This window comes from Podarcis tiliguerta (assembly GCF_965153285.1).
Source record: "Podarcis tiliguerta genome assembly, chromosome: Z".
In the NCBI taxonomy this organism is placed as follows: domain Eukaryota; kingdom Metazoa; phylum Chordata; class Lepidosauria; order Squamata; family Lacertidae; genus Podarcis; species Podarcis tiliguerta.
This window is the reverse complement of record NC_139553.1, coordinates 11,053,555-11,311,754: the sequence shown is the minus strand read 5'-3', so window position 1 is coordinate 11,311,754 and position 258,200 is coordinate 11,053,555. Positions and strand designations below refer to the sequence as shown.

At 44.8% G+C, this 258,200-nt stretch overlaps 2 protein-coding genes across 12 annotated transcripts; one reads left to right on the top strand and one right to left on the bottom strand.

Moving 5' to 3' along the window:
* Positions 1-52,420: 52,420 nt before the first annotated feature.
* LOC310669683 (uncharacterized protein) lies at positions 52,421-90,820 on the bottom strand. 10 transcript variants are annotated; one of them, XR_014507260.1, is made up of 4 exons: positions 90,669-90,820; positions 58,274-58,423; positions 56,375-56,718; positions 52,421-53,207 (listed from the first exon to the last, which is right to left on the bottom strand). XR_014507260.1 is itself a non-coding variant. In XM_083424153.1 (3 exons), the coding sequence occupies exons 1-3, from the start codon at positions 90,356-90,358 to the stop codon at positions 56,487-56,489; spliced, it is 408 nt and encodes a 135-aa protein (XP_083280279.1). In that variant the 5' UTR covers positions 90,359-90,662; the 3' UTR covers positions 55,450-56,486. The 10 variants fall into 10 exon arrangements, 1 of the variants encoding a protein (XP_083280279.1); XR_014507261.1 differs by having other exon boundaries at positions 58,274-58,429; positions 90,676-90,818; XR_014507262.1 differs by lacking the exon at positions 90,669-90,820 and adding an exon at positions 90,271-90,662 and having other exon boundaries at positions 58,274-58,429.
* A 264-nt stretch (positions 90,821-91,084) lies between these two features.
* On the top strand, positions 91,085-243,691 carry LMX1B (LIM homeobox transcription factor 1 beta). 2 transcript variants are annotated; one of them, XM_083423901.1, is made up of 8 exons: positions 91,085-91,562; positions 94,159-94,345; positions 230,141-230,373; positions 232,046-232,224; positions 233,149-233,226; positions 235,435-235,501; positions 239,129-239,269; positions 242,726-243,691. In XM_083423901.1, exons 1-8 carry the CDS (start codon positions 91,424-91,426, stop codon positions 242,881-242,883), a joined length of 1,182 nt encoding a protein of 393 aa, XP_083280027.1. In that variant the 5' UTR covers positions 91,085-91,423; the 3' UTR covers positions 242,884-243,691. The 2 variants fall into 2 exon arrangements, with proteins under 2 accessions (XP_083280027.1, XP_083280026.1); XM_083423900.1 differs by having other exon boundaries at positions 91,088-91,562; positions 239,129-239,290.
* The last annotated feature ends 14,509 nt before the right edge of the window (positions 243,692-258,200 follow it).

Sequence of the window (258,200 nt, the reverse complement as noted above, 5' to 3'; positions counted from 1 at the left end):
ACTTTATAAAAGGCTCAGGCCAAGAGGTGTGGGGCAGGGGGAATGATAATAGGACCTAACTTCTCCAGATCTTGGGGAGATAAGGGTGGCCACAGTTGGATCCTGTCTCTGCTGAGCTGTTCTCTTTTGAAGAGCCCTTTCAGATGTTTCCACTTTGCGACTTGCTTTCTTGAAAGATGTAAAAACTTTGCACAACCGCAAAAAAATAAATAAAATAAAATAAAAAATCAACAGACTGCAACTTTCGGTTTGGGGAACATAAGGGCGGTTTTCCAAATGCCTCTGATAACCCTCTTCAGAAACAGGGAGAGTTCTTTCCAAATGGGATCTTACAAATTAGCCCGTGAAAATATTCATTTAGCTGAAGCTCTCCCCGCACCCACTTCAGCCCCTCAAGGAAACCTCCATTTATTATTTGGCTGAAACGCTGGATAATTAGCTGTCTTGTCAACACAAAGAAGCTTTTTCTCGATGATGGTAAAATGCATCTGCTTCTAATATTTATAAAGAGTTTGCAAAGGCCATTAATTCTTCTAGTTGGGAACAAAACCAGCTGGCCATTTCTTTCCATTTGATGTGTGTGTTTTTTTTAGGGGGGGGGAGTTTTAATGTACATTTTTTCACGACTAAGGGTATGCATTTTTTGGAGAAACAGTCACACTTGGAGGCTTATAAAGGGGGGGTGAAAAAAAATGGGCCCAAGCGGGAAATGGTGTGTATTGTTAGCTAAGTAATTTCTCACCTTGCACCAGGGAAGCGGATCGGTGCCAACTTTAGCGCATTAAGTGACAGAATTCCACATGCTGCTGTAATGCAATCCATGACATGTTAGAAGGGGAAATGTCGTATGTTTTGAAGTTTCCGCCCCTCTGGGAAATGACACACTGATGTCAGCTCTCTAAGAAATTGCAGTCAACATAATCCATCCTGACACTTGAATTACAACATGAAGAGGGTTTTCTCTCTCTCTCCCCACATGATGATGGGCTTCTTCTGAGAAAGCAAAGAAGTGAAACAGCTCCTTTTGAAAGCAGAGCAGTGGTTAAAATAAAATACCTGACATGACAAGGGAGAGGAAAAATAATCAAATCATGGTGTAATTCTGCATAGAGAATAAGCTTTCTCACTCTCCCATATATAAAAACATAGCAAGAGCCTGCTGGACCAGGCTAATGGCCCATTTTGCCCATTGTCTTGTTCTCAGTGGCCAACCAGATGCCCCAATGGGAAGGCCACAAGAAGGACAGGAGTGCTGCCTAACTCCTGCTACTTGTGATTCTCAGCAGCTGGGATTCAGAGACATGCTGCCTCTGACAGTGGAGGCCTAACTTCTTCTTCTTCTTTGGTGATCCCTAGTAGCCGAGTAAGATTGTCTTCCACAAACACGGTTTTAACAATGAGTCCGTCAGTGACTGTGGAGGCCAATTCTGGATCCACACGTCCTTCCACAGTGGGGACATTGGTTTCTGGGCAGGAATTGATCACGGTGTGGATTTGCCAAGGGTGCCTTTCTCCTAGCACGTTTCTCCCTTGCGTTCTGAGTTCAAGTGTCTTCAAAGTGCATGACACCTTTGGTAAAGGCTGTTCTCCAGCTGGAGCACTCGCAGGCCAGTGTTTCCCAGTTGTCAGTGTTTATACTACATTTTTTTAGATTTGCCTTGAGACAGTCTTTCAACCTCTTTTGTTGACCACCAGCATTCCTCTTTCCATTTTTTAGTTCAGAATAGAGTAGTTGCTTTGGAAGACGATCATCAGGCATCAGAACAACATGACCAGTCCAACCAAGTTGATGTTGAAGAATCATTGCTTCAACACTGGTGATCTTTGCATCTTCCAGTACACTGATATTAGTTCGCCTGTCTTCCCAAGTGATGTGTAAGATTTTCTGGAGACACCATTGATGGAATCTTTCAAGAAGTTGGAGATGGCATTTGTAAGTGGTCCATGTTTCACAAGCATGCAGTAAGGTTGGTAGTACAATAGCTTTGTAAACGCCATCATGACTAGTAGTCACTGTTCAGAGGCAATGCCTTTCTGAGCACTGGATGCTGTTGATCATCATGGTCCATTTGTGAGCCCCAATAGGAAGGCTCAAAGGATGATTAAGTACAGTCGTACCTTGGTTGTCAAACGCCTTGGTACTTGCACGTTTTGGCTCCCGAATGCCGCAAACCCGGAAGCAGCCAATCGGAAGCCGCGCCTTGGTTTTCGAACCATTTCGGGAGTCGAACGGACTCCCAGAGCAGATTACGTTCAAGAACCAAGGTACCACTGTAATAATAAGCATGGTCAGGACCTGTGTGCAACAGCATTCTCTCCACTTGTGATTCCAAGCGACTGGTATTCAGAGGCAGACTCCCTGTTAACAGTGGAGGTAGAATATGGCAATCATGTCTAGCAGTCATTAATAGCCTTAACCTCCCCAAAGTTGTTTAATCCTCTTCTGAAGCCACCCAAGTTCATGGACTCTGCCGCCTCTACCAGCAGTGAGTTCCACAGTTTAACTCTGTGTTGTGTTAAGAAGTCTTTCCTTTTGCCTGTCCTGGGCCTCCAATGTTCAGCTTCCTTCCTTCCATTGTTGTTGTTATTGTTGTTATCATTGCACATCCACAAGTTCTAGTGTCAAGAGAGAGGGGGGGAAACTTCTCTGTCCACTTTCTCCACCCCCTGCACACATACAAAATCCCCAGAAATATAGGGGAAGATTGATGATCCATCCTTTTTAAGGTCACAGCTGAAATTGGAACAGTCAAAGTTTGGCTTGATCGAACCAAAATTGTGTGTTAAATGACGACTGGATATTCCAGATGGGATTTCTCTGCTGTTCTCCAAGATCATTACAGTTGCATTTTCATCCAGCTTTGGGTTGAGTTGTTGTGCTTTTCTCATTTTATGTTTTTAAAGTCTTCCAGTATGGAAAATCCATGTATTAAGGCATTCTCTTTTCTCTCTCTTCATTTTCCTTTTGTATCAAGCCAGTACACACACACGAATCTGACAGCAAGCAAACATACACCAGAAGAACTAGTTTTGGGAAGGAGGGGGAAGCATATCCTGTGAAACAATTCAGGCTTTTGCTGCTATAAGAGGCAAAATGATAGGGGCGTATAAAATTATTTACATTGCAGAGAAAGTGGGCAGAAGAAAGCTTTTCTCCCACTCTCATAACACTAGACCTTATGGACCTCCAGCGAAGCTGAACGTTGGCAGATGAAAGAAGTACTACAGGCAGCACATAAGAGGCAGGGATGGCCACCAAATTGAGCATCTTTGACAAATACATAGAGGAGCTAGCTATTCATGGCTGCTAGCCATGATGGCTTCACTCTGGCTCCATGGATGGAGATAGGAATACTTCTGAATAGCAGTTGCTGGAAACTGCAGGTGACAGCAATGTTCTTGAGCTCAGATACTGCTTAAGTGCTTCCAACAGGCTTTCTGCTTTGCATGCAGAAGGTCCCACATTCAGTCTTCAGCATCTCTTGGTAGGACTGGGTAAGACCCCTGCCTGAAACCCCCAAAGAGCTGCCAGCCAGTGTAGACAATATTGAACTAGATGGATCAATGGATCTGTCTCAAGGACTGGAATCTTTCTCTGTTCCTTTAGAGAGACATAATAATAATAATAATAATAATAACAATAATAATTTTTTATTTATATCCCGCCCTCCCCAGCCAAAGCCAGGCTCAGAGTGGCTAACATTAAAATGATACAATATTCTAAAATCATTTCATTATAAAATCAATTCAAATCAGATTAATGGCAACCATTGGGCTAGAGTTCTGCGAGGGTTGCCAAAGGAGGAGGTCAGGCTGCGCCTTGGCCAAAGGCCTGGTGGCACAGCTCTGTCTTGCAGCCCTGCAGAAAAATGTCAAGTCCCGCAGGGCCCTAGTCTCTTGTGACAGAGCGTTCCACCAGATCGGGGCCACAGCCGAAAAAGCCCTGGCTCTGGTTGAGGCCAGCCTAACCATGACTGTAAGGCAGAGCATCTTCTGTGCATGTGGAAGGCACCAGGCTCAATCCCAGTCAGCTGGTTCAGTCCACTGAGCTGAATGGACCAAGGATTTTAATCTGTATAAGGCAGCTCCCTCTGAGTCTGAGTAGCATTCTTGCTTGTGGACTACCGCTTGCATAGCGGGCATATTGCATTTCTTGCTTTAACTCGGTGTCCTGTTCCTCCTTCTGCAGTGCCCTAAGATGGCACACACAACCCAGGGTTTGTTGTTACTGTGTTGATCACCTTCCTGTAGCTAAAACATCTGAGCCACAATAGTTCTGGGGGGAAATTGTGGAGTTTATGTCTGCGATCTGCAAAGCTGTTCAGGCCTAATTAACTCTCTGTTTTCTGTCAGGGACAAAGAGTAAAATAAAGGTTTGGGTAGAAATGTGAGTTATTAATTGGAGGTGAATTAAGGTCAGCAGGCTTTTTTAAGCAGAAGTGGGGGCGGGGACTGTAAAGGTCTGGGCAAAGGGTAGAACTGTTACCAAATCATTCTTTGGCCATCTCTGTGTCAAGGCAGGAAGGGGTGTCCCAGGGGTCCTGTTTGTAAGGAACTGATTGTTCTTAAAAATGCACACTTCATGGCTGTGCAGTTTTCCCCAGTAGTGAACTCTGTCTGGAGTGGGGTACCTGTTTGGATGTGAGCAGTTCTTGAGCTGGAAACGAACATGGCAGGGAGATTCCCAGGCCAGTCCTCCCAGGTGGAAGCTGCCTGTTGCTCCCTGGAATGTAAGGTCCTATGAACTGCCTTGCTCAGTCATGCCCAAGGTCCAAGGGGCCACAAATGGGCAGCCTGTGGCCCTTGGATTGGTTTCATGCAGGTGACAGGGAAAGGGGGAATGTGTGGGGGGGAGAGAAGGAAGAAGTGAGAACGAGAGAGAATAGCAAAAATGGCAGAGGGATAGAAAGGAGGGTGGCAGGAAGGGGGAAGGAGTGGCACCGAAAACGTGGGGATATGTGTGGCAGAAAGAGGAAAAATGCAGAAGAGAGAAATGGGACAGAAATAGATAAAACAGAGACAAAGAAAAGAGGGTGGCAGAGAGAGAGAGCGATGTATTTTTTATGCATTTTAGTTTTTGAAACTGTTCCATCTTTTCTGCAATTGGATGATTTTATTTTGTCTTCTGTTTTTGATGTCTGTTTTGGGTTTTAATGACTATTAAATGCATTAAATTAATACATTTTTATGTAAAACACTAAAGAGATTATGAAGGTTATTATTTTATTATTATTATTAAGCAGTACACTAAATAAATAAAGATCAACAAACAGTGATACTGTACCCTCTTGCTTGTCTGGATAGAGGCTGTAATGTGGTGTGTGCCTGGTCTCACCCACCTTTGGTCACGCCCACTACTTGTATGTGGCCCCTGGAAGGTTGTATGTGAGGGAATGTGTCCCTAGAGCTGGGGGGGGGGAACCCCCTCTGTTTTGCGGGAAGAACCTAAGAGGGAACCACACACACACCAGCCCAATGAGGACATTTCTTCACAGTGGACCTACTACTTCACTGCCAATCAGTGCACATCATAGAAGGGGCCACTTGGATTATGTAGTCCAGGGGTAGTCAATCTTTTTATACCCACCGCCCACTAATGCATCTTTCTTGATGGTAAAATTTCCTTACCGCCCACCAGTGCTCGATGGAAGGATGATTCAGTTTGTGCCATAGAACACCCTACCGCCCACATAGAATCCTGACACGCCCACTAGTGGGCAGTAGGGACCAGGTTGACAACCCCTGATCTAGTCCAACGCCCTGCAATGCAGAAATCTTTTGCACAATGTGAGGCTTCCTGCTGAAATCCTGTAACTCTTCATTCTGGGTTGTTGCAAGGGGTGGGGGCGCTGTCCCAATTTTGTCCTGCTACAGCAGATGGCACTAATTCAGTCTCATTTGGGAAGCATTCCAGAATGGCAAACAACATGTGGGCAGCCCAGTATAAACCCACCACTTATGCACTATACTTGGGCCAGTGACATGTTGCAGAATGCACCTGGAAAGCCCCACCACCAGTCTGGAGGGACCCTGTGTGTGCTGAGTCACCACTGAGTGTGCTGACTCACTTTCGGGAGGGAAAGGAAAACACAGAGGGGGGGGGCACTAGAATGGATAATTTTGCTCTGAAGCACTCCACATGCCAGTATTTTTTATTATTATTTTTGCAGACCACAACATTTTTTTCCTGCAGTTCCAACTAATTCCTAGCTTGCTGCAGTTTTGGAGGTTGCCTGTGCTTGCTTCTAAGCTCTCTTTCAGAGGAGGAGGAGATTTCTAAACATTTTTTAAAGCCATGAGCCTCTCTGAACCGTAGGGATAACTTGCTCTCTGTGTGCATGTGTGTGTTTTAAACTAAATCCATGGCCAAGGATTGAGGTTTCACTTGGCAGTCCACCAGCATCTCACCAACACTTCCAGCCTAGCCGTGGGATTACTTCTCTGTATAATCCCAAGGCTGATTTATTTGAGCACGGACATATTTACAACAACCCGATAAGTAGCGGTTGCTATAAATATGTCTTGGGTACTGCACTCTTTTGCTTCTGCGCCAGCGAGGAAGGGAGCACTCCAGGAGAAATTGACCCTGAAACAAATGGAATGTATCTTAACATTCAAGATTTAAATGATGGGGTCTCCAGGTACTTGTAATAAGCTTGTTTTCTTGTGTCACTATAAAACCGTGGTCTCGGATGAGGGTAGGAGCAGGGAGGGGAGAGAGAGAAGGGAAAATGTTCCAAATGAACTGGAGTCCAGGAATCAGCCGCTTGCCTTAGCTTGCATCTGCATCATTATTAATAACTCCATTTCCAGCATTTTGTCACTTCATTTCGTGGCTACTGCTTTCTGACATTGTACTGGCACGCCATAGGCCAAAACATGACCTCCAAGTTTCTTGAAAGTTGACTTCTTCCCCCTGCAAAAGGGCTCATATTTTTCTGCCTTTCTCAGGGCAATTAAGAACTTGTAAGATTTTGGTGACAAACCTAGACAGCATCTTAAAAAGTAGAGACATCACCTTGCCGACAAAGGTCCGTATGGTTAAAGCTATGGTTTTCCCAGCAGTGATGTATGGAAGTGAGAGCTGGACCATAAAGAAGGCTGATCGCCAAAGAATTGGTGCTTTTGAATTCTGGTGCTGGAGGAGACTCTTGAGAGTCCCATGAACTGCAAGAAGATCAAACCTCTCCATTCTTAAGGAAGTCAGCCCTAAGTGCTCACTGGAAGGACAGATCACGAAGCTGAGGCTCCAATACTTTGGCCACCTCATGAGAAGAGAAGACTCCCTGGAAAAGACCCTGATGTTGGGAAAGATGGAGGGCACAAGGAGAAGGGAACGGCAGAGGACGAGATGGTTGGACAGTGTTCTCGAAGCTACCAGCATGAGTTTGACCAAACTGCAGGAGGCAGTGGGAGATAGGAGGGCCTGGCGTGCTCTGGTCCAGGGGGTCATGAAGAGTCAGACATGACTAAATGACTAAACAACAACAAGAAGATTTTGGTGTGTAGGGTTTGAGTTTAAGAATTGAGGAAGAGTCTGCTGGGTCAGTCCAGTGACCCATCTAATCCAGTATCCTGTTCTCACAGTGGCCAGCCAGATGTCCCAATGGGAATCCCACAGGCAAGACCCAAAGACAAGAACATTCGCCACTCCTGAGGTTTCCAACAACTAGTTTTCAGAAGAGCTACTGCTTGTGGAGGCAGAGCACAGCCATCATGGCTCGTAGCCATAGATAGCCTTGCCCTCCATGAATTAGGCTATTCCTCTTTTAAAGCCATCTAAGTTCCATAGTTCTGAACTATGTGCTGGATGAAGAAGTTACTTTCTTTAGCCTGTCCTGAATATTCCAACATTCAGCTTCATGGGATGTCAATGAGTTCCAGCATTATGAGGAAGGGAGGGTTTTTCACTTTCTCCATGCTCATCTCCTGCATGAAACATTTCTCCAGTTCTCTGCAGCCTCCCTGGCTGCTTGTGCTTCCTGATCTGGACATGGGGGAAAGGCTCATGGGAGAAGTTAACCTCATGGCATCTTCCACTGGGCTTTATTTGAAGACCAGGACGTCGGGGGCTGGCTACCAAGCACCTGGGATCAGTGCACACTGACCTCCATAAAAGTTGAAAGACGTCACTGAAATCAAACGTTGTGGCTGCACAATAAGCAGCCCCCTTACCTGCCTGATATTGTCCTGACAACAAGTCGGGTTGATTCTGCCAATCATTAGATTTGGTGCTACCTAATGTTGGTCTCCCTGACTTCTGTCACGCCAGGGTCAAATGTCATCAGATGCTACCACCTTCCCATGTTTTCCAGAAAGGCCAGCTGAGGACATCATAGAGTTTTCAGGAGATGCAAACACCCAGGGAGGCTGCAGCAGAGTGCAGACCACAAGAAAGATGATCTGTAGAATGAAATGAAGGTTATTAACAAACACCATTTGCCACCATGAAAGTAAAATCAAACAAATATTATCTGGCAGTAGATATTTCCCATCAGGCTACCTCAGTGGGGGAGATGGGAAGCAGGTCTCATGCTATGAATCTGGCTGAAAGACAAGATCCATCAGGCATCTCCTGCTCCTGAACTGGTCATTATAACAACTACTATTTAAGAACTGGTGCCTGGGTTTGCTTTTCCCTCCCTGGCCCCTATTCCCTGTGTGTCATGTTTTCTGCAATGCAAGCCTGTGGGCAGGAACTGCCTGGTTTTAATGGAGTGTTACGATAGTCACTCTAAGAGCCTCTTTGATTGAAGAGCAGGGTACAAATGCTCTAAATAGATACCAATAGCTCATTTGAACAAAAGTCGTCGTCCCTGCCAGGTTACACTTCCGTTTGACCAATCATGTATTTAACAAATCTTTATTATACCTCCACCCAATTGTTGGCAGTTGGGGCATTATGAATTTAAGTACCTATTATGAAGCAAGCTAACTTAGCCATATGGCGGGATTGATGTCATTCAGTAAGAACCCAATGGTTAACACTGGAGGATATAGAAGTTGATGGTGTTCCTATTGGCGTATTAATATTAATGAAAAATAAGCTTCAGTTTTTGAGTTGGCTTACTAACCCCTCTACATTCACGTCATTTAGAAAATGGAAAAATGGGCAAGAGCTTTAGCCCTAGGACTGCCACCTATAATTCCAGTACAACACCATCCTCTATTTCAAAATAGAGATTGTGTAATGTGAATGTATGGGGCGGCATTTATATTATTTGAAACTTTATGATAGGAAAGGGCAACTTTTTACAGTAGCAGCAATTTAAGTGCATTTAGAAAATATTCAGGTTTTGTGGCTGTTAGGAGATCATTTCTTTCAATTAAAAATTGTAAGAATTGTAAATTGTAAAAATTAAAAATGAAGCGACCAGGAAACTAATAAAATATGAAAAGATAGTAATAAAAAATAGCATAATGACTGAGGGATTAATTTCTCTTTTATACAAAATCCTTGTTGAAAACCAATTTTGCCCCAATAAAATCTAAAGACATGGTGAGAATGAAATTGGGATATAAACATTGAAGAGGGAAAACGGAACCATTTTGGGCAAAAGCACCACAGAAATCTTGGCTAGCAACTACTGGAACATTCACAAAAAAAAAAAAATGTGTGTCATATATAAAGCCCAATAGCTCTCTTTTATGCTGGAAATGATGTTAAATCATAGGTACATACTAACATATGTAGTAGGAACGCCCACAAAAAGAAAAAAATTGGAAAGAATTTCCAGCACCTTCACCTGCTCCTTGGCAGTGACATACACGCCTTGCACCAGGCACAGAACCCCATTCAGGCTCTCCACCAGCGCCTCCTTCAGCCCATGAGCCACAGGGACTGCCCCACCACTCACCCTACCCTCTACAAACAGGAAACACCACGCTGAAAGCAGCAGGAAAGGCTTGAGGCACCAGGCAAGCTAAGGGCCACGGCTGCCGCCATCACATACCAAACGCACATGCAACGACATGTTCCAATGCAAATACTGGCACCTGAGAGGATCTGGCCATAAGCACTTCTTGGAGAGTGCTCCCTGCAGCACAGATTGTTGTTTAGTCGTTTAGTCGTCTCTTCGTGACCCCCTGGACCAGAGCACGCCAGGTCTGGCAGTCTTCCACTGCCTCCCGCAGTTTGGTCAGACTCATGCTGGTAGCTTCGAGAACACTGTCCAACCATCTCGTCCTCTGTCGTCCCCCTCTCCTTGTGCCCTCCATCTTTCCCAGTATCAGCGTCTTTTCCAGGTAGTCTTCTCTTCTCATGAGGTGGCCAAAATATTGGAACCTCAGCTTCACGATCTGTCCTTCCAGTGAGCACTCAGGGCTGATTTCCTTCAGAATGGAGAGGTTTGATCTTCTTGCAGTCCATAATTCAAAAGCATCAATTCTTCGGCGATTAGCCTTCTTTATGGTCCAGCTCTCACTTCCATACATCACTACTGGGAAAACAATGGCTTTAACTATACGGACCTTTGTCGGAATGGTGATGTCTCTGCTTTTTAATATGCTGTCTAGGTTTGTCATTGCTGCAGCACAGATAGGATCATTAAAATAAGTTGCTTTCGAAAATTCTGGACAGAAGAGGGTTGGTGGTGGCCTCTAGTTCATCTGCCTCCTTTTCCTTCCCTATGGTCCCCATGTGGGATCCAGAGACATCATGGGGAAAGATCAAGGTGTCATTAGGTGCCCTCTTGCCACTTTCGTGTCACTTCAGCACCATCCTCGGTTAAAAAAGCAACCCTAAAAAAATCATTTAAAATGGGAGGGGCCTGGGCATGCACCAAGGACCTGTATGAGGTAGCCATGGTGCCAAATTGGGAACCCCAGATATAAGCTGATTTGCGTGGCCATTTTTCCTAGAATATACACACACCCCAAATGTCGTTGGCTGTGTCCTTAATAATTAATACTAATACTAATACTAATACTAATACTAATACTACTAATAATAATACTTTATTATTTATACCCCGCCCATCTGGCTGAGTTTCCCAGCCACTCTGGGCGGCTTCCAATCAAGTGTTAAAAAGAAGTTAATAAACTTCTCTTGGGTTCACAGTCAGAATGCAGAAAGCAAGGGGAGAAATATGCATGTACATTGGTACCTCGAGTTACATACGCTTCAGGTTACATACGCTTCAGGTTACAGACTCCGCTAACCCAGAAATAGTACCTTGGGTTAAGAACTTTGCTTCAGGATGAGAACAGAAATTATGTTCCGGTGGCGCGGCAGCAGCAGGAGGCACCATTAGCTAAAGTGGTACCTCAGGTTAAGAACGGTTTCAGGTTAAGAACAGACCTCCAGAACGAATTAAGTTCTTAACCTGAGGTACCACTGTATAAGAATGCTGTTTGGAGGTGCACAACACAGTGTGACTTTAAATGAAACTATGGCTGAAACATCAGGGCTTAGATTGAAACGTTTTAAAAGTAGGCAATGCTGGAAATAGACATCCATTGTTCTGAGCAAATGCCAATATTCTAGCAGGGTGCAGAGCAGAAAGAGAAAAAGAGGAAGCAGGGTTATTCTGTCACTACTGCTCAGAACTGCCTATGGCTCCCCCACAACTGTCACCTAGCAGCAGTCACTCCACCAAACTCACTGCACTGTTTCCACCCCAACTGGCCATAATAACTTTAAGAACTAGTGCCTGAGATTGTGCCCCCCACTAGGGGCAGGTTTCACTAACCCTGTTTAACCCTGGGGCAGAAACCAGTACTCTATGTTCTTATGTCCATCAAACTCAGTATCATCTACACCGGCAGGACTTAGCTAAATTAGTTAAAAAAAAAAAAAAAGTGATTTGAATGTGTTATAAACATGCAACACCAGATGGTGCCAGAGAGCACAAAACCTTTCTATAGTGTTTTTACATAGGGGTTTTTTTTCTCTTTTGCTTTAAGCAATTTAATTTCTGACTTATTTATAGCATTGGGTTTTTCCCCCCTGAGTGTAGATTCACTCCAGCTGCCTAGGGTTTCAGACAGAACATTCCCAGCCCTTCCTGGGAATGGAACCAGGAACCTCCTCCATGTAAAGCAAACGTTCTGTCGCTGGTCCATGGCCTGTCCCTGCAATCTTTCAGATAACCTGATTGCAAGTAATTAAGGAAACATAAGAAGCTGCCATCTACTGAGTCGCACAATTGGTCCATTTAGCTCTGTATTGTCTGCCCTGACTGGCAGTGGCTCTCCAGGCTTTCAGAGAGGAGACATTTCAAGTCCTTCCTGGAGATTCTGAGGGTTGAATCTGGGACCTTCTGCCTGCTTTGAAGATGAATATGGACCTAGTCCTGGCTCAAATGAATCCAGATCTCTTTCATACCAGCTGAAATAAGTCATAGGTGTCTGAGGGTGTAACTCTGGTTCACATACAGCAGACTAGGCCTACATTAAGCCTGCTTTTTGTCACTGAACTCTTACAATGTATGAAAACTTCTAAAGAATCTGAAAGTCATTCTCAAAATGGCCCTGTTTTAATAGGGAACTGCCCCAGAAAGTGTGGTTTATTTATTTTAAAAGCCCAGAGACACTGAAATTCTGCCTAAGCTACAGATTCTATCAATTAGGATTTGGGAGGGATAAATATTTGGGGGAGGTCAAAAACACCAAAGAGGAAGTTTGGACAATTTTGGCCAAATTAGAAGCAGGTTACGAAATCGGCCTTTAAGCCGACGGTACTTGGTTATTAATCCATTAAAGTCATCCAAAAAAAGCATAGCTGAGGATCCGATGGCCGCAATATACATGTCATGGAACAAGCCGTAAAACTTCCTAGAAAGGTGATTTCAAAGCCGCATTGGCCAAAGTTGGCAAATTGCAGATTTAATTATTGTGTCAGCCGTTCTTTCCACCCCACCCTGCTCCCCGCTCTAATCTCGGGGCCAAAATACATTGAGACATATGCAGGCGGTTAAGGTAATGAAGCGGCTATGGGATTAGGTGTGACTTGATTTTTCAAGGAAGGTATCGTCTTTGCATCTGATTTCTTTTCATGGCATGTGCTGCACCCCGCAAAACCTTAACGGGTTGGGTGAGGCTTTCTTGTTCATAAAGATCAAAGGTCTCCGGCCTCTTTCAAGATGCTTGCAGAATTTGTTTCCTAATTATCTCTCCTGGTCTGATCTAGGCTGTCTGACAAATACAGTTAACTCTTTGATTATCGGGTTGGAGATTGCTTTCGCCCAAAATGGCTGTGGGGCCATCGGTGACTGTCTTCCTCTCAAACCCTCGTAGCTTTTTCAGCAGACCAATTCTTTGTGATTTAATGTGGGAGGGGGGAATTAGGAAATGTGCAGCCCATCTCCATGTGTCATAATTCATGTGATGCTCATGATGTGTGGAATCCCTTGTTTGTTTGAATGGTGGGAAAGATGCACAATGAAGAATAGGGTCAGTTTCTCCAGACCAAGTGGGGGAATCTATATCAGCTTGAGGGCCACATTCCCACCTGAGCAGCTCTCCAAGGGCCACATGGCAGCAGTGGGCAGGGACAGAGGCAAAGGTGGGCAGAAGGGAAAGTGTGGCATTTATCTTGGACACTAGGCTGCTTATTACACATTAACACACACCTTTGGCTGTTCCATTCAGTTAAGACACCAGCCAGCCAGGCAAAAACTCCTCCAGTGAGCAGTGTGGTCTAGGGAGAGTTTTGGGGCCAGACAGAGAGGCCTGGACAGCTGAATTCAGCCTTGAAAGTGAGGTTCCCTACCCTTACTCAAAACAATAGGGTCCAAAGTATGACATGGGTACCTGAATTCACTTCCTTCCTGGTTCCTCTTGCTTTTTTGCTTTTTTATTAATCATGTCGATTTGAGGATTTCAAGCTTAACTTTTAACATGGTAAACCACCTTGCAGGTAGGCTAGAATTGTTGTAAATCAATCAATAAAAAGAAGAGCATCTTAGGGAAGGAGTGTGGCTTAGTGGTACAGCATCTGTCTTGAACACAGAAGGTGCCAAGTTCAATCCCTGGCATCTCCAGGAAGGATACTGTCAGAAACCCCGGATAGCTGCAGCTGGTCAGTGTAGACAATACTGAGCTCAATGGGCCAATGAATAAAAGTATAAAATGGGCCTCAGTATAAAAGCACTTCCTGTGCCTCTGTGTTTTGCAACAGCAACTGATCTCATTGTATTTGTTTGAACTCTATTATGAACAGGGTACCATCGAGGTAAGATATGAGGTTGTCATCCATGCTAGTCCTACTCAGAGTTGACCTGTTGGAAACAAAGGACATGACTGACTTGGGTCTATAATTTTGGTGGGTGGCACATACTCTGAGTGCCACATAGTTGATGGTGTGGAATTCAACATCATATTCAGAAGATCGTTCTGTCAGTACAAGCATTACTGATTGCTAGACAGAACTATCTCCTCACTCCTTCCCCTGCAACCTGTTCTGGGATTCGCCTGACCCTCCTGAGCAGGTTTGGGAGGGGACATGGGGGTGCACAGGGGAAGGAGGGGTAGGAAAGTCCTGTTCCACTAGTAGGACTTGTTCCACTGGCTTCTACTAGTGCAACAACTTAGTCAAATCCAGCCCACAGTGACCGTGCTCATCATGGGCATTTTGTGCCAAACCCACAAAGAGATGCAAATGTTCAATATTTCCACCTCTTAACAACTTCTACCATTTTGTTTTCCTTCTGGTTGAAATCTGGACCAATTTATCAACTATGTCTCAATTAGAATTTGATAGGACCAACAGGGACCCAGTAATATTCTTCTGTGGCTCAGAACTGGCCTACGGACAGCCTAGTTGGCCTTATTGTTCATTTGAAATGAATGGGGAAGGGCCCATAAGAGTGTTCAGGGGCCTGTAAGATCTGACTGGATCCAGGGAATGGCGTTTAGCTGGCTGTCTGGCGGCGATAAATTCTTCCACATCACTTCATTTGCTTTTCCCCTCTTGGTTCTTTGGCAACCGTCTACACGTTCATTAATACCGTTTACAAGGTTAAACGGTCTCTGCGAACCATTATTTCAACTGGAACTGCCTGGGATTTGCTACGAGGTGATTCTTGATTTTGACTTCAGTCGAGCAGTTCCATTAAAAAAAAAAAGGAGGGAGTCTGGCGTGGTGACCTTGTCTCAGCGCTGTAGGATTTTTTTTTAAAAAAAAAAACAGAAATACCCTGGGATTTTCCTTCCCACCTAGGAAGTTATAAGAGCAACTGAATTGCTCAAGAAAGGAGACTGTAAACTTTACAGCCGCTCAAAGACGTGTGATTCTGCATTGCTCAAAATCTATTTTAAAAATATAAAATAAAACTGAGGGGCCGGTGGTTGGATGGAGACCCAAGTGTGGAACAATGTGTTGAATTAACTTTTTAAAATATTTCCTCTCTCAGAATGCTTTGAAGTGGTTTGAATCCTCCCAGATGGTACCTAATTACATTACATTTGCGTCTCAAGGAAGCCAAGGTTTTGCGCTCTCTCTGTGTGTATTTGGGTGTGTTTTCCTTTACTGCCACTTTTCTGCTTTATTTATGTGTGTGCATGTATGAAAAATCTAAGGGATTACCATCAACCTCCTTCCCCCTCCTCCCAATGACTTTCTAGAAAAGAAGCCAATATCCTCTTTCCAAAAACACAAGCTGTGGTAAAACAATTGAAAGCTTAGCAGACTAAGCTCAACTAATGTTTCAATGAATTTACTTAACGTTTCTTTATGAGGACTAGGAGCTCTCGGTTGGGATCTATCTGCCCCTGCATGATAACAGAGCTGCAATCCCAGAGGCCCATTGAAAACCATGGGTATATATGAGAATCAAGAATTTCTTTTGTAGGGGCAGTGGGGTTAGCTGCTGTAGGAGACGGAAGTTTAAGAAATCTAACTGCATGATAATTCACGAGTTGAATTCTGTGTCAGCTCCCCCCCCAAGCCCTGCATTGTGACCTGAGCTTTTTGACGATGCTTAATCATTGCCGCTCCATTTCTTCAGATGTGTATACCCATTTTCCATTTTAAATGGCATCATCAGCATCGTTGATGATTTAAGAAGGCAACAATGCCATGCCTGAAACTGTTCACTCCCAAAAGTAAATTTCACTGATTTATACCCAAATAAGTGCACATGGATTTGAGGCTAGGCAACCTGTTTGCACAGAATTATACGAGGCTAGAATGCTAACAAAAGTTTGCTTTAGGATTTCTCTTTGAGATTTCAGTGGAGCTCAGTTCCACGTATTTCCCTGCTAACAGCAGTGGCCAGCAGGGAAGGTTGGTTTTCTTGCATTCTCAAAAACTAAGCCTTGAAGCAGCAACTATTGCTATGTGAAGAATTTAGTTGAAATGTTGGGATCTAAGAAAATGCAGTGAATATATTGTTTTCAGAGTTGTCTGATGAGGGTTGGGGGAAGAAATTGGAATCTGTTTTGCATTTAAAGGGGAAACTACCTAATTCACACTTTCTGTAACAATATGGAAACCAAAACACAGATATTCTTCTGAATGTGGCAATGATTTTTAAAAAGTGCACTAAGGTAAAGTGTGCATATTCTTCTTCTTCTTTAGTAATCACTTGTAGCCAAGTAAGATTGTCTTCCATGAAAACGGTCTTAACAGTGAGTCTGTAAGTGATTGTGGAGGCCATTTCTGGATCCACATGTCCTTCCACAGCAGGGAATGCATGTGATAGTGAACGTAACATAAAAAATTGCATTACATAGGGGGAAAACTGCTTTGCAAACATGTGTATATATTAGGCAAAAGTGCATACAAAAATGTGTATATTAGGAGAAATGTACACTAAAATACTGATGAGTTTTCATAAGAACTGACTGGGTTTTTTTTTTTATGCAAACAGGTATGGAAAAGTAGAGAGCCAAACTGAAGATGGGGAAAATGAGGACCAAGATTAATACATTCATTCATCCCTATATGTGACCAACCAAAACTAGCAACTTGAATTAAGTCATGGAAGAATTCAGCCAGATAAACAAACTACATTTGTACAGATAGTAAATTATTTCTCTCTTTTTTCACCAGAGGTTCCAAGGGGAAATGATCAGACGAGTCTGACACACTAGAGACCATTGGAATCCTCCAAAAAAAATTGGAGGGACCTTTTTACCAGTGCTAATTCAGGGTGAAGTCCAGCAACATCCATCCCAGATAAATTCTGCAGGATTTGATTATTTGTAGGAGTATTTCTAATCCAGCAACTCATTAAAATAATAGTAATAGTGGTGGTGTACAATAAGATCATAAAAACGTCATGTGAAATGCTAAAATAATAAACTGCAGAACAAATAAAAGGTACCCCTGCCCGTACAGGCCAGTCTTGCCAGACTCTAGGGTTGTGCGCCCATCTCACTCAAGAGGCCGGGGGCCAGCGCTGTCCGAAGACACTTCCGGGTCACGTGGCCAGCATGACATCGCTGCTCTGGCGAGCCAGAGCCGCACACAGAAACGCCGTTTACCTTCCCACTATAAAGCAGTACCTATTTATCTACTTGCCCCCGGGGTTGCTTTCGAACTGCTAGGTTGGCAGGCGCTGGGACCGAGCAACGGGAGCGCACCCCGCCGCGGGGATTCGAACCACCAACCTTTCGATCGGCAAGCCCTAGGCGCTGAGGCTTTTACCCACAGCGCCACCCGCGTCCCTGCAGAACAAATGGCCAATGCTAAATCAAATTAATTATCTAAAAATGCTTGGCAGAACAGAAGCGTTTTCAGCAGGTGATGAATATAAAAACTGTAGGGGCCTGTTTGATTTCAGTGGGAACAGCATTCCAAAGTACTGGTGCCACTACGCTAAAAGCCTTCATTTGCACGTGAGTTAAATGGGTTTGGGATGGCCAGGAGTGCTTCTCCAGATCACTGCAGTGATCCATGTGGTTTTAGAAGGGGAAAGGTGCTCCTTCAGGTAATCTGCTTGTAGGCCATTTAAGGCTTTATGCACTAAAAATATTTATTAATAATAATAATAATAATTATTATTATTATTATTATTATTATTATTCCATCTGAAACATAAATAAATAAAGTGCATGTGCATTGAGTTTGTTGTTGCTACATTGTCAAAAATTAAAGAAAAAGAGAACAGACGATTATGAATCATGGCTTTCATGATTTTTGCTTTGTTGCCATTCGTGTTTATTCAATAATTGAAAACAACCAGAATATGGTGACCAGTGCTCAACTCTGCTTTTAAGGCAGGGCTGAAATGAATGGACTTTCTTATGAGATCTTGAGAAGTTCCCCCCACCCCCAGACTGGGTGGAGGGGTTGCCTTCTCCCTATCAGGGCAGTGCTTGAAGGGTTGGGTTAAGAGTGGCACAGACTGGGTTCAGATCCCCACACAGACATGAAACTCATGGGATGACTTCATCACAGTCTCTGTCTCACTCTTGTTCTTCTCCACAGGGTTGTGGATAAGAACTATGTGTGCCACTATGAACTTCCTGGAGGAAAATCTAAGTTAGGGGGAAGCTTAAGCTCAGTTGTAGAGCATCTGCCTTGCATGCAGAAGGTCTGAGGTTCGGTTCTCAGCATCTCTAGGTAGGGCTGAGAGAGACCCCTCTGCCTTAAGCCCTGGAGAGCTGCTGCCAGTCAGTGTAGACAACACTGAGTCAGATGCCCCAGTGGCTTGAATCAGTATAAGGCCTATATTTTTACACACACAAGCAAACAAACAAATCATACTATGTGGGTGATCAGTTTTTAGTCTAACCTTTAAACCCTGGGCTCTTTTGGAAGGAAGGGCAGGGTATAAATTGTTGTTGTTGTTGTTGTTGTTGTTGGTGGTGGTGGTGGTGGTGGTGGTAGAAGAGATAATTTGGAGTGGGTTGGATGGAAGGACCTCAAAATTACTGGTGTATTTGATTAAAAAAATAGATTTGCCATCAGCTAGCCAGCAATGGGCCTTGTGGCATAACTAATTGACAAAATATCAAAGCACTGAAATAATACATTTATTTTATTTAATTATTATTTACCTAATGCAAAAATAGGCTTCAAAACAATTTAGAAAATATAAAAGCCCAATATGCAGGAATTAAAATACAAACATCCATACTTAAAATACACAAACAATCCCATTAAAAGATTAAAATATCCAATCTATGTTTTAAAAATTTTCAGTGGTAAATGGATCATCAGCAAGCTACTGCATGAATGGGATCTTTTTTTATTATTTCACATGAGCTTTTGCTTGGAAATCATAAAAAGGGATCCCTTTGGACCACAGAACAAGATACTTTCACAAGAACCTTTTAGGTCACACAAGCTATTTATGTACAAAACAGTATGGCCAAATTTCAATGGAAATTGAACTCTTTGGGGAGAGAATCAAACTGTAGTCTTGCATACACCCAGGTGTAAGGCCCCTTGATTTCAGTGGGGCTTACTTTTGAGTAAACATGTACAAGATTGCACTCTCCACCAAACTTTTAACTGTCCTGTTGAAATCAGTGAGACGGAAATGTGCTTAATGTAACTTGAGTATCACATATGGAGATTTTTGCATCCGATTCTAAGCTGAAATGTGACATGTTCCCGGCTGATATTGTTTTGAAGACTTAGAAACCCCCCAACATCTTTTTTTAAAAAAAAAAAAAATAGAAACCACAGGAAGAGAAGCAAGATATATTTATCATGGCGGAGAAACAGTTACAACCTGGTTAAGATCTGTTGGGTTTTATGAGCAAACTCTCTCATGGTTCTTAGGAATGAAACAACGCTCCAGTCCTTTCGAAACATTTCTCTCCAGCACATACTGATTCCCCGTATTCAGTTTCTAATGGTGAGTTGCGATTCCTTTTCCCGTTATGAATGGATGCCACCAATAAATCTGGGACTTCAAGGGTTGGATGACTCAAATGAATGGCAAAAGGGTTTTAATATATTGCTCTATAATTGACAACCCATTTTTTAAAATGCAAAGCCTTCCTCTGAGAAGGCAGAATCTATGGAGGATAGTAGAAAATTGCATTTGCCACCAGAAGTTCCTGTTCTTTGCCGAAGTGGGGGATGTTCTAATAACTTCAGCATATTTCAGAGTGCTGTTTCAACTTAATATTATTCTCAAATGAGAAAATAAAATATATAGGCTTTTTGCATTAACCTATAACTAATTGCTACTGAGGTCCATGATGAGATACCTAAACAGTCGTATTACCCACTATGAAAGTGAAGGGGGGAAATGACTCATATTTCAGTAAACAACAAGGTAAAAAGATAAAAAAGTATCTATGCTGGGTCATAATGCTTTTAAATTGTATTTATATTGCTTTATATGCTGCTTTGAAAAATACTGTATTTTTCTTTAAAAGTGGGCTATACAATTATGCAACTAACCTTAAGGGGGAAATTCCAAAATCCATAGCCAGGCAATGATATTAGGATCAACCATAATGGCTGAGGTTTTTTTTAAAAAAAAACGTGCAGGCTTCTGAGCTATACAGAACTCTTCACCAGCAAGAATCTGCCCCACCACCTCCATGCTTTCTGCACCACTTCACCAGATGAAGAGTCCAGTAAAACCTGGAGGTTTACACATGATTTTGTGGCATTTTGGCATTGTCCCCAGGACATATGAAGATGAGCATTCAAGAACATATGGTCACTGAGCAGCCACCCTGATTTGTTGCAGGGAGATTGAGAACATAAGAAGAGCCCTGCTGGATCAGAAGGTTGGCCCATCTAGTCGAACATCCTGTTCTCACAATGGCCAACCAGATGCCCCAAGAGGAACCCCCCCCCCCCCAAAAAAATAGGACCTGAGCACAACAGCAACTCCCCCCTCCAGGGGTTTCCAGCAATTGGTGTTCAGAAGCATTACTGCCTCAGGCTGTGGAAAGACAACACAGGCCTCAAAGCCACTGATTGCCTTATCCTCCATTAATATAGATTTTGTTATAATCATGTGTCACTAAGCCTGTCAGCTTACTGTCACTTGTTTTTTTAAAATATCATAATAAATATTGACTTCGTGGGCATAATCTGGACATTTGGGGAGTTAAGGTCATGTAGATGTATGTACCTATCAGTTACATTGTTTGCCTGTCTTTATCTGGTGTGTTTTTCATCTCTAACCATCTTACATAACAAAACAGTACTACTTAATTTCATTTCATTCCCTTTTATGAATCACTTCCTATGAAACACCTCAAAGCAGTTTAAGAATAATGTGAACAAAAATAAAAACATTTTCATGCATAAAAACAATGTCCATCGTTTACATACATACATACAGCAATACACACATGTGTATTTTCAAACATTTTTTCAGATAATTTTATTGTTTTATTCCTTTTGAAAACTGTGTTTTGTTGTTTTACAGTCAGTATATACAAGTGGTATATAAATTCTGGGAAATAAATAAATACACCTACATCCACCACTGATCAGCAAAGTTCAAGAAAGAAGCAAATCAAGGACCTCAACCCAATAAATGACTAACTACACAATCCAATGCCCCCATCTGCACTGTACATTTAAAGCAGCATCATACCACTTTAAAGAGTCATAACGTACCCTAAAGCATCCTGAGAACTGTAGTTGTAGGTGATGAGACCCTTATTCTTCCAGAGCTATAATTCTCAGAGCCCTAGGAAGAATTGTACATTTTGGAGAGGAATAGGGGTCTCCCAACACCACTCACCACTCTTGACAAATCACACGTGGACCTGAAGAACTTACTTTTCCATCTAAGGGCCCTTAGGGCCCTCGTATTTATGGGACCGCCTCTCCTGGTATGCCCCGCAGAGGACCTTAAGGTCCATGAATAACTATAGTTTAGAGGTCCCGGGCCCTAAGGAAGTCAGACTATCCTCCACCAGGGCCAGGGCCTTTTCAGTGATGGCTCCGACCTGGTGGAATGCTCTGTCCCATGAGACTAGGGCCCTTCAGGATTTAACCTCCTTCCATCGGGCCTGTAAGACAGAGCTATTCCACCTGGCCTTTAATTTGAATTCAGCCTGATCTTTTATTTCCCTTCTCTTTCCTCCTCCTCCCCTTTATGAAGATTACGCGCTCTGAGACCCCACAGCTCATTCTCCCCTGGCCTCCTCGCTGGCCCAAGTAGGACCTATTCAGCCAGCTAGCCCTGGTGACTATCGAATGCTTATTATATGGATTTCCCGCAAAGTGATTTCTGAACTTTGAATTTTACTGTTATTCATGTTTTTATACTGTATTTTATGCTGCTTCTACAATTACTGGTAAGTGATTTAAATTTGTTGTTAGCTGCCCTGAGCCCGGTTTTCTGAACTGGGAAGGGTGGGGTATGAATAAAAATTTATTATTATTATTATTACTAATTTTGATGGGAGTGGGGGAGTACAATGAAGGGGATAATGTGGGATGGATATTCTGAATTTAAGAGAGGTATTCAACAACGTGCAAGGACTTTTGGCTGAGCAATAGAACTTCCCTTCCCTCTCCTCTTCTCGCACCCTTCCCTCTTCTCTACAAGAAAAACGGTTCATTAGGATGAATAGGGCACTCCCCCCCCCCACATCACCTGAGTCCATGCTTAGCCAGCACCCACCTGCCTGCTTTCTAACTTACAACCAGTCCATAGGTGGCAGTGCTACCTGTCATCTTCCTTACACTCAGGGTTGTCCTTGTACAACTCTGCAGGAAGGAAGATGGGGACAAAACTAGACTGAATTGGCTCTTCCTGTCATTGGCTCTTGCGCCACCTGCCTTCTGCCCTACCAGCCCCAATGGGCACCAGCCACCTCTGGGCAGAGGTCTATTGAAAGCCTATGGGCCACTTTGCCGAAGAATTGATGCTTTTTGCATTATGGTGCTGGAGGAGACTCTTGAAAGTCCCATGGACTGCAAGAAGATCAAACCTATCCATTCTTAGGGAAATCAGCCCTGAGTGCTCACTGGAAGGACAGATCGTGAAGCTGAGGCTCCAATACTTTGGCCACCTCATGAGAAGAGAAGACTCCCTGGAAAAGACCCTGATGTTGGGAAAGATGGAGGGCACAAGGAGAAGGGGACGACAGAGGACGAGATGGTTGGACAGTGTTCTCGAAGCTACCAGCATGAATTTGACCAAACTGCGGGAGGCAGTGGAAGACAGGAGCGCCTGGCGTGCTCCTGGTCCATGGGGTCACGAAGAGTCGGACACGATTAAATGACTAAACAACAAAAACAACATGGGCCATTTGTTCCCCATTCCCCATACTCGGCTTTGTCCCCAGACAGCAAACAGCTGGGGTTGCGGCGCTCATCTTGCTTTACAGGCCAAGGGAGCCAGAGTTTGTCTGCAGACAGTTTTTCTAGGTCATGTGGCCAGCATGACTAAGCCACATCTGGCAAACCAGAGCAGCACACGGAAACGCCGTTTACCTTCCCGCCAGAGCAGTACCTATTTGTCTACTTGCACTTTGATGTGCTTTTGAACTGCTAGGTTGGCAGGAGCAGAGACTGAGCAATGGGAGCTCACCCCGTCGTGGGGATTCGAACCGCCAACCTTCTGATCGGCAAGCCCTAGGCTCAGTGGTTTACACCACAGTATTTACACCAAACACTCTTAACATCATATAATTTAGAGTTGTGGGGGCATTACTGGTTTCTTTTGTTTCTGTTTCTGTTTTATTGAGCGTTTTGTATTTTTGTTTTGTGAAGGGCAGTATACAAATAAACAAAATGAATAAGCATAAGAAGCTGCCTTCTACTGAGTCAGACCATTGGTCCATTTAGCTCAATAACATGTACACTGCCTTGCAGCATCTCTCCAGGTTTCAGACAGGCACCTGGAGATGCTCTGAATCACATCTTGGGCCATCTGCACATGATCTACCACTCTGAGCTATGTTCCTTCTCCTTAAAATGACATACACTTCCTTATATTGCCTCAGGCCATAGGTCCAACTCTCCCAGTATTGTCTACACTGACTGGCAGCAGCTCTCTGAGGTCTTGGACAGGAAGTCTCTCCCAGCCCTAGCTTGAGATGCTAGGGCCTCCTGCTTGCAAAGTGGGCACTGCCTTTGAGCTACAAGTACCATAAAAAGGTAAAGCTAAAGGGACCCCTGACCATTAGGTCCAGTCATGACCGACTCTGGGGTTGCGGCGCTCATCTTTCTTTATTGGCTGAGGGAGCTGGCATACAGCTTCCGGGTCCTGTGGCCAGCATAACTAAGTCATTTCCTGGCAAACCAGAGCAGCGCACGGAAACGCCGTTTACCTTCCCACCAGAGTGGTACCTATTTATCTACTTGCACTTTGACGTGCTTTCAAACTGCTAGGTTGGCAGGAGCAGGGACCGAGCAACGGGAGCTCACCCCGTCACGGGGATTCGAACCACCAACCTTCTGATCCGCAAGCCCTAGGCTCTGTGGTTTAACCCACAGCGCCACCCGCATTCCACAAGTACCATAGAGGTCATCTATTCCAAGCACCTGCTCAATGCAGGGATTTTACAATTGCAGTGTCTGCCAACAGAGACGCCCACCCAGCCTCTTCTCAAAGACTGCTAGTGAAGCACAATCCACCACCTTCCAAGACAAAATCTTCCATTGTCAAAACGGATTTCATGCTCTGTTAACTTATTTGGATACTTGGTCAAAATCTGCTCCGTCACTCCCCCCTCCCCACCCTTTTGTTTTAGTCCTTCCTTCTCAGGAGCAGTTAATAATGATGGGTAGGGGGGGTTGAGATGTTATTTTGTCCACAACTGAATGAGAAGCTACCTAAATTTTCACTTTTTCAGACCAATGAATGAACTAAAATCATGCTGGAAAAGCTCAGCCGATAGAGCATGAGACACTTAATCTCCAGGTTATGAGTTTGAGCCTCACATTGGGCAAAAGATTCCTGTATTGGACTAGATGATCCTTGCAGTCCGTTCCAACTCTACCAGTCTTATGATTCTACCAAATGCAATCATCCTTCAGAATTTGCACTCCTCTGAATTTCACAATGCCATTCTCCGACTGGCCAATGTGTGTACTGTAAAATGTGGGTATTAAGGGAAGCTATGCTTTAAAATGCATATGTTAGTAAAAATAGGATACAAAAGCTATTATTATAATTATCATCATTGTTATTAATATCATTCATTATTATTTCTTGGTGCACTGGTTTTCTAAGTTCAGAGAGTTTCTCTTTATTTTTAATTGTAATCATCATTATCTTTATTATGTTTATTACAGGCCCTTCAACAGCAGCTCCTAGCATTGTTTACAACAATTTAAAATTCAGAATTAAAACCAGTTAAAGCAGATTCCGGTCACAGGAATAAGCTGGACCCTGAAAACACACATCTCAGTTTTAAAAGGTCAGGGTAAGAGGTACATTAGGAGAAATTGCTTACAAAATTATGTATATTAGTCGAAACTGCATGCAAAAATCTGCAGATTAGGAGAAATTCATGCAAATATGGAGAGTTTGCAAATGTGGAGAGCTGGACAAGACTGCAACAAAATGAGAAACCTAAGTTGAAAGACTCATCCATTTTTAGAAGCAAAAGTCTTCAACAAAGGCCATTTTCATTTTTAACTGACCAATGCATATGCAGGAAAACCTTTCTGTTTTCAGCCCTCAGTAAAAAAACACGAACATTTCTCTCCCCTGCTCCACCCCACAAGGTTGGTGTCCTTAGAGAGTTAATGGGAGGGGGCAACTGAGGGACTTACCTTGTGCTGCTCAGGTGAAGGATGAATCTGGAGGTAAGAGAAAACCTCCTTCTGAGGAAGATCAGTTCAATTAAGCTCCTCCACAGACAGGTGCACCAACATTTTCCAAGGTGGTACCTGCTCTTTATGGGGAACTTTTATGACCAGCCTCAATGCAATTTTGCAAAAGCACCTGCATGCTATTAAAACAAAAACAAAAAAACCCCCCACCTTATTACATGCCTGAGGCCCCGGGGAAATCAGTGGTTCCTCCCGAGGGAGGCATATTTTCTTAAGATGTTTACTACAGATGAAGAGGTCCTGGGGCAAGGCATTAACAAGTTGTAAAGTGATAAAAGAGGCTGTATCTTTCAGGGCCCAGTGACATTGAGAGGAAGAAGCCCCTCTCACATCTGGGGTTGTCCCTGCCGACCTAATGAATTTGCTTTAACCGTTTATTAAGTGGCTCGGAGGTCTTGAAGCTGACATCGCTGGGCTTTATCCCCCCCTCCCCTCCTCTTCAAATGTGCACGTGGGGGGGGGGGAGAGAGGGAGACCACTTAATGAACATGTGGCATTCGATCTGCCATAAGAAATTACTACTGCTAATAATTGAGACGAAATAAATGTGCTTGTATTACTCCCCGCCCACCAAAAAAATCCTTATTAAAAAGCAGATTTGCCCACTGTCACTCCAAACCTGGCTGGGGGGCAGGCTAAATTTCAACCTTCTGTGTAACAATTTCTGGTTTTATCCAGAGTTAGAGTAGATGCATTGAAATTAATTTTCAAAAGTTTGTCATGGCCATCCCTTCCAACTGGGGTCTGCTCTGAGCATTTACCCCATGCATTTAAAGCACTATGGCGTTGTTTTGAACCATCACAAATCATCCCAAATAATTCTGGGATCTGTAGTTTGTTAAAGGTGCTGAGAGCTACAATTCTCAGAGTTCCCAGGAAGAAGCGCTGATTGTTATAAACCACTCTGAGAATTGTAGCTCTATGAGGGGAAGAGGAGCCTCTTAACAACAAGGGTGTGGAGAGGTGTTAGGATAAACCATTTCCCCTCATAGAGCTACAATTCCCAGCATGGTCTAATAGTCAAGCCCTCTTCCCATGGAGCTCTGTGAATCATAGCTCTTTGAGGAGAACAAGGGTCTACTAAAACCTCTCATCACTCATATCTACAGCTCCCAGAATGCTTTGGGGAAAGCCATGATGGTTTAAAGTGGTAAAAATAGCATTTTAAATGCGTGGAGTGAAAGTGGCCTAGGACAAACAGTGTACACAGCCCTTCAAAAAAAGAGCCAACCTTGCATGACGTTTCTGTATCAAGGTACCCGTCATTGCATCCATGTATATTTATTTGCGGGGGGGGGGGGGGGACCATAAAGGCTTTCAAGCGCTTCATTTTGATCTCACACTGCATTAACAACAGTTGTCTGTGCTCCATTATTGGAGATGAAAGCATCAGATCGTCCCAAGAATGTTGCCTTCTAATTGAATTATATGAACCCATTTAAAGGCCTACTTCAGAAAGCTCATATTCACTTTCAAGATGACTTACTTCAAGGCTTAATGGGCTAGTTAAACAGCCCTAGTTAGAGAGCCCAGCACAGGTGGGCTGTGTTAATAACTTTATTTAAGCTGCTTCCCTCACCCCACCCCACCCCTTTGAGGAGCACAAGTCATCCATTAATTCATTCATTACGGTTAATGGCAAAGTTCTGCTGTTCTCCTAATGACACTGTCCAGACTCCAAACATGCCCACCTAATTGAGTCCAGCTGCCATCACCGTAACAGGTTTCTTGGTTGTTGTTTTCAAGGGCAAATGTGTCACAGTGATTAGGGTTGGGGTTTTTTTTGCGGGGGTGGTCAGGATGGCTTTGGCCCCCTCCATCTCCCTGCTCCCCATTTGTGGTCCAGCGTGCTGGCACATGGGACATCTGCTCCTACTTTTCTCTTGTGCATGGAGAAACATCCATCTTTGGACAACAAAAGGGTGTCGTGGACGTCCAGAGTATGAGCATTTTTCATGGCCAGCCATGTGCTCCCATTATTGGTTTTTTTATAATGGTATAACTCTTCCACTTCTTTTCCACTGTGATGTTCTCTTGCTGTAATGCACACAGAGACCTTCTGGCAAAAGGCGGGTAAGAAATCTTATAAATTAATGTAACTTTGATATAAAGCTTTGGCACTGAGAATTGGAAAGTGTTCAGAAAGAGGTAATCAGAATTATCAGAGAAGTGGAGGAGTGGCTCCCTTTTGGGGGAAGTTTGCAGCAATTGGGAGTTTGAGCTTAGAAAAAAGGCAAGTAAGAAATGGCATGACAGACATTTGTAGAATTATGCATTGAATGGAGAAAGTGTATAGAGAAACCTTTTTCTCCCTCTCTTACTACACCAGAACCCAAGGACATCCAATGCAGCTGAATAATGGAAGATCTGGGATAAAGTACGTCTTCAACACAGTGCATAGTTAAACTATGGAACTCACTCCTGTAACAGGCAATGGTAGCTGCCAACTTGGATGGCTTTAAAAGAGGATAAGACAGATTCGTGGAAGACAAGGCTATCAACTGCTCCTAGCCACAATGCTCATGTTCCACCTCCACTGTTGGAGGAAATATGTCGCTGAATACCAGTTGCCAGGAATCACAAGCAGGGAACGTGTGTTTGTGTTTAGGTCCTGCTTTGAGGCTTTCTACTGGAGTATCTGGTTGGCTACCGTGAGAAGAGGATGGGCTGAACTAGATGGGCCACTGGCCTGATCCAGCAGGGTTCTCTTTATAACTGGAGTGCAGGAAAGCAGAGACTGTCAGTGCAATCGTATCCATGCTGAGTCAGAAGAATGCCCCATTGAAATTGGCAGGAGTTTCTTCCAGGGGAGCATATGTGTGCATAAGATGGCAGCCTTGGTTACCCATGACCCTCCTTTTTCCAGGTTCCCCCATGGCAGCTGCAAACAAGCTAATGTGTGTCTGTTGAGCCACCCATTCCTCAAGATGCTTGTGCCCATTGCAAAGGATAAAAGGACTAAAGAACCTTTTCTGACAGGTGCTCTGTGCTCTCAGCTCCTGGAAGTTTTCTGGTTTAAGTGATATTATCGGCTTAGATTTAGTGGCAGGTGCAATGCCCTGGGGATTTGCAGGAGTATTTTCTTGAGGATTTGCAGCTGACCCACTTTGGCCTAAACTTTACACAATGCCTGCATTTTCAATATGTTTTCTAAAACATAAAAACTTGAGAACATAAGAAGAGCCTTGCTAGATAAAACACGGGACTCATCTAGCCCAGTGTTATGTACTGAAGTTCTCACCCTGGGCCAGGAGGGGGATACTGTAGATAGCTTTCACTCGGGTCCACATATGCAAATAAGGAATTGAAAGTGACGTTCAGTGATTGGATAGTTACAGAAAGTTGTTACTGTTGCATTGTAGTTGAGCTCTATATAAGCAGGTTGGCTGAACCCTTCAGCCCAGTTCTGTTCTGGGTCTGTGAATAAACAAGAGCTGTTTGAAGAATCACTGTCTCGTCTGATATGTTCACCCACAACTTAACACCCAGCATCTTGTTCTCATGGTGATCAGCCAGATGCTCCAAAGGGAAGCTCTCAAGCAGGACCTGTGTTCAAGACGGCTCTCCTCTGGACACCAGTGTTGGATTCCACAAGAGAGCAGAATGCTCTTATGCTCAGGCCCTGCTTGCAGGTTTCCCATAGGCATCTGGTTGGCCGCTGGGAGACCAGGAGGCTGGACGGTCTATGACCTTTGACAGGGCTGCTCTATGGAAGATACGGCAGCTATGCTCTGCCTCTACAGTTGGCAGCATTAACTTTAGAACTTCTACTAGTTGCTGGGAACTTCAGTGCTCTTGTACTTGGGTCCTGCTTGTGGGCTCCCCAATGGAGCATCTGGTTAGCCACTGTGAAAACAGGATGCTGGACTATTTGAGTTTCTTGCATTACCAGGGGGGAGGGATTAGATGACGATCAGTGTCCCTTCTGGCTCTGCAATTCTATAATTCTATGACCCAACTGGCACTTGTTATGTTCTTATGAGGGTAGGGGTGGAGAGGAAAGGCAGTCTATGGAACATAAGAGCCATCTCCCAGGGGTTGAGGAGTCTTTGCCCCCCCAATAAAATATTTGAGGAGGCTGCCCCCCAAAGTTGATGGCCACTGCCATTAAAATGGTGTCTGGGCACAACATCAAGTTAATGATTATGCAGGATAGGGCTTACTTGCCCCCCCCCCCCATATTTTATTCAAGTTGGCACCCCTGCTATGGAACACGGGGAACATCTCCAGAAGAAGTGCTAGGTTGCTATTTGACTTGTGTAGAAGACTTGAGGGTATATATGTGTAAAAACAGGGCTGGCCCAAGACATTTTGGCATATGAGACGAAGCACAAAATCGCACACATCCTGCCATAGAAGTGAGACTGTGGAGTGAAGCTCTACACTGGGAACAAGAGGAAGATCTACTTCAGGGACAAGGGGCGGGGAATCAAATTAACCTTACCCAATGCTTTTTTCAGCCAAAGCAAACCGGAGCTCAGTTCCGGCACCTCTAAGGTGGGCACCATTGCAGGCCAATGCACTCCTGCCTGCTTCTTGCCTTTACATACTTCTGAAAAGCCCCAAACAAACATTTCAAGTCAAAATGGAAGCTGGCCCAGCATGTGCGAGTCTACTCTATTTTTTAGATCTATGACTCCACCTAGCTCCAAGCCACGATTGGCCAAGCTATGGGGCAGGGCCAATTCATACTTCCTTTTCTTCAATCCATCTCCCATGTAGCGGCAACAGGCTTTAAGTTTTCCAGGCCTCTACCGCTGCACATAAATGTGTTTCCTCAAGGGCCTTTCTGAGCTGCCATAGCCATCTGCCTGAATCTAAGAGAACGAGGGAGGTGGGGCACATTCATTAACCAGCACCAGGACCAAGGACAACCCCCAAACCAGCTAGGAAGGCAGCTTGCTGTAGTTTTTAGTACCTCTGCGGGTTGTCAAAAGGGCATCTGTTCAGGGCTTACTGTAACAACTTCATGGCAAGTTCCAGCACCTAGGTACTTTTCTTGCGGGAAAATCACTGACTTTACCCAATGGTTTAAGTGTAAATGAAAAGCCATTTTTGTGGGGAGGGTACTCTGAGTCACTCTGGGTCATTGCAGAGCTCAGGAGACCCCGGAGGGCAGCCCCCACCATTTCCTCCCTAGGGGTGTGAGGATACCAGCAGCTCCTCCTATTCGCTGAGAGGCCACTGCGGATGCAGCAATAGGGGGCTGCCAAGGGGTGGTATATCTGGCCTTGAAGGAGCAGCAAGCAATTAGTTCCTAGAGGCCAGATCTGCACCCCACCCATGGATGCTGCCGCCCAGGTTGGTTGGTTGCCTTACCTTGCTTCAGACAGAAGAACCTCAGCCACTTCCTCAACTGTCTTTCTGACCTAGCCTGTGCTGATCTTTCCTCAAATACTAGGCTGATACTCTTTGGGCTGCTGACCTCCCTTCCTCTTTCCTTTCTTCTTCTTCCCACCTTGGAAAGGAGACATCTTCCTTTTGCCTTCCTCCTGCAGAGATAAAAGAGCAAGCATGGCTGTTTGCATCTCCACCCAGAACTAGGACCTTCCTTCTCCAACACATATTTCCTATGATAAACTTAGCTCTGTTATTTTTCCTTACTCAAAAGAAGTCTCCATGTGGAATTGCATCAAGCGTAACAGCATGCTCCTCCAAGCAGGGACGGCGCTGTGGAGCTCATGGGTTTAAACTCCAAATGCCATTGAGGAGGAGGAGGGACAGGGCCCAAGGCAAGAAAGGCAAAGGTGAACTTTGCTGGCAGAGGTGCACAGATGTTAGTCAGATGGGCGGATTTGGTAAGGAAGAGGTACATTGCATCTTGTCAAGAGGGTTCCGTTTCTGATCTGTGATGAACACTGAGCAGGGGTCTCCCTGCTCAGCTGAATTAATGCAGTGTCTGTCAGACCCACCCTTGACTGCGATTAACCCTGGGTCATTTATGAGCATCCTTTGGCTGTTGGGCCTCTTCCGATATTCCTGCCTGTGTAACATTAAAGCACATGACACAAAAAGTACACAGAGCACAGTCACTCTGTGTGAGGCTTCCCTTGCATTTAATCCAGAAGCTGCAGTTAGCACAGAATCCTGCAACATGATCGCTGACAGGAGCAAGGCCTTGTCAGCATATAGCACCTGCGTTCAAAAATCTGTGCTTGTTGCTGGTTTGCTACTGGGCCAAGATCAAGGTGCTACTATTAATATGTAAAGCCCTTAACACCTTGGGACCTGATTACGTTCAAGATTGCCTTACCCCATGTATGCCACTCCATCACATCACTTCAATACAATATGTGGAACTGGCACTAATACATAACACCTGTTCTGCATCTGCAAGAAATCAATACTTTCGTGTGGCATCAGCTGTACTCTGGAACTCCCTGCCTATTGACATCCAGCAGACACCTTCACTGTACTTTTTCCAACACCTGCTAAAAACATTTTTATTTAGACAATCTTACCCAGGCTAGATTCCCTAGTCTTAAGGATGGTTCTCCACCTTTCTTCATCACTTTACAATTTTTATTTTTAAAAAATCCTGACGAAAATCCATCAGCATTTAAGTGCAACATTCTCATTTTTGTATGCAGGTTTTGCCTAATATTGAAGTTCATGGCACGCAACTTTCCATAACGCAGTGCATTTTGACAAGTGACTTTCACTGATTGATGCATTCTGATGCACACTTTCCTCTAATACATTGGTACCTCTGGATGCGAACGGGATGTGTTCTGGAGCCCCATTTGCATCCTGAAGCGAACACAACCTGCGCGGGTCACGATTCGCCACTTTGCGCATGCACGTGACGTCATTTTGAGCATCTGCGCATGCACGAGCGGCAAAACCCAGAAGTAACGCGCTCCGTTATTTCCGGGTCGCCGTGGAGCGTAACCTGAAAACACTCAACCTGAAGCATATTCAACCCAAGGTACATGCAATTCTGAACACATTGTTTCATGGGAGAGCTGCATCATAGAATTTGGAAAATAGTGAATTTTGAAGGGTAGCTGTGTTCTCGTTTGCATATTGCTTAGGAAAGTGAGAATTAGGGAGAGTCATCTTGAAACCTAAACTGATGGGGACCATAAGTCCTGTTCTCCCTTCTGATGACTCCTTTAACCAGGCACCTTGGAATTTGGCTGGGGAACTCTGGATTCACATCTCTGATAGATTCCTGAGAGTAATTATAGATTCCTGAGAGTAATTACCATTGAACTTGGTCATATTTGCTCCTGACTGCATATGTTTGGTGTAAAAACCACAAGGAGCTTTCTTTTAAAAAACTAAAGTTGGTCAGCTGAAATGTACCCTCTAGTTTTTCATTAGAAATTCAAAACACTTTCCCAAGAAGCATCGCCATTTTAAACTGCTAGCATGAAATGCAAACCCCATCAGAGGAAAGGAAAGGCATACACAGCTTCCACCTGGTGAGATTCATTCATTCATTCATTCATTCATAGATATTTGTATACTGCTGCTTCACCCAAAAAAATATTCAAACGATTTACAGCAATAAAAACATAAAACCATACAATAAAAACCAGAAAGATGTCAAAAACAGACATCATTTAACCACTGTGAAAAGATGAATTCTTAATTGCCTGCTTAGGCCTGGTAGGATAGAACATTTTCAGCAGGTGTTTAGAAGGTAGCACAAAAGGCAGTCTTCTTCGACTGCTGCTAATCATTGCAAGCAATAGTCAAATGATAGTATCATTATCACAATAATGTTTTGCCATTTATCCTGGTACTCTGGTAGATGACATCACAGCTCTTGCTCCAGAGGAGAGATAGAACAGACTGAGCATTACATGCCACCCTATCCTTGATCCACTATGCCGTTCGCTATGTCCTCTTTGCAAATTTCTCTGGAGTCCTAATTCACTTACAAAAGTCCTGCTTGAACATTTTCCTGCTTAAAAAAAAAAAAAAGCAGCAGCAGAAGCCTTCAAATGCAGTCTCTGAGCCTGGAGGCTGTCCTTCTATACCATCATCTGGACAGGTGAAGGGAAACAGATGGGGATGTGTACAAGCATCTCCCATCCCTGGAGGGGCTGAAAATCTTTCGGCAAAGATTGCTCATTTTCATTCAGATGAAAGGAGAATATCTTGTTTCTTTAAGTGTGTGTGTGTGTGTGTGTGTGTGTGTAACTTCACTAGAGCAAATTCTTGTCTGCCTGTCAACCACAGGATCCTTGTATCTGTTTTTGTAGGTTGAACAAGAATGAAATCAACATCTGGATCCCAAGTGCATGCACACAACCCACCCCCTCTTCTGACTTCCAAAAATGTTTTCATTGGACATTGTGGGTACCCAGTGAAGTTAAATGTTGTGCAAGATTCAGGACAGATAGAAGCAAGAGGAATAGAAGAAGAAGATAGAAGAAGACCGGAGGCAGAAGCCAATCTAGTTGGCTTTGAAAGAAGATCAGACAAATTCATGGAGGAGAAGACCATGGTGGTTGTGCTCTGCCTCCATGGTCTAAATACCAGTTGCTGGAAACCACAGGAAGGGAGGGAGTGCTTTTGTGCTCGGGTCATCCTTGAGGTGATTCCCACTGGGGCATCTGGTTGGCCACTGTGAGAACAGGATGTTTCACTAGATGGGCTACTGGCCTCATCCTGAAGGCTCTTTGTACGTTCTCATTAGAATTCCTGGTGCCAGTGTGTTAAAACATGCTAAAAGCACAGGGGTGTGCACTACTGTGCAGGTATTACTATAATTACTAATAAACAAGGAATGAGAAAAATCAAGACTCAAAGTCCTGACACACTCTAAGATGGCCTGGAAAAAATGAACCCAGGATTGGGCTATACAGAACAGTCATGCCTCATGTTATGTTTGCTTCAGGTTGAGCGTTTTCAGGTTGCGTCCTGCGCAACCTGGAAGTATCGGAAAGGGTTACTTCTGGGTTTTGCCGCTCGTGCATGCACAGATGCAAAAAATGACGTCACGTGCATGTGCAAAAGTGGCAAACCGCAACCCGTGCACGCACAGATGCGGGTTGCGTTCTTTTCAGGTTGCGAACGGGCCTCCGGAATGGATACTGTTCGCAACCAGAGGTACCACTGTACAGGCAGAGGGGTGAGCTATGTAAATTGGGTCAGTTTAAGTTCTCAATCAGGGAAGGGGCACCTGTGGCCCTCTCAGCATTCCTGGATTCCAACTCCCGTCAACCCTAGTCAGAAGGCAAATGGTCAAAGATGTTGGTTGCTGTAGTCCAACAACACCTGGAGGACCACACGTTCCGCCTTCCATTCTAAATGTCTCCACGGGACACAGAAAATGGGTGATGGGGGGAGCTGTGATGATCCCACATTAAAACAGGGAAAGTATTTAAACAGGTCCAATTGCCATGACGAACCATGCCGGAGATCCCCATGAACACTGTTTGTGATGTGTGAAAAGTTTCTTTCCCCCTAAATGTGAAGCACATGGAAGAGACTGATCAAGGAAGACTGGAGAGCAGATGAGGTCTCTCTCTCCCCTTTTCTTTTCTTTAAAAAAGATTTTTTTTTTAAGAGGAAGCAGGCAAACAACCTGTGAAGATAACATTTCAAAGCCAGCCCTAAATGAGTAACAGATCCTGCTACCAGGAAGATCTATAGGATTTTTTTTGTCCAGTGGTGCTAAGAGAAGATCTGATTAGCATTAACATCATCATGATGAATTTATTTACAGGAAAAGCAAACCTGACATTTCCCCTCCCTTCCTACTTTCTATTGACTAGTCCGCTTAGAAAGTCAGCCAAGATCTCCCCCAACATCATCCTTCATATATGTAGTTAAAGATTTTATTTATTTATCAGATGGATATACTGCTTGGTCGTTAGCAAAACCTATAAGCAGTTTACACTGAAGAATAAAACATTAATATTATTGACAAATGACAGTTCAAAAGAGGCATTTAAAACACTAGAAAGATAAAGTAAGCTAAAATGAGAGTTTAAACATTTCAATTTAAACACATCTGGATGGGTTTGCTTAAACTGCTTGCTTTTACCACTGAACGCACCCACCACTGGATTTTTAATAAGTTTGGCAACTTGATATGTCTGGCAACATTTGATAAATTTTGCAACTTGTTTTGATATACCCTTGATCTTGGCTCCTGACTCTGGTTTCATCTATGATCTGGCTTCCTAGTTTGGACCTGACTTGGTCTTTGGATCTGACTCCTGGGTTGCTGTGTCCTAGTCTAGTGCTGGGTCCCACAGAGAGGGAGGTCAGGCCTTGCAGGACCACGGAGAGCTCCAAGTAAGCAACTCACTCCCACAAAGGTTATGCCCCTGCACTTAAACTGCCTATGTGACTAGCACCCCCAATTCTAAGTGCTGATTTTGGCCTATAAGGCCTTATGTGGCTCAGAACCCCAATACCTCCCCATATGAGCCGAACCACACCCTGCAATCATCATCTGGGGCCATTATTTGTGTATCCCCTCCATGGGAAGTCTGGAGGGTGGTAACACAAGAAAAGTGGTGGCTTCCAGCTTGTGGAACACTCTCCATGGGAAGGCTCACATATCACCACCATTACATATCTTCAGGGTCCAAGCAGAAACCTTTCTTTTTAATCATGCCTTTGGCCTTTAATTATCTATGGCCTTTTAGAGTGGGTGGGATGTTTTAATGTAGGGTTTTTTTAATAAAAAAATAATGTTGTTTTTAGTGTCCTTCCAATGAGCACTCAGGGCTGATTTCCTTAAGAATGGATAGGTTTGATCTTCTTGCAGTCCATGGGACTCTCAAGACTAATAACTATAATAAATAATAATTACTCTAGAGTCTTAAAGCAGCAACCCTCTGGCCTGAAGTTGGCCACTTCTTCATTCCCTGCCCTCCTGCCTGGTGCACATCTTTGAATTGCTGAGGTCCTGAAGAAGGCATCTGGTTCCTCAGAGGAAAGTGCCTATGCAGGTCCAGGCTTTGGCCCTAGAGATCCAGGGGGTGGTTCTGGTGGCTCATCTTCCTCATCTTCAGCTCTCGTTGTTTCCTGAACTATGCCAGCAAGCTCAAAGCCCTGCACTTGGTCTCCCTCCTTAGCAGGGAGGTATGTAGCATCTGAGTTCCCATCTTGGCTGCTGCTGGACTCAGGGGTCATGTCATTGGGGTGGGGGTGGGGAGACATGGCTCCTGATTTCCAGCGCCTGGCTCTCACCAATTGCTTGCCTACAGCTGCTCCCTGACCACCTCTATGTCAGCTGTGATTCTTAGGAACATATGAAGCTGCCTTATACAGTGGTACCTCGAGTTACAAACTCCTCAGGTTACAAACGCTTCAGGTTACAAACTCTGCTAACCTGGAAGAGTTACCTCAAGTTGAGAACTTTGCCCCAGGATGAGAACGGAAATCGTGTGCCAGCAGCAGCAAGAGGCCCCATTAGCAAAAGCACGCCTCTAGTTAAGAAGAAGAGGAGGAGGAGGGGGGGGTGGAGGAGAAGGAGCAGTTTGGATTTGATATCCTGCTTTATCTCTACCTGAAGGAGTCTCAAAGCAGCTAACATTCTCCTTTCCCTTCCTCCCCCACAATAAACACTCTGTGAGACTGAGAGACTCCAAAGAAGTCACCCAGCAGCTGCATGTGGAGGAGCAGGGAATCGAACCCGGTTCACCAGATTACGAGTCTACAGCTCTTAACCACTACACCACAGTTTCAGGTTAAGAACAGACCTCCAGAACAAATTGAGTTCATAACTAGAGGTACCACGTTACTTAGTCAATTGCTCCATCTAGCTCAGCACTGTCCACGCTGACTGATAGTGGCTCTTCTTTCCCAACCCTACCTGTAGATGCTGGAGACTGAACCTGGGGCCTTCTGCATGGAAGGCAGATGCCATACCACAGAGCTATGGTGCTGCCCCACAAAAAAGATGCCTTATACTGAGTCAGATTATTGGTTTGTCTAACTCAGTAATATCTACAGGGATCGACGGCAGCTCTCAAGGTGATGTCTCCCAGCCTTACCTGGAGATGCCAGAGATTGAACCTGGGATCTTCTGCATGCCAATTTCTACCCCTGAGCTATAATCCTTCAACCACCCATTCTGCTACTCTTAATAAGCAGAGCATAAGTTCACTTCTCAAATACCCCCGTACTATTTTGGAGGTTGGGATTCACAATCCCATTCTGGCAAATTCAGATTGTTTAATTATTGTTTTGGGTTCTTACACATCAAACCCACTTCCCCCAAAGATTGTACCTTTTGTGGTAAGTGAAATGCAGGAGAAAGTGTGGGACTACACTTACCTTGATGTAACATCACCTGATCTCCTCACAACAAATCAGAGCGGACATTCGTTATTTAATGTCATCTAATGGGGGATAAAGAGACGCGGGTGGCACTGTGGGTTAAACCACAGATCCTAGGGCTTATCGATCAGAAGGTCAGCAGTTCAAATCCCTGCAGTGGGGTGAGCTCCCGTTGCTCAGTCCCTGCTCCTGCCCACCTAGCAGTTCGAAAGCACCTCAAAGTGCAAGTAGATAAATAGGTACCCCTCTGGCAGGAAGGTAAACGGGGTTTCCGTATGCTGCTCTGGTTCTCCAGAAGCGGCTTAGTCATGCTGGCCACATTACCCGGAAGCTGTCTGCGGACAAACGCCGGCTCCCTTGGCCCATAGAGCGAGATGAGTGCCGCAACCCCAGAGTTGGTCATGACTGGACCTAGTGGTCAGGGGTCCCCCCCCCCCATGGGGGATAAGGCTATCAATGACTACTAATCCTGATGGCTGTGTTATATCTCCAGTGTTGGATGCAGCAATATTTCTGAACACCAGTTGCTGGAAACCATAGGATGGGAGAGAGCACTTGTGCTCAGTTCCTGCTTGAAGTTTTCCCATTAGGGCACCTGGTTGACGACTGTAAGAACAGGATGCTGGACTAGGTGGTCTCCCTGCAAACAAATCAGAGTGAATGCTCACTAAACAGGTCATCTGGAAGAGTCCTCAGAAGAGGTTGCCCATTACATCTCTGCACGAGTCAGATTGGGAGGCATCCCCAGAACAGAGGCATGCCAAGATGCAGGAGAGGGAAGCTCGTTCTTACTCTTTTGTCTGCTAAATTTGAAATTATTTCTGGATGCATCCCCCCCCCCAGTTTTTAATGTTAGTGGGGGGCATGCTTCAGTCACTGGGTTTGGGAACGTCTGAGCTAAAGTGTACAGAAGGGGGAAGCAGCACCAGGGAAGGGGAGATTAGCAGAGGAGGGTCAAGTGCTTTCCTTGAACTTTGTCCTTTTCCCAAGCAAAAGAAAATATTGTTTCACCCTTTGAATAATAAGAGGGGAGAAGTCAAGACCAATGTTAATCCAAGCCCCCAAGGAAAACAAACAGCTGTGTGAAGGAGAGGGAGCAAAAACTGGCCTCTTAATAGCTGCATTTTCTGTAAGCTGGGTCAAATGATTGGAGAAAAGGGAGATTTCACTGGGCTTAGTGGGGGAAGGGGATGCAAAGGGTTCAGTTCCAGTAGCAGTGGATGGACCAGTCAATTCTGGCACTCTCGACTTCTAATTTTTCCAACAAGTTCTCTGCATTTCTATAGCAAATTACGATGATGCTCATCGCCATTCATTTAAAATCCTCGTGAAAATTTGTCAGTATTTTAGCACAAATTGCTTTGAGTAAACATTTTGCTTAAAATGCCCATCCCCCCCCCCAAAGCCATTTCCCTGAATATGATGCATTTATGTATGTTATTTTTACTCACATGTGTATTTTTTAATCCACACTTTACCCAAGTATATGCATTTTTGTACCTGTTACTTGGCTGGAGAATTGAATTCCAAAATTCTGAGACCTTAGAATCACAGAATCATAAAGCTGGAATGGATCCTGAGGATCATTTAGTCCAACCCCCTGCAATGCAGGAATATGCAATCTTAATCAGTCCCTTACAAGGATTGAACCTGTGGCCAACGTATGATTTGGAGGGACGACTTGCATTTCAGTTTACATATTGTTTCGGAAAATGTGGATCTGGTAGCGTTACCTTCCAGTGTGAACTTTGGTGACATTAACACCATGCATTTAATGCTCGTTGATACCATTTTGGGATGGGAACTTGTTAGGAGACCACTTACTGTGCTCACAGAGCTACAATTCCCAAAGTGGTTTAACAGTTAATCCTTCTTCATAGGGAGCTCTGGGAATTGTAGCTCTATGATCAGAATAGGGACCCACAGACAACCCTTAAATAAATCTGGGCCCCCAAATTCTTTGGGTGAAGCCGTGAGTGTGCCCTATTGCTATAAATGCATAGCATGAATATGGCCTAAGTTTGAACTGGACAAGCAAAGACCTCTTTGGCTGCTCCTCTTCCCCTAGATCCAGGATGTGGCTGTGGAACCCATGGTTGTCCATATGTTCCTGAATGCCAATTCCCACCAGCCCCAGACAGCATGACCAATGATCAGGGCGGATGGGGACCATCATCTATTAACATTTGTGGAGTCGTGGGTTGCTCAGCCTCTTCCCTCCTTTAGATGGTGGTTACTTCAACTAGCTTCACAATGCAAAGGGTCCCCCCTCCCCAAATGTCTTTGTGGCTTTTAGTGGTCCTCCTGTCCATTCACCTGAATGGGGCCCTGGACATCTGCCTTGAAAGTCCTGCCTTTCGATACTTGTTCTATGCAGAATAGGGCCCCGTGAAAATTATTTGACCACCCAAAGGAGTTAAGAGGAAAGCATGAAATTCAGGGGGAGAGCCTGGATAAATAATTGTGAATGGGAAGGCATCCTACAGCTGCCCCTGGTGCATAGGCAACATTGTCTGGAAATGATGGAAAATGTCAGTTCATCTTTAGCACAAACATACCCCTCGCCTCCCAACAATTAAGCAAATGATTAAGAATTGCTGCTTCCACTCTGTCTCCAATAATTCCCATCCTGGGTAAACGTAAGTCCCTGCCTTAATGGGGTGCTGAGATGTACAAATATGAATAATTTAAGAAACAGAACAAGAAAATGGGGCGAAGGAGAGTAAATCACCAGCAATTCACAAGTCCTATTCCCAGGTTGACTTCTCGCAGTCGGGATGTTGAGGAAGGTGTGTGTGCATGTGTGTATGTGTGTGTCCCTCTGGGGAGCGATAAACGACACAAGGTCTGCCTTTAAAATAAATAAATAAATGTGATCTTAAGTGGCAGGGATTCATTTGGTCCCCAAGGAAGGAGTCTTTGTGGCTGTTTACAGTATTTCTTTAAGCAATAGCAATGAACATGGCTTTTAATAGCAGGAGTTCACTCCTGGAAGGCAGGATGGGCTTATTCTGGTTGAGGAGGGGTGGAATATGGGGGGGGGGGCAGGGTTCTGGTTGGCTGCAGTACAGTGGTACCTCAGCTTACATATGCTTCAGGTTACAGACGCTTCAGGTTACAGACTACGCTAACCCAGAAATAGTACCTCGGGTTAAGAACTTTGCTTCACGATGAAAACAGAAATCATGCTCCGGTGGTGCGGCAGCAGCAGGAGGCCCCATTAGCTAAAGTGGTGCTTCAGGTTAAGAACAGTTACAGGTTAAGAACGGACCTCTGAAATGAATTAAGTACTTAACCCGAGGTACCACTGTAATTTCATGCTCATTACCAGCTTGCAGAGTTGCTTGACAAATTGTGGGTGGGGTTGGAGTAATGTGACTCGGTATGTTTAAAGCAAATCCAATGCACATTTAAAGCATGTTACTTCCAGCAAGGAATTCTGGGAACTGTGATTTGTTAAGAGTTCTGGGAATGGTACCTCGTTTAGGGAAAACAAGAATCAGTCCCAACACCAGGAGGAAGGTCAGCACATGTTAAAGCACAGTCTAGGAGATTCTTCTCTCTGTCTACTCTTTCCCATGTAGACCCACCAGCCCCCCAGGGCAAGCAGATTTGCATCCCAGCACTTCCAGCAGAGGATGGCGACGGAATGAAAGTTAGTTGGTTCTGCCTGTCATTGGATTGGGGCTCCCTGCATTCCACTCCCCCAATCTCAGTGGGCACCAGCCAAGGCTGCTACAGTATAGCAGTTGATCTCAGTTTAGATCAGTGGTTCCCAACCTTTTTTTGACCATGCCCCACCTAAGCATCTCTAAACCCCGCACCCCACCCCCCGTGACATAAAATTCTTATTCTTACCTACAGGACCACCTCTCCTGGTATGTCCCATGGAGGACCTTACAGTCTTCAAACAAAAATATATTGGAGGTCCCGGGCCACAGGGAGGTTAGGCTGACCTCAACCAGAGCCAGGGCTTTTTCAGCTGTGGCCCCGATCTGGTGGAACGCTCTGTCACAAGAGACTAGGGCCCTGCGGGACTTGACATCTTTCTGCAGGGCCTGCAAGACAGAGCTGTTCCACCAGGCCTTTGGCCAAGGCACAGAACTCTAGCCCAATGGTTGCCATTAATTTGATTTTGAATTGATTTTAAAATGAATTGATTTTAGAATGCTGTGTTACTTTTATTGTTGTTAGCCGCTCTGAGCCCGGCTTCAGCTGGGGAGGGCGGGATATAAATAAAATGTTGTTGTTGTTGTTGTTGTTCAAAAAGTGAACTCCTATTCACATGGAGGAAGCCTAAAAGGCCATTCACTCTTAATAACCCATTCTCGAATTGCCCCACTTAAAAATCAAATTGCCCCACACAGTCCTCTTTATCTTCCAGGCATTCCTGGAGTTCAAGGACACAACCCAGCCAGGCAAAAACACTCAAGGAGGATGCAAAGCAGGGCCACGAGGAGTGTGGCTGAGAAGACTCTCAAGGGCCAGCATTCAGCCCCTGCACCCGAGATTCCTCTCCCCTGCTCTATGTTTTTAAAGAGCAGCTCCAGATTGTCTCTGCTTTCAGGTGGGATTTAATAACATGCCAGAGAAATCCAAGTTGCACAGTTAGAGTTAATTGGGAGGTCCTGTACAACAGACCTGTGTCCCCCCAAAATCCCCCCCCCCTTTTGCAATAAGTGACAGGCAAATAAACCAGAAAGGTGAATGATAAGACTTGATTTGACTCAATGTTATCTAACCTCCCTGCAAAGAAATCAGAATGAATGCCCGACAAATCGCTTGCCTAGAAGTGACAAAAGATTCCAAAACATTCCTTTCTTCTTCATTTTTAATATACGGTGCTCAGATCTGAGAACACAATCAGCCCAAGAACTTGGGGGGACAATGCTTGATTGCAAAGAAAAAGAGTGGTGCTTCTCAGGATTGTGGGAGAGGCAGGGAGAGAAGATGAGACTGAGGGGAAACAAGACAGGGCTCTTCAAAAAACTGATGGGCTGTCACATCAAAGAGGGAAAATGCATGTTTTCTGCTGGCCCAGAAGGCAGGACTAGAAAGAATGAGCTTAAGTTACGGATGTGGGTATCTGTTGCGTTCTCTCGGTTTCTCATTTTTCCACTCTTCAGGCTTCCACATTTCCACAACAGTTTGCAATTTTTAAAAGAAAAAGTCCTTTTGAAAACTCATCACCATTTTAATGCTAATCAGGGGTGCCAACTTGAATAAAATATGTGGGGCTGGTAAGCCCTGCCCATGGGCGTAGCCAAGGGGGGCAACTGCACCCCCAGATCAAGTAAAACAATAGAAATATTCAGCTAACTGATCAATCACATTGGTTCTGCCCCCCATAACAAATGTCTTGCCCCCTCTAACAAAATCCTGCCCCTAAAAAAAAAAAAATCCTGGCTGCAACGATGGCCCTGCCCCACCTAATTGATCACAAGACACAGCACACACACACCATTTGAATGGCAATGCCCACCAACTTTTTTGGAGGGACTGGCCCCCTCAAATATTTGGGGGGGGGCAAAGGGACCTCAGCCCCGAGTTGGCTCCTATGATGCTAATTTATCCAAATTTGCACACAATCTTCCTTTTAAAAATACACATTTGTGCAGAGCAATATTCTGCTAAAAGAATGCTATTGGGTCTGTTATTTTCACTGATATATGCCTTTCTGTGTACATTTTACCCTAGTCAGTGCATTCTGTTACAAATTACTTGGCTATAGTACTATGTTCAGAGAAGTGTGAACTCTGGAGGACAGCAGTGTTTCTTTTTCTTGCATTTTTTTGGGAATGTGTGGATTAGGTAGGTGAGTTTCTGCTGTTTGGAAAGTGATGGGAAAATGCATTGGAAAGTGTGAGTTGACAAATGGTAAGACATGTCAATCTACTGCAAGCAAATCCAGATGAGTGCAGGATGAATGTGTGTTATCATTTGCCCTCCCTATTGTCCTCCTCCGTGGCTAGGAGTGCCTTTGATCAAGTTTGGGCAGTTTGCCTGCTACGTCCATTCCCAGACAGGAATAACCTGACCACTGCAGTCCATGAGTTGGTAACCTTGAGGCTGGATTACTGCAAGGGGCACTATGTGGTGCTGCCCTTGGGCCTGGTTTGGAAGCTCCAGCTGGTGCAGAAGGCGGCAGCCAGACTGCTGGAGGGGGCATCTGGCCGAGAACATGGGACACCATCATGAAAACAGCTGCACTGGCTGCCCATCGACTCCTGAGCCAGGTTCAAGGGCCTTCTGTTAATTTACAAAGCCCTGAATCCTAGGGACCACCCAAACCCTTATGTCTCAGCTCAATCGCTGAAGGACTGCTGTTATCCATTGAGTTGGTGGGGCTTATTTGACATCAGCACAAAACAGAGTCTTTAATGTCATCAGCTTAGTCCTGTGGAGGGCTCTGCCAACAGAAATTCAGCAGGTGCCTTCTGTGTCAACTTTTTAACACCTGCTGGAAACCTTTCTAGTCTGTCAGGCTAATGCAGGCAATGGAGAATACGTATTTCCTCAATAATTACCTGGTTTCCAATTTTAACTTATTTAATGGTTTTTATTGCATGGTGTTCATGTACAACGGTTGTAAACCACACACACACACAGAAAGAGAGAGAGAGAGAGAGAGAGAGAGAGAGGGGTGAATTTGTGTATAGAAATATTAGCATAAATAAATAATCTAAAAACCCAGCAAATGAATCAAAATAAATGCTCAAAAAGGACAGGATATACTCTAACATCCCCATAAGCTTTGTGGAGGGAACCCTAGATGAAGGCTCCAGAAATAGGTCGTCTGAATGGGCCCAGAATCTCCCAGTGGATTGTATTCCAGTTGCCTTGTAGTTTCAAATCACAATTAAACAAATGCATTTAGTTATAATAAAAGTTTTTTTAAAAAATCTTTTCATAAATGGCATTTGAAAAACCGCCCGTTTCGGCTGATGACTTACTTACACCATCACAGTTCCTGTCTTTCTCTGCTGAATTTTGATAGATTTGGTTCTAAGTCAAAAGGAAATTGAACCACTGACCGAAGTGTGAAGCAAGCCACATTTTACAAAATGGGTGGATTTATTTCACATTTGCAGCTTTGTTTGTCATGGTCCTTCTGCAGTAAAAATAAAAATAAATCCCCTGGAAATTCAACCTCAACTAGCAAAGTTGATCCTTAGGTTGGCAGTTATTTGAGGGGGAAATATATAGTATTCTTCCTGGTCTACCTGTTGGAAGCAGAGACTTGCTGGGGTGGGGAGGGGAAAGGGAGACCCAGAAATGCAAAATTCTGCATAAACCAGTGCCACTTTGGAGTGCTTGGAGAATGCAGGGTAGAATTCACCCCCAGGGCCACATTTCCTTCTGGGCAACCTTACAGGGGCCACATGCCAGGGGAAATAGCGGGAGGAGCAATGAATATGCATTTAATCTTTGTATGTTAGGATAGTTTCTACACATACTCACATATACCCTTCTCTGTCCTCCAGCCAGGTAAAAATGCTAAAGGAGGGGGCAAGGCCAGGCCAGTGAGGGCTGTGGCTTGCAGAAAGGAGGAGCTGCTAGGGCAGGCTTCCTCAACCTTGGCCCTCCAGTTGTTTTGAGACTACAGTTCCCATCATCCCTGACCACTGGTCCTGCTAGCTAGGGATCATGGGAGTTGTAGGCCAAAAACTTCTGGAGGGCTGAGGTTGAGGAAGCCTGTGCTAGGGAGTTGCCATTACATACCAGCTGAGCATAGGAGTGGGGAGTTTTTCAGTCCAAGGGCCACATTCTCTTCTAGGAAACTCACTCCCCCCCTCATATTTTCAGAATAAAAGTAAAGGTAAAGGGACCAATGACCATTAGGTCCAGTCGTGACCAACTCTGGGGTTGCGGTGCTCATCTCACTTTACTGGCCATGGAGCCGGCGTACAGCTTCCGGGTCATGTGGCCAGCATGACTAAGCCGCTTCTGGCGAACCAGAGCAGCGCACGGAAACGCCGTTTACCTTCCCGCCGGAGTGGTACCTATTGATCTACTTGCACTTTGATGTGCTTTCGAACTGCCAGGTTGGCAGGAGCAGGGACCAAGCAACAGGAGCTCACCCTGTCGTGGGGATTCAAACTGCCAACCTTCTGATTGGCAAGTCCTAGGCTCTGTGGTTTAACCCACAGCGCCACCTGCGTCCCAAATTTTCAGCATACATTACAATAAAAACCAAAGCAACCTAAAGAAAAAAGAACAGATCAAAAAAAGAGAGATGCTTTTCAACATCTACATGCAGCCGCTGGGAGAGATCATCAGGGGGTTTGGGCTGGGTGTTCATCAGTATGCAGATGATACCCAGCTCTACCTCTCTTTCAAATCAGAACCAGTGAAGGCGGTGAAGGTCCTGTGTGAGTGTCTGGAGGCGGTTGGAGAATGGATGGCGGCAAACAGATTGAGATTGAATCCTGACAAGACAGAAGTACTGTTTCTGGGGAACAGGAGGCGGGCAGGTGTGGAGGATTCCCTGGTCCTGAATGGGGTAACTGTGCCCCTGAAGGACCAGGTGTGCAGCCTGGGAGTCATTTTGGACTCACAGCTGTCCATGGAGGCACAGGTTAAATCCGTGTCCAGGGCAGCTGTGTACCAGCTCCATCTGGTACGTAGGCTGAGACCCTATCTGCCTGCGGACTGCCTCGACAGAGTGGTGCATGCTCTGGTTATCTCCCGCTTGGACTACTGCAATGCGCTCTACGTGGGGCTACCTTTGAAGGTGACCCGGAAACTACAACTAATCCAGAATGCAGCAGCCAGACTGGTGACTGGGAGCAGCCGCCGAGACCATATAACACCGGTCTTGAAAGACCTACATTGGCTCCCAGTACGTTTCCGAGCACAATTCAAAGTGTTGGTGCTGACCTTTAAAGCCCTAAACGGCCTTGGCCCAGTATACCTGAAGGAGCATCTCCACCCCCATCGCTCTACCCGGACACTGAGGTCCAGCACCGAGAGCCTTCTGGCAGTTCCCTCACTGCGAGAAGCCAAGTTACAGGGAACCAGGCAGAGGGCCTTCTCGGTAGTGGCGCCCTCCCTGTGGAACGCCCTCCCACCAGATGTCAAAGAGAACAACAACTACCAGACTTTTAGAAGACATCTGAAGGCAGCCCTGTTTAGGGAAGCTTTTAATGTTTGATGTATCACAGTATTTTAATATTCTTTTGGAAGCCACCCAGAGTGGCTGGGGAAACCCAGCCAGATGGGCGGGGTATAAATAATAAATTATTATTATTATTATTATTATTATTATTATTATTATTATTAAAAGAGAAAAAAGAAGGGAAGAGAGAAGAGGGGGATAAAATAAAATACAAAGCCCTGTACAGTGGTGCCTCACAAGACGAAAAGAATCCGTTCCGCGAGTCTCTTCGTCTAGCGGTTTTTTCGTCTTGGGAAGCAACCCTATTAGCGGATTAGCGCTATTAGCGGTTTAGCGGCTATTAGCGGCTATTAAAGGCTTAAGGGATTAGCGGATTAGCTGCTAAAAGGCTATTAGCATCTTAGTGCCTTAGAAAAAGGGGGTGGGGAGCGGGGGGAAAAATCGCAAGAATCGCAAGACATTTTTGTCTTGCGAAGCAAGCCCATAGAGAAATTCGTCCTGCGAAGCACCTCCAAAATGGAAAACCCTTTCGTCTAGCGGGTTTTCCGTCTTGCGAGGCATTCGTCTTGCGGGGCACCACTGTATCAGGGTTAGATCTTGACCATCTCTCACAAGATGGGGTGGGCCCCACCCCCATCTCTCACCTGGGAGCTTCTTTTTCTTTCCCCAGCTTCCCACCCTGGGGTTTTTGCCCTTCTTTGCACAGGGTTCTTCTAGAAGACTTTCCAGGGGCCACATATAAGTAGTGGGTGGAGCCAGAGACAAAAGTGGGTGGGTCAACAAGTGGGTCAACCAGGACTCACACGCTAACACCCCTCTTTGTCCTCCATCCAGGCAAGGAAGAGGCAGCCAGGCAAAAACACTCAAGGAAGGTGTGAAGCAGGGCCAGTGAAGAATGTGGCCTGAGAAAGGGGTGTGGCTTCAGGAGAGTTCTGAAGGCCACCTGAGGGCTACGTTTGACCCCCTCCCCGGGTTTAAGGTTCTCCACTGTTGGCTAGAATGTAGGATTTTTTATGTATTACATTCATTTCTCACATTTTTTCCAAGGAGCAACAAGGAACATCCCTTCCGCATTTAATCCTCACAACAGTCTAATTGTGGTTGTTTAGTATTATTGGTTTAATTCACACTGTACTGGGAATGGCTATGTGTATTGATAAAAAGGTTTAACATTGGAAAGTTCCATGGCAGTATTCTAAGGGATTCTGAGTTTTAACTGAGTTGATAATGAACTATAGTTGTTTTCTGCTCACTAACTCAAGAGTGTTTAACCTTAGATCACATGGGAGATATTGAATTACAAATTCACCATCTTGGAAGGATTATGGTTAGTTCCTTTTTTCCAGACTCTGTGAGAGTGAGGATGTAAATGAAGCTCTCCAGGAAAACAGCCCCAGGCAAAATGGATGCTGTAAGGAAAGAACTTTGCTTATAGGTCTGTTGGAATTATTTCATATTTTGTAAGTTGCTGAGCCTATGCCTTGGACTGGCATATGTATTATGCAATTATTTTGATATACCTTTGGTGGGAGTTTTTTGTTTTGTTTTCAAGAAAGTTTTTAAAGTAACGTTTTAAATAAACCTATGGCCCTTGACATTTCTAAAAAAAAGAGTCAGTTTTCATGCATCCACTGGCTTCAAACTGTGCAATCTGTGGTTCAACATTTGTACTATCCTGACTCCCTCTCTTGCATAACCTTTGTTAGTTAATCCCAATGCTGTTGGGTCTGCAAAAAGAGAGAGACCCTCATATATTTATGGTGGGAGTGTGACAAGCTTTCAAGGTTTTGGCAAAATGCTATTGACATTGCTTCTAACATTAAAAGATAAAGGGACCCCTGACCATTAGGTCCAGTTGTGGCCGACTCTGGGGTTGCGGAGCTCATCTCGCTTTACTAGCCGAGGGAGCCGGCGTACAGCTTCCAGGTCATGTGGCCAGCATGACAAAGCCGCTTCTGGCGAATCAGAGCAGTGCACGAAAACGCCGTTTGCTGTGGTTTATTTAGAGATCACTGATTGGAAAGCCCCAAAGGTCCATCTCTGACAGGATGGCAAGGGAGAGTTTGGGATCTGTCCCTTTCCAAACATCTAATGCAATAGAGGCCAAACTAAGCAAGATCGTTTTGACAAGCTATGATCCCCATATATCAGTTATGTAAATAGAAATGTCATTGATGTTAGACCTCCAGCCATTTACTTCTGGAGAGGCTATATTCAGATAGCTGAAGGTGATGCATTCAACAATTAAGTTATTTGACAGTGTCCCTGCTCACTTTACTTTATTATATGTAACTGGTGTATGCATGTAACACTCTACAGTTTTGTTGAGTTTTATCTATGTCATTTTACTCTAAAACCAATAAAATGTTCTAAAAGAGAGAGATCTTTCTTCACCTATTCCAGCTCCTGATGGTAACCATTCAGCACCACCTTCAGACCTCCATAAAGCTACTGCAGGAGAGGACTATAAATGGCTCCTAGCCAGAATAGTTATGCTCTGCAGTGCTATTTTTCTAGAAGGAGAGTGCTGGAACTCAACATGAACACCTCCCTGTTCTTTTATAATGGCAATGGTGCCTACCAGAAATGTGCTGGAACTGAGTTCTGGCAAGTTCTGGCTGAAAAACAGCTCTGTTGCTGAAATATACTCCCGAGTCGAGTGTGAATTTCATGCTGTTTATTCTGCTCGTAGTAGCAATGAATGAAACCTTCCCCAAACCATCTGCTATATATACATTATTTACACAATGGGCCCCACGTGATTGGCTAATTCCAGACTGCTCCTATAGGCCAGTCAGGTTGTGGATTCACTTCCTCCAGAAGCCTGATTGGCTGCTCCTGCAGGCCAATCAGGTCGCTGATTCACTCCCACCTGGAGCTGGATTGGGTGGCTCCTGCGGACCAATCAGACTGCTGCATTCTGGATCCTATTGTTCTAGGATTCAGCTCAGTACATAACAGGTGCTCTGCCTGCACAGTTGCTGGTATCCACAGGAGGGGTTTCCTTCTTGCAGGCATCCCATAATAACCTCCAGCTGACCACTGTGATAACATTACAGTGTACCTCGGGTTAAGAACTTAATTCGTTCCAGAGGTCCGTTATTAACCTGAAATTGTTCTTAAGTTGAGGTACCACTTTAGCTAATGGGGCCTCCCGCTCCACCACCGCACGATTTCTGTTCTCATCCTGAAGCAAAGTTCTTAACCCGAGATACTATTTCTGGGTTAGTGGAGTCTGTAACCTGAAGCGTCTGTAACCCAAGGTACCAATGTATGTAGAAATAGGTGGGCCATTGGCATGATTCAGCAAGCTCTCTTTATGTTCTTACTATACTTCAAGGTCTCCAGGAAGATTTTGAAGGCCCACATAATTTTTTTACCGGCCTATCCAAAGAGTGACTCACTCTCTGTCTACGCTGTTCCTTTGGGCTGGATGTCTCATGAACTGATGCCATTGATTTCCATGGGTCTACGTTGAGTATGCCTTAGTTGACTTATCACCCACTCTCAGCTGGCTTTTATTAATGTTTTGAGCTCTACGGGAGCTTTTGTATTTGATTTGACTATTATTGTTGGATTGCATTTTTATTTGATATCATTCAAAAGGCCTGGAGTGAGTTTCACTCAGAAGGGGGACCTATAAATATTTTAAATAAATAAAAGAATAGCTCTCCCTCTCTCATAACTAAGCATTATCTCACATTTGATGATAATTCAATAACTTTCATAACCTTTGCTATCTCCTGCCAATACTGGTATTGTAGGCCGCCTGGGGCTTAGACCTAGATTTTCCGTATGTTGATTAAAGTGCCATTAAAGAAGTTTATATGTGTGTTAAAAATATATGTGAATGTGTGTGTGTCTGCGTGTCTGTGTGTTCTTTTACTTGTCATGTTTTTAAAAAGTATATTACATCCAATCTGTCCCTTAAAATTTAGAGTTCTTAAGGAATGCATGTTGGGGGGGGGAGGGTGGTTACCCTGACTGTGTTTATTGACAGATGATCTTATTTAAGATGATATTTCTTTACCATGGGATTAAAATTGGAAAAGAGTTTGGCCTTTGATTGAAAAGCAGTGGGATAAAACAGCCTCTCCCTCCCTCCACAGCCCCCCAGTTGAATGGACTCCTATACCATTCTAAAATACACAAACAAATTCTATCTGCTTAGCTGCTTTGGGTCTTGACTGGCTTAAGACGACAGTTCGAGAGGTGAAAGCCTTGTAATTAATCCCTCATGCCAAACAATCCCCATCAGCGAAGCTCCCTTCGTTAATAGGTGTTTTTTTTAATGTTAAGCCACATTATAAACATTTTTAACAGTTCACATCTGTCTTTCATATAAGAATTGTAATTCATATTTAAGATTTTTTTCTCTCTCTCCTGAGGTGGTTGTATTTCAGAAAGACACATTCCACCTGGGAGATGGGCCAGATTTTTTTCTTCCAAACAGATGATGCTCAGTAAAAAAATAATAATAATAATTTGTGTGCTGGGTACAAAAATAAGATCACCCCCCACACCAAGAAAGAGAGAAGTGGTAGAATCCAGGGTGGCAGAGTTCAGCAGTGACAGCATGGATTGTACCACTTTAAATTGCAATGGGGGTGTCACAGTTTTGAAAGCACATATTAACACACAAACAACTCCCTGCAATTAAATTTAAAAATTCTATAGTATCTGAGAGAAAGGTTTTGCACTAGCTTGCTATGGTAGTGTTTCTGCTTGGGAAACTGAGGGAAACTATCCTGGAGTACTGTGTCCAATTCTAAACACCACAGTTTAAGAAGCACATTGACAAGTTACAATGTGTGCACAGGAAGGCAACCAAGATGATCCAGGGTCTGGAAACCAGGCCTTATGAGGAACAGTTGAAGGAGCTGAATATTTAGCCTGGAGAAAAGGAGACTGAGAGGAGACATGATAGCTATCTTCAGCTATCTTAAAGAGGGCTGTGCCACGGAAGACGGAGCGTGCTTATTTTCTCCTGCTCTGTAGCACCCAAATCAATAGCTTCAAGTTACAAGAGAGGAGATTCTGACTAAATATCAGGAAGAACATTCTGACTGTAAGAGCTGTTGGGCAGGGGAACAGACTCCCTCCGAATGTGGTGGACTCTCCTTCCTTAGAGGTTTTTAAGCAGAGGCTGGATGGCCATCTGGTCACAGGTGCTTTAGCTGAGAATTCCTGCTTTCCATGGGGTTGGACTAGATAACCCTTGGGACCCCTTCTAACTCTAAAACTCTATGTTCTGTGACTCTATACTTGCTGAAAAACTGATTTTTCAATTAATTGATTGATTGATTGATTGATTATTAATTTGTTCACTCAGTTTATAAACCACATATTGTGAAACAGCTCAAAGGGATTTAACAGTAACAAAGATCAACAATGAAAACAATTTTTAATAAAAACAATGAAGACATGGGGAGCATTCCAAAGATAAAAATAAAAATGTGAACTGCACCTGTAATCTTAAACTCTACAATCCTTTGTTTTTCTTTTTACTATCTCAGGAATTCACATAATTCAGCTCCATGCTTATGTGAGGCCTGGATGGAAAGTAATTCCCAGAATTCCCTGAGAATAGCGGGGTCTCCTAGCAACTCTCAGCATCCTTAGCAAACTACAGCTCCCAGAATTCTTTGGGAGAAGCGATGTCTGTTTACAGTGGTATATTGGTGCTTTAAATGCATGGTTCCAATGTGTCCAATGTCATGGGGACGGTTTATAATGAACATAGCATTATCCCAAAGCCTTGGTATTATGAGGACTATCCATCAATCAGAGAGCAAAAGAAAATCACATGTCAACTGATGCTACAGGTGATGGGGCAAGTCTGAATTTGCAGGTTAGGGCATGCCAACATAACTTCATCCAGAGCAAAGGGAAGGTGTTAAAACAATTTAGAGTGGAGTGTAGCTAATTAGAGCAAAGAGGCTTCCATCAAGCTGATCTCATCCATCAAATGTCAAAAAAAGGCCGAAGGTGAAACCATTTATCGTTCCTGATAACCTTTCAGTCCCAAGGAGGTGAGATGTCTCTTAAGGGGGGAACTTTCTGAAATGCTGGCTTCTTAAAGACACAAGCTCATCCCCACCGGCCCAGTTCATAAATTAGGGTCCGACTGAGGGTGACAAGATTGGTCACGCTTCAGATGTGCCAGTGATGAACCTTGATGGGAGAGAGAGAAAGAGAGAGAAAATCAATGGTGGGGGAAAAGGGTAGTGGTAGATTTAAAGTCGTCCACAAGCGAAGAAAATTATAAGGGAAGCTCAAATGTCAAAACAACGTTTATGAGGACATAACTAAATGCTAACTGAATACTGTGTGAAAACTAGGGTGGTGATAGTGGAATGAAGCAGCTGGAATCATGCTGTAACATTTTGTTGCAGGTAAGGCTCACATATTATATATACACTGATATGATCTTGACTCTCTATGTGCTAGTCCTTACATAACCAAAAAGCTCCACTCATGCAGAAGAGGGGAATAACACGGTGGTGTAGCATTGGGGGGCCGGGGGGCCATTGCCCCGGGCACACAATTGGAGGGGGTGTCAACCAGGCACGCGCGCACACCGCAGAGATCCCCATCATGCGCCCTGCTTGCCCCACCCAGTGCTCAAGCACCCACCGGTGGTGACACCTGGGGCAAGGGCTGGACGAGCACACTCTGCCCCCACTTGAGGCGCATGCACATGCCCCTCCCCTGGCAAATGGTGCCATGCCCCTGGAATAATAGGAGGTTTGGAGGAAGCCCAATTTTTACAGAACAAAGATTTTGCAGGCTCCTAAAGAGGGAGGTATTTAAATAACCCCATGGGAACTGCATGTGCTCAACTGACACAAAATGCCAAGCAGCTGTTAGAGGGGAGAGAAAACTTGCTATGTACCTGTGCAATACATTTCGAGGACTCTTGCACCACTCTGTGAGTCGTGGCTTCCCAGCACCCCAGAGTGCTGACCTCACAAAGCTATAATTTCCTTCACCATGAACGAACTACAATTCCCAGGGTACTTTGTGACAGTTAAAGTGGTGAATGAGTCCTTTCAATCTATGCATGGGTGTAGCCAGGATTTTTCTTAGGGGGGCAAGGCCTTTTTGGGGGGAAACCTCTTAGCTATGTATTTTTATTAATTTTTATTGATTTAGGGGGAGCAGCTGCCCCTCCCTGCCGCCCCCCCCCCCCCCGCTACACAAATGAATGTATGGTGTGGATGTGAACCAAGCAGAGAAACATTCCTACTGCAAGACTGCACTTCACATTTAAAGCAGTATCATGTCAGTTTCAACAGTCATGGCTTCCCCCAATGAATCCTGGGAGCTGCAAAATGTTCAGGGTGCTGAGAGTTGTTAGGAGGGCCCTATTCGCTGTGGGTTAAACCACAGAGCCTAGGGCTTGCCAATCAGAAGGTCGGCGGTTCAAATCCCTGCGACGGGGTGAGCTCCCATTGCTCGGTCCCTGCTCCTGCCCACCTAGCAGTTCAAAAGCACATCCAAGTGCAAGTAGATAAATAGGTACTGCTCCGGTGGGAAGGTAAACCGCATTTCGTGCGCTGCTCTGGTTCGCCAGAAGCGGCTTAGTCATGCAGGCCACATGCCACAAGCCAGCTGTACGCCAACTCCCTCGGCCAGTAAAGCGAGATGAGCTCCGCAACCCCAGACTGGACCTAATGGTCAGGGGTCCTTTTACCTTTACCCCTATGACCTATGATTCTTCTCAGAGTGGTTTAACTGTCAGTCCTTCTTCACAGGGAACTATAGGAATTGTTGCTTTGTGATGAAAAGAAAGGTTGGCAACCCACCGCAACAGGGAGCTTGCTGTAGCTGGAGTAATATAACTTCCACCAGCCTTTGCCAGCACAGCTAAAGATCCTGGCTTTTGACAAAAGAGTTGCATATTTTAAGGACCCGCCTCATTTCTGTGGTTGCAAGTTGTTTAAAACTGTTTTGAACATGGTGCTCTAATTGTTGTAACCTGCCCTGGGAACTTAGGGTGAAGGGCCAGATAATAATAGTGATAACAATATCATGGAGGGCAGTGCTTTTTTCGGGGGGGGGACACAGGGGTACGCATACCCCTAAACGTTTTGTGAACCTAAGTTTGGCCTCATTGAGGAGCAGTATTTCAATATGAGTAGGGAAATGAGAGTACGCCTAAGCATTTTTTAGGAAAAAAAGCACTGAGGCAGGGGCATAGCCGGGGGGGGGGCAAGGGGCAGCTGGCCCCCTTGTAAAACAATAGAAATACTTAACTGACCAATTACGTCATATCTGTCCCCCCAACAAAAGTCCTACCCCACCCTAACCAAGTCGTCCCTACCTATTAAGAAGTATACCAAAAGGCAGGGTGCCGAGGGGCAGGGCTAACCACCTGGCAGCACCCGTGTGGTGCCCATACAGACTGTGCATGTCAAGTTAAGTCAAGTAACCTTTATTGGCATCACATAAGAACATTCAGAATAGATAGGTCAGTGCGGTCTCCAACTGCGCATGTGTGGCGACTGTACAGAATGCACATGTGCGGCGCCCGTACAGACCGTGGATACACAGCAGCCCATACACATGCTGTGTGCATGCTCTTGGCCGCTCTACAGCTGGGGTGAGGCAGAATACCATCTTGTCACCCCCATCAGGGTGGCACCCGGGGCGGACTGCCCCCTGCCCCCCCTCTTCGTACGCCCCTACCAAAAGGTGGGAATAAACAGATGTCAACATTTTCATGTCTTGTGGGCTCTGAGAGATAAAGTCTGGGGGCTGCGGGGTGGGAGGAAATCTACAGTTTCAGCTCTGGTCTTCAGTAGACGGCAAAATAGGGGTTAGGATTGTAGGGCAGCAGATATCAATGAGGCAGAGAGTTTCACAGATGCTGCCTGACATCAACGGGGCGGGGGGGGGGGCAGGACATACCGAATGGGAAATGTACGGAACAGACTGGGGTCACACGCTCATCATATGTTTGGCCCACTTTAAACAATGATGGCTTCCCCCAAAGAATCCTGAGGACCATAGCCTGTTAAGAGTGTTGCTCTCACAGAACTTCAATTAAAGTGTTATAAGACTTCTTTACATGTGGATGTGAGATGGGGTTGGAGGAAAGAGGGGTAAAATGATGTCTCAGTAATCCCGTCTCAAAACAACAGCCAATAAATGAGTAGTATTTCTGGACCCAAACGTGCGGGACTGTGTATGGCTTTGTGGGGAGAGGGGGTTCGACGGTGAAAGATCAGTCGCGCTTTTTCTTCCTCAAACCAGGATGTTCCCGTAGCCCTGACACCAAGACTTCCCTCGCCTAGATAGCGCGGGAGAAGGGAAAAAACAAACAACTCAGTTTTTACTTCAATGCGGTTGCGCTCCCGGTCCCACCCGTTCCAGGGGGCGCCTGAGCAATCCATAGACACACGCGTCGTCGGAGATTCCCACTTTCTTGGAGGTGAAGGTGACAGCCCGTCAGGGAGAGGCAGCGTCGCCTGGCCAGGCCTTTTCGGGGATCCGGAGGGCTTGGCGCGCGATGCAAAGTAATGGAAGGGAGCGGAGAGAGAGTCCTCTGGGCGACCCTTGGGGACCGATTCTCGGCCTTGCTTCTTCTCCTCCTCCTCGCCATCGGGGCGCCTGGTCCCTCGGGCCCGGCCACAAAGACGCCTCGCCAAAGCCTGGGATCGGGCAGGGTGGGGCGCCAGCTCTGTCGAGGGGAGAAGAAAAAGCAGAGAAGGGAGAGGCTGAAATCCGATTTCACACCAATTTGGAAGAGCGACGTCAGCGCTTCTTTGAGTGATCCAAAGCCTCCGAGCGGACAATTTCTTATTTTTATTTTTTGAAAAGAATTCCCCACGAGGTAGAAACTTCAAAGGGCGGAAGAGTAGATAGGAATCCGCAAGTAGCGCGCAACGGCCGATCGTTCTAGCCGAGGCTGATTGCCAGTCGTGATAATGGTTATTAATAATATGATGATGAATGGCTTTTACGAATAGGGATCTGATACCTGTATAAGGATAGATACAGCCACAGAATGTCAAATGACCTTGGATAGCGTGGTCTCGATGCCATCCATCGTGGTTGTTTAATGTCATTGTTCTTCAAAATAAGTGCATAGTTAGAATAATTGTCCTTTAGAAAAACAGAAAAAAGGAATTGGAGGGGAGCGCCCATCCTCAACCTTACACCAACTTAGAAAACCCTCAATAACTTTCATGCTATTATTTATTTATTATTAATGAACTGGGCAACTAGACTCGAGAATCTTGGGTTTATTTGTTTTGTTTTATTTTCACTTTGACTTCTCCCTCTCTCTTCTAATTTCCTTCAAATAGCTGCAAATTGACAGAAAGGCTGATATACAGAATGATCGACCTAATCTCGCCAAATGTTTACATCTTGTGGCGACCAACGAAAGAGGTTTGAGACGCTCGCTAGAATTCTCAAACTAGAGGGGAAATGCTGTTATTGAAAATAAACAACAACAACAACAATAGTAACATGGTTAACTATTAACTAATAAAAGTTAATAATATTAACAATGTTAATAATAGTATTACTAATAATTCATGAACACATTGATAATGATACTAAGAAATATTAATTTATTTAATTTGTATGGATAGTATATTTTATACAATATCATATATGATATAGCATTAACTGCAGTAATAAATATTGCCTTCTTTAATTCATATTAATAATGCTGCAATGTAACTATTAATATCTTTAATTTGTTTAACATCCTTTGAATCCCGTTCTTGCTCTCTAAGGGAATCAGAGCAGTGTTCAAGTAAAGCACAAATAAATATTAAGCAAACAGCAAAAAACAGTAAATTTCACAACAGCCAAAACAACTAGGAACATACCAAAAAAACCCCCACAAAAAACCACATTAAACACAAACGTTTTAACGGCCCCCTACACAAATACAAGTAGCGAAGAAGCAGCGTGGGTCTTCCAAGGACTCGGGATAGCGTTAATATTGCCACCGTCATTTATTATATTACTATAAGTGGTGGCGGTGTGGGTGTTAAAAGCCTGCCTTTACACGTCTTTAGTTTTGTCTAGGTCAGGAAGCAAGAACGAAGGAAGAGCGAAAGTTCCTGCGTATTTGAGACAATTTAGCTACCGCAGAATATATTGCTCAAAGTCGTTAGGGGAAGAAGAGACGTTATGTATATATACATCGGTAACGCTCAGGCTATCAATGCAATATGTATCATAATCTCATATTAGGGACGATCATTAAAATATCGTACCGGAGTATATCTTCGCCGAGTTGTTTCCACAATCCTGGTCGCGTTTCCTTCCGTCTGTTGTATCTATCCTTAATCCTTCGTCTCATTTCTAGAAGAAGACGTTTGAATTAAGCTTAGTGAAAGCCTTCTTTGAGATATTTGGGGGTTTTTCTCCATCTGTTTGACAAAGAGAAAAAAACCTTTTTTAAAAAAATAGCGCGGGGGGGTCAATTTTATTTTGTTTCGAAATTTATTATCTCATTCATCCTTTCCTCCCCGTTTTCTTTGTCTATTTTGGGGCTACCACCCAGTGTTGGTTCCACTCAGAGTAGACCCACTGAAATCAGTAGAGAGGGCCTACTTAGGGTTCATTTATTTCAGTGGGCTTACTCTGCTTAGAATTTACATACAACGCAGTATTATTTATAGGAGCTATGATTGCTCATTATTACCAATCGTCGTGGCACTTAGGAGACAAACTGTTTTCAAATTCCTTCGGTAGAGCTTATTCGAGTACGCGAGGCAAGAGTTTGTTTGCTTGTGTGTGTGTGTGTGTGTGTACGTGTACGTGTGTACACATATGATGTGGACGTTACACTATCAAACGCAAACCTGTTTTTATTATTTTTAAATACCCCCCACCTAAATAAATTAAATAAATTAAAAATTCTCAAGCGAGTCATGCGGCACAAAACAGCCACGTTTGCCGCGCTGGACTCCCTTTGGATTTCACCCGAACTGCCTGACTGGGATTCGCCTCCCACCCCCCACCCGGCGTTTTAAACAGAGCGAATGGAATTTTAGCACATTGGTGGGATCAAAGAAACGGGGGAGGAAATGGCGATTGCAGTTGTACCTTATGAAACGGGACCCCTAAAGGTCTCTCTCCCCCCCCCCACACGCCAGTCTCATCAGAAATCTGGAAACGGCTCTTATTTGTGGCGGGCGGGGGGGAAAGGTCTGTGGGCTACCCCTTGATATCCCCATCGCTGGATTTACTGAAATCGAATAAAAAAATAAAATGGGATTGTGTGTGTGTGTGTGTGTGTCCCACCCCTTCCTGTAGAATCCAGGGAAACGCCCCCCCCCCCCGCAATGTACTTGTGAGAATGTGTTTACTGATTTATTTATTTTCATTCTGGATTTATTGCTGCATTTTCCTGAGATATGCTTTGTAAGCAGCTTGGATAACGCAGTGTCTGGGCGGCTGATCAACGCGGCTGAAATAAATAAAATACCCCCACAGATTTGAAATCACTCATTTATTTTGGGCTGGGAGGGGGCGAAGGTCGCGTGCAGGTTCTCAGAATGGCATCCCTAACAAGGGGAGGTCGGACAATCCGTTCATAAGCTGTTGTTTAAAACAAACAAACAAACAAACAAAAGCGCCATTGATTTCATCAGGAGAGATTCCAGCAGGTGTTGGAATTCGCAGTGGAAACAATGGACATGAAATGTGTTGGGAAGGGGCGGGATAGAGAGTGGGAATGATCTGGATCCCACTTCCTAGCACTGAAAAATAAATTCAATTTCAGTCCATTAAACCTGCTTCTGGTTTATGCCCAGGTAGGATTAAAATCCGTGAATGATGAATCCGTGTGTTTTTACGGATTTTTTTAAAAAGTTAAAACGAACATCAATATAATTAAATGAGAACTATTGTTGAATAATGATTATGATTATGATAAAATTTACGACCTGCCCTTTACCAACAGATCCCCTGGGGAGGATACAACAATTTAAAACTGTTAAAACATTATACAGTCACAGGAACAGAGCTGTATTATTATTATTATTATTATTATTATTATTATTATTATCATTATTATCATTATTATTAATTCGACTAGATTATAGAATCAAGTTCCTTTATTTCAGCGGGTCTACTCTGAGTTAGTCGGATACAACCCATTATTATGCATTGAGCCAATCTTAGGAGTTAATTCCTAGGGGCCAAAGTCCTTTGCCGCCTCCCCATTAAAATATTTGAGAGTGCTACCTCCCCCCCCCCCCCAGGTTGACGGGCATTATTATTCAAATGGTGTGTTCGAGCCTCGTCTTATGATCGATTATGTCGACGGGGCTCACCTGGGCTCTCCCAAAATTTTATTTACCTTGGCACCACTGGCAAACAAACGTCTAAACCCCATGCATTTCCGAGGGAGGTTTTCACACTCCTGTTTGACTTTCATGCTGAAATAAATGTAAAACACACATGCCTGAGGAAATCACTGTCATATCTGCAGTCGTGATATCAATTCCTCCTATATAACTTTTCCATCACCGAAGTCCCACCACTTTCCAAAAACCATTTTTGGACAATTGGATCCTGACCCCAAAGGGAGATAATGAGTTCGTGGTTTCTAAATCGTGTTTACTTGATAGATTATATTAATCGCAATGAAGCGGGTTTCCGATGCGTAGTGCAATAGGGCGCAGGCAGAGATGACCGTTTAGGTCCTGATCGTCAACAGGTCCTATGGACCTTATTCCCGCGGAAGGCTGCTGATAGTGCGCGCCTAGACTTTTTTTACACGCAGGCACGCACGCGCGCACACACAAGTTCAGATCGCGATTCCAATCCAAGCCTTTTTTGTAGCCGCTTCTCATCCGTGGGAATAAATCCGCAGTTTGATTCCATGCGCGTTTGCTTGGGAGTAAATTCAGTGACTGCCTTCTTTGCTAGGAAATCTATATGGGCTTGCAGCTGTAAACACGTGCTTAAACTCTGCGTAATCCTGGTACCAGTGCCACTGACGTGTGTTTGTGTGTGTGTGTGTGTGTGTGTGTGTGTGTTTTCAACCAGTGGATTTTATAACTACTTAGGTTTGTTGGCTAAACTGTGTGAGCACCTTGAGACAGAGAGTGGACGAACAAGAAGCTGCTTTATCCCATTGGCAGCGCCTCTCTAGCAATTCAGACAGGACGTCTATCTCCCAACCCTACCTGGAGATGCCCGGGGTCCAACCGGAGACCTTCTGTGTGCACTGGCGTAGCAACTCCCGCCGGTGATCACCCAAAGCTGCTGAGCTTTTTGTGGGACATCGCCCTACCCAAGCACCCGGAGGGACTGTGTCTCCCAGTCGCCCTGCCCCTGCCTTCCTATGCTACTGTCTGCGTCCAAAACAGACGCTCTCCCACCGGGCTGAAAATACTTTATCTGAAATATCATCTGAAAGTAGATGACTCTCCAAAACTAGGATGCAACCTCCCATCTGCTTCCTTATATTCTGCCGTAAACTGCATAGATGTTGGCGGAGAAAACCAACGTTTGAAGGAGGTGGACTTTGGTAAATTTCGAACGGGGACTCTCAGCTAAAATAAATAAACGAAGCCGGCCGCACAGACCCAAGCCAATTTTAATCTGGAGCAACCCCCACTGTGTTAAGTGAAGCATCCTCCCAGGAAAGCGGGTGCCTAGGATAGGATAGCACCCATCGAACTCTGCCGGACTGACTTCTGAACAAGTGTAGGAATTCGGGGATTCATTGAGGATATGGCAATGTACCACCTGCACTCTCGGAGCGAAGGCCAATGGCTAGGAATCGCAGGCGAGGAGAGCGCCGCTGCGCTCAGGACCTGCTTCTGGGATTCCCTTGGAGGCGTTGGGTTGGCCACTGTGACCACCACAGGAGACTTTGGCCTGCTCTTTTGTAAACCCCGGTACAGATCTAATGACACTGCGCGCATGGGGGTGGGGGTAAGAGAGGCAACTCCAACCCCCCCAAATCAATAAAAATAAATACAAATCCCTCTAACAAAAATCCCTGCTACGCCAACGATTACAGGTTGCCCTGAGATCACCGCTCCAGGCAGGGGCGGGTTTATTCTGAAACTAATGAAGCTTCAGCTTCAAGGCCCCTTATCTCGCAAGGGCCCCAGAAGCAACCTCATTCCAAATCGCTTTTTAAAAATGGGTCTAGTAGACCTAATTTGAGTTGCATGGATTTGAGTGAAATTGCTTGGGTTTTTTTGTATATATTTTAACAAACCCAAAGTTTGAGAGTCAATAGCACAGATGTTGTAAAGGTTGTTGCAAACAACCGCATTGAAGAAGATAACAGTAGTTACCCAGACCTGTTGCTGGTTGCAAAGAGGCTTCAGGCTTCAAGCTTCAGGGCCCCCAAAAAGTAGGTCGGTCATTGACTCCAGGTAGTTACAAACCCAAAACGGCTGCGGAAAGGAAAGGAAAGGAAAGCCAGTGGTGGTGTAGAGATTAGACTGCCGGATTTGGACCCTGGGAGGTCAAAATGATTACGATGATCAATCACAATAACCCTGTGAGGTAGGTTAGGCTGAGAGGCAGTGACTGATTCCAAGATCACCTAGCGAGCTCCATGGTAGACTGGGGATGTGAACCCTAGTATCTTAGGTCCTAGTCCAACACTCTACCCACTGCACCACACTGCACATGAAATTGTCTGCGCACCCTTGCCCCGCTGCCTCTCAGTCCCTAACTCACAGGGTTGTTGTGGGGATTAAATGAGGAGAACCGCAAATGTCACCTTCGCGTTCATTGGGGGGGGGGGAATGGGATAGATAGATGATAGATAGATATAGATAGATAGATAGATAGATAGATGATTGATGATAGATAGATAGATAGATAGATAGATATAGATAGATAGATATAGATAGATGATAGATAGATAGATAGATAGATAGATATAGATATAGATAGATAGATAGATATAGATGATAGAGATAGATAGATAGATAGATGATAGATATAGATATAGATATAGATAGATAGATGATGATGATAGATAGATAGATAGATAGATAGATAGATAGATGATAGATAGATAGGTAGATAGCCAGCAGCACCAGAAGTAACCCTACTGCATCGCCAGGAGGCTATGAATCGAGGCCACGGGATCCCCAGTCGCTGCGGAGAGATCCCCTTTTCCTTTCCGGGAACTCCTAACTAGCATGTTATATTTTTAACCTGTTCCAAGTCGCAGAGCCTGTTGGAACTTGGCGGAGGGCGTAAAAGAGTAGGCACCTGCTCCGGGAAGCAGGTTGGTGTCCACCTCGCCCCGTTCTCATTGAGTGACCGCAGAGTGGGGGCGGGTGGAGGAAGGAGTGTATGCCTTTCCTGTGATTTATGCCTCGGCCAAGGCGTGTAGGAGCGAGCTTCCCGCTCGACCGCGCTGGCTCTGAAGGCTCCGCTATAAATTACCCGCTCGCCGCTGCGCAAAAGCTGCCGAAGGCCGGCGGGGAATTAAAAAGCCCCAGAATGGGCCCTTTGAACGCCAGGAAACCACATTTTTGAAAAAGGCAAAAGAAGGGGGAGGAGGAGGAGAGCCAGGAAAGGCTAATTAAGGGAAGGTTCCCTCACTATCCCCCTTCTCCCAACAGACATCGTGGAAGTACCAGAAGTCCATTGATCGGAACTCACGGGCAATTAGACTTTTCCAACGGAGAAAAGGGTGTCGCTGGCACATGTTTCCAGGAAAAGCATCCAGAAGTCTTAGGGCCCGTTAAAAAATATGCAACCCCCTGATCCCCTGTGAATGCATACTTGAAAGTAAGCAGAATTGTTTTGCATAGAAAGCTGCCTTATACCGACTTAGACTTGTGCTCCATCCAGCTCAGTATTGTCTACACTGACCGGAAGCGGCAGGGTTTCAGACCAGGTGCTTCTTCCGGTCCTTCCTGGAGATGCTGGGGTTTGAACCTGGGACCTTCTGGGCGCAAAGCTCTACTGTGAGGCGGGGCCCATTCCCCGTTGCCTGGGGTTGGTTTAGTGGGATTGACCTCCTAGCCAAGGTTGCAACCTAGGGCTGAGATGCGGTGACACCCCGCCTCCACCGCAATGCTGTAGGACTTTAACGCCCACCAGAGCCCCGGCCACCGTGGCTAATAGCCGGGAAGGATGTGGGGTCGGAGTACAGCAACATCCGCAGAGCCACAACTTCCCTGTTACTGTAGAATCCGGGGCGAAATCCCCGGCTTCCATTGATTCCGAACGGCAAAGAGATCCCAACGGCAAGAGTGTAGCCCCCGGATGGGCGTTCTCATTGGCGAATGTTCATCTTACATAAAAGGAAAATATAAATCCAGTCCTCTTACTTATCGGAAAACCATCAAAGCAAACGGCTAATGCTCTCCAGGAACCAATCAGATTAGCAAGGATACCAGGCTGCCTGCACATATTTATGATGTTCTGCAATGGTTCCCTGTTGCTATCCCATACAGACTAGCCTCTCCCCGCACCCGTTATCGCAACATTCCTGGCAACGGGTCTGGCAAAAACAGCTTCCTTCATTCGATGCTAGAAGCGGGAAATTAGGACCACCGTCCACCCCAAAAAGCATTTGGTTCACGAGTCCCCTGGAGGCAAAACTAAACGTTGCGAAAGATTACCTTAAAATAGAGCGAGATATCACCACCACCATCATCATCCTCGGTGGAGTGTTTTTATGCTTAGAATCTTATTTTGGCACTGAGCTATACACTGTATAAATTTGTTGGTGGTAGTGATTGTATCCAACTAATTTTACTTCGAGTAGACCCATTGAAATTAATACACCCAAGTTAGTCATGTTCACCTATTTTAAAGGGTCTTCTCTAACATTAGCTATATTAGAGCAGCAACGACGGCGACGACCCCGTTTAACGCGTGCTTGGATCGCTTCTGCAGCCCTGTAACTGTTCCAGATGTGATCCTTACGTGGAATAAAGTACAGTGGTAACTCAGGTTAAGAACTTAATTCGTTCCGGAGGTCCGTTCTTAACCTGAAACTGTTCTTAACCTGAAGCAGCACTTTAGCTAATGGGGGCCCCTGCTGCCGCCGCGCCGCCGGAGCCCGATTTCTGTTCTTATCCTGAAGCAAAGTTCTTAACCTGAAGCACTATTTCTGGGTTAGCAGAGTCTCTAACCTGAAGCGTATGTAACCTGAAGCGTATGTAACCCGAGGTACCTCTGTAACGGGCTGGATTCGCTTCGTCCTCGCAAAACAGCTCCTTTCCGCAACTAGGACATTGGAGATCGGGGCCGATTAGAATAAAGTAAACCCCTGGCTGGGCTCCCAGGCCCAGTGGCGTAGCGTGGGTTGTCAGCACCCGGGGCAAGGCAAGTAATTTGCACCCCCTAACCCGTGGATTTGCGCCCCCTAACCCTAACCCCCAGATATTGCGCCCGGTGCGGCCGGGGCCCCCTGCACCCCCCACGCTACGCCACTGCTCAGGCCCATCTACTTTCGGATTAAGATTGAAGGGGACCTGATTTGTTCACAACTAGTGTGGGAGAACTCGAATTGAAACCGAATTCCGACGTGGGGAGCTTGGTTGGAAAAATGGAGGTGGGTCGGAGTGGGTTTTGCCCCGCAGCAGAGCGCACACGGCCCTGGGGTGTGAGTTCCGCTTCAGGAGCGCCCGCAGGAGTGTGTCTGTAGATCAGCCCTTTTCTCTGAATGGAAAGGGGCGCTCTGCAGAAAGCAACCTTGATTCTGTGCAAATAAAATTGGAGCAAACCAAACCGAAGCAAGGAAGGATAATTCTCCCTCAGAAGTAGGAAAAGGGGCAAAACGCATTCCCCGCCACGTTCCCTTTCCTGGATCGCGTCCTCACTAGGGCAAAGTGGGACACTATGGTGCTAAACCAGCGTTTCTTGCAGGCCTCTCCGTGAAAAGGCTCAGGATCAATGTTACTTTATTCCGCTGCAACCGGATATAAGAAAAGGAGTTAATTCCGAGTGCTAATGACAGGGATCTCGAGGTATGAAAAGAGGAAATCCTCGTTGGTTTTGACAAACCGAAGCAGTAAGTAAAAAGAAGGGGGGACGGAATCCAGCCAGCGAGGCCCAGGAAATATGTAAAGGCAGCCCAACTTAAGCCAGGGAGTCGCCCTTAAGTAGTGCCGAAAGGTGACTCTTTTGGCAAACTGCTCTGGCAACCAAAGTCGGACGAAGCAAAGGTGGGCGGGGGTTGGGGGTTGGGATAAAGAAACCCCAGCGAAGGAAATGGGTTGGATTTAAGCAGGGTTCTCCAAAGCCGGCTTGTTAGCTGAAGGGGAGGGAGGTTGTAGTTAAGATTTCCTCTAAAAGTGCCAGGTAGGAAGATCTCCTGCTCTTTGGCGATAGAGAAATTCCCGAGGGGAGGAAAATGTGCTCTGCTCTTGGAAAGGGGGGACGAAGAAGAAGAAGAAGAAGAAGAAGAAGAAGAAGAAGAAGAAGAAGAAGAAGAAGAAGAAGAAGAAGAAGAAGAAGAAGAAGAAGAAGAAAGGGCGCATTTCTAGATGCGTCCTGCGCTTTTGGAGAGGTTCATGGGCCTTTGGAGAGCGGCGGTGCGCCCTGGGCCGCTGGGCGCGCATTCCTTCTTCGCAACTCTCCAAACCAGCTGCATCTTTTAACATACATATACATATTTATATTTATATATTTTACGTTATAATGCCTCCACCCTTCTGGAGGAGCTAGCCGTCGCGGCCCCCCTTTCTCTCGCACCCTTTCCACAACGACCCACCCACCCCTCTCCCTCCCTCTTCCCCGTTGGACCTGGCGGCGAGCATGTCAGAGTTCACGAATCTGGTTTAGGCGCTTTTAACTTCCAGCTGTAAAAAGACGGATATTAAAGCCCTCTAATGGATCCCGCGCGAAAGAAGGGATACATTTTCACGTTTCAGACCGGGGAGTGGGGGGAAGGAATTGCGTCTGGGATAACACACACAGCATTAAACATTCGAAAGGGGTGGCGGGTGGAAGGAAAGACACCATCAAAAGCGAGCTGAGGAACGCGCCGTCCCCAGTCTCGCTCACACACACACACACACACACACACCCTGCACCTGGCATTTGAGAACAGAGTGAGGAGGTCGAGGCTGTACAAGGGCATTTGGATAGGGCGTGTTTTCTTTCACCTGGCAAGTTATGCGGATGAAAGGCAGGAGATATCAAGACTGGTCAAGGTGATAGCAAGACCTGGTACAAGCTAACAAAAGGAGGCAGGGGTGCCAATTTAAATAAAATGATGGGGGCAGCAGCTAAGCCCTGACCCGCATACTCAATCACAAGACGTGGTGCATGCACATCATTTGAATGGCAATGCTAATCAACTTGGGGAGGGCGACCCCTCTAATATTTTATTGGGGGTCCTGAAGGGACGTCTGCCCCTAGGAGTTGGTTCCTATGGAAGGAGCTGTGTGCATGTGTTTAAGAAACTACTAGAAGGGAATATGGGGAGGGAGCGCATTCCAGTGTACTTCCCAATGATATTTGTGTGCGTGCGCGCGAATGGCGTGGAGAAACTGGATACGGAGAGGTCCCCCCCCCCCCTTATAATACTGGAACTTGGGACCATGCGACGAAGCTAAGTAAATAGCTTGTTAAGGCATTGGTCTGCCTCTAAGAGGCTCCGTTTTGTTGCTGTTCCATGGGCAGATGTGAAACAGCAACCTAAGCGTCGTTGAGTTGTTCGCTCCTGGAGGAATATCCAAGGTTCTGAATGACATTGAGCTCTTCTTCTGGGTGTTCATTTGGTTCTTAGGGCAGAAGCATTCTGTAGAGGGGGAAGCTGAACCACTGAAGAAAGTGGGGGAAAGGCTGAGGCTCAGTGGTAGAGCAGGGCTGACATTTTGGCATCTGAGGCAAACTACAAAATGGTGCCGCTCTGGTCAGGGAAGGAGGGTTGAGTGAACGTCAGGAACAAGGGGGAATCAAACCAACCTTACCTGATAGTGTTCCGTTGCGCCAGAAGCGGTTTAGTCAGGCTGGTCACATGACCCGGAAAGCGGTCTGTGGACAAACGCCGGCTTCCTCGGCCTGAAAGTGAGATGAGCGCCACAACCCGAGTCGCCTTTGACCAGGGGTCCTTTACCTTTATACCTTACCTGATGGTTGAAGTGCGATTCAAATGGGCCTGCTCTAAATCAGCCCAAGACAGCCCAGAGAGCAGCCACCTCCTACCTAACGTTAGGAGGATGTCAGGAGTGCCTCCCATTGTCAGAGAGGGTGCTGTAGAAGCAGCAGGTCCAAGGAGAGCATGATAGCAGCAGCAGGTGACACATTCCTCAGAGGCCAGATCTGCTGCCCCCGTCCATCATGCCACTTGAGGTGGTCACCTCATCTTGCCTCAGGGGTGGTCAGGTCCTCTGTTAGAGCATCTGATTTCTACACAGAAGGTGCCTAGTTCAATCCCTGGCATCCCCTAGTAGGGCTGAGAGGGTCTCCATGTCTGAAACCCTGGAGAGCTGCTGCCAGTTCGTGTAGGCAATGCTGAGCTAGATGGACCAACTGACTGCCTCAGTAGAAGGCATCTTCCGATGTTTTTAAACTGATTGCCTAAATGATACCTGGCGTGTTTGATGAAAACAAATTTGGCAATGGAGGAATGATACAGGGTTGTGTTCCAAAATTAGTCCTACTCAGAGTAGAACCATTGTAATTTATCGGCACTAAATTCAGCATTAGGTGTGTTAAATTTCAAGAGGTCTATTCTGTGTATAAATTAGATGGAGACAACCCAATGATTCTCCCAAAAATGTACATGGAAAGAATAATGTTAGCAAAGTCTTTCATTTTGCACACCTTGAAAAGTTTGAAACACACCTTAAGTTAGAGCTATGCTTGGAAAGTTTAACAGAACAACAACTAACTACTACCCATCACAAGAGACCATGAACTTTGATTTAGGTGACTCCATCAGGATTATTGGGGTGCTTTTAGGACAGGACTTTGGGGGAAGAACTCCAGAGCTCCGTGGATAAACCAATTGGCCTTAGCAAGGGGCAGATATTTAAACAAAGCAGGGAAAAGGGCAATGGGGGGGGGTAGGGTGAGCTTTTCACCCCTCGAGCAGAAGAAAATTCCCACTCCTCCCTCAGATTTAATAGGTAGAGTCGGTGGAATTTCCCGATATTTTTCTTCTCCACCCCTTTTCAAAAATATCTTTGCCCAGTATTCCTCTACTTTTGTCAGATTCATATAACTATTTACTCCCAACAAACATAAACACAACTTTAATAAACAGCAACTAATGATAATGATGACAATGACATTATCATTATCATCATCATTTGTTGTGGGGTAGGGGGGGTTGTCTTCAGTGTTACCCCTGCTCTGAGTAGACCCATTGGCATTCATGAACATGACTAAGGATTATTCATTTCTGCTCTGAGCAGGACTTGCAATCCCCTTGCAAAAATTGTTTGTTTTAAAATATTTTTTTCCTTTCTTCATTCTATTTAAATATAATGGCTTTAAATACATATTCTGGGGGAAAGGGTGGTTTACACATCATACATTTAGAGTACTCTCCTCTCCCAAAGAACCCTGGGAACTGTAGTTACCCCTCACAGGACTACAATTCCCAGCACCCTTAAACTACAGCTCCCAGGATATTTCAAGGTGGAGTCGTGTGCTTTAAATGTATGGTGTCTGTGCAGGCTTTAAATATATGATTATATCTTCAACTTCTGGTTGCTGCATTAAATCAGTCCATTCCTATTTTTATTTTACTGTATTTTTACACAGGTCAAAACCCCACTGAGACCAAAGGAGTATAGCCTTTCCTAATAGGAGTATAGCCTTACCACCATCAATTCCTCTATTCCCAATGTTCAGGTTATGAGTGCCCTTGCAATGATGACCCAAGTTGTAAAGGTAACCCTGACCATTAGGTCCAGTCGTGGCCGACTATGGGGTTGTGGAGCTCATCTCACTTTACTGGCCGAGGGAGCCAGCGTACAGCTTCCAGGTCATGTGGCCACCATGACTAAGCCGCTTCTGGCGAACCAGAGCAGCGCACGGAAACGCCATTTACCTTCCCACCAGAGCGGTACCTATTTATCTACTTGCACTTTGACGTGCTTTTGAACTGCTAGGCTGGCAGGAACTGGGACTGAGCAATGGGAGCTCACCCCGCCATGGGGATTCAAACCACCAACCTTCTGATCGGCAAGTCCTAGACTCTGTGGTTTAACCCACAGCGCCACCCGTGTCCCTACCATTCCCCAAAAGATGGAAATGTCAGCAGGCTTGTGGGAATCCTGTGTTCTGAAGTACATGTTATCTTCAGGGATGGAAAGAGCCCTACAGAAGGAATAACTTTTAAAAGGCCAATTAGCAATGGAGGAGGCTTGTACATTAGGCCCAATCCTCAGTCTTCAGCCAATCCCCACTGCCTTTCTTACCAACCAGTCGGGAGATGGCTCTGTCTGTCATTAGCTCTGGCTCCCCCTACTGCTGGTCTCCTTGCCTTACACTCTGCCAGTCCCACGCGGCACCAGCCACTTCTGTCAATGAGGACTGAGCATGCTCAGTGAGCACAAAATGCTGAAGGACTATAGGCAGCTAAATGGAAATATGTAGAGTCGGGAGAGAGAGAATGGAGTACAGAATGGAGAAGAAAAACTCTATACTGCAGCATGTTGCTGCAAGTTCCATGCTCCATTAATGGAGAGGCATGCCCAATCCTGTGCACATTATGGAGAAGCATCACAGTTCAGTGGCAGAACACATGCTTTGCCTGCAGAAGGTCCCAGGTTCAGTGCCCATTATCTCCAGGTTGGGATGAGAAAGATTAACTGTCTGGAAATCTGGGCAGCTGCTGCCAGTCAGTGTAGACAACACCAGGGGACAAGCCATTGTCTGATTCAGTATAAGACAACTTCCTGCATTCCAGTACAAAAGTCTCATTGTGTTTAAAGGAAGCTTACAATTTCAGCCTTAATTAAGAATAGAAATAAAAAGATGCACTATCATTTCCACTTCAAAACATAGTAATATACAACATGCAAATCACCATGCATTTGATGCACACACACACACACACACACACCCTTCCTATGAGCAATTTGTTAAACACAGACAAGTACTGGAAACATCAGTATATTTTTATGGCATTCAACACACACACCTGCCAGCTTGTACCATATTGATAAAGATCAGAGTAATTAAATTACCCATAAAAACTAAATCCAAAATAATGCTTTGCCTGAATCAAACATACTATCTGTCAAGCACCAGCATCAGATACTTGACAGTGGCTACCCAAAAAATGAGAGAGCTGGACCATAAAGAAGGCTGATCGCCGAAGAATGAATGTTTTTGAATTATGGTGCTGGAGGAGACTTTTGAGAGACCCATGGACTGCAAGAAGATCAAACGCATCCATTCTTAAGGAAATTAGCCCTGAGTGCTCACTGGAAGGACAGATCGTGAAGCTGAGGCTCCAATACTTCGGCCACCTCATGAGAAGAGAAGACTCCCTGGAAAAGACCCTGATGCTGGGAAAGATGGAGGGCACAAGGAGAAGGGGACGACAGAGGACGAGATGGTTAGACAGTGTTCTCGAAGCTACAAACATGAGGCAGTGGAAGACAGGAGTGCCTGGCGTGCTCTGGTCCATGGGGTCACGAAGAGTTGGACATGACTAAATGACTAAACAACAACAACACAACACAACAACCCCAAAAATGGAATCTCTGGAACCACACGAGAAAATCTTGCTGCTTCTCTCAGCGTCTGATGATCAGAGCTACAGTGCCTCTGGTACGTGAACATTTTCAATCTGAGGGCCACACTTGCTTCTTTGCAACCATCTTGGGCCACATCATGCCAGTGATGGCAAAAGTGAGTAGGGGAAAGGATGTAAATTTTACCTCTATACAGTAGAGTAGTTTCTACATACACAAAATACTCCATTCATCTAAGCAAGAGGCAGCTCAAGCCTGAGGTCATTGTCCCTGTCCCCCCACTCCCCTGTGTGCTAATACGACTGATAGGACCTTCGGATTGAACCATCTCATAAGAAAATAAGAACTTCATAAATCCATCTCCTTCCAGGGGAAACAGCACCTGTTAGATTTCTGCCTGTGGTGCCTCTATTTAAAGACCCAAGGATTCCTACGCCAGGGGAAATTTGTGCTACTTGTCAAAGAATCCTTCCTGTCCCTACACATAAATATCTCCCAGGAAATACTGAAATTCATCTTCATATGAAATTGCCATGCATTGGGGCCAATGGTCCATCTTGCCCAATACTGACTGCCAGAGTTGCTGGTAGCTTTCCAGGGTCTAAGGCAGCATAGGTGCCAACACCTTGGGGCCCTGGGTGCCCCATGAAGGGGGTGGGCAGGCACCCACACATTTTGGTGCCATGGCCATGCATGCTGCATGGCACTCATGGTCCCAGGCACTCACAATTGCAGGGCCAAGCTGGCAATCCTATCAGGCAGAGCCTGCTGGATTTCCCCATCATCTGATACCTGGTTGGAGAGAGAGAGAGATGCTAGGGACTGAACATGGGACTTTCCCTTGCAAAGCAGATACACAACCATGAGGCAATGGGTGCTACCTAAATCATTTTAACTTGAGAAGATGGTGAACATGGAATGTTTCTATCTGAAGCAGATGCACCACCACCTGGCATGGACCCTCTGTAGGTCAATCTTCTAATAGGAAGCTGTGAGAGTGCCTTCCATATTCCCTTAAGCTTGCAGAAGCACAAAAAGCTATGGTGAGCACACACATGTGGACACACACACACACACAAACAGAGAGAGAGAGAGAGAGAGAGAGAGAGAGAGAGAGAGAGAGAGAGAGAGAGAAACCCACATTAGGGACAGGTAGAATCCTCAAATTGAGCATGCTGAGAACCCTTGGAATGCTGCCTGACTGCTGGGGACAGATAGAATGGAAGGAAGTGGCCAGAATCATAATCATGGAGTACCTCCACACAGCAACATTTTGTTTCAGGCCTGTTGGCAAAATGATGATGAGATGGAACTTTCACATCATATCCAGCACACAAGGTCTTTCAGCTCACCTATTTAGGGCACACATCCAGGGCACATCATTGCTTTCACAATGGCTGGGCAAATATAGTTCCTCCTCCCTGTGTGATTCCCAGCAGTAGGCATTCAGGGGCATTATTGCCTCTGACAGTGGTGAGTAGAACACAGCAGGTGCCACTGTGCTTTAAACCACTGAGCCTCTTGGGCTTGCCGATCAGAAGGTCGGTGGTTCAAATCCCTGCGAGGGAGTGAGCTCCCATTGCTCTGTCCCAGCTCCTGCCAACCTAGCAGTTTGAAAGCACGCCAGTGCGAGTAGATAAATAGGTACCACTGCTGTCTAATTAACTTTTAAGACCAGAACTTTAGGATTAGCTTCACTTTGAACAAATCAGTGAGAAAGGTTGGTAGTACCAGGCACAGCTGTCTAAGTAATATTCAGGTAGACTGTTCCATTGAATCAAGCAACATTGACCTACAGCAGGGAGGTCTCTGTGGCCCTCCCAATGTTGCTGGACTCCATGTAGTCAGCATGCCCTCTCTGGGCACAAACAAAAGAACATGAGAAAAGCCTGCTGGATGAAGCCATTGACGCATCTAGACCAGCATCATATTCTTACAGTGGCCAACCAGAGGTCTGTGGGAATCCTGCAAGCTAAACACAAGTGCAATAGCACTCTGACCACATGTGGCTCCCTGCAACTGGTAATCAGAGGCATAATGCCTCTGCCAGCAGAGGTAGAGCATAGCCACCATGGGTAGCCATTAATAGCCTTGTCCTCCATGAATTTGTATAATCTTTTTTGTAAAGCCAGCTAAGTTGGTGGCCACCACTGCCTCCTCTGGGAGCAAGTTCCATAGTTTAGCCATGAGACAATGAGAATTGTAGTCCAACCACATCTGGAGAACCACAGGTTCCGTGTTTTTTGGCATAGAAGTCTTCATTAAAAGCCTCCTTTTCATCTTAAGCACATTACTGGCACAAGCCACACTCCCACAGAATCCCTAATGATTCATGCTACAGAAGCAATGCATGGCAGATTTTCCTGAAACACAGGCTGCTGCTGTTGTCATCATTAGCACAAACATTGTTCAGCTTATGGGAACGATTCTGGGAAGCTCATGACAGGGGCCCACTAGTCCCCAGCGCATGGGGAAAGGCACCCAGTCCTTCACAGATCTTCACCTGGGCCCATTAGCACCTATAAAAAAAAGGTAAAGGTACCCCTGCCCGTACGGGCCAGTCTTGACAGACTCTAGGGTTGTGTGCCCATCTCACTCAAGAGGCCGGGGGCCAGTGCTGTCCGGAGACACTTCCGGGTCACGTGGCCAGCGTGACATCGCTGCTCTGGCGAGCCAGAGCCGCACACGGAAACGCCGTTTACCTTCCCGCAAGTAAGCGGTCCCTATTTATCTACTTGCACCTGAGAGTGCTTTCGAACTGCTAGGTTGGCAGGCGCTGGGACCGAACAACGGGAGCGCACCCCGCCGCGGGGATTCGAACCGCTGACCTTTCAATCGGCAAGTCCTAGGCTCTGTGGTTTAACCCACAGCGCCACCCGTGTCCCTTTAGCACCTATAATGGCTCATTAATTCTAGGCCGGGTAATCAAACTGCAGGTATATTCTTAAAAGAGTTAATTTTTAACTGAGAAGAATGCTGACTGGGGAGAAAAAATAATGCAATACCATTTTGCCCCTGAACAGAGTGGAGAAGAAAGGAGCCTGAGGAACTGTCACCGTTCAGCTTCTGTAGCAGCCTCTTCAACCCACCCCGCCCCCACCCCCGCAACACACACACACACACACACACACAACCACAAGGACACCTGAAGGACCATCCTCCCCCATCCCCATGGGAATGGAGAAGAAGCAGGAACAACTTTTTCTTATCAAACAAGTGGTCTTATCCTTTCTACTGTAACTTCTTTTTTTAAAAGTGATGCTTATTGTTGTCATAGTCTTATTCAAACCACTTTGTGAATTCCACCTGGTATATAAATGCCATAAGGATATAAATATATGCTGAAGTTGTTTTTTTAACAAGTAGCACCCAGCCCTTGATTTGGGTTCCAAAAGAGCCTATGTGGAACGACAGGCTAGGCTGACATTTTGGGCATCTTTAGTTGGGGGGTAAAGCTGCATGCACACCACACACTTAGAACATATTCTCCACACACCCTAGAATTCTGGGAATTGTAGTTTATCCTTCACAGAGCTATAATTCTCAGAACCCAAGGATTATTATTTTTTTTGAGGGGTTTTGCTTTAAATATATGGTATGTGCACAGTCTAGATGTCACGGAACTCTGCATCGAATCAAGGAGTGAATGACCTGTGGCACATGAAAGGCTGAGGTTGGAATCCTATGCACACTTTGCTGGGGGCAAAACTCATTGAACTCTATGGGGCTTATTTCATGCACACATATAGGCTTGTACTGAAACACATTTTAACAGCGCAGTCTGAACCAGGTCTACTCAGAAGTAAGTCCTATTCAATTCAAAGGGCTTACTCCTGAGTGAGTGGAGTTAGGATTGCAGCACACAGGATTATGTATGTCAGCTTCATTTCCTACACCATTAAGGATGTGGGCTGAATGCACACCACACATTTAATGCACATTCTGCCCCGAAATAATCCTAGGAACCAAAGTTTACCTTTCGCCAAGCTTCAGTTCCCAGCAGTCTTAACAAACTATGGTTTCCAGGATACTGTGTGGGTGGGGGGAGGCATTCTTAAAATGTATGGTGTGTCCAAAGCAAAAATGTAACTAAATCCATACCTGTGTCACAATAACTTTGTTGGTCTTTATAGTGCCACAAAATCTGTTTTGGCTTTTGAGCAAAGCATTGTTTGGCTATGCCTCCAAGAGGCAGGGAATGAACACTCCAGACTTTCAAGGGATCAAAGCAATTCCTGTAGGAGGCCTTTAATTCACACAGAACCCTTCGTCTGGGTAGTGGATAATATCCCATTCCCTTGTGTAGGATTTGGTTGTAATAAGTAATAATAATAATAATAATAATAATAATAATAATAATAATAATATAATATCCTCAGTACCATACGCTTTAGAATTCCATAAGAAAAAAAATACCAAGGCAAGACCTGCTAATAATATAAATAATATATAAACATACAACAACAACAACACAGTGGCATACATCTTATTGAGTTTCATAAGCTAAATACATACATACATACATAAATGAATGAATGAATGAATGAATGATTAAGACAAGTATCTGGGCTGGAAAAAGTTACATTTAGTTCTAGAAGGAATATGCAACTTTTTGAACGATTTTTAGGGCAGAAAGGCATTCTGGAGACAGAGACAAGCTGAACCATGGAGGAAATGGAGGGGGGTGGATCTTAGCTCAGTGGTGAGGCATCTGATTTTCATGCAGAAGGTCCCTGGTCCAATCCCTGGCACCCCCAGGTAAGCTTAGGCATGTCCCCTTCCTGAAACCCTGGAGAGCTGCTGCCAGCCAGTGTAGACAGTACTGTGCCGGATGGACCAATCTTCTACTCAGTAAAAGTCAGCTTCCTGTGTTCCTAAATTAGTAAATACGTGTATCTACGCATAACCTCAGTTTTGTAGACTGAACATCTGGTCAGGGATTCGTTGTAGATGCATAGTAATCACACGCCATGTTCTATATAACGTTTAATTGGGGCGGCAGTCAAGCGTTAATGGGGTCTTGGGTACCTTCAGAGATAAATCCGCATAAGCAGTTTGTTTTCGAAAGCTGGAGACAGATCCACGTCCTAGAACTCCCCAGTGCCTTTTAAAACTACAATCAGAAGCCTCCTCCTTCATCATGCTTTGTGCGTTTCCGTTTCAGGCCTCTTTGAACAGCGAGTTTGGAGTAACGTGTGAAGCCAACAGCAGAAATGCAAAGCACGTGTTACTACAGCACCATCGCCAGACACACTTACTCAGAAGTAAGTCCCACTGCGACCAATTTCATCTACGCTGGTGACCCTGTGCATGCCTGCACGGAAGCAAATCCCACTGAATTCAATGGGATTTACTCCTAGGTAAGTGTGTATACGATGGCAGCTTCAGTCCCACCCACCCACCAGAACTTTGTTTTTCTTTTAGTTATATGGGGTTTCTCTCGTTTGGTTTTTAGGATCACTAATCTTACAAAGTTTGCGTTGCAAATGATTGTAAAAACAGGTCACGCCCGTTTACTCTGAATTAAAGCTGCCTTGAATATAATGGGACTTTCCCTTCAAAATTAGAGAGATTCGAGGTCGGAGTGTAACTATGTTTCAGATCAGATGTAATAATAACGGTGGAGATGCTGGTGGTGCAATCTTTAACATACTTACAAGGAAGCAAATTCCATAGTGATTCAGTTGGAAGTCGCGTCAAGAGTAAACAGGCTGCAAAATCAGGAAAGGGGTTTATAGATTACTGGGTGTATCGGGTTTTTCAAACTTTCTTCAAAGAAAGGGGTTGATTTTTCATGCGAATTTACTGCATTATTTCAGATGTCTTGGAAATATTGAGCTGCACTTATTCAAGCCTTAAATATAAGCCTCTTAAAATGTTTTTGAGAAATAATAAGGGATTCCACGCGTTCAAAGGAGAAACTCTCCTGTGACCTTCCTGGTTCCTGTTGCTGCTTTTGCAGTTTTCAAAGTGAAAATTCAAAGTCGAGGAATGAGATCTGTTCAATTGATTTCGTAGTTTGGCTTTATATTTTGAAGAAAATGTGTTGGATTAGAGCGGGAACATGTAAATTTTGTTTTAAGAAATCATTAGATTAATACCTCTTCTTATTTTCGGACCCTTACCTGGTGTTAAAAATTTTATCGGGAAGGGGTGAAGGGCTATGTACCGTTCAAAATAAACTGTATGTATAACCTTTTCGAAACAAACTTGAAAACGATTGTACTCAATCCAACCCAATAAATGTGTTTTATAGAGCGCAATCTTACGCCTAGTTACTCAGGAGTAACTTTCACTATCTCCAGTAAACCTTCCTCTCTAGGTTTCAGATCCCACCCGAAAAGTCCTGTTGATTAATCACCCCTTGAAATAAACTGGGACATCAAATAAGCTGAATTTTGCTTGATCACTAACCTCCATCATTCCCATTCTGTGTTTGTAAACATACATATTCTCTGAAGGTTATGTTAGGATATGGGTGATTGAGCTTTAAATCTTTGACATTTTATATAATATTATTCGTCTCCCAAGGGCCCGATCGAACCAATTAAGCGCGCTCTACCGCCAGCCTATTTCAATGGCGAAGAAAACTTACGCGCCAAACTTTTTAAGACACATACATTTAACAGTGTCCTCTATTCAGGTTAACAGCCCATATTCTGTAATCCACTTTTAGCAATATTTGGAGTACAAATGGTTAAAAAATATATTCAGGGGGCACGCACGATCAGGCACGTTTGAAGCCCAGTCCATTTCAGCGGGGATATTTAGATATCACTCTTGCTTCAATTCATTTTCGAATGATTGTTTTGGAGCTCTGCGAGGCGGGTGGATGGAGCCCAGAAGGTTACAGGCTTATCTGACCGCGATCCCCGCAAACATCCGGGCTTTCTAACAGCCCCCCCACTCCCCGCTTGATTTCAAGGGCTAGATAAGCAGGTGCTGAAATTTTCCCCATTAGGAAACGGGATTTTAAAATGCCTTTATATCCTGCCTAAATTAACCAACTGACCCAAAGCATTTTTCAACCTGCCATCCCCTCGTACGTCCCTCCTCCTCAAAGTTGTGCCCCCCTTCCCCCGCCAATTTTTTTTAATTCTATTATATAAAAGTCCGTGCTTGCATCAAGCTAGCCTTGCTATGCGGGTGCCTCTATTAATATACTAGGAAAGTATTCCCAGGAAATGCACAGAACCGTAGCTCAGCGGCAGAACGTTTTCCCTGCATGCAAAAACTCCCAGGTTCAGTCCCCAGGGACATCGCCAGGTTGGGCTGAGAATATTCCCTAGCCGCTGCCAGTCAGTGTCGACAGCACCGAGCTAGGTGGCAACTTCTTCCTAATTGATGGCTACGTGGTCTTTAGACATTACAGCCTTCCGAGAAGGCTTTGCCAGTATTGTGAGGAATCGGATGAAAACGTTCAGCACATCCTTGGGGAGCCTGATTGGAGGGCAAATACACGCTCCCCTTTGATACGAGTTTGCAGGGGTGCTAACTGGAATAAAATATTGGGGGGGGGGTGAGGTAAGCCCCGCCCCGCATAATCGACCACATGACAATAGTGCACACACACCATACGAATGCCCATGCACTTTGTGGGGGCCCGGACCCCTCAAATATTTTATTGTGGGGACCGAAGCCCCCGCGGCCCTTAGGAGTTGACTCCTATTATGCGTGTTTGGCAAAGTCGTGTGGAATTTCAAACCCGTCTCCGCGCGCCTTCGCGGAAACAGAAACCGTTTGTCTGAATGCCTCTCGTTCTGATTTCTAAGCAGACAAAAAGTGGCTTCTCGTTGGACTATATGATCCTGTGTACATTTATTTGGGAGGACTGTATTTTCCTTTGAAATTTACTTATGCGTATAATGGTTGGGAAGATAGTAACACGCTAGACTTGCAATATTTGATTGGAATTTGTTGCACAATATCGTTTCTAACTTGTTTACTTTATTTGTTTCCGCTGTCACAAACTGAACTGGGCTGGGAATTAAGCATTTGATCTGATTTACTGTCGTGTTGTTTTACGAACACAGCAACATTTTTAACCGATTGAACGTTTCAAATGGATGAACCGAATAGGTTTAATCAGTTTACCGTGGCCATCCGATCAGAGTGCCTCTGAGTAAGCTTGGTGAGTACTTTTACATGGCTGCTGGTGGTGTTGATTTTTGTTTTGTTTTTATAAGGGCAGATCTCTGCCGCGAGGAGGTTACAGTCCAAATCCGACCAGGGTGGCATCGCTCCTTTAACACGGACTGGAAAAGGGGGCTGTGTGTCATCTTTGTTTAAAGGTGCCCTTCACGCTTTAAATATTTCAGTCGCATTGCACGCCCCTTTAAAAGACCAATAACCCACTCATCCACCCACACCTTAAAGGACAAACAATAACACCCACTCACTGTGGGGTATAACAGCACAAGGGAAAATGATCACACACTCCTCTAAATCTTCCAGATATGATACACACAGAGGAAATACAGAAGTCAGAGTTATAACACTTTTAGCTGCCATGGATCTCGAAAAACGTTTGGTTCTTGTGTTTTGCTGGTCCTTGAAAATAATGAGAGATAAAGGCCTGTTAGATCTGCATCATATCATATCATGTCATATCATCATCAGATTGTTCCCAGTGCTAGCCCTACTCAGAGCGAACCCACTGGAAATAATTGGCACGACTAACTTAAGGCCATTAATTTAAATGGGTCTGCTCTAAGTAGAATTTTTAAAATTATTCTTTTATTAATTTTTATGGATACAATCCCATTATTTTTAGTAGTAGTAAGCAATAGCGTCACTTCATTTCTGCACCGCCTTTCCTCCCAAAGGAGCCCAGGGCGGTTAACAAAACTAAGAGAGATAAAATGCAACCCACTTAAAGCACTGGTAGAAACATTTAAAACGACATTATCTAAGGAAAGAATTGTTAAGCGGCACCAATTTACATCCAATAGCAGACCAAAAAGTGCTAATTATTGAGTTCCACAACAGTTAACTCCCCAAAGCCTTGAGGAACAAACGGGTCTCCAACTGATTCCGAAAAGATGTCAGCGATGCACATAAATGTAATTCCACAGGGATATGTTATATTATATACGCCCCGCCAGAGCTGATATAAGAGATGTTGGGGCTGTATAACACAATGCATATTATCTTGTTTTAGACAAGCGATTGTGGGGAAAACAAAGGACCTGGAAGACGGAATGCGGTCTCCAACCAAGAGCCCTGCTGGATCCTAAAGACCAGGGGTCAGCAACCTTTTTCAGCCGTGGGGTCCACCGTCCCTCAGACCATGTGGGGGGCAGGACTATATTTTTTGGGGGGGATGAACGGATTCCTATGCCCCACAAATAACCCAGAGATGCTAAAAGAACACATTCAACTCATGTAAAAACATGCTGATTCCCAGACCGTCTGTGGGCCGGGTTGAGAAGGCGATTGGGCCGTATCCGGCCCACAGGCCTTAGGCTGCCTACTGCTGCTAAAGACGAATGCATTTCTTGATTATCTCAGTCTGCCACCGACTAAGCAACGTGCTGGATCCCCACTCCAGAAAAGCTCCAGGAAGATTTCAAAGGTAAAAGCGAAGGGCGAGTTGAAGTCAGATGGGGACCCGATCCCAGCCGAAGGGAGGGAGACTCATTTCAGGGGGGGGGGGAGATAGCGGTACAAACCCAGACAAGTCTACTCAGAAGTTAACCCCCTACTGCGTTCAAGGGGACTTGCTCACAGGTAAACGCGAACAGCGGTAAAGCTTTGAACACCCGCCTTGACTGCTTCATTTTGGCTGGGATACTGTCTTAAGTAGTTTACCACCATCATTTTTCATTGCTATGCATTTATCAGAGTAGTTGTAATGATTACAGCACATTGTAAGTAGCACAGTGGTTTCAAGTTTTCACATAACGTAGTCTAATCAATGTTATTTTTATACCAAAGTGTGTAAGATTAACAGTTCCAATCCGGCCAATAGCACAGTGGAAGAGGACCCGCCTTGCGTGCTGAAGGTCACAGGCTGGAGCCAGGCATCTCTTGGAATGGCTGGAGGAAACCGGGTCAGAAACCATCGGCATAACCAATTTTCTTGGGGGGGGGGGACTTTGTTAGGGGGTGCAGAACCGACGTGATTGGTCAGTTAGTTAAGCATTTTCTATTCTTCTATTTCCGCCCCCCTTGGCTTTGCCCATGTCAGAAACCCCGGAGAGCTTCTGCCCGTCAGTGTAGACAAACACTGAGCTAGTTGGACCTAGGCTTTGACTAGGCGTAAGGCGGCTTCCTCTGTGCCCGAAGTAAGGCAGCTTTTGAAGTCCCCAGAGATATCTGAACGTGCGTCTGCTCAGGGTCGGATCTAATATGGAACTAATGAAGCTTAAAGCTTCAGGCCCCTAATCCTGGAGAAGCCGCATAAGCGAGTTTAGTCCACATTGCACGGCTCAAATTGATTAATTTGCTGTTGCATATACTTCAACAATCTCAATTGTTGAACGCATCGGGATAAGCGTTCGAGGGAAGGACAGGAACTTAGCGGCGGCAGAGCACGTGCTTTGCACGTAGGTCTCAGGTTCAGTGGAATCTCCTGGTGGGATTGGGAAAGACTGAAACCTTAAACCCTGGAGAGCTAGATGGACCAAGGGTCAGCTTCCAGCTTCCTGTGCCCCTCTAGGTGGCAAGAGGGTCCAGGGACTTAGAGGGCGGCGGGGCTGGGGGTGCTGTACTCCTTTGAAAAGGGATCTGGCAAGGTGAGGAATAGGAGGTGGAAGCGGCCCTACTTTTGCTTGCAAGACCTGGGTGTTGTGGGGGGGGGGGGGAGTCCAGCGGTTAAGAGGCTGAGCTGTTAAACGTGGGTGATCATGCGATTAAAACTCTGGCTCAGGACTTGGTGACCCTTATGCAAGCCGCTAGTCCTCAAACTCCCATCTTCACTATTAATAATACTGTGCTGCTGCAAGGATTACTGATATGATTTTTAAAAAATATATCTGCAGTGTTTGTTGTTGTTGTTGTTGCTAATCTGCCTATCTCCTACACACACACTCCGTTCCTATCTACTAAGAACTCCAGTTGCAGCATCTGAATTTGAGATATTGGGTTATTTTATTTATTACATTTTTAAACAAAACCCTGCCTTTCTTCCAAGGAGCTCAGGCTGAAGTCCACATTCTCTCCTACCCATTTTGTCCTCCTTAGAGCCCTGTGAGGTAGGTTATGTTGAGAGTGACTGACAAAAGCTCATCATGAGAGATTCCAACCTTGCTGGTTCCGCGCTCTAGCCACTAGGTACAGGCAGAGAACGATCCCCCCGCTCAGCCAGATATCCTCCTCTCTTTACCTTGAACCGAGCTTCAAGAGTCTGGCAGCGACGAGCTTGCTTTGGGGGAAGAAATTGGAGCTCAGAAAGGCTGCATTGAGGCGCATTGACCAGAAGAGGGCAGAGTACACACAAGGCTTAGTAACGCGAACGCTGTCGATAGTTGGAGAAGGCACAGAAGCTCGAGCCTTTTGTCAACCACTGTTAGGACGCAGGCCAGCTTTAGGCTGCGGGGTCGTTAAGTAAGGAAAGCTGCATAGCCTATTCGGGCGTGAGGGAAGATTCTGAAGCAGTCTTCACCGGCTGAGTTTGGCCTACAGTCACTGCTTATCTCCACAGACAGCCTAGGCTAGCAACTACAAAGAATAGGGCAGGGAAGCTATGGCCCTGCTGGACTACAAATCCCATCATCCCTGGTCATTGGCCGTGCTAGCTGGGGCTGATAAGAGTCCAACACCATCTAGGGGCTGCAAGTTCCCCCCGAGCTAAAGCACGGGGGGACTGTTGCCAAATACTATGGCAAATCTTCCTCTCACCACCACCCCACCTTTCCACAGTGGAACACGGTGGGTTTCAGACTCTCCCATCCCTACCTGGAGGCACTGGGAACTGAACCAGGGGTCTTCTGCATGCAAGGCAGCGAACTGTCTCACTGAGCTGCAGCCCTTTCAACCTTGAAAGGCTGCAAAGTACGACCCAGTTAGTGAAAACTGCGTTTGAATAGGTACACAGGAATGAGCTGGCTGCGGATTAAAGGAGATAGTGACAAATGGGAGATTTTTATATTTAGAAAAAGGTACACGCCTCTCCCCAAATCAAGCAACTGATAAAGACAGCTCCAGAGTGTAACAGAAAGTAAAATTGTAATAAATTAGGGAATGGGGAAGGAGTAAACCAGATTCTCTCCAGGTCTGAATGGAACCATCTTGTATGGAATTTAAAACTCCCATCCCCAAACAAGAAAATATTAATTCAATTGGACTCTGAGAGTTAAAGTTCCAAGGGAAGGGGTTCCTTTGCTTTCTTTTCCTCTTCCTTTTCCTTTCCTTTCCTTTCCGGGCTGCATGTTAGGGAGCCTGTTCACATTTGGGCATAATCCAAAGTGTGATTTTCAAATCCAGCCATGTTGCACAATCGGATTTCTCTGCCATCTTCCAGGCACAAAACCCATTTAGTTTAGAAAGTTGCTTTTGGAAAGGGTACTTAAAAGAAAGAAACAGATAAATAAAACACATAACTGTTCATTCTGTTGATGAATCAGAAGCCTTTGGTGTTAATCTTTTGCTAAATTCAGCATCTTTACATCTCTCTCCCTATAAAACTCTGAGCTCCATAACAGGCAATGTAGGTGAAGGGTTGTCAGGTTTGGAAATTACTCTATTCATTTTCGGTTGTTGTTTTTTAATCCCTTGGCAATTTTTGGCTGGAAGAGATGGGGTGGATAAATAAAATTAAATGTCTTCTTGTCCACCTCTGACACTAGAGATCCCCCTCCCCCCAAAAAAACTTTGGTGTGTGAAATATGTTAACAATAAGCCCTAATTAGAGAATCGCTCCTCTCCGTGGCCTGAATGAACCTCCTAAAATCTACTAGCTGCCTTGCTGTGATCATTTAGCCACGGCAAAAGAAAAAGAAAAAAGGAGAGGTGAAAAATGGCATTTTAGGCTACATTTAAAGCACTGCATCAAATAATCGTGGGAACTGTAGTTTGCCCCTCATAGAGTTACAGTTCCCCATACCCTTAAAAAACTACCCCCCCCCAGGATTCTTTGGGGGGATGCTTTAAATGTACTGAATCTGCAAAAATGTGTATGAATACTGAACATCTGTGATAGTACAGGGTGATGGAGAACTGAATCGCCTGCCTTCCCGCACAAGGTCATGGTGGTAGCTGCAATGCACATTAAGGCTGTGAGCCTATGCACGTCTGTCTACTCAGAAGTAAGTCCCACTGAGTTTCATGGCACATAGTCCAGGGAAATAGGTTGCAGTCTAAGGAATTCCAATGAACTCAGGAGAGATTTACTTTTGGGTGAGCTCACTGAGGCTGCAGTTCCATGCTCTCTTTCACAGAAGTCTTATGAACATGGGATAACTTTATTCCCAGGGGTCAAAGTATTGGATCCAGTATCGGGCAGAGAGAAAAGGTGAGGTGTGTGTGAATGAGTGGGAAGGAGAAACGAGTGGAATTGTTAAAGGTTTTGAAAGTTTCCTTCGGAACATTCTCTCTTTCCTTTGGGGAAAGTGGAAATCAGGGATTGGGAACCTGTGGTCCTCCAGACCTTGATGGAGCACATTTCCAGTTATCCATGACCATAGGGCAGCGGTGTCCAAACTTTTTTCAAAGAGAGCCAGATATGATGAAGTGAAGGGCCGTGAGAGCAGACCATAGGACCGACCAAAGTTGTTGACCTTTTCTAGGACTGAACTTGATGAGCTTTTTTATGATTTTACCCCAGAGTTGTTGAGTTTTTTTAGGATTGAAGCTGTTGGACTTTTTTTTTAGGGTTGAAGTTGTTGAGGAATGGGGATCCTAAACCCCAGATCATGAATTGGTAGACTGCAAAGTGGAGGGAGGAGGCTCTAGCCAGGCAATATGGCAGCACTTCCTGCAAAACTGGATGGTTTTTTGGGGGGTAGACTGCAGTTGGCTTCTACCGTTGGTGTTGAGATCGGTGGTTACATTGTAATGAGGTTTTCACGAGGCTAGGCCTGGCCTTGAGGAATGTTCACTGGGAAGTAAATCTCTGGCTCCTGATTCAGAAGTGCTTTGATCTAAACGCGGCGTGTAGGCATGGGCTGCAGCAAGGAATTGAAAACGATTTCGGATCTAAAGTTGTGTGTTACACAAGGGATCAGATATACAGTAAGCCACTCGCCTCCCCAGGCCTAAGACGCGTTTTGGCACCTGAGGCGAACTACAAAATGGTGCCACTCCTCTCAGGGGCAAATAAAGATCTGCAGCAGGAACAAGGGGTATGAAAATTTAAACTGGGAACAAGGGGTGAGTGCAGATGAAATAAACCTTATCCGCAGAGATCGTTGCGAGGGAAAAAGGGCTCGCTTTGAATCACATCAGATGGGTGCAGATAGCGTAGGAGACTCCAGAGGGTAGCCCCCGCCATTTCCTCACTAGGGGTGGGAGGTGAACAGCGGCACCTCCTATTCTCCGAGAGGCTGCGTGGAGGGAGCGGTGCAGCCGTCGCTGCCCCTGCGAACCGTGTTTATGGAAGACAATCTTACTCAGCTACGAGTGGTCGCCAAAGAAGAAGGTGGTATTGCTTGGGTGTCGGATCTGCTTGCCTCTGTGGATCCTGCCACCTGAGGCGGTCACCTCTCCTTGCCTCATGGATGGACCGGGCAGGCCCTGTACCTCCCCCCCACTCCCGCGCGCCGTCTTTTCCTTTAGCCTCTTACCTCTAAATCTATGACGACTTTCCTGGTTTTATTTTATTTATTTTTAAGGATGTAGGGGAAACAGGAATAAGGGTTTCTAAACTACACGCCGGTAGAGAAAGCGAGGTAATTTATCCGGCATTCACATGCGGCAGTGAGGCGCGTCTTGGTTGTGAGCTAGGTGCTGCGCAGAAATACCCCACCACGCTCAAATGAGGCGCTTAAATTTCGAGGAAGAAATGAAATGGCTTCCATTAAGATTCGGGGACGTAGGAATTTCCCTTCTTCTCCTGCTCTTGCAGAATAAAACCAGAGAATAGGGCCAAGTCGAAAACCCCTCACCGCACTGACCTGTCTTCCATAGTTTTATGTCCTACAGGAGCCTTGACTTCAAACGCGCCCAGGATCGCATCGCAATTGTCTTTCTTTAAGTTCCGCTGTCTCTTTCTGGAAGGAAACCCCAGGGGATGTCAACCTCGGCAGCCCAAGGGGCACCCCTAGCTGTTTATCTGGAAACAACCTCCTATTGATCTCAGAGAGTGGCTTCTCCGAGTAAACAGGAGCCGAAGCTCTGCTTGACCCTTTCCGCAACACACCGCCTCTAAGCCTAGGTGTCTCCGAATGAAACGGGGGCTTCCTTCCGAGTAACACCTCTGACACCTTCCTTGAACACGCGCGAGCGCGCGGTTTTCGATGGTGCTCTCTCCATTCCAAGGCAAGGTTGAAAAAGTGAGTGCTGGCACTAAATTCAATGAGGGCGACAATAAATAAGAATTATCATCGCCACCATCACACTAATTTTCAAGTAAAGGCTTGAGCATTGGGGCTTCTGTTCTCCGACAGTACTTTAACCCTAATAATAATAGTAGTACAGCAGCAGCAGCAGCAGCAGCAGCAGCAGCAGCAGCTTGGGATCCTAATATAGCTTTGCACTTAAATTTCGCATCAGCTCTTAAGGGTTCTGCACCGTCTTCTTTCCCCGTCTGCGCATCCTCTCCTTTGAAGCCCAAGTCCGGATCAAGAAGATGAATTTTAGAGCTTTTTGAGTGCCCGTTTCTAGGTGCGGCGGGTGTCCCCCTCCCCTCACTGCCATCCCACGCTCAATACACACCTCCTTCCTGCACCTCTGATCTTTTGGTAGTCACTGGAAGACTTTAAAAAAAAAGGGTGAAAATTGCTACGGTGACTAATAGGTATTTCTAAGAGCAAAGGTTTCTCCGGAGAGTGGGTTAGGACTCCCCACAGTCTGTGGAATTGGGCTGCGAGGCAGGAGGTGGCATATTCCTCCTCGTAGCCGTTCCAGCGGTTTCTCCAGCCGCTGTTCGTTCTCTGCACAATCTCCTCCGTGTCTGGCAAACTCACCATCACGGATCTTCTAATTCTGGACTTTTTCTTCGTAATTTCACGAGATAATTGGGTCTAAATCCGGAATTGTTTGCATTGGGAGGAGCGGCGGGAGGCGGGGAGAGAGGTTTTATTCCAGGGAAAACATCAGTTTTAATTAAAGCGAGCCGGGTTTGCTGTCGGATTTCGAGCGGAATCGCCTCCTGAAATCTAAAGAGCTCTTGATTCCTATTATTATTTTAGCTTGATCTCAAAATTAAATAATCACAGCATTCCGCACATACGTACACACTGACTACAAAGAAACAGGCCTGTAGCAGAAGATAGGACGAATATATATATATATTCAATCAAATAAACTTTTTAAAAAATAAGGAAGAAAATGACCTAAAAAGAAAACTTTCCAAAATGAGATAAACATCCATGGACAGTTTCCTTCAGTGATACAATTTAGGCAAAACCGGAAGGGAAAAAATATATACCCAAAGGAAGGCGCAGAAAGCCCTTTAATTTAAATAACTATCAAATAACTTTCAATGCATTTTCATTCCTCTTTTTTATTCCATCATTTTTTTTCCCTGAGAAGTTTGCCCCCTGATCCTAATCCAATAAATATTGTGCGTTTTAAGAAACCTCAGTGGGAAAATAATTTCCCATATCTTCAGAGAATTAATTGAAACAATTATTATTATTTTTTAAAAGTTCACCAGAAGTGGAGTGTGCTTGTATGTATTTAAACCAACCAACTGGCTGCATCTCATGGTAGCCTGATTTGTGAGAAAATATTTCAGAATAGGGTAAGGAGAAAATAATGCTCTCACAGACACCAGAAAGTGGCAAATGATACTGGATTAATATTTACAACTATTCTCGTCCTTTTGCTGAGGTGCAAGTTATTGTTGCTGAGGCCAGTACGTGAAACGGTTACCCCTACGTTGTCGGGATTGATGCAACACCACACGTACAAACACACACACACTTTAACGTGCGGGTCAATACAAGGCGGAGGAATTAAAGACATTTGTAATTTCTGTATCCCGCCTCACACCCACAGTCCATTCATTAATCTCAATTTCTCCTTTTCTTTCCCTTATTGGAATGGAAACCGCCAGGACCGCGGAAATGTTAAGAACGGAAGGTTTCTCTCAAATATTCCTGGCTGGGGTCTATCCTTGATTACTGGCAGTGCGTAATTGTCCGCCCGGGTCCCCAATACAATGGAACCATCATCTGTTTCCGCTCTCGTGCGCCAGGGCGCAAAAGTAGACACAAAGGAAAGGCCCAACTGGGGGCGCCCCAAAGCGGGTTTCAGAGCGTGCTTATCCCCTAAAAGAAATCCCACCAGTTCGACCCTCTCCATAAAATCACACTTGCCTGTATCCCCTATCCCCACTATACGCGGCAGAGCAGAACCCGCCTTTTCCGTCAGAGTGCTGCTGTGCGCCTAGGTTTGACAACCACTTGGAAACAGGCCAGCAAGCGGTCCCAAAATTGAGGGGGAGATGAGGGGCATTTCTAGATATGACTCCCTGGCAGCAGCTGAAGCCCCCCTCCACGCCCATCTCTTCTTCTTCATCAGCATTCAAGTTCATAGAGGGGGTGCGTGAAGGCGCTTAATTTTCTGGGCGCGCTGGACAGAGGCTCGCCGGACACTCTCTCCTGTGTGTGTTTGTTTTGAGAGAGAGATCACGGAAGAAAACCGAACTGTGCGTGAGATTCTAAAGGGTTATCTCCCCTCCCTCTCCAAACACAACCGGGTGAATCATATCTGCGTCCACATCATACATTTAAAGCGCGTTTAAATTCACCCCCCCCCCACGGTGAATGCTGGGAACTGTACCCTTTACAGACCAACACTTCCCAGAACCCTTAAATAACTCAGTTCTCAGGGTTCTTTGGGCCAGGGTGAAAATGTGCTTCAAATGTACTGTACTTTAAATATATGGCGCTGTACAGGACGCAAGCTTCCTTTTGGGATACCGGGAACGATCAGACTCCGCTATTTGGGATCTGAGAAATAGAAGCATGTATTACTTCCTCTGTGTGTGTGTGTGTGTGTGTGTGTGTGTATTGTCCACCAGCTCCTTATCTTTCTCCCGGGGCCTCTTGCCAGGTGCAAACGCGGCCGTCCCTTTCTTTTATGCCCCAGACAACAAAACAGAAAAGCCTGGTGGGTGTCAGGAACAAGGGCTTCTATGGGAGGGAGGAGGGGAGTGGGGGGGGGGAGATAGGGGACGGGGCGGATGTAACCGCATCCAGCCCCCTGCGCCCGCTTGCCAACGCCGGTGCCATGCTATAGTAAGATCAGCCCTGGTGGCACAGCCGGCGGCCAGCTTGCACGCTTGACACCTCTCCCTGTGATCTGCCTCTCCAGCTACTACCCCTACCCTTCCCACACTCCCGGACCCAATCCAGCCACAGCATTCCTTCCCCACCCTCCCCACCTCGTATCCTCGGATAGCACGCAGGTGGCAGCGTCTCGGAAGAAGGGGACCCTGGAACTTAAAAACCTCAAACGAGCCCCGGAAGGTCCCAAGAAGACGCCGAGGTACCTACCTCCCAGCCGGGCGTGAAGGGGGCCCGCCGGCTTCTGCAGGCTTCCACCGTTGGGGCTGGGTGGGAGGCATTTGGGGCGCAGGGTCATTCTGCCTAAGATGGGTGGCGTGCCAGCAACTTTGCTTTCCTCCCCATTCAATCAGCCCCGTTCAGCAAGTTCCTAGATCTCATGAATTCCTTCCACCGGCCGATTGGCAAATCCGCCCCCCAATGTCCAGCCCTTCCTCGGTTTCTTTTTTCAACTTTTCTGGAAGTAGGTCCCCTCACCTGATTTTCTTTATTTCCTTTCCTTTAGTTCATCATCCCGTCCACTCACTGACACTAAGTGTTCCAGGATGCCAGCAGCCCCCTCCCTTCCCTACCGACCCCTCCATCCTCTCTATCCTCTCACTACAAACTGGTTACCTGGGCAAACTCCGCTTCTAATCTACACCTGGCTGGAATCCTTTCCCATCATGATCCGGGGTGGAATGGGAGCGGAAAAAAAAGAAAGAGGGGGGCTTGCTTTTCTTTCCCTCCCATCTTACTTTCTTCTCTCTCCCCCCTTTATTTATTTTAATCGTCTCTCTCCCCCCCGTTTCCCCCCCCCGCGAGTAAGCGACGGCACTATTTGACGTCGAGGAAAACCGCCTCACCGCGGCGCAGGGATATTAGGAGCACCAATTGGGAGTTCAAATGTCAGCAAGTCCCCCCCCCCCCGCTTTTTGGAAAAGGGAGGGGGAGGAGGAGGTGGCGGTGGTGAGGCGGCTGGCGGGGTGGGTGTGTTCCTCCGCCGCCGTTTTTTTCCTCCGCTTCTAAACGGAGCGTCTCCTGGCTCGGGACTCTTGCATGGCACTGTGGCGTGGAAGCGCTCCGGGGGAGAGCTTCTGCCCGCGATTGCATGCCGTGCCGGGGATCCCCTTGCTCCGGGGAGGGCCTCGCCGCCCCCTCCGGCCCGAAGAGGGCTCAGGAGGCGCCCCCTAGCCTACAGGTGACCCACCCTGCCTCTCTGCTGTCGGGGCGCGATGCTCTGACTGCCGATGGGCGCCCGGCTTGTCTCGGCAGCGCTCGCCTCCTTTGCCCCGCGACGCAGCGGTCCTGATCCCGGCAGGAGCGGACACTAACCGCCTCCTCCCCCTTCTCCCGCTTCGCCTCCGCAGCCAGCCTTCGCCCCATGGACGTAGCGACGGGCCCCGAGTCGCTGGAAAGCTGTTTCAACCGGGGCTCCACTGACTGCTCCAAGATGCTGGACGGAATTAAAATGGAGGATCACCCGCTGCGATCGGGTCCCGCAACTTTAGGAGTCTTGCTAGGTGAGTCGACTTCGCTTTCACCGCGCAACGTTCAACTCCCCTCCCCTAAAAAAAGGGAAAAGCCTAGAATATTAGTTTACTCGGGGAAAGTCCCGGGCCCCCGATCCTGAGTCCGCTGTACTCTTGCTTCTAATACTGTACTTGGAAACAAATCGGTGCTGTCAGGACTGCAAGCCGTGAAGGCTTCGCGTGTAAACGCGGAGTCCTGTAAGTCGTTTTCAGGCCGATCCTAGAAAAGGCATCGATTTGCCTTTAAGGGGCTGAAGGGGTATTTTCTTTATTTAATGCCCTGTGTGGGATTGTGACACGATCTGGCTTGATTTTAAAAATTGCTACTATTATTAATAATGATTTTAAATGTAGCCACTTTTCTTTGACAATCTGAGGCTAGGATTTAGATTTCCCCGCCTTGATATATTTATTTTATTCGCGGAGGGGGTGCTAGGTGTACAGAATGTGGCTGTAACATGCTTTTTAAAGACTCGTATTTGTTACAAAGGGATGTATAAATAAATCTCAAGTTGCAAAACTTTGAACCGAAGATGCCGCCGGCCAACTTCAAGGGGGGGGGGGGCGGGAGGCGCTACTTTTAAGATGCCTTTGCCAATCTTCCGACTGAATAATCCTTTTGAGACTGAAAGATACACGCATCTGCAGCTTTGTGTTCACGCACGTCGGAATGGGGATTTGCCGCAACCCAAGCGAAGTCCCTGCTCTGATTTAGCTTTGTTGCTTCACTAAAACACAGACACACAGAAGATTAATTTACACTCTTCCTCCCCCCCCCCCCCAAATATCAACCCGTAGGACAAAAATCTCTTCCCTACCCCTTTTAACAACGTTCCAGAACATACTCGATTTTACTTGAGTCATCTTGGAAAATTAACCAACAGCACTGAACCCTCTGTTTCAATTTATTTTTTATGCCCCTTGTTTCTCTTTGAAATATAATGTTCTCTTGCATTTTGAAGCAAGTTGTATTGGATTGTCTCTGCTGGGACTTGCAGAGTATGGAACTGAGGCTTCAAAAAGAAAAAAGGAGAAACTTCCAAATGGGACAGGGGTCCCCTCGCATCTCCTGACTGCATCACACTCCTGTTTACTTAATAATTACACCCCCCTCCCGTCACCACTTTTTGTAGTTTGTGTTGATCTGTGGACTGAAGGCACTCCTTTAGCTTGCAAGCCCACTGACCTGGGAGTAAGCGCCACTGAATTCAGTAGGACTTCCTTCCAAGTAGGTCAGGTAAGGATTGCAGTCTGAGCCGACGAAAGTTTGATGCCCTAATCAATCAATTATCCTTTAAGGTGCTCCAAGTATCTGTGTTTCTGCTTTTCTAATACCATATAGCAAAACAAATGTCTATACATTTAGCAAAAGAGGAAAGAAAGGATCCAAGCAGCATGTTGGATTATTTTCAGTTTTAACTTCCTAACAGTTGGCCGGGTAATACTTTTGATTGATTCTCCCCCCCCCCCCCAATCCGCCGCTTTTGCTAATCCTGGGGCTAGGATTTGATCCCCCCCACCCCCACGCATACACACTTGAATCATCATCATCATTATTTTAATGACACACACACAGAGTATTAATATTAGGTAATATTAGTACATAGAAACGCTGCTTTTAATACCAAAGCAAGCTGATAAATCATGCCATTCTAGGACTGTGGGAATCTATTGCAAGGACACAGACACGTGCTTTCGCTTGCATTCGTGAACAAGTCAGTTGTATATTAAAACGTGTGTGTAAATATCCTCACCACCGTCATTCCCAGCTTCGGACGCAATCCTGTACACCTCGCTCCGCATTGCACAAGCCATCCCAGCGTGAAAAACAGAATGATTAAAAATAGAATCGGAACCGCGCTGCACTATAGAAAGTGAAGGGTTCGTTTTTGCTTTTGACACGCAAAGGCCCAGTTGCGACCCTGGGCTTAGGGATTGTTAAACTCAGTGGCGCTTACTCCCGAGTAATCAGATGCTTGTCTCTCACTGTGCCACCCCTTTCCCCTCAAACACCCTCTTGCAGCAACAACGAGGCACCCAAATAGCAAATAAAATTTGGCCGCGTAAACGCCGTACATGTGAAGTATGCTTTTTCTATGCTAGGAACTGTAGCTCGGTGAAGCGTAAACTACAGTTCCCATAATTCTGTTTATGTGGGGCGGGGCGGTTTGGAATGTGATTTAAATGTGTTTTAAACCAGTGAGAAACAACGTCTTGGCAACCCAAACAGTAGGTGAATAAAAAATTAAAAAGCAACACTTTTAATAGCAGTCTTTGCTTTCGCCTGAGACTCTTGCTCTTGTGAACGTGACTTATTGACATGGTCCTTTGTGAAAGCTGCTCCATCCATTTGGGCCCCTTCCTCCCCCGCCCCGCCCCCCACCCCTCCGAACCGTAAATTGTTAAAGGTGCTGGGAACTGTAGCTCTGTGAAAGGGAAACTACAGTTCCCATTATTCTTGGTGTGTGTGAACAGGCTTTCAATGTATTCTTTTCTTCTTCTTCCTCCAAAATTCACTCCATCTTTTACATTTTCTCTCTCTCTCTGCTACTTCGTCTCCCCCCCCCTTCCTTCCCTTCCTCTCCAGGGTCAGACTGTCAGCACCAGGCGGTCTGCGAAGGGTGCCAGCGGCCCATCTCGGACCGCTTCCTGATGCGCGTCAACGAATCCTCTTGGCACGAAGAGTGTCTCCAGTGCGCCGTGTGTCAACAAGCGCTGACCACCAGCTGCTACTTTCGGGACCGCAAGCTTTATTGCAAGCAAGACTACCAACAGTAAGTGGGCGCAGCCACCCTCCAAATTAGGCTCTCTCCTTTTGCACGTCGGAACAGTATGCGCACGACCATGGCAAGCAATGTGTTTTCCGATCTAAGCAAGCATTTTTTTTAAAAAACACTCCCAATACAATCTTGTTTATGCTAGTACTTATTTGGGGCGGGGGTACCATTCTCAGTTTTGGGGTGCACCTAATTAAACCTGGCTTTGGAAGATAGTGTCAAGCAATCAAAGTTAAAGGTCATTCGCCCCACAATCTCCCCGCGCCTTCCACTTTTCTTTAGAATTTTTGTCGCACCATTAGGAGAAGTTCTATCCTTGCGTCAGAGGGATGTCAGTGGGTTTTTTTTTTTGGGGGGGGGGGTGATACTAGGAACGCGAGGCGCCGGCTCTTGCTCTTTCCATTGCAGGAGTTTCTTTCGATAACTTTCAGCTAAGTCTGCGGCCGATCAGAAAAGCGCATGTGTATTGGCTTAGTTAGTGATCTGAATCACTAAGAGGTTGCGAAGACATCCCTAGGTTGCGAAGACATCCCTAGCATCGTTTCCCATTTGAGGTCTGAAATTGGTTTGACTTCGAAGTGAACCCTTTTTGTAATAAAGATGAATTTCCCTTCCCACGTTTTGTAACAACCTTCCTTTCTAACGGGTCCCACTATGCTCAGCTGAGGCACACTCCCAAATTTACAACGTCGATCCATGAAAATACGTCCCCCCCCCTTTTAAAGATTTGGTCATTTTAACTGAGTCTGGGGTTGGTCTGGATTCCACCTTCCCCTTCATCGAGCAATTAACAAATTTAAATGATTGCAACCGAATTTGATTTTGCGCCACACTGAGTCTAGAGCGGGTCATCCCCCTCGTTATTTCTTTATAACGACATTTGCAAAGGAAATAACCCCTAATTTTTCCACACAAACACCTATTTTGCTTTTTACTTCTTGATTTTAATTTTCTTGCGGCCTCTTTTGAAGATGCAGAAACGTTGAATGGCTACTTGTTTGTCCTGCAGAATGGAATAATATTTGTTTTCCGATTACCTACTTTATTAAAAAATAAAAAAATGCATATAAACAACACTCGCTTTAAAAAAATTCCAGTGGTGGGAAATTTTATACCAGCAATTAAAAACCAAACGATGTTTGCAAAGTCCCTTCCTTAAATAATATTGCTGATTTGATGATTGGGGGTTGGGCTTCAGAATTTAAAGTTTGCGTGCATATATTCCATTACTGTAAGATTAGCTAAACTACTTTGGTGGGAACTCGGTGGAAGGAGATATTGTAAAATACTGAAAGTGGGAGAGAAAATCTAGCAAAGCATTTCTAACAAATCCTGATTTTGTGGTTGGGGGTAATTTAAAGACTGAAAGTATTCTTTTTTCCCCATTTGGAAGCGGGGAGGGGAGATAATTATATATAATGATTATCTGCTAAGAGATCGTGCAATATAGTATGATATCGAAATACTGAGGAAGTTTGTGCCTATTTGTTTGTATGTACGTATGTGTGTTTATATGTGTGTGTGCGCGCGCGCATAGGCGCCAACTCTAAGGGGCCTAGACCTCTTTGCCCCCCGAAAAATATTTAGGAGCGCCGGGCCCCCCAATATTTTATTCAAGTTGGCGCCACCGTATATGTTTCTGTGTTCGTATTGTATTTATACAGACATCGTGTCACAAATCAGATTAAGTGATATTTAGGCTGTCCTTTTGCATACTTACCTCAGAAGAAGCCCCAGCAGCACACGCTGCAATTTACTCCCGAGTAAACTGAGTTGCCGGTTACTCCAGAGGGCTTTTCGGACAGGGAGCTGTTGGAGGCTGGAGATAATGCGGGAAAGGCGGCGAGCGTGTCTTTGGGTGTGGAGAAGTTTTCTTAGTTTCAAGATCGGAGAGTAAGAGAAGAGATACTGAAAGACAGGGAGCGTCATTTTTCCTCACCCCCCCCCCCCACTTTTATAAGAGGTGAACAGGCAATATACCCCTCCGAGGTAGATGAGAGAACAAAGGCATAGACGATTTACTCACTAAGATTTCTTAATAAAACAACCCCCATATTTTACTGAAATTTACAATACTGCATTTATTTTCTTAGTTTTTTTAAAAAAGCCCCATCATGTTACATAGGGCTGCAAATCCAAGTCTGCAATCCTATCCACGTTTACCTGAGAGTAAGCCTCATTTGAAATAGTTGCACTTACTTCTGAGTAAGCAGGAGTAGGCTCGCTCTCATTACCTGGGATTGTAAAGGGGTCTTAACTTGAAAATAAACTGGCCAAAGTCGGGTCCACATCACGGAAACCAACCGGGCTAATCCGGATTCAAAATTAGAACGCTTTGAAGCGCCAGCATCACTAGATTCGCCCAGTTGAGTTCTGTCGAGCCGGAGCCCGAAGGCGATCGTGGACTGCGAGTCGGAACAATTCGGATTAAATCCAGTTCAGACTTCATTCATTGAATTTTCAGAGAGATAGGCTTTGCAACCCTTCGGCTGAAGCAGAGGCGAGTCCTGCAGACTTCGGTTAAAATAAAATAAGAATCAAAACGGACTCGGAGCAAACTTTGGGCTTTGTAAACAGCACGGTTGAAACCGGCGCGAGTTTTGCTCAAGACGGGTAGAAAGTGAAAGAGAAGCGGGTGGTTCCGCTGGGGGAACCAGCCCTGCTGCCTCGGAGCACCTCCGGGCAAGACAAGCCGCTACAAGGGCCGGCCCCGGCTTCATAGCTCCTTCCTCCCAGCTGCTGTCGTAGGCCCGGCTAACAGCGGCTGCCTCGCTCCTTTAGAGAGCGGCAGCAACGGCAGGTCTCCAGCGCCCAGAAAATCCCCCAACACAGAGCCTCTAGTTCGCTCTCTCCTTCCCCCTTCTTTTTCTCCTCCAGACTTGCCTCCAACTAAGTCCTACTCAGAGAAGACTCATTGGAATGAATGGGGCTCAGCTAATCATGCCCATCAATTTCAATTGCTCTATTCTGAGTAGGGCTAACAATTGGATGCGCGCGCACCGTTTTCTTCCTTTCACTGGCCTTTCGCTTTCATTCTCATTCAACGTTTTCTAGCCCCTCACTTTTTGTTTCCCCTGGGGTGTGTGTGTGTGTGTGTGGCAGATAGCCCTGTTCCCGGGAGGGGGGCGTCCTGGGCTGCATAGACACCATGCACTTAAAGCACGCTCCCCCAACCCCAAGAATCATGGGAGCCATAGTTCACCCTTCACAGAGCTATGGTTTCCAGCACCTTTTAAAACTACAGTTCCCAGGATTATTGGACGGGGCGTGAGTTTCATTGACAGGTCCAGCCCCTCTCCACGTCTACTCGGAAGTGAGCCTCAATGGGGCTTAATCCCAGACAGGTAAGTCGTGTTAGAACTGCAGCCTTTTGAATGCATTTGGGCTGTCCACGAAAGCGCACGTGCCAAAATTAAACCAGGTAGTCGGAGGCACAACCAGTTGCTTTCTCATTATTTTCCTTTTTTATTTTTGGGAAAAGTAAAGTAAAATAAACACTGGCTTCAGAGAAAAGAGAGGCCAAGCAATAAGTGCTACTCTCAACAGGCGGGGTGACTGTGGTTATTAGCCCCGGAGAGAAGTCACCATTCTCCCCCGACGGCCAACTCCGCAGGTCACCCTCTCGGGCGGGTGTCTCTCCGAAGCAACCCAGGAGAAGCACTTCGAGGAAACGGCCTTCCCGTTTTGTTTTGTTTTTCCAGCACAGGCGAGTACGCTGGACGCTTAGCGTCTGCCGGAGCGCCCGTTGGCTGTCTGATCGCGTCTCTCTCCAGCTAGGGCCAAAGGGCCGGTTGCCTTCCGAGGGGGCTCGCTGGCACTGCCCGTGAGCGCGCAGACACGCTCGCCCGGGAATTTGGCCTGCGAAAAGGCTTAGCAGCACAGTGACGAAGGAAAACGGATAATATCGAGAAGCAGGGACCTCAAGTAACCCAAGCCCGTAAGGCCTTGAGACAGGCTCGGAAAGAGAAGCCGTCTATTTTTCCTTTACGCACCCGCCAAAAATGGCTGGGCCGCAAAAGAAAATACCGGCGGACCCAAGGCGCAGTGGCTGGCGCTTCTCTTCTGGGCCCCACCAAGTTCTATGGGGAGCCTCTGACTCCCACCCTCGCCCCTGCCTGCCAGGTCCGGGCTGCGAGTCTTGAGCGCCTCGTTCAAAATAAACGGCGTCCGTAGAGAGGAGCGCACGGTTCTCCCGCTTCTAGGCCTCGCTTGCAGAGCTGGCGGTGAAGGCCGCGACTCCTTTCTGCCTTAGGGGAATGGGGGGACGGGGAGGCTAAGATTTTGGAGATTTGGGAGTCGAAGATTGGGAAGTCGGTGGGGAACAGTGACAGCACCTCCGCGATGAGCCACCTTTAGGGGTGAAGACATAATCTGCTCCCGCTATTGAAATGGACTCTTGCTCTTAAGGTAGCCTTATATGCATAGCGATACCTATAATGGATGCCCCTGAATATTGAGAATTGTAGTTTGAGGGTACTGGGAATTGTAACTGTGTCGTGTAACCGTTTATCTGTATGCAGCTTAAAGAAAAGTGAGCAAAGAAGGTGCTCAGAAAAGGAATATCACATTTATCTCAGCCAAATGGACTTGCATTAGCCTAGGTCTGCACTTCATAAAACTAGAAGTAATTTCATCCATCTTTACATAAAGCACACACACACAATTGTATAACACAGGAGAGAATCATAACACCTTTCTTGAAACTGCTGGGGGTTAAAACCAAGGAATCAAGAGGGAACCTGCCTGGCTGTGAAACTAGAACTTGCTTTTTGAAAATTCAAGGAAGGTGGTGATGGAAGCGTGTCAAACTATTGCATTTTGGACTTGAGGGGTAAGGTCCTAGTCCTCATGGCAGTAAGGGCAAAAGTCTTCCGAACTGTCTGAAAAATATGGCTTTAAAGACTAGGATAGCTTCAGTCTTGGTGTTTCAGGCCTCATTCCCCAATCCCAGGGTGAAGGCAAAGTATCCCATATTGTAGACTACTGGTTTTACAGGTGAGTAAATAAGAGAGAAACCAAGAGATGAAATTAGCTGGGTTTGGTCTTGAAACACAGACCCTCTGAGCAGACAGATAAAGGGTAGTAGTGAAACCCGTTAAAATACTTGATATATCATTTCAGGAGTGCAGTTTCAGCTGCTGAGTACCTGTACAGGCAATTAAGTGTATGTGTGTGTGAAACCAACAAGGTACAAATACCCCCTTTATGTTCCATCCACAGTTACAAGGCCAAAACAGTTGTATATTTTTCAGAATGCATGTTGTGATCCTTTTCATGGCCCAGGAACTTTATTGCTACTAGTGTACAGCAGACCTGTCTTTGTCTGCCTGCCTGCCTGCTTCTCTGTCCGTCTATCATCTACCTGTGCAAAGGTGACACTTTTAAGACTTCTTACATGGAGTGCAGATGACTTCCTTATTTTAAAGTAATTCTAGATGAATTGGGTGGAGAGGTTGATGCTTCTGAGATTACATTTCTTGTGACTTGAAGTGTGTGAGTTGGGGGGAGAGAGACTCCTTTTATTTAGCAATTCTCTGCAAGTTAAAGCTCTAAACTCAACTACAAACGCTCAGCAAGAAGTGGGTGCTGTGACTCGTCCAGAAGCAAAGCAAATACTTATACCTAGAAAGTCACTGTGACTGTGTGTAGTCAATGGATAGCTCTTTTTAAATCATTGCCCTCTCAGTTGTTTTTTTTTGCTTCAGTTTGTAATCTCCTTGGGGCAGAGATCTTGTTGTTCTGTCAAGTGCTCTATACTAGGATGAAGCTTTAAAGCTCAAAATATGAGCAATTGTCTTTCTTGGACATTTCACATCATTCGTTCCATGCACAATCTGTATGTCAGGGTGTAGGTTGTTGGGGTCTTTTTTTTTTTTTGCCTTGGAGCTGATTTTCTCTCCCCCCCTCCCCGTTTTCTTTCTCTTTCCCTCTCTTCCACTTCACGCTTGTCACTAAAATTTAGGCCCTCTTTGTGCCCAGAGTGGGGTAGAACATGCTCCCTTCAATCGTCGCGACATAATAGGACTCCACAAGTAGTCTAGGAGCTGACAAAAGGCGACATCTCTTGTTGTACATCACCTTTTGTCTAACGTTCAGAAGGTTCCCTCAAAGATCCTGAAGTGAAGCTTGGTTGGGTGGGGGGAGGAAAGCTATGTGCATTTCATAGCGACAGCCCCAAAATCCCTCACCATGGAAACTGTGTAGTAATCTGTTAACGAGACATGCGATGTATAAATATTGCCAGAGTTGTATGGTTGGAGATTAATGTCCTTTTATTTCAGAGTGACACCCCAAATGTGTTATTTCAGATGGGTGCTTCTGTCCTGGACCTGTAAGCTAAAGAAAGTTTACACAGCATTGAAGTTCAGCTCTTAAGTGACATTTCCTTTAGCCCTACTGATTTGAATGGAACCCTGTTCTGAGAGTCTTAAGATATCTGACAGAATGCCTCAATTGTAAACAGAGAAGACACTTGGTATGTCAGTAATATATTTCCCAACCCCCGACCAAACCCTGTTGGTTTCAGGTCCATGGCAGAATAATTATTTGTAGATTTCCACAATCCTTTTTCATATTTTTACTCCCATTTGAATAACAGTCACACTTTAGGAATAATGAAAGGTTCAAGATGTATACAGTATCATTCTTATATTTTGTTCTCCGAAAGGATTTTTTTTATTTTTGCATGGGGAAAAGGTGGAATATGATTAATTAACATTCTAAAAAAAAATAACCATAGAATATTAGATTATGAAGTTGCTAGGAAAAAAGCAGAGAAGTCAAAACTGGAACAAAAGCTTAGATTTCCTTGGGGAAAATATCTCAAATGGGAGCTGTACATGTCAATCTACTAAATAATGGGGCTTTTAAAGTGATTCATTTGTTGGTGTGTGTGTGTGAATTTTAACTGGTGAGACTTGAGTTAAATGTACAATTGTTTTGTAGGTTTTTGGTCCGGTGTGTTACTGCAAGTGGGGTTGAATAGGATGGCTGGCTTCTCTTAACAACAATGTGGTTGGATTGGTTTGCGAATTGGCACAAGCTTCCTTGCAAAAAGGCATCCCATACTGAAGTGATGGTGGTGTGAATTTATTTACATCCAGTGTATTTCCACATTAGCTATAGGCTATCAGAGGAACAGAGGGCATAACATATGAATTATCAAATAGCAAAATTCATATTGTACATATGCATACAATGGTCAGAAAGGAGACCAACTTTTAAAATTTGTTTCATCTAAACATTGGTGATGAATCCACTGGAATTTGAATAATAGCCCTACCCTGATAGGAGTGTGTGTGTGTATTAGTATTTACCATTTTTAGACATTTACTATAATTATTTATAGTCTCACAAGAATAAAAATGATCACAGATGAGCAATGCAGTCCTATGTGATTATTCGGTAGTTACGTCCGAATGCGTCCAACAGGACATCTGTTTATGATTGCTACTTAAATTTCTGAACATTTTAAAGACACAAATGAGTTTTGATAATTACCTGTATGGGGTGGCTAGTATGTGCTGGTGTGTGAGAGTATACGGAGACTTTCAGCGATGCAACATTTTTGCAGTTGCGTACTTGTTTAAATACTTACTTGCATTTTTATTATCAGAGGTTACTTTACATTATCAGTGGATTGTTTAATTGTAATGTTAAAGAAGTTTTCATTAGTTTATTCTTGATATGACTGTTTACATTTTGTCATTATCTTTTAACTGTTAGCGGGTTGTATAAAACTTACTGATGTTGTGAGTAACTATGAGCGTAGCTTACTATGGAAAGTGGCATCCAGAAAACAAATGATTGTGTGTGTGTGTAGCAATGGAGAAAAAAAATTAAAATATATGCATGCGTTTAGGATCGCAGACCAAATTTATGAACATTTGAATGACTGAGTGATACCTGTGTGTGTGTGTGTGTGTGTGTGTGTGTAATTCACCAGGGCTGTTAAATGTTCTGTTTGGTATGGTTAGCAATGACTACATTTTAACATTTGTTTTAGTAAATGTAACAGTGGATGCACCTCTGCAAACTGGAAAAGAATTTGTATGCATGTAAAATAATGTAACCTATATACAAAGTACACAAACTCCATTTAAGGAGCAACAACAACAACAACAACCTGAGGTCTCATCAGATATTGTCAAAGCTTTTCCAATTGGATAGGGTTGCAATGGCAGGGAGGCAGCAGAGGCGGTGGGGGGGGGGGGAGAGTTTGGTGCAATGCTATGCAAGGCCGGGCAGGAATAAAAAGATATCAACATGATGGCCTTTTGTTAGATCACAGCACCTCGTTTGACATGACAAGGTAGCCCGCTGAGCCTGCTTCTGCAGACCGACAGCAGAAAATACAAGCAGGAGGAGGAAGAGGGAATGAAGGAGAGGGGGTGGGGGTGAAAAGACACAGTAAATCAATTTGTTCCCCTTTCCTCTGAAAAGTTCTTTAAATGAAAAGGAAAAAAAAACCCCGAAAACTGTGCTATTAAACATACTTTTTTAAAGGAAAACCTACCAGCGCCCCAGTACTAGGGTTTATTTCCTGACTTTTACGTCATTAGGAAAAACAAGAAGGTGTTAGACTTTAAAATGCTGTCGTGTTTTCCAGTCCACATACAATCACATTGATCTGGTTTGTAAAAATGGAAGTTCCATAGAGGCTGGGCTCCATTTAGAACAAGTGGTGAGCTTTCTATCTGCTGCAATGAAGAAGAAATCGAAGCCTATGGGACAATGAGAATGTATGCCTATCCCCCGGACCCTATTAAGCTGAGGGAGTTGTACCTCTCATTTTCACCATCTTGAATGTTCATGTATGGGCCCAGCTGCCTTGCACTTGCTTATTCAGAAGTAAGGTAGGGGTGTGTGTGTGTGTGTGTGTGTATTCTCTTGCAATCTATTGTCTGGAGTAATCAGTAGGAGTCAGTGGGTGGATCGTGGCACGCTTCAGCTAGTTGTTACATGAGCATGATTTTTACAAAAGTGTCTTTTGCAGTTAAGATGGTGTCAAGTAATGGTACAATTTGGGGTTGGTGTGAGCTGTAGTCCCAAACATCTGGAGGGCACCAGTTTGGGGGAGGCAGATGAAGAGATAAGCTTGTCATCACCTCACAGCTATGGCTGTGGGCTTAAATGGTCGATCAATCAACTAAAGCTGTAGTTGATTAAGATGGCCACTCTTAAGCAGCAAAGACAAATTTCCATCAAAACCAAAGGCACTTGCTTCTGTGTATGGTGTGTTTAGAACTGGTGTATGATGCTGCTCTTCTGCACTCCTTACACAGAAATAGGTTCTGCAGAAACCAGTAGGATTCATGACCTAGTTTTATAATCACTGTATAAGAGCTGGAGGTAGAGTTCCAGCTTTCATGTAATCTACCTTTTAACAGTGTTCCTTAATTAGGCCAAAGTATGCATTTGCATCACACCTTAACTTAGAGCATTTTCCGTTGAAATTGACAAGCTGAAATTCTGCGTTCATCTGCTTAAGATCAGGCAGGATCTGTAATTACCTTGAATCCCACATGGAAAAAGCTCACGGCTCAAACGTAGGGGAAATTTATATGTTTTATAAACAATTGTTCAGTAGCTTTTCTCTGTTTTTAATAATAAAAAAAGAATATAACCCCTTTTCTTGTTGGCTGGGTGATAAAGCAACCTTATAGTATATATTTATTTGAATGTCTATGCTGCCAACCCAGTGCACGCCTGCTAGGAAGGAAGGAAGCACCACTGAATTAAATGTGGGGATGGTAAACACACTTAGGATCTCACTGTAAATACGCTGGAATTTAGCCAGCATGTCTATCCAGGGAAATGTGCTGGCCTGCTAATCCTTGAATTCTCAAACTTTTCTGCCAGAATAACCTCCCCCGCACCTAGATAATTTTAAGAGAGGCAAGAGATTATTACATTTTCTTCCTTTTCTTAAAAAAAAAACGGGTGGGGGTACAAAACGAAACCTCCTTGAATGGGCTCCTTTTCGAAATAATGAAGCCAGTTATTGGGAGCTGTTTGGAATGCTGGCGAATGGAATGCAGGTGGCGAGATCAAAGGTGTATGAAAAACACAATTTATCACCCGAATTTCACTCCCACATCTGTGAGATTCTCAGATAGTATCAATCCCAGATCAAGGGCTTGTGCGCACGGTGCAGGAGGCTGCAAGTGAAGGTAGGGTGCTCTGTTCTTGGGTATGGGATGGATTGTGCTTGCCAAAGTCTGTCTTCCCAAAGTGATGGTCATTGCATGCACTGGATCAGGGCTGCAGTATTTCATCCCTTGGATTTTGAACCCAAGACGCTGTGGTTGACTCTTCTAAGAAACTGCAGGCAACGCTGACATGACATTAGAGGACATTAGACATTAGGCTTCTCTGTTTTTCATTTTTTCAATCTTAAATTCAGTTCTCCACATTTCCACATCGGTGTGTGAATTAAAAAAAAAAAGTCCTCATGAAAATTCATTAGCATTTTGTTATGAATTTCTCCTGGTGCACACATGTCTCTATGCAATTTTACCTAATGCACACATTTTTTTTTTTTTGCAAAGTGGTTTCTCAACGTAGAATGAATTTTTGTATGTTATTTCTCCAAATCTGATTTTTTTTAAAAAAAACCCACACACCTTGCCCCTTGAATACAATACTTGGCTGGAGAACTGTGTTGCAAAATTCAGAGCAGTGCAAAGCTTGAAGGCTGCCTGCATTTTGGGTTTTGTATCATTTCAGAAAGTGCAAATTAGGTTTGCAAACTGAATTGAATCCTCCCCCCTCATCCCCATGTGGAATTAGATTCACTTGAAGGCCAAGCAGGAGGGACTTTACTAACACCTACCTCCAGGGTCTAGCTAGCGGCTATCCTGTATCTATTGGCAAAATGAACTTCATTGAGTATTGATGCTTGAAAAACTGTGTCCCAGCTGCCAGATATGCAAAACTCTAAACCTTGCTTACTGCTTTGTGACATAGGTCTCATAAAGGCCACAATCCTAACCCCACTTATTTGAGAGTAAGCCCCATTGAATTCAGTATGACTTACTTCTGAGTAGGCATGGTTTGGATTGCAAATGTACAAATGTACATTTAATGTACATATAATGGATCAGCTTGTCATTTTTCACATATCGGTTAAGACTTACATTAAAAAAATATATCCTCCAAGATCCAAAATTCTTCTAAGATCCAAACAACTATTCATTGTTTAGAGGCTTTAACAGCTGAGGTTTTTTTTCTTATATAAAAAAGCAGCAGCAGCAAAAAGCTCATCTGATCTCATTTATATTTACTTGGAAGTACCTTTGCTCAATTATGCTTTTTTCTTTTTAAAAAACTACTTACGTTGAAGTAAATATATAATTATCAAAAGACCCGTTATTGAATTGCCTCTACTGAGCAAATAAACAGACTGTGAGAATATTCAGTCTATAAACCATATTAACGGTTACAGCCAGTGCAAATCCTCCTCAGAATAGACCCATTGGAACGAATGGACATGGCTAACTTAGGTTCATTACTTTCAGTGGGTCTAAATATAAATTAAGTTGGATATAACCTGAAGCCTTTCTTTTTTGTAAGTGAAGCATAAGAACATACGAAGAGCCTGGCTGCTGGATGAGGCCAGTGGCCCACCTGGTCCAGCATCCTGTTCTCACAGTGGCCAACCAGACGCCTGTGGGAAACACACAAGCAGGAGCCGAGTTCAAGAGCACTCTCCCTATCTGAATAGCTCAGGCAGTAGAGCATGAGGCTCTTAATCTCATGGGTTCAAGCCCCATGTTGGGCAGAGGATTCCTGCATTGCAGCGGGGTAGGACTAGATGATCCTTGTGGGTCCCTTCCAACTACTATGATTCTATTACCATGGCTTCCAGCAGCTGGTATTCAGAAGCACTCCTGTCTCTGACCTTGGAGACACGAGGAGAACTGAACAGGCTTTTAGACATTTAGTCACTCTGCCCGTGTCACTAATATTTTTGACTAGGGGCCTATAAACCAGTTAAGCCAGCTTCTTTGGAATTTTCACTGTTTACTATCCTTGCCAATTCTACGTGCCGCCATTTTAAACCTTATACTTCCAGTCAAGGATATTTCAGATCCTAGTGTTTCTTTGCTCTGCCAAAACATGGTTTATGGGTTGGGCTCATGGTCTGAGAGAGGCTTTTTTTGTTCATGGGAACCTGCTGAGCAAGAGAAGTGGGAGCAAACATGGAGAAGAGAAGCTTGAGAGGGGATAGGTTTGATATCTTCAAATATCTGAAGGGTCTGTTGCCCCCAAAATGGAGCAGCCTGTTTTGAGGGTGGGTCAAGAACCAGTGGGGGGGGGGCAACCTGAAATTAGGGCAAATGTATCATTTTCAGTTTTTCTCCTTTTCTCATTCCCTACCATGTCTTAAATTTAGTTCTCCATATTTTCTCACTAGTCTGCAATTCCTTTTTTTTTTGAAAGGCCTTTGTGAAAACTAATCTGCATCTTTGTGCAAAATTCTCCTGTTATATACATGTTCATGTGAAATTCACCTAACAATTTTTTGTGTGGTAAAATCCCCTAATATCCCCTAAAATGATGCACTTTCTTGCATGATATTTTCATGAACATTATGCAATTTTTTTTGCACACTTTTTACCCCGGTAGATGCATTCTTTTACACAGAGAAAAACACCTGGCAAAATTTGGAGGCGGCAGGTTTTGAAGGATGACTGTGTTTCAGTTCATGTGTTGTTTTAAAAAAGCAATGCTTGTGCAATTTTGCCTTTAAATGCAATTTCTCTCCCCCCCCCCCCCGCTTCCCTACTTGCAAAGAAGCGGATTTTGCTTAAACATTCAGAGAATCTTCCTAATGGTGATAATAATAAAAAATGAAATAGAAAGCTGTTTGACAGTGGTGTAGCCTAGAGAAAGTGTGTGTGGCCTGGGGAGACTTCTGGGAGCTAGTCAGGACTGCATTAAGCCTTGGGCCTGAGGTTCTCCAGCTCTGATGTAATGGGTATATGTGCCTATCATTGAGGCCATTTTAGACACTGCAGTTAAATGGTCTTAAAGGAAGAAGCTCTTTAGATGGCACCGTATAGTCCTTTGCTGACTCCAATATTTTGTAAAGCTAACCTGGTTTGTGTGCCCTCTTGCTTATTCAGCTGAGTGGGGCCAAAGTGTGTGTTTGTGTGTGTGTGTGTGTGTGTGTGTGTGAATTGAAATAGGAACTCCCCAAGTAGCAAATTAGGTTTGTTTCTTTTGTGTTTTTCTGGAATCCTGGAGAACAGGGGCAGTCCCTTCTAAAGTATTAATATATTTTTAATCTTTTTTGGAAGCCGCCCAGGGTGGCTGGGGAGGCCCAGCCAGATGGGCGGGGTACAAATAAATTATTATTATTATTATTATTATTATTATTATTATTATTATTATTATTATAGTGGGATGGTTGGTTGGAGTGCCTGCATCAGAGATCCCAAGCACTGAAAATATTATGGTGCCCCCCCCCCAAGTATTATTCAAAATAAAGACAATACTAAACTGTAAAACAAAGTTTTAAAGTAAAGCATAACACAGATTTGTTGCAACACCTGACAGGACCCGATTTCCTTGCGTTATTTTGAATTATGTTAATCGGGCACACACACCCCTCATTTAGGAGGGGGATAAAGAATAAAAAAGAGAACAGGAAAATGGGAGAAGAGTGGAGTGTAAGAAAGTCTAACAATGTCCCGATTTTTCTCATGGTAACTACTTGGATGCTTTTTCATTTTAATATCAAATTTCAAATTCTTTCCAAAAAGAAAAGTTCTCATTCCCCCCGCCCCCAATGCCACTGCTTTGCTGGTGTTCTTAAGAACATGCTTCATCAGCTCTGTAATCCAGCATGGTCTGGATCCCTGTCGGTGACCAAGAATGCCACCCTAATCCCACTTACGCAGGAGTAAACCCTACTGAATTCAACAGGATGTACTTCTCGGAGCCTAAAGCACCCAATTCCTGAACATTAGCTTAACATTAGGTAAGACTGCCACCCTAATCCCATTTACGCAGGAGTAAACCCTACTGAATTCAACAGGACTTACTTCTCGGAGCCTAAAGCACCCAATTCCTTAACATTAGTTTAACATTAGGCCGTTCCTTCCTCTCTGCTCCATCAAGCCCTTTTCTGTTTCTCTTGGAGCGATTGAAATGTTCTGGGTTACATAAACATTGCAGCTCTCTCCCCCCCCCCCCCGTCTCTCTCTTCTGTTTGGTAACGGTATGTCGTTTTGTAACTCCCAACTTGGAGAATCTTAAAAGAGAGTTTGCATTAAACCGAGGCGTTGCCTTTTATGCTCAGCAATGCCTGGGTCTCACAAGACAGGCAGAAATCAAGGTAGCAGCAGAGTTCCTCTAGCAAGGAAGACCTATTCCTGTTTAAGGTGCAAAAGGGATCGGGCTCCAAATCCTAGAGAATGAGAACAAGGCGCCTTGTTGGCGTTTAGCACCGGGATCATCCAATTTAGCTGTTGCCGTGTGAAAATTTGCCATATTTCTTGGGGAAATAATGTTTATACATTTTTAAATTTATTTAATTTTTTTTTGCCTGGGCTGTTGGGTGAGTAATGTTGCATCCAAGCAAGTTCTACTATGTTGTGCCCATTGTTTCGTATGGGTCTACTCTTGAGCTGAAATAGCATTGGATACAACCCACTGCGTCTGGGTTGCTTTGTGCAATTCTTTTCCTATTTGTAAATAACACACATAACTTCCTCTCATGCATTCTCACATGCAAACAGTGATAGCCTTGTCCTCTATGAGTTTATCTAATCTCCTTTTAAAGGAAACTAGGTTGGTGAGCATCATTACCTCCTGTGGGATCGAGTGCCGTAGTTTAACCATGTGCTGAATACCCCCCCCCCCCAGATTCTCTAACTGTGTGGTTTTCATCACAGCTGCTCAGTTTCTGGGGTCTCTCCAGCCTGAACGTACCTGCCGCTCTATTCAGCTTATGGAACTTCCTTTATTTCAAATAGGGAGAAAAGACTGGAATCACACTTTCATCTGTTGCTGTTGCAGTAATGGAGGAAAGAGAGTTGGTAGATGGTGAGGAGAGAATTGTGTGTGTTTTCAGGAAGCTTTTTGCAGGATGTTAAGTGGGTCTTGCTTGCTGCGGAATCAGTCTGCTGGTGACCATGTTTCTTGCCCGTGTATGATGGGTGTCATTTGAGGCCAAAAACAACACATACCTGCTCCTTGGAGGCCTAAAGAATTCTCTCCCTCTTTGCTTTAAATGTTTATTTGTTAACATTAGACCTTTTAAAAGCCTAGCCTTGACCTGAAGTCTCCAGAAGAACCCACCTTTCTCTCTCTCCTACCCCCAACGTCCATCACCCCCCACCAACAGATAAAAGTGTGACCAAGTTTGTGCAATTTCCCTAGTAAGGTGTAATTGACAGGGCAATGAAGGCTCAGCTGTTTGACTTGAACTGCATGGGATGTAGCGGTTTATAAGGACTTTGTGCTTGGCGCTGACTTCCTTAATATATTTCAATCTGGAACTGACAGCACTTCCTAATGGGTCTTGCTTAAGTTTCCTTAGTCAAAATAATACTTTTAATTTACTTTGCCTTTAGGTTCTCTCCTTCCAGTCACCCAGTTTGAAAGCAGCTCCATTCTTATCCAAAAAACAAAACAAAAAGCATTAAACCTCAAAACACATTAAATGTATTTAACTCCAAAGTGTGTTTGTGTGTATGCATGCAAGCCTTAATACTTCTTCAAGCAAAGATTAGTTATGGGGCATCTCTTCCATAGCAACCTTGCAATTCAGCCTTCTCTGGTAGAATTAGTTTAGATGCAGATCATCAATCATACCTTTACGTATAAGTCTCTGTGAGTTACTTTGGGGATTTTCCCTGTTTTACATTTCTTTATTGCTTCCCGGATTTGCTCTGTCCTGTTTCCCTGATTTCTGCTTTGAGTAGAACTTCTAAATTCAATTCTGGAACTTCCATAGTTCATTCTAGCTTTTCGTTTCCTTAGATCAGGTGGTAGGAAATCTTCCTGCCCTATCCCAGAGGCTTTATTTCTTTAGGGGCGTCCTTCCAGGGACTACATGCCAGTGATGGGTGGGGCCAGAAGAGAAAGTGGGCGGGGCTACATGAATGAATAAATGAAACTTTATTTGCATCAGCCGTCCATAGCAACAAAAGAACATTGCGGTATACACAGAACAAAATAAAAAGTTGATTATATAAAACACAGTTTAGAATCCTGAAAGTCAAAGGTTTTTCCGATACACACATTTTCCTATCCATTCCCCCAGGTGCCAACTCTGTTGCCTTTTAGGCACCTTTCCCAAAATGCCTACTAGAATACTGTCTACGCAGAAGGAAGCCCTATTGAAATCAATGGGACTTTCAGATAAGTACATTGAGTATTACGGTATTAGAAGAAGAAGAAGAGAGTTTGGATTTGATATCCCGCCTTTCACTCCCTTTAAGGAGTCTCAAAGCGGCTAACATTCTCCTTTCCCTTCCTCCCCCACAACAAACACTCTGTGAGGTGAGTGGGGCTGAGAGACTTCAAAGAAGTGTGACTGGCCCAGGGTCACCCAGCAGCTGCATGTGGAGGAGCGGAGGCACGAACCCGGTTCACCAGATTACGAGACTACCGCTCTTAACCACTACACCACACTGGCTCTCTACTTTATAGAGGGTGCTTTTTGGGGGCAGGGGGAGGGCGGGAGGCTCAAGTTTGAAGGAAGTAAATTCTATTGTGCAGCAGGACACATTTTAGAAAGAACCCCCCTGGCCTCTCCAACTTGGATGGTTTTAAAAGAGGATTAGACAAATCCATGGATGATAAGTCTACTGATGACTACTAACCATGATAGCTTTGCTCCACCTCCACACCTGGAGGAAGTAATGCTTCTGAATACCAGTAGCTGGAAACCACAGGAGAGAATGCTCTTGTGTTCAGAACCTGTTTGTGGGTTTCCTGCAGTCATCTGGATGGCCACTGGGACAACAGGATGCTGGACTAGATGCAGTGGCGTAGCGTGGGTTGTCAGCACCCGGGGCAAGGCAAGTAATTTGCACCCCCTAACCCCTGGATTTGCGCCCCCTAACCCTAACCCCCAGATGTTGCGCCCGGTGCGGCCGGACCCCCCCCCGGCACCCCCCACGCTACGCCACTGACTAGATGGGCCATTGGCCTGATCCAATGGGGCTCTTCTTATATTTACAATTTTTTATATATGTTGTAAGCTGCCCGAGTGGCTGGGGAAACTCAGCCAGATGGGCGGGGTATAAATAATAAAATTAGCATCATCATCATCATCATCTTCATCATCATCATCCTCAAGTTCTTAAAAAAGGGAGGTTGTGACCAGTGCTAGTCCACTCAGAGTGGACCTGTGAAATGGATGGATATGGCTATCTTAGGGTCATTAATTTGAGTGAGTCTGTGTTGAGTAGAATTTAGTTGGATGCAACCTGTTCAACAAGGACATTAGGAGTGTGTGTGTGGGGGGGGGAACTGAAGTCACCCTCCACCCATGAGAGGCCATCCCAGGGTAACAGCACAAAGCCCAAAATGTCCCCTGTCCGCCCAACGACGAAGGGGTGGAGGTGATCCTGTCATCCCAAGCCTTCAAAACAGACTTCCTATTCTGTGCCTTAACATGAATAAGGGGATTAGGATTGGCAAATTTCCGTTAGCTCACTCTACTGGACAAAAGATCCCAAGGTTTTAGTGTCACACTGCCTGATAAAAGTACAGGAGCTTGTCAATCAAAGGGGTCTGAGGCACTTGTGTCCGTGACATAATCTTATTAGAAGATAAACCGGCAAAATCCCTTTCATGAGGAAAAGTTACATTTAATTGCGCCTACAGATTTTCCTCCTGCCGACCCCCTCTATTCCGCCCCCCCCGGGGGTGGGTGTGTTTGCACAGTTTGCAAATGATCAGGATCGCCACTGCCAAACTTTTTGAATGGCTAATAAAAAGTTTTCTGATAACCAGGGAACTGTTGTTTTTCAGCCTCAAAACACGGATGATGGGTCAATGAAATCTGGAGCATCTGCCTATAGGAAGATGAGATTCTGATTGAAATGCTGGTGTGTATCTGCTCATACAGATGTTGAACAAGTGTTTGGAGATTTTCAGTTCTTTAGAAGGTCCATCAGATCTAGCATCTAGCTCCCTGTAGTAACTAACAGGCTGTGGCCAAGAAACTGAAATGTAGGGAGTTGCTTTATGCTGAGTCAGAGCATTGGTCCATCTAGCTGAGGGTTTTCTACCCTGACTGGCAGTGGCTTTCCAGGGTTTTAGGCAGGGGGCAGTCCCAGCCCTACCTACGGATGCCTACCTGCATTGAACCTGAGACCTTTTTCCTGCAAAGCAGATGCTCCACCACTTAGCTATGGTCTCTTGTTATACTGTGATAGACCATTGGGACTTCTGGCTCAGAACTGTCTGCACTGACTGGTAGCAGTTCTCCAAGGTTTCAGGCAGGGGTGTCTCTGAGCCCTACCTGGAGAAGCTGGGGTTTGAACCTCAGACCTTCTGCATGTAAAGCAGATGCTTTACCACTGAGCAAAGAAATACTTTACCTGAAGGAATCATCTAAAACTAAAGTAAGATTACGGTCTTTGTGGTTCTGGAGAAAGCTTACCCGGAGATTGAACCTGGGGCTTTCAGCATGCAAAATGGGGGCACTTTCATTGGGTTATGAATGCTCTCTGAATCCTTGAAATAAAATTCTCACCACACTGCCTATAAACTTCTCTCTGCTCTTTGTGTATGTGAGCGTCTAACCTGAAAGCTTCAAAAAATGCACCAACCTTTTTCCTATGGGAAGATGCTCCTGCATAGGAATGGACAAATCTGTCAATTTTTTTTCCTCTTTAATTTCTCATTTTTCCAATCTTAGATTCAATTGGCCACATTGTCGGCGACAATTTGCAGTTGTTTAAAAAATCATGAAAACCCACCAGACATTTAGTATAGATTTCTCCTAAAAAAACACACATTTTGTCTGTTGTTTTGAGTAACATGTACATTTTTGCAAACAAACGCCCCTAATAAAAAGCAAATCCACACAGTATCTTCACTAATAAATGTGTTTGCCTGCACACTTTCCCCTGAATGTAAAAAAATGTACATTTTTGCTCACATTGTTTGCTCAGAGAACTGCATCATGAAATTCAGGGAAGCACAGCTTTCAAAGGATTGGCTGGCTTTCATTTTTTCAAATTGGTTTGAGATTTGCGAATTGTATAGTTTCTTATTAAAATGCCCTTCCCTTTTTCTGGATATCCATTCCACATGAACAGGCACTGATGCTGCTTCTCAAGATCTTAAGTGCTAGGAGGAGGTTACCCACTATTTTAATAATAATAATAATAATAATAATAATAATAATAATAATAATAATAAAAAATCAATCAACAGTACCCTATCTCTTCCTGGGAGTCAGCAGTGCACCATGGTGTCTTGTGTAAAAGTTCCACAGCCTTGACTTTTTCTTCAGAATGTTTTCTTTTTCTTTTGTGGTTATCCCTAAGGTAACCCATTTTTACTGGTCCCCACCTTCTCCCACACACCCCACCCCTTCAGTGCCTCCTTTGCCCTGTCAACTGTCTGGAAGTCTGTTAGACCAAATGGTAACATAGGGCCTGCTGGTCTTATTACTTTAACTGGGCTTGCAAATTCTTCCTTCACCCCTTTCATTGTTTTCTCCTCAGCTAAAACTAAGAAGTGTACAGCGGGGGCTGGAAACTAACTCCCCTCCTTCCCTTCCCTTCCTGGCAGTCCCTATTTTTTGCCTCTGAATTCCCAGCTGCCGGGAATCACAAGCTGGAAGAATGCTGTTCCGCGCACGTCTTGCTTGCGGGTTTCCCTTTGGTGCAAATGGCCAGCCGCTGTGGGAGCAGAATGCTGCACTAGATGGGCCCCTGGCAGACCCTCCAAGTGTCCCTGTTTTCCGCAGACTGTCCCTGATTTAGAGAAGCCACCCCAGTTTCTGATTTGACCCCGGAATGTCCCGCTCTTCCTTAGGACACACCTATTTTCATTGGAGAAATGTTGGAGGGTATGGAGCTATCTGACTCCTGAGCCGTCTGAAGGGAAGTTAAAAAAAAAGAAAAGTTTAATGTTTAATTATGTTTTCATATATGTTGGAAGCTGCCCAGAGTGGCTGGGGCAACGTAGTAATATGAGTGGGGTATGAATAGTAAAACTATCATTATGGAATGGGACGTCCCTATTTTCATCAGAGAAATGTTGGAGGGTATGGCAGAAGTTTGATCCAGCAGGGCTCTTCTGACATTCTTATGATGACTGAATGGGCCCCGATACCTATTCTGTATAGTATCCATTATTCTACTAAGAGTAGTCCCACTGAGATTCACATATCTTCACTGTTAATGATTAATGGCCAGTGTTAAGGAAACACCACCAAAGGCCCCTGAAACACATTATCTAAATGTGCAGAACAAGGTAATCAATCAATCAATAAAAATAGCATTGTGTGAAATAAAATGAGAATAAACTTTTTAAAAGATGAAAATAACATGTCCGGGTTCTGGCAAGTTTTGTTTGCTGCATGGCAGGATTTTGCCCCACTTAAGAGTGATGGATATATTTTGATCTGGGAGGAGTAAAGGACATAAAATGCATCTTATCATCTTGACAGATTTGATAAGGAAAGCTTGATAAAGGTTCTACGGGGGTGGGGGGGATAGTAATATAGGAATACATGGGTCACCAACTCAACCTCTCCAGAGTTACAGAGATACTTGCATTCATGATAGGTTTTTTGTTTCGTTTTTAAAATGTCTTCACTCCAGAGCTCCTGAGACTCATTGAGATTAATGGACACGGCTACCTTAAATTTGTTAATTTCAGTGGGTCTACTTTGTGCAGAATATAGGTGCAAGCCTCTTTTGGGGCAAGAGTAAAGTAAAAAAAGAAGTGCAGCTATGGAATTCTAGTGGAAGCTAACCTGCTGGGTTCCCTCCCCCTGCCTCACTGAAGGAGAATTCCCTGCCCTTGAAGAGGGAGAAATGAGCTAGAGGAATACTTTAGAGATCAAATTTCAGAGCCTCCCAGACTCTTCCCTGCACCCCCCACCCAAAGTTGAAATGATTTGTGTTCAGGGGTCTGTGACCCACAGAGACATCAAACAGCCAGCCAGCGAAGCACTCAGAGTTCACAGGGACAGTAGATGGAGATGACCAAGCAAAAGACAATGCAGATGGTTCTAATCAGGAAGAGCCTGTGAAGAGGGACACGAGAAGGACCCTGTTGATTTTGGAGTCCCAGCTAGGTGCAGTTATCTCGGGAACAATTTGGAATGAGAGATTTCGATGTGGTGTAGGCTTGGTGGGTGCAGAATAGAGTAAAGGGGGATTTCTTACAACAGCATGATGCCGTGTGCAGTGCTCCTTTTCAGGATACTCCATTGCCTCCCACCTGCCTCGCAGGGTTGTTGTTGGCAGGATTGCAATGAGATAATCTGCATGAAGCCAGCTGAGCACTTGGAAACGTTAGGTAAAGGTAAAGGGACCCCTGACCATTAGGTCCAGTCGTGACCGACTCTGGGGTTGCACCGCTCATCTCGCTTTATTGGCCGAGGGAGCTGGCGTACAGCTTCTGGGTCATGTGGCCAGCATGACTAAGCCGCTTCTGGCGAACCAGAGCAGCACACGGAAACGCCGTTTACATTCCCGCCGGAGTGGTACCTATTTATCTACTTGCACTTTGACGTGCTTTCGAACTGCCAGGTTGGCAGGAGCAGGGACTGAGCGATGGGAGCTCACCTCATCGTGGGGATTCAAACTGCCGACCTTCTGATCGGCAAGTCCTAGGCTCTGTGGCTTAACCCACAGCGCCACCTGCGTCCCCTACTATTTTATGAAGGCAGCGGATGAATGTATTAACTGACTGCCACACCTTTAGGCAGGTGGCTGAATGGGGGTAGAGTATGGCTGGGTTGAAATTTGAATAGATGGTGTGGCTGTCTTGTCATTTTTATACACAAGGGGTGAAGTGGTGGCTGCTGCCAATTGGAACTGGTGGGGTGGAAGGCAGGGAGCCCAACAGTAGGCAGGCCCAGAGCCAGTCCTCATACTCTTACTGCCTGCTGAGTTCTCGAAGGGCAATCTTGGGACCAAGGAGGAGGAGGAAGGTGATAATCAGAGATACTTCCTGGGCTGGCTGCAAGTAAGATGGCAGGAGCTGTTTGAGGTCAATGGGACAGGTGCTCCATTTGCTTGAATGGACCAGCTGCTCCTGAAAGCATGGACTCTCATTACAAAGCAATCCAACCTCATCTCTCTTGAGTGTGTACTTATAGAGACTTTAAAAATGGTTGAAGGCATTGATGTACATTGCAAAATAAAAGAGCTTACAGTCTTCCAGTGATGGTGGCGATTGTGGGTTGTTTCGATGCTTGAAAAAAGTTTCCCCATTCCCAAAGAAAATAAAAATAAAAATAAATTCTCAAAGCCAAGTCCTGCAGTCCCAACAGGCTCAAAATTCCATCTGTTTAGATTTGAGCATGCCTAGCTTTTAAAAACGCTGCTAGCCAATGCAATTTCATCTCCACACACAACCTGCCAGCCACACGCACGCACACATACATATATACATACGCAAATACTATTTCTCTGGTGATCAGCTGATTCTGTTTGGTCATCTTAAAAAAAAAAAAAGTCTCACATCTGCCTACCATATGCTTCCTGATGCTTGACTTACATGTGTGTTTTAGGGATGTGTTACCTTAATCATATTTATTGACCAATCTGGGAAGGGAGTGACATGGAGAATGGTTGCAGATTTGTAAGGCCTGGAGCAGACTTTGATGGAGACCCTCTGAATGGTGAAGGGGCGTACTCTGCCATCCTGATTTCTCTCAGGTGTGACATGGGGGCTCTGCATGGGTGCTATCTGTGAGATCTTTCGTTTATCCATCCATTCATTTATTCATTTCCTCCTCCCATCATTATCCAAGGAGGAGGGGCTGCGAAGAGCCCTTAAACTGCTTGGATACTCTCTGGTCGGTGGAGAGGAGGGGCACACCTATCTCCCATTTTTTTTTGTTTATTTTTAGTTACTTCACTTACATTCCACCCTTTCTCAAAGGAGCTCATTGTGGTGCACACGGTTCTCTCCCCCCCCATTTAATCCCTACAACAACCCTGTGATGTAGGTTAGACTGAAAGGCAGTGATTGGCCCAAGGTCACCCTGAGTGAGCTCCATGACTGAGTGGGGATTTGAACCCTGGTCTCCCTGGTCCCAGTCCGATACTCTTAACCACTACACCACACTGACGCTCCTTTGCCCCAGTGGATAACTAAACTGAGCAGTCATGATAACAAAACGTTGGTCTAGGTTCACCCCCCACCCCGGATTGCAACCCAACTGAATGAGCTGTCATGCTGTGCAACACAGAGGAGAGGTCAGTGCAAAATTCTTCATCCATTTTTATGTTCGCTTGTTGCCTGTCACACAAAAATAACAATACAGCTTGTCTTTAGTTGCTCTGCAGTAATAACCCTCTTGGAATGTTTGTTTTAAATTGGTTTGTGTGACCAGACAGCAAAATCCTACGAAAGCCAGTTTTAACTGCTTTTTCATATGGTGCTGTTTCTGTGTTCCCTGATGGGTTGCTTTAGGATATGCATCATATATGTACCCCATGTATCACCTCATTTCTAGGGCTGATGCTTATGGTCAGTTATGGAGAATTTTGTGAGCGGACAGCAGCTCCTCGAAGTCTAGTGGCAACAGCAGCTTCAGCTTATTTTATCCTGTGTATCAAACAGGAATTATAGTGCAAGAGAAAGAAACACTGACTGTTTAAACCAGGGACAACCATGTTATCAAGAAAATCTTTTTTTCCACAGTGGAAAGAGAGATGCCTATGGGAAGCCCCCCCCCCCAAAAGAAATGACTGCAAAAGCACCACCAGAGAGGCAGTATTGTGCTGAATAGCGGTTGTAAGCTATTGGTATTCAGAAGAACACTGCCTTTCTAATGAGGGAGGTTAGCAGTGATTGCTAGCTTTATCCCCAAAGATGGGCCTAATCGCCTCCAAGTTAGTAGCCACCTTCCTGCAATTGTAAATTCCATACAATTATTCATGCTGTATATATGTGAAGAAATTTCTGTCAATTTGTCTCAAATCCAACTCAGTTCAGTGCCAGTTCGTTTCTGGGTGCAATTCAGGGTGCTCACATTAGTGTTCAAAGCCCTGAACAAATTAGGCTCCAAATATCCGAAAGACCACTTCTTTCCCTACAGTCTTCCCAGTTATCAAGATCAGCAGGGGCCCCCTCTTGGCTGATCCACTTCCTTCAGAAGTCTGAGAGGCGGTGGCCTGGAGAGGGCCTCCTCTGTAGCAGCCCCTAAGTTGTGGAATTCCCTCACCAAAGAGGTGTGTCCTGCTGTTTCACTGTGCAGCTTTCAGTGAATGCTGAAGACACCTCTCTTTATCATGGTCTTTGACAACTGAGATGTGTGTTTTCAGCACCCCCTCTACTCTTGTGAATGTAATATTTTATTTATTTCATTAAATTTATATACTGCTCGATTGTTAAAAAAAACTTTACAAAAGTTTACAAAAGATTTTTGTAAGTTTACAAAAGATAAAAGAGTAAAATTGAGGGGGGGAAATTAACAACCCTATTTTCAAACATACACAAGTTATAATATGAAAACAGATTGAAATTACCTGAAATTCTAAGCATCTAGGTAGGTTTGTCTAAACAAGAATGTTTTTTGCAAGCACTGAAAAGAGCAAATAGAAGGCACCTGCTACATTTCAATAGGCAGGGAGTTCCAAGGTGCAGGTGACTGAGTGCTTACAGATGTCGAATGGGTATTAGGTGGCACATGTAGTAGTGCCAATTCTGCTGATCAAAGTGGCCAAGTGGGCACATGTGTGGTAAGACAATCTCTCCAGTTAACTGGTCCCAACTTGTTAAGGACTTTATATACTAATAGTAGCACCTTAAACTTGGCCCAGTAGCAAATTGGCAACCTGTGTGGGCCATAGCTGTCAAACCAGCTGCAGTTGATGAAAGGCACTTCTAGCTTCTGCAGGAGCAGGGCTGGATCCAGAAGCACTAATAATAATAATAATAATAATAATAATAATAATAATAATAATAATTTCTTTATACCCCGCCCATCTGGCTGGGTTTCCCCAGCCACTCTGGGTAGCTTCCAACAGAAGATTAAAAATACATTAAAACATCAGTCATGGAAAAACTTCCCTAAACAGGGCTGCCTTCAGATGTCTTCTAAACATCAAATAGTTATTTCTTTCTTTGACATCTGGTGGGAGGGCGTTCAACGGGCAGGCGCCACCACCGAGAAGGCCCTCTGCCTGGTTCCCTGTAACTTCGCTTCTCGCAATGAGGGAACCGCCAGAAGGCCCTTGGAGCTGGACCTCAGTGTCCGGGCTGAACGATGGGGGTGGAGATGCTCCTTCAGGTGAACCTGCTCCATCTGGGGGAGTGCAGCCCCATACAGGGTAGACAACTGGCCAATTTCTCTGAAAAACATGTTTTTACTATTTTTAAATGCTAAACTTCAAATTGCTGCAACCCACCCTGCTGGTGAAGGGCAGGTAATAACAGCAATAACTACCATTCAGTTTTCCTTAGGATGATCCACGGATTCTAGTTGTCTGTGAGGAGAGTGAAAAAGCAACCCCTCCCTTCTTCCATTCATAATTTTCATAAATCTTCCATGCTCCCCCTTTCCCATCTCTTCTCCACCCCACGAACTGAAAAAAACCCTATCCAAGATCTAAAGCGAAAAAAATTAATTATGGGGCCTTGACTGATTGTAGTTTCTCCACAGAAGTATGGTTCTAATCCTTATTAACCTTCCCCAAAGTCATGCATGAAATATGACTTTTGTACCACACTTTAGACCATGTGTTTTCTCTTTCCCAATATATTTTTCAAGCTATCTTCAGCTCTCTTGTGTTCCCTATTTGAGGATAGGTTGAAATGAGGCAGCCTCCAAACAGATCCAGCCGAAGACTTTTTTTGTGGAGGGGGTAGCAATGAAGGGGGGGGGAAGAGGCATATCATTCTAGCTTATGAACACAAATTGCATCTGATGACTTAGCTTTGAATCTTTCCCCCATGCTGTTTTTATTTTTATTTTTTTAAAAAAGAAAGTATATTTACTCTTGATAGTGTCTTCAATTAAATTGAAAATGGTCTCTCTCTGACAGAAGTATGCTCTCTCTCCTTCTCTAAAAAAAGCTGTCACAACCGCAAAATTACCGTAAAAACCTGTTTCCAGTCAAGTCTTGCTTTACCACAGCACGAAGTTTAGCTATTTTCTTGTATGTGTTCCAACTCTTAGATAAACAAGCCCTGCGTGCTGTCTTTGCTGAAGGAAAGATGTGCACTCTGATCAGTCTTGGAATACCACTATGTGTCTTTCACACTTCCCTGCAGTAATGGTATTACATAGGTGTTAGTTGTTGTTTTTTAACTAAAAAAAAAAACCCTTATCAATGAAGCTCTGACATTTTAGGGTGCTTCTGAAGCCCCTTCAGATGTCCTCTCTGCTTGTGCTTTCCTGGTGATTTGGTATCACGGTTGTTAGATGCCACCCTGCTTTTGGGGTAGGTGCAACTCCCAGCTCAAATCTCCTATCTTTGCATGCTGCATATGTTCCAGGGTGCTTTTTTTGTGGTCCCACTTCTGTTGTCCTATAGTGCAAGAGTGCCTCTCTGTTGGCAATAATGCAGTGACATTGGAGAACCATTGCAGAGCAATGAGTGATGTGTGGATGGTATAAATTGACCACTTATTCAGGGGTCAGCAAACTTTTTCAGCAGAGGGCTGGTCCACTGTCCTTCAGACCTTGTGGGGGGCTGAACTATATTTTTTTTGGGGGGGAGAACGAATTCATATGTCCCACAAATAACCCAGAGATGCATTTTAAATAAAAGGACACATTCCACTCATGTAAAAACATGTTGATTCCCGGACCGTCTGTGGGCTGGATTTAGAAGGCGATAGGGCCAGATCCGGCCCCTGGGCCTTAGTTTGCCTACCCATGACTTATGTACTATTCCTGTGTCATTGACATATCCAGTGTGGAGGATACCACAGACAGGGGAACTATTCCCCATCCTTGGCCTTGTCTCCAAAGGTCACCTCTGATCTTTTTATCTTTCTGATACATTAAAAAAAAAAAAAAACAGTTCTCAGCGTTCTGTCACACATTCATGTGACCAAGAGACTGAACATTTGGGGCTTGCAGATGAAAGGGAAGGGACAGTGCAGATAGGCTTGCTTTTCAGTACCTGAAGTAATCGGGGGCAGGAAGCCAGGGTTAGTTCCTACAAAGTTGTGTTCCATTATCATGGTCATCATCAAAAATGTTCGCAGCTCCCATAAAAAAGCTAAGCCTCCAGAAAACACTAATTCTTCTTTTGTAGGTATCTCCTCATCCCACCATTTTTGCATATATAATACTCTCACTGCTGTTGTCGTATATAAGAATAGGTTCGTCTGCCTTTTTGGCACCTCCAAGAGTCAACTTAAATAGTTTATTTCATTACTAATAAACCATCTCCCTCAAACCCTTAGCCACTCTGCATGTCCACCACATATGATAAAATGTTCCTTCTGCTTCTTTACATTTCCAACAAATATTTGACTCAGACTTACACATGTTTGCTAAACTACTTGGTGTCAGATACCATCCATAAATCATTTTCATAAAATTCTCCTTTAGAGCACAAAACGCTGTGAATTTCAAATTTGATTTCCGCAAATTTCCCCACAACTCCTTCTCTATATTGTGCCCCGGATCTCTAGCCCAATGGACTTCTCACCTTCTATTCTGCTCAATTTACGACATCATAGTTATGCCGCCCTGCGGTGCCTGCTAACCTTGGTGCTCAGTGAGGTGGAACCAGTTGCAGTGCCCTAAATCTACCTCTGTTCAGGCTTGTGGTAGACAGGGTTCACTCCTATTTTTCCTTACAGTGACCCTGTGAGGTAGGCTAGGCTGAGGGGTGGCAACTGGCCCAACATCACCTAGAGACCTCTGGATGATTCGGGAGGTGAACTCTTCTAAGTCCACTCACTATATATATATATATATATATATATATATATATATATATACAGTGGTACCTCGCAAGACGAATGCATGCCTCGGAAGACGAAAAACTCGCAAGACGAAAGAGTTTTTTGTTTTCTGAGTTGCTTCGCAAGACGGATTTCCCTATGGGCTTGCTTCGCAAGACGAAACGTTTTTAAACCGCCAATGCATTCCTATGGGAAACCGTCAATACACAGTGGTGCTTCGCAAGATGGAAAAACTCGCAGAACGAAAAAACTCGCAGAACGAATTAATTTCGTCTTGCGAGGCACCACTGTGTGTATATATATATATATATAATATATATAATATCATAGGAGGCTTTTTGAGCCTGTGGGCTGCATTCTTTCAGAGAACCTTCGGGGGGGGGGGAGCGGTCACACACCAGTAGTGGATGGAGCTGGAGGCAAAGTTGGGCAGAACAAGGGACATGACTCTTACCTTTGCATGGCAGGTTACCTTCTAGCCTTGCAAAAGTCAGAGCTTTAGGCACATACATACATTGCCCTTGCTATTCTTCCTCCAGCAAGCAAGAGGCATTATCACAGTTTAAATATGCATTTCAGCTATGTAGAATGTCTGAAGATCGTCCCGGGACTCTGAGAGGCCTGGATTTGGCTCCTGGGCTCAAAGTCCCCAACCCCTTTGCTCTCTTATTGCAATGTAGTAATAGCCTCTCTGGTTTAATCCTGCGAGGAGGGAGGTGAAGTGAATGCAGTGTGCTTCTGGGTACAGAGCGTCCACATAGGCACTGCCTCCCTTCCCCTCCCTTCAAGTATTCCCTCCCATATTAAATAAATCTCCCACCTTCCCTTCAATAGATACCCACCCCTGCCTGTCATAATGCAGGGCCTTTTGCTCACGTTGCAATAAAGGCCAAGCCGAGGTCTCAAAGAGAGAGAGAAAAACGCATCCCAGCGAGAATGCTGCCGGAGGTGATGTTTGGAACAGCTGTTTTTATGAAGCCATAAAAAAGGAGAAGCAGCAAATGCTCAGCAACACCCATTGGAGGGAGGCGTGGGGCGATGATGGAAGGTTTTACTAGCATCTTCAATAGGAGCTCCAAGCAGAGAACCAGCACAGCCTGATTTTGCCAGAGACTCTCCCTGTGCTTCAGTTTTCAGACAAGCAGTCTGGAGGAACTTGCACTCTGCACAAACTCAGAAATAGAATGGTTCCCTCCTTTTGGTGGGTGTATTGTGCATATGGGTGGAGCCAGGGTTTATGTTTTTTTGGGGGGGGCATGACGCTCACCTGTCGTTATCTTCTTGTCTGGCTCTGCCAAGCAGATTTGGAATGAAATGTCTCAATGACAGTTGTTTTAAATTACTTTCTTTGAACCCCAAGTGCTCAGAAAAATCTGTCAAGATATTTCTAACAATTTCTACTTTTAGTTAAGTATTTTTATTTATTTACTTGATTTTTTTTGGGGGGGGGGACAGCTGCTCCCCCACTCATGATTCTGCTACGCTCATGATTCTGCAGCATGTTATCAATGGGAAAATAAGAACTTAAGAAGAGTCCAGCACCCTGTTCTCATTGTGGCTAACCACAATTTCTGTGGGAAACCTGCAAACAGGATTCATACACAAGAGCCCTTTGCCCTCCTGTGTTTCCCAGCAGCTAATATGCAGGAGCATTGAAGCCTCTGTGGTGGCAGGGCATTGCCATCATGGCTAGTAGACATCAATACCCAGTGCTGCTTTTCTAGAAAAAGAAGAGCTGGAACTCACCTTCCTCGTTCTCTTAGAGTAGCAATGGCACTGAGAGGTGCCAGAACGGAGTTCGGGCGAGTTTTAGCTGCAAAAAAGCTCTGTCGGTAACTCTATTACTCCATGAATTTGTCTAATCCTCTTTTTTAAAAATGGTGGCCATCACTATCTCCTTTGGAAGTGAGTTGAACTATGGGCTTATCCATACTTACGTGCGCCTAGAAAAAGGTAAAGGTAAGTGCTTAAAAGCGCTGTGTCCGAGCATTATTATTGTTATTTTTATCCTGGAGCTTTCCCCATGAAAACCTGCTCTTTAGCTCTCAGTCGGAGCAAATGTCAATTCAGGGTTTCTGCAGATTGTTGTTTGCTCCGATTGAGCTTTAAAGAGCAGGGTTTTGCAGGGAAAGCTCCAGGGCTTTTTAAAAAATGGAGTTTTTAAGCATGGGCTGTTCCTGGAACAGCGGAGGAATGGTAAGTGTGGATAAGCCCTATGTGCTGCATGAAGAACGATTTTCTTTTAACTGTCCTGAAAGTGCATCCGTGGTGGATGTATACATCATTCTGCTTTATTAGTTCTGTATGAATCGTATGATTGCTGTCTGGGGGTGGCATGTTTACTGCAGCAAAAGCAAGACAATAAATAAGCCAGGATATTTGTGAGTTGAAAAGTTATAAGATTCCAGTAGGAAGTTACAGGACATGCACTGATGGAAATGTAGCAGTTATGGTATGTCCTCCTTGAAAATTTTGCAGACACAAAGCAGTATTGAAAGTAGGACACCGTATAGCTGCACCAATACCATCGCTAAAACAAAATCAGCATGAATGCGCAACAAAACTGACACTTAGAAGGGTCCTAAAGCTGAGCTCTGGCATATTCCAGGTGATATAAAACATCAGGTGCAAATTAACTCTTATGTTGTTTTGTAGAAGAAGATATTTTGCAGAGCTTTTATGTATACAATCAGTATGGAGACAAACCAAATTTATATGCCTGGGAGATATTTTATTTGTTTTTTAGTATTTAGAGATGGCTTATTTAAGGGTCAACGCCACCACCCCCACCTACCCAGGCTGCTTCCAATAAAATACGTTGCATCAAGTAACAAGAACATCAGAACGATAAAACATAATTCTGCTGTTCTTTTATCCCAAGTTTGTTTTCAATCATTATTGCTGCTCTGTATTTTATTATGGTGCATACCATGCTGTGTTCCTTGAAAGGAAAGAGAAGCATATTAATAACAAATAAATAAAGAATAGCCGTAGAAATAACCACAAATATGCCAATGAAGTAGTCCTGCATAGATTTCATTAATGCTTTGCATAACTGGTTCAGCTGGTTATAGGAAAGGACAAGGGAATCAGCTCCCTTGCAGCCATGGCTTTGCAATCTGTACGTTTTCAAGGCTGTCTTCTAGTCATGAGGACTAGTCACTTACAGGTTTTGCAACTTTTGCTTTAGTATAAAAAATACGTTGAGTTTTGCATTAGCTGCAAAAAAACCCCCCTCATAAATTACGTGTTGCCAAAGGCTGACAGGACCCTGAAAAATATATGCTGTTTGGTAGAATTTTATCTTATATACAAGAAATACAGACACATGGGACACCCTCTCCACAGTACAATGTGAAACTTTGTTTTCCTAATGGTCTTAAGTAATTTTCCAACCTGATCTGTCTCATACCTGTTATTTTTATTGGATTCATTTGATTGACTTTGATAAAATTTTCATTAAAATGAGGGTTAAACACTTACGCACACAGTGCAACTGGTTCTGCCACACTTGGCGCTGAGCATAGGGGCCACCACAGGGCATCCCAACCGCGATGTAATGTAGTGAATTGAGCAGAATGGAAGGCGAGAGGCAGTGAGCGGTCACCAAACTTTGCCCTCGCACAGGGGGCACCGCTGAAACTTGGAAGACCAAAGTCCACCCCTGGAAGGAAGGCAGGGGTGTGCAGGCCTTCAGTTTTTGCAGCAGGTTTTTTAATAAGCTTATACAGTGGAGTTCCAAAAAACGTGGGCTAGACAGAGTTGGGAGGAAACTTACTTGAACTCCAGGGCAAAGCCAAGTTGAAAGACAAGAGGAAAGCTTTCCCCTTATCTATTAGTTCACCCCCTGCAGTTGTGGCAAGCCCATGCAGAATTTTCATGTGACTCTTCCCAGGTCAGGCCTCTGGCTTTCAGCAGGGAAGCCGCCAGAGAAGCGTGAACTGTGAGTGCTCTTTCTGTAGCCCCTAATAAATGGGGTGTTATTAGGGATAAGTATAGAGGAGCTTTTTAAGAGCTATAATTAAGGCGTGGGGTTGTTTTAAAGGAATATGAACTGGAAACTTATCCTGCTCAGTCTCTCTCTCTCTCTCTGTATGTGTATCTGTGCATGTGTAAGAGAGAGATCAACTCTCTCAATTTCACTATTTATTTATTTTGAAGTTGGAATTGAAAATCATGGGGATCAAAGAAAGATCAAGGTGGAGCCCAGCTTCCCTTTCAGTACAGGAATTTTTGACCTGAAAACAGACTGTGCACATTTATTTATTTGGTCGCCATAAGTGTTCCACTGTAATCTGTCAGTCTAGGACCCTTGAATTGATTACGGTTTCCAGTTCCAGCCATGGCGAACTGGAGCATGTCCTGGAGGAGGGCTGGATGGGATGGTGAGTAGGTCTGGAACCCAAATCTCATGAAGAGTGGTCGGAAGACTTGGGGTATGTTTTGCCCGGAGACACTGACTGGCAGTAGGCTCTCCAGGATTGCAGGCAGCACCCACTAACCAGTCTACCAGTGGGAACTTTGCCAATGACCTCCTGAAGCCTGCCTTTCTTAGGCACATAGCAAGCTGCCTTGTGCTCAGTCAGATCATTCCTGAACCTAACTCTGTACTGCTAACACCGACTGGCAGCAGCTCTCCCAGCCCAAACTGGGAGATGATGGGAAATGAACCCAATGCATGTGCTCTACTGATGCGTGACCTGCTTTGAGGTGCTTATCAAAAGGTAATGCTTTGCCCTGGCATGCTGGTAGCTCTGGCTTGCTGACATCCCATTACAGACGGTGGGGTTGGGTGGGTGGGGGTGCCTTTCAAATGGAGACTTCATTGAGAGTTTGAGTTCTAAACTGAATTCAAAGTGACTGGACGCGAGCTGTGAGCAGTCCCCAAAGACTCCTGTCGCGGCTGGAGAAAACACTTAAAAGTTTCTCAAGTGCGCTTGGGTTCAAAAGTCAGGGCTGGCTTCAATTAGTTCGGGAGAGCCTCTGCAATCAACGGTTCCTGTGGTCTTGTAGCAAAAGGGTCTATAGCATAGAGCTCCACGCAGCCTCTCCGAAAGCAGTCAGCCTGTACCACTTTCCTCTGTCTTGGAAGGAAGCCTTTCTCATTGCAGCTGCCTGCCTGTGGTGTATAGATGAAATGATTTAAGTGGCTTTGGAAAAGGGGAGGCAGAAAGAGCATACCCAGAATAGGGGGCAGGGTCTTAGAAGGTTAAAACATTTTGGGTTGGCATCTTCCCAGAGCTAGTGATGGGTGAATCAGTCCATTTTGGCCTACCTTTGTTTCTCATTTTTCCAGTGTTAAGTTCAGTTCTCAACATTTCAACAAAAGTTCACATTATTTATATAAATGTACTCCTCATGAAAATTCATCAGCATTTTAGTGTGAAGTTATTCTAATGCACACAAGTTTGTATCCACTTTTGACTGACCTACCTTTTTTGCAAAAAAATTCTCTGACTAGAACGCATTCTTGAATGTTACTTTCACAAATATATGGGTTTTAAAGCCACACTTTGCCCAAGGATTTGCATTTTTATATACCTTACATCAGCGGTCAGCAACCTTTTTCAGCCGTGGGCCTGTCCACCGTCCCTCAGACCATGTGGTGGGCCAGACTATATTTTTTTTGGGGGGGGGGGGAATGAACAAATTCCTATGCCCCACAAATAACCCAGAGATGCATTTCAAATAAAAGGACACATTCTACTCATGTAAAAACATGCTGATTCCTGGACCATCCGTGGGCTGGATTGAGAAGGCAATTGGGCCACATCTGGCCCCCGGGACTTAGGTTGCCTACCCCTGCCTTACATGGCTGGTGATCAACATTGCAAAATTCAGAGAAATGCGAATTTTAAAGAATGTCTGTGTTTGGGTTATGCATTGTCTCATAAGGTGTGAAACCTTTATGTATTGTTTCATAAAGGTCTACATTGATCCAAAACAAAATTCTATCCCATCCATAAGAATGGGTCCTTGAGCTGCAATGCCAGCAGATTATGGAGTCTAGATTAGACTCTATCATCTATTTACATAATAGCTCAAGGACTCGTTCCAGCCAGGTAAAGGTATTCAGCAATGTAAGAAGAGTCCAGCATACTGTTTTCACAGTTGCCAGCCAGTGGGAAGCCCACAAGCAAGATCTGAGCACAAAAGCACTCTCCCCTCCTGTAGTTTCCAACAACTGGTATTCAAAACTGTTGCTGTCTCCTACTGTGGGGGAAGCAGTGAGGGACATGGGCTGAAAAAAGCCCTGGCGGGCCAAGTAGAGAAGACTGGAGGGCCGCATCTGGCTCCGAGGCCTGAGATTCCCTGCACCTGAACTATGTTGACAGGTGATAAGGTCTCTAGCACTTTCCATCCCTGACAGTTTTAAAATGCAAGGCCTCTCTCTTAAGCACCCTTTGTCAGTTCTTCCTTAAGATGGTTGAGAAGGCGCGCGTGTGTGTGTGTGTGTGTTCGCAATGGAGGTGATTTGCCGGAGAGTCATAAGTCAAGTTGAGCTGTTGAAATACCTTATCCTCTTGCTTATCTCTTTCCACACTTATCTCTGCTGGGAGATTTATGCTAACACGCTCACGGGGAGGTTGGAGGCTATTCGTACGGTAATTGTCAAGAGCCAGATGCCTTCAGAACGTACAGCTCCTTTTTATTTATAGCCAAACATTAGCAAGTCTGATGGGTGACTTGCCTCTTCAGCAGGCAGGAGGAAGTCCAAGTTTCTCCTTGATGGTTTTTGGCGTGATGGAACCAGTCTGTGGAAGGAATAAATCTTGGGGTGGAGATGGTGTATGGGCCATTTGCCACTTCAGAACAGTCAAGTACAAACCCTCTTAAATCATTCTTGCTCCTCCCCTTTCGATCTCCAAGAAGCTGTTTTGGATCGTAAGTCATTTCCATCCACAAAGCTGTGATTTAGAGCCACGTCAGCTCCCCAGTTTATGTCTTCATTGCCTGTGTCATGAATGGTGAGAGGTGGCATCCGAACCATGGTAGCCAGTCCCCAAGGGCTTAAAAAGTAGAGGTACTGCGGAACCTGTAGACCTCCAAATATTGCCAGACCACAACTCCCATCATTGGTCATGCTGGCTGCAGCAGATCAAAGTTGTTCAAAGCATTTATATCCCACCATTAGGCAAAAAGCAGCTCTTACAGAAATCCATGGTTCCACTCCTCAGGGTCACAATCTAAAACTGATATGGCATATGAGGAAAAGTTGTTAGGAGGGAGGAGGGAAAAGCAAACTCAGACACTATTATTTTTCATGAGACAGTTATCAAAGTCTGAGCTGATGTCACTGTCAGTTCTGGCTGTTTTGCCCTTGATGAAAAGCAATCTCTATCCAGTTGGATCCAGAAATGAAGCTGATGATAACATCCAGACCACTCAAACTAACAAAACAGGGCAGCTCCTTCCACGTGTAAAAAAAGGAAGCAACCTTAGATCTGTGAAATTTCATTAAAGTATTTGTTTTAAAATTATTATTATTATTATTATTATTATTATTATTATTATTACACTTACTGGTTTTCTTTTCTTTTCTTCTTTTACAAAAGTAACTCAAAGCGACTTAAATAACATGTACATTAAAGCCAGCATGAAAACAAAACAAAAAAATCTTAAACTTATTCATAATTTTAAAAGGCAGGACTAAAACATTCCATACTCTGAAGAAGGCTGAGGCAATTAAAGCCTAAAGGACTGACAGAACAGAATTTCCCCCCCTGGTACCAAAAATAAATATTGATGGTGCCAGGTGAGCCTTCTTGGGGAGAGCATTCCACAAGCAGGGAGCCACCACTAACAAGTCCCGTGTTTTTTGTTTGTTGCTACCAGACTTCATGTGGTGGGGGCAGATGGAGATGGACCTCCGATGACCATTGCAGGGTCTGAATCAGTTCATGTGGATTGTTCATATATACAGACGTAACATTGAGTATGTTCTGCTTTCTCCCGGCTATAAGAATCTTCTCTTGCTTATGAAAAGTAGACTTGGCAACTGCTCTCCTATCCTGCTTGCACCCCTGAAAGAGCATACTGAAGTTTCCAAGGCAGCAGGGGAACCATCCCACAGGATCCTGATAATCATAATCATAATCACCTCATGCTTTCCTCCAGCTGCTCTTAAAAGCTTACCTGCCAGTAATCTCCCCCATTTTACAAGATAGCTCACAAGCCTACCTTCTAATCCAGACAGAATTCTTGTGGATTTCACCTGGTTGGACTTCCTGATTTACTGCCCCCCACCCTCTGCTCTGTTGTGGTATGAGTTCCCAATGAGCTGGTAACGCTTTGTCCTTGCCAGTACATCTGCAACCTGCTGCCACCATGCCAGCTGGCACTTGTGCCCTGGAAAGGAGATGACACCTGTCCCCTCTGGGCTGCAGCTGTGCTTCTGCTGATCCTCACATTCTCCTTCTGAAGTGGATGGTTTTGGTGCCGTGGCTTGCCCAGGCTCAAGAAAGTCCTGAGGGCATCTGAGCAGATGGAAGGAGCTTCTGTCAGCAAAGTTTCTGGCTAAAGATCAGTGGCCATTGGGAAATCCTCAAAGGAAGAGCTGTTCCCCAACTTTTTGCTGTTGTTGTTTTCACTGGGCTGCCAAATGCTTGTTGCAGCTTTGACTTCTTCTAAAAAGCAATTCCAGCAATATATACACACACATATATGTGGCAAGGATACACGTATGTTGTGACCTCATGACAGCTCAGGAAATCCTCTCAGTGTAGTATTGGCCACGGAATCTAGATGTGTAAGGAATTTTGGTTGTGGGTGCGTGGGAGGCAAATGAGGTTCTAGCCCTCATGATTTCAAATTATGCTGCAGGGGGAAGGGTAATGACTAGTAAAGTCTCAGCAGTGGCTAGAAAAGATTACTACTGATAATCCTGTGCCCTGTGAAGCTGCAGGATATATTATATGGAATAAGAGAGGCCACACTAGGTTGCAGAATATACTGAGGTTGTGTAATTCAACTTTTCCAGTTGCAGAATTCTGCTTTTTATTATTTAAAGTGTGGTATAGACACAGGAAGCTGCTTAGTGTGAGCTCCTGGTGCCCAGGTGGGTGCACACATGCCAGAGGCATGCATGCATGCACACACCAGAGGGGGCAGGCAGGTACATTGGGGAGGGGGTGTATGTGTGCATTGGGGATGGGATGCAGATTGTGGAAGGTGAAGGATCCCACCGCGACACTCCAGCCCTTGCTGCCAATACTGCCGGAGCAACCCTGTACCACACGGGAACCAGGCAGGGCCATGCTGCGCTGCCTGCCCACCCACGCAGCATGGCAGCCTGGCCAGCTGACAGCACTTGGCAGCATGAACCAGGTGCCCCCATGCTGGTGTCCCCAGCACAGCCCGGTCCAGCGCTCCTCTCCGCAAGTGTTACTTCCTTCTACTCCAGGAGAGGAGCGCTGGGCACCTGCTTTGCACCCCTCAAAAATCCATGCCTGGGGCCATGGCCCCTCTGGCACCCCCTCACACTACTGCCCCTGGACACGTGGCCTGGAGTGTGTGCTGGAACCCGGATCCAATGACCTTTTTTATTTTTAGGAAAGTGACATTTTTACAAAATATTCAATACAGCAGAGTTCCATATTTTTATGCTGACAGTCATTGCGTGCAGGAGGGCTAAGATTGAGGTATGCACTTTGGAAGTCTGTACATAATCTCAAAGCGGATGTGACATTGGCAGTCCAGGCATGGATCTTCCAAATGCATTCTGTTTTGCTCCAAAGCAGTTGTTTTTTATTAGATCTGTTGTGCTGCAAAACAAGGGCTAACGTTTCCCTCACCCCCACAGCATTTTCCTGATCTAACTGCTCCCTGAAAGCTGCTGTTTAGCCTTATGGAGGGAAACCTATACAGGCAAAACATAAAGAACAGTAGTGTTGGCTGCTTTAAAGTAACGTTTAAAAATTCAAGTCATCTAGTAATGGATTTCCTCCAGTTTAGGCTCTCGTGCTTGAGGATGTTTCAAGTCCTCATGGAATTGAGGCTAGATTTGTTCTCCCGAGAGAGAGGTAAAGAGCACTGCAAGAAGCTCTTCAAAAAGGAAAAGGTGTAGTTTCCCTCCTTGATCTGCAGATTTCAAATTTAAAGGCTGATTTTTCCTACCCACTTCCAATTTATTTGGAATCCCCCTGCCTTTTAATCATAGAATCATAGAGTTGGAAGAGACCACAAGGGCCATCGAGTCCAACCCCCTGCCAAGCAGGAAACACCATCAGAGCACTCCTGACATATGGTTGTCAAGCCTCTGCTTAAAGACCTCCAAAGAAGGAGACTCCACCACACTCCTTGGCAGCAAATTCCACTGTCAAACAGCTCTTACTGTCAGGAAGTTCTTCCTAATGTTTAGGTGGAATCTTCTTTCTTGTAGTTTGGATCCATTGCTCCGTGTCCGCTTCTCTGGAGCAGCAGAATACAACCTTTCTCCCTCCTCTATGTGACATCCTTTTATATATTTGAACATGGCTATCATATCACCCCTTAACCTCCTCTTCTCCAGGCTAAACATGCCCAGCTCCCTTAGCCGTTCCTCATAAGGCATCGTTTCCAGGCCTTTGACCATCTATGTTACAAAGAGGAAAGAGATCTCAAACTGAGAGGACGCTGTTGGAGTGAATGGAATTCCACTCTTGGGAAGGGTACATTCGACTGTGTGCCTTGCAGCTACTGTGATTCCATTGTATTGCTGCCTCTGGGAATGCAAAGAAAATTATTACACAGCCCTTTCCTTCCAGAGACTAGGAACACTTTTTCTTTATTGAATTGCAAGTAATTGCACGCTTCCTTTTGATGTACCACAAAGGTGCTGATTTTTGAAATTGTGGCTGCTTTGCAAACAGATTGAATTCCACACACAGAGATTATTAATCCACAATGGTAGTGAACCTATGCACATTGGCCTAGGAGTTAGCCCTACTGAACCCTGTAGGGCTTGCTTCTGAGTAAGTGGCCCTCCAGGTGGCCTGTTGATCGAACATTCATCTTGATCTTCTTGCAGAAAGCTTAAGCCAAGGTTAGATGTAATTAGTATTTACTGAGTTTTTTGTTGGTTTGGGGGCAGTTATATGGGGCAGTTCCTAAATTGTCAGTATATCTTCCCATTCATTCTGTGCTTTTCAATGCATTTCCCTGACACGTTCCAAACCACCAAAATCCCAGTTCTTCTTAAAAGTGGGTGTGTCTTGCTAGGGCAACAGAGCACTTTAATCTACTATGCAAACCTAATATTCTGGTAGGTGTTTGAATCCCTCCCTCAAAATAGTGACATTGTAGAGGCACCAAAATCTGGGACTGTTTTGACAAGATCCTTTAACTCATTGATAGCCACGGACATTTGTACACTAGCAGAAACAGTGTGAAGATCACAGATTAGCCTCTAACCACAAATTAAGTGGTGTTGGTAGTGGCGACTGAAGAATCAATGCTGAACTGCCAGAATGAAATTACATGTAGCCAAACATACTTAAAGCTAATTTCATTGCGGTGTTTCATATTTGGTTTAAAAATAGAAGACCTTCTAATGCCCAACAATGTAATGGGAAATTCAGAAGTGCAAGGTCCCTTTGTGATAGTCACAGCCATACCTCTTTCAATGTCATACAACCTGTTAAGGTTATACAATTATAATAATTATGGATGCAATGAAATAATCAAGCAGTTCTCCATGTGCTGTCTTTCAGCTCGATATATTTTCTGTGCACATATGTGGGCAAATGATTTTGAATGTTCCAGTACCTTCTTTCAGAGTGACTTGTGTTTTCCATGAAGTTCTAGTGAATGTCACAGAACTTGTACACTGTTCTCTTGAAACTGAAGCACCTTGTGTTTTCAGTACTGTGTTCTTAAATGCTTGGCTTGGGAGCAGATAGAACAACAACAACTTGGTGTTCTTCCTGTTCATCTTCTCCAGAGTGACCCTAGGAGCCAATCCTCTGTGGCTGACTCACCTTCTTTCACTCTGATTCTCTCCAATCAGCACGAAGTGAAGGGAGATCTCTCAGTGGCTAAAAAGCTCCCCTTTCGTGCTCTAGGATGCTGGAGACAGAGACCTTCCTACAAAAAGTTGTGAGTTGAGGACCCTGCACCCGTATAGTGGTAAAATAAGACACAAGGACACATCTATTTTAGGTTAATGGGCTAAAGAAGGCCACAGCTTTATTGGTTACACCATGTGAGTGCTATTGGCTTAGGCACTGGATCAAACAACCTACATTTGACCCCACCCTGCACGGCAAGGTTGTTAACCTTTTAATAAGGTTAACAACCAGTGGGAGGAGCTTGTTGATGCAAATACAACTGGAAGCTTCCCCTGATGTCACCGGGGGTCGTGCCATGGCCACCAGCAGGGCATTGGACAGGATCCATGACCGCTGGATTCCTTTAACAGAATACCCAAAAAGGGGAGGGGTAGGTGATGGCCACACCCCGCCCACCAACACACGACACATATTCCAATGCCTAACAGGTCTTTGAAATCCTACAGCCCAGCACTGCTACACCATTGCTATAAAAGGACTAGCAATTTTGTTGATTGCAGCTGGATCTTGAACATTTCAAGGAAGGGAGTGGACTGCTGTGTATCACCAGATAACAGAGGATTTTTATTTTTTTTAAAGGACACCAATTTGCATTATTGTGTAATATTTGCATATGTCCATTTATATGTAGATATAGAAATTTGGAAAGAAGGAGTATGATTTAAATAGAAAAGCAGTACATCTCACCTTTTGGGGGAAGGTTGTGACCAAGTAGCCTATGTGCTTGTTCAGTCTGCTGTCCAGGTGCTCACTCCTGAGGGGTGGCTTCAAAGGTCCCTGATGCTCTCCCCTCTTAGGTGCTTTTATCTCTTATAAAGGACTTGGACCAGACAGCCCTTCAAACAGAGAGCTGTCCCTTGTAACTTGGGACATATGACCACCCTGTCCCTAGAACTGGAAAAATTGTCAATTTCTCTCAGTTTCATAATTTTCCAGTTATCCTCCCAGTTCTTCACCTTTCCATCACAGTTTGAGAATCCTTTTTTTAAAAGTCTGCTTGAAAATTCAATGGCATTTTACAGGTTCTTTTTCCTGGTTTGAATGCCATTTTGACTAGTACAAACATTTCTGCAAAGTAGTTTTCCTTTATCCATTATCAATGATGTGTGTGTTTTGATATACACTTTGCCTTAACACTTGCAATTTCAGAGGAGTGTGGATTTCAAAGGATGGCTGCCTTTCAGTCCACTTATTATTCTGGAAAGTTAGAATCAAGGAGGTTTGCCTTTAAATGCAAATCAAATCAAAACTCTCCCCCTCCCCATCCACCCTGAAGCAAATCCTCCATTCACTGGGCCCCGATCTTAAACAGAAGAAAGCCAGGAGTGAATGGTCATCAGGTCACTATCACAGCATAAGAATCAGATCTCATCTGCAGACATGGGCTTGCAGCCAACTAACCTGCTCAGAGTAGACCCATTAAAATCAGTGAACCTAAGCCAGTCAAGCTTATCAATTTCAGTGGGTCTGCTCTGAGTATGACTAATGCTGTGATCCTTGCGTAGCCATTTAATATATTTTGGGGTGGGGAGAGACACCCGACATTTAAAATGAAGTGGCTTTGGTATTTCACATCTTCTCCCGACAGTAGCATGTGCAGTGCCTCTGGATGGCCGGGGGCACATATTTTCGTTATCTGAGTGTGATGTTCAGGTGCCATTATCTGAGCATTTTCACTTGATTATGGTGCATTATTTTGCTTGCCCAGTTCATTTTGCATCTGCCCTAGGAGCAACCTCGAGAAGAGTCGGCTTTTATTATTCTCCACCGCCCCCTCCCCCTCCCCACACAACACCCGTTAAATAAAAATAGGGCATACATAATTAAAGGAGCCAAAGCTTTAACCTAGCAGAGAGACAGTAGGTATAATTTCCTACTTAGTGCTTAAAGGCCTCCCTTTATTAACTGTTATGAAGATAGCTGTTGCTTACTAAGCTCATTTTTATACACACACACACACACACACACACACACACATGAAAATTGTTTTTGCTTGGCCCTCCCTTTCTGCAGCAATGGAGATCAGGCTTTAAAAGAATGGCCGGGAACTGTTGGCCCTTGACTGGAGGTTGTTCTCCAGAGAGATGACACCTCCTTTCTTCTCTCTATCTATTATGCTAGGGCAGACCCTCCAAGTGTCCCCATTTTCCAGGGACACCCCCGATTTAGAGAAACCGTCCCGGTTTCTGACTTGACTCCGGAATGTCCCACTTTCCCTTAGGACGTCCCTATTTTCATTGGAGAAATGTTGGAGGGTATGGAGTTATCTGACCCCCAAGCCGTCCAAGGGCAATTCTGTATAGAGAAGTTTTTAAATGTTATATTAGGTTTTTATATATGTTGGAAGCTGCCCAGATTGGCTGGGGCAACCCAGTGAGATGTGTGGGGTATAAATACTAAAAAATAAAATAAAAATGTTATGGAATGAGACATCCCTATTTTCATTGGAGAAACACTGGAGGATATGCTAGGGGTGAGGAACCTTTTTTCAGATCAAGGTATGCATTCCCATCTAGGCAACCTTTGGGGGAGGGGGGGCCACATGCCAATTGTGGGCGGAATGAAGGACAAAAAGGAGGCAGAGAAATAAAAGTAAATTCTTCCATTTTTACAGTGGACTAGATTCTACCCACACTCAATTCACCCCCCTCCATCCTCCATCCAGTCAAACAGGATGCATTATAAGAGTTCAAGGAGTTCAAGGACAGATGTCAGCCAACTCAAGGGGGTGGAGGCAAAGTATGGGCTGAAGAGGGTGTGTGGGGGGGGGCCTCTGGACAGTTGCAAGTGAAAGCATTAGAAGGTTGAGGACATCTCCACTCAAACCTGACTTTAGGAGTAGTTTAACAGTCAAGCCCTCTGCCCAGGGAACACTGAAAATTGCAGTTCTGTGAGAAGAAGAGGGGGTCTCCAACAACTCTGAGCACTCTTAACAGTTCCCAGTATTCTTTGTGTGGGATGCCTGTAAGGCATGATCCTGTTTTAAATGTAGATGTGGATGGTCTAGAGTGTCCATTGCAACCAGCCCTCACTGCTAGAAAAAGCACAATAAATTAGGCAGAAAATACAGATGGCAAAATCCTCATTTTCTATGCACAATGGATGGTCTCCAGCTAAGTTTTACTCAAGGTGGGCACCCACTTAGTCCTGTTTAATTATTTCAGTAGGCCAGCTCAGGAAGATTAATAATGAGTACAACCCATGATTTTGGTGTATCATCTGCATACAGAAATATTTTATATAGATGTACATATATCTCAAATAATAATCAGTTGTCTCCTATCCATAGTTTTTGTTGTAAAGTGCAGTGGAGGGATGCCTTTACGTCCCTTTAAATTATTCTGTGGGCTTTAAATTCTTCTGGCAGAGGGTGAGTGGTGTGTGGAACTCTTTTTCTGTCCCTTTCCACAATAAAACCCATCCATTTTCTTGAGCATCCTTACACCACAAATCCTCACCCTTTAGGCAGGTCCCACCACAGTGCTCTCTAGAGCATTCAAAACCGCAGTGCACCATAAACCATATGCTGTCATCGCTGCTCCATCACCAATACATTTTTAACCTGATCATGTAGTGGACATCTGTGGCTGCCTCTTGGCGTGGTGGTTAGAAGAAATGTGAAGATGTCTACTTCACTGAAGCATCCTCTCTAACCCTGGGAGAGATGTGTCGTACACTGTTGCATCTTTTAAAGTACTTTTTTTTTTTTGTACGTTTCAGCAGCAGGCAAACCGGTTTTCTCTTCCTTTAAGGCAGAATCAGATGCACTAGGCACGTCACACATTGCCTTGTGCTGTTCTTGGCTGCTAGGGAGACAGCCATTGGTGCACTGTGGGAGCTTCAGCTGCCACTTTGGTGTGCAACCAGTTGCAGGGCTCTGTTATTTGCGTCATCCTGCAGACAAGAATAGTGTTACCACACTTCAACACACTTCCAAATTCTGTTTCCCCCCCTAATGCTGTCCTTTACACACCCACACCCATTCACACTGTCCTTAAATCTTAGGTCTGGGCTGAAATGCCCCATCACGTTAGGAATGGCCATAGCTCAATGGTAGAACATCTGCCTATTATACAGAAGATCCCAGGTTCAATCCCTGTTGTTGTTGTTGTTGTTGTTGTATATTTATACCCTACCCTTTTCCCTGGCGGGACTCAAAACAACTTACAGATAAAATCAAGAACAGCTAAAAACGTAGGGGGAAAATCATTTAAAAACAATTAAACATTGTTAGAATTAAAACAATGTGATATATAAAATCTATTAAAATCATATAAATAGATTATTATTATTATGAAGAAGAATTTTTTTTTGTAGATATGGATCAAAGCCCGAAGAACAAGAACTGACCTCTCATCTTCTGATAGTGGCCTGGGCTGCAATTGCTATGTTTTGGAAGACTTTTGATCTCAATAATCGGGACTGTTGGTATTCCAATACTTGGCAAATGGCTCTTCTTCAAAATATCTCACATCAGCTAAATGTGTCTAGGGGCCAAAGTGCTCAAGGTCCCTTCTTTGGCATAATTTTAGATAATGATTTTACAAACGAAAGACACCGCAACTGAAAACCTAGAGAACTACTGCCGGTGGGACAAGGCAATACTAAACTAGATGGATCAGTGTTCTGACTTGGGTTTCTGAGATTTAATTTTCATGTACATCTTTAACGGCCATGAGGACTAGGAATGAAGAGAAAGAGCTGTATTCTGTCCCTGCTCAGTTTTGCGTTCTATTCCTTTCTTACCTTTATTTGGAAAGGCTTTATTTAACATCACAAATCAAAACAAACAGCCCAACATGCTTTGTGCAGCGGCAAAATATCAGAATAAAGTGACTCCATATGAAATTCCTGGTTTGCATCAAACATTTTAAATGACTTTAAACAAAACAAAACAAAACCCTTAAATGGAACAAGTAGTGAGCACTCTCCCCCCACCCCCACTTTTTACTGCTAATAAGTCACAAATCTTAGCTTGTTATCCTGAACGCTAAGTACCTGATTATTGCAATGGTTAACTTGTAGCGAAGCCTGACAGTCAAAAAGGTTATGGCCATTGTAAAGTGTATGGAACAACTTAATAGTTGGGGGTGGGAAGGGGGGGCTCCAGACCTGGTATGTTTTAGGTAAGCAGACAACTCTGGACAGTGACAAAACAGGGTGAGCACCTGGAACCAGAGTGGCAGGGACAATAGACAGTTTCCTTTCTTTACAATCACACACACACACACACACACACATTTGGGAGAGATAGGGAAAGGGAAGAATTTTTATTCAGTTTACATTTAAAGGCAAACTTGCATAATCTACACTTTCTGAAACAACAAGTGAGCACATAGCCATCCTTTAAAGTTAAGTTTTGCAATGCAATTCTCCAGCCAAGTAGCATATAAAAAAAAGGTAAAGGTACCCCTGCCCGTACGGGCCAGTCGTGTCCGACTCTGGGGTTGCGGCGCTCATCTCGCTCTAGAGGCCATGAGCCGGCGCCGTCCGAAGACACTTCCGGATCACGTGGCCAGCGTGACGAAGCTGCAGCTGGCGAGCCAGCACCAGCGCAGCACACGGAAACGCCGTTTACCTTCCCGCTATAAAGCGGTACCTATTTATCTACTTGCACTTAAGGGTGCTTTCAAACTGCTAGGTGGGCAGGAGCTGGGACTGAACGACGGGAGCTCATCCTGCCGCGGGGATTCGAACCGCCGACCTTACGGTCAGCAAGTCCTAGGCACTGAGGTTTTACCCACAGCGCCACCCGCGTCCACAAAAACCATATATATATATGGAAATAACACACAAAAACGCATTATTGTTATTTTTTAAAAAATGCATTCTATTAGGGGAAACATCTTTGCAAAATGTATCTATTCAGAGAAATTCATGTTAAAATGCTGATGGATTTTCCTGAGGATGTTAAAAAAAATAAATCCAAAAACTAATGTAAAAATGTGGATAACTACATTTAAGACTGGGAAAACAAGTCCTGAAGTTGATTTAGGGACACTGAAATTGACATGTTCACCTGTTGCTAGTTAGGTGTTTTGTCTAGCTCTGGGAGTGTGTGAGAGATAAATGGACCTGCAGCCGAGCCTATCTGTGTCAACATGGAAATTAGCAGAAATAAGATCTCAGTGAGACTTTGCCAATTTTTGATCACATTTGATGGCTCAGTGTGCAGTAGCAGCAGTATCTGACAGAATCTGACGTGAAGCCATCATTGTTTGATAGGCGACATGCAGTATCCGTCAGTATTTGACAGGATTGGATAGGAGATTTGAAAAATGATTGAGTGTGCTTTTAATATACCAGTTTTCTTCAATTTAACCAAAACCATGGAATTTCAGTAGCAAATGTCAATTCTGAACTTTGAATACCGGTTTTGGAACTCAAAAGTGTGATGTTCTGCAACTCTGTGTGTGTCTAAAGTATAGAGACCGGGTTGTACTCCAACTAAATTTTACCCAGAGTAGGCCCATTGAAATTAATAGACTTAAGTTAGTCATGGCCATTGATTTCAATGTGCCAGGATTCTTTAGCCCTTTATTCAGAGCATTGTGCTAAAATTTGGGAAATCCCCAAAATCCACAGGCCAATATCTCATCTAGACCAGCATCATATTCTCACAGCCAGATATCTGTGGGAAACCCACAAGCAGGACCAAGAGTTTTGGAATACAGTGGTATCTCGGGTTACATACGCTTCAGGTTACACACTCCGCTAACCCAGAAATAGTACCTCGGGTTAAGAACTTTGCTTCAGGATGAGAACAGAAATCGCGCGGTGGCGGTAGCGGGAGGCCCCATTAGCTAAGGTGGTGCTTCAGGTTAAGAACAGTTTCAGGTTAAGAATGGACCTTCAGAACGAATTAAGTACTTAACCCGAGGTACCACTGTACTTCCTTCCCCCTGGTAATTCAGAAGGGAGGTGTTTTTTAAAATGAATCAATCAATCAATCAATCAATCAAAAAACAAAACACAAAAACCTTACATCAAAGTTTGAGGCTGTTTGGATGATTTGATAGTAGAAAATGTGCTGGGACCCTTTGCTCTATGCTGAGGGACTGGAGAGGTCAAATGTGGTCTCCAGATTTTGACAGGGCTCAGAGGTCTTTCCTTATCCCAAGGTGAGGGAAATGCCACATGATAGAAATATATAAAATTATGCACGGCATGGAGAAAGGGGAGGAGTCTTTTCCTCTCTCAGCACTAGAACTGGTGAAGCCGGAGGTTGGAAGATTCAGGACAGACCAAAGGGAGCAGTGCATGAAGTTAAAACTACGAAATCCGCTCCTGCAGAAGGCAGCAATGGCACAATCCATCAGGCTTTTCTTAGCGCTTACTGCATGAGGATATGCCTACAGGCACATAAGGAATTGATGTCTGTTTATGCATTTCTCACCAGCCAACTAAGAACACAAAAGGGGAGCCTTATTGGATTGGACTGAAAGGTCCCTCCCACCCAGCAGCATTTCCCCATCCATGATGGGAGGCACGAAAGTGGCAGCCCTCCCATTGGGCACTCAGCTTCACCTTAAAGCAGAGTAATGGAGAAGAACTGAGAGCTTTTGAAAGCCGTGGTTTTAAAAATTTGCTCTTTGCTTCCATTTTCTTGAGAAGAAGGGGTTAGAACGATGTGGTTTTCAAACACGCTAATGCACAAGGTTCAAATAAATGGTGTTCGGCCTGATTTGCTTGCACAAAGCATTATGTGGATGTTAGACAGTGTTTGGTCTTTACCGAGCATTTGTGCTGATTTGTCTACTGGGCGGTTACACATCAATGAACGTTACCCCTGATTTCTTTGTGCAGTGTTAATGTATCAGTCTTTCATTGACCCCACGTTCTCCTATCACTGTCCTAATAGCAAAAAGTCAGGGTTAGTGTGTTGTTGTTGTTTTGGTAAATGGATTTGTTGAGCTTGGTAAATGGATTTGTTGCTGCTGCCAATCAGAGTAGGATACAAGTTAGTGGCCCTAGTCAAAATTATGGTTCAGTCTCAGGGTCTCTCTGTAACTGGAAATGACACACCATAACTCTCATATATGCTGGAGTCTGGTGACAGCTATTGTTCAGAATGTTTGGAGGGTACCTGGTTGGTGATATCTGCCTGAGCATAAAGTTCTTCAACTCTGGGTCCCCCAGATGTTCATGGAAGGCGATTCCCACATTCCCCTAAATGTTGGCCACATTGGCTGGGGCTGATGGGAGTTGTAGACCCCAAACATCTGGAGGGCCGCAGGTTTCCCATCTCTGAGAGAAAAGGAGCTTGGCAGTGTTAGGGGAAGAATGGATAACGAGAGTGGAAGGTGAATGCCAAGACTGGTTGCCAACTGGCTAGGGAAGAAACTGGCCAGGCTGGTTCATTTTGTTTTGTTGATGCTTTTGGGCTCTTTACCAGAAGAGTGAGGCCAAGTTCCTTACCTCCACCCTTCATTCTTTTCTCTCTCTGTCCACCCCCCCCCCAAAAAAAATTCCATAGTTGTCAGCCTTAGGTCATGAGTGGAGAACCTCAGACTCTGAATGTGGCCCTCCAAGTTTCTCTATCTGGCCCTCAGGACTCACCCCAAGCCATGCCCCTCCTTCCCAAGCCACTCCTCTCACTTCCTTGAACTCTGATTGTCCCTTTTGCATTCTCAGAGGGAGGAGAAAAAGACAGGGGCTGTAGAAAGAAACCCCTGAATTTGCACAGCTGGAGTATGGTCTTATTAACAAAGGTTAAAGGCACACTTATTGCTTTCCCCCATTTTTGCCTCTGACACCCAGAAAAGTGTTAATAATAATAATAATAATAATAATAATAATAATAATAATAGGCCCTCAGGCTGAAAATGGTTCCTCCTTACCTCTGCCAAAGGGGAAGAGATAGCTTTTGCCTTGGATTTCATGACAACCTACTGTCCCCAGACAACACTTTTGGTGGACTCCACCCCCTGGCCCAGAGATATCCTCCTCAGGCATTGGCCTGGGTGAACCAGGGTTTTGCATTCCAAGAACTGGAAGCCCCAATGTCAGAGGAAGGGCAGTAGCTCAGTGTTAGAGCACTGCTTTACATGCAGAAGGTGCCAGGTTCAATCCCCAACGCCATCTCCAGGAAAGGCTATGATTGTCTCCCAGGCTGGAAGCCTGGAGAATCCCTGCCAGTCAGTGTAGGCAATACTGAGCTAGATGTCCCATAGAGGTCTGACAGTATAATGAAGGAACATGGTTCAGTGGTATTCTCTGCTTTCATACCCTCCAACATTTCACCAATTAAAACCGGGGTGCATGCTTTTCGGTGCTGCACTCCCATGTGTGCCAGCTTGGGCTTCTCTGCCCCAGCCCCCCATTTCCATTACCAACAGCAGCCCCCTCTGTGAGCACCCCACCAGCTCCTCTTCCTTTTCAATGTTGTTGTCATTGTTGTCCTCGACTTCCTTGGCTGCTGCTTCTCTGATGATGGCTGCATCAGGCAGAGGAGGTGTGGCTTCAGGGCCTTGCGGGGGTGGCCTGGCCTGCAGCACCAGTAGCTCCTTCTCCTCCAATTCCATGCACTCTGACTTGGGTGCCTTCCTTTGCGCAAAATATGCATGTCTTTTGGTACTGATCTCTCGCAGGAGCCAGCTGACTCGTGTGAGAGCTTGGCACCGAAAACAGGACATCCAACCGGAAGCTGCGATGGCTTCTGTAATTCCAGGATTTCCTGGTCAAATTGGGGCTGTAGACAGATATGTGCTTTGCAAGCAGAAGGTCCCAGGTTCAATCACTTTGGATGAAACCCCGAAGAGTCACTGCCAGTCAGTGCAGACAATGCAGAGTTAGATGGAGCAAGAGCCTGACTCAGTACAGTGGCACCTCAGGTTAAGTACTTAATTCGTTCCGGAGGTCTGTACTTAACCTGAAACTGTTCTTAACCTGAAGCACCACTTTAGCTAATTGGGCCTCCTGCTGCTGCCGCGCCGCCGGAGCACGATTTCTGTTCTCATCCTGAAGCAAAGTTCTTAACCTGAAGCACTATTTCTGGGTTAGCGGAGTGTGTAACCTGAAGCGTATGTAACCTGAGGTACCACTGTATAGGCAGTTTCCTCCCTTGAAAGGCATGCAGTCACTCTGATGACTGATTCCCCACCCCCTTTTTAAAATCCTTATTTTTGTATTTTAAAAAATATATATACTGAAAGGCAATGTTTTAAAAGCCCACAATATGGCTTAGGAAACAGATTGCATGCTTACTCCTGCTGTGAATACGTGACAACAATGTTTGGCTGTTCCACTGTGGGCTGCCCCAATAGCCAGCAGGCTTCTGGGGCCTACGAAAACAACTTCCACACTGGTCTCAGTTGCTGTGGTGAAGCATCTATGTGCCCAGGATGAGGCTTTGTGTTTTATCCCACCAGCTCATGAATGCGGAAGAGGGAGACAGTGGTCTAGGGGGGGGGCGGGGGCGGGTAGAACAGAGTCACTGAGATTTATCTTGTCTTTTGGCTGACAGTCAAGGCAAGTGATTGCCAAGGCAATCTGGCACTTTTTAATCATTTTATTTCTCTCCCTCCACTCTCCGGGGAGACAGGCAGCGTTTAGCAGTCTGCTCAGAAAGACCTTGGGGCAGATTTCAGCGGCGGTGGCTCTGAGGCTCCGATTATTAGCTCTGCTCTTAGGAGCGGGCTCGGATCTTTCCCTGGGGACTCAGTGTGAAAAATTAACACCAGCTCAGTGGCGGATCGGCGGCGGCGGCAGCAGCAACGGAGCGATGTAACTGTAATTACTCCATTGATATTCCTCACACAATAACGCTGTCATTGGTCATTTACATAAACTTCGCTCTTTCTCCCCCTCTGTATGGGGGTGAGAGTGTGTTTCACACACGCAAACCACAAAGAGAAGGGAAAGAGGGGAGATAGGTTGCTTCAGACCCTAGGCTGCATTCATACCAAACACTTAAAACACATTCACCCTTCAAAAAGAATCCAGGAATTGTAGTTTGTTCAGGGTACTGGGAACCATAGGTCCATGGGGAGGTAAACTACAGTCTCCGGGGTTCTTGGGGATAAAGAAAAATGTGCTTTAAATGCATGGTATATATGTAGTCAAAGGCACAAGGCTCTGGAAGGTGTTTCACTATTATCCATTCTGCCATTTCCTCTTTGCTTTCTAGCTCCAGGGTCTCCATGAAACACACATGCACACACAGAACAGAGAGGCTGGGATGAAGGGAAAAGAGGTGATGGGTAATTGTTACCTGCTCTGCACCACTGCTGATAGCTTCTTGGAGAAGAAATGGGGACAGTCCAGAAAACAACGAGCTCCAAAATTTGGGATGGGTTGCTTGTGCATTTCCATGTTGGATTTTATATGTCTGTCACCCCTCCATCAAAGTTCACAGAAATGTAGGGCACCTTGAGTTGGACCCATTGGTCCATCTAACTGACCATGACTGGCAGCAGTTCTCCAGGCTGTCATGTCAGGGACTCTCCCAGGCCTAGCTAGAGATGCCATTTGGGACTGGACCTGGGCCTTCTGCGGAGAAAGTCATATGCCCTACCACTCAGCTGCATTTATTCCCCACAATTGAACCAAGCCCCAGATTGCTTAGCTCAACACTGAACACATCTGAACCAGGGTCCTTCTGCATGCAAAGCTTAGTGTTAGGGCAGGAAGAGGCCACACAGCTGCACAGGATACTACTGCTTTATGCCTAACTAGACCATTGATCTATCTAGTTCAGTATTGCCCACACTGACTGGCAGTGGCTCTTGAAGGTTTCATCAGGGAAAATTCCCAGCCCTGTGTAGTGGGATTGAACCTGGGACCTTCTGCATGGAAAGCAGATGCTCTACCACTGAGCTACAGCCATTTTCCAATCTTGGAGCAAGCACCCATTTGCCTGACATCCAATTCAACCCTTGAATGGATCTGTCTGTTTTTAAGAGGTAGGACTTGATGCTACTAGAGTCTGGTTCTTCTCCAGGCCTGTGACATTTTGCTGCTCCAGACAAAACATCCTGATGCTGCCCCTGTGCCCCTGAGGCTGCCTCCCCCACAGATCCAGACTCCCTCTCCACTCCTACTATTGTGACCATGCTGCCACCGCCTCACTCTTACAACTGTACCCTCACCTGCTGGTATCACCAGCAAGGGCAGAGCGGTGAGGGCAACAGCACTGTTGCAGTGATGTGGGCGAAGCCCCAGGGGGCTGGCAGTGGCAGGGGTGGGGGTTGGATCTGCTGTCCCTCTCTGTGGCAATTGCATCTGGTTGCATGCAGGTATCCATTTCTGTACTGGAGTTCGTCTAGTCAATGTGGCCCTCTGCACATTTGCAACAATCAGCTGCTCGCCCATGTCAGCCTGGCATCATTGTCGCTTTGCGTGATTGATGGCTGAATTGTCCCACCTAGAAAACTTGGCCCACAGGGTGTTTGTGTGAAATACTGGCTGGATATGTGATGTCAGGTGGGATAGAGGTAAAGGCACAGCTGAGCCGAAAGAGGCTTGCAGTCACTCTTGATCAGATGATGGGTGCCATCTGCAAAGCCCCATGCATATCACTTTGCCATGCTGGCAATCACCTGGTTGCCCAGGCTTGCAAAGCTCAGATTGTGGCAGTATATAAACCCCTACAACCCGCTGGTGATCAGAGGTTGCATAGTGTCATGCTCTGAGCTTTGCAAGCCCTGATTGTTGGGGTTTTGCATAGCAAAGCCACCATGGGAGCCTCCCTTGGTATGCATGAAGGTCTGCACCCCTGCATAAGGATCTCATTATGTCCTAGGATCTGGAGTTTGACCAGAGCCTTCCATCTCTCAACAAGCCAAGCCTTATGGAGCCTGGCTTACTTCCCTGAGCCATTTTGAGTGTTTTTCTGCTGTGGGTAACCATCCTGTTCTCTCTTTGGTGTGGATGTTAGGAAGGTTAATCCATGGTTAGATCCAACTCACAAAATTTGGTCCTATCAGAATCAGGGGGGTATGGTACTGGGATAATTAACATGACACACACAGCACACATTCCCCCTGCTCAGCTGATATGTGCAGATCAGCTGAGGATAGGGAGTCTGATGCCTCTGATAACCAGAGAGCAAGTCAAACCCCCACTCATTTTTTATTCTTTTGCCTTTTGCCACTGCTGCTAAAATCAGCAGGGATTTGGGACACCAGGAACAGGGGCAGGAAAAAATGCCCAAGGGGCTGAATCATCTGGAAGGTTACAGCTTTCCCATCTCTACCATAGGCACTGTGGGAGGTTGACTTAAGTGATCCAAGAGAGGGCTGAAGGGGAGCTTTCCATGAGTGACTGTAGCAGCTCTCAGAAGTGAGAGCTGCTACAGTAAATGAGAGGCTTCTAACCATACTTCTTCAGGGGCTATGTCTGGGCTTTCTGATTAGCAATGGCTGTTTTATCCATGAGCTTTGTGACCTGGTATCACATAACAAGTGCATGTAAACTCTCTCCACTTCACTCAGATCATAATGGATGCAGCATTCTGGCAATTAGGATCCAATCTGCCCTTTTATTTCTGAGAGTAAAATTCGTTTTTAAAGTAAACTAAAAAAAAAAAAAAATGCTGTGCAGTTGTTCTCCTGCAGTATACAACTTTTGCTCCCCTTTCCCTTTCCCACCCCTGCTTTGTCAAACAAACAGTCTTGATGGGTTAACCGTGCTCCTGGTGGGCTGCTGATGTTGCAGCTGTGTTCACAGTATGTTTGTGTGTCAGAGAGCAAGATAAAAGAAGTTGACTTTGTTGGAAATTGGGCTTTAATTGCTTAATTAAAGACTTTGGAGTGTCAGATCTTCCCAGGGCCAGGGCTACCGAAATGTTAATCATTTGTTTGCCACCCACAACATGGATTATTTGGGTTGGGGGGCACTGCTTGCTTGCCACACAGCCCACCTCCCCATCTTTCTTGCCTCAGCCCCTCTGCTCCACCAATGGGCCTCTGGGGCAAAGTGTTGTTATTGCTGTCACTGACGAAGCCCCAAATGCCACAGCAGTGTGGGGGTGTGGGGTGTGTTTGGAGTGTTTCAAATGGGGAGGCATTGATGGAAGCCACAATTGCTGCATCACCCCCTCCTCTTTTTTTGTATTTCACAGGATGAATATTTAATGAAGCCCTACCCGTGTGTTTATTTGGTTAGCTTGTCGATTTTTATTGTTCCGTCAATAGCTTCTCATCTAGGACGCGGTGATGATCTTTAGTGGAGGCCCCCCTGGGAGGCCCAGGCGTTAAATGCAATTATGGATTTTGGAGACCCCCGCCACGGGTTTGATATTTTCCCACTGATCTAATTTGCAGGCTGGTAGTTTATTGTTTGGCATTTTAATGGCGTCAGGACGCCATTGGAAAATTTGATTTCTCTTGATAATTTCTCCTCCCCCTAATGACATTAGCGCTGATCATGGAGCTGCATGGATTTCTAAAAGATGCAATATATAGGAAAATCTTAAAATTATTTTCTTTTAAAAAGAACAACAACCAAAAGAAGAACAAGAACAAACGGGTGAAGATTTTGAACTAAACAGAAAATGGGCTTGCTTTACTATGCAAAACATTCTTTTGCTGTTTTAGGTTTGAGGTTGGGGTTTTTTTGGGGCAGAAAAACCCACACATTCTACTTACAGAAGGGTTCAGTGGTAGAACACGTGCTTTGCATGCAGAAGGTCTCAGGTTCAATAGCTACCTGCCTTGTAATGTACCTACTGGCTCATCTAGCTCAGTATTGTCAACCCTGACTGGCAGGGGCTTTCCATGGCTCCAGGCAGGATTTATTCCCAGCCCTACCTGGGTATAACCTGGGACCTTCTGCATGCAAAGCAAATTCTCTATCCCTGAGTTATAGAAATAATAATATTGGGAAGTGGGAACACAGGGAAGTTTCTTATACTGAGCTGTGGTTCCTTTGATCCCCGTTTGACATCTCCAGGTAAGGCTGGAAAAGTCTAATAGAAAAGGGTCAAAACTTGGGGAAGAGTATGTGTTTTGTCCTGCAGCAGGTCCCAGGTTCAATTCCTGGTATATCCAGGATGGCCTGGGAGATACCCCTGCCTAAAATGTTAAAGAGGTACATTGCATGTACTACTACACCTCTCTCTGTGTCTTCCGTCTGGACAAGCAAAAGTCACAACCAGAGCTCAGGTTTACCCTCCAGCCAGGCAAAAACTCTTTGGGCAAGAAGCAAGGCTAGTGGTGTGTGTGTGTGTGTGTGTGACATGGGGAGAGTTCTAAATGGCAGATAGTCCCCAAGAGGGGAGCATATTTGCTCTCTGGGACTGATGTTGCCCATCCTTGTGTTAGAGTGTAGGATGAGGAAATTCACTGGATGACTTTGGGCCCCTTGCTGTCTTGCAGTTGAGCCCATACACAGGGGATTAGCAGGGATAAATTGGGACACACCATGGAGGCTTCCTTGAAGCATTTGGAGAAAAGTGTGGGATAAAAATGTCATAAATGAAATGTAGGGAGCCCTTTAAAAACCCACAGCCCTTTTGAATGTTGCAGGAAGTCATGAGTTAATCGTTCTTCAGCCCTTGGAAAACGAATTATTTAATTAACTACGTAAAACAGACTGAAGAGGTTTACTTTTTCCCTGATTAATAAACCAGAGGGATTCTAGATTTATTCAAGACTGGTATTCCACAATCAGTTTCAAGGTGTGTGGATGTGCATGAATGTGCATAAATATGTGCACACACAGATGCATGAGTACGCAATGTTCTTCTGTGCCCTGCTAAGCTTTGTCTATGTCTAGCAGTATCTCACAGGGGTTTCAGGCTGGAATCCCTCCCAACACTACTCAGAGATGTCAGGGATGGCGTGGCCAGATCCAGGTCCGGTTTCAGGAACCGTAAAGATGGGCGAGCCCTTGTACGTTCCCATCAACAGTTATATCAAAGTGCAATCCATCGAATACTGATGGAGTTTTTGAAGATTGCTCGTTTCTCAAACAGTTCCTAAAAACAAGCCGAGGGGGCTTCACGGTTGACAGCGTTCTGTCAGCGTAGCGAGCCTGCACACGCTTCGTGTCAGTGGTGGGTCCGAAAAAGGCAGAGATTGCCTTACATCCGCTGCTTCTCCCTTTAGGATAAATGGCAATTTCATGTCGAAAAAGGTAGTCTCAGATTTCCGCCCACGTCTCCTTCCTGACAATGTGGTGTTTTTTCACGGTGGGGGAAGAAAAAGGAGAAAATGCGCGGAAGGGGAAAACCCAATTCCCTTCTGCAAGGCCTGTCAAAGTCAAAACTTTTTTCAGTGACATGCTACCATCCAGGCTCGCGGTTTCCCCCTTTCCTCTGATGCCGGGAGAATGTTTCTTTTCTGTCTTTCAACAGAAGTGCGGAGGCCGGGCAAAGCGAGCGTTATAAATCTCGCCGAGTGCCAGAACTGGGCGGTCTTTGTGGTTTTGCAAGTTCATGCGCTTTCCAGAGAGTCGAGCGACTCTCTCCCTCTCCCTGCCAAACACACACACACACACACACACACACACACACCACCTCATTTCATCCATCAAAGCAGAAAAACTGAGCAGAAACATAAATGAAACCATTTCAAAGGAGCTGTTTGTAGGAGCTTTGCAGAGAAGGCTGCTGTGAAGGAGGCTTTGTAGGGAATCATAGAGCCAAAGGCTCTCTGTATTGATTGATTGATTGATTGATTGCATTGTATCCCATCTTTTCTCCAAAGGGTTCAAGTACATGGGTTTCCCTCCTTCTCATTTAATCCCCACAGCAACCGTGGGAGACAGGTTAGGCTGAGAGGCAAGGAGTGGCCCAAGGTTATCCAGTGAACTTATGGCCAACTGGAGATTTGAACCCTGGTCTCTCCCAGGTCCTAGTCTGACACTCTAACCACTACACCACATTGACTCTCACATTGGATCACACATGTACTGGTGAATCTATCATATCTCTATCTATCTATCTATCTATCATCTATATCTAATCTATCTATCTATCTATCTATCATCTATCTATATCTATCTCTCTATCATCTATCTATCTATCTATCTATCTATCTATCTATCTATCATCATCTATCTATCATCTATCATCTATCTATCTATCTATCTATCTATCTATCTATCTATCATCTCTATCATCTATCATCTATCATCTATCATCTATCATCTATCATCTATCATCTATCTACCTATCATCTATCTATCATCTAATCTATCTATCTATCTATCTATCTATCTGGAACCCTTTTCAGCTTGAGGGCCACATTCCCTGCTGGGCAACTTCTTGAGGGCCACAAGTCAGTGGTGGGTGATCCAGGTGTACACATCCCACTGTATCCTCCATCCAGGTAAGAAAGAAGCATCATCAGAGTTCAAGGACACATTCCAGGCAAAAAAACAACCCAGGGTGTGAGGCAGGGTCAAAGAGGGCTTGTGGCCTGGGAAGAGTTCCAAGGGCCAGATGGGGAAAGCTTGGAGGGCCACATTTAGCCTCTGAACCTGAGGTTCCCCACCAATGGTGTAGGGGGTACAAGGTGCATGCACTGACTTCCCCCAAATGTTTCTGTTCCCACCTTCAGCACCACAATCTTCCTGCATGGTGCAGAAAGTTCTGATGGGGTATTCTATACATTCTGCTGATTGCACTTAGATGTCTCCCTTTGATCAGGAACTTTCTATTGTCAATGGGATTCCTAATTGCTCTTAGAAGCCTCCTTGCATCAACTAATAGATTTCAGGATGTCAAGTGTGTTGGTTGAGACCAGCTCATTCAGAACCAAACGCACTTTACCTGGCCTTTGCCCTCAGCACCCCCTTCTCTGGTGACCTTGCAAAGGCTTACTACCTCTTTTTTTTTTTAAAAAAAAAAACCTCACATTCCCAACTAGCCACATCCAAGCAAGGATGGCCAAGGTCTCGATTTGCCAGACTCGGAGGCCTGGGGGAATGGTCCATTGTGCGAGGCCCATTGCCGCTGGAGTTAGAGAAGCGACCAAGTTTTGGAAGGGGGAAGTTTGGCTGAATGACACCAAATGCCTGAACCTCCTGGTGATTTGTTAGCGGATGATGGATGAGTGCTGCTTCTCACTCAGCAACGCCACTTGGGCCCACAACCTTTCTCCAGGAATATCTGTCAAGATGTTAAGTGGACGGCTGCGGTTGGTGGTGAAATAAGACCTGTGTAATCTGATGTTCCACTTAGGGAAGGAAAACACAAATTCCTGGCACCTCAGACAGGGCTATGCCTGTTGGACATGACTAAGCACTTTCAAAAGGGCTGCTCAGCCCTCTCAGATAGTCACCTCCATTACAGTTTTTTAATTGGGGGGGGGGGCGGTGCTGTAGGTCTAATGAAGTTGGACCTATATTCCTGGGTATTGTTCTTGAGGGTGGTTCCAAGCAAACGTGATCCAAGCATGGTGGTGTGTTTTTGTTTCCTTGTTCAGAAGCCTTTGTTCTGAGCGTGTATAATTCAGAGACTTGCAGGGATCACTTTCCCCCAGAGAAAATTCAGCTTCATGTATTCTATCGATTCTTCCCCAGAAGCAGCCCTCTGGTTTGGGGTGGGCATCTTGCTTTAGGGGAAAATTCCTGTGGACCAAGGATGGGGAAAGCTCAGGTGATGTGCCCCCCCCTGACCTGTGACCCTGGGAACTCCCCTTGGGCCACACCCCTTGGCCAACTTGTCTGGTGTTTTTGTCTGGATGGAATAGGTTTTTGAACACCAATGATGCCTCTTGCTTACCTTGCCGAGGCTTAAGTTGTTTTAAACTGGTTGTTGTAGTTTTTTGCATTGTCCCCCACCTCCTCAAACTGGCACCCCTGACAGCATCATCAGGATTAATCCCCTTCCCCAAATTATCCTGCTGGCAGACCTCTTTGGTCTCAGCCACTGCTCCTTCACACACCCCTCTTGCTCCAAGGCTGGCATGTGCAAGGGACCAGCTGGTACATACGCAGGCAGATTTGGCCCAGCAATCGCTAGTTGCTGACCCATTGCCAAGCCTCCTCTGTGTTATCCTCCCCCTTTTTATAACCCCTTTGCTCAGTTTGCCTTGTACATGGAGAGATGGCAGTGGGGGTGGGAGAGAGAGAGAGAGAGAGAGAGAGAGAGAATGAATATTGTATCTAGTTTGATCTATGTGATTTAATTTGATGGCCAAGAAGAAGGATCCCAGTGACAAACTATAATATTCATGAATGCATAATTCCCATTCTTTAGCAAATGTGAACTGTCCTTCTTCCAGGCTCTCTCCTGTTCTCTCTCCATCTATCTATCTTTTAAAAACAAAATATTTTGGCTTTATTTTTTTTTTTCCCTCTCTTCTCAGCATGAGCTGACTGACTATGATTTCTGGATTCTAATTATAAATACAGAGAAGAGGCTTGCCAGAGAAAGGGAGATGAAGAGAGAGAGGGGGAGAGAAAGAGGGAATGTGTTCAGATCTCTGCGTCCAGCTCCATTCAGTCACATACCAAAATATGTCATTTGTTCTAAAACAGCCAGGAATTAATAACATAGCTGCATACCCAAAGAGAAAATGCCAGGCCTTCAGGCTCAAAGTTGGGTAGAAGAGCCTTCTGCATGAAACCAAATTAGCAAATGCTCCCCGCTCCATATAGACAAACTACATTTGCGTGCTGTTTTCTTGAGATCCCATAACATGTGATAACGAATATTTTGGTCTGCTGCCTCTTTATAAGGAGTTCGTTTGCAGAGACGAGGTTTGAACAGAGAGGCATTTGTGGGTCACAGAAACTTAAGAGTTGTATCCAAAGTTAATTGTACTCAGAGTAAGCCCATTCAAATTGGGTCTGACGCAGCAGTAAAAATAAAAAAAGTTCAGAGGAGATACGATAGTCATCTTCAAATATCTGACAGGCTGTCACGTAGAAGGTGGAACAAGCTTGTCTTTTCCTGCTCTGGAGCGTAGTACCCAAAGCAATGGCTTAAAGTTACAAGGAAGGCAATTATGACTGAATATCAGGAAGAACTTTCTGACAGTAAGAGCTGTTCAACAGTGGAACCGTCTCCCATGGAAGGCGGTGGACTCTCCTTCCTTAGAGGTATTTAAGTAGAGGTTGGATGGCCATCTGTCAGGGATTCTTTAGCTGTGATTCCTGCATTGCAGTGGGTTGGACTAGATGACCCTTGGGGTCCCTTCCAATTCTACAGCTATGATTATACCATGGACATCCCTAACTTAGGCCGCACTCACCATGTACATTTAAAGCACTCTTATACCACTTCAAAGAGTAATGACTTCCCCCAAATAATCCCGGGAGCTTTAGTTTGCTAACATGCATGCTTTTCCACAAATGATTTCAATGAATGTGGAGCCTTCTGAATGTTATTTCCCCAATATGTGCATTTTTAGCCACATTTGCCCTTAATATACACATTTTTGTACACATTTTGGGTTGCACAGTAAAATTTGAAGTAGTGCAATGCCTGCATTTCAGCTCACGTACTTATTTATATTTTAGAAAGTATGAATTAGGTAGGTTTGTGCTAAAGTGCAAATTGAATTAAATTTCTCTCCCAATGCTTAGGGGTAGCTTTCATGTTTGAAATCGCTTGCTGGATCGGGCTGTCCATGTCAGGTCCAAGACCCTTGGTGAATGTTTGGCCATGAAGGATGCCAATCTATTTCTGTACTCAGTTGTGGGGGAAAGAGGTTCCAAGTCAATGTTTCTGAAATCCCCAAAACAGTCTATAAGCTTTGGTTGGTTGTATGATCAAGGAGCCCATTTATGGTTTCTGGGACTTTTGAGGTAACATCACAGTGCATGCCAGGCAATATCTTGTCATCCTTACACAGCCCAGTGAAGATAAGCATGCATTTGTATTATTACTATTTCCATATCACACCGGTGGGGTCTGAGGTTGAACGACTTCCCTGAGGTCAGTTAGTGAGTTCAAGAGGAAGGCAAGATTTGCACACAGGACTGTTATTTATTGGATTTCTATCCCACCTTTTTCTCCAAGGAGTTCTAATGCATGGGTTCTCCCTCTTCACTTTTAATCCCCATGAGAAACCTGCAAATTAGGTTCAGCTGAGAGGCAGTGACTGACCCAAGCTTCATAACCAACTGGAGATCTGGATCTTGGTCTCCCAAGACCCTGGTCCGACACTCTAACCACTATACCACATTGGAACTCAGCAATGTAGCAATGAATTAAGTCTTGCTAAGCTGAATTCCAGGGAGTCTTTGAGCGGGTGGGGGAGGGGGGAGATGAATTAATCTAATAACTACAAAATGTAGACAGTAGCTCAGATTGCTTTTTAAAAGGGGTTAAATAAATTCAGGTAGGGTAAGTCTACCATTGGCTACTAGGGATGACAACTGAATGTGGCCTCCCAGTTCAGCTGCTGGAGAGCAACAGTGGAAGAGAGATGTTGCCCTTATGTGCTGCTTATGGACTTTCCTAGTTAGTTCAGCGAACCTTTTTTAAGTCTGAGAGCCACATTCTCTTCTGGGAAACCTTCCAAGGGCCACATGACCATGATTGGTGGAAGCAATAGTAGACAGAGTAACAAATGTCAATCTCACCTTTGTAGAGTAGGCTAGCTTCCGAATACACACAGCCACACCTTTCCAGGCAGACAAAAACACTTGGTGTGTGAAACAGGGGAGGGTTCTGAGGGCCAGACAGAGATGCCCGGAGGGCTGGATTTGCCCCACGAGCCTGAGCTACACATGGACAGTTAGCCAAGATGGAAAACAAGTTTCTTGAACAGACAGACCCTTTGCTTTGGTCCAGCCAGGCTCTCCCACATTTTCTTCTTAAGAGATACTGTAGTTTCATATAACGTTCTATGTTTCTTTGAACTTCTGTAATGGGATGGGTCAAATGGCCTTTGTTGGGGTTGTGGGTAGGTCTGGTGAGAAGAATATCAAGTGCAGACACTCTGCAAAAGAGCACAGCACACAGAGCACCCCTCCTTCCAGTTGGAAGCATCACCATTCTCAAACTCAAACCAGATGTGAGACACACCGCAATAGTGGTGGCTGCTGCCAGCAGCTCACAGTTTGCTTTTTGTGTAACTTGGAATGAAGCGAGCCTTGCGGACCAGTGCCGAGGACAAAGCTAGTGGGACATGGAGGGGGGGGGAGAGAAGAGAGTGTAAAAAGGCCACATTTGAAAAATCTGTTTGGAGAATAAGGGAGGACAGGGCTGAAGCTGTGGGGCTTCTGCACCCAAAACAGGTCATGGAGTTTGTGCTCCCCAATGTTGGGTCCCCCAGAATTGGTTAAGAACATCAGACGAGGCCAGTGGCGAATCTAGTTCAGCATCCTGTTCTGACAGCGGGCAAACAGATGCTTGTGGGAAAGCTGCAAGCAGAATTTGAGCACAAGATCCCTCTCCCCTCCTGTAGCTCCCAGTGACTGGTATTCAGAAGCATTGCTGCCTCTGGCCGTGGAGGAAGAGCACAGTCATCATGGCTGGTAGCCTTTGATAGCCTTATGCTCCATAAAATTGCCTAATCCTTTTTTAAAAAGCCATTCAAGTTGGTGGCCATTCACTGCCTCCTGTGGCAGGGAGTTCCATAGTTCAGTTATGTGCTACATGAATACTTTCTTTTGTCTGTCCTGAATCCTCCAACATTCAGCTTCACTGGATGCCCATTAATTCTAGTGTTATGAGTGAGGGAGAAAAAACTTTCTCCATCCATTTTCTCCATGCCGTGCATAATTTTATAAACTTCTATTATGTTACCTTTTACTCACCTTTTCTCTAAACTAAAAAGTCCCAAACACTGCAAGCTTTCCTCATAGGGGATTTGCTAGGTTCAAAGTATTTATCCTAGGCTTAGTCAATCCAAAGGCAGTTCTTACCAGCTGCTAATCGGAGGGCTGTGGTGGTGCCCATCCCTATACCCTACAGAGCCTGAAGGGGGTGTTGTGTGGCCTGAGCACAGATTGCCCCAGTACAGTGGTACCTCGGGTTAAATACTTAATTCGTTCCGGAGGTCCGTACTTAACCTGATACTCTTCTTAACCTGAAGCACCACTTTAGCTTATGGGGCCTCCCGCTGCCGCTGCGCCACCTGAGCACAATTTCTGTTCTCATCCTGAAGCAAAGTTCTTAACCTGAAGCACTATTTCTGGGTTAGCGGAGTCTGTAACCTGAAGCGTATGTAACCCAAGGTACCACTGTACATCAGTCAGCTAGGCCCTAAACTCAGCAATGGGGGACCCTTGTCCATGCTCTTACTTATAAAAACTTTAAACATATGCCACATCATGTTTGAAGGTGCTTAATGTATGTTTCGACTGGTTCATGCATAGCATTGGTGTACCAGCTATCAGTGGCCTCAGCGGACACCACACTGGTGTGATAACTGGTGGGGGCAAAGATGGGGCATTTTAGTGGTGGCCACACATCTATGGAACTCCCTAGCCCAGGAAGTACAGATTAGTGACCTTTTAAGCAGACTCTGAAACCAGCAGCTGATACCAGGGATGGATAGATGGATGGGATCATTCTATTTCTGCTCTGTGCTAGCAGCTCATTTCAACCCAATTCCACACCTGTGGATTGAAAAAAACAACACATTTTAGAAACCCCCCCACTCCAAAATGCATAGGGTTGTATCCAACATTGATCATACTCAGAGTGGACCCATTGTAGTCAGCTCAGTTGCAGACCCATTGACCTGACTAGATGGTAGGACTAGCATTGGATACAGTCCATTCAGATTCATGGACATGGTTAACTGAAGCCTCATTAATGCCAATGGGTCTACTCTAAGTAAAACTTAGCTGCATAAAACCCACTATTAGTTTTTAAAACACGTTTTTGAAAATAACCTTAAATGTGTACAGTGGTACTTCGGGTTAAGTACTTAATTCGTTCCGGAGGTCCGTTCTTAAGCTGAAACTGTTCTTAACCTGAAGCACCACTTTAGCTAATGGGGCCTCCCGCTGCTGCTGTGCCATCGGAGCCCGATTTCTGTTCTCATCCTGAAGCAAAGTTCTTAACCTGAGGTACTATTTCTGAGTTAGCGGAGTCTGTAACCTGAAGCTTATGTAACCTGAACTGTATGTAACCCGAGGTACCACTGTACAAGTTTTAACTTAAAACGTGCTTTTTCAAATGCTTTTTGCTATGTTTTCCACTCAAGAACAGTGGCACAAACATAAGAGAAGGGGAATAACTGAAGGGTGGCTGTGTTTTGATCAGCATATTGCAGATTTGGTTGGTTTGCTTGCAAATCTCAACTGAGCAAAAGCCATATACCTCCCTAACTGAGCCTTGAAGACTAACAACTCTAAGGGGGGAAATAGCAAGGCATCCCCAAAAGGCCCAAACTGGGGCACTTCCTCTATCAGGGACAGCCACCGTGAAAAAGGGATGATTAGAATCTATATGGCTACCCACACCTCCCTCAAACATGTCAACAGAGGATACCCTGATGGAATCTGCCCTTAACTAAGAAGGTAGTTCAGTGTTTCTCAGGCTGGTAATCTGACCTTGGGATCATAGCTGTTTATTTTATTAACACACTCTTTTCACAAATGTGAAAGCATGCTCCTTCTTTTTCTAACCCCTGCTTAAAAAACCCCTCTGTCCCCCTCTTAACAAGCAGCGTAGTACAATGTAGCATGAAACTGTGTAATGTGGTAGAAAATCGCTAATGTAATAAAACAGAGCCCCTTGAAGAATTGCTTAAAGCTTCATTATCCTACTTGTCTAGGCCTTGACTGACCCTGTTTCCAGAGAGAGAGAAATGTCCGAGAGAGAGGGGCAGGCGTGGGGACGGGGAGTAACAGGAAGGGACAAAACAGGGATATGAAGAAGACGGCTTGTTTAGTAAAAAATGAGATGTATCCCAGGGCTAAAAATGAAGGCTGTTCAACTGAGAAGTTCTAGCTGAACAATCTTTTTAAAATAATCTTTTTGTTTGTACTGTTTTGAGAGGTGCTTTGCAAGGGCCCTTCGCTACACGGGCTTCTATAAAGAGATATTGACTACATTTGTACAAGCCAAGTCAACAAATAACCAAAAATGATTCTTAAAAGTAGCTAACAGTTCAAGGAAATCTCAATGTTCAGAAGGCCTCTGCCTCCTGCTCCTCGCGACGCCACCCTATATCAGTGGCTTGGGCCTCATAGCATAAGAAGAGTCCTGCTGGATAAAGCCAAAGGCCTATCTAGCCCACCATCTTGTTCTCTCAGTGGCCAAACAAATGTCTCAGTGGAAAACGCATGAGCAGGACCTAAGTTCAACAGCATTCTCCCCACTTGTGATTCCCAGTCACTGGTCTTCAGGGGTGTACAGCTGCTGTGGGTGACAGGGCATGCCTGTTATCCATAGCTTTAATGAATTTGTCTACTCCTCTTTTAAAACCATTCAAGTTGGTGACCATCACCACATCTTCTGGGTTGCAAATTTTTGCCTATGAGATTGTGAATCTCGAAGCCCTCCTGCCTGAGATGTGTAACCATGAAGGAAACTTTGGGGCAAGGCTGAGGCTTTGGACAGTTCATGCCACCCAGACAGGTTAGCCAAGACTAAGCCGTCCTCTGCCTTCACATGCCCATAGATCAAACCTGCCATCTGAAAAGACTGGACTTCTCCCAGCAAAACTCCAAACGAATCAATCCCTGCTCCTTACAGGAATAACCTTAAGCAGCCTCTTTGCCTGCTGGTGGGATCAAAAGCCCAACCAACAAAACGCTGTAAATTTGATACATCTCCGCAAGGGCCCACTAGTCACGGATAATATACATTTGGTAACCAAAGCCCCCTTTTCCCCTGAGTTTTTCTTCTCCTTCTCCTTGTTGTTGGCGTAACCCAATCCCCTTGTCTGCATCTCCCGCTCACCTCATCCCTTACTCTCAGTGGGCCCTCCTGACCCTGCTGCGGCGAAGGGACCGGACAGTAGAAAAACACGCCAAGCATGAAAAGTGGCAAGTTGAGGGCAAACATGACCCCTCCAGCTCCTTGTTAGTGATCTTCTGAGAGTGTGGCAGAGTCAGCTAGAAAGGGAAGGTGGAGGGGGCACTTCACAGTGGCGAGATATGGGAGGCTGGGCTTCCTCAATCTTGAGAGAAACTCAACATGTTTTGTTTTAATCATGGGGAGAAGCGCTGGCGTGGCACTGTGCGAGCCGGACTCTGCAGTCCTTCGCAAGGAGGGTTTTCTCAAAACATGCTAGGAAAAACAAAAGTCAGCGAAGGAGGGAGGGAGGGAAGGCACGAGAGAGGACGGGACCGACCAGGCCAGCAAGTTCTTCTCTAAGTTTGATAACAGGAAACACAGAGGATGCTGGAAAAAGGAAAATTAATTAGGCCGGGAGGGGATGTTTCTTCAGCTATTCTGGAGGATGCTTCATCATGCTGAAAATGATGTGCATGCAAAGATGTGCATGAATCAGGTTTAAATCTCATACACTCTGACCTGTTTCACAGTGTCCTTACTTTTGGGAGCCTCAAAAATATATGGAGGGTTTTTTTGGGGGGCGGGGTTGTGCTCCGGTTTTGCTAAAGTGAGGCCACATCCACACCATTCATTTAAACCACTATGGTACCACTTTAACCAGTCATGGCTTCCCCCAAAGAATTCTGGGAGCTGGAGTTTGTTAAGGGTGCTTAAGAATTGTTAGGAGATTCTTCCCTCCCACAGAACTACAGTTCTTAGAGAGATTTAACAACCTATCTCTCTCTCCAAGGAAATCTGGGAACTGTAGCTCTGGGAAGGGAATGGAGACTTCTGACAACTCTTAGTGCCCTTAAAAAACTGCAGCCCTCAGAATTCTTGTATGTGTGTCTGTGGAATGTGGCGATTGTTTAAAAAGATATAATGGTGCTTTAAATGTATGGTATGAATTTGAATGTGGCCTAAATAGGAATGGGTTGTTCTGTCAATTTCCTTTTCTCTCAATTTCCCTAGTTTTTCACATTTCCACTACAGTTTGTGATTATTATTATTATTATTATTAGTTCTCAAGAAAATCCACGCAAATATAAATGCTAGTTTCGCCTAATATACATATCTGTGTGTGCAGTTTTGTGTAATATAAACATCTGTGCCAAGCAATTTCCCCAAAACAATGCATTTATCGTAGGTTATTTTCACTAATAGGTGTATTTATTTGCACACATTACCCCAATAAACATTTCTCTCTTTTTTTGCATATGCCCCCAAATTCAGAGCAGTGCAAATTATGAATGACAGCTATAATCTGGTTCTCATGTTGCTTTGGAAAGTGAAAATTAGGTAGGTTTGCCATTAAAAGCAAACTTAATCAAAATAGTCTTCTTCCATTCCTAAATGGGAGCTGTGAGATCTGCAGTTTTTAGGTTTTTGCTCTCTACCTCATATCTGTAGATGTTGCATTCCCCAGTCAAGTAGAATGTATTGATGCAAACTGTCTAAGGCACATATCGTTTGTTGCTTTTAACCTAGACCAAATAATGTTAAACTATGAAACTTACACCCACCGGAGACAGTGATGGCCACCAACCTAGATGGCTTTAAAAGAGGATTAGACACATTCATGGATAGGGCTGCCAATGGCTACTAGCCACAATAGCTATGCTCTGCCTCTGTGGTTGGAGGCTGCAAGGCTTCTGAATCCCAGTTGCTGGAAACAGCCGAGGAGAGAAGTCTCTTGTGCTCAGGTCCTGCTTGTGGATTTCCCACAGGAATCTGGTTGGCCACTGGGAGAACAGGATTGGCCAGATCTAGTAGGCTCTTCTTCTGTTCGTATGTTCTAATGTCAAGTCATAGGGCAACAAATGAATACATGATAGAAGTGTTTGAAGTTATGCAAGGCATGGAGAAAATGAATACGGAGAAACCGCCTTTCATAAGCAGCCTGCAAACTGGAAAGGGACATCTTTCCTGTGTCCTCCACCCCCTTCCTGGGGTCTTGCGTGGCAGAAAGCACCAGCCATACCTATTTTAAACACAAGTGTAATGGTTTATAGCCCATGGAGGGATAATTACCAAGTACAGAATCACAGATTTTTATAGCAGGCTTTTTCCCAGGGGCGCTGTTAGGGAAACTGCATGTGTCATGTAGCCAATTTAGATAATGATTCTGATAAAGATAAACGGAATTGTTTATTATAAGTAATTGGGCCGGCCACATACCCAGTGACACGGATACGCATGCGGGCTCAAGAAGAGGGGAAGCCATCTTTGGGCCCCACTCCCTTTTAAAAAAAAGAACCATTTGCACTAATACCATCTTTCACAAATTCTTGAAGAGAAGAATGTCCTAAGGAGGTTCAGACACAAGTTTCACCCTCACATTCCATTCCCTATGTTGTATATTGACTGGGTCTGAACTGAGACCACCACATTTTTTTAAGGGTTTTAAGCCACCTTTCAAAGTACACTGTCCTCATGAGGCAACTGACAAGGCTGTAGAAGCAGTGCTGCCTCCCTGAGATGTTGTTGGATTACAACTCCCATCACCCCAGACTATTGGCTGTGGAATACGGGAGTTGTAGTCCAACAGCATCCATAAACCTAAGGGCTCAAGGATTCTTCTCTAAAATGCATGAAAATACAATTTTTTCTCCCCCCCCCCCATGTGTCACCAACAGCTTAATATTTTTTCAAGTTCCACACAGTTTAGGCAAATGCAGATCTGAATAAATGTGTCTTCTTAAAGACCAACAGCAATGAGATCATGTATATTTCCCTGGGGAGGGTGTTCCAAATTGTGGGCCCACCACTGAAAAAGCCCTGCCCCTAGTCCCTACCAGCAGAATGGATATTGCTGGCAGGGCAGATAGCAGAGTCTCAGACGCTGGTCTTACTGCTTGGGCAGGCTCATATAGATTCACGTGGTCCTTCAGATAATAAGGTCCCAAATCATTCAGAGCTTGAAAGGCCAAAACAATAGGTTTCAGTAATGAATAGGCAGTCAACGTAACCAAAACAGAACAGATATCTTAGAATTCACACTTGCATGTTGAAAGGACCAATGTTTGAGCACATTGTTTGCATGGAGGTCCCAGGTTCAATCCCAGATATCTTCAGGTGGGTCTGGGAAGGACTCCCTGCCTTAAATCCTGTAGAGCTGCCGCCAGCCAGTGTAAGGTATCCTTCTGTGTTTATCCCTGGATAACCAGAATGAGTGAAATACCCATGACCTATCATAATCCTCACTTTCCTCTCTCTCTACAAAGAACATGATAGGGGGCAATGCACACTTACCAATATCATGGTATGTCGTCCATCCCAGACTGTACAATTTTATATAGCACTGGGGAAGGGAAGCACATTTCCATCCCTCCTGCAAAAGACAAAAACGCTTTGTAGATGGAGAAATATAGCACATAAGAGAAAGAGGTTCTAGGTTTCCTCTCTCCTCAATGTGCTATTTTTTTCTCCATGCAGGCAAGCAGTTACTGTACAATTGCCTCACCTAAAATATGAAATGCTGTTGGGTCAGGAAGGCTTATCTCACATTATCTTCTTTTTTTGCCAAGTATGTAGTTAAGAAAGTAGGAACCTGAGAAGAGCCTTGCTGGATCTATCTAGTCCAGCATGCAGTTCTCACAGCGGCCAACCAGATGTCTGCGGGAAACCAGCAAGCAGGACCCAAGCACAAGAGCAATTGCAGTTTCCAGCAGTTGGTACTCAGAAGCACTGTTGCCTCCAGCTGTGGAGGCAGAGCACAGCCACTGTGCCTAGTAGCCTTCAATAGCCCCCTCCTCTTGTCCAATCCTCTTTTAAAGTCTTCTATGATGCTGGTTGTCACTGCCTCCTATGGAAGTGAGTTCCAAAGTTTAACAGGGACTGGCAGGGATTTAACTTGGGATCTTCTGCATGTAAAACAGATCCTTCAGAAATTGGTCCAATCTTCTTTTAAATCCATCCAATATCAGTCCTTGGTCTCTAAGGCAGTCTGGGGCAAATTTTGATACAAAAGTTCAAAAACTATTGTGATTTTGCAATACAACGAGGCCTACTTTTCTTTAAGTATTTTGATGGGTTCCAACAAAATTGTCCATTAAGGACTGGAAATAAAATTGAATAGGGAAAACTTCAGTCTCCTCCCACATTTTTTTTTAAAAAATAAACTTTTCAGGAAGTTCTAGAGCACTTTTGCAGAGGAAGAGATGCTGTACTCAGGTTGCAGCTTTCCCTTCTTGCAGACATGAGATGTCTCACTGATCCTTCCTTATCTCCCTTGAGATAAGAGGAAACAATGAGTCTCAAGTGGAGCATCTTATCAAGGTTATTAGCGCATGACAAGATACATTTTTCAGCCTTCCATCAATCACCAGCGGATGGCCCCCAATTATAAGGTAATTGCTACTGTTAAGACTTTGACAGCCTTCTCAAGACCAGTTTCCTTGCAAGTGCCAGAGAACTGGGAGAGAGAGGAGGGAGGTGGAATCTGCTAAAAAAAAGTGTGACATTTCCTCTTGTGGCAAAATTAATGGCGTTGTTCTCCCAATGCTGCAATTTGGTGTGTGCTTTTGTGTGTTTGGATCTGAGCAAAAGGTTAAATGAGAAACTGGCTGTCAGATTTCCCTTTCAGACATTCATCATTACATTGCCTTCAGGGTAAGGCTGTGGCTCAGTGGTAGAGCATCTGCTTTCCATGCATAATGTCTCAGGTTCAGTCTCTGGTCTCCAGGTAGAGTTTGAAGAGAACCCAGTCTGAAATCCTGGAGAGCTGATATCTGTCAGTGTGGACCAGGCATAGGCAAACTCGGCCCTCCAGCTGTTTTAGGACTACAACTCCCATCATCCCTCACCACTGGTCCTGTTAGCTAGGGATGATGGGAGTTGTAGTCCCAAAACATCTGGAGGGCCGAGTTTACCTATGCCTGGTGTGGACAATACAGAGCTAGACAGACCAATTGGTCTAACTCAATGTAAGGCAGCTTCCTGGGTTCTTGTTTAAAATCAGTTCCATGAGGACTAGAACCTTACTTTATCTTTATGGGAAGGACCGTAGCTGAGTGGTATTACACATACTTTGCAGGCAGAAGGTCCCACATTGAATCCCCAGCATCTCTGAAACCCTGGATAGCTACTGCTGGTCAGGGTGGGCAATACTGAGATAGATGGACCTGTGCTCTGATAACACATGGCAACTTCTGATGTTCGTATGCCTTCTCACAACTTGCAGGAGGAGCCTGACAAAGGCATTTCATGTGTCTCAGATTTTACGCTTCGTTTCTTTCCTCTCCCCCAACACCCCACCGCCTTTGCAGCTTTACTTTAGAAATTACTTTGGCTAATCAGAAAAATACTCTGCCTTCTCAGCCAAGGCAAATACAGTAAAATAGAAGCAGGTTGCAAAAAATACTGTTTTCCTCTCCATCACGAGATTCCCCCCCCCCCAACCTTCCCTCTTTCTCTTTTTCTGCAATCCTAGGGCGTTTTCACACCAATTAAAGCCGAGGGTTTGGTGGAAGGAAAGGGAGCTCGGTTTGCAAATGAGGAAGTGGAGTGGGGGAGAGAGAAAGCACACCATATTTGTTTACATCAGATGGCAAGCACTCCCCATGCCAAATGTATGTTTTAAGTTAATTGCTACAGCAGGCCTCCTCTCTGGCTTCCATGAGGAAGATGGTTTCCAACTGCTGAAACCCCCGACGTTGATCTCCGCAATGTTTTCCTGTATTTGCACACACTCTAAAATACGAAGGAGGGGTGTCCCCCCCCCCCACTTCAGGAAAAAACGCCAAGATAATTGTGGGCCATTAGTGCTTGCTGGAGATTGTTTTATTAATGGAGCCTGGATATTGTGACGATCATGGCTTTAAAAATGCATGGATAACTTTAGACAGACTCCTCTGGCATTTCCCCTTCTCTCTCTCTTGATCCATCAAAAGAAAAAGAATTAAAATGCGCCCAGAGATAAATGCAAATAGTTTGGGTTTTTTTAAAACACACACACACACACAAAAACCCTTTCAGATTCTGGAAGTTTGCTCTTTGCAAATGAACTGAAGTCCAGATGCAAAGCGAAAGGAGCTGAACAAGGTTTATGTAATTGACCTGAAACAAATCCTCAATACAGTCTGTTCCTCTGTACAGATTTGAAAGCTGGGTTATGACAGTGAAAGCTATTGTAGGCACTGCAGCCTAGTGTCAAGTCAGACCAGGTTACGGCAACCAATATACAATATGCAAATTTAAGTTTTTAATTTTCACGATTTGCTTTTGTGTCTGTTACATGCAAGGAGAGATGCAGGAACTAGAAGCCTTGCCTCCTGACCAATAGGTTTTCAGACTACTTTACTGAGATCGCAATCACATTCAAGCATATCCTCCTATCCATAAGGACTAGAAACTTAGGAAGATATATATCTATAGGGTGGATTTGGGGAAACCACATTCTGCCATGTGCACGAACTTCCATGGAGTATGTGCTGCTGTAATGTAAAACTAGGAATCACACAATCAACTTAAAACATGCACACACATGCTTGGTTTCATCACTAAGTATTCCTATACATAACAAAGTATGTAAAAGTGCTATATAATGGAACAAACAACAGATGCAGCATAATTAGCTAGTCAGGGGGACATAAGAGCAGATTCACTTAGACATCTTTATACAAAGATACAACACCCCAGCTACTTCATCAGGCCTGTAATAAAGTTTTAGTTTAGATTTAAAGTAAAAGGTGCCAGACACATGTATAGATGGGTGGGGGGAAATGCATGAATTTAACAAGGTAAGAAACAAACACAAACAAACAAGAATTCTAATTCCTTCTTTGCTAGAGCAGTCAACATCATTCCAGTTTGTATACAAAACATATCTGGCCTCCAGGCTTTCATTACATCACAGCAACCCAACCAATGGCTATAGAGAGCTTGCAGAATTTGCCTTTCCCACCCACTAAAGTCCTGTGACTTTTCCTGAATCAGTCTGGTAAACTGTTGCCAGTTGGTTATTTTTGGGTAGTAATGGAGAGAAGAGGCAAATAGGCAAGCTATTTGGCAAGATATGGCAGCATCTGTGCAGAAACCCAAAGGTCCGTGACAAGATATTGTGTAACTTGAATATGCTTTCTGGGATGAAGGACTTGGATCCACCTGAAGATGGATGTTCTTAAGGGTTTTCTGTGTGATTATATTGACAACAGGTTATCTGCATGAATGGGGGGCGGGTGATTTTGGGAGGCAGGGGTGCCTAGGAAGTGTGATTCAGGGATGGCAGACCATCTCCATCCTACACCAGCAGAGTTTTATGGTCGGCTGGCCTGGTGAGAATCAAAAACTGGAGGCGCTTTTGGTCGAAAGAGGCCCTGATAAGCTCTACTGACTTGTAACAAATAGAAGTCTGTGATGGATGAGCTGTGGTAATGTTAGATTGGGGCATAAACACTGATGAAAGAGGTCTCTTCGACAGACCCCGAGGCTCTCCCTTGTAGAAAACCAAGGGAAGAAAGAGACAGTGGGAGTTCAGCAGTTAAAAAAGAAAAAAAGAAAACCCCAAACAACTAGATATACGGACCCATGCCATTTAGTTACAGCTTGTCTGAGAGCCTATAGTTCTTTGATAAAATAAAAAAGGAGGAAAAATATTTATCATAAATCATAATCCTCTTTGGCCACATCTGCACTACACATTTGAAACAGTCCTCTACCACTTTGAGCAAGCATGGATTCTCCCAAGGAATGCTAGAAGTTGTAGTTTATGAAGGGTGCTCAGAGTTGCAAGGGAAGCCCTCCTACCCTCTCAGAGCTCCTCCTGGCCTGGTACCAGACAGGGAGAAGAGGGGTGGGGGTGGGGAACACTTAATGTAATTATTCATTTTATTTAATTATTTATTCTATTGCATTTATCATCCACTTTTCCTCCAACGAGCTGAAAGTGGCAACCATGGTTCTCCTGCTCTCCATTTAGTCTCACAACAAACCTGCGCGGTAGTTTAGGCTAAGAATGAGTGACTGGCCCTCACGGTCACCCAGTGAGCTTCATGGCTGAATAGGGATTTCAACCCTGGTCTCCCAGGTCCCAGTCTACATTGAAAGCTCTGCCTACATAGTTTTTGAAACGGTACTTGAAATGGAAATTCAGCCATCCTTGGAAGGCCAACCTCATCTGAATTTTGCAGTGTGGTTCTCCAGTACATGTACATGAAGAAAGTGTGCTTTAAAATGCATGTACCAGAAAAGCCAGTGGTGGTGTAGTGAATAGAGTGTCAGACTAGGACCCTGGCAGACCATGGTTTGAATCCCCACGTGGCTATGCAGCTCACTGAACTCATCTTGGGACAGTCACTGCATCTCAGCCAACTTACCTCAAAGGGATGTTGTAAGGATTAAATGAGGAACGGTAGAAAAACGTTTTTTAAAAATGCGTATGCCAGTGGAAATAACCTAGGGGAAATTATTTTGTGAAAATGTGCGTGGTAATGTGAGAAATTCCCATGAAAATTACAATGGCTTCTTGTGAAAAAATCTGGAACAGATACATAAAAGTGGATAACTGATATTAAGACCCAAAAAAACAAGAAACAGAGAGTGGTTGGAACTGATAGATTTGCACATCTCTGCTGGGTTTGTTTATTTGTTTATAGGGACCTGTGTGATATCATCAGCTGCTGTACCAATCGTTGCTCTCATGTGTCTGAATGCCTAGCAACCTATTTGTTATTTATTTAACCAAATTTATATGCCACTTGATTGTGAACAGAATCTCTAAGCAATTTACAAAACCGCAACAGCCATTGATACTATCCCTTACTCTCCTCTCAATCCGATTTGCATGGCCAGCAACTGAGAACCAGAGATCACCCTGCATTATGGGCCAGGAAGCGAAGTGTCAAGTATGAATGTGAGCATACTGTGTTGAGCAACCGGAAGCAGAGGGAGTTGGCATGATTTCCAAGTTAGGGGGTCTGTCTTTTGAGGGATGTGATATCCCTATGTCCCTGATCAAAAATATACCTCTTTGAGTGTACAGTCATATACTTAGTATATATAAAATCCTGCAGATGGGATAGTGTTAAAAATGCATGTGCAAATCACCCCAGACCCTCTTAAAGTGTGCTTTATTGTTGCTGAAGATTGTGTGTTAACGAATATATAGAAGCGATGCCAAACGGTTTTTTTTTAATGTTATGAATATAAATTGAGCATCTGAAGCCCTCATTATTAATTCACAAGCTCTTCTTGTCATTAAAAACAACAATAACCACCAATTTCATTTTAATAATCCAGAAAAAAACCCACAACCTACCTTACCCAAGCACACAAGGTGTGATTCCTAAACATACTTAAAAGCAAGCATGAAAGGAGTGATGTTGGAAAGCAGACGATTCTGCCCAGTAACATTGCTGCAACAGAACTCTAGACTTGGCTTTAAATAAGTTGTTATTTCTAAACTTGTATCTATGTCAGCAGAGAATCTTCTTTCAGCCACAGGGCTGCATTCCTAGCTGGGTAGCTTCCTGGGACCTATATGCTAGTGGTGAGTTGGGCAAGAAGCGAAAGCGGTTGGAGCAATAAATGTGAATTTTACCTTTGTACAGTTGGTTAGGTTCTTCATGCTCACACACTCCCATCTCTGTCCTCCATCTGGGTAAGCAAGAGTTTAAGGACATGTTCCTGCCAGACAAAAACACTGGAGAACTATGGAAAGCGAGGTTAGTGGATGGGTGTGGATGTGTGGCCTTCTGAGGGCCACAGAGAGAGGCCTGGAGGGCTGCATCATGGGACTGAGGTTCCCCAATGCTGATCTATGCACATGATGACCTCCCTTGCTCTGTTGCTTTTTAGACATTCAGTATCTACCTGGGTTTTCCACTGGACCTATGGTTCTGTCCCTACTCTGCTTCGCCCTCACCCCACCCCGCCCAATACGCTTGTGATGTCGATGCTTGGGAATGGCAACCCAGCTCATGTATCAGCTTCTAAGCTTCAAAAGCCATCTGGCCAGCACAGCTGAAATCTGAATGCTCAACTCTTGATGTTTTTAACCACTTAGATCAAGAAGGCTTATTTACTTCTTATGCCCATATCATTCCCCAGTATTCTGCATCCACTGTGCAGAGCAAGGCTCTTAGTATTCACAACAGAATTCTTCCTGAGTGGCTGAAGTGAGTGATTTTATTTTATTTTTTCATTGCTTTGGGGGCTTGTGGAGAGGGCCCCCCGAAATGCTGGCAGTGTTCACTTATGGCCTGATTTGATTCCAATGACAGCATAATAACTGCCCATATTTTTACGAGAAAAATAATAAATAGAGCATAATGGTGAGCTGAGAGTTTACATTCCCAGTGGAAAGGATACATCTGTTAAGATGAGTTTCATTAAATCCTTAACCGAAACAGACAGGCAAATTTTCAAATTGATTCCATCTTTGCACGGGGCTTGTTGAGGGACTCTGTTGGAGGTGGACATTATGAAGCATTTTGTTTGTTTGTTTGCTTAAGATAACAAAAAAAAAAAAAGAAGGGAAAATCATTCCTGAAAAGGAGCTGTTGTCTCTGCGGGTCACCATTTTAACCTCTCAATTAGATTTGGGATCTACTAATTAGATATAATTCATTAGCTGTGAAAATGAGATCAGAATTCGAGGGCTGCCCTTCAGAATACAGAGCGCTCTTTCTCCCCATCCATCATTGTTTTAAGTAACCAATTTAAAGGCAGACAAATGCATAAGCTGTATTATTACCTTGTCATAACTAGTTAGGGAGAAGGACCTGGATGGAGCTGGCGTTATAAATGGTTTTTATCGCATTACTTTGCAGTTATCTGTCAGCCCCTTTGCTTAAGATGAATGTGGGACATATAATCAAATTATCAAGCTGAGATGCCGGAAAACAGGGGGGGGGGAGGGATTGAGAGGAAGGTTTTGTGTTAATTGCTTTGTGTGCATGTGTACACGCTTGTGTGATATTTGCAGTTTCTATACACACCTGGATAGGGACAGAGGACACATTTCGTTCAGTGAAGTTTTTAATAAAAATCAGTGTGATCCATGCTTCCCAAAACAATGTGCAAAGTGAAACACAGTTATCCTCCAGATGATGCGGTCCTCCCACCAAGTCATGTGTACAAAAATCCACACCCTACATAAAGTGTGCAAATAAAAAGGCACATATTCATGAAAATCTATACAAGAATGCATTATATTAGGGGAAGTCACTTGCAAAAAAAAGAGGGTTCATTAGCCACAATTGCACACAAAAAAATGTGTATACTAGGAGAAATTGGCACTAAAATTCTGGTGAATTTTCATGTGGACTTTTAAAAAGAAAAGAAAAGAATTGCAAGCTGATGCAAAAAAGTGTAGAGAGCTGAACCTAAGAATGGAAAAAGAGAAACCGAGAGAAAGTGAAATTGGCAGATTTGTCCATCCACTCTCCTCGGAGATCTTCATTTTCTATATACTCCTGGGATACTGTCCATTCATTGGAGGCATCCTTTGGGAAAATGAAAACAATGTGAACATTGTTTTGGATTTTTGCTTTTTTGATAAGCCTAGAAGCTTGAAAATTTCTGCTCATTGTTATATTCTCTCTGGATTTCAATACTCTCATGCCATATGCTTTAACAGAAGCAGTCACTATTTTCTGATACCAGCTGCTGATAAAAACATTTCCTCTGCTTTGCCCTTGGTGTGAGAACACCTTGTTAATTACTATTATTAGCTGCAGGGCCGTCTTAAGCATATCCGGCGCAGTGGTGCAAAACTCCCTTGGGTCCCACCCCTGTTTCCCAAAGTTGTCCACCTCTTTTAGGGAGGACGGTGCTGCCAGCGGGGCTGGAGGAGCCGGGCAATGGCTGGAGGGTGTCTCCTGCAGCGGGGAAGAGGCGGAGACTGGACATGGCGCCTCCCGGCTCAGCTGGCGAGGCGGGTGAGGGCGGCGAGCTGATGCCGAGAGGCGCCACGTCCAGCTTCCACCTCTTCCCTAGCGCCCTTCAGAACTTGGCATCCCACGCCACTAGCCTTTATGGGTAAGACGCTCCCGATTAGTTGTCACTCTTTAGAGTTCTGCCACCTTTAAAGAGTCTTTAGAAGTAGACCGGATTGGACTACTGTGGTGCCTTCTATGTGAGGCTGCAAGGAAGCTTGAGCTAGTGGAAAATGTGGTGGCTTGTTTGCTTGTTGGGACAAAATATTGCCATCATGTCATTCTGTTGCTGAATGCCTTGCCCTGTTTACCAATTAGCTATCAAGATGGGTTCAAGATCCTGGTGTACAAAGCCCTATGCAGCTTGTGACCAGGATACCTAAAAGATCACCTCACCCCTAATATACCCAACCAAACACTGATCTCTGCAGGAGAGGGCCTCTTGCAGAGACCATCCCATTGGGAACTCCATCTCATAAGAGAAATGAACCATTCCTTTAGTGTGGTGATGCCTATCTACACATCACAGCACATGCTGGCTTCACATTCTTTTCAGTACCTTTGGAAGACCTTCTTTTAACAAGTCTTTTAAGTGGAAACGGACTGAAATGGTGTTCAGATTTGTTTTTACAGTTATATCATTTCAGGATAGTTTATGGGGAAGTGAAACAAGTAAGTGAAGCAAGTATAAAAGGTAAAGGGACCCCAGTCATGGCCGACTCTGGGGTTGCGGCACTCATCTCGCTTCATTGGCCGAGGGAGCCGGTGTACAGCTTCCGGGTCATGTGGCCAGCATGACTAAGCCACTTCTGGCAAATCAGAGCAGCGCACAGAAATGCCATTTACCTCCCCACCGGAGCGGTACCTATTTATCTACTTGCACTTGATGTACTTTCGAACTGCTAGGTTGGCAGGAGCAGGGACCAAACAACGGGAGCTCACCCCATTGTGGGGATTCGAACCGCTGACCTTCTCATCGGCAAGCCCTAGGTTCTGTGGTTTTAACCCACAGCGCCACCCGCGTCCCTTGAAGCAAGTATATACATGCATAATAGAAGTGAACTCTCTGAGAGGGGCTCATGCCTGGCGCACATGTAGAGAAATGCTCATGCCTGATCACTTAGGTACCACACAGTGCTCAGCCTGTTACTTACCACTCAGTTTTCAGGGGTGCTGTTGGGTGAATTGTAGACCAGGGATGGGGAGCATGTGGTTCGACTTCAACTCCCATCAGCCCCAGCCAGCATGGTCAGTAGTCAGGAGTGATGGGAACTGGAGTCCGACAACCAGTCCATAGCTCAGTGGTAGAGCACCTGCTTTGCATGCAGAAGGTCCCAGGTTAAATCCTCAGTATCTCCAGGTAGGGCTGGGAGAAACTGTTGCCCAAAACCCTGGAGAGCTGCTGCCAGTTAGCGTAGACTACACTGAGCTTGATCGCTTGATGTGTTGCAGCTTCCCTTGTAGCTGATGCCTCTTCCTGCCTTACCACTAAGCCACCTCACCAGCTAGTGGGTAAGCCATTAGGGAAAGATTTGCCCATGCAGATGGTTCAATATTGCAGCCCCATTGCTGGGTGCCTTGACTCACTGCTGAACTTGTGAGTGGCCACTGTTGCACATGCGAGACGATGGGGAAACTATACACCAGGTTCTTGCCTGTGTCATTTGATGTGCAGTGTCTGTGCCTGACTCCCCTGCTCAAAACACTGGAGAACTGCTGCTAGTCAGTGTAAACATTACTGAGCTAGATGGACCAATGAGTCTGACTCAGCATAGGGCAGCTTCTCATGTTCCACTTGTCTGTCCGGCCCAATACTGTCTACTTTGGCTGGCAGAAGCTTTACAGGCAAAGGACTTTCCTGTCTCCTAAGACATGGTATTTCTACCTGCTAAATACCTGGCACATCAGCATTGTAAGGGCCAAAACCTTGTTTTTATTGGGTCATGTTATAGATTTTTCCTCCCTCCCTCCCTCCCTCCCTCCCTTCCTTCCTTCCTTCCTTCCTTCCTTCCTTCCTTCCCCACATCCATACTCACCAGTCTGTCCTTTCCAAGTGTCAAATGAAAAATAAATAATAATCCCATGCTTTCCCATCTATCAGCAGGTGGGTACCAATTCACTAATGATCCATTTGCCCCTTTGACCCTCTCCTACGAACTGGCATTTTGAAAGATGCTCTCTTGTTTCCCCTCCTCCTTGAGGATCAGGGAGAGAGGAGGCCTCAGTGGCAAATTTGTTTTGTACTTCCAAATTTGTGACGTTCAAAAAGTCCCTTGTTGAGAAGCCGCCCTTCTGTTCCCTCCTTGCTTTTCTCCCTCTTTTCCAAGCACCCAACCACTTTTGATGCCAAAGTTTGATAAACAGCACCCGTCTCCTGGCACTGATGAATGAGGACCAAGTACCACATGGCACTTGTCTGCTTGATGGGGGTTTCCTGGATGCACTATAATTGTTGCATTACTTATGTGATGGAAATGTGGCTCTCAGGGGGGAATCGTTCGAATGAGGAACAGCATCCCGGGTAGCGTGGCGGTGTGGGGAGCAAAGTATCACGGTGCTGAATTAAGGTGCAATAATTATTTCGTTGTGAGGACCTTTTTGTTTTGTTTCATTTTGGAGACACTTCTGGAAGACAGGACCTCCCCCCCAAAAAATTGGCCTAGAGCACTGCTGATGGGAGGGGGTGGAAATGACATGTCTTCCTTGCTTTTGTCTTATTTTATTTCTTGTGTGACTGGTGGCAAAGCACCTGGGGATTGAGTCCTAGTGGGAAGAGGAGGAGGAGACTTTGCCCTCCAGGCTCATCAGGGAAATAAAAGCTGACAAGGCGCCTAAGGCTTGCTTGCACACATTGGGGGGGGGGGCTGCTGATTCTATTGTAGGTATTAAAACCAGTAACCTGCCTGCTTTGCAAATGTGACACCTGGGAGATTCTCTATTCAAGCGGGAGGTGGGAGACCTTCTGCCCCTTGTTCAGTGCCTGAGGCGTCGGGACACCGGTTGAAGGGAGGAACTGCTACCCCTTGGCTGCCGGTGGCAAAAGGCTCCCCCCCCCTCCCACCTCTAAACATTGAAGATCATCTTCATTATTCATCCAGCCGCGCTTGAAAACAGCTGGTCTTCAAGGGAAATTACCTAATGAATCAACAATAAAGCTATTGTGTAGGCGTGACATTTGGGATCATAAATTAATGCCTCAGAGAAGTGACCACACTTGTCTGGTTTGGGGCGCATGACACCCTGTTCAGCTGCCTGCTTTACATAACTGAGAACAGGGGTATTGTGCGTGTGTGTGTGTGTGTGTTGGGGGGGGGGAGAACAGATCTCCCACTCATGCACTTTGTACACCCCCATTTATAAACTAAGCACCAAAATGATTTACTGCTGTTATTGGAGGTCTTTTTATGAATTGCATGTGCTTTTATAATACTGCATTTTAAAAACCCTACGCTTATGATCTTAAAAATGTTGCAAGTCTCTTGGAGACGTGTGTGTGTGTGTGTGTGTGTGTGTGTGTAGTGACTAACAAGTTCAGGTAACAGTAGTAGGCGTAGTAAATTTTTATAATGATAAACTGTACTCCATTTCCCTTTTATTCTCTCAATCCCTGCTCTGTCTTTTTGTTTCCAAACAGCCCATCCATAGTGTTTCTGGGCAAAACAAGGGAGGGAGATTTGTGGGGTGGGGGCTGGACAGCGTGTGCAATTTGGGTTTTTCATTTACTTTCCATTTGCAATGACAGTCTTTGTTGTGTCATATTTATCTTCAAATTAAATGTGGAATTTAAATATTTCTCGAAGGGGAAATATAAACAAGGTGGTGGTGTGCAAGCGGTTCGCTGGTTTTGCTTTTTATAATTTCTTTTTTTCATTATGGTTTGTTTCATTTGGAGATGGGCAGCTGGGGGTGGGAGGGAGGGAGGGGGGGAGAGTCATATGGATCTGCCTGTCTCGCACGCGCCTGCTCCACAGGGGCTCTCTCTCTCAGAAATGATTCCAGCCACGTGGAAGGAGAACACGAAGATAATCCATTCCGCACTGTCCCTTAAATGATCTGGACATGCCTTCCATATTTAAGGATGCTTTAGTTCATGCAAAACATGCTTGAAAGATTATCATTGTAAAACATGCTTCTCGTTTGCATTTTTTATTTATTGCAGGTAGTAGTTGGCTATATAATGCTTACTCTTTTGAAAGTGCGTCTATTAGATAGGGCCACATTCAGTGGGCATCACTAAGGCCCATTCATTTCAGTGGGCTATCTCCAAGTTACACTCAGATAAGGCCCATTGAAATGAATGGATCTAAATTAGTCACGTCTATTATTTTCAGTATGTCTGCTTTGAGTAGGATTAGCATTGGATGCAACCCAGTGAATCTCCCTTGAGTAAGATCATAGGATCATAGAATTGTAACGCATAGGTAGCTAATGATTAAATCAAAGTGGGGGGGGGGGAATAAAGCGATGACCCGTTGTTTGGCTGGATATACAGGGGGAATGAAATATAGTGTCTTTTGTCCTTTTTGCATAATTTTTAATTGAAACTTTTCATCGTATAATACAATAGAGAATTAAATATAGTTTCTGTAGAAGATTCTTCTGTGTTTGTTCCAACAGCATATTCTAAAACCAGTTTCTTCGGGTTGAGTACTATGAGCCTTTTCATAACTATCTCTCACTTTGTCTTTTCTTCTTTAAAAAAGGACAACACTGACTCTCTTTTTTTTGCCAGATTTCTCGGGGGCAAAACACATACTTTGTTTTAGTCACATTCTCAGTTTCAAGGAATGACTAGTAGGAAGTATGTATTCTTATGCAAGGGGAAGCAGAAATGAGACCAAGCTTGTTCGAGCAAGTTTTTCAGATTTCACTTTCCCTGTGACCATTGCTCTGTCAGATCTCTCCTCCTTGGCTGGTGGTGGTTCCTTTCAAAAAGATTGAAAACAAAATGCCGCTATGTAAAATGCTGTTTATAGTCATGAACCTGCTAGCTTTTCAGTCATCGCCAGTGCTTCACATGGAAGAGAACATGGCTTTAATTGTTATGATGCCTCCCCTAAAACCAAACAGGAGAAGACACATAGGAGAGAAGCTTTAAATTCTGGCCTGGAGGGTTTGGCCAAACCTCTGGCTTTATATACACTATTTACACAATGGGTCCCGTCTGACTGGCTGATTCTGCTTCCCGCCTGGAGCCTGGGCTGCTCCTGCAGGCCAATCAGGTTGTTGCGTTCTAGGATCCTACCTGCCTATTGTTCTAGGATCCAAGCTTAGTACATAACAGTTCTGATGCCTATCCTTTAAGGGGTGCCTATTTTATATTGAAATGGAGTACATGTGGACATCACAAGGGTGTTAAGCAAAGATTCAGAGGGTAGATAACAGAATCATAGAATACTGGAGTTGGAAGGAATCCTAAGGGCCATCTAATCCAACACCCTAAAATGCAGGAATCTCAACTAGATCATAAATGGGAGGTGGCCATCCAACCTTTGCTTAAACACCTCCAAGGAAGGAGAGTCCACCACCTCTTGTGGGAGTCCATTCCACTGCAGAACAGCTCTTATTGTCAGAATGTTCTTCCTGATGTTTAGTTGGAATCTCCTTTCTTGTAACTTGAAGCCATTGGTCTGGGTCCTACCCATAGCTGTCAAATTTTCCCTTTTCTTGCGAGGAATCCTATTCAGAATAAGGGAATTTCCCTTAAAAAAAAGGGAAAGGTTGGCAGCTGTGGTCCTACCCTCTGCTACAGGAGAAAACATCATCCATGTAACAGTCCTTTAGATGTCTGGAGAAGGTTATCATAGCACTTCTCTCAGTCTTCTCCTTACAAGGCTGAACATACCTGACTCCCTCAACTGTTCCTCATAAGGCTTGGTTTCCAGACCATTTATCATCCTGGTCACTCTCTGTACACATTCCAGCTTGTCAACATGCTTCTTAAATTGTGGTGCCCAGAACAGGACACTGTACTCCAGGTGGGGTTGACTAAGGTAGAATACAGTGGTACTATTACTTCCCTTGATCTGGACACTATACTTCTCTTGATGTAGCCTAGACTAGCATTAACTTTTTTTGCTGCTGCATCACACTATTGACTCATGTTAAGCTATATTTGTGTAACTAGCTCTTCCTGGTCTAAGTGTAGAACTTTACACTTGTCCCTTGTGAAATTCATTTTGTTAGCATTGGCCCAGGTTTCTAGTCTGTTGAGCTAGGGACAGCTAAACAAGCTATAGCTTAGGGCCCCATTTTCAAAATATAAGATAAGTTCAACAATTACTTTGATAAAATACATATTTTGTTATGTGCAAATGGCTTTAGATAACCTATGAGGTCCATAAATTACCATATAGCATATATTCAGCACAAAAAAACAGCGACAATTTGTTTCTGACAAAGGACAGCTGGACATATAAAGGGCCCCATTACCTTCTGTAGCTTAGGGCCTCATCAAACCTAAATCTGGCCCTGGCTGGGGGAAATAGCTGAAAGCTCAGGTAGAAAGCCAGTGAGCAAGCAGTTAGTGGCAGCTCCTCCACCTCCTCTGCTCTATTGCTGTTGTTTTCTTGTTCTTTCCCTCTGGGTCAGAGTGAGAGGCGTGTGAAAAAGCAGCTTCCAGTAGTGAAGAGAAGAAGCAAGTCTAGAGGGTTCTTGCCCACAGGCCTTTGGCAGGTGCCTGATCATGCCGACACTTGGCGCCAGCACTAAGAAGCGTCATGGCGCAAAGCCAGGCAGCACTTGATCAGGTGATGTGGCTGTAATCTCATAGACTGGAAGCCTCAGGAGATGTAAATACCCAGTGTAGCTGGATTCTGACTTATTTACACCAGGGAAGGGGAATTGGTGCTCCCCTTAGATGCTGCTGGCCTACAACTCCTGTCAGTGCCTGCCAGCAGGGCCAGTGGCCAGAATATTACCACTGTGGGGGGCAGCGTTGCTTCTAAATACCAGTTGCTGGAAACCACAGGAGGGGAGTGTTGCAGCTGAGCTCCTCCTGCTTGATGGATTCCTTTGGGCATCTGATTGGCCACTATGAGAATAGGATGCTGATCTAGGTGGGCCATCCAGGGGTCTCTTCTCATGTTCTTATGATTGGAGTCATACTCCGCAGCTTCCTCCACTCTTGCTATAGGCAATACTTGGCAACTGCCTATGTATATATGAAGTTATGGGGCAGTTTCTAAAGGTTAAGTTTCTAACAAGCAGGCAGCTGCTAGAGACTTGAGCTTGGTACTGTTGGGAAATGTGCTTTCTTTAAAATAGGGTTTCAAAAACCTGCTTTTCCACCACGGTGGCCTTCAAAGAGCTTGCAAATTTGAACAATGTGAAAAAAGATAGCAACAAACATGGCTGAAACGTGTGAACCATGAGCAGCTTAAAGCAGGCTAATTATTAAAAATAACAATCAGGGTGGATTTAGCCTGGCACCTGAAAGGTAAAAGTGAAGGCACCAGGCCAGGAAGCATGTGTTTCACATTTGGGTCACTGATGTTATCATTGTGATTATTGATTTAGTGGTGACAAAGGTAATAATGACAAATAATGCAGTGACAGAGTGTTAAGCGATTGCAATCTTGCTTATAACCTCTAGATCCCTGCAAGGTTGTCCTTTCCGGTTTAGCAGGCAGGAAATTGAGGATGAGGGGTGACTGGTTTACATGAGGCTACTGTGCCTTCATACATAGCTCCATGGCTGAGGAAAGCTATGAAGCTCAGTCACCCCCAGGTTGATGACCAACACTCTGTCACGTACTGAGCTGAGCCAACTTTTGTGGTTGTTCATCTGTCTCATCCTAATTGCTACTAATGACATAGTGCACATAGGCTGGGAGGAAACTAATAAGAAATCAAAACAAAGGTATTTGTATAGGAAGGTTTAGAAATTCCAGGGAGGCCCCTTGGTTGGTGCCAGCACTTAGCAAGGCTGGGCAAGTGCAAGAGCCTTCAATATCAACACATGAAGCTACCATATACTGACTGAGTCAGATCACTGGCCCATCCAGCTTTACTTACTGTAGACTGGAAAGGGCTCCCCAGAATCTCAGACAAGTTGTCTCCCCCATCCGATTTGCTGTCTCTCTCTAAAGAGAAAACATGGGTTGAACCTGTCTCCTTCTGTGTGTCTTTCTGTATACATAAAAATGTAAAATGTTGTCATGCTCTGTAGTTTGCATGGCTCCCGACAGTGTGTTGAATGGCAGGTCTGCCCAGGCAAGCTTGCTAAACTGCTGGGTGAAGGGCTTCCCTGCTCTGTTTAATGTGCCTGCAGGAAGGTTTAATGGGAAGAGGGGTCCTTCACCCACTTCACAGAGCAAGCTCCTCTGTGAAGCACCTCCCCTCTCGTATAAAGGGAGGTGGAAGTTAGGGAAAGCTGGGAGAGGGAGGAGCTTAGGTGAGGTGGTTGGTGATGTGTAAAGGTAGGGGGGTTGTCAGATGTGGAGGAGACGCAGTTGTCAAAGGGGTAGGTGGGGTGGGCAAGAGGAACAGGCAGGGCTGGAGCACCTAGTAATGCATACGCACGGAACTATGGTTGCTCCCCAGAATTCAGTACCACCAGTGGGGGACCTATGTTCTTGGAACCCTGAAGCTTGAACTGTCATGGGGGCTCCTCCACAACCAGCAACGAGCTCTGGGTAACCACTGTTAACCTCTTCAATGGGGTTGTTCCATGACAGATCACCACAGCTTTACAACATCTGTGCTACTGACTCTCAAACTTTGCAATTGTAGAAAAATATACAACACAAAATCATCAATTTGAGGTGTGTCACTCAAATGGTGTCTAATAGACCGGAATGTTTTTAAGCAATGTGGACTAAAGTTGCTTATGGGGCCCCTTTGGGATTAGGGGCCCTGAAACCTAAGCTTCATTAGTTCCACCCTGATTACTACACACCACAGGGATGCCATGCCACCAAGGTGCAGCTGGACTCCAACTCCCATCAACCCCAGCCAGCCTGGCTAACGGTCAGGGATTATGGACATTGTAGTCCCAACAACCTCTGGAAAGCATGATAGTGGTTTACCCCTGACTAGGGATGGGGGAGAAATTTGAGTCTGCTCATGTTTAAAGGCAGACCTACCTACCTAATTCTCACTTTGCAAAACAGTACATGAACCGAAGCACAGCTACCCTTTGAAATTCACGCTTCTCTGAGATTTGCAGGGGAGGTCTCCAGCCGAGTAATGTTTACAAAGCTGCACATACTAAGGTAAAATGTGCATAGAAATGACCAATATTCATGAAAACAGAGAAGAAAAATGTGTTGTGTTAGGTCAAATTGCTTTGTAAAAATGTTTTATATTTGGCAGACTTTCATACAAATATGTGCATATTAGGAGAAATTCACACTAAAATGCTGATGACTTTTCATCAGGACTTAAAAATATCACCCTCCCTATTGTAATCATGCAAGAAGTGCCCTGATGGATCAGGCAAGTGGTTCATCCAGTGCAGCACTCTGTTCCCACAGGGCAGAGTAAACCAGGTGCCCCATGATGGGCTGCTTGGAAGAAGGACCTGAGCGCAAGAGCAACTTTCCCCTCCTGCAGATGCCAGCAGCTGGCATTCAGAAGCATACTTCCTCCTGAAGTGGAGGTAGAACATAGTCATCAGGACTGGTAGCTACTGGTAGCCTTATTCTCCTCTACAGTGGTACCTCGGGTTAAGAACTGAATTTGTTCCAGAGGTCCGTTCTTAACCTGAAACTGTTCTTAACCTAAGGTACCACTTTAGCTAATGGGGCCTCCCGCTGCCACCGCACTGCCATGGCGCAATTTCTGTTCTCATCCTGAAGCAAAGTTCTTAACCCGAGGTACTATTTCTGGGTTAACGGAGTCTGTAACCTGAAGCATATGTAACCCGAGGTACCACTGTACTAATTTGTATAAGGCCACTCTCTCTAAAGACTTCTGCTGGAACACTAAGCACCTTCTTGTCATGTGAGGAATGCCACTGGAAATAATATTGATAGCATTGGTACTGGAGAATGTTGACTGTCAGTATGTTTCATGCTCTTTTTTATTATTGATATGCTTTAAATCAGGAAAACTGGTGTACTCTTCAGATGTTGATGGACTCAGAATCCCATAAGCTGCAGCTGGCAAGGCCCATGAAAGTGGGTGTCGATGGTGGCTTTCAAAACACAGAAGTATTTGCTTGCTTGGTGCTTTAAATACCACCTCCTAGTAGAACCCCCACCTTTTAAACTTTATTGTTGTCATCGTCCACCTCCCTGCTCGCTGCCAATTCATTCCGCCCTCCATGTTTTTCGGAAGTTGCCTTCCCTTTAATTACCAAAAAGCCACTCAAGGCTTGGATCTGTACGAAGAGATGTGTGAAGTTAAGGTTCCAAGTAGCAGCTGTGGGTTTCGGTCTTCGGACCTAGCAGGTTGCCATGGCAATGGTGGCAAATTCCTTCTTGGCTCTTCAAAGTGAAAGACATATTTGTTTTGCAGGCACAACTTGGGACCACAAAAGCTGGCTCTGTTGGTCTCTCTGTCTCTCTGTCTCTCGCTCCCCCTCTCTCTCTTTGAGGGGAAGCGGGGGGCGGGGGGGGGGGCTTCCTAACACCTGCCAATCTGCACTTTGTCCCCTTTTCAAGCCTCCCGCTGACCAGAAATTCAAATATTTTTCCCCCTTTTGCTAATCTCCGTTGTAATCTGGAGAACATTGGGGCTTTCATGTTCACAGGTTAAACAGTTTTTTCTTACACCCACACACTGCTCCCTCCCTCTCCCTCTCTGACTCCATGTTCATCATGGATTTATCTACCTCAGTGAACAAACTGGAAGTGGTGTGCCTGTCTCTCTCTCTCTCTGTGTGAAATCATACCGCTAGCTTGAAAAACGGCACAAACGTTTTTATTGATGTTATTACATGGATAGCCCACTATCCTTCCATCCATTGTGCCATGCAGGTTGGTGTCCGTGCTGTCTCCAGGTGTCCTCGTGTCCTCCTTTAGGGAGGACAGTCCTCTGTTTAAAGAGCTGCCCATTCCAAATCTGGTTTAATGATAAAGCTCGCTAAGAAGGGACGAGTGACGCGTAGGGGGGGCCTCTCAGAGTTCCCCAGCAACCATTATCCCCTGGACAGTAGACTGAGCAAGCACACCATTCGCCCGGTCATGGTTTTGCTCCCCACCAGGGTGAGATGGATTGTACTTCTATTTAAATTATCATTCCCCCCTTTAAATGTGCATCTATACATATTAGCATAAGAACACTTCACGCACTCGCTTGTCTCCTCTTTTTTGAGTGATGCATTTATTCTTTTTGGGAGGGGCCATAGCTCAGTGGTAGAGCATCTGCCTTGCACAGGGAAGGCCCTATTTAATTCAGCCCTTTATCTAGAACTAGGAGGACTAGAATCTTAATTTATGTTTAGGGGAAGGGACTTAGCTCAGAGGTAGAACATCTGCTTTGCAGTGAAAAAAACCCAGGTTCATTCCCCAATGGCATCTCCAGGTAGGGCTGGGAGTATTACCTGCCCCAGACCCTGGAGAGTTGCTGCCAGTCAGTGTCAAGAATACTGAGCTAGATGGACCAATGGTCTGACTAAATATAAGCAGATTTCCTATATGCCCCGTTATTTATGTGGGAGGACCATAGCTCAGCAGTAGAATATCCATCTTGTATTCGGAAGTTCTCAAGTACAATCCTCACCATCTCCAGGTTGGAGACGACTTCCCTTATGAAATCCAGAGAACTGTTGCCAACCAGTGTAGGCAATACTGAACTAAATTGACTGATGGGTCTGACTTGGTATAAGTTAGCTTCCTAGGTTCCTGTTTAAAACCAGCTCTTTATTCAGGACCACGTTCACTAGAATCTTGGCCAGCTTGCTATGTTCCTCTTTTTCTTTCTTTTTTCTTTTCTATTTTAGTGGCCAGCTTATAGCATCAGCTGCTGCAACATTGATTAAGCTGGGCCTTGATGGTGTTACCTGAAAAACATTCCAGAAGAACTTTTGCCTTTAGAAAACAATAGCAAGGATTTGGTGCCCTGACATTGGTTCTTTGCAAGACCGATGTGGGGAATTTTACAGCGTATTTTGATTACCTTTTTAAGAAAGAGGCCCCTTCCTGTTTGCTATCTTTGCTAGTCTGCCAGGTAGAGCTTATAGGCGGCCAATATTTTGACAGAGACCACATGGCAACAGAAGGTTTCTGCCATCCTTCAGCTCGCAGCTCTTTCCGTACAAAGTATTCCCTGTAAAGCCTGTGATGTAGAGCAAGAAAAACCTTGCCGAATAATTTCTCACCTCTGCTACTGACAAGCTGAGCTCACCTTCACTCTGTTGGTTGAAACCCATGTGCAGTAAGGGACCAACACACATAAGGGTCTCCCACGGGCTTTTGGCTGGCCATGGAATGCTGGAACTTTTTGCTTTCCATTCATACATCTGCTCTAACTTCATTGCACCTAGAAGGTAGAGCATCCTTCCTGAATGCAGAAGGTCCCAGGTTCAATCCGCAAGGGCATCTCCAGGTAGGGCTGGGGCAAACTCCAGCCTGAAATCCTGGACAGCTGCTGCCAGTCAGTGTCGTCAGTACTGAGTGTAAAGATGACAGCTGCCATTAAAAATATTACCTGGAGAAAATGCTGCAGGGCAGCCTTCTTTTTCTAGGCAAGGAAGTGGAGAGGTCAGAAAAAAGAAAATCTACATTTTCTCAAAAGATAATGTTGTAACTGGAGGACCGCCCTGGACTCCCTTATAGTGTATGGATTTTGCTGCCCAAGGAACCCAGTTTTTTACTCAGATAGCCTGCATCTCCATTGGCTTCTGGTACTGAAGGGGTGCAGAAACACTTGAGGTGCAAGTGAGGGGTGTGGCCTAGGGAGAGGGGTGTGGCCTGGCAAAGAGTTTCAAGAGTCAGATCAAGAGACTTAGCTGACGCCCTGTGTTAATGAGCTGGTGCTTTATCGTTTCTGGTTAAGCAGTATAGAGACAACTGATTGTGGGAAAATGTAGAAAATGGGACACATCTGTGGTTTTTGTAAATTCATTTTCCATCGCTTTTACTTAGTTATTCACATTTTAATAAGCTCTTCACCCTCCCTGCCACTCAGTTCACTTCATAATAAGGGACGGCACTTCCCTCCCGCCTCCCAAGCTGCAATTCCACATCGTTCCCATTGCATTGGGGGGGGGGGACACCCAGCCCTCTCATAAGATCAGGCTCCTTGAGTGCCCATTATCTCATAAAAGCTGGCCCAATCCCTCCCTGATTTTCTTATTAGGGATGTGGCTTGAATGCCCTCACCCCGCCCTGTCTCTCAGACACAGAGATTTGCTGTGTATATAATCCCAACAATAATCTGGGCCTGATTTCACCTAATTAAATCCTGTCCAAACATCCCGCTCTGTGCCAATATCTCCAAAGACAACGAAAACATCCAAATAAATTGCGGAGGTGGTAAAGGGCAGGCAAGGGTTCCCCAGACACAGCATTCGTAAAAAACAAAACCCGCCAGGCCTTTAATCCTGTATCTTTTGAAAAATAGCAACGTCCTTTAAGATGCAAGGGTCACTTTCTTCCCTTTGCCCTCAGCTCCGAGAAGTGGAATTCTTCATTAAACAGCAGCTGGGTCATCATCCCTACAAAAGCCGGTCTAATATCCTGCCAGCTTATGGGGCGGGAGTGGGGGGAGATCCCCAATCAAATCATGATGTACACAGAGAATGGACGGTCATTTTCGATTAAGGAGGCCACTTCAGATCCTGCCTTGACACCAGCTTTTCTCCAGCTTTTCGGAGGTGGGATTATCCTTTGCGTCTATTTAATTACACATCAGAAGGAGGGGTGAAAGGAGCTTGGGGTGGGGAGAGAGGAGGCTATTGATTGCCTCTTTAGAGTCAGAGTTAAGTCAAATAACATAGCTGGGAGGCTGAACTTTTCATGGATGCAATTTCTCGGTACAGAGGCATTCGCAAACAAGCCTTCACCAGCAAGAAGGCTCTGCGCCGTCTCCAATTAATATCCACAGCCGATTGATGCGAAGGAGCTTTAAGCTCTAGATCTGTATTCCCATCCAGACCAGAAATTCCTGTCCCAGCCCTTTAAAGGAACAGATGTCATATTTATTTATGAAAGTGGGGGAGAGACAAAGAAAAGATGAAAGCTGATTTTGATTCCTGATAGTTCCCTCCACCCTCCAAATTTTCCCTCCTTTTTATTTTGTGCCTTAAAAAATCATTGTTTTGATTTTTAAAATTTTCCTGCCTAGGACAATGCCCCCCCACCCCCGCCAGTCCTGAGATGTAGCTTGAGATACATCCAAGATTCCTGATTAAAAGCAGTTTAGCATCATAAGGAAGCTGCCACTTCCAACGTTGGGCCACATCTGACAGTGATTAAACGAAGCAAGCTATTAGATTTTTTTTCCCTAAGGAAACAATAGTTAAATATCTCTCCACAAGTATGAAACACTTTATGGTACTGTCTCTGGTCTGGCTCATTTTAAATTGACTTGGATGGAACAGGCCCAATACGTCTAACCAGTAGGTTATTACCTGGTGCCCAAGAATTTACAATCAGTTATATGTGGGAGGTATCCCGCCACCCCCCAAAGCCTAGTTTCAGCCTGTCTTTCATACACATGGCATATACCATAAAGATGTCATTTTTGTAGCAGGGCAAGTTTAAGGTGTGTGTGTGTGTGTGTGTGTGTATGGCAATTAAAGGGACTGTGGATGTCTGAGACAGAATCAGGGTTGCAACTTCTGGGAAATCCTGCTGCATCATATTCTATGTACACAATGCTCTGCCTTTCCTGACTTGGGACCCAGGTACATTGTTGTGCATTAAAGCCTTTTCCTGAGGGGTTCTAAAGCCGTTGCAATGAATGCACGCAGAAGGGAGCGGTCATTGCAGGATCTACCCCCCCCAAAATGATTGCATGCATTAGAACAGGTGCAGAGTGCCTGCAAATGCAGCTGTATTTGCTAAACTGCATTATAACAAATGTGTGTAGCTCAGGGGACGCCACTCTCCCCCCCCCCCCACATGTGTGCATACACACACACACACACATATGTTAATAGTACCTGCTTGAAATGCCTGCATTTTAAAAGAAGTAAATGGAGGGTATATGGAGTGGGAAACAGATACAGATAAAATGGCTATGGTGCTAGAATGTTCATGCACCCCTGCTTTGCATAGGACAGCCCTCTGTTGAGAGGAGTTCTCTATTTGAACAGCTGAAAGGAGAGCAGAGTTATTAACTGGAGAGTAAGCTGATCAGGCACACAGGTCAGCTGGATCTAGGCCACCTCACTGTGCTGAGATGTAGGGTGGTCATGTATGGTGGTAACTAAGAAATAATGCCTAAGTTTGCTTTATTCCCTTCTTCCTCCCAATCCCTTTTCCTTTTGTGTCATGTTAGTGTCATTTTGGTTAGTGTCATTTCGGTTAGTGAGCCGGGGCAGCCAGCTAAGCAGGCATTTGGGTCACCTGGTTGCAGTCTGGACTGGGGCAAGATGTATTACATTGTCATTTAAGTGACAGAAATCTTGTCCAAATTTGCATCTATGCTTGTAAATTAGCATAAGCAAGCTTTATGCCAATCCATGTCCTCTTTAGTTCTCTTTATTTGTAAGGGGACACCCTATAGAGAGTATAAGCACATATAACCTGTATGCTCATAGGCTGTATTTAGTGTTTGGGGCCAGAGAGTGGGGAAGATTATGCTTTATACCAGGAATAGGGAAACCTGTGGCACTCCAGATGTGGTGGGACTTGAACTCCCATCAGCCCCAGCTAACAGAGTCAATGGTCAAGGACAACGGGAGCTCTACTCTGACAACACCTGCTTCTGGATCAGACAAAAGGGTCTATCTATCTCCCATTTCAGAAAGCTGAAATGAAATAACATGAACATATATTGCCCAGGGTGACTTAAAATGCTAGATTTGTCTGAGAAAAGGGAAAGAGCATTTCTACACCAGAAACTCAGGGTATGAAGGCTTACTTCAGGCTAGGGATTGGGGGTGGGGGCAGATTTTATTGTTTTGCACTTCAAAGTGAACCTAACTGATTAACACTTTCCAAAATGATACATCGATAGAAATGCAACCATTCTTTAAAACTCACACTTCTCTGAATTTTGCTGTGCAGTTCTCTAACCAAGTAGGGTGTCTAAAAATACATACACTGGGGTATAGTGTCAATAAAAATGTGTATATTATTCAATAGTTCTATGATTCTAGAAGATAACATACAAAATACAAAATGTATAATTTTAGGAGAAATAGCTTTGTAAAAAAATGTGTATATTGGGCAAAATTGCATACAAACGTGTATCTTAGGAGAAATTGGCATTAGATGCTCATAAATTTTCATGAGTACCGTATTTTTTGCTCTATAAGACTCACTTTTTGCCTCCTAAAAAGTAAGGGGAAATGTGTGTGCGTCTTATGGAGTGAATGCAGGCTGCGCAGCTATCCCAGAAGCCAGAACAGCAAGAGGGATCGCTGCTTTTGCTGTGCAGCGATCCCTCGTGCTGTTCTGGCTTCTGGGATTCAGAATATTTTTTTTTCTTGTTTTCCTTCCCCAAAAACTAGGTGCGTCTTATGGTTTGGTGTGTCTTATAGAGCGAAAAATACGGTACTTAGAAAAGGTTTCTCAGTCTAGTGAAGAACTGAGCTTTGTCGTAAGTCTTATGATGGTGGATTCACATCATATATATATATTACATTGTACACTGCTTGGAGGTTATTTTAAAAGCAAGTAATTTAGAACTGCTTCCATAGAAATACACTTATAAAATTATACATGGTATGGAAAAGTGTAGAGATATAGTATCTTTTTCTCTCTTTTATGTAATACAGGAATTCAGGGTCTTTCAATGAATTTGACAGGGCATTCAGGACAGAGAAAAGGAAAGAATCAAGGCACAGTCAGGTTATAGAACTCACTGCTACATGATGGAAAGCTTCCAGCCCAGGGCCAAAATGTGGCTCCAAGCTTCTTTGGCCCTTGTAACTTTTGCCAGTTCACACACTGCAAGGCATCTGTCAATCACTGTGGGAAGCAAGATGCTGGACTAAATAAAACAGATGTGGTCCTCCAGATGCTGATGAACTCCAGTTCCCATCATCTCTGGCCACTGGCCATATTTGTTGGGGCTAATGGAGGGCCAGAGGTTCCCCCATATCTGAGACTGACCTTGTGCTCTGATCTAGCCTGACTTTTCTTCTTATTTTCTTCTGAGCTGAAGTTTTTTAGCTGACTAGAATTATTCAGGCTAGAGCAGGGGTTGTCAACCTGGTTCCAACCACCCACTAGTGGGCATTTCAGGATTATAGATGGGCGGTAGGAGGTTCTACGGCACAAGCTGAATCCTTCTTCCATTGAGCACTGGTGGGCGGAAAGGAAATTTTACCATCAAGAAAGATGCATTAGTGGGTGGTAAGTATAAAAAGGTTGACTACCCCGGGCTAGATCTTAAACAGAGCAAAACAAGTGGGGATAAAAGGATGAGGAGACACACACACACACACACACATACACACACACACACACACACACACAGAGAGAGAGAGAGAGAGAGAGAGAGAGAGAGGGACTCCCACCCTGGCCTGCCATTTGTTGGTAAAAAAAAATCCTTGTCAAGAAATAAAAGATGTCCAGAAAAATCATTTTCTATGAGATGAACTGCAGGCAAAACATCTCCCCCCACGCAAAAGAGAGAAATCTGTTTCTTTATCACAGTCAACTCACTTAAAGACTTTAGCTAGTATGTTTTGAATTAAATATATCATACTTTTAATCCTGGCAGTTAGCCAAAGAAGATTGAGGGATTCATTCAGCTTGAAAGCCTGTAGTGGCAACTTGCACTGATATTGACAAAGGGGCAGGAAAGTGAGCAATTTGAGCCAATGGAGTCTAAAGATGCCTGGAAGGTTTTAATGTGTCTAGGACCAGATAGCCTTTCTGAAGCTCCACCTCAACTAGGGAGAAGAACTGGAGCTTAGGGGCAGAGTATCTGCCTTATACACAGATGGTCTCTACTTCAATCCCTGGCACCTTCAGGTAGGGCTAGGAGAGTTTTTTGCCTGAAACTCCAGAGCCTCTGCCAGTTAGGGCTTACAGTACTGGGCTAAATGGATTAATGATGTGACTCTGTATAAGGCAGCTTCCTAGTTCCTTTCCACCAGTGCTTTTCTTCTAGGAGAAAAAGGTGCCTTTACAGTGTACCCTTCAGTACTCCCATTAAAAAAACAACCCATTTCTACCCATTCTTTTTCACCCTTTAATTGGCACAATGATGCATTTGACAGGTTTTGAACAGTTGTGACAGGGTTCTGTTGACAATTCCACACCCTCGTCATTCCCATTCATAAATAGCAGGAGGGAAAAGCAGAGGAAGTCAAGAATATGTATGCCACTCAGCCCTTAAACATGATTCTAATTATGCTTGTTCCTGTTGTTTTGAGAGAGGAGTGGGTGGGGATGGAATGTTAAGAGCTGTCAGCAGGCCCTCTGCTCAACTGACATGGTTTTGATAGAACATATGAAGTTGCCAGTGCATTGAGTCAGACGGTCCTTCCATCTAGCTCAATGGGTGGGGAACCTTTTTCCACCCAAGGGCCGCATTTCCTTGGGGGAAACTTTCCAGGTACATTTTACATGGCAGCAGAGGGTGGGACCAGAGGAAAAAGTGGGCAGGGCAATTAATGCATACTCCCCTCTTCATACAATAGTTCCTACACACACAGTTCCACGTACCCCTCTCTGCTTTCCATCCAGCCCCAAGCAAGAGGCGTGATCAAAGTTCAAGGCCACCTCCTGGCCAGGCAAAAATGCTCAAGGAGAGTGCAAAGCAGGGTTGGTATGGGGTGTTGCCGGAAGAGGGGTGTAGTTTGGAGAGAGCCCAAGGGCCAGATTGAGAGGCCTGGAGGGCTACATTTGGCCCCAGGGCCCGAGATTCCCTCATCCAACTCAATATTGCCATCTCTGATTGGCAGTGGCTTTCCAGGGTCTTCAGAAGAAAGAGTTTCCTTCCCCATCATTTTTAGCAAGAGAAGGCAAAATATGAAAGTGGTATCTCCTGCATGCAAAAGCAGGTGTTCTTCCACTAATCAGGAGAGGATACTCTCCTCTTAAAGAAGCCTACATGTTGCTTCCCTCTGCAAAGGGATTTTCAAACTGGGGGCCCCTGGGCCATCATTAGAAGCCTCTCAGGAGATCTTCCATGAGTAGACTATGATGGATGGCAAGCCTCTCAGAAAGGTGACTTGCGTGCTACCTCTGATGCTGATGGTCATCTTCACCTGGAATATGCAAGGAGCATTTCCTAATTTCTAGTATGTACACTTGGCAATTCATGCACCATATGTTTAAAGCACATTTAAAGCACTTGACTTCTGCCAAAAGAATCCTACAAATTGTCATTTGCTCCTCAGAGAGATAGAATTACCAGCACCCTTCATGAACTAGAGTTCCCAGGATTCTTGGGGGGTGGATTTCAACTGAATTCCCTGATGGTACAAGTGATTTGACAGTGGCACACACTGTCACAGGAGGTGCAGGCTCTCCTTCATTAGAGGTTTTTAAACAGGGGCTGGGTGGCCAACCTATCAGGGATGCCACAGAATCAGAGTTCCTGCATTGGCAGAGGGAAAGACAACAGGACCTTCAGGGTCTCTCTAGGATTCTGTGACCTTCGGCACAGTGTTCTACCACTGAGCTGTGGCACCTCCCAGTTTGTCACATCTCACTTCCTCCATCTGATCATCTGAATGGTGTAAAGACAAAATGGCAGCCAACAGGTGGGTGACCCTCTTCTTGGTATGTCGCGGAGCAGTGCACAGCAGTAGCCTCAGAGACTCTGGAGATAAATACCAAAAGCTCCTGTGTCTTGCCCTTGGCTTCTCTAAAACTCCTGTTTGTGTCATGCAAGCAGTTCTGTGGGCTGATCCCGGTAAATGGATGGCCCTCTGTGGCTACCGCCAATGGGCCTAGATTAATAGGACATCTCTTCCAGAAGAACGACTCTTCGACCTCCTTTGACACAACATTATTTTATTGCATTGTGGAGAATAATGTCATGAAGGATGCCAGCGCATCTATCAGCAATAAGGCCAAATTGAATATCTAGGGCCCAGAGAGATGTTAAAGCAGAGAAGGAGGTTGCCAGGAATCAGGAAGCCCATGTTTTCATCTCTTCTCTTTTCATACTGATGTGATCCAGGAAATCAGTGCAAGGGGAAGGTCAAGCTTTTTCTTAGACCCCTGAGCCTGTGCATCTCTCTGGTCAACCTGCGGCAAACCTGGAACAATGGTGTTCATTCCTCTGGGTTGGTTGGAGAACCACCACAATGGCTGGTTGTTTGCTCTGTGTCTCCCTGGGCCAGAGTGAGATGTGGGTTTGACAAGCAGCCTGCCATAGTGACGAGGAGGAGGAGCTGCAGGGGGTTGTTGGGTCCCCTGATGGAGTGTGGGTCCTCTGCAGGTGCTTGACCATGCTAGCCCTTTGTGCTAGGCAAAGACAAACTGTGGTTCTGACTGTGAGCTGAGAGACAAGAGGCAGAGATTCCTTAGACTTTAACAGTATACGTTATCCCTGACATGCAGGAAGCTGTGGAAGTACAGGTGCCAAAGGGCAAGTGCCAAAGGGAACTTCCTCAAAGGAATTTGGCATTTGTTTGACATCCCCAAAGCAAGAATCTGACCCATCTTAGATCGTGTCTTCCTACCCTTATTACATCATCACGTGAATAGAGAACTCCTTAAAAGGCCTGTCTCAGGAGTGAGGAACCTGTGGCCCTCCAGATGTTCCTGGACTTCAGCTCCCATCAGCCCCAGCTGGCCAGACCAATGGTCAAGGATGATGGAAGTTGTAGTCCAGCAACATTCAGAGGGCCACAAGTTCCCCAAGCCTTCCCTACCACTACTGTGACTAGCTTATATTGCACATTCAAGTATTTGAACCAAAGGGCTGAAGCATTTATTGAGTGGTGTCTTTCCTGTATTGTTCCTTCCATAGTTTAGTGATAAAGCACCTGCTCTGCACCAGAAAGCAGAGCCATGGGGGGGGGGGTAGCCAGGTTTCTTTGATCTGAGTGAAGCCTCCAAAGGGGTGTCATTGAGGCTCCCAGTCTGTGTGTGTGTGTGTGTGTGTGTGTGTACCAGCAGCACCGGGTATAGGGCCATTCTCCCCATTCCCCACCTGGCACACGAGAGCCCGTATGGTGGGGGCAGGATTCCTGCACAGCACAGCACACAAGTGCTCACATGCCACGTGGGGGAGGGACGTGCCACATGGCACAGTACATGCTGCACACCCCCAATGTGGGGGGGGGCGGCAAGTCGGCGCCCCTGGTGTGTACACAAATGCTTGGGGGTGGGAGTGCCAAACTGGGTCTTTGACCGGGTGAAATAAAGCCTAGTTTCTCCCCTGCAGAAGGTCCCAGGTTCGATCCTCAGCATCTCCAGGTTGGTTTGGGAATGTCCTTTGCCTGAAACCATGGAGAGCTGCTACCAGGCAATGTCAACAGTACTGAGCTTGATGGACCAATTATCTGGCACAGTATAAGGGAGCTTCCTGTGTACCTATACGCTTTGAGAGCAGGGTGGGGTGAGGTGGAGTGGGTGGTGAAAGCAGCAGATTCCCATGCCCTCCTGTGTGCTGGGCAACAGAAATTATAAGGACATCGGACAAGCGGGGGATGGGTTTGGGGAAAAAGAGAGATCCAGGTGGAAACTGTCTCCGCTGGTTGGATGACAGCTAATGTTTGCCAGGGAACAATGCTTTTCCACAGATCCCTTGGGGACTTCCAAGCGAGCCATGGAAAGCCAGCCACAGTGATGAAATTGGGAAGAACTACTATTGTGTGTTCTGTTGGTCCGAGTAAACACAGAGGCCTCTCCCACCACAGGTACACAGATGCTATTTGGACAGCTGCACTGTCCGTTTTGAAGGATAGCGCCTCTTGGCAGCCATCAAGGCTGGCTGGATACAAGGCTCACAGTGAGTCGTAGGTCACCATGGAGACGGTGGAGGCGCTCCCCCCCCCCAGACCGAGCAGCACAGATGGGGGCGGGGGGCATCTTGATGCAATTCAAGGGAACCAAGCAAAGCGTGGTTAGAGGTGAGGCAGACGTGATGTGGCCTTAGCCGCAGAAAGTTCCTGTGTTGCAAGAGCATCAGACAAATTCATGGAGATGTGGCTATCAGTGGTTGCTATCTCTTGTGGCTGTGCTGTGCCCCTGACAGTGTGCCTGTCAAGTGAGGATAGTTACTGTCATGCTCAGCTCTTACTTGTGGGCCTCATGTAGGAAACTGGCTGGCCATTGTGAGAACAGAAGGCTGGACTAGATGGGCCACTGGTCTGGCCCAGCAAGACTCTTCTGATGTGCTAATGAGGTGTCCAGCCCTGCCCTGGAGTTGAAAGGAACAGTTGCAAAATAGCAACTGGATCTCAAATGAATTCTTTTAAAAATGATGGTGGTGGCGGCTCAGATTTATGCTGAGGAAATGTGGTGTGCGCTAGGATCTTGCAATCTATACCAGGCTGTAGGAGAGGGAGATGGATGGTATTCTATGGCCCCTCCAGCCGCTTTATTGAAACACCAGCTCCATCAACCCCCTCCCAACTGTCATCTCCAGCAGCTATTCATAGAATCATTGTAGAGTTGGAAGGGACCCTAAGGATCATTTAGTCCAACCCCCTGACATCCATGACAGATGGCCATCCAACCTCTGCTTAACAACCTCCAACGAAGGCAATGCTGGCTGAGGCTGATGGGAGCTGCAGCCTAAAACATCTGGAGGACACCAGATTTATTTATCAGATTTCTATCCCTACCGTTCCTCCCAGGAGCAAAAGGTGGTGGCATACATGGCATTTCCTCTCACCATTCCAGTCCCACAACAACACGTCAGGCTATAGGAGAGAGAGAGAAATGAGGTGGCCAAGCCTCTCTGTATCGCCTCTGAAAGACCAGCAATGTTTGACTCCCAGCTCTCCTTGAAATGGTTCCATTGTAGCTGCTCATTGCAAGAACTCTGTAACTAAGTGCCTGAGTTTGCTTTCCCCCTATTCCATCCGAATCTCCTTTCCTTTTGTGTTATGTCTTTCAAATTGTAAACCTAAGGGCAGGGTCTCTTTTATTTAATGACATTTCCAAGCTTTTCTGGGATGCTTTTTTCAGCTGAAGAGCAGGGTAGAAATGTTTTAAGTAATTACTTCCAGGAAAAACAACAGAAGCTTAATGGGAAAGGCAATATATGGGTAATATTTAAGGAGTAATGTAGGGAAAGAGGGGGGTGGGGAAAGGATCATGCAAACCTGGGTGGATGTCAAAATTCTGGACATTGAGTTCAGATTCGTGCTAGCACATGAATATCATTGGGAAAGACTGTAGCTCAGTAGTAGAGCACCTGCTTTGCAAGCATAAGGTTCAATCTCCGGTAGGGCTGGGAGAGACCCCTGTCTGAAGCCCTGGAGACTTACTACCAGTAAGGGTAGACCACACTTAGCTAGATGGACCACTGATCTGTCTCCATATACGGCTGCTTCGTATCATGAGTGGCCTGCTGTTCATCAACCAACCTGGCTCCACAAGACATGATGGAAGGAGAGATAAATTCAGGGATGCTGTTGTAGTTGCATCTTGCGCTGAGCAGAAGCGTTTGGCTAGATGGCCTCTAGGATACTACTCCACTCTAAAATGTTATTAATCTCATAGGTTCCAGTTCTAAAGTAGTGTGTGGACAACCGTACTGGAGTCACCCCTGAACCTTTCTTTCCTTGCTGTATTTACTTAATAACAGCCTGTCTCCTCACTGATTTCAGAATCACAAGAGTATAGACCTCAAATAGACAACATATAGGAGACGTGACTGGATTGGTATTGTCTACATCAGGGGGTCAGCAAACCTTTTCAGCAGGGGGCCGGTTCACTGTCCCTCAGACCTTGCGGTGGGCCAGACTATATTTTTTTGGGGGGGGGGGAGAGAACGAATTCCTATGCCCCACAAAGAACCCAGAGATGCATTTTAAATAAATGCACACATTCTACTCATGTAAAAACATCCTGATTCCCAGACTGTCCGTGGGCCGGATTGAGAAGGCGGTTGGGTCGCATCCGGCCCCCGGGCCTTAGGTTGCCTACCCATAGTCTACTCTACATTGACTGGCAGCTACTCTCCAGTGTTTCAAAAAAGAATATTTCACCTCCTTTCTGAAATAACAGCTTTCCTGGCCTCGTTCCTGCTAATTTACTCCTTTGATAATAGTCCCAGCAAATCAGTTTTGGATTACTTCTGAGGAGACTTGCATGGCATTGGGAATTCTAATCTTTTCTCTGAATTAATTAGCACAAGGGGTTTGGGGCTCTGGCTCCGCCCAGTGTTGGCCTTCCATAGCTTAGTGGAAGCTCCGCCCACTACCAGCATGTTGTCCCCAAGGGATGGTCCCCAGAGAATGTGGCCTTTGATTACAAAAAGGAGCATACATTATACCAAACCAGACTATGGGCCCATCTAGCTCAGTAGTGTGGTAAGGATTTCCTTCTACACCACCTTGTTCTTACTCAGGCAAGGGACTACCTTTTAATCAAAACACGGAACCAAGGAAATTAATTCAAGTCCAGTATCCAGGAGGGATCCAGCATTTATTATAGCTATTGCAGTAGAGCAGAGCTCACCTTAATGTGGTTGTTGAAGCCAAATCGCCAGGTAAGAGGGAGCCTGCCTGGAGGAGAATTAAAACAAGAGTTTTATAGGCAAAGCACGCAAAGAGTAATAAAACATCTAAACATTTTAAAAACATAAACATCCCTCTTCATACATCAGGAAAGGTCACACGTGGCTCTATATTGGTATCTTCACCCCTGCAATCGCTTTGGAGTGCCCCAAATGTATCCAGGCCATTTGGTCTCAAAGGTCATACTTCCATCACTGTTCTTCTGGCAAGCAGCCTTCATTGGGCTGTTGACATTGCTTCCTTTATCTATCTTCCCTTGCTTCTTCTTTTCTCCAGGAAGCTTCAAGGTGTGTTTTTTTAAAAAACACAAAAAACCACTCCAGTGCTGGAGGGTCATTTGTGCCACTTTCAAGGTCAGATCAGAAAGGAATGCAGTGTTGGAGTCATAAAATGCAGGCACACATCAAGCCTAACACATTCTAGCCAAAGGTTCAATACAATTAAAAGTGAAACACGGAAACATTATTAAAATAAAAAATATACACATTGGGTCTCTAATTCTTATATCAGTAGTGCCTACACTGACTGGCAGTGGCTTGCCAGGATTTCAAATGGGATATTCCCAACTCTCCTTTGAGATGGAAGGGATCAAACCAGGGACCTTCTGCATGCAAAGCTGATGCTCTAACTACTGAGCTATGGCCCTTCTCCAACATAGGAAGCTGCATTATAATGATTTGGACCACTGGTCCATCCAGTTCAGTGTTGTCTACACTAACCAGCAGCAGCTTTCCCGATTTTAGAAAGGAGTCTCTCCCTACCTGGAGATGCCAGGGATCAAACATGGGACTTTCTGCATGCAAGGTAGATGAGTATGTACCTTCTTGGAAAGGTTGCCCACCCCTGTTCTATGGAGTCAATAATTGGCCCGTGTAGGCCAGTGCTGCCTGTTCTGACTGGCAGCAGCTTTTCATTATCACAGCCAGGAGACTTTCACATTACCTGCTATTATCTGATCCTTACAAACAGAGGTTCTGGGGACAGAATAAGGGATACCTTCTGCTTAAGGCAAGGCACACAGATGCTCCACCTCCAAGCTATTATTTTGTTCCACCAATATTTGTCCCCGTTCTTCTATTTGAGGAGTCCCTGGCAATCCTCCAAGGAACACCACACTGTTCTATGGGAAGCACATTGAAAAGCACCGTCACAGATTCCTGGTTTTGGTCCAGCATTGTCCCTCTTGGATCTGAATACCTGCGGAGGGATCATTTCAAAATTGCCCGATGTTGCTGTGTTGTTACCGTCTTGCTCTTTACATGGGAAGTATTTAGATTAACTGGTTCAGTCCTCTTTACTAATGTGGGTGGAGGAAGAATGGGTGGTGGTGTTGATTTGGGAACTGGTGGCCAGGACAACGAATGCTATTTTCATTCTTCCAGCCTCTCTTGTCTACCCGCTCCCCTCCCTCACGCCCCCCTGTTTGGCAACTGTTCCTTGGAACCTCTTGCAGAATTTTGTAGAATCCTCCAGCCGGCCTCCAGTGAAATGCCAAGAGTGAGAAAGCTTAGAAGACCGGCTCAGCCAGTGACACTTAATTTGAAGGGTCTGCCTAGCAGCCAAGAAAGCCACAAACATACCAGGAGGCTGGCAATTCTTTTGCCCTAGCAACGTTGGGCTGACCCCTGAGGCAAAGGTAAAGCTTGAGGAAGAACAAGAGGGGTTTTAGGAAAGTGTAACTCTTGCTAAACCTAGGGCTGTCATTCGTCCGGATTTTCCTGGGATTTCAAAGGCAGAATTGACCTCTGGGAGAAATTTCAAAAGGCAGCACTTTGGCTGGATCTTAGGCAAGTCTATCAAAAATTCATGTTTTGCTGTTTTTGAAATATGGCAACCCTAGCTAAACCCCTTGCTTGCTTGCCAAGAATTGCATACCCTCCAAAATTTCTCTGATGGAAATAGAGGAGTTCTATTCTACACCAGGAAGCTTCTCCCACGTTTGATCTCACCGCACACATAGATGTCATACACATGCATACAACTGCTGCCTTGAGCCAATTACAACCTCTCAGCTTAACCTACCTCACAGGGTTGTTGTAAAGAGAAAATGTGTGAGGGAAGGGATCGTGTAGAACACTTTCAACAGTTAAATGGAATTAAATAGAATTCTAGCTGTAAGCTTCCTTTTCCTGTCAGCGAAAAAGGCAGGTAATAATTAACAACAACAACAACAACAACAACTACAACTACAACAACTCTGGGAATAATCAGGAACATACCAAACAGTAAATCCTGTGGGACTTAGTTCTGAGAAAAATGCTTCAGATTGCAGTGTAAGGCTGCACAGTCTTTACCCAGTTACTTGGGAGTAAGCTCTATTGAATACAGTGGGACTTCCTTCTGAGTAGACAGTGTAAGACTCCATTTGCAATAAAGGAATAAGCATTCCATGCGTTTCCTAAGAAATGGCTCATTGAAGCATTGCAATTAAACAATTTAAAGTGGATGCATGTATTTTATTTTCAATATAAACAGGACTCTGTTTTTGTCTGAGTGTGCACACACACACCACTTTTAATTGTTCTCTGAGATGTGGAACTTAATTTAACCATATAGAGTGGTACCTCGGGTTACATATGCTTCAGGTTACAGACTCCGCTAACCCAGAAATATTACCTCGGGTTAAGAACTTTGCTTCAGGATGAGAACAGAAATCGTGCTCCGGCAGTGCGGCGGCAGTGGGAGGCCCCATTAGCTAAAGTGGTGCTTCAGGTTAAGAACAGTTTCAGGTTAAGAACGGATCTCCGGAACAAATTAAGTTCTTAACCCGAGGTACCACTGTACATTAATAGAAGCCATCCATGTAAGTATCCAAGGAAGATTGTTTATTATAAGATGTATGTATGAATTCAGAGGCAGTATGTCTCGGAACGCCGGTTGCTGAGAATCACAAGTGAGCCGAGTGCTGTTGTGCTCAGGTTCTGCTTAGGGGTTTCCCATCGGGGCATTTGCATTGGTCACCGTGTGTGCAGGATGCTGGATTAGATGGGCCATTGGCCTGATCCAGCAAGGACTCAGCTTAAGTTCTACCTCCACTGTGAGAATAGGAGGCTGGACTAGGTGGGCCTGATCCCCATGTTCTTATGTTATTTTGTTTACCTCCAGCTTTTGTTTTTTGGAAGCTAACATTCCCTGCCTCTTCCCCTCCAAACTGCTAGGGAAGATTAGCTGCACTGAGGGCTTTTCTTACCTTATTTTGCTCACCCATTTCCCCTGATCCTCCTCTCTTTAATGTGGAACAGTCTTGGATGGTTCCCCCCCCCCCCAGCTGCCTCTGATTCTTGTTGCCAGAAGTGGAGCCACAAGAGCAGCTTGCTTTTTTTGATACAGCCTGGAAGAAACCACTTTCTTTAATTTCTGCTGGATGAACAAAAAATTAAAGAATTTGGCATATGGATAAAGAGAGTCAATGTGCTTTGCAGAGTAGTTTGCCCAAGAGAAGTGGATTTTAAAGAGCAGCTGGAACGATCTACACATCAGAAAATGGTCTTTTGTGAGCAGGGAAATACTGTTTGTGTGCAGAAGCACTGCCTGATGCTTCCACAGCATAAAAGCTAGAAACCTGATTTATTTATTTATTTCTGAGGACTGATACTGATTTGTTTTTTAAAAGCTGATTAGTTAGATTGACTGTTTTTTTCCTGAAGATGTTGTTTTATTTCTTTCAGTGATGCTCTGTTCAATTTTGCTTGAATTATGCATTGCCCTGGGGTACTAACGGACGAAGGCTGGTTTTATAAGAAATAAAAACATATATATATATATATGTATATATAATTGCAGTAAACGCTTTAGCTGACAAATCTACCAATTTTTAATTGGTTGAAGTTTGTAAAAAACAGTCAGTTGCAGGATCCACCCACAGTCTTTAAGCTGACTGCAGTCTCTCTCTCTCTCTCTCTCTCTCTCTCTCTCTCTCACACACACACACACACACACACACACATTCTCAGCCCCAGACACCCTGCTAACAATCCACTGACAAACTTACAAATCCTTCAGTTCATCACTCAATAATCAAGGTTCTGCATGTTGCCAAAACTGCCGTAGGCTGTACCAGCCACCGTCAGAAACTTGGCCTTAAGTGCAAATGAAGGATAAAGAGATGAGCGGGCGGGCAGAACGTCGGGGATTGTCCGTCTGTTGCCGACTTCACACAGATTGCTCTGCGATTGATAGATGGGCAGAGCTGAGTTTCAGAGCTGAGTTTCAGAAATGGCTAATGATCAAGGATGCTTCCTCCTCCAAAAGGGTTAACGTGGATCTTTTTAATTGTCAAAAGAGCTCCGGGCTATTAGGGTTGGCATATTCTTCAATAATCTGTTTTATTTTTACCTGCTGGGAGCTTAATTAAAAAACAAAGAGGCTCAATTTAAAGCCCATTACTATGCTAATTTTGTAGGAACTGGGCTGCGATTAAGAAGCTTTAAAAGGGGGAGTTTAGTTTGCCCTGGGGGAATGGGTTGGAGGCCGTTTTGATTTCGTTTCATTAGCTAGCTACAATTATTTATAAACTAAATGGAAATCATGATATTAAAGAGTAATAAAAAAAACCTAGTGCCTATGTATTATTGAGTAGCGGAAGTTTCTCCTTCCCTCACCCCTCCCTTTCCCGTTTTTTAATTTAGCATCAAAACGTGCCCGGTCTTTATTACTGTGACTTGCAGTTAACACAGCTAAATGCAGTTGTTAAATATAAGACGCCTTTTATATGGGCCCATAAATTCAGAGCTGTCTGCTCTGCCTTCCCTATAGATCACATGAATAAGTTTATAAAGACATCAACGTGACAATAAAGATGAAGCGCGAGCTGTTTGGGCACAGAGTTTTATGAGACTGTAGTCAAGGAAGTCTTTTAACTGAGAATAAATTATTTTAAGATGCATGGTTTGTAAGACAGGGTGGGTTTGGGGATGGATGCAGAAGAGGCAAGCCTGCAATTGCATTTGGCCAAAGAGCCAAGCAGGGGTTGATAGTGTGTGTGTGTGTGTGTGTGTGTGTGTATATATATATATATATATATATATGCGCTATGGATAGCTGAATCTCAGTATATCAGGAATATAGTAAGTTACCTTATCTCCTTATCTTGGGCCAGAGCTCAGGCCAAACTGACTGGTAGCAGCTGTCCAGGGTTTCAGACTGAGGTCTGTCCCAGCCCTGCCTGGAGATGCTGGGGATTGAACCTGGGACTTTCTGCATATGAAGCTGATATTCTACCACTGAGCTATATTCCTTCCCAGGTGCATAGGAAGCCTTGGTCTATCTAGCTAGGTGTAGTCTACACTGACTGGCAGCAGGTCTCCAGTGTTTCAGACTGGGGTCTCTCTCCGCCTTACCTGGAGATGCTAGGGCTTCAACCTTGGTGGTATTATTATTATTATGCCCTATGTGGAGGAATTGCCAGCACTATCCCAAATCTAGCACTGCATCTGGAGTGTTACCCAGACATAAATACATGTATTAATAGAGGGGTCAGGTTTGTGTAACTAACACAGTTCATAAGTTGAGGATGTTGGAGAATGGTGGATGCTGACTGAGAGCGAGAGTAATGCCACATAGGTCTGTTACTCATGTTATGCTGCTGGACCAGAGAGGTGTTGCGACTGATATCCTCTGATTTCTTTATATATAGTTGTAATGTGGATTGAAGATTGTCTAGCTGTCAGGAGCAAGTGGGCCTAGAACTAGCAACCTCCTGAGCTCTGTCCAGCTGCCCACTAAGGTTCCCCTAGAGCAGTGGTTCCAATTGGTGGGATTGCACTTCTATCTTCCAGCATAGCTCTGCCCACCTGGGCAGCCATTGGCTCCCTTGCATTTGACCTAGTTCTAAATGCTTCCAGGGAAAAGCTGGAATTTGGCTCCATCTGTATGATTGTTTGGGCGCCATCTTATCTGTGGCTTTCTTTTCTATTCTTCTGGCTTTTCTGTTCCACAGTGCATAAATCTTCCTGCCTATTCAGGCGTTTTGTAAATCCTGCTGCTGCTGTTCCTTCTGAGCTGTGATCCTATACCAGAGATGGGGCACCTCAAGCCTGGGGGACCAGTTGTGGTCCTTGTGGCTTCTCTGTCTGGCCCTTGGAACTCCTCGTAGAATTATTATAGAGTTGGAAAGGACCATAAGGGTCATTTGGTACAACCCCCTGAAATACAGTAATCTTTCGCCCAATTTGGGGCTTGAACCCACAACTCTGAGATTAAGAGTCTCATACTTTACTGAGTTCACCCCAAGCCACACACCCTTGAGAGAAGCATTCTATTGTAACCAATAAAGCTGGTCAAAGAAATGAAGGTACCTGAAGTATGAAGGTATCTGAAGAAGTGTACATGTACATTAAAGCTTATACCAAGAACAAACTTAGTTGGTCTCTAAGGTGCTACTGGACAAATTTTTTTATATATTTCAAAGAAATGAGTTTGGGTCAAGCTGCAGAGCTGCCTCAGGGTACAAAAGGTCATAGGATGAACAACGTTGTTGTTTTTAAAGGTGCATTTGGGGTGAGGTATCTGTGTTAATTATGACTCCAAGAATCACCTGTTTGCATCCTTCCCGTAACAGAACACACATACCCCACCTGAAGAAAGCTAGCCTGCCAAGAAATCTTGCCTTCTCCCTGAAATGCTATTTTTCTGCATGAGGGAGAGGTTCCTGCATTTAAAGGCAGAAAAGGCATTCAAATATGTGATCCCTCACATGTATTCAGGAGTGTTCAGCAGCTATGCCACTTGTGGGACAAGGGAGGGGCGGGAGTAGCTGTTCCATCTGACAGTTAGGCGTATGAACCTTCAAGAACATGAGTTTAAAGTCAAATCGGTCAAAGGACTGAGCCTGGGCCTAGCCTCAGAGGTGCCTCAGGGTATGAAAGGTCATATGATGGAGGGGTTTTCAAAGTAGTGCATTTGGGGGCTGGGCAATTGTTTGAAAAGGCTAACTGGGAAGCCCGAGGTCTTTCAGATGTCCCACCCCCACCCCGTCCCCCTGAGCTGCCGCCTGACCTGGCCTACACCTTCACATTCTTCCTTTCATGACTGACACAGTGGGTATGTGCCTCCAGGCGGCCGGTGAGCTTGCCATGGCTCCCTCATCAAAGCAACTGTTTACAGATGGTTTGCGTTGGATGCCCCATAAACAGTATTCTTTTTGTCTCCGAAATAAAAAGCAGCTTAAGCCCTTAATGATAAGGATTTTTTTTTTGGTGCTTTGCGAGCCAAGGAGGGTGAGCCGGCGGCTGGCTTAGCCGGCCGGAATGTGCCTCTGTGCACTCCCTGCAAAAACCCTTTTGTTCCTGCCTTTGCAGATTCTGAAGTGGGGAACATCTTCAGGAGCAAATCAGCAACAGCGTGCAGTGAAACCTTAAGATTCTGCACTTTGATAGGGCCCTAATCGGCTCAAAAGGCATTCTGTGGTTGTTGCTTTTTCTGAGGGGTGGGGTGGTTCCTCTGGGCTTTACCACCTGCATAGGCTCTTGATGGGTGGGATTCTGGTTGCCTTGTCTCAAAAAGTAGATTATGAAGAGCTGGGGAACTGCAGATGAAGGCAATCTGAACAATCCCTGAGTTGCAGAATCTTCCCTACAAATGTTTGAGAGAACTTCCAGACCCTGTTTGCTGAGCATTTGGCCTGATCTGTTTGCAGGGAGATTAGACTGACACTGGCTATTTAATATGTGTCCGCTCTGATTTGTTTACGCGGAGGTTAGATGATGGTTGCACCAAAGCAAGGGTGAGCCCCATTTTCCAGAGCATTTCTCCATCCCTTTCCTTACTGGAAAAAGTCCGATCTATTGGGCAACTGGGTTTGTTAAGAATGTAAGATGAGCCAGTTGGGTCAGGCCTATGGCCCATCTAGTCCAGCATTCTGTTCTCACAATAGATGACCAGATGCCTGTAGGAAGCCAACACACAGGACCTGAACACAAGAGCTCTCCCCGCTCTGGCAAGTTCCACTAACTGGTATTCAGAAGTATTTCTGCCCCAGCCGTGGAGGAAGATCAGAGCCTCTGTTGTAGCTGGTAGTCACTGATAGCCTCATATTCAATGACTTTGTCCCATCATCTTTTTAAAGCCATCCAAGCTAATTGAATAAGATTGCCCTGTCAGCTTTCATTGCACCACTATAGTTTGCCAGCATGTGACCAAATCCTGATGGAAAATAGTGACAGTCTAAAACAGGGTTAGGCAACCTAAGGCCTGTGGGCTGGATGCGGCCCAATCACCTTCTCAATCTGGCCCATGGACAGTCCGGGAATCAGCGTGTTTTTACATGAGTAGAATGTGTGCTTTTATTTAAAAGGCATCTCTGGGTTATTTGTGGGGTATAGGAATTCGTTCATTTCCCCCCAAAAAATATAGTCCGGCCCACCACATGATCTGAAGGATGGTGGACTGGCCCATGGCTGAAAAAAGCATGCTGACCCCTGGTCTAAAAGTACCATTAGAACATTCCCTGTTGCACTCCTAGAATTGTTTGCTCAGATGTTAGGAGCCGTATTGAATGGGAATGGCTCTCACATATAAGTATGTGGATCTAGCCCATAATACAAAGAATCCCTATTGAATCTATGAAGACTCAACAACTTCAATTATAAAAAAAGGTCAACAACTTTGGTCGGCCCTCTGGTTGGCCCTCACAGCTCTTCACTTCATCAAATCTGGCCCTCTTTGAAAAACGTTTGGACACCACTGGGTTATAGGATTGTATCTTACACCATGATGTGAATGGGAAAATCCCTCTTCATTCACTCTGGGGGTCCCAATAAAAACAGATTAGCCTCTGAGTCATGGCAGAGGGTGTTTTCACAAGTGTCAAATGTCATTTGCGCTAAACTGGTGGGTTTCTAAAAGTAGATCTGAAAGAGTAGATCCATTTGAAATCCAATACATGTACAGTGGTACCTCGGGTTACATACGCTTCAGGTTACATACACTTCAGGTTACAGACCCCACTAACCCAGAAATATTACCTCGGGTTGAGAACTTTGCTTCAGGATAAGAACAGAAATCGTGCAGCAGCGGCGCAGCTGCAGCGGGAGGCCCCATTAGCTAAAGTGGTGCTTCAGGTTAAGAACAGTTTCAGGTTAAGAACGGACCTCCAGAACAAATTAAGTACTTAACCTGAGGTACCACTGTACTAGCAAAGACAGATCTTGTAACTTCACCAGGAAACCATTCAGAGTGGAAACAGAATCCTTGTGCAGCCTCACATGTGTGCAAGTGAGTGGAAATATTCAGCATTTGGATGAGGGAAACACTTTTACAAATGGTGTGAAAGTTTAATATGCTCTTGAGAACTTGCTACCTCAATTTGCTGGCATGTGATTCAATCTCACCTGAAAACAACAGTGGCCGGGAATTGCCCTGGGTTTAGAGCAGAGAAGACTGAAGGGGGAAAGCAGCAGGCTCATAAGATCATCATGGGTGGTGTAGCTAATTAATAATATTTGTATATCCTGCTTTAAAGCCCCAATAAGCTCTCAAAGAGGCTTACGAAAGAGCCTCACAATAATTAGGAACAGAAATAGCATTATAAACCACTTTGAGGGTATTGTTTTTGTTTCCCTTCTTTTATAATCAAGCGGTGTATAAATTTTATTAATGAAAGAATGAATGAATGAATGAATGAATTGAATAGCATGGTGTCTCCCTGGCGCCGTGATTATTCATGTGGCATTTTACATGCTCATCTTTTTTTAAAAAATCCAAGACTTTGGGTTATTGCCCTTCGCATTGTAATCAATAGCTCTCACTGATGCCCTCAGTAATAAGGGAGAGGGCCTGAGCATCTCAAACTTGCTCAGCCAGCAATTGGTGTTGAGGTGTGTGTGTAGAAATAATGTGTCACCCTCTCTCATAATACTAGAATTTTTTGTCATCCAAGCTAATGGGCAAGGAGATTCAGAATAGGCAGGAGAAAGAACAAGGCAACCGCCTCAGGTGGCCAGATCCACAGGGGCAGTAAATCCCAATATAGATCTGACCACCTGCCCCCGCTTATTCCTGATATAGATCTTCATTTACCGCTTCTCTCTCTGGTGGGGAGGGAGGTGCCAATTTGTGGTTCGCCTCAGGCTTTAGACAAATCCATGATGGAACTCTTAATGGGTGCTGACAATGATAGCTAAATAGAACCTCCAGTTTCAGGGGCAGCATACCTGTGGGTATCCAGTTGCTGGGAACAAACAACAGAAGATGGCCACCATTTTCAAGCCCAGTGTGTAGGTTTCTTGGAAGTGTCCAAATGCTACTTGTGCCATGTGTTCATTTGCTAGCCCTGGTCAAGCACTCTTTGATTGACTCCAGTTTTGCAAAATGACTAGGCTAATGATCTTCCAACTAAGACTGTGGTAGACTGCATTCTGGGTTAAAAATCATTGTTATGAAGAGATTGCATCTGGGCGCACACAGAGTGTCTTTTCCTTAAAAGTGAGAATAACAGCCCTGTTTAGGGAAGTTTTTTATGACTGATGTTTTAATGTATTTTTAATATTTGTTGGAAGCTGCCCAGAGTGGCTGGGGAAACCCAGCCAGAGGGGCAGGGTATAAATAATAAATTATTACAGTGGTACCTTGGGTTACAGGCACTTCAGGCTACAGGCGCTTCAGCTTACAGACTCTGCTAGAAATAGTACCTCGGGTTAAGAACTTTGCTTCAGGATGAGTACAGAAATCGCACGGCGGTGGCAGTGGGAGGCCCCATTAGCTAAAGTGCTTCAGGTTAAGAACAGTTTCAGGTTAAGAACGGACCTCCAGAACGAATTAAGTTCTTAACCCAAGGTACCACTGTAGTGTTGTTGTTGTTGTTGTTGTTGTTGTTGTTGTTGTTATTATTACAACAAAAAGTCACAGATGTCATTTATCTAGGATTGGTGGGTAGAGCTTTCGGGTCAGATGGTGGTGTGAGTAGCAGGCAGTTTGGTAACTCTCAGTGGTTTGGAGGTTTTGCATATCTCTGCTGTAGAAGAGGAAAGCGACTTTTGAAACTTGCCTCTTCAGCAAGTGGTTGCAATTTTGTTCCTGAATGATTAATACAATAAGGACTGTATGAACATGTTAAATAACTAATTTCATGAATTTGAGTTGACATTTCATGCCTGAAACTGGGTCAGACCTTTTGTAGATAATAACGACCTCCTTCTTGCATACTCTGAGAGCTTTTTCCTTTTTTTTAGGCAGGATTAGTTGTGATTATTTGGACGAAATGAGGCAGGAATAACAGCGACTTTAGTATGCATTTGGATTTCACATGCAGGTTTCTCCATGGGGTTGTTCTCAGCGTGTGCAATCAACCAGTGGAAAAAAAACTTCTAAGCCAATATTGATGTTTTTGGTGAAAGGTGCACCGGCTGGCTTACGGTTCTTGGCTTATCGGCAAATCTGTAAATACAGGTGTGGACTGTCCAATTTGCTAAATCTCCAGAGCAAACACAGATGCTGCAATGTAGAGAGACGCCTGGCCCATCTCCTGGTCTTTTATTCTCGATAACTACAGGTATTGAAGTTGACATATCACACGCTTCAGCTCTCCCTGTTTATGAGGGACAATCCCTGGTTCCTGGTTTCCAAGAAATTACTGTCCTCCTTTTTATGGATGGCTTATATTAAAATGTTTGTTTAGAGTGAGTTCCTGGATTTGCCATTCTTCAGAATCCGATCCTTCCTCGCTGCAAACACACCAGGAAGGTGTATCCAATAATGTCAGTCGTGCTCAGAGTAGACCCATTGAAACAGATGGGCGTTACTAACTGATGTTCGCTAATTTCAGTGAGTCTCCTCTGAGAAGAACTTAGTTGGAGACAACTGCACACGTTTAAAGCTTATGGCTTTCCCTAGAGAATCCTGGAATCAGAAATTTACCCCACCACAGTGCTCCAATTCCCAGCAGCCTTAACAAAATGATAGTTCCCAGAAAATAATGAGCTTTAAATATATGATGTATATGCAGCCCACATCTCTTGGTAAGGAAAAATCTAGGTTGGCGAGTGGATGTATTTTGTACATGAATTTGTAGTCAGAATGAACATTGGCACATTGAGTCTGACCCTGAAAGTCATCTAGTTTAACTTCCCTGTTCAGTCAAGATCTTCCATGCAGAACACAATCCATGTCCCTGAAGGAGGAATGTCCAGGCTTGGTTTAAACAACTTCTAGTGATGGAAAACCTGCCACTTCCTGATCCATCTGTTCCATAGCCACAGGACCATAGGCTCACTGGTCCATCTCAGCATTGCCTATACTGACTGCAGCAGTTTTCCTGGGTTTCAGGCAAGGTTCTTTCCCAGCCCTACCTGAAGATGCCAAGGATTGAACTGGGACCTTCTGCATGCAAAGCAGATGCTCTGCCACTGAGCTATAGGCCTTCCGCAAAATAAGATGCTGCCTTATACAGAGTCAAACCATTGGGCCCATCCAGCTCAGTATTGTCTACACTGACCGGTTAGCTGCTCTCTAGTGTCTCTAGACAGGAAGCCTTTCCCAGCCCTACCTGGAGATGCCAGAGATTGAATCTGGGACCTTCTGCATGCAAAACAGATGCTCTTTCACTAAGCTGTGGCCCTTCTCCAAACAGCTGTTACCATTTAGAAGAAGGGGCCACTTTATATGCTGCCATTCTACAGATCCAACTAAAAAACAACAACAATTAAAGTAGGCCAGGACAGGCTACTGCAAAACAAGCAAAATAGGGCCAAATGTAGCTGCCTTGAGCATGATTGAATAGAAAGGGCATAGATGCACCCTGATGAAAGGTAGGGCATAACAATTAAAAATAGATAGATAGCGCATCTATCTATCTATCTATCATCTATCTATCTATCTATCTATCATCTATCTATCTATCTATCTATCTATCTATCTATCTATCTATCTATCATCTATCTATCTGTCTATCTTTCTATCATCTATCTATCTATCATCTATCATCTATCATCTATCTATCTATCTATCTATCTATCTATCATCTATCTATCTGTCTATCTTTCTATCATCTATCTATCTATCATCTATCATCTATCTATCTATCTATCTATCTATCTATCTATCTATCTATCTATCTATCTATCTATCTATCTATCACATGAGTTGTGTCCAATGCTAGTCTTTCACAAAGTAGGCCCAATGCACATAACTAATGTAAGTCCATTAATCTCGTATTAATGTGTACTTTAGGAGAAACCCAGACTGAAATGCTGGTGGATTTTCACAAAGCCTTTTTTAAAAAACAAATAGGCTTATAACCTGATGTGAACTTGGTGGAGAACTGGGTTTAAGTTTGGGGAGGGCATGAGAAACTGAAAGAAACCAAAACGGACAGATTTCCCTGTTCCCTAGCTCTGGGTTCTCATTAGTTTTGAGTCCAGTTCATATTTAGAGGATGCTTAAGGATGCAAAGAATGAGAGAAAGTTGTTGCTGGGGAAGTATAGGAGAGAAAATGCAGGCCTGCTCAACATTCTCAGCTCAAACCTGTGGACTAATCTTTCTGCTGTTTGCTTTTTTTGGTGGTGGTGGGTTGTGATGGTAAAAGAAAACATTTTCCTTTGTAACAAGGAGGTTGTTAAGAGAAGGTATGCGGTTCTCATACATCCGGCAGAGGAACCAGGGGGCAGATCCTTCACCATTTCACATTTGAAGGCATTCTTGTAGCACCGTCTTTTCACCCCAGGGATAGCTGCTTAAGCACCAGCTCTTTCTTGACCCCCATCACACTAGCAGTTCATTGTATTAATTTACTCTTTAAGAACCTATCTGGCACTGACTGGGGTGTTAGTAAATGAAGCCTAGCAGTTTCCTTGTTTCAGGGGTTGTATATGCTGTTAGCCATACGCAGAGTGGAGGACCCATTGAAATTCATGGCTATGGGTCTGCTCTGAGAGAAACACAGCGGGCTGAAACTCAGAAGGTCTACTTCAGCTCACAATAGCAATTGGTCATACTTGCAATAGAAAAGCTATCAAATGCATTTATTGTACAGTGGTACCTCAGGTTACATATGCTTCAGGTTACATGCGCTTCAGGTTACAGACTCCGCTAACCCAGAAATAGTGCTTCAGGTTAAGAACTTCGCTTCAGGATGAGAACAGAAATCATGCTCCGGTGGCGCGGCAGCAGCAGGAGGCCCCATTAGCTAAAGTGGTGCTTCAGGTTAAGAACAGTTCCAGGTTAAGAACGGACCTCCGGAACGAATTAAGTACTTAACCCGAGGTACCACTGTATTAACTATTTTCTAGGGGAAAGGGTGCTGGTACTCATGCTGCCCAGGGAATTTCTAGCAAGGTGGGGGATGAAGGAAGAGGAGGGGAGGGAGGGAGGGAGGGAGAGTGGAGCATACCTTGAACCTTGGGCACCAGCAAGGCTAGGCAAAGTGAAGCAGAAAGGAGAGGATTTGTCTGGGGTGGGGAAGGCAACTCTGATGCCACTGTCCTGTCTTGCCTCTCCTTGCTCGCCTTGCTGCCACCAGTCCAACAAGGAGTGTGGTGTGGGCTGGGAAAGGGGGTCCTGCTCAGCGCTCCTGAGGCTTTCCTCTCCTTCCAGTCTGCCGCCAAGAGGATGGAGAGGAGGACAGGAGCTGCGCTGGAGGTTGGAAGCCTTTGGGGCGGCCCAAGCCAGTACTGGGTGTGCTCCAGGCTGAGAAGACAGGCTCCTCCCGCCCCTTTTGGTGGCTCCTCTTGGGGGCCTCCATCCACATCAACTCAGGGCAAGGAAGGGGCAGCAGCTCAGCCTCTGGTTTCCTGCCCTCTCCAGGTCCAGGCTCAGGGCCCAGCAGGTCATGCCTGTGGGATGGGGTGGAAAGTTGGACCATCTCCAACTTTGGAAAAAAAGAAAAAGGTGCTGGTACCGTGTACCATTGACTACCATCAGAAAAAAAGTACTGGTATTAACTATCTTGCCCAGGCAGATATTGGGTTGGCAAGGATAAAGTAAGGCACACACAAGCATTTTGTGTCCATGCATAATTAGCAATAGTACTAGGAACTGTGTTCCTGATAATGTTGCTTGTCAGTCCTGCCTACCCCCTAAGCCACCCTACACTAACTTTTTAGATCAGGATTTGGAACCTTTTTGCTCCTACCTTATGGGCCAACTTTGACCTTATGGGTTGGGTAGGGCATCCCAACATCAGAAGTTGAAACAGGGAGTGCAGAAAGGCTGGCAAAGTCCACCCTGAGTCGACCCTTTCAACCTCTTGTGATCCTCTTCTGTTTCTCTTTTGCGTCCATCCCTATGTTGAAGGTGCAAAGGTAAAGGATCACAAACCTTGGGATTTCAGTGGAGGAGCAGGGATAGCGGGACACCCCCAGCCCCACAACCACCATGAGATCCCCATACTGTCGGACATCTTGAGGCTCCAAGTGAATACATCTGAAAACAAGTGTGTCATCCTTACTGAGTTTACTCTGTGACAGTAAATGCAGTTTGCAAGTTGAAATGGAGCCTTTTATATGCTGGCTCCAAGGAAGTGGTGGGACCCAAGTAGCCACTGTGACTTACCTTGTGAGGCATTTTGAGGGTAAATTTGCTTGTATCTGCAAAGACCTAGATTCCACTATTCAGACTGCTCAGTTTCCAGGGCTGTTCAGAGTGATGTCTGGATTAGTGGATGAATTCTAGCTGCTAAGGTTTGAGGATGCAGTCCAGGTGCTCGGATAGGTGTGAGCTACTACCTGCCTTCTTGCCCCTTGTGACTGATAACACGTTGCAAAGAGGAGCCTGCAAACTGGGACAACGTGATAATTAATGCCCTTTTGAGAGAGTGGAAGTGGTCTCAGGCCACCTGAAAAATGTAGCAGTGAGGCCACTCCTTAAGTGGCCACTGGCCACTTGCAGGCATTATTTGATTAGACTGATTTTCCAGATCCATTTCAGTAATCATCATCATCATCAACTTTAATTTGTACACCGCCCTCCCCAGCTGAAACCGGGCTCAGGGCGGCTAACATCAAATATATAACATTTGTATAAAATCAAACAATCGCTGTTCAGGCCTGGTTTAGACACCTGTATGATGGTGTATCATGAGAGGAGGGGTGTCCTCTGACAAGCAATGAAATAGAGAACTGCCCTCTGTCAACTAGGAGGCATTGCCATCCTGGTGGTTACAGAAGGCAGGATTAGTAGCAGCACAAAGCAGATATTTGTTAAATATTAGGAGAAGCTCCCTAACAATAACAGCTGCTTGACTGTGGAACAGCCTTCCTTGGGAGAAGATCAGATCTCCTTCACCAGATGTCTTTAAAAAGAGGTTGGGCGGACTTTTGTCTTAGATGCTGGAGTTACATCCAGCATTGTAGAACCTTCATTAAGCAGGAAGACTAAATGACCTCTGAGATTCCTTCCAGGTTAAAGGTGCAGGTTTTGGTGCATAAAACCCCAACACCTTGGGAACAGGATGCCTGAAAGATTATCTCATCCCTATATTTACCCTGCACCCTGCAGTCTACAGGTGAGGGCCTCCTGTAGATACCATCTTACCCAGAAGTCTATTCTGCACAATTTAGAAATCAGTCCTTTAGTGTGGTGGTACCAACCCTTTGGAGTGCCCTTCCCTTACATATTAGGCACCATCTTTGCTGCATTTTTGGCACCTGCTGAAAACCTTCCTCTTCCGAAAGCTTTTAAAGTTTAAATCTTTCCAAGTCTGCATCTGTATTAGAATTGTCCAACACAGTATAGCGAAGGACCATAGCTCAGCGGCAGAGCATCTGATTTTGCATTCAGAAGGTCCCAGGTTCAATCCCTGCTGCTATCTCCAGGTGTGGCTGGGAGGGATCAATTCTAAGCTAGGTGGCCCAATGGTCCTCTTAGTGTAAGGCAGTTTCCTCAAAGGACTAGCATCTTACTTTATCGTTAGGGGAAGAATGATAGCTGAGTGCTATAGCACACACTTTGCATGTGCAGGTTCAATCAAGGTAGGGCTTGGAGACTGACCAATCTGAAACCTTGGAGAGCTGCTGCCAGCCAGGGTCTGGTTCAGTATAAAGAAGACTTCTGGTGTTCTCCCCACCCCCCAAAAATAAATTGTCCACCATTTTGCTGCTCAGTTTTCTCCTTCCCCACATCTTATTTCCTCCCCCACCCCACCTTGTCACATTGCATTATTTAGGGGGTGGTAATTCCTATTTGTTCTGACTCCTGTCTTCCTGTTGACTTTTGTTCCTCCCTTTAGCTAATCCCAAATTTGAGGGGGGGGGGCTTGCTACACACCCCTGCATCCCATTCTCTATAAGGGTTTGTGAGTGTGGAGTGACTCTGCTAGAGCAACCCCACTTTTCCAGAAAAGAAAAGAGAAAGGCACAACAATCTCTTTGGAAGGGAGCGAAGGGAAGGGAAGGAGGGGTGAGCAATCTTTTCACAAGCTGGTTGCAAAATCAAATCTGCCTTGAAGGAACAAGGCGGATTAGCAAGGACCGGGAGGTTGCCGACTTAACTCTACCCCCATGTTTCTTTGGTGTAGCTGTCACTCAGAACCCTGCTGCTATGTACAATTAAACACAGCGGATAAAATAAAATAAAAACTCCTGTGAGACCCAAGGAAGGGGAGTGTGAAAAGCTTTAATTCCACTTTAATATCTTTCTGAGCTGAGGGTTCGGAAAGAGAGCAATTTAACCCATGAATTTCCATCTGGGCATATAAAAAGGATTTTAAAAACGCCCACATCTACAGGGAGTCGGATCCAGTGCTACTCCTACTCAGAGCAAACTCGCTGGTAATAAATGGCATTGTTTTATTTATTTATTTCTTCAAGTTTATAGGCCAATTGACTGTAACAAAAAAGAAGTCCCCTCGAAACTGTTTACAAAAACAATGAAATTTTCAGTGAAAAACAGTTAAAACCAAGAAATTAAAAACCTATGGGGGGGGACACTAAAATAAACAATAAGCTAGGTAGGGATGATGAGAGGTGTAGTCCAACAACATCTGGGGACCCAATGTTGAGAAGGGCTGGTCTCTACTGGCAGGCAGGGGTCATTCATTCCCAGCCCTTCCAGGATATGCTGGGGATTGAACCTGGAATCTTCTGCATGCAAAGTGGATGCTCTACCACTGAGCCAGCGCCCTTCCCCTTCTGTAGTTCCTGTCTCTAGACCAGTCAGTGGCAAAGAAGAACCTAATACAAGGTTTATTGCCTTTATACAAGGGCATATTCCAGCCAGGCAAGAACACTCATTGAGGGTACGAATCAGGGCTGGTGAGCAATGTGGCTCAGAAGGGTATATGGCCCATGGAGAGTCCTGAGGACAGATTGGGATGGAGGGCCATATTGGATCCCTGGCTTGAGGTGCCCCAAGATGAGAGGATGTGCATGCTGGTCACACATCTGATTTGGACAATTGCCCACACAGAGCCTACACCAATACGTTCTGCATTCATACCTGGCATGAGGCATAGATTCATAAACTGGAGAGTACTTTAGGCCCGTTAATTTGCATGGGTTTGCTTGCAACAAAAATTGGTCGAGTACAACAAATGGGCATCAAGTAAGGGATTTCAGCCCACATCTCCCAGGTAAAAGCCATTTTTCTGAACCCCAGAACTCCTGCCCACCTCAACAAGTCCAGACACGTTGGAACTACTTAGTTGAAAGAAAAGACGAGTAAGATGTGACATGATACAAAACTTTGCAAGGCATGGAGAAAGTGAGTAGAGAAAAGTTTTTCTCACTCTCTCTTAACACTAGAACTTGTGGACATCTTATGAAGATGAATGTTGGAAAATTCAGGAAAGATAAAAGAAAGGACTCCACATAGTTGTTAGACGATGGAACTTGCTCTCACTGGAGGCAGTGATGGCGGCCAACTTGGATGGCTTTAAAAGAGGTTCAGACAAGTTTATGGAGGACAAAGCTATCAACAGAAGTTACGCATGATGGAGGCCATGCTATAGTTCCACAGCTGGAGATAGCATGCCTTCAAATACCAGTTGCTGGAGACTGCAGGAAGGGAGAGTGCTTTTGCAGTGATTGGGTCCTGCTTGTGAGCTTTCCACGAGGCATTTGGTTGGTCATGATGAGAACAGGATGCTGGACTAGATGGGCCTTTAATGTGATCTAGCAGACTCTTCTTATCTTCTAACGTTATTATGAAGTGGGAACTCATTATTTTGCAGGGTTGGGGGCGGGAGGAATAGAAAAATGCTTCTTCGCTCTCCCAAGCAACAAATCAAGGAAGCAAAGTTTGCAGCCAAATGTCAGCTCCTCTCCCCGCCCCACAATAGCAAATCTCTGCCAGTATCTTCTTCCTGCACCCCACTGTTTTTATACGGAGGGAAGGCGAGGAGATGTAGCACATGAAACATTTTGTTTATAAAATGTCGACGCTTGTGTTTTATTTCCCTATGTTTCCCCCCTCCCTCCATACCCCCCACCCGCAATCTAGATAACGGATGACACCACCAAGCTTTCAGTGCCTTCCGCAATAATGCTGCCACAACAGCCTTTCGAGGGGTTATTAATAATAGATTGTGTTGATGAGTTTGGAATTTGGCAATAGACCCCCCACTGGAAAGACATTAACACCGCAGGACTAAGGAGTCCCTCCCTTGCAAATCAGCAACTAAATGGCTTCCTTGATGGGCTCTGGGCATGAGAAACTCCTGTACTGTGTCTCTGAAAACCAACATATGAAGTTATTTTGTTTTATTCAAGCTCCAACTCTCCCCTCTCCCTCTCTCACACTCCTCTTTTTAATGTTCCCATTTGAGAAGAAAGGGCTATTATAAATCCTCTCCATAAGTCATTCCCGCCACCCCCACCATCCTTCAAGACAAAACAAAAACATTAAGGAGTTATTAATTCTGTTAGAATTGCACTGAGGTTATTTCGGTGTAAGGCAAAGTAGGCTACTGTGGGCAGGGTCACGCTTCCAAGGGCTGCATCGCACTTTGGTGATTCCCCCTGCGTAGGTTGGAAATAGCATCTGACGCTCATGGTGAAGGTTTTATTGTATGTGCAGGGAGTTAGATCCAGACTAAGACAGTTGCAGTTAGGTCTCATAAGTTAGGAACGAATTAAGTCTAACTGATTCCCACAGGGACTAAGTGCAACTCACCTACAGTGCAATCCTATTCATCAAAATCAGAAGTAAGTCCCATTGAGTTCAATGGGGTTTACTCCCAGGTAGGTGGGCACAAGATTACAGCTTTAGATTACCAAGGGACGTGGGTGGCGCTGTGGTCTAAAACCACAGAGCCTAGGGCTTGTCCATCAGAATGTCGGCAGTTCGAATCCCCGCGATGGGGTGAGCTCCCGTTGTATGCAGCAAAATGTTTTAGGCCAGCCATGGAATTGAGTCCCAAGCAATTCTACTACTGGTTTTACCTTGATTTAGCTGAGAAACCTCCATAAACTTCTGTGGCTTCTTTGAAAGAAGAAGGAGTCATAAATAGAATACTGCACCCCAAATCTCACACTTTGACTGCAGCTTTTTGAGGATTATGTTCTCAACAGAAACAATTGCATGATTATAATATTTTTAAAGAAACCTCTCTGCATGTGATTGTTGGAGAATGCACTGAGCAAAGTGTTGCCTTCTCTCCTGCATGTAAGTGCTTTCATGTAGAAACTTTGGTGGGGTCTGACACCATACTCTGGAATACTCAGTTCTGCTCAGAGGAAAGAGACAGGGAGGCTTGGGATCCTAGCAGGGTTGAGCCCAGGCATCTAACCAAAGAGCAAGGTGAAACTGTGGCTGGATGGCTACATGGGAGCTGGTTGAAGTTAAATCCTTTGAAGACAGAGGTCCTTGGGCTGGGTCGAGATGATATGGGGTTGGAGGGCCAACTCCCATCTCTTGCGGGGGTGCAATTAGTAACTCACTCCACATGGGGCTGCCCTTGAAACTGACCCAGTAACTCCAGCAGCTACAGAATACCGCTGTGAGGCTCCTTACTGGGTCCTTGCCGTGGGTTCCACATTCATCCAGTGCTGTACCAGCTGCACTGGCTCCCAGTGGAGTACAGGGTCAGGTTTAAGGTGCTGGTTTTAGCCTTTAAAGCCCTATACGGCCTAGAACCATCTTACCTATGGGACTGCCTCTCCTGGTATGTCTGCAAATAACAACACTCTGAAGATTCTGGGCCCCAGGGAGATCAGACTGGCCTTGACCAGAGCCAGGGCCTTTTCGGCCATGGCCATGGCCTTGTGGAACACTCTCTCACAAGAGACTAGGGCCCTGTGAGATTTGACATCTTTCCTTAGGGCCTGTAAGATGAAGCTGTTCCGCCAGGCCTTTGGTCAGGGTTCAGCCTGACTCATTTTCTCTTTGTATAAGAACAAGCATGAAGGAGGTTCCCAGCCTGCTCATAGGTCCTTATAATATCAGTGGAAACAGTTGGTCTTGGCAAGTATTAACCCCTTCCAATTTTAACCTGAAGATTGCCACTTGTCTAGTTTTAATATTAATTGTTGGAATTAATTGTGGGATGTATCTTAATTGATTGATCACTTGTATTATGCATATTGTCTTATTTATATGATGTTAGCCGCTCTGAGCCCAGCTCTGGTCGGGGAGGGCAGGATACAAATAAAATTATTATTATTATTATGGAGAAACAAGCTGAGGATGGTTGCAGGAGGCTGTCAGATACAGGAGGAGGTGTCAGTGTGGAACTGGCTGAGCAGAAGGAAGAATGCAGAAGGAAGAAGTGAGTGTAGCAGGAACAGAGAGGCAGCAAGGAAAGAGTGCAGTGTATATATAGTAAACAGGAAAATATTTAAGGGATGGAGTGTAATGGAAGCGAAAAAGTGCATTTTGGGTTAGGGGGAGCTTTGCCCAAGATTTCAGAAAGAGATTGTAGTTCCTTCTATCTCTGATGATCAGGCTGTGAGTGCTGTTGCTTAGGAAGCATTCATAGCCCTATGGATGCACAAGACAGAGCATATCCTCCAACATGTTGAGGCTGAAAACAGGGATGCGCATCTTCCTGGCTGCGCTCCTGTGCAAGTCATGTGACCCGCATGCTCCCCTACTCTGTTTGTTGTCGTTTTTTTAAGTCCATGAGTTTCTTTTAGTTCACATTTGTGGGGAAAGACTAATAAATAACTCCTCTTGGAACGGAATGGACAAATGTTTACCTCAAGAAAATTCATCAGTGTTTTAGCACACATTTCTCTGCTGGAGAGCATCCTTGCAACATCTGGAGAATTTTGAATTCTAAAGAGTGATAATGGTTGGTTCTCTTATCTTCTCTCCTCCCCCCACCCCCACCCCCGGATAGAACCATTAACATCCACACAAGACATTTAAAGCACTATATTTAATAGCACTATTCCACCCCTTTAACAGTTGTGGAAAACTATAATTTACTAATGGTGCTGGGAACTGTAGTTCCATGAAGTCAATGTTGTTGTTTAATTTAGATTTCTTGATAATGCTTATTGCTTCAGTTCCTTTAAAACAAGGCAAACCAACCCTGCTGGGTTTTTAGAAGGGGCTTGTACTAATTCTGTTAGTTTTATAAAAATATATATATATATATAACTGTTGATTTTATCTATATATTGAGAATTGTATTATGCCTACTTGTTTTATAACATCTGTTGATTTTAATGGTATTTCCTTACAAATGGTTCATCTTAATTTATGTAAGTTGCTTACAGTTGTGGGTTTTTTGGGGAAAACAATCATTGTTATTATTAAGCAGTAGTATACAAACCTTCCTAAGTAAATAAATTTTATTTACTTTATTTATAAAAACATTTATATGCCACTTTTCACATAAAAAGTGCTTCACAGCAATTATACTTAGAATCATACAATGCAAAACATAGAAAAATGTTAAATGTTTTCAAAACATTAAAATCAGAAATCAGCTAAGCATTATGGAAAGATGTATTATAAATTGCCTGCATAAGTCTGATGGAATAGAAAAGTTTTCAGCAGTTTAAAAGCTGAAACTGAATAGGAAATAGCAGTAGCTAATCATAGAGTAGAAGAGCAGAGACACTGAGCATTACTGGGTAGTTATGAATACTGAGTATTCTCTTATTTGACACCCTCCTTTTGCAAACCACCCTTTTGCTGCCACAATCATTCACCTTAGTCTGTATAGCAAATGACTAGTTAGGGCAACAGTAGTGTCACCCAGAGAGAAAATAACCTATCTAGTCAATACAATATTGTCACATACCATGGGACCTCACGGTGAAGGGTGGGTAGGTAATGGATAACATTCAATTAGTAATAATATAATTGCCTCATGTTCTTAAGCAGGGGTCAGCAAACTTTTTCAGCAGGGGGCCAGTCCACTGTCCCTCAGACCTTGTGGGGGCCCGGACTATTTTTTTGGGGGGGGGGAATGAACGAATTTCTATGCCGAATAAATAACCCAGAGATGCATTTTAAATAAAAGCACACATTCTACTCATGTAAAAACACCAGGCAGGCCCCACAAATTACCGTCCACTGGCCAGATTTAGAAGGCGATTGGGCTGGATCCGGGCCCTGGGCCTTAGTTTGCCTACCCATGTTCTTAAGACTTGTTTGTCACAAGCTAGTTACCTAAAAGAACCAGTGCTAAAGCAATAACTGATAGTTTTGTGTAGCAGAATGCAAAAGGTATTTTTATTTCATAAAGAGGCCCATCATTCTGATACACAGACAATAACCCTTTCGCAAGGAACCTGCCATAGCAACATTAATAAAAAGAGGAGCAAATGCTATTGACATGTATGGGCTACTTTTGCTATGTAATCCTAAGTGTGGGCCTTTAAACCTTACAAAATCTTCCCTTCCTCTTCCTCTTCCACTTCAAATCTTCCTAATTATTCCACCACCATTCTGACTCTGCAGCAGGAAGTTGTGTGTGTGTGTGTGTGTGTGTGATGTACTTAAAGCCCATGAGCCTCCTATTCAATCTACATTGTACACATTTATTTCTGCCACTGCCACCATGAGTGCTTGTTAGTACTGTAACTTGCTTTAAAAAAATTAAAAATAAAAAGCGCACTTGCTGAATTTCCATAAAGATTCAAAATACAAAAATGCCTTAAACTACCATTAAAATCTGTGTGAAAGAGTGAACACTGCAGTCTCTACTGTGCCTCATTCCCGAAGTAAGCCCCTGGAACCTCAGGAATTCCACATCGCTCAGGGATTGGGGTGGTGTGTAACAATATTTAGGTTTGATTCACCTGTTGAGGTGGAATCAATCTTGCTGAGTCTGCTAAGTTCCTACAGGTGTGTGTGGATGAACCTCTATGCACCTAATACCATTTGAAGTTCTTGTGGCTGTTGTGGCATGTTTCCTATGGATGCAGAGCCAAACACCACACACATAACTCCAGCTTAGCCTTTCCCCACAACCCTTTGCAGCATATAGCCTGAAACTACAGTTCTCCCCCAAATAATTGCCGCTCGTTAATCCATTCAGCTTTTTTTAATTGCCTGTGCTGCTCTCTCTCTCTCTTTTTTTTAATGAGTTCAACCGGCGCCCTGAACTTTATTTTTTATTTTTAATCTCTCTATATAAAATAGTTTCTCGGCTCCAGAGCAGATTAGAAGAAAATTGCAGCTATAATCTGTAGCGTGCAATTGCCGAGCTTGTAAAGAGCAATGGGTGTTGCGGGAGGGGGAGACGCATTTAGACTCCCAAAGGTGGAGCAACGCTGAGGCAATCTCAGGGACTTTTTGCAAATGAAGGATCGTTTTAATTCTCTTCTTGCGGCAATAATTTGATTCCCCATAAATTCTGCCATCAAAGCCTGGGAGGGAGCAATGCCATTGAATCTGTGTGGGCGACAGTGATGGAACGGGCCACTGTCAATTACAGGGTGATTATTAAGCAGAGGACACATCCCTTCAGTCAATGTTTCCTTCACTGCAAGAAACTCTGGATCCTTTAGAAAACATTCCCCCCCCCCCGCCCCTTTAAAGCCAGGCTGTGAAGCAGCTACTGAGTCCTGCCAGGGTTTTCCTACTGTAAGGCTACAGGCCATTTTGCTCTATAGAGCAGAGGTGGGGAACTTTTTCAGACTGGGGGCCACATTGCCTTCTGAGAAACCTTCTGAGGGCCACAAGCCCAGTAGTGGGCGGAGCCAGAGGCACAAGTGGGCAGAGCAATGAATGTAAATTCTACCTGTAAATGTGAACAGGTATGGCAAGAAAAAAATATTATTTAAAGCACAGCTCAGTCAATGGTAGAACACATGGCTTCAGGTGGAGAGTCCCAGGCTGGGCCTTAGCATCTTCATTTAAACTAAGTTGGAAGTGATGAGGAAAACCCTTCTCTCTCTGAGAGGCCCTGAAAAGCCTCCAAGGGTCAGATTAGACAATCTTGAGGGAAGAGGAACCAGTGGTCTGGATTGGTCCTAAATACAGCCTTTTCTTTTGTATTAAAGGAACATTTGATGTTAGGAGAAAATACCAGCTCGTGGAAGGGTAGCAAGATCAGGAAGTTTTCATTCTTGAGGATATGTTTCTTTGTTCATTATCACATTTATGTCCCATGTGCCCAGTGGTGGGCAGAGCCAGAGGCAAAACTGGATGGGGCAAGGAACGCAGTGCTGGATTTACACACAAGCTATGCTACAATTTACGACCTCAGATAATGAGTGGAGCTCTAAATCAGCATTTCCCAACCTTGGGCCTCCAGCTGTTTTTGGACTACAACTCCCATAATCCTCAGCTAGCAAGACCAGTGGTCAGGGATGATGGGAATTGTAGTTCGAAAACAGCTGGAGGCCCAGGGTTGGGAAACACTGCTCTAAATGCTTCAAGATTTACCTAATTGGGTAAAAAATAATAGAATGATGCACATTTGGGGGAGTTAATGCTATGGAGCCTCTTAAACCTGACCTAATTTAGGCTCTCAGTGTATCTTAATCTGGCCCTGAATGAATGTAAATATTACCTTTGTATAGTTGGAGGGATTCAAACACAGACTCACACCAGCACCCCGCTCCCTATCCTCCATCCACAAAACAAGAGGTATACTGAGAGTTTAGGGATGCAGAAACACTTGGGGGGATGCTTGGCCAGTGAGGAGTGTGTGGCCTGGAGAAAGTTATGAGGGCCAGACACAGGGGCTTGTACTGGAGGGCTGCATTTGGACATTGAGGTTCCTCATCCTCTGCCGTAAGACAGCAGCTGACTCTGCACACACACAGCCCTTTGGATTTCCATTTTTACCTTGGGGGTACATTGGCTGGCTCCCAAACACCAGGTGGGTGGAACTCTAAACGTACCACCTAATGATTTGTCCATCTAATTCAGTTCTCTCAGTTCTGATGGCAACTTTCTGGGCTTTCAGGCAAATATGGGATCCTTCCCATCACCAGCTGCAGGGCCGGCCAACATGTGAAGCAAAGTGAGGCAACTGCCTCAGGCAGCAGGATCCACAGGGGCAGCCCATCCTGATGTTGATCATCCTTCACCCTCTTGTTTTGATGCAGATCTTCCCTCACTCCTTCTTCCCTGTCAAGGAGGGGAGCACCATTTTGGGGTCTGCCTCAAGTGCCAAAATGTCTAGGCCCAGCCCTGGCTGGGTACCAGTGGAGGCTCCACCAACCTTAGGTGCAAGCCCCCACCTGCCTGCCTTTTTAACTTGCATCCAGTCCAGGGAGTGGCGCTGCCCATCAGCATTCTGTCCTCCCCCTTGAAGTTCTAGAATGCAACAAGAAGGAGGATGGGGACAGAACCAATATAAATTATCAGTAGCCAACTTCTTCTCTTATTTTTCAGTAAATGTGTAAATAATGAACCTCTGCCTCATATTAACTCACCATAAACTTTCTAGTCATTCCTTCATTATTCATCAAGTTAATCCAATTCATTGCTCCTAAAAACTTATACAATGTATTTTGACAATTTCCAGGTTTTTTATCCAATATGTTAATGTAACAGTTTTAATTAAAGTCCAGTATTTAATTCTCCGGTCATTTTTGATAGTTCCATGTTTTTCCATTCCTGTTACCAACAGATGTTATCAACTGAAGTCCTGTCCAGTTTCTTGCATATCACACAATCACATTCCAATGGGATCTAACCTTTGACCCTTCTCTCCACTCTGGTTCAGGTGGAAGAAGCAGAAAGGTGGTGGTGGGGTTTGGAGTGACCAAATGCAACTGATTTGGCAGGAGATTAAAAACATAACAAGAGTCAGTAACATCAGGCCAGTAGCCCATCTAGTCTAGCACCCTGTTCTCACCATGGTCAACCTAATGCCCTAATGGGAAGCCCACAAGCAGGACCCAAACTCAAGAGTGCTCTCCCCTCCTGTAGTTTCCAGCAACTGGTATTCAGAAACATTACTGCCTCTCACTCTGAAGGTAGAACATAGCCATTGTGTCTACTAGCCCTGATAGCCTTATCCTCCACAGACACAAGTAATCATGAATGTATGGAGGTCAGAATCTCCTGTTTCAGAGGCTTGTTGTTGTTTAGTCACTTAGTCATGTCTGACTCTTCGTGACCCCATGGACCAGAGCAGGCCAGGTGCTCCTGATTTCCCCATATATAATGCATTTGTGAGTGTTATTCACCCTAGTATACAGACAACTGCATTGAAAAATTCACAGAGGTGTGAATTTCAAAGGAGGGCAGTTTGCATGAGAATTATATAAGCTTGCCTTTAAAGGTGAACTCAATTAAATTTTATCTCCAGCTTACTCTTATACAACCCTAACCCCCCCCTTTTTTTTGAGGGGTAAGAATGACCGTAGGCCTCCAATTATAACTTCAAAATGTTGTTATTATTTATTGCATGGCTATCACACATTTTTCTCTAAGGAGCTCAAGATGGTGTACACAGGTCGCCTCCCATTTTATACTCACAACAACCCTGTGCGGTAGGGCTAGCCTGAGAGGAAGCAACTGGCCCAAGAGCTTCATGGCAGAGGGGGGATTTGAATTCTGGTCTTGCCTGTCCTAGTCCAATACTCTAACCCAACTATTTTTAACCTTTGGTACCCAGGTGTTATTGAAGTACAGCTCCTATCATCCCTGCCCACTGGTCATGCTGGCTAGGATTGATGGGAGTTGTAGTTCAACAACGTCTGGGAACCCAAGATTGAGAAACGCTGGCTCTGTGATGTTTTAAAAGCATTGAGCTTTGCGCATTATCAACTTCTGCCCTGGGTATAGTATGTGTTTCTAAAGCTACATTTGTTTCGTTAGCATTTGGCCAGTGATATAAAAAGAAACTCAAAAAATTAAAATCAAGGAAACATGATTTAAAATCCTAGATAATTTGACAGGTTGCAATTGGTGGGCCAAGCAGGAATGAAATCTGGTTTCATCATAGTTTCTGTAATATTGCTTGCAGAAATGGCCAAACGATGCATTGAATTGTTTCCTTGTTATGGCTCTGCGATGTTTGGTGAACCTCTTGAACCGCACTTAATGTGAACAGCAAACCTGACACAGTACTGCTGGTTATCTCTCTCTGCATAGTAAATGAGTTATAAGAAAACCATTACAATCTATTTGCCCCACAAACAGGAGGAAATTAAAGACCCAGGCGAGGTGATTGAAAAGGTAAAAGTTAGGTTGTTTGGACATTATTGTAAGAGTAAACAGAGCAGAACGGTGATTTGAGGGAAGCAGAACGGGGTCGAATTTAAATGTGAGATAACAAGCTAGGGAGGCAATAAATCAGCTGTCCTGTACAAAATGCCAGATGGCTGTACCCTGGTGCAGGAAGGTGTAGTGGCCTCAATCCACCTGTAGCCACACAGACTGCAAAGGCCTCCTTTTCATGCTGTCAGGCATCCTAGGAACATTTAAAAGCACATCATATTTCTGTAGCATCCTGCACTGATGAAGATCTCCCTTTACTCTTTACCAGCCACGACTGTTGCTTAGTAAGCTAGCTAGGGCAGAAGGCAGAGAGACCAGGCATTGATGGAGCCTGTGCCAATAATAAGCAGAGCTAACTAATTTTATTGCTTCTCCTCCTCTTTGCTGAGTTCTACAAGGGCAGCACTGGCGCTAAAGAGGAGTGTGACAGTCAGGGCCATCCCCTGGACAGGATGAAAGTAAAGAAGGCAGGCAGGTAGGGGTTAGCTAAGGGCAGTGTGATTTTGGTGAGTTAGTCTTAATGCACAGACTCCACTGCAGTTCTTGGGTGCTCTGCACCACCCCCAACTCACTTTTGCATTTCCATACCTTGTAAAGGGGGGGGGGGGTGTCCAAGTTTATCAGCCAATGACCATTAGCCGTGAAAGTTAAATGGAAGCTCCACATTTTGAGTGCCCAGAACCTGAGACAGACATCTTGCAGCTGTACAAACATTAAATTTGCATGTGTTGCCCTGCCTACATTTGCCTTTCGCCCCACCAGTTGTGTGATCCCCAGAAGGTTGCCCAGAAGCTTATCATCTTTCTAAAAATTTGGCACCCAGAACCAGATGCAGTAGTCAAGATGCTAGCTTATCTGCAAAGCCTACGATAAGGAACATTACTTCTCATAATCAAGACGCAACGAAGCAATTCATTTTTCAACTCTTGACACTAAAACATTGATCTGATCCAGCCAGGCACTTCTTACGGGGGAGGAATCTGCAAGCAGAGTGGGGTAGGGAGAACCCTGTTGTGTCTGATCAGACCATTTGCTTTGCTGCTCTCAGATTTATTGCTTTGATTAAAAAAACTGTACATGGGTCATCTGCTCAACTTCCATCCTAAGCCTTCAACAGGTTTACTGTCTTGTGTTTATAATGCTAAGCCATCTAATGAGCTGTGGGTTTGATCAAGAGATATCAAAGTCAGGTCATTTGTCAAGCTCAGTTTCCTGTTGTGTGTGTTTTTGATGTCCTAAAAAAGGCCCCCCAAAGTATTTCCCTCTGGCTGAGCTGAATTAAATATCCCTTTCCTTATGTAGGGCTGCCCCACTCTTTTTCAACAAGGGAGCAGATGTGGGTGGGCTGAAAGATGCTCCTGGTGATCTGCTTGTATGTTTAAAAGCGGGAGGTTTCCTAGACTATCCCAGAACTCTGTTTTCCATATCCACAAGAAACTAAAAGTTGAGTGTAATGGGTTGCCTTGGGAGGAGGGAAAGATTCGATTCAGTTCATTTTTCTAGGTGAACAGACGTAATTTTCATTCTCCAAAACAATACATGAACTGAAACGCTAAAGTCCTTCAAAATTCGCACATCTCTGAATTTTGCAATACAGTTCTCCAGCCAAATAGGTGCAAAAAATCATATTATAGAGTAAAGTGTGTATAAATATGCATACATTTATTAAAGTAGCATCAACTGTTCTGCAAAGAAAGAGTATACCAGTTAAAACAGCATAGAAAAAGTGTTTAATATTAGGAAAAATATTAATCAAAATTGTGAATTTTTGTGAGGACTTTTATTATATCTTAATTGCAAACTCATGTGGAAATATGGAAAATCAAGGATTGGAAGAATGAGAGAAATCAAAATTGACAGGTTTTCCCTTCTCTAGTTGCATCCAAGGCTTGTCCTATTCAGAGAGGATCCATTGGAATGAATGTACTTAAGTTACTCATGTCCATTGAGTTCAGTGGGTCTACTCTGAGGAGGACGACTAGCATTGGCTACAATCCTTTGTCTTTGTGGCAATTATAGGCAGCATCAAGTGTTAGTCTAGACTAGGACTAGCCTTCAACAGGGTTAGTGTTGAAACAGAGGGGCATGATGGATTTAAATCTATTAATTTTAATGGGCCTACTCTTGAGTTGAAGTTAGTTGGATACAACCCTATTCCTCTTTGCACCTGTTCAGGCTGGATTGAAATTTGTTTCCTGAATGGATGCCTGAGAAATTTGTTTCCTGAATGGATGCCTGAATGGATGCCTGAGAAATTAATTCTTTGCAAATTCCAGTATGGAACAGACCAGACCCTTTACAAATGAATACTTACAGTCGAACACACTTATCTTTCAGAATTCATACATCACTGAAATTTGTCAAGCAGTTTTTTGCTTTAAAAAGTACTCAAGTGTGTGTGAAAAGCTTATTTTTAAGGATAAAATACATTTAGAAATGCACATTTTGAATTTAAATGTGAAGTTAAATATGAAGAGGTATGCAAATATGAATTTTCATGCAGATTATGATGATGATTTTAAATGGACTGGAACACATTTATGAACATGTGCAAAACAGCCTGGATATAGACTGTTTGTTCCATCCCTCTGTGGATTTCCTCCTTTGCTCTGTGATGTCAAGGACTCACTGGGACAGTGAAAGCACTCAGATTTGGCTGGGTCATGTCCCTGGGTCCTACATTGGGGAGTAGGGGTTAAATAAATGCCTTTTGCTTGAAAGCATTCCTACTTTACATTTGGACGATCATCCGTGGAAAGGACAAAATGCCATAAAAACAACAGAAAGCTTATCGGAGCAACAATGTTCCCCCTTCCTCCCCCTCCCCCCAGCGTGATGAATCCCCCACCCCACCTGAAAGCTTCTCTCCCCTCCCCAAATGCTTTTGCCAAACATCAGCCTGCTTCCACCCCTCATTACCTTCACCCCATTGAATGTTACTGAAGCGCAATCGGTTTTGCAACGGTCTGAATGGACTGCCCATCTGCAGATGCCTTTACATTAGCGCTGATCCTCTTGAAACCCTTTGAAGGCATCCTGTCTTCCCCACGCCCCTTTTGAGTTCAAGGGGCAAGCTTCATTAAACAGAGCCCAATCGGTTTAGGGAGCCAGGGCAGGGGAGATCCGTGCACGCTTTTAATCCTTTTAAGTACTTCCTTGGTTGCATATGCAAGGGAAAGAGAAAAGAATGGGGTCCCAGCATGCTTGGATGCTACCAAAAGCTGGAAGATGCTTCCTCTCCCTCTCAGTGTGTCCTGGGGCAAGCAATGGAGGCTGGTCCACTAGGGCAAGAGGGTTACTAGCCCCACCCCAATCTCAATCTGCCCTCAGACAGCCCACAGCTGTATGCCTTCTTGTTGGAAACCAGTCCGGGGGGTGGCGGCGCTACCTGTCAGCTTCTTCCTCATTCTTAGTCTCACGGTTGCCCTTGTAGAATTCATTGGGGAGGGAGGATGGAAGCAGAAGTATAATTTGTTGGCTCTGCCTCTCATTGGCTCAAACTCTGCCTATCATTTTACCTGTCATTTCATTCCACTCCAATAGCCTCAGTGGGCACCAGACACTACTGATTCTATGGTTGCATCAAGATAGTTTTATGAGGGGCTTCACCAAGGAGTTCCTATACAGTGCGAGAAAACTAAACACACACTGTACACACAGGGCCAGATTAAGACCTTTAGAGGCCCTATGCCCTGAAAAGATTGTGTAATTCAAAATATAAACAACACAAAGCCACAAAATAATATTTTATTGGTTACATTTCATCCTGCCTCTTATCTCAGTGATCAGAAAGAAAAACAGAAAAACAAACTATGCAATGCACAATGTTTTTTATGTTTATATGCATATGTAGATAAGGAAAAAAAAACAAAGTTCATATAACTCAGAAGAACATATAATTAATAAAGCATAGATTTATTGCAGCACATAACAGAATCTGATTTCCTTGCATTATTCCAATCTATGTTAGTAGATGATGTTTTTTTGGATAAAAATAAAAATCAATTTTTTTAAAAAAAATATCATTTTTTTGTGCCCTTGCTTTGCTGCTGCCCAAAGCCTCTTGAGTAATCCAGTGCTGTGTATCCAACACAGTGTCTTAGGCCTGTCTCTTGGAATAGAGGTTCCAAGCCATTCTACTCCTCGTTTTCCCTTGATTTTGCTGAGTACCCTCCATATGTTTTGATGACCTCTTTGGAGGAAGAGCAAGGCATAAATGCAATACATTTTTAAAAAAAAATGTATTTTGAATCCTACACATGACTTAGATTGCAGCTTTGGGGGGTTCTGTTCTCAGCAAAAATAATTGCAATGCTTAAAATGTATGTGAGCACTGCAGAATGCACATGCAGGGTGTCATATAATCTTCTACAAGGAAATTCATGCCAGGAGATTTTCATTCCAGGTCTTCTCCTCTCTTGGAGGGTAAGCCTGTCAGTGGCTACTAGCAGCAATGGCTGTGCTCTTCTTCCATAGAGGCAGAAACGTTTCTGAATACCAATTGCTGGAACCTACAGGAGGGGAGAGGGTTCTTGTGCTGGGGTCCTGTTTCTGGGTTTCACACAGTCGTCTGATTGGGAGAAACAAGATGCTTGGCCCAGTCCATCAGGGCTCTTCTTATGTTCTGGAGTTCCAGTTTGGGATCCTGCTAGGAGCCTCGGCCTCGTGACCTGAGTATTCTCCCTTTCTTCCTCCGATAGGTTGTTTGCTGCAAAATGCAGTGGGTGCATGGAGAAGATTGCCCCAACAGAGTTTGTGATGAGGGCGCTGGAGTGTGTCTACCACTTGAGCTGCTTCTGCTGCTGTGTCTGTGAGCGGCAGCTGAGGAAGGGAGATGAATTTGTGCTGAAGGAGGGGCAGCTGCTCTGCAAGAGTGACTATGAAAAGGAGAAAGATTTGCTCAGCTCTGTCAGCCCTGATGACTCAGATTCAGGTGAGTCCTCTCAAATGGTGATCAGTCACGTGGCTAGGTAATTTCAATCTCTGGAACGAACAAGCAAAGTTCCTCCCTTTCTTTCCCTTTGGACGATAATGAGAGCCAGTGTAGTGTAACTGATAGAGTGCCAGACCTGGGTTTGAATCCCCATGCTACCAGGAAGCTCACTTGATGATTTGTGGCCAATACCTGTATCACGGCCTGATTTACCTCACCGTATTGTTGTGAGGCAGGAGGAGAAGCAATGCCTACCATCTTGAGCTCCTTGGAGGAAAAAGTGGTATATAAATGAAAGAAAGAAATAATGTAGAGTTTGGGAACCTCAAGCCAGAGAGACAAATGTCTCTGGGAGTCTCCCCAGGCCAAGACTTTTCCCCAGCCACTTCACTAGATTTTCTCCACCTTATACTTGAGTGCTTTGACTTGGCTGGAATATGTCCTCTGAACTGTGATTATGTATCTCAACTGACCAGCTAGATTGATGTACCTTTGAAAGAAGAGTTTGGATTTGATATCCCGCTTTATCACTACCCTAAGGAGTCTCAAAACGGCTCACATTCTCCTTTCCCTTCCTCCCCCACAACAAACACTCTGTGAGGTGAGTGAGGCTGAGAGACTTCAGAGAAGTGTGACTGGCCCAAGGTCACCCAGCAGCAGCATGTGGAGGAGCGGAGACGCGAACCCGGTTCACCAGATTACGAGTCTACCGCTCTTAACCACTACATCACGCTGGCTCTCTTGACCGTAGTCTGCTGTAGAAAAGTCAAAGGCACATCTCTCTCTGCCCTCTTCCCCCCTCTGGCCACACCCACCATTGGTATGAACCCCCCCCCCAAATGTTGCTCATGAGAGAATGCGGCCCCAGGCTACAAAAGGTTCCCCTGTGGCAATATGTATTACTTCAAAATTTGATGAGTTAGAAATGCTTAAATTGGGGAGCCCTCCTGTTTATGCTGCTGAGTAGGGTTCCAGACAACTGCCCCAAAGTTCTACGTTAATGGTGCTCCTCAGTGGGTAAATGAAGTGTGTCACAAAATAGCTGAAGTACTTTCCTGCCACTCAGAAAGCTGGAATATGGCACCTGGAGCCAAAAGTTATTACTAGATTATTAATAGTTAAATCTGAAAGGGAGACATATGAGACATATGTACAACTCTCCTTCAGAATAGGGTAACAACCAGCTAAAGTTCCTATTGCCTGCAAGCCTTATTCCTAGTCTTCCCTTGGGATATGGGTGGAGGTGGTTTTTTTTCAGCCTGAGGCCCACATTCCCCTTACCAGGGCCACATTCCAGTGGTGGGAGGAGACAGAGACAAGAGTGGGTGGAGAAACAAATGTAGATGCTATCTTTATATGTCATGCTAGTTTCTTCACAATCCCCTTTCTTTACAAGCAGGAGGAATTATCAGAGTTCATAGACAATATTCAAGCCAGGCAAAAGTATTGAGGATGTGATGGAGGGCAAGTGAGTGGCATAGTGTAAGGAGAGTTCTGAGGGCCAGGTAGAGGGCTGCGTTTGATCCCTGGTCCTGAGGTTCTTCACCAATGCCTTGAAGCACCTGGCTGGTCACTAGGAGAAACCTGATGCTAACTGGATGGACCTGTGGTGGTCCTGTGTGGGCTGAGCGGCCATGTATTTTAATTTGTTCCATTTGCAATTGACCAATAGTTAAAAGTGATGATGAGGATGGGGATGTGAAACCGACCAAAGGACAAGCAAACCCAGGGAAGGGTGGAGACGACGGGAAGGACCCAAGGAGACCAAAGCGGCCGCGGACGATACTCACAACACAGCAGAGGAGAGCTTTCAAAGCTTCATTTGAAGTATCTTCCAAGCCTTGTAGGAAGGTAGGCTGTCATTGTTCAAACACCACCATTCACAATCTGATTCTGTACCATGGTTGTGGCAAAATCATACACCTCAACTGGCATCTTCAGCTAAAAGAATTGTACATTTAGGGTCAGCCCAACCATTAGGTAGAATGAGGCGGATAAGGCAGCAGGTGCAGCCCTAACTGAGCTTGCAGTGATTATGGCAGTGATTGGCAGTGATTATGGCTGCTTACACACCATGCATTGAAAGCACATACAAAGCATATGGCTCTACACTACAAAAAAGCTATAGTTTACCGCTCACAGAGCTACAATTCCCAGCACTCATATCAAACCACAGTTCCCAGGATTATTTGAGGGAAACTGTGTACTTTAAATTTGTGGTGTGTACATGTTGTGGACTTCTTTCCACTTTGAAGTCTGCAAACATAAAACTATTCCTGCCTCTAGGTCCTTTGTGACTTTGGATGGCTTCCAAATGGACAACTTCCCCATTTTCTGCAGAAGCCAAACTTTTTGACAGTTCATTTTTGTAAGAAATCAATTTCCAGGAAGAATGTTTGTGAACATTCCATTACATCACACTCACTCAGCCAATCCGTGCCAGGAACCTCTCTACCAAAAAGCACAATACAATATGGACATTGACATGGCGAAGTTAGCACTGCCAATTCTTTGTAGGTCCAAAGACTGTAGACACACACAGAGAAAAATAAAATTGATTCTGCATTATTTGACTCATTGAACTCTCATCTCCTCTTCTGTCTCATTAACTTCACCATCTCTACAATCTTAGCATTGAACCTGTTATTTATTCTTCTGGATGTCCCTGCAGTTTCTTGGAAATGCAAGGCTCAGAGAATTTAGGCATTTTGTTTGATTGCAGCAACTTTCCATTTCAGCTCCACAACTTATTTCACCTTTTTACCTTTGTTGCAGGTTAGGGAGACACTAGCAGCTGAAACAGGCCTCAGTGTCAGAGTTGTCCAGGTGTGGTTTCAGAATCAAAGAGCAAAGGTAAGGTCCTGCCTACCAATAAGACAGAACGGGTTCTAACCAACCAAGTCCAACTCAGTGTAGACCCACTTAAAATTAATGGACCTACCCTGGTCTTACCTATTAACTTAAGTGGGCCTGCTCTGACTAGGATTAATATTGGCTACAACCCAGGAGCTGAAGTGGAGCTCAGAAATGCTCTCTTTAATTTAATTTTTATTCAAGATGGAACATTTTGCCAATCTTATCCAACCACTTTAGGTTTCCCACGGATCCCTCTGAAGATCTGTCACACATTTGCATCTAATTTCATTTTGGGTCATGGTTTGTTGACAACCCTAACTGTGGTGAAGAGATTTGGCTTTCCATCAGAAGGAGGGGAGCACATAGACTATGCAAACCCTCCAGCATTCTGCCAAATAAAATCAAGGGGGGGGGTTATGTGGGGCAAATTATGCTTAGTCACAACCTGAAGGGATGAGAAAAGAAAGAGGCCCCCCCCCAATGCAACAGAGAACTTAAGCACTCTGCATGGTGTTGTTATTAAGCCAGGCTGCAGCATGCTGACGGGAGGGCAAGAAAACATTTCCCTGTGTGGGTTAGAGTTAGGGGGTCCAAGAGTGAAGGTACATGTGGGGAAGGAGGGGGGGACGCTTCTTCCTTTCCTACAGCAAACTTACGAGAGAGAGAGAGAATGGGGGGCCGCGACAGAAGACACACCTCCCGAAAGAAAACAAAACCACAACAGGAGGCGCAGGGCAGGAGGGACTCAAAATGGCCGCCTTTCCGGAGCGACGCTGGGATTCTTTCCGCCGTGCTCCTCTCCCTTCTTGATGCCTCAGCCGCTTTCTAACTCGCCACCTTCCCCTCCCATGCAGGGGGGGAGGGAGGGGCCGACACAGTGGCGTGTGAGGAAGGAAGCACTCACGGTAGTGGGTAACACTGCCATATGTGACCTCAGCAAGCTGGCTCGACTACTAATTCTGCTGTTGTTGTTGTTGTTGCTGCTGCTGCTGCTGCTGCTGCTGTTGTTGCCACCTCCTCCTTCCGCCCAGAGATGCACGACTCTACTGTGCAACCACGTGACCATCGCCCGGATTTCTCTCCCCCTCCCCTCTCCCTCTCCCCTCACACCTTGAGAAATGCAAGTTCGCACACATGCTCTTTTCACCCTTCCTTCTTGTCATCACCACAAGGTCCTTCACTGCCTCTTTTGGTGCTGCGCTCTCGCAGGAGCCACAGCACCAAAAAATGGGACATTCCAGAATCCAATCAGAAGCTGAGATAGCTTCTGTAATTTCAGGATGTCCCGAGAAAATCGGGACGGTTGAGGGGTATGGGATATGGCGATCAAGCATAATAGATATTACAGGATTAGGAGGGGGAGAAGTGGAGGACAGGAAGTACAAGTGACTTGTGCATCCTTCTTTGTTGTACTTCCTGTGTCATACCCTGAGCAGTCCCTGCTTAACTTTTCCCAAAGTGAGAAGCAAAAGCTCCATAAGTAGAAATAGTTCAGGGGTTGGTAGTCAGAGTGGGTAGGTAGCGAAATATGTGAATTCAAGTTAAGACACTACATTGGCCGTATTTATTTATTTTAATTGGTCTAGTATGAGGAGTAACACTGGATACATAGGAAGAGGAACAGTGAATCACATCTATTGCCTCTCCTAGGACCGCCCCAGACTGGTGTGCTGGTTTTTGGTTTTTTTAAGGGGGAATTCTGCAAAATGCAATTGACACCACAATTTTACATTAGTCCACACACAATTCCACTTTATTTGTTGTTGTGCAATGCTTCCCCAATGTCACTGCATTACTGCCTGCTAGAGGGACACTCTTGCACTACTAGAGATGGTGGCTATGTTCTACCTCCACTGTCAGAGGCATCATGCCTCTGAATACCAGTAGCTGGGAATTGCAAGTGAGCAGAGTGCAGTTGCGCTCATGTCCTTCTTTCAGGCTTCCCACAGGAACCTGGTCAGCCACTATGAGAACAGGATGATGCACTAAAAGGCCATTGGCCTGACCCTGCAGGGCTCTTCTTATGTTCTACCTTCACTGTCAGAGTAGTATGCCTCTGTATGCCCGTTGCTGGAAACAGCAGGAGGGGAGAGTGTTGTTGCACTCAGGTCCTTCTTGCAGGCTTCCCACAGGCATCTAATTCAGCCAGTGTGAGAATTTGATTGATGTGCCCCTGTTTAGTCCTGATTTTCCTTTCTTCCTCAGATGAAGAAATTGGCCCGAAGGCATCAACAGCAGCAGGAGCAGCAGAATTCACAGCGACTAGGTCAAGGTGAAACCACAGTGGTGACGTGGATGGGATCCTTGGGGTTGATGATGGCATTTGGGGGTTATGGCCTTTTTTCCAGTTCCATTGCATCATTTCTGATTTGGGTGGCCAGCCCAATGCAGAATATTCAAGGTGTGAACCCAGGATATGCTTACACACAAACAAAAAGAGTGAAAGGCTTTTGACCACAGAAGCTTGAGTACTGGGTATATACCCTGCAAGTTGCAGCCAAACTGAAAGAAAGAAAGAAAGAAAGAAAGAAAGAAAGAAAGAAAGAAACAGATAGACAGACTGACATAGGTAGAATAATTGTACTTTTCCTAGGAGGACTATACCATTCTGGAATGCAGAGGGAGGATTACCTAAGCTGAATGCTCTGCCATGTTGTGTCTTGTTTTTAAACCCTCTAAACATAGGGAAAGAGGGGAATACATTTACAGAAAAGACTCAGTGAGCATCAGCACTGTTTTTTTCTGGGGGTACCCAGGGTACGCAGTACCGGCACCTCCCCCCACATGTTAAAAGTGTGGCACTTACTGTAACAACTTCATGGTGAGTACTGGCACCTTTTTTCTTAAAAAAAAAAGCACTGGTGAGCATAAGAGAATTTTGCCTATGCCCCACCCCCCCAGCCCTACCCTGCCCTGCTGAGTTGATTCTCCCCTGTGAATGTTTCCTCCACCCATAGTTTCCCAAAGTCAGGCTGATCATTGGGCTTGGAGCCCAGCTTGGCAGGGGGACCCAGGTTAAAAACAGCCTGGAGGATATTTCCGAGGAATAATTGGCAGGTGAAAGAAGCACCTTTCTCACCCTTCCCTTGGATTACTAATCATGCTTCGCATATGTGCATGTTCAAAGCATCCCATATACATTGTTTTAATCCTTATACCACCCATGTAACATAGTCCTCTGCACCTTAGCCCCGTATTGAATACTGGAGGCAGGGGGTGGCTGATACATGTCTGATGCTCACTACTGATTGACACCACTTTTTGAAATATTAAGCATGCTTCTAAGTGAAATAAAATAAAATAGTAAGTTCCTAGCAGAGACAAGATTTGAATCAGACTTGAACTTCACGTTTATAGGTATCATGGAAGATAAACCTTCTAGCCACCACGACTACCTTCTGCCTCCACTGTCAGTGGCAATAGGAATATCAGTTGCTGGGAATTATTTGGGGAGAGAACTCTTGAGCTTGCCATCGGCATGTGGTTGGCCACAGCCATCAGGTTGGCCACTGGGAGAACAGGACACCAGACTAGATTGGGCCTCTGGCCTGAAACAGCAGCCAGGCTCTTCAAATGTTCAAAATATGGCTCTTGTTAAAAGCTAGTTAAGAACATAAGAAGAACCCTGCTGTATCAAGCCAATAGTTCATCTAGTCCTGTTTCCTGTTCTCCCAGTGGCCAACCAGATTCCTGCGGGAAATCAGCAAGCAGGACCATATCACAAGAGCATTCTCCTCTCCTGTGGCTTCCAGCAATTGATATTTAGAAGCATACAGCCTCTGACTATGGAGGCAGAGCACAGCCATAAATCTATACATTGCTTGATTATAAAACAAACAAACAACGACCAGAAGAAAACCCAACAACAACTCAAAGCAATGATGGCTAGTTTCCAAGCTGGACTTTGAAATGAGGAGAAGAAGGGCCCCAACCGGCTAGACCTCTTGGCAATTACACCCCCACATTGCTGCTCCTTCGCCATCCCATTAGCATGGTGTTCTTATCTGTTCTTGCCGCTCCGGCACCCAGTGGCGCCAGTTCGGGCTGGCACACTGCTGTGGCAAGGACTGGACAAAACAGGAGTCTCCACCCCAAACCACTTGCAACACTCAGGATAGGATGTGCAACCCCAAAGCACTGCATATGGATGAGCGATGCAACAGTCTTCATCACCTGTCTGGCATTGCATCATGTCGGAGTAGACAGCCTGGGATCGTGGGAGTGAATTTCAAGGAAACAATTAGCTACTTCTCGTTCCACCCTGGCAGAAACAAATAGCTCCTTTCAAACAATATCTGATAGAAATGAAGGAACTCTGGGCTCGTGGTTGGGGAGGATGAGGAGAAGGGGCTGTGAGTCAGGACTATTCTGCAGCAGGTGTCAAATCAAATCCAGATCCTAGACTGTTCAAAAATAAATTTTGTGTGTGTGCGTGTGGAATGCAGCAGCAAAAGACTTAGGGCTCACCTATGCTGCACATTGGCTTGATACCAATTTAATAGGGATAGCTTCCCCCAAAGAATCTTAGTAGCTGGAGTTTGGAGAGGATACTGAAAATTGTATTGCAAATCTATGGTGTGATCACAATTGGAATAGGGTGTGATTTTTTTGGTCGCCCCAGCTCAAATAGGATAGTGTAGTGTAGAGTTGGAAAAGTTCAGAAAAGGGCAACCAAAATGATCAAAGGGGGTGGAGAAGGAAAGGTTGCAACATTTGGGACTTTTTAGTTTAGAGAAAAGGCAAGTAAGAGATGAAATGACAGAAGTTTGTAGATTATGCATGCCATGGAAAAAATAAGAGAGAGAGAGAGAGAGAGAGAGAGAGAGAGAGAGAAGATTCCCCCCCTCCCCCCAGTGCTGGAACTCATCATGGGCATCTATTGAAGCTGAGTGTTGGAAGATCCAGCAGTACATAGTTAAACTATGGAACTCACTCCCACAGGAGGCAGTAATAGCCACTACTTTGGATGGCTTTAAAAGAGGATTGGATACATTCATGGAGGACAAGGCTAGTTCTGTGCCTCCATGATCAGAGGCATTAATGCTTCTGAATGCCAGTTTCATGAAGCCACAGGAGGAGAAAGTGGTCTTGTCTTTGGGTCCTACATGTTGGTTCCCCCCAGGCATCTGGATGGGCCCTGTGAGAACAGGATGCTGAACTAGATGGCAGTGTACCGTATTTTCCACTCTATAGGACGCACCGGACCATAGGACGCACCTTGCTTTAGAGGGGGAGAACAAGGGGGAAAAATCCTCCCCCTCTCTGCTCAGGGCCCCTTCAGCGAAGCGGCAGGAGAAACAGAGCCCCTTCCATTTCTCCTCCCACTTGGCTGAAGAGTCTTGCTCTCCCGGCTTCAGCAAAAGGAACCCGAAGCCTGCGGAGCGCAGCAGGAACTCGCGCTGCGCTTCAGGTGGCTATCCTTGAAGCCTGGAGAGCAAGAGGGATCGGTGCGCACTGACTCCTCTCGCTCTCCAGGCTTCAGCAAAAGCAACGCGAAGCCTCAGGAGCACGGAGGGAGCGCTCCCTCTGCGCTTCGGAGGCTTTGCATTGCTATCGCTGAAGCCAAGGAGCCTGCATTTGCTCCATAGGACGCACACACATTTCCCCTTAATTTTTGGAGGGGGAAAAGTGTGTCCTATAGAGCAAAAAATATGGTATTTCCTGAAAATGTGAACACTGTTATCCCCTTTCCCTGCAGTCAATCCCTTCCAATCACTGGACTACAGAGGGTGGTGCTTCATGGTGATGAAAATGTTTGCGGTGCTTGCCCCCTCCCCCCCTTTTTAAACTCAGCCCCAAATGGAAAGAAAACAGGGGCAGCTTCAAAGGCCGAGAGCACTGTAATTTCAGCAATCTCACAGGAGGAGCTTTAGATGAAGTCAGTTGTCTTTCTTTGCAGAAGTGATGTCCAACCGAATGGAGGGGATGATGACCTCTTATACACCGCTTGCACCGCCACAGCAGCAGATTGTAGCGATGGATCAGAGCAGCTATGCCACTGACCCCTTCCAGCAAGGTCTCACACCACCACAAATGCCAGGTGACCACATGAACCCCTATGGTAAGACTCACTGGGAACCAGCTGCTGTTGGCATGTCCAAGGTAGAACATGGAAGCTTCGGTCTAGGATTCCCAAGCCCACACTCTTGAGAGGTCTCCCTGTCATTCTTCAGGGTGGAAAGCCCTGGGAGCAACTTGATTCAGATGTTAAGATTAGATGTCATTTGTATCCAAGGCATCGTTTTGGTCTTCTTCTGGAGGAAATAGAGTTCCTTCCACCAGGGTCCAAAACAAGCAAAGAGGGAAGATGAGTCTCCATTGAGCCTCTGGAAGCCTCTACTTTCTGTTCTGCTTGTGCTGGACTCTACCAGAAAGACATCTGCTCCTTTATATAGTATTTCAAAGCAATGGCATTTCTGAATGAAGAATTATGAGCCCTTTCAAGCTCCATCATACTTCTAGTAATGCCACTGGAAATGTAGTAGGCTCTGAATTCTTCCCTTAACTTCCCATCCGCCCTTACCCTCCTCACCCAAAACTCCCCTAAATCTTCTTAGCTGGCCGGCAGAAGCCACACAAAGATACCAGGGCCCTCCTTAACTCTCTAGCTCAGGTTTTTGGGTTGCCACTATGATAGTGATCTAAATGTCAGGGATCTTGGGAAATATAATTTCTTCTGGAAGGAAAAACAAAAAACCAAGGCAGGCAGGAGGAATCTTCCTGCTGTCACTGCTGTCACCACAGCCCTTGTGCCTGTATTAACTGGTTTTTAAAACTAGCCCAGCAGCTTGCAAAATGGTTTGAAAGCTGGCCATTTGCTTCTGGAGATGGTCCAGACTTGAACATTATTAGCTGTTTTACCTTTGACATCACAATGCCCTACTTATGTGATATATTGTCAATCCAGCATTCCTAGTAGGTCTCATGGGGATTTGGGGCATGCCTATAATATTTGCTTAAACTGTAACTCTCTGATGGAGGCCTTGGGATCTTCAGCTCTGTGAGGGAGGGGACCATGGGATATTCTCCAGAGAATTCTTTTCACCTCCCCCAAACTCTGCTTCCCAGGATTCATGGCAGTGGCAGACTTTGGGGTCTCAAATTCCGTGGTGCCCTGTTTGATGCCAGAATTCAGCCCTCCCCACTTCTCATGCTTTCTTCTAAATATTAGTTGAGGTGTCCCTGGTAGCACCCCCAAGCCTCTTCACCCAGTGCAACCAAACCGGTCTCACTCCCCTAAATCTGCCTCTGTTCATGGGAAGGAGACAATGAAGCCATGGCAGCTAAACTGGTATGAAGCCAACCAAAGTATGTAGTCTAGATGCTTGCTTCATATTCTAAGGAGGCAGAAAAGAACCCAGCACCCTCAATAACCTGTCTCTCCACTACCTCATCGTGAGGAATGCAAAGTCAGATGTGGTTTTGGCAGAAGGCTGAGTTATCACCTTGCTTATACAATTCCTTAGCAATGCAAATTGATGTGCAGACCTTATCTCCTCAATCGTCACACAACAACAGTGTGTGGGGTGTAACATTTAAGATTCCCAATCAGGAGATGAAGGATTTGTGGTTGGAAGATCGCGACAGATCCGAGGCCACCTAGTCAGTCTGTGGGACTGAGCAGGCACCTGCTGTTCTATATTCTACACTGAGTCCACCAGGCCACATACTGCTGGTAAAATAATGACTCTTGCCTTGATGGATCAGACCAAAGGCTCATCTAGTCCAGAAAGCTATCTCCTGCCACAGTGGAGGAACTGTGTGTTAAACTGGTAGGGAGGTCACAGGGTGGACTGAAGAGTGGGCAGCTTCCATTAATGGAGCGAGTGAGCAAAAGCTTTGCTCTTCTCCCAGTTCCATATTTGCCATTGACACCATTTGATACCGCCATTCCTGGGAGCCACAGTTTCCTGGGATGGAATGCAGAATCTCTTCTCTGTGACCAAACAGCTTCCCACAGATTGTTTACTCATGTCAGTTAGAAAAGGAACTTTCTTTTTTTGATTTTTCTTTTCTTTTTAAAGCCCTTCCTAAATGCTGCAGACTGCAATGCAAAGAAGTCCTTGGCAAATCCTCACCTCTTCTCCACCCTCGCAATGCAGTCACTAAACTCTGCAGTGATTAGGAGCCCAAAGAAATAAAGCTTTGGAGTTGCTGTCAAATGTTAGTGCCACTCAGAGCCAACCCATTGAAAATAATGGATGGGACTAACTTAGACTCACCGGGCTGGGTTTAATTAATCCAGTACACTAGCGGAAGCCAGTGCAAGTACTCACACTAGTGCAATATCCCTTTCCCCACCTTTCCCACCGTGTCCCCCTGCACCTCCCCTAAATCCTTTGCCAGGACTGTACCAATCCAGACTGCTTGTCTGGAATGCTGAAGAAAATTAGCCTGAGAGGGAGCAGGGTTTTAGGCTAGCTTTCTCCCTAATGGGCTCCATTGCTACATACAGGGAGAATTTTCGCTGTGTTTGCTCAGACATGAGATTTCCTCCACCTACAGTGATATAGCACATGAAAAATAACACTGGTTACACTGGTTTCCACAAGAGGGGCAGCTGCCTCCCTCTTTACGGTGGATGAATCTCCAGACACCTGGCTTTCATTTTGTTTTTAATGAGTTAGACTGAATTCACGTAGCAGTTTATTCTGTTTCCCGGATGTTTCAATAATTGTCAATTTCCACATTATACTGTATTTACTCGAGTCTAATGTGCCATCGAATCTAATGCACAGCTCAATTTTCAGAACCTTGAAACAAAAAAAGTATTTGCTGGCGAATGTAAATGTGCCATCGAATCTAATGCACACCTTCATTTTCGCAAAAAAAAAAAAAAAAAATTGGTCAAAAAAGGTGAGCACTAGGTTTGAGTAAATACGGCATTTGAGCTTTCATACAACATAAAACACTTCTCAAAATACAGTGGAACGTAGCACAAGTTTAGCACTCATTTCCATGTTATTTGCAAATAACACGGGGAATGAGTGCTAAACTTGCCATATTATGTGGCAGCGCCAGAAGTACCGTACTTCTTACATTTCATGAAAGCTCAAATACAAGGTGGGAAACTGTTAGGGGAATGTCAGATTAAACTGCCCTGTGAATTCAGCCAAAGTTTCTAGCATTTTTAGAACTTTTACTCACCCTGTCCACCAAAAATTCCTGCAGATGCCCCCAGCCACGCCCATGGGAAAATAGCAATGAGAAGGAGAAAGGGAGAGAGGAGGGGAATTAGCATGTCAGGCTGCCCTTGGCATACTCATGTTCTGCAAAAGGGGTATTTTTCATGTAGGGCAGCAATAAAGCATGAGATTTCCCTCCAAATGCAGTGTGAGGTGGCATGGCTCAAGAAAATCCATATCACGTTATTCTGCTGTGTGTGCAGATGGGCTTCCATTGCATGAGGTGATAAGGGAACCCCAGGTCTCTTTCTCTGAGTGAGCAATTCAGCGTGTACTAATGTGCTTGTGTTGCTGTTTTTTGTGCCTCACAGGGAATGACTCGATTTTCCACGACATCGACAGTGATACCTCTCTAACTAGCTTGAGCGACTGTTTCCTGGCCTCCTCAGAAGTAAACTCCATGCAGGCCAGGGTTGGAAACCCAATTGACAGGCTGTACTCTATGCAGAGTTCTTATTTTGCCTCATGAAATTCAAGGGAAAACAAGGGGGAACCCTGAAAAGAATGCCCATCTTCACAGATGACTCCCCAAACCCTCACGTGCCCCCTGATTTCTCAGCTCAGACTCTTACAGCCATATTTTCCTCAGCTCTACCTTCATGCTGACTTCAGGCTCTGTGACAACAGGAGTGTTAAATTAAGAGAGACTTTCATTTTTTTAAAAAAATGAAATTTCAAGGCTGCTGCCAGATCATCCACAGAAAAAATAAATAAATATCATGGCACTAGCATTGAGCTCAGGAGGAACATGGCAACGCCCAACCACATGGCATCAACAGCCCTCCATTTTGATTCCGCCATCGCAAAGGAAAGCAAGATGAACACCATGAAACCTATTAACCTTTTGGAGCCTCTCTCAGATGCCTGGAGCCACCAACATCACCGCCATTTTGAGGGGGGGTATTGACCCATGCAGCAAAAAAGGTCGGAGAAACATGTTAGTTGTGGACCAACAGCCAACCGGACTGTGAGACCTTTTCCTGTACCAGTGGCTCCCAAGCAAATAGTTCCTCTTTCCTGCGTTCCACGTCCCCTTTTCCTTCCCCGCCCCATAAAAGCCCATAGACTGGTACATTAGTTTATAGCCTTTGTACTGTATGAAACTGGGCGAGAGAAAGGGCAGGGGGGAGATGAGTAGCTGGTGAAAAGTAAGACTGTGGAGAGAGACAAAGAGCGAAGGCTCATGTCATAATGATAGTATTTTAAATAAATGACGAAGTAGATGCATGAGTTAGTGGGGAGGGTTTCATTTAGATTAGTAGTAACATTTTGTTTTTTAACAAAAATGAGCAAAAGGTTCTTACGAGACACACAGTTTCATTTAACTTCATTTACTGATATGAGCACAAAACATTAGGGTGGGTGTTCTTTATTTTTAAAAAATGTAATATAACTCATTCTCAAATTCTCCACTTTCCTCCCCCCCCCACTCATGTGATTGGCAGGCATCTGTTGGGTGATCCTTATGTTTATATCTACTTGTCCCAATTTGGGTTAATTAGGAAGGTCTGAGAAAGAGAGAGAAATCTGTCATGTCCCTTGGGACCCTCCTGAAATGTCAGTCGAGTCACTGTAGAAAAAGCAATGCTGGGGGGGGGGGTTGTAGTTCAGTGTCGGAGCATCTGCTTTGCATGCAGAAGGTCTCAGGTTCCCTGGCATCTCTAGACAGCTGGGGAAAGCTCCTGTGTGAAATCCTGGAGATCAGTGACCAATCAGACTGGATGGTACTGAGTTAGATGGGCCAATAGCAGCTTCCTATGTCCTCATCTTTGTTCCTATGGCTTTTCCCCAAGCCCTTACTCAGCCTTAATGAACTCCAATCGTTCAGTTACTCCAGATTCACATGGACCTATAGATAGCTGAAACTCAGGCTTCAGCATCTGCAATACAAGCTTATGCATGTTCGCTCAGAAATCAGTCCCACTGCTATATTTGATTCATTGGTTAGATCGGGGATGGGGAAACCTATGGCCCTCTGTTTGTTGGACTACAGTTCCCATCATTCCTGAGCACTGACCCTGTGAGCTAGGGGCTGATGAGAGTTGGAGTCCAACAACATCTGGAGGACCACAGATCCCCCATCCCTGAATCTATTAAAACTGGTTGGATCAATGAAAAATGCACCCTTGATTAATCAGGTTGCAGGTAACAGCTTTAATTTGTTAAATTATTTTTAATAAGTTAACAAAAAAAAAACCAACCACCCAGCAGGTAATGTGATATCTTATTGGAAGCATTCCTTCCATGTATATCAGAGAGGAAAGAATACTTCTTCTCAGATGTGGTGTCTGCTTTGCTGGATGTGTGTGTTATGAAAAAAAACACCAAAGGGTGTTTCCTTCTTGAACCAATCAACGTTTTTCCTCATATGCATATTTCTGCATATTTTATTTATTAATTGATTCTTTAGCTGCTACCATTCATTGACTACGGTAATATTTCTCTTAGTGGACTACAGCCCTAGTTGAATGCTGCCTACTGAAAGAGGACTTGGTAGAGCCAAAAACAAATGAACCAATTCAAACCCTACACAGAATGGAGGAAGGGTCCCAAATGTTACTGTGGTCTTGACCGATTCCCCTTTAATCGTAGCACTTTTAAATGAATCTGAAAACAGCAATGAAAGCTATCCTTTAGTTGTTGCTATAATGAGAAAGAACATGAGAATGGGCTCACTGATGAAGACCAGTTAGTGTTTTCCGGCAGTGGTGTGGAAAGTAGGACACCCAACAGGAGGTAGATCTAGAACCAATGGCAAAGAGAATCGCCTCCTGACAGGCTGTAAGTCAGTAATCAGGCCAGTGGGGATGCCCAAGGGCAGACTCAGGTTAATGGGGCAGCACCCCTTTTGCCCAAATAAACCAGCCTCTACTGGGCCCCAAGCTGTTGGATTATCTGGTGGTGGCAAGACAACTATTTACATTTTTCTGCAATGCCACCGAAGCAATGTTGCATCAGGAATGGGAATTTAAAATGGACGGTGGATGGTGGAGCCAGGTTATCCATGGTCATACATGCTCAGAGAGTGGCTGTGTTGGTATCTTGCAGCAAAACCCCCTTCCCACACCTTTATTGTATTGTGGCATGAAAATGTCATGAGCATGGCCAGGAGTCGAGGGAGAGGGGAGTTACAGGGACTGCCACACACACCTCTTACTCATTCAAGAACCCAACAACATAGGAGCCCTCATGTTAGCTATCCCTACATGCAAACGGACAGAAGGCCTACAAAGGCTGTTTTCGCATCATACATTTAAAACACTATGATACAATTTTAAACAGTCACAGCTTCCCAGAATGAATTCTGAGAGCTGTAGCTCATTAATGGTGCTGACCACTATTCCCCTCCCAAAGCTCCAATTCCCAGTTTTGCCCAAAGAGAGATTGACTCTTAAACCACTCTGGGCACTGTCATTCTGTGAGGGGAGTGGGGGGCAGGTCTCCTAACTGTCAGCATCCTGGGCAAACTACAGCTCCCAGAATTCTTTAGGTGAAGGCAGAATGCATGAACAGCAGAGCCAGAGCCAATAACAAGGAAGAACCAATGGCAGGTGGAGCCGATTAATTCTAGTTTTGTTGCCACAAAACTCCCTGGTGAGTTCCACAAGGGCAACCTTGAGACAAAGGAAGAGGAGGAAATTGACAAGCAATGCCAATGGAGGGCAGGCAGGTGGAGGGGCTGGCTAAGGGCAGACAGAGGTGGGTGTGGCAGTGTCCCATCCCATTCCAGCCTGCACTTCATCAAACATTGTGCTGCTCTCCTAAGCTTTCTATGGAAGTCACTGAGAATGAAGCAGCCCTGAGTTCTGTCTCTTGGTAACACAAAAATATCACAGAGAACATGGAATGTAACTGACCTTTCTATGAAGGGAGACACTTTCCTTCCAACTCAGTGTCAATATGGAGCCAAGCCAGTTCTGTATTGCCCTTCCACACCTACAGTATTTATGGGCAAAAATCATTTCACCTTTTATTTTGTGGCAGGAGTTATCTCCCCCAGGAATGTGATCTTTGTACGGTTTTAATCTGGGGACTTATGGTCAAAGGTTCTATAGCAGACCTTTGACCTCTTCTTGATTTGGGATTTATTATTGTAGCATCAAAGCAAAATGCTGATCACCAAATCAAAAGAAAAGAAAAAAAGGAAGCAGGTAGGACGATCTGACAACACACTGAAGTAGATAAAAAGAAAAACATCTTGCATGACCAAGGGAAAGCACAAAAATGGTTGTTCACCTTTACATACTATCCCAAGGGCAAAAGGCTCATGTCAACCATTTGAGCTCCATTCATACTGGCAATTTCCCCCATTGAAAATATGGGGTTTCAATGTCCACTTTAAAAAAGAGAGAGAGAAAGGGAGATTTGTTGTTGCTGAGGAAGAGCATTTAAAATGAATCAAAACATGATTTCCCTCAAAATTCTTGACAAAATGGATGCTTCTTCTTTCTTCTTTGGCGATCACTCATAGCCGAGTAAGATTGCCTTCCATGAACCCCGTCTTAACAGTGAGTCCGTAAGTGACTGTGGAGGCCAATTCTGGATCCACACGTCCTTCCACATTGGGGACATAGGTTTCCGGGCAGGAGTTGATCACAGTGAGGGTTTGCCAAGCATGCCTTCCTCTTAGCACGTTTCTCCCTTTCGTCCTGAGTTCAAGCATCTTCAAAGTCCACCGCACCTTTGGTAAAGGCTGTTGTCCAATTGGAGCACTCGCAGGCCAGTGTTTCCCAATTGTTGGTGTTTATACTACATTTTTTAAGATTTGCATTGAAAGAGTTTTTAAACCTCTTTTGTTGAACACCAGCATTATGATTTCCATTTTTGAGTTTGGAATAGAATAGTTGCTTTCGAAGACGATAAGCAGGCATCTGCACAACATGACCAGTCCAACGAAGTTGATGTTGAAGAATCATTGCTTTGACACTGTACACTGGCATTAGTTCATCTGTCTTCCCAAGTGATATGTAAAAATTTTCGGAGACACCATTGATGGGATCTTTCCAGGAGTTGGAGATGGTGTTTGTAAGTGGTCCAGGTTTCACAAGCATATAGTAAGGTTGGTAGTACAATGGCTTTGTAAACAAGCATTCTGGTTTTATTGCAAATGTCCTGGTCCTCAGACACTTGGCACTCAGAATCAGGAATGGAGGAAAGTTGCTTATTAGCATAATGTCAACTTCCCTACTACTCATGGATACATTTCTGTTGAGAGTTGGTATCTACAGGTTTAACAGAAAGTGCTTCATACTGAGTCAGACGACTGGTCCATCTAGCTCAGTATTGTCTACACTGATTGGTAGCATCTCTGCAGGGTTTCAGGCAGGGTTACATTCCCAGCATACCCTGGAGATGCTGAGGATTGAACCTGGGACCTTATGAATGCAGAGCAGATGCTCTGTCATTGACTAGTTTAATAATACATCAAGTAGCTTAATAGTCTTTCCACTGAGAAAACTCTGGAAATTGTATTTTGTCAGAGAGGCCACAGATCCAGAAGACCTACCCCAGGATTTTGTAGGAAGCCATACCTATTAGGCCAGATAAAACAGTCACAAATTTGACATGCAGTATTCCCATATGTCAGTGGGGACTAATATGTTGCCTCCTAGGTATTTGTACTCCAACTCCTGACCACTACCCATTCTGACCACTGCCCATTGTGGCTGGGGCTAACAGGAGCTGGCATCCAACAACATCTGGAGGGCAGCAGGTTCCCCAGTTTTGCCCTATGTAAACAGCATCCGGTCGCTTGATTGGTCCACAGCTGAACAGATGTTCTTCCATGTGGACCTCCCTCACTAATCCTATTTGTGGAGAACTTTGAATTTCCTGCATTTGTAAATGGAAGGAATGAGCCACATCCATTAGATTGTATATTTGAGTTTTCCTTTTTAAAAGAACACTCTGTTCCAGAGCACAAGTAATGCAGCAGGGATGCGAAAGCCATTCTTAGTGTCATGTCTAAAAAATGCTATTCCTCTTGTGTTCATTCTAGACCAGGGATAGGGAACCAGTGGCTTCACGGTTGCTGTTTGTCTTCAACTCTCATCACCCCCTAGCCAGCATGGCCAGTGGTCAGGGAGTTGTTCACTGACAATATCTGTAAGGTCACATTCTCCTCACCTGTGTCTGAGGGTATGTTAGGAGCCATATTCTAGGTGTTTTCTCCCAAACATTTGAGTCTACTATGCCAAAAATGAATTCATTGTTTGCCAAATATTCATCTAAAGCAGCAGTTCTCAACCTGTGGGTCTCCAGATGTTGTTGGACTACAACTCCCATCATCCCTGAGCACTGGCCTTGCTAGCTAGGGGTGATGGGAGTTGTAGTTCAACAACCTATGGGGACCCATAGGTTGAGAAAGGCTGATCTAAAGGGTTATCAGAGGACACCATCTGGCACATAGTAACTTCCTATGGCATGGGCTTGATACACTGACAGTTTTAACAGTATACCAAATGGTGAGGAGGCTTTTTGCGTGTGTGTGTGTGTGTGCATGAATGTGCACGCACACACATGCCCCCAACACATATCATGCAGTTTTCTGATCTGGCACAGAAAAGTCTCATTGCCACTACTTCTGATGATACAGCTAAATTCCCCTCTTTATCCTGAAGCATAGAGAATGTGAGTACCATAACTAAGGTCTAAAGTATATATAAGGTTAAAGATATCCTTTGTTAAGTATTCGGCAGCCGCTGTGGGTCTGTGGTGAAGGGGAGTTTAAATCTTTCTCTCCCTGCACCATCTCCCACAAAAACCTGCCCTCTGTAACTGCTAGTTGCTTTACAAGGTGCCAATGGAGACTTGCCTTGAAATGCAAGCAGCAGCTTCAGAGACATGGTTTTTATCAGAATTGTGGGAAGGATAGGAAGATATTCCCCGGAAGTGTCATTGTTTCCCAGGCATTGCAATGGCTGCTACTTACATTTAAAAAAACATGCGCACTAGTTACATTTGCGACACTGACGCCATGTTTAATTTGAGGCTAAGAATCTTGCTTTGCTTACATTTCTGAGATATATATTGTTTCTAAAAACTTGAACTCTCTGAAACAGATCCAGTTGTACACTTTGTTGAAATGTTTTAAGCAGCTTATACTTAGGATGCTGGAGGCATCCTAAATACTGGAATTGAAAACCCCTAGCAAAGTCCTTAAGTTATAAGCAGGCCCTCCAGATGTGGCTGCACTACAGATCCCATTACCACTGGCCATGCTTGCCGGGGCTAATGGGAGTTGTAGTTCAACAGCACCTGGAAGGCCACAGGTTCCCCATACCAGGCTTCTAGTGTTATATCCAATGCTAGTCCTACATAGAGTAGATCCATTGAAGTTAATGGGCATGACTAATTTAGGTTTATTAATTTCTATAGCTCTACTCTACTTGAGTAGAAATTAGTTTGGTGTACAACCCATGGTTAGTATACAGATGGAAAACCTGTAAAATTAGGGTGCCTCTCCTGTGCAGGGCAAATAAAGTGTCCCTTTATGTATTTCCAAAAAAGAGGAATCACACACACCTCAAAAGGATAAAAGAGGACACAGATTTGCATAGTATTTGTATATGCATAATTTATATGCATAAACCAAATTTAGAAAAAGGGCTATAATTTAAATGGAAATGTGGTACCTCTCACCCTAGCAGGGGAAACTGTGACCAGGTGATCTGTGTGCTTGCTTGGTCAGCTGTCTAGGTGTTCATTGTTGATGGCCCCCTGATGCTCTCCCATCTGATTTAGACAGAGAATCCCTTCAAATAAAGGAGACCTTTAAATATGATAATGATGATTATTAATTAAATCTTTACACTGCTCTTCATCTGAAGTTCTCAGGGTGGCTCACAGCATAAAAAAACAAAATAAAAAGACAAAATATATAATAAAAGCAAGGACAAAAATAAAGCAAACAAACACATCCCACAAACACATTAAAAAAGACATAGAATATTAATCACCCAAAGACCTGGTTGAAGAGGAGCATTATTGTCTGGCGCCTAAATATGTATAATGAGGGCACCCGGGAAGCTTCCCTGGGGAGAACATTCCACAAACAGGGAGCCACTGCAAATGGATATATGTTCTCTGTGGATTAGGACACCTGACCAGCCTAAAATGTTTTTCTGTGGTGCAGACTTTGCTTGTCATTGTTGCGGCAAAGCAAGGTGTCTTTTTATTTTTGAGCATTGCCATAATAGCAGGGAGCTCTGGTTGGTTCATGGGCTAAGACCAAAAGGGATCCCTCTCCAAGCAGAAAATCTGAGCAGTCAAAGAGGAGGGATAGTGGCAGGTCAGAAGGCATCCAGGCACTGAAACCACCTCAAGAACCTTCCAAGAGTTCCTAGATGTTGTAATCTCTTGGGGTTCTCTACACCCAATCCTCATATTTTCAATCCCAACAAACAAATATCTTCTCTCTTTCTCCTTTTTTTTAAAAAAGGGGTAAGTTCCACCCTTTGAAGTTCCCCCTCCCTGAAGCACAAAGAAGCAATGTAAAGAAGAATAGAATAGAATAGAATAGAATAGAATAGAATAGAATAGAATAGAATAGAATAGAATGATGTCTTATGTGTCCCTCTGAGACCACCACCCTGACATAGTCTTCAGTCTCCAAGAATTTGTTTAAAGACTAGGTGTGTGGAGCCCCTTATTAGCCTTTGGAGACCTTTATTTCAATATATACATAACTGCTTCCCAAAATGTATTCACCTTCAGAAATAGGAGAGAGAGAGTGCTCTCCCTCACCTGCAACCCCTGGTTCCTTTATCATTCTGTGGGTTTCTGTTGTTCTTCCTTCAGCCAAATTCTGCCTTAACTCAGAATTATATATCCTGAATTAGAATGTGCATTCTACTGCTGTGTCCAGTTAATTTGTTTCCTTTCCTTCAGTGGGAGAGTTGGGGTAATTTTAACCTCTGGACATAGGTGACACCCACCCCATAAACTACATGCCCCCCAAATGGGAATTGTAGTTTACCCCTCAAAGAAGTACAATTCCCAGCACTGTTAACAAACTCATCATTCCCAGGATTCTTAAGGGTAAGCCATGTGCTATAAACATGCTTTAAATGCATGGGGTAGATGCAACCTTAATGGTCTTACAAGGAGCATCCTTCTAGACTGCAATGTGCATGACTTCACACATTTCAAAGTGTGGTAAGCCAGCCCTGGGGACCCTCCTGTTTATCCTGCTGAGTGGATCCATAGGATTCTGCCAGAAAGTCCTGCACCACTGTCTCCGCTGCCCGTGTAACAATGCACATGTATGCATTGATAAAAATACAAAAAAGCAACCTGGATTTGATTGCATGTTTTATTTGATAAGTGTTGGGTGTTTTGTTTTTGTTTTGCAGTGTTTTATCACTGTGTATATGTAGCCCTCTAATATGGAGCACTGGTAAAACACTACATGAAAAGGATCTGAATATAAGCATACATACAGTCACATCTCAGTCTCTACCCTTTTTGCAATCTTTTATCAATGCGCAGAAGTAAAACTGTGCAAAAATCACCTTGATGCATCCATGTATTGAATCACAAAAAGATTGCGCTTTTTTGCAGTGTTTTATCAGTGTGAATATGTAATTTGGAAGTATGGGAATGGGGAAAGGTGATGAACGACCTAGAAAGCTGCAGAAACAGGTTTATGCAAAGTACGAAATTCAGAAACAAAAAGAAAACAGGAATCAGTGGAGGTTTCCTAATGCATCCATTCCATTTTAGAAATAGGACCAGGGAATCCCAGAACTCCAAAAATCCATGGATGAATTTAAACAAGAAGACTGTCAGAGGTATTCCTGTATAGAAATTGCTTTGTTGAACCAGAAATAGTTCGAAGTCAGGCAGTTGCCTAGGTGCTATTAAGGGCATCAGACAACTCTGATCCATGGACATTATTCACTTAAAGCTTTCTTCTACAGAAGTCCCATTGAAATGAATGGACACATATGTGCATGCTCCTTTGCAGCTCCCCATCATTTCAATGGAGCTTATGTAGAGCCCATATGAATTAACAGGATGGGAGAAGCACCAAAACAGTTTAGGCTGGACTCTAGTAGTCTCACCTTTCTGCTGGACTTTGGCTGTGGTTCTCCATTGCATGGGGGCTAGATAAGACAACCCTGGTGGTTTCTTCCATCTCTGCAAGGATTCTGTGATTTTAACAGAAAGAAAGCATTTGCTGAGAAACCTTGACAGGCTATGACTCCACCAAGCTCAGAGATCCAACTGGGTTTCCACCTTTCATCAATAGTTTGAACAGCAACCTTTGAATCATAAATGATAATTTAGAAAAAAGGGGGGGGGACACACCTCCCCACCATCACCACACATTTTCTTTAGCTCATATGGCTGCATTACTTGTATATTTATATATTCTGTATTTATGTTACCAAAATGTAGTATTTTGTAGCTGTTCCAGTTTGTTTAACTTGTAAGATAATGATGCTGATGCTAATGATTCTTAATATGGTCTCCCATCCCTAGGCCATTTCCCCTTTCAGACATAGTTCCTAACCCCACCCGCACCCCTTCCAAGCTCTGTTGGTTCTCTCCCACCAACATCAAGGTTGCAGATTGGACATTTTGTTTTTTATTTAATGACTTACCCTTTCTTAAATTATTTATTAGTGTTTTTGTTGGGCTTCATTTTGGTTTTTTGGTCCCCCCCCCTTTCCAACTTTCACACTCCGCCCCCATCTCTGCCGCTGTCAACTGGCAGTTAAATGATGTGATTACTAGACCTTGTGTTTGTTTTTCCTACAAGAGAGAAAGAGAACGAAACACTTCAGTATATTTGTAAATAAAAGCTACTTGTAAATGAAATGGGATGTTGCTTTTGGAGTGAATTCCCCTCCACCCACTCACTGCATTTCACAATGAAAAAGACACTTATCACTCACTGGTGTGCAGGAAGTTCTGTGTTCAATTCCTAGTGACAATGGACCCCAGCTTGGGCTATGGATCTGCATGAGTCCTTACAGAACAGTAAGCCAGTCAAAGCAGGTAAGTGGGTGTAGGTTGGCTCATCCCCACCACCTCCATGTAGAATTTGAACCATTGGGGCACTAAGTTCTACAAAAAACCATTCTTAAATATTATATTTAAGGTTTTCTCTATGAACGAGTAAACTTGTTGATTTCAGATTCTCATTTCCCTTGCCTTTGTTCTCCACACTGCCACATCCGTTTGCGAAAAATAAAAAAATTAAAGTCTTCAGGAAATTTCATCAGCATTTCAGTGTGATTTTCTCCTAGTTTACACTTTTTTTTGTATGCAATTTTCCCCTAATATGCAAAGCCATTTCCCCATATATAATGCATTTGAAATATTATTTTCACAAATATATGGATTTATTTACACAAGTATATGCACTTTTTTGGTACACATTACTGCAAAATTTTGGGAAGAGCAAATTTTGAAGGATCTTGGGTTTTTCCCCATCTGAAGTTGTCAGCTCCCCCGTAAACCCCTTCCCACCCCAATGCCAGCTCTTATGCCTTTACCACCAGTTTGAGTCAAAATTGCTAGTAGGTCATGAGTAGGCAAACTAAGGCCTGGGGGCTGGATCCAGCCCAATCACCTTCTCAATCTGGCCTGTGGACGGTCCAGGAATCAGCGTGTTTTCACATGTGTAGAATGTGTCCGTTTATTTAAAATACATCTCTGGGTTATTTGTGGAGCCTGCCTGGTGTTTTTACATGAGTAGAATGTGTCCTTCTATTTAAAATGCATCTCTGGGTTATTTGTGGGGCATAGGAATTCATTCATCCCCTCCCCCCCAAAAAAAATATAGTCCAGCCCCCCACAAGGTCTGAGGGACAGTGGACCGGCCCCCTGCTGAAAAAGTTTCCTGACCCCTGTAGTAGATGATCAAATTTACCTACATGCCATGACCATTTTTACCTGCTGATTTGGGTGCATGTTTAAAGCAACAGGTTGTTTGACCAGGCACATGCTCATCTGAGTTGAGATGGCTTCGAGGGCTTTTACTTGCTTATGGCAGGCATATAGAGCACCAGGTATTTGAATGAAAAAGAGCAGGCAGCAGGGAGGGTAATGGTTGGCATGGCAGTAGGGCCAGGAACAGTTCATCGTTCCACTCGCCCAGTGCTGGTGGAATGGGATCTGCTGGGGTTGGCCAGAGATGAACTTTGTCAAATAACACATCAAGCTGGCAAATTCTTGCTGGGTGACTGGGGTGAGGATGCCAGCCTGGCAGAGACCAACCTGAGCTTGAGGGTGCCATGGTCAATCCCCCCCACACCTCAGGTCCCTTATGGGGAGCCCTTCTTTACCATGTTGATCCTGCCCAGTGCCATTTTGACCAGTATACAAAGACAACATTCTTCTGCCTAACAACAGAAAGCCATAATTTTCACTGTAGGAAAGGGGGGGGGGGACCCCAACCAACTGCAAATCAGGTGAGGAGGAAAAATGTCCTTTCTGGTACAGTGGTACCTCGGGTTACAAACATTTCGGGTTACAGACTCCGCTAACCCGGAAGTAGTACCTCGGGTTAAGAACTTTACCTCAGGGTGAGAACAGAAATCGCAGACCAGTGGTGCGACGGCAGCAGGAGGCCCTATTAGCTAAAGTGGTACCTCAGGTTCAGAATGGTTTCAGGTTAAGAACGGACCTCTGGAACTAATTAAGTTCGTAACCAGAGGTACCACTGTATTTTCAACTAGTGACCCAAATTTCATGGTAAAGAGGGTGGGTGAGCAGAACCTTGTGCGGTCAAATGGCCCCAAACTCGGGGGTGGGAGCCTTATAAATGCTTGTATTCACTATGATGTGGGCAGAACTGTACCCTCTATTGCAGCTCATCTAGGGTACACACCCCAGGCAAAGGTGTCCCAAGAGGATCTGAGCCCAGAACAAGGCTTACAGACAGAATTTATATCTTGCCCTTTGGATGGAGTAGTCTCACAGAGAAACTTACAGAAATCCATGATTCTAGTCCTAAGGCTGAGGATCTAGAAAGGCCTGACATGAGGGAGGAGGAAAAAGGCATGCTCAAGCACAAGTTATTCAGCTTAACAGTTCTTCACATTGATAGTCAATGTCAGTGGCGGTTTTGGCTGCCTTGCTCTAGATTGGATTTACAGCAATATTTGCATTCTGCTTTCCCAGCAATAATGCTGAGCTCAAAGCAGCACACAAGCATAGCAAAAGCAATGCAAATTAGCAAACAATCAGATCAAAAGCCCAACAACCTATAAATAAGGCTTTGGAAAACCTAATTCATCACACAATTAATACAAAGGCATTATGATTCAAAATATCAGAAATGGCTGCTGAGCATCAGCCCTGTGCCAGTTAACATACTCTTTCTGGGAAGCACTCCCCACCCCAGTCAGAACCAGGAACAAAGCAACTGGAAACATCCAGGTCAGGAGAACCAGGCAGCTCCTGATACACAGCCCTCTCCCCAGACTACTGACTTGGTGGAAGGTAGAATCCTCAAATTGTTTGGGCAGATAGTTGAGATCAGGCCAATTGTGCAAAATCTGGGGAGCCTCAGGGAGCCTGAGCCTCATTTTTGGTGGTCAATTGAGAACCTTGAAGAACTAATGGAACTATAGAGTTGGAAGGGACCTCAAGTGTCATCTTGTCCAAACCCCTGCAATTCACGAATCACAGCCAACGGACCTCTAGCATGTGACCATCCAACCTTTTCCTAACTTTTAGTCAGAATTTCCATTCTTGTAATTTGATTCCATTGGTATGTATTACACTCTGAAGCAGCAGAAAACAAGCTTGCTTCATCACCTGTGTAGCAGCTTCTCAGATATTTGACGATGGCTGTCATATCACCTCTCAGACTTCTCCAGGATAAATATACCCAGCTCCATTGATGTCAAGGCTGCCACCTGGATGACAGACCTCTGCTCCTGCGTATTGATCAACAAGCATGATATATTTATTGAATGTATCATATCGTGCCCTAGGAGGAGATCATAGATCCATTCTCCACATCATGAGAAGCTCCACTAGTTTCTGTGAAAGGCACAAGACCAGGCCAGGATGGTTATTTCTTGGGTCAGCTGGCAACCTTAATGGTATGAAAAAAGGGGAAGGAGAAGACATAAATGAGACTGAGCTCCAACAATGATTAATCAGCAGCACCCTGTTGTTGGTGTTGTGTTTATTTCTTCGGTGTCAACTTGCTGGGAATGAAGACTGATTCACACCCTACAGCTGTAGTGCACAAACGACGGGTAGTTTGAAAGCAAAACACATGGGAGAAAATGTCTGGAGATGAGGAAAAATACCCTGGCTGAGGTGGGGTGCACCTGAGTATTCTATTCCCCTTCCTCACTGGGAGCATCTTGGGAAATCAGATTATCCTTGAATGCAGAGTCGAATCACCCTTTCAGAAGATCTGTCTTAATTGCTAGTGCCTTATCTTAATTCCTAGGATGCCCACTCATTTTCCTCCACCCCTTTTATCAGCCAGGCTGCTGCTCAGAGGGACACCAGCCCGAGGCAAAAAGGGCTGTCACCCCAAATAACGATGAAAAATCAATTCTGTTCATCTGGAAGGTTAAGCAAAAAACAAAACAAAGCTAGACCCACTGAAATGAAAGGGGGGGTGAGGGAGAGACTTGATCAGTGAGCCTGATTGTCTGTTTAATCCCTATCTTCATGAGTGAGAGGTCTGAAAGGGAGCTACATACCCCATCACCCACAAGCTTAATATAAAGGCATGTGAGCCCAGTGTAAATTTGCAACTAGGGATGGTGAAATCTGACAATTTCAGTACATTTCCCCAATCTTGAGGTCAGTTCACTTTTCCATATCAGTTTACAAAAAGAAACAGTCTTCTTGAAAATTAATCTGCATTTAATTGCAATATTTTCCTAATATACAATCCCCCCCACAGTGCTTTCCCCTAATCTCGTGCCTATTATTATTATTATAAATTCCTCACTCTAAGGTCCCAGGATAGGTTACTACATTAAAATATAGTATTTTACCCATATACAGACATTTCTGTACACGTCTGTATGTTTTTTGTACATGATCCTTGGCTGGAGAACTGCATTGCTACATTTGGAGCAAAGCAAATTTTGAAATATGGCTATGCTGTAGTTAGTGTCTCATTCTGGAAAGTGCAAACAAAGTTGGGTCATCTTTAAATGTGAATTGAATCACATTTCTCCATTGTCCCTGTTTGCAAAACTGCATTCTTCAAGAGTTGGCATGGATTGTACTGAGCAGAAAACACACAAGCCTTACTTGTCCTGGGAACATGTCTGAATGACATATTTGCTGCAATTAAGTTGGTCTGGGTCTGCCCAGTGCCTGGACGTATGAGAGACCAGTTGGAAATCTACATGAATTTCATGCAGGGCTGCATGGAAATGTTAATTTCAGTTTCTCTCCATTTTACCATTCTTCAGTTCAGTTCTCCACATTCTCACCTCAACTTGGAATTTTTTTATTTTAAAAAGTCATCATTTTGCTGCAAATAATATCCGAATATATACCATTTTTGCATGCCATTTAGCCTAATGTACACTATTTTTGCTAAACCATTTTCACTAATGTAATGCATAAGTCTATGTTAAGTGCATCAATCTGTGCATTTTTTATGCACGCTTGACCATAGCATGTACATTTTGGAACACATTACTTCCCTGGAGAACTGCACTGCAAATTTCAGAAAATGCAAATTTCAAAAAAGGCAGCCATCTTTTGATTCAAAACTGGTTTCATAAAGCACATATTAGGTATGCTTTAAAATGTGAATTGAACTGTTTCTCTCTCCATCTCAAGCTC

What these genes read in the sequence shown, in the direction of transcription:
- LOC310669683 (XM_083424153.1), bottom strand. Translation starts at nt 90,358, where the DNA reads ATGACCCTGCGCCCCAAATGCCTCCCACCCAGCCCCAACGGTGGAAGC. An exon ending in CCTTCACGCCCGGCTGGGAG is followed by an intron (nt 58,362 to 90,270) that starts GTAGGTACCTCG and finishes GTCTTCTTCTAG; the next exon opens with AAATGAGACGAAGGATTAAG. An exon ending in CTCGGCGAAGATATACTCCG is followed by an intron (nt 56,719 to 58,273) that starts GTACGATATTTT and finishes TCCCCTCGACAG; the next exon opens with AGCTGGCGCCCCACCCTGCC.
- LMX1B (XM_083423900.1), top strand. Translation starts at nt 91,424, where the DNA reads ATGGACGTAGCGACGGGCCCCGAGTCGCTGGAAAGCTGTTTCAACCGG. An exon ending in TTCAGAATCAAAGAGCAAAG is followed by an intron (nt 233,227 to 235,434) that starts GTAAGGTCCTGC and finishes TTTCTTCCTCAG; the next exon opens with ATGAAGAAATTGGCCCGAAG. An exon ending in TGACCACATGAACCCCTATG is followed by an intron (nt 239,291 to 242,725) that starts GTAAGACTCACT and finishes TGTGCCTCACAG; the next exon opens with GGAATGACTCGATTTTCCAC.